Consider the following 254,000-nt stretch of genomic DNA (forward strand, 5'->3'; position numbering starts at 1 on the left):
GGTTCCAACTTTATGTCCCATACCTTAAGACAAGTATGGGAGGCCTTTGGGATAAAACATGTACGTACGGCAGCTTACCATCCCCAAACCAATGGGATGGTGGAACGCTTTAACAGGACCTTAAAGGGGATGCTAAAAAAAGCCTTGGGGGAGGATAGGACCGGGTGGGACCAACTTTTACCCTTTGTGCTCTATGCATACCGGGAGAAGGTGCAAGACTCCTTAGGAGTTTCACCGTATGAGTTAATGTTTGGCAGAAGACCCAGGGGTATATTAGATATCGTACAGGAACACTGGGTACCTCCGGAAACCAGCGAGCAGTCCGTGGGCGAATATTTGCAGGATCTAAGGGGCAGATTGGGTAGGATGAAGGAGTATGCCCAGGACCGTCTAGAACAGAGCCAAGAACAACAAAAGGGATATTACGATAGAGGGACTCGGGACAGGGAGTTTGCTGCCGGGGATAGGGTCCTCATCTTAATCTCGGAAGATCCCCATAGGTTCGCCTCTAGATGGAAAGGACCCTGGGTGGTGAAGAGGAGACTCGGTCCCCTCACTTATGAGGTGGCGAATGAGAGGGGTCGGGTCCAGACGTTTCACGTTAATCTTATGAAACCTTGGGTAGCGAGGGTAGGGTTTCAAACGCGGGGGGATGAAAAGGAAGGAGAGGAGTTAGGGCCTCAAATAAGAGAGATTTTCAAACCCTGCGAGCCCGGAGTTAACCCCCGGTTACCCCAGGGGCAGCAAAAAGAGATAGGAAGGCTCTTAGAGCGCTTTAAGGATGTTTTGACAGCATGCCCGGGGAGTACCCACCTAGTAGAGCATGACATTGTAACTGAACGGGGTAAGATAGTAAGGCAAAGGCCCTATAGACTCTCACCAATGAAAAGGAGGGAAGTCATTAAACAAGTGCAGGAAATGTTGGACTTTGGGGTAATTGAGGAATCCCATAGTCCCTGGTCCAGCCCGGTGGTGTTAGTACCAAAACCTAAAGGGGAGTGGAGATTTTGTATTGATTTCCGTCAGCTTAATACTATCTCTCAAGCTGATGCCTATCCTATGCCTTATATTGAAGAGTTGGTAGACAGGTTGGGGTCAGCCCAGTATCTTACCACTTTAGATTTAACAAAAGGGTACTGGCAGATTCCCCTTTCCCCCGGAGCCCAAGCAAAGACAGCTTTTAGTACCCCTATAGGCTTGTACCAATTCAAAAGGCTGCCCTTTGGCCTAAATTCGGCGGCGGCGAGCTGCCAACGATTGCTGGACCAAGTCCTCAGACCACATCAGACATATGCCGCGGCCTATATGGATGATGTGGTAGTACACAGTGAGGACTGGAACAATCATTTGAAACAGGTAGGGGCAGTGCTGCAATCGTTTAGGGAGGCTGGACTTACCCTTAACCCGAAGAAATGTTACTTTGCCCAGTATAGGGTGAAGTATTTGGGGTATAATGTAGGCCGGGGGAGGTGCGACCCTTACTGAATAAAGTTAAAAGCATCCAAGACTTTCCCCGACCCAATCGGAAAAAACAATTGCGTAGGTTCCTGGGTATGGTGGGGTATTACAGGAGATTCATCCCGCACTTTTCTGTAATGGCTACTCCCTTAACGGACATGTTGAGGAGTAAGAGCCCGGACCAGCTGAGGTGGGGGGAGGCGGAGTTGCGAGCGTTAGAGCAGATGCAGCAGGCCCTGTGCCATGAACCGGTGTTGAAGGCCGTGGATTTCGAAAAATCCTTTATCCTACAAATGGATGCGTCGGGGAGGGGGCTAGGGGCAGTCCTGTCGCAGGAACATGAAGGGGCAGAACATCCCGTGCTGTATCTAAGCCGTAAACTCCTACCTCATGAGAACCATTACTCCACCATAGAGAAGGAGTGTTTAGCTATTAGGTGGGCAATACAAGAGTGTACGGTCTATCTCGAAGGGAGGCAATTTAAGCTAGTAACGGACCATGCCCCACTGAAGTGGCTAAATTTAATGAAAAATAACAATGGAAGGCTAATGCGGTGGTATTTAGCACTACAACCCTTCCAATACACAGTGGAGCATCGTCCGGGGAGATGTTTGGGAAATGTGGATGCCCTATCCTGGGTAGGCGAGGATAAGGAAGAAAAGGGGGAAGAATTGGGGAGTAAAAGCTTAAGGGAGGGGGTATGTAAGGAATATGCCGAAAGGAAGATATGTAAGGAATATGCCTAAAGGAAGAGGGACCCCAGCTACCCACCGGAGAAAAGAGAGCCGGAGGGTAGGAGGGAAGACCCTAGGGATGCTCAGGTTTTGCCCAAAAGGGACATAAAGATGGGAAACTACAACTCCCAGAAGGCCACAGGAGAGCTCCGGGGGAGGAGAAGTAGGGTGCAGAACCAAGGAGCTGCAGAAGAGGGCCGCCAGGGAAAAGGAAAAGCTGATTCTCCCACCTGGTGGAGGAGGTGGTGGAACCGGTGGCAGGAGAAGGAAAAGCAGCCTAGCAGAGTTAATGAAGAAAAGTGTAATCAGCTGGAAAAGGGGTGGGAGGAGGAGAAAATGGACTGGGCTACTGAAGAAGGGGGGGGGAGATGGAACCAGAGAGGATGGAGCAAGAGGAGGCTGAGCTGGTCTTAGACGAACCCATGGAGCTCGTGGCTATGGCTCAGCCAGCACTGGAGGTATAGGGGAGAGGCCTGGGTCAATGCGGGAGGAGGTCAGGAGAATAGAGACTGACCTAGAGGGTGGGACCCAAGGCTTTGAGCCCGCGCAAAGCCTAGCCCTATTGAACTGTGCTGCGAGAAGCCTGGCTGTACTTGGACTATGTTTGAAACAGCCTAGCTCCATTGAACTGTGCTGAGAGAAGCCTGGCTGTAATTGGACTGTGTTAGATACAGCCTGACTTTATTGAACTGTGCTGCGAGAAGCCTGGCTGTACTTGGACTGTGTTTGAAACAGCCTAGCTCCATTGAACTGTGTGAAAGAAGCCTGGCTGTAATTGGACTGTGTTAGAAACAGCCGGACTTTATTGAGCTGTGCTGAGAGAAGCCTGGCTGTAATTGGACTGTGTTAGAAACAGCCTGACTTTATTGAGCTGTGCTGAGAGAAGCCGGGCTGTACTTGGACTGTGTTTGAAACAGCCTAGCTCCATTGAACTGTGCTGAGAGAAGCCTGGCTGTAATTGGACTGTGTTAGAAACAGCCTGACTTTATTGAGCTGTGCTGAGAGAAGGCTGGCTGTACTTGGACTGTGTTTGAAACAGCCTAGCTCCATTGAACTGTGCTGAGAGAAGCCTGGCTGTACTTGGACTGGGTTTAAAACAGCCGAGGAGCTGTTGAAGAAAAGGGGGTTGGGTTGCCAATCCCAAAAACAGGCCCAAGAAAGAAGAAGAAACACATAAAGAGGAAAACAGAGAGCTCGGTGCTGGTGGTGAGGAGGCTTCACGGACTTAGCCAGTAGGAGCCTTGTTTACACTATATCCGTGGCATAATCAAACGGGGCTGGCCATCTATATCGCCGGCCCCGTAAAGCGGCGTCCCAACCGTATTATCGAAACAAGATAGCCGGCTATCTTTCGTTTCGATAATACGGTCGGAGTTGACTAAATCTCAGCATTTGGGCCAGCTTTAGAGATGGCCGGCATTGGTTTCCAGCGATAATGGAAACTAATGCCGGCGATCTGAAACCCGGCCAAATCCAAGCCATTTGATCGTGGGAGGAGCCAGCATTTGTAGTGCACATGCCAGGACACCAACCGGGCACCCTAGGGGGCACTGCAGTGGACTTCACAAATTGATCCCAGGTGCATAGCTCCCTTACCTTGGGTGCTGAGTCACCCCAAATCCCCCCCCCAAAACCACTCTCCACAACTCTACAACACTATCATAGCCCTAAGGGGTGAAGGGGGGCACCTACATGTGGATACAGTGGGTTTTGTGGGGGGGGGGGGGAGTTTGGAGGGCTCCCATTTACCACCACAAGTGTAACAGGTAGGGGAGGGGATGGGCCTGGGTCCACCTGCCTGAAGTGCACTGCCCCCACTAAAAACTGCTCCAGGGACCTGCATACTGCTGTCAGGGAAGCTGGGTATGACATTTGAGGCTGGTAAAAAAATGTTAATTTTTTTTTTTGGGGTGGGAGGGGTTGGTGACCACTGGGGGAGTAAGGGGAGGTGATTCCCGATTCCCTCCGGTGGTCATCTGGTCAATTGGGGCACTTTTTTGATGCTTGGTCCTAAAAATAAATGGACCAAATGAAGCCGGCCAAATGCTCATCAGAGCCGGCCTTCTTTTTTCCATTATCGGCCGAAGCCGGCCATCTCATAACCACGCCCCCGTCCCGCCTTCTGTACCCTGCCGAAACGCCTCCTTTAACTTTGGCCGGCTCTGCGAGGGAAAGCAGTTGGAGCCGGCCAAAATCGGCTTTCGATTATACCGATTTGGCTGGGTTCAGGAGATGGCTGGCCATCTCCCGATTTGTGTTGGAAGATGGCCGGCCATCTCCTTTGAAAATAAGCAGGCATATGTCTTTGTAAAATACTAGCAGAAATCCTGCAGAAATAGGGCCTAGACTCAAGGCATGGGCTCCACCCACATTCCATCCAAATTCTGTCCTTCTGCATGCCAACTGTATGTGGCAGCTTGCACTGGATGAACTTTTAGCCATGACCCAATTGTACAAGTACCTATTAGCACATGTGCAAATGGACTATAAAATTATTTTTGAAAGGCAAGGAGACACAAAAGACATGGACCACTAGTGACTCATAGAATGATTTCAAACATTTGAGAACCGATACATTGTTGGTCACCCTTGGTTATCTTTTTTCCTTCCCTTAATAATTTGCATTTGTTTGATTGCCAAGCATGCTTGAATTTGGTCCCTCTATAGCATGATGTAATGAATTTCAGAGTTATTAATTTTGCTGAAAACATATACAAACTGTCTCGAAACACCTAGCCACCCGCCTGGGGCTACCGCGTGGCCACTTAGAAGTTCTATCCCCAGCACAGGTCTGCCTGCACCTGCCGCTTGTGCTAGCACCCTCCTCCCACCAACTAGGCCCAACCGCCTCTGGGCGAGGCGAGTCAGTGATTTCTAGGTTACTGGGGATCACACTCCCAGTGGTCCCAAAGTTCCCAGAAAGCACTCACAGACCCAACACACAAAGCACCAGGATTCTTAGTCCAGACAAGCAGAGGCAATAAACTAAAAATGTTTATTGAAAAAACAGTGAACAGTAAACCATAAAAACAGATGGAACAAAACCAGCACATAACAGATAACTGAATATGGATCAATTATAAAACTAACATTTGCTCACTACCTGAATAGTGCCTGGGAAGTACAGGAAATGTAGCTGCTTACAGGTTATCAAATATAACTGTTCACAGGGTCTCAGTAAAAAGATCTTTCTCTCTCTACTTCCAAGCTGAAACTGGAGAAAAAGCCAGTACATTCCTAGATGAATTGAGCTCCTGGGCCAATCAGAGCCCAGAACAACAAGTTTTAAAAGTAGCTGGCCATATCACTGCAGGTTACCGCTTATCTATGTTGACTAAAGAAGGAAGAGTCAGTTCTCTGTAACAGCTTTAAACATGTACCACCTGTTGGCCAAACTAGAGAAATACACTTCAAGAAATAATTCAGTTTTACAGGTTTAAAAACCCACTATTTTGTCACACAGACATTAAGAATGTCTTGCAACAGAAAGAGATCAGAAACACAGATCTGACCTTCCTGAAGACCACTAATAGCTTATAACAATAGAACTGGCTGGGTAGATACTAAAAAGATAATCACCACATCTCCAAAGAACAGAGTCCGCATAGTGACAGCAATCAAAAAGACTGGATAACAAAAGACATCCCATCTGCCTGAAACTCACATTGACTCACTTAACCTTGTAATCACAGAGACTGGAAAGCCCATCTACCTGAAACTCACAGACAATGACCTACCTAATCTTGTCAAGTACCAGCAGATAGTCAACAAGGAACTCTTATGATATAGTTTAAACATGTGATCAACTATCATCTCCCATCTCAAAAACCATCCCTGAGTTTTCAATGGATCAATACATCCCATCTGACTTCAGTCTATGGCAAAACAAGAAATTATAAAACTGGAACACTCTCAATTTACCACCTTTTTTCTCTTCTCTCTGGACCTTCACTGAATATCTGGGCCTTGCTGGACACCACACCCCCACCCCCTCAGATAACACTTTCTCCAGGTTCAACTACTAACAAATCTGCAAAAAGACTTATTTTCTAGTAAGGATCACCATCAAAGCTCCTTCATCACTCCAGCCAGCAGCAGAAAGAATACATTTGAGCCTCATTCAAGAAGACTTCATTCCCCAACAAAGAATCCACCATCCAGCTAAGAGAAAAGACCTTCTTCACCACTTCAGCCAGCAACAGAAAGAATACATCTGAGCCTCAATCAAAGTGAGTTACTACTAATATAGAGTAGTTAATAATTCTGCCTTGCTAACAATATTTATCTTGTGGCACATTTCCCTTGTGTAAAAATCCCTAAACCGCCTTCTAAAATCATTGCATTGCCTGTATTTTAAATAAACTTTATTTATACTTGAGAATATGTTCTGAGCACGTCCTTAAATATTATACAGTACAGGTTAATGCAACTCCCCAAAATTATATATATCCTTTACCACATCATCATTTTGGTTACTCCATTGCAACGCACACACTATTCACTCATAGGCCGATGCTCATAACCAAATGCGGGCGCTAGAGACAATTAGTGCCAAATTAGTGCCCACATTTGTGAGTGCAGAATGCTCAGAGGATCTAGTATGGGAGACGAGCATGCCAAAGATTAGCGCAAATAGCATGCTAATGTAGTCAAACAGATGTCAATGAGGTCATTTCCTATTCCCTCCCAATACTCAGAGAACAGCGCACAAAGGCGTTAGGGTGTTTGAAGAGAGGATTTTTCATGATTCTTTCTTTAAAATCTGCCATTTTTAAAATAATTCCGAAGCAGAAGAAAACCCGTGCAAGCCTCTATGTGCTGGTAGTGAGAAACGAATGTGCAAGTCAGAGCAAACTCAAAAGTGAAAGCACACACTGGCATCCGTTTCCTGCGTTTAAATATAAGCATTCCAAGTTTTAAAATTTTTTGAAGTGCTTATACTTAAAGGTGCAGAAAAACAGATGTCAATGTGTTTTTCAAATTTGGGTTTGCCAGGCGCATGCACATAGGAGCTGAGCTTTCTGTGAAACTCTTCTGCTCATGCACCAAGCCCGTTCTCCCCTGCTTTCACTTTTACAGCACGTATATAATTGAATATTATTTCCTTTCAGCATTGCCAAGCTAGGTTTCTGTGCTGTTCCGGCGGTATGGTTTCTGCGCTGTTGACTTACTGCAGCAGTTCTGACCATCAGTCTGCCAGTGAAACAAATCAATTTGAGCTTTTTTCTCCAAGCCCCCAAATATCTGAAGATTTCTATCCTATATCCCTTTCTTGTTTCTTCTAAAATGTTTGCAACTTATGTTGCAAGCCCTGAATCCTGCTTCCATCTTCCCAACAATGTCCTTATAAACTCAAGGACATAACTTCTTCCCAGGTTCGGCATGGATGAATTTTCAGGATACGGTTTTAACTCTATCATAGGTGTTATACTTACTCCGCTTCCTCAAAGAGATTTTCAATGTTCTGGAGAGGCTGAGTAGCAGGATTCTGGGCAAGGATGCTCTTAATTTCATTCAGTTTTTCTTCCATGGAACCGACAGTCTGCTGGTAAGGGCCGACAACTCCACTCAACTTGATTGTGTTGGCTTTCTCCAGAAGCCGCTGTGTCTTGTTGTTTAGCTCTTTGATGATGACATCCCAGAGGGCAAAGCACTGATGGCAGGGTGTGCAGTCTGGGAATGTGCCGGAGTATCCGCGGGCACACTTATCACAACGTGGCCCCTCGATACCCTTGTTGCAAATACACCACCCTGTAGAGCGATTACACTGAGGTGTCTGAACACCTCGAGAGTCGCAATCACAGGCTGAAATAGAAAAAGAAAAAACAAGAACGGTTAAACAGCTATAAATCAAGCCAGCATGTCATATAGGCATGAAGAGGAAAAGTCCTGACTTACAAAGTGGGATCTGCCTAAAAAAATTTTCTCTCGCCAACTTATTACCACACCATGTAACACACACGCCAATTCACATTGTTTTTACATCCCTTCTCCAAGTCTTCCTAAACATGTCCACTAGTCTTAAGATTCTTTTTAACCAGGCTGGAACTAGGTAGAAATCTCAAATTTGATGATAAACATTCCCAGAATTTAGCAGCCTGATATGCAAATAGACCTCAGCAAAGGAAAACTGATTATGAGTATTATAACATTGTCCTATTAAAGAATAATGCACCACAGAAATCATATATAATGATATTATATCCTGGGTTATCTTCCACAAGAAGACATCCTCATTTGAAAATGATCCTCGTTTTGAAAATGATCCTCGTTTCAGCACTAAGCCAGTGAAGCTTAATAAAGTAATCTGTAATTTTGTCTGATTTCTTAAACCAACAGCAACATTCTGAACAGTTTGGATTTTTTTCAACAAATATTTTGGTAACCCCAAATAAAAAATGTTGTAATAATCCAATTTGCTAAGAATCAAAGACTGCACCACTAGATGGAATAATTTTACTGACAGATATTTACAAATAGTCCGTAACCTTCTCGTAGTAGAGCTTTTAATTAATGAATTTATGTTATGTAGGCTGCCCACCACTGCCTTATAGCTTCTCTGGTACAGGTGTTGGGTTAGGTGGGTAGGTTAAGGTAAAGGGTCAAGAATTTGATACAGTCAGGGCCGGTCTTAGCAATTGCGGGGCCCTATGCAGACCAGTTCAGTGGGGACCCGTGCCCGCTCCCCCCACCCCTGCCTGCACCCCCCTCCTGTGCCCACCACCATAAGCCATAATTTATCAGATTTTAATAGGAAGTTTAGAGCTCTCGGAACCCCACCTTATCCCGTACCTTGATGTGCATCCACCACATTTCAGTAGACAGCGGCAGACAGCAGCAGCGATTTTCAAATCCTGTCAGCTGCCGCGCCCAGAGCCTCCTCGTTGCTGCATCCCGTCATTGCGGAAGCAGGAAGTGACATCAAAAGGGGCGGGATGCAGCAGTGAGGAGGCTCTGGGCTCAGTAGCTGACAGGATATGGAAATCTCTGATGCTCTCTACTGAAATGTCGATGCACATTAAGGTATGGAGCAGGGAGGTGGTTCTGAGACAGGAAGACAGACGTGCCAGAGATGCGGGGCCCCTAGTAGCGTGGGGCCCTGTGCAACTGCCCCTGTCGCCCATGCCTAAGACCGGCCCTGGATATACTGCCTTTCTGTGGTAAAAGTGAAGCAGTTTACATATGCAGGTACTTTGTCCTTAGTGGGCTCACAATCTAAGGGGCCCTTTAAAAAAAGGCGCACTAAAAAATGGCCTGCGGTAGTGTAGACATGTGTTTTGGGCGTGCGCAGAATCATTTTTCAGCGCACCTGTAAAAAAAATGCCTTTTTTAAACATTTTTGCCGAAAATGGACGTGTGGCAAAATGAAAATTGTCGTGCGTCCATTTTGGGTCTGAGACCTTACAGCCAGACATTGACACAATCCTATGTTTTAATATATTTTGAGGTTTTGTGAGGCTTTACTGTACTGTATATTGTCAATGCTAATTTTAGTTTGGTTTCCAGTATGTTTAACATGTTTGTATTATGGGGATCTTTTACTAAAGCTTAGTGCGCGTCAATGAACATTATAGTGTGAACTGGGTGCCATATGGCCCATAGGTTTTCAAATAGGATACGCAGCATTTAATGCACACTAATGTCTGTTAGTTTGGTTTGTCAGGTGTTCAGCGCTGTGTGCGTCTGGTAGCGCTATACAAATGTTAATAATAATAATAATTAATGCGCTCTAAGCTTAAGTAAAATGGCCCCTATGTTATTTGCCTATGATGCTGTATATGGTTTTTGTGAACTACTTTGAAGTGTGTTGATTTTGGCTGTATAATAAAAGGTATGAAATAAATAAACTATATGTACAAATTCCACAAGTTCCCGAGTAATATGGAAAACACCACCGTGTGCAATTTGATACAAATTGCCACATCTTACAATTATATTCCAACTACCACACATTTGTGCCTTGGTATCAGAAGTGCTTAGGTAGAAGCCGAAGTGAATGTGTGCGTGTGTTTGGGTTGGGGGTGGGGTGGGGGGAAACGCCCCCCTCTTGTGGAAGGAGGGTCTCTTGACCTGTTCTTTCAAATGTACATTCCCAAGGGGAGTTAAGTTGCTAACCACAGAGGCCATTTATCATCCCACTCACAAGCACGAGTATTACCCTCTTTGACCTTAACAAGCCTCACCCCTGATCTCTGGAACAGCCCTTAATTATACATCCATCCAAGGCAAAAGGAACTGCAGAGTCAAACAAAAAGAATCCTTACTACACAATGCATTGTTGCTGCAGCTAAGGATGCCAATGAACAAAGAGAGACACACAACAAACTACTGTTAAGGCTGCAGGCTCCAGTTAGTTGCAAACAACGGCCCTGGCATGGAATAACAGTATTTTAATAAAAGGTAAAAAAGAAAAAGGCTTGAAGAGCAATTCTGTAATTAGGTGCCTGAGGTTAGGGACAAAAGGTAGCAGTTACCGTATTTTTCGGACTATAAGACGCACCGGACCATAAGACGCACCTAGGTTTTAGAGGAGGGAAATAGGAAAAAAAATTTTTTCCTTTTTCCCTCCTCTAAAACCTAGGTGCTCCGGTGCGTCTTGTCCGAGTTTTGGATCGCCGTCCCCTACTTACGCGATGCCATGTTCCCTGGTGGTCTAGTGACGTCGGGGCAGGAAAGAGCCCCCTCTTTCCTGGCCATCGCGCTGCTCTCCGTGCTCCTGACTGCTTCCTGACGGTCTCGGCGAGATTCAAAATGGCCGCCGAGAATCTCGGCGAGATTCAAAATGGCCGCCGAATCTCGGCGGCCATTTTGAATATCGCCGAGACCGTCAGGAAGCAGTCAGGAGCACGGAGAGCAGCGCGATGGCCAGGAAAGAGGGGGCTCTTTCCTGCCCCGACGTCACTAGACCACCAGGGAACATGGCATCGTGTAAGTAGGGGACGGCGATCCCAAACCCGCTACCTTCGGACTATAAGACGCACCCCCCATTTTCCTCCCAAATTTTGGGGGAAAAAAGTGCGTCTTATAGTCCGAAAAATACGGTATATGCATGAGCAACCTATGCATTATTTCAGGGGTCCTCAAGTCCAGTCCTTGAGTTCCACAACCAAACCGGAATTTCAGGATTTCCACAATGAATGTGTATGAGATCTATTTGCATGTAGTGGAAGCAGTGAATGGAAATAGATCTCACACCTGCTCATTGTAGAAATCCTGAAAATCAGGCTGGGTTGTGGACCCCTGCCTTATTCTATATGGGTGCATGTAAGTACTATAGCATGCAAATGCAAGGGGGCACACACGAACAGAGCATGGGGAGATAGAGCCTGACCAAAACTGAATCTGCAAATGAAACTGGCTGCTCGGTTTTGGTAGAAACATTTCCTTCCTTCATTGGCTCCCTATCCGTTTCTGCATACAGCTCAAACTCCTCTTACTGACTTACAAGTGCATTCACTCTGCGGCTCCTCAGTACCTCCCTACACTCCTCCCCGGGAACTTCATTTATCGGGTAAATCTCTCTTATCTATACCCTTCTCCTCCACTGCTTTTATCTTGCTGCACTGTACACCTGGAATAGACTTCCTGAGTCAGTACGTCAAGCTCCATCTCTGGCTGTCTTCAAATCTAGGCTAAAAGCCCACCTATCTGACCTGAACATGTATACCCTGGAGGAAAGGAGAAACAGGGATTCAGATTGGACTTAAGGAAAGAAAAATGGCTATGGGGGTGGGGTGAGGCCATATATTAACAATACCGACGTTCAAATATTTGAAAGGTATTAATCCGCAAACGAACCTTTTCCAGAGATACGAAGGCGGTAGAACGAGAGGACATGAAATGAGATTGAAGGGGGGCAGACTCAAGAAAAATGTCAGGAAGTATTTCTTCACGGAGAGAGTGGTGGATGCTTGGAATGCACTCCCGCGGGAGGTGGTGGAGATGAAAACGGTAACGGAATTCAAACATGCGTGGGATAAACATAAAGGAATCCTGTTCAGAAGGAATGGATCCTCAGGAGCTTAACCGAGATTGGATAGCAGAGCCGGTAGTGGGAGGCGGGGCTGGAGGTTAGGAGGCGGGGATAGTGCTGGGCAGACTTATACGGTCTGTGCCAGAGCCGGTGGTGGGAGGCGGGGCTGGTGGTTGGGAGGCGGGGATAGTGCTGGGCAGACTTATATGATCTGTGCCAGAGCCAATGGTTGGGAGGCGGGGCTGGTGGTTGGGAGGCGGGGATAGTGCTGGGCAGACTTATATGGTCTGTGCCCTGAAGAGCATAGGTACAAATCAAAGTAGGGTATACACAAAAAGTAGCACACATGAGTTGTCTTGTTGGGCAGACTGGATGGACCGTGCAGGTCTTTTTTCTGCTGTCATCTACTATGTTACTATTTGAAGCTACTTTTAACTCCTAACCCCTATTCACTTGTGTCATTCCCACCTTCAGTAATTTTCTTATTTGTCCTGTTTCTGTGCTAAATAGATTGTAAGCTCTATCGAGCAGGGACTGTCTCTTACATGTTCAAGTGTATAGCGCTGCGTACATCTAGTAGCACTACAGAAATGATAAGTAGTAGTAGAAAATGCACGGGTTGTTTTCGCTGCTGAATCTGAAACCGAAATTCAGTTGGCCTCTATGGGAGGGTCATGGGCATGTCTCTCAATTATGCATGCAACTTATACTCTACGTTACAAGAGCCCTTGTTGCATTTAGGTGCACTCAGTTTTACCAGCTCTACAGCCAGTGTAACTGCAGGCACCTAAATTTTAGGTGTGCTCATGCTGGGTTACGCTAGTGTGGCACCCGGATGCCATTATCGAACCTGCAGTCATGGTGCGCCACCACAATGCCCACAATGAGGTGTCCACTGATAGAATTGTCCAAGACATTTTAAACATCATTTTGGACTTCACGTTATCTTCCTGCACCTTAGCTTAGGCTGCTAAAGACAAAGGGAATAAAGATTAATAAAACCTTCATATGAGATCTGAGCTCATGCATGTTTATAGTTCCTTCATCTGTAGTTCAGTTTTGCATCACATCAGGTCCATCTGCTGCATAAGAATAGTCTTTCCAGCCAAAAACAATTGATTTAATACTAACTTTTCACTCAGTGTATAAAGCTCTGGAACTCATTGCTGGAGCAAGCAATAAAAGCAGTTATGTAGCTGGTATTAAAAAAGATTTGGACAAATTCCTGTATTAAAAGTCCATAAAACGTTACCAACGTAGACCTGGGAAAAACCATTGCTTATCTCCAGGGTTAAGTGAAATGGAATCTTGTCACTTGTGACCTGGGCCAGCCCCTGTTGGAAACAGGATACTGGGATAAATGGACCCTTGGTCTGATGAGGCCCTCACCAGTCCGCTGTCCTTGGGGTTGTGCCTCCACTGACCTCCCATCTCTTGGTCACGCACACTCCACAGTGCACCTCATTAGGAATCAATCTTACTGGCTCAAGAACCCCACCATTCCAGAGGCAAATCAATAACCTAGACTTTCCAGGTCCCCCCTGCCAAATTGATACTGGGAGCAGGAATGGAAAACAGGCCAGACCGCCTGGCTTACCCCCTTGTAACCTCTACCTTGTGCTCACCTCTTGGCAGGTCAAGTATGCCCATGACCTTCCCTGGCCAATTGCCCAGCTGCAAAGGGCAGCCACCCTCGCACCCTCAGGCAAGCCACAGGAGGAGTAGGTGGGAGGGAGGTTCACCCCCATCATTCCCCTCCAGGGGAGGGACAATGGCACCAGGTTACCCCTGTCTTTCTGTGCATTCTGGCCCAAGGGCTCCTATTTTCAGGTTACCCACAAGGAATATGTATGAGATCAATTTGCATGCAATGGAGTCGATGCAAGCAGATCAATCTCATGCACATTCATTGTGGATAACCTGAAAGCCTGACTAACTCTGGGATCACCAGGGCAAGTTTGGAAAGCCCTGAATTAAAAAGTCTGTATGCATGTGTGAACACACACACACACACACACACGTATGAGTTAATCACATACAGTACTACTGCAGAAAATATATCATGGACGGAAAGGATAGTACACGTGAACTATAACTACCACTTTGTTGTTTAATTTGTCCCAACTAAGTGCATTGGTGGATTCCATGATCTATGTGTGTTGCCAACTTTCCATCGCCCATAAAATAAGAAATTGTGAGGAACTAATTTCAAAAAATAAGGACTCAGTACAAAACAACCAGTTCAACACAAACTTTCCAGCTGTAATGCAATTCAGGCCACAGACCTAGACATGGCCCATTCCATTGGCAGAATCATCACCACCTTAATACAACCACCCAAAAAATGCTATGACAGAATCACCACGGAAAAGATCAGACATCTTCACTGGCAGCTGAAGATGTACAGAGAACAATTCCTTACAGTGTTCTGCAATGTTACCTGTGCTTAAGAGCTGACATCCAAAAATACTGCTTTTTCCAGTGCTTGATCGAACTGAACTGGATCCCCAGATTAACAGAATTGCTATTTTTATTGTAGTAGTCAGAATTTGAAGGACCTCTTCCCCCCCACCCCATTTTCACACTCAGAGGCACAAGCGTCTGCCCAGTTCCTCACATCTATGATCACCAGTTTGTAGAATTACTTCACCTCATCAGAATTCCACCCAACAGAGGCATTCATTGACCAAAAAATGTAACCTTTTTGTGGGTGTGAAGAAGTGCATGACAAAGCCAAATATTATGAAAACCATTTGCTGCAACCTGCCTTTCCCAAAGCTGCTCTGGTAAGTTTCTTCATGGATTTAGAAAGAGTAATTAAAGTCCCTGGTTTAAATACTATCTGCTTATAACTTTAAAAGGGAGAACCACAGAAAAAACTCTCTCTCTTTATGTTATATAACACAGAAACATGATGGCAGATAAGGGCCAAAATGGACCACCCAGTCTGCCCATCCTCAATAACCCCTAACTCCTCCTTTTCCTAAGAGATCCCACATGTTCTTAAATTCAGACACAGTCCTTGTCTCCACGACCTCCACCGGAAGGCCATTCCACACATCCACCACTACTCTTTCCATGAAACAGTATTTTCTTAGATTCCTCCTAAGCCTATTTCCACTTAACTTCATCCCATGCCCTCTCATTCCAGAGTTTTCTTACATTTGAAAAAGACTCACCTCCTGTATATTAATGCCACTGAGGTATTTAAACATCTCTATCATATCCCCTCTCTCCCGCCTCTCTTCCAGCGTGTATATGTTGAGGTTTATATGTTTTATGACAGAGAGTGCTTACCAATTTTGTAGTTGCCCTCTGGACCAACTCCATCCTGTTTATATGCTGTAGGTGCGGTCTCCAGAATTGCACACAATGGGGCTTCACCACAGACTTATACAAGGGCACTATCACCTGAACTCTGGCACAGCTGAGATACGTTGGTGTACTCAGGAACAACTGTAGGAGTTACATGGGAAAGTCTCCTTCGACCAAGTAGATGTTTCTTGGCCATCAGTAGGACCAAGAAAGGGATCTGGGTGTCGTCGTCGTCGATAATACACTTAAACCTTCTGCGCAGTGTGCTGCTGCGGCTAGGAAAGCTAATAGAATGTTGGGTATTATTAGGAAAGGTATGGAAAACAGGTGTGAGGATATTATAATGCCGTTGTATTGCTCCATGGTGTGACCGCACCTTGAGTATTGTGTTCAATTCTGGTCACCGCATCTCAAGAAAGATATAGTAGAATTGGAAAAGGTGCAGCAAAGGGCGACTAAAATGATAGCGGGGATGGGACAACTTCCCTATGAAGGAAGACTAAGGAGGCTAGGGCTTTTCAGTTTGGAGAAGAGACGGCTGAGGGGAGACATGATAGAGGCATATAAAATAATGAGTGGAGTGGAACAGGTGGATGTGAAGCGTCTGTTCACACTTTCCAAAAATACTAAGACTAGGGGGCATGTGATGAAACTACAGTGTAGTAAATTTAAAACAAATTGGAGAAAATGTTTCTTCACCCAACGAGTAATTAAACTCTGGAATTCATTGCCGGAGAACGTGGTGAAGGCGGTTAGCTTGGCAGAGTTTAAAAAGGGGTTAGACGGTTTCTTAAAGGACAAGTCCATAAACCACTACTAAATGGACTTGGGAAAAATCCACAATTCCAGGAATAATATGTATAGAATGTTTGTATGTTTGGGAAGCTCATCAGGTGCCCTTGGCCTGGGTTGGCTGCTGTTGTGGACAGGATGCTGGGCTCGATGGACCCTTGGTCTTTTCCCAGTGTGGCATTACTTATGTACTTATGTAGTAAATGGGAGAAGTCCAGGTCACTCTGCTGGACAATGCATATGTAGCCCAGCCTCTCCTTTCTTCTTAGTTTCTCAGAAGGAATGCAGATGTTCTCCGATCTCCCAGTCACCCAAACAGGGCAGATGCTTAAAAGGGCAATTCTATAAGAGGTGCCTAAATTTAGGTACCATGTACGTGCACTAATTTATAGAATACGTGAACCTATGTGTGTAGTGATGTCTCTAATGGGCATTTACACAAAAAGGTTCTAGATGCTATTCTAGAGACAGTCAGGCCGATATACAAAGCAATTCACGCAGGCAGGAGCCTCTCCTGCCCGCTTAAATTGCTTCCCACCGCCTAAATGGCCTTCATTCTTGTCAGTTTTCTTGGAATTTCCTCATATGGACACACTATAATGAGGGCACATTGCCTAATAAGACCTCTACTGTGGTTAAATCCTGTGTCTATGCTCTCTCTCAGTTCTGTATTGTTTGCCCATTTCTTGATAAATCGTCCCAAATGACATCATTGCTTGCTTTAGTGATTTTGCGCCTTGACGATTGTAATGTTGTCCATTCTTGTCTCAACCAAGAATTGCACATACTATTGAAAATACTGCTATTAGGCTTCTACCCCATGCAAAACACTTTGATCATGTTACACCCCTTCAAGGTACTCTCTTTAGCTCATAAAGCTTTCATACTGGTGTACTCTTATCTGCCTTCTCTGATAATTCCCTATATTCCGTCAAGTTCTGTTCTGTTTACATAGGTCATCTGTTTTCCATGCTTGTCTTGACTCTGCTCGTGCATCTGCTTTCTACTGTACTGCTCTTCTATTAAAGAATTTTTTACCTAATTTTAGGCAGGAAATCTCATTCTCCAGATTTAAAAACTGCTTTGAAAACGTATATGTATAACAAAGCGTTCAATATAGGGACTTTACAATATTGATGCAAATCAGACACCCTATTGTTGCCTATTTATATATGTTTCAACATTTTTATTGATGGCAATTCAAAATAAACACATCCCACAATACGGGCATACAGCAATTCAAATATCAAAGCATATACATAGTAGATGACAGCAGAAAAAGACCTGCACGGTCCATCCAGTCTGCCCAACAAGATAACTCATATTTGCTGCTTTTTGTGTATACCCTACTTTGATTTGTACCTGTGCTCTTCAGGGCACAGACCATATAAGTCTGCCCAGCACTAGCCCCGCCTCCCAACCACTGGCTCTGGCACAGACCGTATAAGTCTGCCCAGCACTATCCTCACCTCCCAACCACCAGCCCTGCCTCCCAACCACCGGCTCTGGCACAGACCGTATAAGTCTGCCCAGCACTATCCCCGCCTCCCAACCACCAGCCCTGCCTCCCAACCACCGGCTCTGGCACAGACCGTATAAATCTGCCCAGCACTATCCCTGCCTCCCAACCACCAGCTCTGGCACAGACCGTATAAGTCTGCCCAGCACTATCCCCGCCTCCCAACCACCAGCCCTGCCTCCCAACCACCGGCTCTGGCACAGACCGTATAAGTCTGCCCACAATAAAGACAGAATGATAAAGGCAATCATGAAGCTTTTAACAGTTTTAGCCTCCTACCCCTTCCCTCTCTATAGTTCCAACAATTTTACTGACAACAGCACCCTTATCACCGGTGTGGAATTACCAGTCTAACATACTTGCAACAACCACGCATTCCAAACCATTCTAACAGAGTATCATCAGTTGTCCTGTTAATATCTTCGCACTCTCCCCATCCATTAACCACCAACTAACTAATGACAAAACTGGTGTCCTTATCCCTAATTAAGAAATACCTAGCAACAGATCATATCAACAACTCAATCAACCTACCACCTCACAAAGTCCCCCTCCCCTCCCTCCCCAATAATCCTCAGTGACTTGTACTCTGATAGCCCCTGGGACTCTCCCTCTCCCCACAATGTGAGCTCATTAGAAACTAGCTATGTTAACTAGGGTGTGCTAGGTATGTAACAAGTTGAGAACCAGGCTGCGACCTCGAGTGCTTAGATTTTGTAGGTAGGGATTCCAAATTTGTATGAAATGTTGCTTACGTTTATGGTTGTCTATTTATATATATATGTGTGCACGTATATATTATCCTATTTATTTTAATTAATCTACTTGTGCATTTCTCTTTCTCTCGCTCTCTGTGAGTTTAACTTGGTTTGGTCTTTTGTTTTCTGTGCTATCCTATCTATACGATGGAGTTCTTTTCTATCTTTTATTGATTTGAATTATTGTACACTGCCTTTCTATTTTTAATTTGCTTTTCAAAGGTGGTGTATTAGAAGCTAATAAACCAGGATAGATTTTGCAATAATGAACATCTCTGATCTCTTCCTGCATTCCACATCCAAATATTCAGCTCTTGCACAGTGACATTTGCAGAGCACCTGCAAAGCACTGTGGGTGTTCAGGACTCACTAAAACTAACATGGTTGCCCCACCATCACTTTATTGTTAAGTTTACTTAGACTTTTGAAGTATGCCTTTCAACATTTATCAGGGCATACCAAAGAAGCTTACAATTAAAAATTGGTTGCTCTTTTACAATTATATTTGTGTCAAATGAACTTTCAGGCTTAAAACAAAAAGGTAAGAATTGTTAATGTTTATGCTATTGCTTCCTCTGAAAGGTGCGATCAGGATGAGGTCTTCGACAGTCAGTAAATTGTTCCAAGTACTGGCATGATGCCTTGACATGTTTTAGTCACAAAGACAATAGGACTATTCAGCAATCAGAAAGGATGAAACAATGCACATTTAAAAAATAACATTCTATTGGCTCTGATTATTGTACAACCATATTGTTGAAATTTTGGCAGAAGATAGCACAAATAATAATGAATTCACTAATATAAAGAGGCCTGGAATGATTTAAGAAATGATGTACTCATGTTCCCTCAAAATAAAATTACTCCTTTTTTAAACCAAGCCACAACTGAAAATTTACCTAGCCAATATGATGAGGGAAAATGCAGAAGTGATAATAATTGTTAGCCTGCTCCTCTAAGAGGCCCTATTACTAAGCTCATTAGGAACTAACATAGCTAATAGGTTACAGCAAAATCCGTCCAATTTGTCCTTTCATTGACCCACCTGTGATAAATATATTTACCCACTCCTTTGTCATTAGAAAACTTGAATACTGTAACACACTCTAACAAAGGTCTCAAAACATCTGATATTAAGCACTTACGAATAGTTCAGAATACCGCTATCAAACTTATTACTGGAAAATAGAAATTTGATCATGTTACCCCACTACTGAAAGTGGCTCATTAGCTCCCCCTGCCCCATCATATTATCTGTAAGATTTTACTCTTGGTCTATAAAATCCATTTGTCTGGTGAACCACTTTATCTCTCATATATGTTAACACTATATTCAAATACAAGAACATTGCAATCATCATTCCAAAATCTACTGATAGTGAATTATTTCTCAAAAAGATGGTACTAACACATCAGGAAGACTATTTTCTCAGTTCAGGGTCCAGAACACTGGAATAAGCTACCTCAGTCTTTTCAATATCAGACATCTCTCTTCAAAACTTAATTACCTCAAAATATTTCTTTTTTCTGATGCATATTCCTAATTTTACCAGTGGAACCCATGCATGTTGGACCCAACAGACCAGTTAAAGTCCTCCTTCCCTATCCCCCTTCCATCTACCCTATTGAAAACTACATAAGTACATAAGCATCGCCATGCTGGGACAGACCAAGGGTCCATCGAGCCCAGCACCCTGTCACCGACAGCGGCCAAAAGAACAAGCAATTTGTCCCGCCCATCCTAGAAATACTGTATTCCCTCGTCTATTCAATAACATTCTAAGGCTTTTTCCTCCAGGAAGCCGTCCAACCCTTTTTTGAAGTCCGCTAAGTTTAACCACCTTTTCCGGCAGCGAATTCCAGAGTTTAACTACGCACTGAGTGAAGAAAAATTTCCTCCGATTCGTTTTAAATTTACCACACTGCAGCTTCATCGCATGCCCCCTTGTCCTAGTATTTTTGGAAAGCTTAAACAGACGCTCCACATCGACCCGTTCCATTCCACTCATTATCTTATAGACCTCTATCATATCTCCCCTCAGCCGCCTTTTCTCCAAGCTGAAGAGCCCCAGCCTCTTCAGCCTATCCTGATAGGGAAGCCATCCCATCCCCTGTATCATCTTTGTCGCCCTTCTCTGCACCTTTTCCAATTCCACTATGTAGTTCTACCACATCCCTACTTTCCCATACTTTACTACTTTTCTTTCTTATTTATAGTTTTTAGACTGTAAGCCGCCTAGGGCGGGATAGTAAATCCTGAAATAAAGTTGAAACAATGGTGCCTCAAGGGATGCGCTCAAGTGTCTTGCGGTAAGTACCAAATGTGCGCTTGCTAACTGCAAACTAAAAACTTTTCAAAATTTTTTGTTTGAGAGGAAATGTCTGGGGTGGAGAGTGGTTGTTCCTGCACTAGTCAGCACGTCTACATTAGTGCATGCTAATTGGTTAGCGCAGGACTACTAGGTGAGCCCTTACCGCCTACAAAATATTTGTTGGTAAGTGTTCACACAGTAATTTTTTTAAATGGCTTCTTGCTAACGGCAACATTAGTGCATAGCCTTGATGGGAACAGGGGGAGACTGACCACTGGGACAACAGGGCAGTGCCCAAGGGCCCACAGCGGTAGGGGACCCACTCTTCTGTAGCCTCCATTTACATTAGTCACTTTTGATAGGTGGTTAGGGGCCTATGACCCTTATTGCCTGGGGGCCAACACAACTGTCAGTCTGCCCCTGGATGGGTGGTATAACAAAACAATAATAAACTTGGAAAGAAAGTTGCAGGTGGAGTCAGAAAGGTGCTTGAATATGATCTCAGCTAGAGTAGGAGTGGATATCATACCAATATTAAATGGGCTCTGTGGGTGAAGAAATAGCAAGAGGAGAAGGAACAGCTCTAGCTTCCAGAAAATTCTGTAAATGCAAACAGCTGTACAAAAAGAGAAATATTACTCTGAAATTTCACTATACATATGCAAGGAAACTGAAGAAAACATGTCGCCCCCTAAAGCCAACACTTGCAAACATTTAGCCAAAAAGGCCTTATGTAAATCAGGAAATACCATTGTATTCATTCCATAAAAACTATTCTGCTTCAAGTGAAAATACCATCTCAATATCCGATTTCTATCTGGTTCAAGGACAAAAGTTATGATCAGTGTAATCAAGGATAAGGGGGGGATGTTTAAGTTTGCAGAGATTTAGGAGAGATTCCGGAAATATTTGGGGGATTTGTACACCAAGGACGGGCATATCTTGATGACACATATAGAGACATACTAAGCTTCCAGACAGTTGCCCCGTCTTACCCCAGACCATCAGAAATAACAAGACTGTGAAGTCATTCCTAGGGAAATATTGAAGGAGATCAGGGCTCTGTCGACTGGTAAAGCCCCTGATTTAGATGGCTACCCACTGGAGTTTTACAAGACCTTTTCTGGTGAGGCAGGGCCCATGCTGACAGATGTTATGGATAATGCTAGGCGAGGAGAGGCTTTGCCAGCTACTATGTTGGATGCATGGATTACCGTCATTCCCAAAGAGGGTAAAGACAAAACAGATTTCCAATCTTATAGGCCCGTATTGGTGCTTAACTACGATATTAAAATAATTTCTAAAGTGTTGGCTATTAGACTGGGGCTACTGCTGCCTGACTTAGTACATGCTGATCAGGTTGGGTTTGTCCCTAGAAGACAGGCGGCAGATAACTGAATCCATGTGGCTAATGTGAAAAATATTGGTACCTTCCTGATGAGGATAGACACAGAGAAAGTGTCCGACAAGGTTCAACGGGGATATATGATAGGGTGCTGAGTCACGTAGAGTCTGGGGAGGGGTTTCTCAAATGGGTGGGGAGTCTTTACTCTGCGCCTAGAGCCTGTGTTCATATTAATGGAGGGAATTTGGATATTTATTTATTTTATTTACTTTCAGCACTTGATATACCGCAACTGATCCCTGAGGTGACTATGCAGTTTCCAATTTCTACTACAGGTACTTTGCATTGTCCCTAATGGGCTCACAATCTTAGTTATATATTGTACCTGGTGAAATGGAGGGCTAAGTGACTTGCCCAGGGTCACATGCAGCTGCAGAGGAAATTGAACCTGGATCCTCAGGATCTCAACCCACTTCTGACCATCAGGCAGCAGCGGGAATCAAACCCGATTCCCCAGGTCCAAAACCTGCAGCACTAACCATTAGGCCACTCCTCCACCCAAGGCACTAGACAGGGGCGCCCTTTGTCGCCCCTGCTATTTGCCTTGACGACGGAACCCTTTATGGCTATGATTCGGATGAATCCTGATGTGGGTGGTATTTGTATAGGGAATCATGAATATAAAATAAGTTTATTCACTGATGATGTCCTGCTTCCTTTAACAAATCCTGTAGCATGCCTCCCTAATCTGATAGACAAGATGGAGGCTTTTTCTCTGGCCTCTGGCTTTAAGGTTAACATGAGCAAGTCTGAGGCCTTTAATATCTGGTTGCTGGCTTCTATGGTTGTGCTCCTCTTTTCCTTTTAGGTGGGTGAAAGATGCTTTAATTTACTAGGGGATTTAGCTGACAGCTTCCTGAAGCACATTAGTTGAAGATAATGATACTAGGCTGCTTAGGGCGGTTAAGGATGATTTGAGTAAGAGGAGGGATTTAACCCTTTCATGGTTTGAATGAATCACTACAGTCAAAATGAATATAATGCCCTGATTTCTTTATCTGTTTCAGGTCCTGCTCATAGCAATTCCTAGGAGATTTTTGGATACGTTACCTGACCTTCTCTTGAAGTTTATCAGAAGCTTCGATTTACTAGAAAGAAACTGTTCAGAGCACAGGAAGACGGAGGGCTGGGGGTTCCACATATGAGTTCTACTATAAGGCAGCCCAAGCCTGAACAGCTGTAGAATGGTTTCAGAACCACTCTTTTAAACTGTGGATAGGGTTGGAGGTGCAATTCCCCAGGGTTCCCTTACATGGTTGACAAGGAGTTGAGTACTGGAAGACTCTATTAATCTCACTAACTTGCATACACTGAGAATATGAGATTCTATTGTTGCTCACAAGGACCTTCTTATCTCAAGATAGACTCTTCTACAGCACAATGCTTTGTTTCGCCCTGAGCTAACCTCTGGGGTGTACAAGATCTGGGAGGCTAGAGGGCTGGTAAGGTTAGGACAATTTGTGGATTAGGATGATGTTTGTACCCTTTGACACATAGATGAGGGAGTTTCAACTTTCTGAGGATCACCGCTTTGCTTATTGTCAAGTTATGCACTTTTTGCAGAGTAAAACTGTTAAGCCACATTTGTTTGGGGAATATACTGAACTGGAAAATATACATGTAGATTTAGTAGACATTTGTTGGCAGCTCTGTATAGATATGTAAGAGACCTGTTGAAAACAGTCTTACATCACACAAGGTGAGAACGTGACTTGGGCATGGTTTATGAGCCTTCAGACTTCAACGCTATGAAGGCGGAGCTTGCAACTGTGACAATTACTGTAAACGTTCAAGAGAACAATTGTAAGCTTATGTACTGCTGGTATTTGACCCTGGACAGGATTCAGCATTGGTTCCCACAGGCTTCACCGGCCTGCTGGAGACTCGATGGCAGTAGGAGTACACCAGGCCACATTTGGTAGGCTTTCCCTAATGTTAAAGCCTTTTGGAAGTGTGTATAAAATTAGATCTGTCGTTGTACTGGACATTGGGTGCCCTGGGATCTGGTTATGTTCTTATGTAATAGAGTTATCCCAGCTCTGAAGCAGGGGCGTATCTGAACTGCGGCGGTAGGGGGGGCCAGGGCCAGAGTGAGGGGTACATTATAGCCCCCCCCCCCGCCGCCATTGCCGATCCCCCTCCCCCCAGCCGCTGCCATTGCCAACCCTCCCCCTCCGTTGCTCGCCTACCTTCGCTGGCGGGGGACCCCAACCCCCGTCAGCCGAGGTCCGCGTCCTCCTGCCGCTGCCGGCTGCCTTTAAAGAATTCCGTCAGCTGGCGGGGGACCCCCAACCCCCGCCAGCCAAGCCGAGGTCCTTTCATTTTTCCACTGAAGCTGGCGCCAACGAAAGTTTCTTTTGAGTCTGACGTCGCTGCACGTTGTACGTGCAGGACGTCAGACTCAGAAACAGCTTCATTCTGTTTCTGAGTCTGACGTCCTGCACGTACAACGTGCAGCGACGTCAGACTCAAAAGAAACTTTCGTCGGCGCCAGCTTCAGTGGAAAAATGAAAGGACCTCGGCTTGGCTGGCGGGGGTTGGGGGTCCCCCGCCAGCTGACGGAATTCTTTAAAGGCAGCCGGCAGCGGCAGGAGGACGCAGACCTCGGCTGGCGGGGGTTGGGGTCCCCCGCCAGCGAAGGTAGGCGAGCAACGGAGGGGGAGGGTTGGCAGCGGTAGGGGGGTCCAGGGCGAAATCTGCGGGGGCCCAGGCCCCTGAGGCCCCACGCAGATACGCCCCTGCTCTGAAGTGTGCTCAATTGCATCTGGTTCATCACCTACTTAATGCAGATAAATTGACACTGGCGACATGTTGGAAAAGAGTTGAGCCACCTTCTATGTATATCTTGAGGGCTAAACTGAGTTATATTTACAGGATGGAGCAGTTAACTGTCAAGGGGCATAACTGTATGCCCAGCTGGAGGAAAATGTAGGGTCCCTTGAAGAATTTTCAACTTACTTGAAGTGTTAACCGTGTCCTCATCTTGGAGTTTTGGTTGGGGTTGAGGTGGGGGATTGTTCTGGGGTATGGGATTAAAGAGGTTTCTATAATCTCAAAAAACATTTTATGAGGTATCTGTTATGCTTGGAAAGTCTTTTTCCTTTTGTATTTTCACCTATGCTGTATGGTGATATTTATGGATTGGTTCTGCAGGCTTGTTTGCTGTTTGTTTAATAAAACTTCATTTAAATTAAAAAAAAAAAATGTTATGATCAGCATCGCCTTTGTTAATACAGCAGTCAGAGCTCTCCAAAAAGCCCATTAAAGCCAGACTCGGTGACTTCATCTCCCTCCCACCCACTTCATTCAAAATAGAACCAACAATAACATAGAAGACTTGTCTAGTCAAAAGAAGCAAGGATTGCTTCTGAATTTACCCACCCCCACCCTGTCAATGAAATGCTTGGATGTTTCACTTATAAATATACTGTCATCTACCACATTTGCTTATTTCCGATCTGACGAAGAAGGGCAACCTTCGAAAGCTAATCAAGAAATGTATTAAGTTATGTCCAATAAAAAAGGTATCATCTTATTTTCTTTTCCATGTTTTATTTTGTTTGATTTCTATTGATAACCTTTTTGAATTTATAAAATTTCTCCCAAGTATCATTTAATCATATTCATTGCTGACACCAAGGGCAATTTAGGAAAATTGATACATCTAAGGTTCAAACAACGACTAAACATTTCAAGTATTTCAAGTTTCTGGGGGATCACATTCTTACCTTTAAGTAACTCTGCTTGGCATGCCTGAAGTTCACACAATATCTTATCCAATGCTTCCATTCTCCCTTGCTGCTGGTTCAAAAGCTCTCTGTGAGATTGTGAACGAGAACCCTTCAGTATTTATCAAGTCTATCTAAAACTGAGCATTCCAACTCTCCAATTGCTTCCAAAATTTCACCCAGTGTTACATCCTGCTTGAGCAAGTCAACCGGGGCCCAAGCCACTTCCATACTCCTTTTCCAGCTGGACCTGCTGCAAACTCATGGGGAAAGGGAGCTTCAGAGCTGGAAAGCCCCACTTGCACAGAGATCCACTGCATTGGCTTCTGCATCTGGGACTCTCTGAAGCTTCGCTGACCTTGTCCAACACTGGGATATGAAGGAATCTTGCAAGGTTCTGGGTTTAGCGTGGTGTCCAACACTGCAAGGCCTGGAAATCCTCCATGCTTAAGACCCGAGCCCAAAGGTGCACATCTATCCCTACCATTGTAGTAACAGGTTAGGGTGCAGCACATTGCAACTCTCTCCAGTAGATGTCACTGTTGTACAATTGTAAGAGGGAGCATAGCAAAAGACCTGTAGGAGGCCTCTTTTACAAAGCCGTGCTATCAATGCTCAGTGCGGCAAATGAGAGGAAGCCCATTTAAATCTTATGGGCTTTCTCTCACTTGCTGCGTGGGAATCGCTAGCGCAGCTATGTAAAAGAAGCCTGTAGTAATTTAAAAAGGAGGAGAAAGAAAAATGGCCAGAACAATACTTTAAAAATTTAGCTAGGATCCCTGCTTTGTCTGGAGCCCATTATTTCATCCGTCCAGGGATCTGACTCCAGATATGTTCCACAGTCCTAGACATTTCATTCTCGCCTGTGAGTTGATGCAAATATTCCTTTGCAAATCACAAAATGTAAACACTTTACCAGTGGGCTGTTCTGTAATCCATCATAACTGTTTAAAGTTTTCTCTGTCACCAGAACACAGAATTATAGTCTGGTAAAGCGGGCCAAAGAAAAAAAAAATCAATCCTCTTACAAGTCCTAAGAATTAATGCTTCCTGGTTTATGGAAGTTATTATAACACCTTTAGCCTGGGATTAAAGGCTTTCTATTGGCATCTTTCCTTTGATCGCCACACAAGCAAATACAGACAGGATGGCAGTGCTTTAAAATTCTCTTCCTAATAAAGAGATTACAGCAGGGAGATAACAAAGGAAAATAATCAAAAGAGAAAGGATACCTTAACCCGGCGGAAGCACCAGAGACAACATTCTGTAGCCAGTTAAAAAAAAAAAAAGCAACTAAGAACTTTATTTAGAAGCAAAGAAAATGATGATCTATCCAATGTTCCCATCTGCCATATAATCCCTACTTCTCCCTCGGAGAGCCTCAGTGATTGATCCATGCTTTCTTGAATTCAGATACCATCCTCATTTCTACCACCTCTACTGGGGAGCTATTCCACACATCCACCACCCCTTCCATAAAGAAATATTTCCTTAGCTCGCTCCTGAGTTTTCACCTTCATCCTATGCCCCCTTGTTCTAGAGCGCTTCCATTCAATTGAAAGATACCCACCTACCTGCCTTTCTTCCAGGGTATACGTCTAGATCTTTAGTGAGGTCTCACCAGAGACTTATACACAGGACCACCAAGAGACTGAGCCGGGCCCAGGCAAGGCCACCGCCACCGCCCCCCCCCCCCCCAAATCGCAACCGCTGTCACCTCCCTTTCCTGCTCCCAGGCCGCCGGCACCGCAGTCCCCAGTCTCCACCTGCCTACCCTCAGCTCCCTCGACAGCCCCCTTGTGTCTGCCACCGGGTCCCCTGCATTTAAAAAAAGAAAGATCTCTATATTGGCAGTGCCACGCCAGCGCCTCACATCTGTGTAAAAGCGGCAGATCACCTCGGGCCTTCCCTCACTGTGCCCTGCCCTCGCAGGGGAGGGAGAGAGACCCCGGGGAATTTTGCCCCCCTGCCCTCCCCCCCCAGTGGCCTTGCTTATACAGGGGCACTATCAGCTCCTTTTTCCTGCTGGTCATTCCTCTCCCTATGCACCAAGCACCCTTCTGGCTTTTGCCATTGCCTTATCTAGCAGTTTGGCTATCTTAAGATTATTAAATGAGATCACTCATAGTTCTGCTCCTTTCTGGTCTTTGGGGCTGTTAATTTTTGTTGTGTAATAAAACTGAAGGTTCCGAGCCACTAGCGTGAACTTTGAGCCTTATCCTCACTTTCACCTAGTCAAAGCTAGTCATTCCTGCTGTGAATCAAGTGGAAGACCATTTAAATTGGTGAAACAGAAATATGCACAGCTTCGTTATGGCAATGTGGAACCTGCTCTAAACTTACAATGTACTAGAAAGAAAATGTTCAAATTTTTAACTATTTCAAGGCCAGTTCAAAAAGCTGTGGCCAACGTATGTCTCCCCCTTCTTTATACTGTGCCAGATGCTGCAGTCCTAACCAGTGACTCTCACACGAACATCTGTCCAGGTCCATGGGACAAACCCAGCCACTCTGGTTTTCAAAATATCTCTAATAAATATGTTGGAAACACTTTTACATATCATGGAGGTCACTGCATGCAAATGTCACTCATGCATATTCATTGGTCATATGCTGAACACAAGACTAGCTGCTACAGAACATCAGATGCATGCTCCTTCCCTCTGAACGTGGCTGCTTCACAAACTTGAGGAAAAGCAGGGCAACCCTCAGAGCTAATGCCTTCATATTTCCTGGAACAGCAGGCAGCTCTACATCATCAGTGAACAATGCAATGCCTTCACGTCAGGAAGATACAAGTTCAGAAAACACCTTCAGTGCCCTAGTCTGCTGAGGATCTAGAAACATCCTACAGGAAACACTTTCAGTGCTTATTCCACCACACAAAGCGAAAAAGAGAGTAAAAAGGAATTTCTTTAAAAATCTGAGAGAAATCTACACTACTAAAGAGTTATGACGTACACACAGCACACTATACATCACACTGAAGAGACAGTCCTTGCTTTGCAGATCTTATCTCAACAGACACTGGAGACTGAAGACAGCGGCCAGTGAGGTGCAAGCCAGTGTCCTCTCTAAGCTGAGCAGCCGCCTTATTTTCGAAAGAGAAAGACGCCCATATTTCGACCCAAATCGGTATAATTGAAAGCCGATTTTGGGCGTCTTCAACTGCAATCTGTCGCGGAAACGGCCAAAGTTGACGGGGGCGTGTCGGAGACCTGGTGAAGGCGGGACTGGGGCGTGTTTATCGGCTGAGGCGAGATGGGCGTCCTCAGCCGATAATCGAAAAAAGAAAGGCGTTTTTAGCGCGAATTTGGGTCACTTTTTTTGGACCCTTTTTTTTCACGAACAAGTCCCAAAAAAGTGCCCTAAATAACCAGATGACCACCGGAGGGAATCGGGGATGACCACCCCTGACTCCCCCAGTGGTCATTAACCCCCTCCCACTAAAAAAAAAAAAAAAAACAACTTTAACAACTTTTTTTTCCAGCCTGTATGCCAGCCTCAAATGCCATCACAGCAGTATGCAGGTCCCTGGAGCAGTTGTTAGTGGGTGCAGTGGACTTCAGCCAGGTGGACCCAGGCCCATCCCCCACTACCTGTTACACTTGTGGTGGTAAATGGGAGCCCTCCAAACCTGCCCCAAAACTCACTATACCCACATCTAGGTGCCCTCCTTCAGCCATAAGTGCTATGGTAATGGTGTAGAGTTGTGGGGAGTGGGTTTTGGGGGGGGGGGGGATTTGGGGGGCTCAGCACCCAAGGGAAGGGAGCAATGGACTTCAGAGGTATTTTACTTTTTTTTTAATTGTTACAAGTGACCCTAGGGTGCCCGGTTGGTGTCCTTGCATGTGAGGGGGACCAGTGCACTACGAATCCTGGCCCCTCCCACGACCCAATGCCTTGGATTTGTTCGTTTTTGAGCTGGGCGCCTTCGGTTTCCATTATCGCTGAAAAACTATACCGCCCAGCTCAAATCCGCACAAATCCGATGCATTTGGCTGGCACAAACCGTATTATTGGAAAAAAGATGGACGCCCATTTTTTTTCAAAAAAATGGTTTGTCCCGCCCCTTCACGTACCCATTCTCAGAGATAGACGCCCATGGAGATGGGCGTTCGCGTTCGATTATGCCCCTCTAGGTGACCTCCAATTGCTTTGCTACCAATAGGGGGTGGTGCTTTAATATTGTGTTTTCAATCTCTAGGGACAGGCAGGCTCCCTGGAGTCCTGTAGAACTTGCCTGTCCTTCACTATTGAAAATGTGCTAGCGAAACAGCACCTCCCACTGGCAGGACTGTAAATGGAAGACACCCGCTCAGATTAGAGGGAACAGTGGTGCAAGAATGACACCCGAAACGCACTCAGGATGTTAACTCAGCATTTTCTCCCTTGCTTTGATGGATGGCTGGTCATAGCAGTATTTCTGGCAGAAAACGGAATAGGCGTGTTTGCAATACTTTTCTACTTTTCCCTAGTGGTTTACAACAACACACCAGGGACTTACCTCGACACTCCACGTTAGGGTCGCCCCAGTAAAACTCTTGGCAATCACTGCAGGTTCTCCCTCCGAAGCCAGGCATGCACCGACATTGCCCGGTGAACTGCCAAAACATGAAGAAAACAACCCTAAACATTCGGACATCTTAGCACTCAATATGCGTTCTGTATTGAGGATCAAATATTTGACCTGTGTGTAACTCTAAAGTCGCTTTTCAAATTTATAAAGAACACAGAATAAATAATCTAGCATAAAGATACAATAAGCAATTCAATGGTCAATGGAGGGTCAAGAATTATAAATGCTGAAGAATATAAAAGTACAGATTGGTGACAGTTCATCCAGCAGGACAACATCATTACAATATTACTTTTTTTTTTTTTTTTTTTAAATAAACTTTTATTGGTGACAACAACAATTGTACTGTTCCAGTCTCATTCTAACAAGTTTAACACTGCACAGACATCAGTTACACAACCATCATATAACTTTGTCTCACTGTGTCACACCTTTTATTGTTTCTCCCCCCTTCCCTTGGACTAGTCCCTCTCCCTCCCCTCTCCCCCAACCCTTCCCCACCCCCCACCCACCCTCCCTTCCTCCCAGGTAGTACTCTGTTAGTATATTTATATCTATCCATTAAGTATTCTACTCCGTGCCAGTGGTGTTAGAGTATCCAGGAATGGCTGCCAACACTGGAAGAACTTGTCTCCCCTCGGGGATGATAAATCCGGTACATCTTTTCGCTCCATAGCGCATAAGGAGAGCATGTAAGCCCACCACAACTGGATCGAGGGTCCTTCGTCCCTGAGCCACAATTTAAGTATAGATTTCTTCCCCATCATCACTGCTCTTCGTAAAAAAGCTTTGAGGCCTATTTTCTTTCTGCCCCTGGTTGCATATTTCTCAAACAATAGGCCAGGCTGTCGGTTCCACATTACCCCCCACATCTTTGACACCTGTGCACATAATAAAGACCAAAAAGCTAATACAGCTGGGCAGTGCCAAAACATATGTCCTAGGTGTGCTTTCTGCCCCGTGCATCCCGGACAATCATCGCTCTGCCGCAGGGTTGCTTTATAGGCTCTATGTGGAGAAACATATAATCTCATCAAAAATTTATACTGAGTTTCTCTAATATCTGTGCTCCCAAATTCTTTATAACATGTCTGGAGGCAAGACTGTATGTTTATTTCCCTTACGCGAAGCCCCAGTTCTAATGCCCATTCCTGTGCCAATTTAGCATATAGCATTGGTGCCTGTGCCTCTTTAATCTGTGCATGATAATACTTCAGAGGTACCGCCCTCTGTGCTTCTAGGTCATATATTTCTGTCAACTGGTTGCGCACTTTGGAAGTAAGTGACTGCTGCGGGAGTGAGCTTGTATAATGTTTTAGCTGCGTGTACGCAAGGAAGTCCTGACATGTTAATCCCTGGCGGCTACACAACTCCTCCTCTGTCCGCAACTTGCCATCCCCCTTCATGATCTGAAACAGAAAAAATATGCCCTCTGACCTCCAGGCGACAAAAGTAGCTGAGGTGCTGCCCACTGGAAACTCTGTATTTCCTCCCAGGGGCAGGAATGGGGTCACCTTTGGATTTAACTGAAATAATTTACAAATCCATTTCCATGCCTTTTTCATAGGTCTAAAAAGTGTCAATACTTTTTTTTGGTGTGCCCCCCTTCCCAGCCCTACATGCAACCAATAACTAAAATGCATATTGCCCAACATTGCACATTCCATTTCTGGAAAGGAAAAGTGCGACGTTCCCTTAAACCAATCCGCTATGTGTCGCATGCATCCTGCTACCGACATCCATTTCACGCTCAGTACACCCAATCCTCCCTTGTCTTTTGGCAGATATGTTTGTTTAAATGACACTCGGGCTCTACGTCCATCCCATAAGAATCGCCTGAGCATTCTATGGAGGTCTACCTCCTCTTTATGAGTTAGAAACAACAAAAGCACCTGTACCACGTATGTCCACTTAGGCACGAGGATCATATTGTAAAGCGCTACCCGCCCTAATAGTGAGAGGGGTAATTTTTGCCACATCAATAAAGCTGTCCTCGTGGTCTCCCACAAAGGTCGCAAATTGATGGCGTGTACTTTATTCAATTGGGTTGGAATGTATACTCCCAAATATTTAATTGCTTTTGTGCCCCATTGCAGCGGAAAGGATCCCTCCCACTGTGTCTTTATTGTCTCATTAGTTGGCAGAGCTACAGATTTTTGTTTATTTAATTTGAATCCGGAATAATATCCAAATTCCTCTACTGTTTCCAACAGTCCTGTTAAGGAGCCCTGTGGCCTTGTAAGCGTAAGCAGGATATCGTCCGCAAACGCTAGCACCTTAATTTCAGTCTGTGGCATTGTTACTCCTGCGATCTCCTTATTCTTACTGATCGAGCGTAGCAGAGGTTCTAAATATAGTAGAAAGAGAAGGGGTGAAAGAGGACAGCCCTGCCGCGTTCCCCTTTGTATTGAAAAGGGTGTAGATATCATGTTGTTTACTATAACACGTGCTGTGGGTGCTGAATACAATGTCAAAATCGCTCTGAGATACCAGCCCTCCAGTCCCACATATTTCAATACCTCAAAAAGATACTCCCAGCTTACTTTATCAAACGCCTTCTCCGCGTCAAGACTCACTAGCAGAAGCGGATCTTTTTGTTCTTGACTCTGTGCTAGCGCTAACAAAGCTCGCCTAACATTAAGTCCAGGGTGCCTCCCTTTCACGAAACCAACTTGATGATCCCCTATCAAAGACGGTAAGTGTTTTGCTAACCTATCTGCTAGAAGTCTGGCCAATATTTTAAGATCAAGATTCAATAAGGATATTGGTCTATATGCTTCTAAAGCTTCTGGGGGTTTACCCGGCTTGGGTATCAAGGTTATCAGGGCCTCGTTCACTCTAGAAGGCCAAGCTCCACTCTCCACTACCTCCTCAAAGTATAGTGTAAGAGGCCCACACACCCTATGACCCATGAGTTTATAATATTCTGTGGAGAACCCATCCATCCCCGGGCTTGTGCCTCCTACAAGAGATTTAATCACCTTCTGCACTTCCTGGGCTCTTATGGGATCATTTAGCTGATCCCTGATTTCTTGGGCCAGGCGTGGCATTCCCGAATCCTCTAAATAGTCCCCTGGCTCTGGACCTACTGCTTCTGGGTCTGCCCCATATAACTGCTTGAAATAGTCTGTAAAGAGTTGTAAGATTTCAGTAGGTTTGTGTTGCTGTGTACCATCTGGTGCTGTTAATGTGTGAATAAGTTTTTTAGTCGTCCATGTTTTTACCATTCTTGCTAATAATTTCCCATTTTTGTTGCCGAATTTGAAATAATGATATCGCCTACTAAATAGGAATTTCTTCATTCGTTCATGAATCAATGTGTTAAGCCCTGCCAAATTTGCCATCATATGCTCATAGTTAGCCTCAGTTGGGCATTGCTGGTGTTTCCTTTTGGCCTGTATATACTGGCGTTCTAATTGAATAATGCCTTGTGATATTCTCTTGTTTCTGGCAGCCACATAACTAATGATCTCTCCTCTCATCACTGCTTTGGATGTTTCCCAGAACTCAGGTGTGTCTTGGTGCTGTGTATTGGTCTCAATATAACTATCCCACTTCTGTTCTAAATAAAATCTGAAATCTGGGTCTCCCATTAAGTATGCTGGGAATCTCCATCGCCTATGTTGCTCAATGGGTGGCCCCAACTCCACATCTATCCAAATTAGGGTGTGATCTGAAATAGCCATCGGTCCCACCTCTGCAGAGTGTACTACCGAAAACAAGGGGGCGGATATCAATATGTAGTCAATACGAGACCACGTCCGGTGAACCCTCGAGAGATGAGTGTAGTCTCTTTGCGTAGGGTTCAGCAGCCGCCAGGGATCCACCAGATTTAACGTGTCACACAAATAATCTAGGCCTTTTCCCTTACCCATGGCCCCCCAAGCCGTGGACGATGATCGGTCCAAATCTGGGTTTAACACTTGATTGAAATCTCCCATTAGTATCCATGGTGCCGTGTCATATTTTAGTCCTAATTTTACTAGAGTTGGGAAAAAACTTGAGTCACGGGTATTAGGTCCATAAATACCACATAGATAATAATTTTGGCTCATGTAATTTATGTGTATCAGAACATATCTGCCCTCTTTGTCTCTTTCCACTACCCGTGACTCGCAAGGAAGGCCCCTCTTTATAAGAATTGCTACTCCCCCCTTGTGACCCGTGGCCGATGAATAATAACATTCCCCCACCCATTGTTGTTTCAATTTCTGGTGTTCCTCGTCCGACAACTTAGTCTCCTGCAGACATGCAATAGAGGCCTGGTGGTGTTTTGGACATGTTAATATCTTGGTCCGCTTCACTGGGGAATTTATCCCAGATACATTCCAAGATATCACACGCAGAGGAGGAGTCTTAGCCATTAGCCTTTTGTAGGTGTCTCCTATTCAGTATGTCCAACCCAGCTCTGGGCCCCAGGTTCCCCAGCCACAACCCGGCGCCTCCTACATTGTGTATAAATTGTTTTTCTATTCCATATGTTTTACCTGCAATATGCCTGAACTTCCTACCTGGTAGAATTGGTCTTCCCTCCCCTCCCCCCTTCCCTTCTATTCCCCTCTCCCCCCCTCCCCCCCCTCCCTGTCCCCACATTCCTTCCCCTGCCTCCTTCCTCATGCCACCCTCGCCTGGCATATGGGTCTGTTTGATGCACCCGGAATCCCCCCACCAAACTTTGTAACATATCTATACTTCATTACGTGCTCTCTATTTAACTGTGCACATTAACTCACAATGTCAAGCCCCTTGAACAGTCTCTTACAGTTAGAAGACCAGTTCTTCTATGTCTCTTTGTCATATTGGTGTTCACCCATGGACTTCTCTCGCCGTCAACTACCGGCCTGTCATTACTCTTGGTATGATGTTCAATAGAACCAAAAGGTGGCCTCTTAATCTTGTAAATCCCCTGTGGTTTTTGAATTTTGACTCTCGTCCACCTGCCACCTCACTGCGATCATGCTGGGGGACGTTCCATCCACTCCAAAGCTGACTCCGGTGTCTGAAACAGTTTCCATCCGTTAGCAGTCTGCACTTTCAGTGTGGCCGGGTACTGCAATATAAATCTTAGTTGCTTTTCCACCAACTTCGAGCACACCGGTGTAAACGCCCTCCGCCGCTGCGTGAGAGATGAGGAATAGTCCTGAAATACTTTTATTAATCCTCCTTCATATTTCGCTTCCTCTTTGTTGGCTTTATATAGGCGCAATATTGCTGCTTTCTGCGAGTAATCATGAAATTTTACTATAACCACCCGAGGGCGATTTTCACGTGGTTGCTTCTGGCCTATTCTGTGCGCTCTGTCTAAGCGAATGTCCATGCCTTCCCGGGCCTCCGGGTAGCGCGCCTGCAACCATGTTTCCAAAGTTGTCTTTAATTGCCCCTCCGTCAGGGACTCTGGGAATCCTACGAATCTTAAATTCTCTCGTCGAGACCGATTCTCCAGCTCGTCTAACTTTTGCTGGTACTCTATGGTCAACTGTTCCAACTTGTCTATGCTCGTCCCCTGTTCTTGCTGCGTATCCTCTACTTCGGACACCCGAGCTTCGAGCTCGCCAGTACGGCGTGTAAGTTCTGAAGTCATATTTTTAAGCTCCGCTATTTGCGCCGACAAGGAATTAAATCGGGAGTCCAGTGCGTGAACAACCGCCTCCGTTAACTCTGTTACCAGAGTATCAGTTGGGGCGTGCGCTGGAGATACGGACGGGGACACCGGCGCCATCTTGTTTTCCGCCCCGCGGAGCCTCTCGTCCTTACGTTTAGTTGTTTTAGTGCTCACCGACATTGTCTGCTGGATCAAAAATTTGTCCATATATTCCAGGTCTGATCAGGAGCTCTTTTTTTATTCAATTGCGGAGTTTGAGAGCGTTAATTGTTATGTTTGGTGAGGAGTTCCGGAGCCGCGATGTAACCTGCGTCCACCGCCGCTCACTGCATCACGTGACCCCTACAATATTACTTTTAAATGTAATTCTTGAGGGGACATATACATTTAACATGTTGAAAAACCTTCTTATTGGGTTTCCCACCATGGGCACAGTTTTCCTGTTTAGCTTGTGGGGGCAAGGGTTAAGTTCCTTCCCTTCCTCCCATTCCTTCCACCCTGGGCTCAGTCTTACCAGTCTCCACTCTTGAACCTGTTCACCTGCAACAGAACAGTTGAATAGAATATTTTCAAATCTTTGTATTCCTTGATTTTATGTTATTTTCTTCCTTTGTTGCTTGCTTAATCATCCTTCAATTTCTTTCCTGTGTTCTTTATTTTCTATTTTCATTTCTCTAGCTTTTCCTTATTCATTTTTACACATTTCTTTTACCCCTTTGACTTCTAGGTCTCCTTCCTCTGTTGTATTCAATTCTTTCAACCTTTCCACTAGATTCCTCCACCCTGCTGCCATCTCCCTTCTTTTATTTCATTCCTAGGCCCCATTTCTTTGTCTTCCTTTTTCCTGTGTGCTTCTCTTTATCCTACCTATACTCTTTTGGCTCCTCTCCTCCTCCCCTGCATTCCTCCTCCAGCACTTACCCTTCCCCACTTCTGCATTGCTCTCCTATTAAACATCCTTCTCCTCTTTCCTTCTTCATTTCACCTTATCTGTTTTAATATTTTACTTTCTCTGTTATCTCTCTTCTCCTCCCTCCTTTCTCTATCCTTTCCCTTGCCACCCCATCCATCTCTCTGTCCTCCAGCTCTGCTCCATCTGTGCATCATCTCTTCTTTTTTCCCCTCACACCCTTATCTCTCTTTTCCCCATCTTTCTACCACCATTTCTCCTTCCCTTCTCATCTTATGCCACCATCTTCTCTTCCTCCTGACTTCTTCCTTCTCACACCCTTCTCTCATCACTCTCCTTTCCCCCTCTCATGTACTTCTCCCCCATTTTCTCCCATCCTCTTCCTTCTCATATCAGTCCGCCTCCTATCTTTCCCTCTCCCTCTTCCTTCTTTCCCTCCCTCCCTTCCTTCTTTTCTTCCTCATCCCTCTACGATTTTCTTTCCCCATAGGGCTGCAGAGAGTTGGAGCAAGCACAGTGGAGTCATCAAGCTCCATCTCCTCCTATTTGCACACTTCCACTTTGAAACAAGAAATGCCCAAATAGATGGAGAGCCATGTGAACTGGCATCAACAAGTCCTTGTGATCTATACTATTTTGGTTAGCAGTGAGTCTGGAACGTCTGCCTGCCTTTCACTCTACCTGAGACTGTGGGTGGACTCAGCTAGTGCCTACCTGCCTCCTCCATGTTCTGGAGGTGACCCAACTAAAGTCCAGGATAGGAAAGCCAAATCTAAATGAACTAGCCTACCAGTATGGCAAACCAAATGCTTTATTGAAGTTTAGGAAACCCAAAGGTAAAAACCCAGGTACACAACCTGACATGGCTACATTTCAGCAAATACGTGCATTAGGGATAACACAATGTCAGGTTGTGATCAGACCAAATCATAAACAAACTCTTTGTCTTCAAGAAAATGCAATCACTGTCGGCGATATTGAAGGCTTTGTCTTTTTGAATACATCGCCAACGGCAATGATTGCATTTTATTGAAGGCAAACACTTCCAGTGCTTTGTTTGCCTTTCTAGTTCTCATCTTCCATGTTCTGGTCTGATCTAATTTGGTACAAGTGTGTTTGGAGGAGTATTACCCCCCCTACATACCCATCTCTCAAATTCCAACTAAAAATGGCTTAAAGCAACTTATGCTCCAGAGAGAAATAACAGGGTCATTCACTAACAGCATGCACTAATGCTGTTAACGTGTTATTTGCTGACAGGCCCTGCAGGGTTAACACTAGCACACTGGTAGTGAATGATACCTGTAAATAATCAATGCAACAAAACCTGAGCAGCTAATATGGATCTTTGAAAACAGTAGTGGAGTAGATAACAAAAACACAGAAAAAGAGAAAAACAAAGGCAGATAAAGCCCATATGGCCCACCCATGCTATCCCTTACATATCCTATGTACTTGTCTCAAGCTTTCTTGAATTCAAATATAGTTTTTATCTCCACCACCTCTACTGGGAGACTGTTCCATGAATTCACCCCCCTTCCGTGAAGAGGTATTTCCTTCGCTTACTCCTGCATCTGTCCCCTCTCACCGTCATCCTATGCACCCTCATTCCAGAGCTTCCTTTCACTTGAAAGAGACTTGCCTCCTGTGCATTCATGACACAAAGATATTTAAATGTCTCTTTCATATCTCTCTTCTCCCGTCTTTCTTCCACAGTATACTTGTTGAATTAAGTATGTTCCCACACGCCTTATGACAAAGACCACTGACCATTTTAGTAGTTGCCTCTGGATCAACTCTATTCTGTTTATATCTTTTGAATGTGTGGTCTCCAGAACTGTACACAATATTCTCACCAAAATTTTATACAGGGGCATCATCACCTCCTTTTTCCTACTAGCCATATCTCAAGCATCATTCAAACTTTCGCCATCGATTTTATGTGTAAATCTTTTTATTGTTTGCATATTGAAAACACACACAAAGGTGTACTGAATACAAATATAATGAACATGTGTAATAAACAATTCTTAGATCAAAACTGCATGGAAACTTTCTTCACTTTCCCATCTCACCCTCCCTCCTCCTTTTTATATTTAACGAATTTTGTTAGTCATTCAAATATCAAAGCCTTGACAAGCAACACATTGCTAGTACAAATGATCTGACTCTACCTTTCTACAAAATAAATCCCCCCTACCCTCTTCCCACCCACCAACCCCCCATCCCAACAACGTGCCACACCTAAAAGGCCTAAGAGTTCAGGATTCTGCTGCATGCTACTGCCGTTAACGAATCCCAGAATGGGGCCCAAATCTGACAAAAATGGTCCCCCTTAGAGGAGGATAGGTCACCAATACCCCTGCGCTCTAACAAAGGAAAATCATCTTGGATCGCCATTGTTGCAAAGTGGGAATCTCTGCAGTTATCCAATACTACAGGATGGCCTTCTTACCAGTGAGAACCGCCCCTTTTAGAAATGGCTTCAACCCTTTAGACAAAAATGGGGAACCCTAAAAACATCAAATTGACAGGGACTTGGTTGCCAAGTAACCCCCAATGATGCGAGACATGCAGACACACACACCTCCAAAACTCTAAAAAAGGGGGCCCATCGATTTTTCTAACTGTTTAGCCACCTTAAAGATCATCACATATGATCACACCCAAGTCTTGCTCCTTTTTCGTGCACAAAAGTACTTCACCCCCTAAACTGTACTACTCCATTGGGTTTTTGCTGCCCAAATGCATGACCCTGCAAAAGGGGGCATGTCTTTTAGTTTTAATGAACGCAATAACATACAAAAGAACATTCTCTTAAAAATAAAAGTGAAACTTAGGGATTAGGCAGACACTGAACAAACTAAATGTTTCCTATGACTTGTATACGCCCTTTTTATACATGAGCTCAAGGCAGTGAATATACACTACTACTTAATTTATACTGTAAATGGTTATGATGTATATTAAAAACCACAAATAAACAAAAGTAAAATATATATTTTAAAAATCAAGAAAAAAAACATAAAAGAATATCTGCAAACATTTACACCTGTCAGTTTATACGGATATGTTTTCCTGAGAAAAATGTGCGCACACTTCTGAAAATTTTCAAAATGCAAAGACCAAAAAAAGGCCCTCCCAAAAAGAGCAAACAAAACAAAAACCAAGGACAACCAATAAACCTAAAAACTTATTAACTTACAAACTTTCTAGAATAGCAATTTTACCTCATTACAAGTGGGCCCAAGAGAGCGAGCAGCATCACAAGCACATGGTTCGCATCCTGTCCCACTGGCCAATTTCCACGTGTGTGGTGCACAGTGATCGCAGCTCTGACCGATAACATTTGGCAGACATGGACACTGGCCCGTAGTTTGATTGCAGTGGCAGTCATCCTCTTCAATACAATGTTCATGTGCTGTGCCCAGGTAATTGCAGACGCATTCTGAAACGGAAGAACAGGTACTGCTTTCTACCAGTTTACTCATGCAGAAACCTAGATATGTTTTTCATGAATGAGAAACAACTCATGCAGAGACTAAAGTTCTCACACAAATATGGTAAGGATGGGGCAAGTGACTCTAGGCCTCAGGAGTCATAAATGGGCCTATTTTTTCAGGCTATCCATGATGAAATGGTAATCTCTGACCTCAAATGCAACTTTCTTCAAATCAATCACCTTCCTTTCAAATTCTTCTTACTTTCTTACTCATCTATCTATATGTTACAATTTTGCCTTACCCCTCACTACCAATTATAATGTTCTAGTACAGTGATGGTGAACCTATGGCATGCGTGCCAGAGAAGGCATGCAGAGCCCTCTCTGTTGGCACGCGCGCCGTTGCCTCAGCCAGTTCCAGCCCCCCTCCGAATAAAAGTCATACCTGGTCGGGGTTAAGGCGGTGTTGGCAGCGGCAGTGAAAAGCGCTGGCTCGGCGCTCCTTCAGCCTTCCCTTCTGTCTCTCAAGCTCTGGTCCCGCCCTTGCGGAAACAGGAAATGAGGGTGGGACCAGAGCTTGAGAGACAGAAGGGAAGGCTGAAAGTGCGCCGAGCCAGCACGCTTTTCACTGCCGACGCCGCCTTAACCCCGACCAGGTATGACTTTTAAATTTCGGAGGGGGGCCCTGGTGCTTGGAGGGAGGGCGGGCAGGCAGGCGGCCTTGTGCTCGGAGGGAGGGCGGCCGGCCAGCCTGCCTGGTGCTCGGAGGGCCTGCGGCCTGCCTGGTGCTGGGAGGGAGGGATGCCTGGTGCTGGGAGGGAGGGAGGCCTGATGCTGGGAGGAAGGGAGGCCTGGTGCTGGGAGGGAGGGAGGCCTGGTGCTGGGAGGGAGGGAGGGCGGGCGGGCGAGCGGGAGGGCAGCAGCCCCAACGAGAAAAACCTAACGGGAGGCGTAGACCTCCCGTTAGGTTTTCCACGGTGACTTCCTCGGAAAACGGTAGTGCATCACATCGGATTAGTATTTTAATACTAATTTGCTCATTTGCATACCATTTTCATTGGCTGCTACTGTGACAGGAAAATGCCCTTTAGTGCATGTCCCTGGTTTACTACTTGCGTTCTAAACTGGCTAGAACCCGTTTAAAACCCACGTTGCTGTTATTCAGGTTAAATTGCCCTGCTGGCACTTTACGATAAATAATTAGATTTTGGGTTGCTGTTTGGGCACTCGGTCTCTGAAATGTTCTAGTATATATTGTGTTGTCATTGCAAGTAGTATACCATGTCATACTTTGTATTGTTCGAATATTTTTACTGCTCTAATTGCCTACTGCTCATGTTTGATCTATTCTTACTGTACACCGCCTTGAGTGAATTCCTTCAAAAAGGCGGTAAATCAATCCTAATAAATAAATAAATAATTTCATAATGCATTTTTTCACATATCAAGCATACTTTACATGTGCAAAGGCTTTTGTAAAATTGTAGTGGGATACCCATAGACCAGATTCTATATAAGGTGTGGCAAGTAGTATGCGTTAAATTGTGCATGGGGCCAATTTACACATATTACTCAATTGAGTAAAGAGCCAATCAGTAGTGATAATTTGTCATTAACCAATTATCATCACTAATTGGCAATAATTGGAATTTATGCGTGCTTCTTTGTAGGCACATTTTAAAAACAAGCACATGCAAATTCCAACTTGCGTAGCTGAAAAGGGGGCCTGGCTGTGGGAGGAGTGTGGGCGTGTCAGGGCGTTACTCAAATTTACATGTGTTGTTAAAGAATTATGGGGAACATGCCTAAATTTAAGTGTGGGTACGTTCCTTGATACTATGCTCTATTCTATACACCACACCTAACTTTAGGCACATTATATAGAATAGTGCTAGGCGCCGTTAATTGGACATGTCTAGATTTTAGACGCCATTTACAGAATATAGTCCCATGGGTGTAATTGTCTACAGCTTGCCTAAAGTTAGGTGCTGGGATGATGTGTACTAAGGGTGAATTCTATATCGGCGATTACGTGTGTAATTGCTGTTATATAAAATACTAGCATAAGTCCTAAATTACATGCCTAATTTTAGGCATGAGCACTTACGCTAGCTGAAAGTCTGATGTAAATATGTGAGTTAGATGCACAACTGACAGTATTCTAAGTTCTAGGCATGCTTCTGACCCACCTATGCCCATCCCAGGCCCATGCCATGCCCCGCAGTGCATTTTTTCTAGTGAAAAAGGTGCCGGTTCTCAAATGCCAGGCCCCCACAATAGCCAGGCCCCCTGCTACCAGTCACAGAATCTATGACAAGGCAGAATTGGTGTGTAGGGCCTGAGCTCTTTCATTAAATCTTGGGGACCATGGGTCAATTTTAGCAGACAATGGAAAAGGTGCCGGTACTCAGTACCCCCAAATACCCCCTCAAAAAAAGCCCTGATGCCCCTTGAGGTTATACACTATGGATTTTGTGTGTACAATTTGTAGAAACCCAATTAATGGTGGTTACATGTGTAACTGCTAATTAGTGCCGATCAGCACAAATTAACACCAATTATATACTTGGTTGTTAATGCCAATTAGTAGTTAATTATTACATTATGGATATAACTGACACCATTCTGTAACTTGTGTACGCAACTTCTTGTAAGCGTAAAATTGTACACACAAGTTTATAAAATTAGGGGAATTATGTTTAAACTAGATGCGCTGCAACCTAGCACCTACTTCTAGGTGACATATGTGTAGACCTTCCCAGGGCACAGTCTAGGTGCAGTACTGGGATGGGCACCTAGAAATTATTATTTTTTTGGTTCAATATGAACATCATTAAGGGTGTGTACTATAGGACTAGATTATACATATGGCGCCTGAAAAATCCGCTTGGAAATAAAACATGCCTAGGCGTATTCTATAAAGTACGCCTAAATCTATAGAATAAGCCTAAATTTCCATTCCATCTGTGCGATGAAATTTAGTTGCAGGCAGTTACACTAAGTAAAACTTGGTGTAAATCTCAACGCCTAAATTAGGCATGGACTGGGGAGTATTCTATAACAATGCATGTAGATTTGAGAAACGCTCACGACCCGCTCACTCCATACCCATAGCCACACCCCCTTTTCAACTAGGCAACTTAGAATTTACGCGCATCATGTTACAGAATACACTTAGACAGTTGTGCATGTAAATTCTGATTAATGACAATTAGTGTCATTATCAGCACTGATTGGCTTGTTAACTAATTTAAGTTGCGCATGCAAATCTGGAATATGACTGGATTTGCACGTGCAACTTAAGTTGCACTATACAGAATCCCAGAGATAGTATTCTGCACAAAGATTTTAATATTCTGCATAAAGATTTTAATATGTTTTCTTTGCATCTATATATGCTGCATTGCAATAGTCTATTTATGACATTATCATCGATTGTGTTATTACTCAGAAGGATTGTCTGGAAAAGTAGTCTCTAATCCTTCTCAGTTTCTAGAACGTTCTGAAACACTTTGGCATGACTGCAGATACGTGATTTTAAAGTGATAGATATTTGTCAAGGCTGACTCTTAGTATTTTCATAATGACTGACAAGAGCAGGTAGGCATCACTTCTGCCAGTGGGACCCCCTAGACCACCAGGGATAGATATCCAATGTAGGCCTGGAGCTGCCTATGGGGGTTAGAGGATGGTGGGGCCTCTTCTTCTGCAACTGCTAGACTCCTCCTGCACATTACTCTTTGCACTATTAAGGTAAGTATTTTATACTGTTTATAATTTCTTGACTAATGAGATATTACTCCTGCAGCTCCTATATTATTTTGTATTAAAAAAATCTGCTCAAATTACAAGCAACATATTTTCTATGTCTGCTAAGCAATGCTACGAATATGAAATTGCCATCATTAAAATCTAGGTCAGCCAAGGTACAAATGCTCAGCAGAGTTCATCACTGGAGAACTGCCGGCCGGCTGGATGCAGAAGCAATAACCAAGCCAGGCTGAACAAGAATCCTTAACACTGTGAATGCTTCAAAAAGCCATTTCCGCCAAGGCCTCTGGAATTCAGACTTGCAGTTCTTCAGCAGCAGATGGATGGCTGAGTAAACAAAAGACTTAGCTTAGTAGCTTCAAACCAGCAGGAAAGGCACCAGTCTGATCTCTCGATAAGGGGAGAACTACAAACAAAACCCTCCCCACCACCACCCCCAAGGAATGCGATAAAAAGCTTTAAAAACAAACACCTCCCCCCCCCCCATCCTTTAGCAATGCAGGAGGCCTGCTCTCACTTTGCTAAAACTGAAGAAGAAAGATGACAAAGACAGTATTTAGGAGTGCAATCCTGAAATTTTACAAATAGTGAAAACAGAAGTCTCCATCATGTTCCTTTCCATGTCCCCAAGACATTTTTTATGAAATCACTCATATTTTTCAATACTTCTATTCAAAGCATCTCTAAAAATCAGACAAGAAAGCTTCTCTTTTTAGAGGTTAACAATTTTTATTGATGACTGCTTGAAAGGGATTACAAAACATGGAGTAAATACATCAACCACTTAAAACCAAATAAAAAACCATTCCAAACCGGCTTACTCCCAGTAGATCAAGTGAGCCATCATAGTTCTCCACTTCCACTAAATCAAACCAGCTATCAAATTCCCACCCCACCCCCTTTCAACAACCCCCCCATCTCAAAATCCCAAATGCTAGACCAGCAAGGATGGAAAGAAAACCTCCATGGCCAAGGCCTGTACTCTCCATACCTCTAACCCCCCATAGAAAGGAAAAGGAAAACAATACCTCACAAGGTACCCCCCCTCTCCCCGCAAAACCCAAATAACTCATTTACCCCTCCCCCCCAAAGACTCATGCTTCTGAGTATTACACAATCCCCCCATACCGTCCCCTAGGCTATACCAAATTTAACAGTAAGCTTCATCCCCTAGAACTCAGTGTATGTAAATAAACAGTCCATACTGAAACAATTTTTTCTTATTCAGAGAGCCACATACTGCCCTTGCCTCCCAGACGGATAATAAGTGGATTTGATTCCGTCAATGCCACAATGAGGGAGCCTCTACTGAGGTCCAATACTGTAAAATACATTTACGGACAATGAGGCACAGTTTCTGAAACAGAAGAATTTGCCCCTTAGCCCCATTCCTATAAGCCCCCTGTACATCCAAAAGTAATTGCTCTACCCAGACCAGAGACCATGTACTGCACAACAGCTGAACAGAACCACTGGATCCTGGGACGTGTCCAAAGAGAATGCCCCAAGGTGTCAGCAGCTCCACCACATTTGACACAGAGAGGCGACTGTGTTCCGCGTGAATAAAACAACTGCACTTGTGAAATATATGCACGGTGTAGCACCTGAAAGTAGCATTCCTGGAGCCATGCCCCTGTCACCAAGTGGGGGAGAGCCCGAATGTTTACCCTAGGATCCCAGGCTTCCAAGTCTTGCCCCAAATCCATCGCCCAACGAGTCCAGAGATTGGACAGATCCCTCCCTACCCTCCATGAACAAAGTGCACTGTGCAGTCTGGAAATAGAGATCCCCTCCCTAGAAACTGACTGAAAGAAATCCTTCAAAGCGGCACCTGTTCCTCGGCCTGATGACCTGATCGGCAGTGAGAGGACATAGTGGCATAGTTGGCAATACCATTACCCCACTGGATCCCAGCTCATTGCTGAAGGTCCGTAAAAGGCAGGATGGTGGTCTCTGATGTTAGAATGTGCTCCAAACATGAAATACCATGGGATTCCCAGGTTTGAAATATTGGATTATTCGTCCCCGGGTCAAAATCGGGATTTCCACAAATAGCTAACAAAGTAGTGATGACAGGATCACCCCCCAACAAAACAACCAAGGCTTTCCATAACTCTCTGAGAGGTCCCAAGAGAACAGAATGCTTCAACCAAGGCGAAAGGAAGCCGAGCAGATACACAATGAAGCAAGGAAAGGCAATCGTACGGGGCAAAAAAGGCTTGCTCCAGAGTCAAAGGTGTAAAACATGACCTACCCAGTAACCAATCACCCACGTGGTGCAGTAGGCATGCCTGTTTCTAAAGTCTACAGTCAGGTAAACCCAAACCACACCGGCTCCAATTCCCCAAGAGTAGATGCCAATGTATCTTGGGCTTCTTCCCAGCCCGCAAAATTGACTAAAAATACCGTAAAGCTTATGGAGATCACAGTGCAAGAGCTGAAGAGGCAAAGTTTGTTAAGAGATAAAGCCACTTGGGAAAAATGACCATACGAAGCAGACTGATGAGCCCCTTCAGAGATAAAGGAAGGTCCCTCCAGCCCTCCAGTATCCTACGGGTGTCCTCAATCAGAGGGGAAATATTAATAGCATATAGGGTCATTGGTTGCATAGCCAACTGTATCCCCAGATATCGAAAAGATTGAGTCGCCCATTTCAGCGGAAATCCTGATCCCCAGAAAGTCCTAAGGGACGCTGTAGAAGACAATGCCTCCGATTTAGTGATTCAACTGAAACCCAGCGAAATCTCCATACTCCTGAAACAAGGCCAGAAGCGCAGATAGTGACTATTCAGGGTGAGTGATGTGCACCAAAATATCAGCAGCAAAAGCCACTACCTTAAAGCACAGATCACCCACCCGAATCCCATGAACATCCGAAGTGTGGTATATGTCACTCAACAAAGGATCCAAAGCGAGCATAAAGAGCAGCAGCAAAAGTGGGCAGCCCTGTCAGGTAAAAGTTTCTCTTTTTAAATCACTACTACAAATAATTCTACTGTACTGGGACTTGTGCTTTTTCACGCATTTATAAGAGACCTAGAAAGGGAATGGCAAGTGAGGTGATTATATTCGCAAATGAAAAAGAATTAAATTGTTAAACTGTGAGTGAATTGTGAGAAGTTATAAGGGAATTGTAATTTACTGATGAATATTCAACTGGTGCTGGTCAGCTGTTTTACCAGATATTCAATGCTGGGCCATGTATGGGCACTTGCACTGAATACTCATGGCCATGAATACTGGCCAGAACCTGAATATGGAAATACAAGTGCCCTCACCACCTCTGAGTCTCCCCTGGTGGTCTAGGTGGTCCCACGGGCAGGTCACAGCAGATCACAGCTCCAGTCTCAAAATGGCCACTGAGACCTCTAGCAGAAGCCTTGCGGTACTAGCGAGTATCCAAAACCACAGCTAGAAGTTGTGGTGGCCATTTTGAGGCCAGAGCTGCGACAGGCAGGAGCGAGTGGGCATCACTGACTTCTAGAAATATCCAAGGTAGGCATCGGAAGCCTGAAAAAAGCAAAATCTCTCCCCCTGGACCAAACAAATTGGGAGGACAGTGCTGATTGTCAGGAGTTGCTCACTCACAAGACTCTTCTAGCTGCTGCAATTGCTAGACTCCTCCTGTACATTACTCTCTGCATTATTTATTTATTTATTATTTACCGCCTTTTTGAAGGAATTCACTCAAGGCGGTGTACAGTAAGAATAGATCAAACATGAGCAATAGACAATTACAGCATGGTATACTATTTACAATGTCAACACAATACGTAATAGAACATTATAAGTTTAAGGTAAGTACTTTATACTGTTTATAATTTAATTGTTTATTTGTTCATCTAGTTTGGATTGTATCACTGTGCTGAATGTTATCAATAAAGTGTTGAAAAATAAAATAAAAAAAGAAAAATGTCTAAAAACAGGCATAACTGGGCCTTTAAGACTGGGACAATTGAAATTCTTTATTGATGACCCGACATGGGCCATGTTTCGGCGTAAAACAACGCCTGCCTCAGGGGTCAAAGAAAAACTCTGTGGCATGCACGTGATGTGAGTTCAATGCCCTGAAGAAAGTCACAGCACAGTGGCTGAAATGCTGGTTCCACTTTCTCAGACGTAGACTTTGGGAATCACGAGTCCAGCTGCAGAAGCTCAAGGGAACATACCAAGTGCCGGTCATTAATACATATGAGTCTTTACTTTGCCGAACTAGGCTTAGGAGGCTTCCTTGCATCCAGAAAATTCTTAACTTGGTCTGGCCTTTGTCTCCTCACTGTGCAGAAAGAAACTCCTCCTACGGACTGAGGGTTCGACCGAGCCTCAATCTGTTGCTCTACACCACCTCCAAATTCCAAAGCAGCACTGGGCCCGTCTCTCCCCTCCTGATAATCACTCACAGTGCTTATACTCCTCCCTGTACCCACATAGCTGCCCCCTTCACCCATAAGGGCTATCGTAAGGTGTACAATGGGGAACAGTGTGTTTTGGGTGGATTTTGGAGGGCTCAGGAGACAAGATAAGGAAGCAAAGGTGATATGTGCATCTGGAAGCTTTTTCACGAAGTGTGGGATCAGAGTGAGAGATGTGTAGCAGTATCCCAAGATTCCTGACTTGTGATTTTAGGGGGAGCTCATACTTCCAAAAAGGTATTTTAAAGTTGGGTTTGGGTTTTTGTCCACTTGTGTTTGATACCCAAAGAATCTCTGTTTTATTTGGGTTCAGGCAAAGTTTGTTGTTGTTTGCCCATTTCTGAGTTGCGGTTAGGCAGGCAGGCAGTCTACTAAAAATGCTAGCTCCTCCTACATCCCAATGGCATGAATATCTACATTTTGCAGTTATTCGGGGGTTTTTTTTTTTCAAAAATGGACCAAACAACAAAATGTCCAAAGCACAAAACCTTGTTCAAAACAGTATTTTTGAAAAATGACCTTCTTTTCTATTCGGATTTTCGACACTTTGTGCAAAACGTCCAGAGTCGGACTTGGATGTCATATCGAAAATGCCCCCCACATAATTTAGGGAGTTTTAATTGCAGAGGTTTCTTTCTTCTTCTTCTTTTTTTTTTTTTTACAGCTTTGGCATTATTGATCACCATTTTGGAGAGTTTTGATTAGAAATTTTCTGACCAATGATGATTTTTGCTGTAGAGGCTGAGTACCTCCTTTTAGTATAGGTCACCAAGGTCTTTTCTCCGTTTCCTTATAGGAGGACTTCAATTTATTCATGTTTTACAGACTGTGGGGCTTTTTTTTCTTTATAATACTGCTTAAATTTAGGTACCAAGCTAGACAATGAGGGGTTATCCACCTAATTCTATATATGGCGCCTTCAGTTACGTGCACAAATCAGCACTTATTGTCGCGTCTCTCGCGCATGCCGCGCTCTCGAGGACATTGGCATACCTTCAGGCTTCTTCCCCGGAAGCGCGGGGTTTGTGAGTCCTTTAGGCAAAATCACCTTCCAGGTAGAGAGGAGATAAGACTGGACCGGAACTCCGGACGGGAGTTCTACACCGGAATACTCGGAACTGGAACGCACCGGACGGGTGCGCACTGGAGTGGGGCCCACTGGACTGGACACACTGGAGTGGCCCCACTGGACTGAAACATACAGGAGTGAAACCCGCTGGACTGGAACACACTGGAACAACCTGGACCTAGGCTTCACCTACACTTGACTGCCTTCCCCCTCGGGTTGAGCCCTCAGGTTCTGGCAGCCGGTAGGACTCACAGGAACAGCAGGAACGAAGGTCCAGGGGTGCCCCCTGGCACCTAGGCGAAGGCAAGGCAGACAAGCAGGGTCTGTCCGGGTTCTGGCAGTCGGCAGGATTCAACACAATGACTAGTACACTGTACCCAGGCTAATAGGAACGCTATACCCAGGCAAACCAGTCATACACAAGAACATACACAGAGCACTCTCAGGAGACTTGGAAGGCTATACACCAGCTAACAACTAAGCTGTGCTCAAGCTAACAAGTCATGCACTGGAAACAAACGCAGAACACTAGCAAAGCTATACACAGGCTACAAGCCAGACGGTGCCTAAGCTGGCTAGTTTATCACTAGGCACCAACACAGAGAACTAGCAGAGCTATGCACAGGCTACAAGCCAGACGATGCCTAAGCTGGCTAGTCTACACTAGGAACAATCACAGTCTTGGGATAGTGGCTAGCAAAGGCGGCCAGTCTAACACTAGGAACAAACACAGTCTTGGGATAGTGACTAGCAAGGGCGGCCAGTCTAACACTAGAAACAAACACAGTCTTGGGATAGTGACTAGCAAGGGCGGCCAGTCTAACACTAGGGACAAACACAGTCTTGGAATAGTGACTAGCAAGGGCGGCCAGTCTAACACTAGGAACAAACACAGTCTTGGGATAGTGACTAGCAAGGGCGGCCAGTCTAACACTAGGAACAAACACAGTCTTGGGATAGTGACTAGCAAGGGCGGCCAGTCTAACACTAGGAACAAGCACAGTCTTGGGATAGTGACTAGCAAGGGCGGCCAGTCTAACACTAGGAACAAGCACAGAGAACTAGCAGAGCTATGCACAGGCTACAAGCCAGACGGTGCCTAAGCTAACTAGTCATGCACTGGAAACCAACACAGAGAACTAGCAGAGCTATGCACAGGCTACAAGCCACACAGTGCCTAAGCTAGCTAGTCTACACAAACACAGAGCACTAGCAAAGCTATACACAGGCTACAAGCCACACGGTGCCTAAGCTAGCTAGTCTACACAAACACAGAGCACTAGCAAAGCTATACACAGGCTACAAGCCACACGGTGCCTAAGCTAGCTAGTATACACAAACATAGAAACTCACTCAGAACAAACACTGAAACTGTGTACAGAGCACTCTATACAGCAGGACCTTTAGATGAGATGCAAAGGCCAGGACTGTAGTCTCCAAGTCACTAATAAAGCCCATCAACACCAGGGCCACAGCTGCAGCAATCACCTTGTGACCAAACAGAGGCTTGACACTCAGAGCAGGCATCCCATAGGAAGGAACAGCGGGAGCCATCTTGGATACTGGCAAAGAGGAGGAGGCGGCAGCCATCTTGGAAGAGGCAAAGCCCACACAGGTGAGGTTCAGTAAGGCAATCAGCACACAGAGCCAGAGAGAACCTAAGCCAGACACAGACACAGAGACAAGCAGAAGCCAGCACAGACACTGACTCCCAGAAACAGGGTAAGTCTGAGGGTTGTCACGGCCACGGACGGGACACATATAGCCGATTTGCGAGCGTAACTTAATTTAATAACCAGCCAATCAGCACTGATAATTGGATGGTAAAAAGCAATTATCAGCACTAATTGGCAATAATTAGAATTTATGCGCACTACTCGCTAAGCATATTCTATAAAGTAATCTGTGCAATTCTACTGTGTGGATCCCAAAGGGGGTGTGACTATGGGAGCAGCATGGGCGGGTCATGGGTATTAGAATAACCTGCTCCGTGCCTAAAGTTAGGCGTGGGCATTTACACCAGGTTTTCACAGGTATAATTGACTGCGCCTAAATTCTAGCCACGTGAATGGATTTAGGTGTATTCTGTAAGCCAAGCCTAACTTTGGCACTGATTTTTTAGGTGACATATATAGAATTAGGCACTATGGGGGAGATTCTATATATGGCGCCTAAAATATCCGCGTGGAAAACAATTTCGCCTAAGCATATTCTATAAGCGGCACCTAGATTTAAGTACGATATATAGAATATGTTTAGTTGATATCCCGGCACCTAAACCTACATGCGACCATTTACACCAAGGAAAACATGGCATAAATACCAGTGCATAGATTTAGGCGCAGAGGGCCACATTCTATAACTATGATCGTAAATTTCAAAAACGCCCATTTCTGCGCCCATAATCCCCCCCTTTCTTGTCTATATGCATTAGAAGGTAGGTGAACTGCGTTACAGAATACGCTTAGCGAGTTGTGCGTGTAAATTCTAATTATTGACAATTAGTGCTCATTATTGCTTGTTAAGAGCTGTTAGTAACACTAATTAGCTTAAGCCAATTAAGTTATGTGCATTGTTATAGAATCTGCCTGGATTTTGTGCGCACCTCTAGGCGCACTATATAAAATCCAGGGGTTTGTACATAATTGCTTGTTCCTACTCTTGCTCCACCCCCCTCCACCCCTTCACTATTCTTTAACAAGGTGTAAGTGGGCACTTATTTTGAGCCTATTCTGTAAAGCAAAGTAAGAGTAAAACGATGAAGGAAAAAATGTTTTCCCTAGCTCTTAAATCTCTGGCTAGGGCCCAAGTTTCCTAAACACTTTTCCACCCCTGTTAATAATTACAAGAGAGGCTAATTAGGAGCAAGAGAAAAAAGAGCGGACTCCGCAATTAAAGCAAAGACAGACAAGGTTTTGCAGCAGCACATGCTGTTCCCTATGTCTCCTTTTTCCAGAATTGTTAAATTCTTTCACTTTGCTCAATATTTTTAGATTTCATGGAAGGCGTCACTGAGAGGTGATCAGGAATATTCAACCCTGTTTGTTCTTGTAGGATCTTACTACGCATTTTAGGCCACAAAGTCTTTCCCCACTTACATGAACAAGGGCAGAACACCCTCATTCTAATGTGGATCCATGTTTCTGTTAAGCAACGCAATGTAAATAAAACTTGTTTATGTTGGTAACTATTACCATTAACTTTAAACATACACAATTTGCTGTATATTTGCTTAAAGCTTTCATGCCCTCAAACTAGCAGCAAGCAACTGTTTATCTGTCTATCTTGATTAGACTGTAAGCTCTGTTGAGCAGGGGCCGTCTCTTATATGTTTGTGTACAGCACTATGTACATCTAAGGATAAGTAGTAGTAGCAGCAATAATACTAGCAATTGTTTTGTGCATACCGTGTTTCCCCGAAAATAAGACACTGTCTTATATTAATTTTTGCCCTCAAAAATGCGCTAGGTCTTATTTTCAGGGGCTGTCTTATTTTTTGGGGAAACATCGGGGTTGGATCGGGGTTGGCCCACCCGCCCTCTGTCGCTCCCGGAACTAACCTTAAACGCCTCCTTTCACCTTCGCAGCAAGCAGCAGCAGGGCAGGCCACTCCTTCCTTCCGTGTCCCGCCCTCGCCTGACGTAATGTCCGCGAGGGCGGGGCATGGAAGGAAGGAGAGGTCTGCCCTGCTGCTGCTTGCTGCGAAGGTGAAAGGAGGCATTTAAGGTTAGTTCCGGGAGCGACAGAGGGTGGGTGGAGGGGGGGCCCGGCGACCTCGGGTGGGGGGCGGCCTTGTCCGGCTCTCAGCGGCCCTGTTTTCAAACAAAAATTTGCTAGGTCTTACTTTTGGGGGAGGCCTTATATCTACCAATTCAGGAAAACCTCTACTAGGTCTTATTTTCGCGGGATGTCTTACTTTCGGGGAAACAGGGTAATTCCCCCATCAGAAGGTCTGGCTCTTCCCAGCCCCAGGCTCTGCCACTCTCCATCCTCAGCTTGATCTTTCCCAGGTTCCAAACTGACCAACTCTCTCCCCCCTCAACTAACTTAGGGGTCCTTTTACAAAGGCACGCTAGCGTTTTTAGCGTGTGCTAAAAATAAGCACAAGCTAAACATTAGAGATGCCCATATATTTCTATGGGTGTCTCTAGCATTTAGTGGGTGTGCTAATCATTATAACACACTAATGTTTGTTTTCCTCGTCAAACAAATGTCGTTAGTACGTTTCTTAAACACATACCTTCGGATTTTATACAGGTTGCTCACACTTGCACACCAAAGTTAGGGCACAATCCTGAGATGCGTGCATAACTTCATTTGTTAACGCACAATAATAATGGCAATCGTTGGGCGCTAACAATTATTGACATCAATTGGCACCAATTAGAATTTGCGTGCATCTGGCTGTGCGCTATTCTATAAAGCCAAATCCCATAGCCTATTCTATGGCGCCAAATCCCATAGCCTGCCACCCAAAAAGGGGATGCGGCCACGGGAGGGGCACAGGCGGGTCAGGGGTGTTCCGAAAATTTGCGTGCAGTTATAGAATACCGGGGATGAACGCCCAAATTGAGAACCAGGAATTACACCTGGTTTCAGCAGGTGGAAGTCTGGTGCCCAAATTTGGATGTGGGAATTGGTGCTACTTGCTATTCTATAAAAGGGAGCTCAGCTTACAGAATAGCAATTCTGGGTGCTGATTTTTTTACGGTACCAATTTTTGAGCATCGTTCACTGAATCTGGCCCATAGTACACATTCTTTCCCCAGGGGCATACATGCACGAACTCGTACTCATACATGAACTATCACTTACCCCTGTTACACCCATGACTCTCCCATTTCTTAGGCTGGCGTAAATGCTAATTGAATCTCATTAGTGCCAATTGGTAGTTAAAAAGCCAATTATTGGTGCTAATTAGTTCATTATTCAATTAAATTGCACATGCAAATTGGGAAAAAAGGAAAACACCACCAAGAAAGTGGAGTTACACTAGAATCCTAAGCAAGAAAAGCACACAGCAGAGAGTAGGAAAGGAAGGCACCTCCAAGACCGGGGAAGACGTGTATTGTAAATCAAACCTTTATTCCAAGTCACACAGTAAAAAACTCGACTCGACACAGCTGTGTTTCGGCGCTAAAAAGCGCCTTCCTCAGGAGTCTTATAATGTACAGTTTCTCTCGGCAGAGACATCAGATAAAACCTATATCCGGTATTCTGTTACACTGATACATTACAGACAATAGGATATACAAAATCAGCTGTACAACCCCCGTCATCCTCCGCAACAAAATTAATTATTGGGATTTTTAACTGCCTTTATGTAGAGATTCATATTAATTGTTAGTACATGCTTAATAATGTGTTAATGGTAAGGCACAAAGCCCTTCCATTTCCCTCCCCCAAATGACATTTTCCATGTTAGCTGTTTAATACAGCAACTGGCATGCACTAACACAGTAGTTCCCAAACCTGGTCCTGGAGGCACCCCAGCCAGTCAGGTTTCCAGGATACCCACAATGAATATTCATGAGAGAGATCTGCATTTCCTAAAATCTGACTGACTACGGTGCCTCCAGGATCAGTTTTGGGAACCACTGCGCTAACAGTTAATGTGGCGCCTTGCTGTTAGAATATTATAACCTGTGTTAAACCAGTACTGCAGATTAAACGAAGCGTGCTCAAATGGAAAACCATGAGAGGAATTAAAAAGTGAACAAGATGCAGTCTCTTACTTCTACAGTCCTGCTGCACAGCATTTCCGTAATAGCCGATCTGGCACTGCTGACAGCGCTCCCCCTTGGTATGATACAGGCACTTCAGGCATATCCCAGAATGCTTGTCACAGGCTTCTGGATCAGTTATGTCAATGTTGTTGTTGCACTGGCACTGCTGACAAATTCCACCAATCTCCCCAGGGTTTCCAAAGAACCCTGAAGCACATTCGTCGCACCGGATACCTACAGACAGGGGGGGAAAAAAGGCCCACATATGCACCTCATTAAGTCTGACGTCAGACAACTGGCCACAAAATAAGGATCAATCTCACCAGATGTAAAAATTAAGCAACACTCCGGAGTTATAAAGCAGTGTTGCTTACCTGTAACAGGGGTTCTCTGCTGATGGCCAGAAAATGCAGATACACTCTTGGATGACATCACCAAGAGTGTGTCTACATTGTCCCGTCTGTCAGCAGTGAAAAGAGAGCTTCACCTTCAGTGAATCAGGATGACATACATCTAAACTTTTAGTGGGTAATATCCAGCTCGCAGAGGTAAGTGGCTTTAAGCCACACACAGCCTTGGACTAAAAGGCACTGAATTATCTGGGTATGTGCACTGACCTAAATGTTAATCAGGCACCGGCCTGTTACCTTGGTGCATAAAAGTTAGGGGTGAGAAAACAACAAGGCAAACGTTCCACCAAATCCAACGTGGAGGATAAAAGCAAAAGGCAGATGTAATAAGAAGATAAACTGTCTTTATTTAAAATCCAAAGGCTCCCAGAGATTTACACATCTATGCCTGACATGGCCATGTTTCACCTTGAAACGGCTGTGTCAGGAGCTAAATTAGGGAAAAGAGCATTAATTTAGACCCCTGATCAGTCGTTTCAAGGCAAAACATGGCAATGTCGGGCACGGATATGTAAATCTCCGGGAGTCTTTGGATTTTCAATAAAGATTGTTTATGTTCTTAATATACCTGCCTTTTGGTTGTATCCTCTGCATAAAATTTAGGACATCCCTTTTCCTGGCCTAACTTTATGCACTTATGTTACTGAACAGAATATAGCCTCTAACTAGCTAAGTTATGACTCTACCCAAACTCCACCCCGGACTGCCTAAACCTGGCCAGTTAGCAGAGATATTCAGGGGCAATACCTTGTTAAATTCCGCTCCTGCCCGGTTAAACCTCTCTGAATATCAGGCACTAAATTTTTAAAACAATAGAAGAACTCACACCTCCAACAAACCCGGTGGGACTGGAAGGTGTGTACAGCGCTGCATTTGTCTATTAATGCTATAGAAATGATTAGTAATAAATCTGGCAGTGACTACAAAATCACCGACTGCTGCCATGCTGAATATTTACTCCTAAGATGCTAACACGGGAGGTGACTTTGGCAGTATCTGTGTGTACATTACCTGTATATCCAAAGTGACAGGAACAGATCACCTGCAAGGTGACAGGATCCTGGTAACAGCCACTGGCAAACTGTCGTCCACTTCCTGGGCCATCAGGACAAGGGCAAGGTCGGCAGTGATCTCCTGATCCCAGTGTAGGATCTCCATAGTATCCAGCAAGACATCTGTGCTCAAATACAAAAATTACACTCTAATCCACCATATATATATAGATATTAAAAAAATGGGGGGGGGGATTATATTTCAACAGGGGAAAATTGTTATTTTTAATGAACAAACATTCCAAATGCCTCCCCCCACAATGGCCCTCTCTCCCTTTCACCATGCTGCTTTTCTCCTCTTCTTTCCTGCTCAGCTTTGGAGAAGAAAAACACTAGAGGCTTCATGTTTCTTGTGAAACAGAGTGAACAGGACTATCATTGTTTTGTTTGGCCTAGCTGCATTAATTAAAACAAATACAGACAACTAAACCTCTGGTTAACATGTCACTCCTGGGGGAATCCTATACAAAAAACTGCAATCGTTAATAAAGACTAGTAAAAATGTTTAAAAAACAAAAAAAAAAACCACAACTCGTGTGCAAAAATAAAAAAATCTCACAATATTTTCAAGTTTTGCATAATTCATATGCAATTTTTGTGCATAATTCCCCCATCAAAGGCCTAGCTCCTCCTAGCCCCAGGTTTTGCATCCCCCGCCCCCCCCCCCCAACACTTTCTCTCTCCTCAGCTTGATCTTTCCCAGGTTCCAATCTGACCAACTCTCTCTCTTCAAAACAAACTTAAAGCCCCTCTGTAAGTTTTATCCTCTCCTCTTCTTGTTCAACCCCTGACTTTCTCCGCCCCTCTCCAGGGTGGACGCCTCCCAGCCCTCTCCCTCTGATCTCTAGTTACTTTTCTCCCCTGCCACCCAGGTTTCTCTCTCTCAGTGGCGTTCCTAGGGGGGCTGACACCCGGGGCGGATCGCCGATGCACCCCAACCCCTGGGTGCAGCACCCCCCCCCCGGATGCAGTGCGACCCCCCCTGGGCGAAAGGACCCCCCCTTTGAAAGAACCCCTGCCGCGCATGCCTGTCCGTCGTTCGTTCCATGCTCCCTCTGCCCCGGACCTGTTCCGGGGCAGAGGAAGCATGGAACGAACGACGGACAGGCGCAGGCGTGTGCGCGGCACCCCCCCCCTCAGCGGCATGCACCCGGGGCGGACCGCCCCCACCTAGGAACGCCACTGCTTTCTCTCACTCTTTTACCTCACAGTTCTCTCTCCCTATTTCCCAGCAGTCAGACCGCAGTTGTCTGTCTCCCCCAGTTCATTCTTCCTACCAATTCTCTCTATACCCATGCTGTCCCTCTCAAGTTCTTTTACAGTTTCTCCAGGTACACATCTGCAGCTGTCTTACTCTCCAGCACAAACCCCCCAGCTCTGATTCTCCACCCCCCAGGCAAACTTACAACTCTCTCTCTTTCCCCTCCCTTCCCCCATGTGCAAACACTTGCAGTTCTTTCTGCCCTGTCCCCACCCCCACCCCTGCTAATCATTCACCAGGAGGAGGGATGCAACACAAGGGGCTGTGTCCTTCTCCTCTGCTACCTGGAGTCCGACTGCTGATTTGAGCCACATGGTTGAAATTAATAGTCAGATCTGGGCTGGCAGAGGAGGAAGATGTAGCTCGCTATGCAGTCACCTGTCTCCTCAATCGGGAAAATATGATGGGGAACCCTACAAGTTGCCACTGCTGCTGCCTCTACACCCACATGCAGAATTTCCCCAGGAGTAACATGCAACAACTGTGTTAACCATTCCTGGACGGACAACAAGAAAAATCATACGTGAGGGATGAAAATGTAGTGATCAAGTGCCGTTTCTTATTAAGATGGACTTTGCATTCTTTCCATTTAAATTTATAGTTTGGAATGACTACCAATATGCTAAATAACACCACATGCAAGTTCACACCATCATGACCCCAAGGCTACATTACAAGTCTCAGTTACAATGGGCAGCAGGAATCCATATCCAAAGCGTCCATCTCATATGAGAACATACTGGGTCAGACCGATAGTGTATCCAGCTCAGCATCCTGCTTCCAACAATGGCCAATCCAGATCCCAAGTACCAAGCAAGACTCCAAAGAGTAGCAAAATTCTATGATACTGAACTCAGGGCTAAGTAGTGGTTTCCCCCCCAAGTCTACCTTAATAGCAGTTTATGGACTTTTCCTCCAGGAACTCGTCCATACCGCTTTTAAAACCAGACACGCTAACTGCCATTTCCACATCCTCCAGCAATGAGTTCCAGAGCTTAACTATTTGTTTAGTGAAAAATTATTTTTGCCTATTCATTTTAAAAGTATTGCTATGTAACCTTCATGGAGTGTCTCCTTATCAACACAGGAGGTAGAAGTGGTTTCACAGAAACACCAACGACGTGATGAAATTTATTAGCAGCCCGATATCTTGTCACAAATACTAGCACACAAAACATAAGGGACTTGATGGACTTACGAGGAAAAGGCTTAGTGTATGTGTCCCACAGTCTTTGATACAGAGCGCAAATGATCTTTGCTAATATTATAGATCTCTACGCCAGGAGTGTATCTGCGTGGGGCCACGGGGGCCTGGGCCCCCGTAGATTTGGCCCTGGACCCCCCTGCCGACAACCCTCTCCACCACCCTCCCGCCGCCAACCCGCCGTCGCCTATCTTTGCTGGCGGGGGACCCCAACCCCCGCCAGCTAAGGTCCTCTCTTCTGCTGCAGCAAAGCTTCCTGTTCTGATGTCCTGCACGTACAACGTGCAGGATGTCAGACTCAGAATTTGAAACTGAAGATTTGCTGCAACGGATGACAGGACCTCGGTTGGCGGGGGTTGGGGTCCCCCGCCAGCAAAGGTAGGCGACGGCGGCGGGGGAGGGTTGGCGGCGGGAGGGGGGGTGGAGAAGGTCATCGGCAGGGGGGGGGTCTGCCAACGGCAGTGGGGGGGGGGGGCTAAAATGTGCCCCCTCACTCTGGCTCTGGCCCCCCTCCCGCCGAAGTCCAGTTACGCCTCTGCTCTACACACTGAATAATGTTTGAACCAAAATGCAAATATTCAAATCACAATTAGTTAAATGAGCACTTACCTCTCACAGTTATGCCCGTCTGTGTGATCTCTACAGTTCAGGCATGCGCCAGTAATGGGATCACAATTGTCACCATGGCCATTACACTGACACTCTCGGCAGCTAGGAAATCCCCAATAAGCAGGCAAGCATCTATCGCACTGTCGACCATAGGCCCCATGAACACAGGGGCACTGACCAGTCTCAGGATGGCAGAAAGAATGTGCCGAGCCTTGCGGATTGCACTCACAAGCTAAGGACAGATTAGAGAGAAACAATGATTCTTCCTTCATGCAATGTCATCAAACATGACACAGGTCTGGCTATACACCATCTACTATAATAAAACGCACCTCCAACGTTCTGAAGCTGATTTCGTGGCTTCAGTGAAGGGTTTGTAACATTGTTACAGGGTTCATAACATTCGTAAGTCTGTCACATCTCTCTCTGCCCCGTCCTCGTGTCAAAACGTGATGACGTCGAGGGTGGAACAGTGAGAGTGAAGGCAACGGTGCACACTTACGACGTCGAGGGACGTATCACATGGAACTGTATGGAAAGAAGGGAGGAGCGTCAGGAGAAGGGGTCATTTTCAGTTAGCGAAGGCAACGGTGCACAGTTGCCAGGCAACGGTATGCGACGTCGACGGACCTAATAGAGGGAAATGGGAAGAAGGGAGGATCCTCAGTCAACGGTACGCGACGTCCAGGGACCAATCAGAGGGACGTGTATGGGAAGAAGGGAGGCGTGTCAGGAGAAGGACTCATTTTCTCTGTCAAGTCAATGGTGCACAGTTGCCATGCAACGGTACGCGACATCGAGGGACCTATCAGAGGGAAGTGTATGGGAATAAGGGAGGAGTGTCAGGACGGAGAAGGGGTCATTTTATGTGCACCACGCAGGACAGGAACATCGCTGGAACTACAAGATTGACTGGTTTATTTCTCTGTATTTCCAGTGTACTCATATTTTCCTGTATTTGCAGTGTGGTAAGATCCTAACACTTCCATTTACAACATTAATGGCAGAAAGTCATCACCTTACTAGCGCCCGTTTCATTGGTCTCAGAAACGGGCCTTTTTTTACTATTTTTTTATATAATGGATTTACAAGCCAAGTGAAAATGAGCGCAGACAGACGAGTGCTGGCTTGGATTTAATCCAAATCTCATTGAAACAGAGGTAGGCATGGCTTGGATTATCTGGCTTCCGTCAATCTTCTTTGTCAGAATCAGGGCTGTGGCAATGGAGTCAGTGTCAGAAGCAACTTTGGCTGGAATCAGTCAGTAAAAATGTACTGACTGACTCTAGCTTCAAAATAAATATTTACAATATATGGTAAATTTATCATTTTATACTTATATATTTTTTTGTTCAGGTTCCTTGTTCAAATTTCAAATAAATATATTTTCTGGTATATTAATCGTAATTTTATGTATAAAAACATATCTAGCCTATGTTTCTGTTATTAATAACATTTCTCTTCTCTAATCCATCCTTTTCTCCATTTCTAGTGGAGTGTGGTACCACCTGGAAAATATCACCCATCTAAGCTAAAGCCTGTCAATACCCTCCAAGCAAACTCTGAACATCAGCAATAACTAAGCTTTCCTTTACATAATATCATCCATAATGCATATCTACAGTATGTTTACTAATAATACATTCATGTTTAAGCTGCTATGAAAAAAAATATACATACGTCTACATCCATGCGGGCCAAACCCGTAAGTGCCAGGAGCACACCGGTCACAATTTCTTCCCACAACGTTAGGACGGCACTGGCACTGTCCTCCATTAGGATTGCACACAGAGCTCAGTGAGCCCTGAGGATCACATTTGCAAGCTGTTTTGAAACACAACAGGCAGCGTGTCAAACCACATCACAGGTCATTTGTCCCACTCCATTAAAACTCATCTGCCGTTTTCATTCCTTTGAGATGCCCATACCAGAGCTCTCTGCTCAGGAGTTCTACTTACATAAGGCTCCCTCGTGAGTCAGCGCAGAGATACTGAAGATAATATTTTTGCAGACTTCTGTCATAGGGGTCTTGACCACACTCATGCTATTCTCGAGGCACCGGTATCTCTGAAACATTTCCCAGGCGTTTCCTGAGCCGCCAGTTGTAAAGATGTCCAGAGACTGGCAGTGGGGCAAAAGAACAATCTGGAAAACAGAATTTCGGAACAGGTCATCGTATCAGCGCTCATTAAATGAGGAGAAAACAGCTTACACAGGTGCCACGAACCTGTTCAATCTGCAGTCTGGCTCATATTTATAAACAACCGAAATCCTAAACATTATCCACATCTATATGTTAAATACATGCTTTCAAAAATTGTCTCATTGTCTCATGATGTAAGGAAGTCCTATGTATTAAACAGGGGCATATACAAATCCAAGCTCTACCCGCCTTACAAAAATACAACCAGAAAAATGTTTTAGACAGATTTCACAATAGCAATATGACCATAGGAGTAATTATACCTATTATTAGCAATCAGGCAGCGATAGAAGTCCCCTTTGACCCACACCTACCGATTAGTCAACAATGGACTTCCTCCTGGTCTTATCGTTGTTTTCCTATCACATTAGCAAGGTATTAGGAAACAACATATCCTGTACACATTTATTATTTGATATACCGCAAATTAGTATGAAGTGATTTTTTTTTTTTTAGGTTGGTGTGCTGGAAAAGGAGAACTCTACAGAAAACAGGGGAGAGGTGAAGGGAGGGAAGAAATACATTCACGAAGCACCAGAGACATGGATCTGAAGTCCTCCAGATATGACACTACAGACTCAAGCCACCCACAAAGCTCAACTGGAGACCAACTGACCAACTGGACCAAGAGAAAAATTACTCAGAACCAGAGACTGACAAGCATGTCCATCCACCTGCTGGAGATAGAAAATACTGAGGAGCTGGACTGGATGCCAAGAGATGTCTCAGCTCAGTTTTTATCTCCACCTGCTGGTTTATGGACCCAACTATCCCACAGGTTCTGGACTAGTGGGAAGCTATGTAATGGAAACTGGATATTCAATGTCAAAGTCTGGACATGGCCCAGCTCTGAATATCCAGGAATAACGCCAGCAACAGCCAGCAAAACGTTCACCGCTGCTTGCTGAACACTGACCCATACATTCCATAAAGGCTTATACTTACGGAATCAATCAGGGTGTATGGGTTTTCCACATCTACACTAGAGGAATAGCGTGGCAGTTCCAGTCGAACAGTGTAATTCATTCCCTTTTCAAAGCACACTGGGCGTGGCAGGACTACATACCTAAAGAGTGTGAACAGGACAAACCAATCACAGAACAGCCAACAGCAACAAGGACTACACCTTTTCCATGCCAATTGTACAGGGATTAATGCAATCAATAGAAAACATGACAGCCACAAGGAAATCTCGTAACATTTAGGAAGAGGATATGCTGACCTTGAGCCTGGGGACAGGGATACCACTTGATTGTCATCATCAGGAACGGTGTTGCCACACCTGCTGCTGGTAGGGATTTTGCCAGGACGTAACACTGTTATTAGAGCCTCCTCCCATTGCTCAGGTAACTGAAAGCAAAAATCCATACTCAGAGTCTGCGGCCTCACTTGTGAATCTGCAAAGTGATTTCCCACCAAACATGCCAACTGAGACCTATTGCACTGATTCCATGAAAACTAAATCAGAAATACTCCCACAAAAGTTAACAACTGGCAGCCACACTAGAAAACATGGTGCTCATTTACCTGTGGCTCATAGCGGATGAGAAGGTCGTACTCCATTGAGAAAGGAATATTGTCAATGTAGAATTCCAAGTAGGCGCCTTCTGGAACTCTCACAAAGCCTAACCCAGTCCAGGATGGGATACGATCTGGAGGATACTCTCTCTCCACTAGGCTTACTCCCTGAGGAGAAAGTAAAAAAAATAGTTCAAAAAGGAAGAGTGAGAACACCTAAATGTTTTGTAAAGCTTTTCTACTTACAGGACCAAAATGAGCTTCTTCTGCTTCATACGTGTAATGATCTAATGCAACAAAGTAAAATCCAGATTCCACTTCGTTGCACCTACGTCCAATCATGTGCGGCCTGCACTGACACTGGCCAGTCTCTGGTGAACAGCTGAAATATTGAGAGGAGTTTATTTATTTATTTTGTTGCATTTGTATCCCACATTTTCCCACCTATTTGCGGGCTCAGTATGGCTTACAATACATTGTAAATGATGGAAATACGATTTGTTACAACTCAGTTATGGATTACATTATGAGAAGTTATGCGGAGACAGAGTCAAGGTATCATTAAGGGAATAGGATCGAGGAAAAGAAAAATGGAACAGTGGAAAGAGACAGCGGGAAACTGATAGGGTAATAGAACATTAGCAAAAGAACATTTGGTATAACATTTTCTGTGAGTAACGGTATAAATGTGATAAAATGATGGGAGAATGAGAATTCAGAAGAGAATGTATTGGTGTATTTAGTTAACTAAATCAAATGCATTCTTAACACCCACAACATGATTCCACACAATGATGAACCCTACTTTGTTGCAAAGAGCAGAGAAATGTATCCTTGCCTTACTGTGGCAGATATGACTCTGCAGACTCAAGCCACTTGCAAAGCTCAACTGGGGACCAGTTAACCAACTGGACCAGGAGATAGAAAATACTGAAGAGCTGGACTGGATGCCAAGAGAGACATGTGTCAGTTCAGTTTTCAGTTCTCTCTCTCCACTTGCCAGTTGGACACAACTATCACACAGGTTCTGGAATACGTAATAGAAATTCCAGTTCAAAAATGTTACTGAAAGTTTAAGGCTTAACAAAATATACAATATAATGAAACAATTCCAGAAAAGGAAGACATTAGATCTATGATCACTTAACCAGTGCACAGAGATCTATCAGCAGATTTCTAGCTTAACAGACAGTACATCACAGAGGATCATCAGATGAATGCCATATACTACTACTACTACTATTTAACATTTCTAGAGCGCTACAAAGTGTACGCAGCGCTGTACAAACACAGAAGAAAGACAGTCCCTGCTCAAAGAGCTTACAATCTAATAGACAAAAAGTAAAGCATTTAAATTTAAAATATTTAAGCAGTCAAGCACAAGAGAACAGTCACAGAAGGACAGAAGATGTTGAAGGGTGGTCAGTGTGATTAGGTGTAACTCTGGTTGGAGTAGTGGGAGAAGGTGATAGAAGAATAGAAATGGGTGAGGTAAAGTAATGAGTGGGTTGATAGGGAGGTTATATAAGACATGTCACTCTAGGGGTGGGTGGGTAGAGGGGTAGGGTGGGTGGAAGCAGGAGAAGGTATTCTCTGCAGCCTATCTGTGAGATGGAAAATGCTCTCTGAAGCTGCTGCTATAAGTTGTTAGTTTTCTCTCCCTGAAAGAGATCCAAGCCACACCCACGAAGTTCAAACTGTCAGTGGGGAGGGTGAGGGGAGGAAATGGCAGTGCTTGATGAAAAAGAGAGCTCAGTTTGATAGGAGATATACTATAGGATGTCATTCTGAGGCCAGGCTAAGTCTAAAGCAGGAGAAGGTATTCTCTGCAGCCTATCTGTGAGATGGAAAATGCTCTCTGAAGCTGCTGCTATAAGTTGTTAGTTTTCTCTCCCTGAAAGAGATCCAAGCCACACCCACGAAGTTCAAACTGTCAGTGGGGAGGGTGAGGGGAGGAAATGGCAGTGCTTGATGAAAAAGAGAGCTCAGTTTGATAGGAGATATACTATAGGATGTCATTCTGAGGCCAGGCTAAGTCTAAAGCAGGAGAAGGTATTCTCTGCAGCCTATCTGTGAGATGGAAAATGCTCTCTGAAGCTGCTGCTATAAGTTGTTAGTTTTCTCTCCCTGAAAGAGATCCAAGCCACACCCACGAAGTTCAAACTGTCAGTGGGGAGGGTGAGGGGAGGAAATGGCAGTGCTTGATGAAAAAGAGAGCTCAGTTTGATAGGAGATATACTATAGGATGTCATTCTGAGGCCAGGCTAAGTCTAAAGCAGGAGAAGGTATTCTCTGCAGCCTATCTGTGAGATGGAAAATGCTCTCTGAAGCTGCTGCTATAAGTTGTTAGTTTTCTCTCCCTGAAAGAGATCCAAGCCACACCCACGAAGTTCAAACTGTCAGTGGGGAGGGTGAGGGGAGGAAATGGCAGTGCTTGATGAAAAAGAGAGCTCAGTTTGATAGGAGATATACTATAGGATGTCATTCTGAGGCCAGGCTAAGTCTAAAGCAGGAGAAGGTATTCTCTGCAGCCTATCTGTGAGATGGAAAATGCTCTCTTCAAACGGCTCCCATATCTTGTAGGTATACATGGGGCCGATCAAGAGTTTTCAGTCACCTGCTTCTCACACCTATAAACTTGGCATACAGTACTCCACCAGAAATGACAGGTCAGTAATGAGGCATTATTCCAGTTGGCATGAATTAATTTAAAATAATAGTAATTAAGAAATCAAATAATCTAGCTTGTGTCATAGTCAGCACATTACTCTGCCTGAGAATGATCTGAAAATAATTATATCTAGACTTAGCTCTAGCTGAATGTGAAAAATACCCTCTGGAAGCCATTCCACACCTATGATGCCATATATTGAATTTTCAAATGTACACATACACACACCCTGGCTGGTTGCCTACATGAACAAGTGCAAAGTATGCACACACGTTCCAATAATTTTGAAAGACATGATTACCTGGGTAGCTGCTGTTTGAAAATTAGCTATAAAATAAATATTAAAAGTATGCATGTACTTTGTAACTAACCAGCCCATTGAAAATTGTCCCCATGAACGCACTGTATAGGATGGCAGATAAACACAAATTGACTCACTCAGTCTGCCTACATATCTTGGTCTATACCGCCAAATACAGAACTACTACTACTACTACTAAACATTTCTAAAGCGCTACTAGGGTTACGCAGCGCTGTACAATTTACATAGAGGGACAGTCCCTGCTCAAAAGAGCTTACAATCTAGTAGACAAGTGAACGGTCAAATTGGGGCAGTCTGGATTTACTGAACGGTAAGAGTTAGGTGCCGAACGCAGCAATGAAGAGGTGGGTTTTAAGCAGAGACTTGAAGATGGGCAGGGAGGGGGCTTGGCGTATGGGCTCAGGAAGGTTGTTCCAAGCATAGGGTGAGGCGAGGCAGAATGAGCGGAGCCTGGAGTTGGCGGTGGTGGAGAAGGGTACAGAGAGGAGGGATTTGTCCTGTGAACGGAGGTTTCGGGCGGGAACGTAAGGGGAAATGAGGGTAGAAAGGTAGTGAGGGGCGGCAGACTGAGTGCATTTGTAGGTAAGAAGGAGGAGCTTGAATTGAATGCGGTATCTGATTGGAAGCCAGTGAAGTGACCTGAGGAGAGGGGTGATATGAGTATATTGGTTCTGGCAGAATATAAGACGTGCGGCAGAGTTCTGAACAGATTGAAGGGGGGATAGATGACTAAGTGGGAGGCCGGTGAGGAGTAAGTTGCAGTAGTCAAGGCGAGAGGTAATGAGAGCATGGACGAGAGTTCGGGTGGTGTGTTCAGAGAGGAAAGGGCTAATTTTGCTGATGTTAAAGAGGAAGAAGCGACAGGTCTTGGCTATCTGCTGGATATGCGCAGAGAAGGAGAGGGAGGAGTCAAAGATGACTCCGAGGTTGCGGGCAGATGAGACGGGGAGGATGAGGGTGTTATCAACTGAGATAGAAAGTGGAGGAAGAGAAGAAGTGGGTTTTGGTGGAAAGACGATGAGCTCGGTCTTGGACGTGTTCAGTTTCAGGAGGCGGTTGGACATCCAGGCAGCAATGTCAGATAAGCAGGCTGATACCTTTGCCTGGGTCTCCGCGGTGATGTCTGGTGTGGAGAGATACAGCTGGGTGTCATCAGCATAGAGATGATACTGGAAACCATGAGATGAGATCAGGGAGCCCAGGGAGGAGGTGTAGATTGAGAAGAGAAGGGGTCCAAGGACAGATCCCTGGGGAACACCAACAGATAGGGGGATGGGGGTGGAGGAAGATCCATGAGACTGAACTCTGAAGGTGCGGTGGGAGAGATAGGAGGAGAACCAGGAGAGGACAGAGCCCTGGAACCCAAATGAGGACAGTGTGGCAAGAAGTAAGTCATGATTGACAGTGTCAAAAGCGGCGGATAGATCGAGGAGGATGAGGATGGAGTAGTGGCCTCTGGATTTGGCAAGGAACAGGTCATTACAGACTTTAGAGAGTGCTGTTTCTGTCGAGTGTAGAGGGCGAAAACCGGATTGAAGTGGATCGGGGATGGCATGAGAGGAGAGAAAATCAAGGCAGCGGCTGTGAACGGCACACTCAAGTATTTTGGAGAGGAAGAGTAGGAGGGAGATGAGGCAGTAGTTGGGAGGGACAGGTAGGGTCAAGTGATGTTTTTTTGAGGAGAGCTTAATCACCTATAGGCTCTTGTACAATATCCAAATCATAAGACTGACATACTGGGTCAGATATGTTTCCACATATCGGATATAAAATGGGGGGGGGGGGGGGGGTTCTTAAAGGTTAGCTTTGGGCCTATAGGCTATAGGGAAGTTAGGTTAAATTGGGCTTTGCTTCCTAGCTGTCCAGATCAGGCCTGTACTATGCTTTTAGAAGAATTAAGCTGTCAGCATTACTGATCCAGGCTGGTGTACCAAAGAGCATTGCAACTTGGAGATGGACTGTTCACTCTAGCTGAGTTCATGGGACAGAAGAATCGTGATGCAAGGTTAGTAAGGTCACGATGATCTTGGATAATTATACCTAGCCATGAAGGTGGTCAGAGGGTAGATCTGTAGAGACTCCCCTTTGATGAGCCTATCAGAGAATGGGTTGTGTATGCTTAAGCTGACTAGGCATTTGCATCATAGAACCAATTTCCATGACATAATCCTCATTAAGCTGGGCCAATCATGGATTACTTCTACGTTAGCCTCTAAACAGCCAATGACAAGACATATTATTAATAACTATGGAAACAAATCCTATATAATGTGGGATTTCTTGGATATGAGAGTGACTAAGTGAGAGAGAGTGAATGTGCGAGTTGGAGTATGTGAAAATGGTAGCCTCCAGCCCAGCAGAGGGACTGGAAAGATGTGCCATGGAAAAAGATTTCTCGCCAAGGATTTCTGTTTTGGAAAAGGTGAGACATTCCTATTTGGATTGAGCTAACATCAGAAATGCTCCTACAATGAAATTTGTTTTCAAATCAGACTCTTTTTGGATCAATACTGGCCTGACAAAAACTAGCAAAGTCTAAGTCCACTAACCAAACTGGGGGTATGCTAGAGTAAATATGTGGTATTGACTCTGTGTGGAAACATTAAACATTTTATTGAAACACAGAGATTGTAAGTTTCCACATATTTCTTTAATCAGAACTTAATTACATTTGTTAATTAATTTGTGTACCTATTAATTTGAGCTAAATAAAAGCAATACGTTAACTCCCAAACATAGTTGTATTCACTGAGCACCTCTTGCTTATATAAAGCATAGCATTAGGAGGGTAGTCGGGTAATGTCTAATAAGGTATAAACAGATCTTGTAATAATCTAATACCACTATTTCTTTTTTGAGATACGGTGACCAGAATCACACACAATACTCAAGATGTGGTTGCAATATCATTCTGTTTGTTGTTTTGGCTAATGCCGCACATTAGGCAGAAGATTTCAACGTAATGTCCATGATGACACCTAAATCTCTTTCCTTAGTGGTGACTTAATATGGAACCTAGAATCAAGTACTTATAATTTGGGTTATTCTTCCCAATGTGCATTGCTTTGCGCTTGTCCATGTTAGATTTCATCTGCCATTTGGAAGTTTAGTCTTCTAATCTCTTAAGATCCTCCTATAATTTCTCACAGTTCACGTGATTTAATAACTTTGAAGTCAATCTGGTTATCTTACCTGCCTAGGTAGATCACTACCCAACAGCTACATTTGTCCACCCACTCCAGGCCTTATCAAGTTTTGCAATGGGCTTAAAGAGCTACCAAAAACTAATGAGGCTGTTGTCTGAGCAGCTAATCGCCTACGTGGAGGAGCAGCTTAATGGTTTAAGCAGCAAAACTGAGAGCCCAGGGAAGCTACATTCAAATCTCAAAGTAGCTCCTTCTGATCTTGAGCAAGTCACTTAACCTTCCATTGCACCAGGTACAAACAAGACCATGAGCCCTCCAGGACAGGAAATACCTACTGCACCTGAATATAATTCGCCTTGAGTTACAACTGAAATAATTCCAAAATCCCTTCCCTATATCTCATTGGCTTGGCTAGATGGTGCCCAGCCATCACCAATCTGCCAGTACTGACTTGGCTGGTTTCTGGAGAGTTGTTGCCCTGCTGGTTTCCACCCTGAAATCTGGAATTTTAATAATAGCTTTCAGATTCCAAGACATACTGAAAAAGGACTAATAAAAAACAATAAGGGACTCAGTTACAATTTCCTTCAAAATGTTTTGTGAATTCGTAAACATTTCAGCATGTGAACTGGTGCTGCATACACCAACAGAGATTTCCCTAAGTCTGAAAAAACAAATCGAAAGAAGCTCACTTACTACCCATCCATGAGGTGAATGATTACCCAACAGCAGAAAAAGTCAGCTTACTTATTGTTCAGTGATCCCCCAGGGATACAGTCGCAAGGTCGGCATCCGTCCTGGTCATTGCTCAGGCCCCAGTGTTCAGGCTGCAGAACAATATCCCATTAACATCTCAAACATCAGTTATTTCACAGGACTTAAGCAATTGGCTAGAAACAGTCCGGGCTCTTTCATTACCCATTAACAGTTCATGAATGTACAAACAAGTGGTTATGGAAGATGGCCTCTCAAAGCTGAAATATACTATAGACTATGGGGTAGATATTCAAGGGGGTTTAATCTGGCAGAAGAGGCTCCTGCCCAGTTAAACCTCGCTGATATTCAGTGGCATTTAACCAGATAATGCCACTGAAAATCATCGCTAACCAGCCACTGTCTAACTGGTTAGTGGTGGTCCAGGGGTGGAGCTGCAACTTAGTTGGCTAGCAGCAATATTCTGTCTGCTCACTGGCTAAGTGCATAGTTAGGATAAGGCTGTCCTTACTTTATGTGCCGAGTTAACCGGGCACTGATCTGAATATTAGCCAGTGTCTGGTTTACTTCTGGGTCAGCACACAAACCCAGCCAGTGGCAGCCCTTCCTTTAGGCCAACTGAGGCAGAGGCCTCAGGCGGCACTCTTCATGGAGTGGCATCTAGCTCCTTTCCACCCCCCACATCGGCCATGGTCTGGTTTCTCCCCCTTTCCTTTCTCCACCCCTTCCCCAAGTCTACCTTCTTTTCTTTTTGTTTTTTAAAGGTTGGCGGCGGTAGAGGTTCCCATACGCTGCCCTGCCACCGGCACTGGCTTCTTCTCTGTACTATGGCCTGTCTCTGAGGAAACAGGAAGTTACATCAGAGAGGTGGGCCGCAGTTCAGAGAAGAAGCTGGCGGATGAGCAGCATATGGGAACTGCTGGCATTGCCAACTTTTGGAATACTGAAAAAGAAGATACTCTCAGGGAAGGGGGGAGATGCCAGATCACAGCTGGGATAGAGGAGGGAGTTGGGAGAAACAGTGTGTGAAGGGAGATATGTTGGAAGGGGGGGGCACCATCTCATCTTTGCCTCAGGTGGAAGATTGCCTTGAGCTGCCCCTGTACCCAGATATTCAATGCCAGCAGTTGTGTATGCCCCCAGCATTGAATATCAAGGGCTGTGAGAGGCTTACAAGCCCACTTACTGCCACTGGCTGAACATTAACCCCTACATTTATATATATATATATATGGTTTTTTTAAGGAAGTATATTACTGTTATTTTATTTGTGTACTGTTTTCAGTTTCTTTGTTCTCACCACAAATGCTAGGTCAGGTCTGTGACATGCTGTGGTCGTGGACTTAGAGATTCAGGAGATGTCTTGTGGTATAAATTCAAGATTCCTCTCTGCCTTAGTCTTGCCACATATATAAACTTTTAGTTAACCACTTTATCTCCCCATACCTCAGGGACCAATTTTATAAAGCCATTTACGCATATATGACCTGTTATTTATTTATTTATTTATTACATTTGTATCCCACATTTTCCCGCATAGCAGTAGGCTCAAAGTGGCTTACAGGTTCCGGAGAGGAGAGTACCAACTCCGGGAATATATACAGAGTGAAAAATAGAGTAACAGTAGGTGCTGATAAGGTTCCGGAAAAGAGAATACAACTCTGGGACAAATATATAGTAGCATATAGAGAGAAGTAATCCCAATGAGGCTGATAAGTCTCCGGGATGGGACTACAGCTTCTAGTGAGAAATACAGAGTAGGATAAGGGTAGAAGTACACTTAAATATAGCTGGAGTGGTAAAATTCGTACATGTTATGAAATTCTGACTGCTGTAAAAGTACATAGAATGACATGATGGCACTTACCTTGCTGGGAAGTGTGTACAGAACTCACAAGTACACATGTAGATAGGCTAATTTATACACATACTTCAATAACCTGGCTATGGAAATTTACAACTGCTCAAGAGCAGTTATAAATGTCCACACATGCAATGTAGGTACGATTTCTACCACTTACACTGCTGTTTTATAAAGACATATATACACCTATGTGTCTGTATAAAATAGTACCTAAGTAGGCACCTACATGCCCTCTTAAACCAGGCATCCTGTCATAGAATCGCTCCCTAGAGGGTAATTTTATAACAGTGCACCTATATATTGGTGCCTGATTGGTGCAAATTCTATAAAGGAAAGTAGGTACCTGGTGTAATCAGGTAAATAGGCGCGTATGCACGAGTACTTACCCCAGCTACAGAGCTGGCATAAGTATGTGTGCCTATGTTCCAGACATATGCATATAAATCCCATCTGTGTGCCCACCTGCAAACTACGCACTGTCAAAGATACGGGTGTAGGTATGGAGTAGTGTAGGCGCATATCTGGTATGTATGTGCACACATATGTGCATATATGCTAGTATTCTAATCATTTACATGCGTAACTGCCATCTTTATAGAATTACCCCCATCCCCCTCATTTTATGACAGGTCACCTAAAGTTAGGTGCCGATCTGCGCGCTTAAGCTATAGAATACTAGAACTTAGCCATGTGATTGTTACAGTTATCTGTGAAAATGTTAGCTGGCCACTAACCAGTATTCTGCTAGCACATAAACTTGTTTGCACGTAAATGTGACAGTGTTCACAGGGGGTGCATGGGTGTGACCAACAGTTACGTGTGTAATTTACAGAATACCGTCTTACATGCTAAAGTGTCACATTTAGGCGCATGCATTTACGTCTGCTATTGACATCGAGTAAAAATAGAAAAGGGGGGGGGGGGTCCAGTGCTTCCACAAACAAACCAGAAGGATCAAAAAAACACACAAGGGTGGAAGAACGCCAACAAGTCCAAAAATGACCACTTCTGAAACCACGGTAGTAAGAGCACCAAATGAAAGTTTATTGGGACCCTACACAGTCTGTGTTTCGGCTAGACAGCCTTCATCAGTGGTCAAGAGCTTGATGTATACAGATTGGCTTCTCGATCTCCCAAGTTGAAGAAAAGTTTAACAACACAGTGCTGTCCACAGTCCGCAATGGAAAAGTTAAAGTTAACTTGTTGGACTTGTTAGCGTTCTTCGAACCTTGTGCGTTTTTTTGATCCTATTGATATAGAGTAAGCAGGCGTGCCTAAATGTTAAATGCTACTATAACAGAATCTGGAGGCCCAAATGTCGTTATAGAATTCACGCTCGGTGCACTGCACCCTGGCACCTAACTTTTGGAGCTCTTAATCTGACCAAATGACTTATGAGCTGAGCTCTAGTAGCTACGATGCTAAAGTGGACTATGTTCTTTGCAATGCATTAATTTAGGCTCCACAGCCCATCATTACTTACTATGGTGCAGTTTCATTTCATGGAACAAAGTCTGCTCCATTCATAGTAACATAGTAGATGACGGCAGAAAAAGACCTGCACGGTCCAACCAGTCTGCCCAACAAGATAACTCATATTTGCTGCTTTTTGTGTATACCCTACTTTGATTTGTACCTGTGCTCTTCAGGGCACAGACCGTATAAGTCTGCCCAGCACTATCCCCGCCTCCCAACCACCAGCCCCTCCTCCCAACCACCGGCTCTGGCACAGACCGTATAAGTCTGCCCAGCACTATCCTCACCTCCCAACCACCAGCCCTGCCTCCCAACCACCGGCAATCCAAGAATCAACCACAAGATTTCAGTGACATCATCCTCAGTGACAATGTACTATCAGAAAAGAATAGGTAGACAATGTCCTGGTTCATTACAGCAAGGTTACTTACCAGACACTCGTCACACTTCTTTCCAGTAACAAGGCGTTTGCAATAGCAGTGTCCCGATTCTGAATCACACGGATTCCCACCAGATAGAGTTCCCAGAGGATTGCATCCACAAGCTAGACAAGTGAAATTGGTGTATGAAAAAACAAGTGAAATTGGTGTATGAAAAAACAATCAGAGAAACAAAAGCTCTTAGGATATTTAGAGCCTGGACATAAATTCAACTACAGTTCATTGCATATAACTCCGACGACACTTACGCTGACATCCCAGTGGGTCATCTGCACTCAGCTCATAGAAGCCTTCTTTGCACTGATCACAACGTTCGCCTTCCACGTTAAATTTACAGCGGCATTGTCCGGCAATGAGACCCACGGAAAAATCAGTGTAGCCATCACAGACGCCACCATTTTGAGAACCAGATGGGTCACAATTGCATGCTTTAAGGGGGGGAAAAAGGCAGAATAATCATGTTTTAAACCATATGTATAAAATCCATCTTGACAGAGACACATACATCCATGTTAGCAGAGACAAGAAGTATCTAGATCAGAAATGGAATTTGGCACAACTCAGAATTTCTCAGACTTGGGACCCTCGACCAGGTTTAGGCAAAATATGGAAATGAATGGACCTTAGATCAAAAGTACATAAACACAGACTATGAATGTTCCTGAAAAACAGACTTGGTTGAGGCTCACCAAGAAGGCATGAATTAATTTTAATTTAATTGAAGCTTTATGTTGTGCCTTTTTGTGTACAAACCACTTCAAAATGGAATATAATTCCAGCACCTAATAAACTATGCTACCATCAGAGTACAATAAACATGAGAAAGTTTGAAAAACATTAACCAAACATATGATGCAGTGTTCCTAATTTCAAAACGTTCTGTTAGCAAAATACCACAGTGCATCAGTGGTTTACCAATCATCTGTCTTTCACAAAATTTGGGTTAATCTTCTAGATTAATGTACATATGTCATTTATGATAGCAAGTATCTCATGAACATTAATCGCTGAAATCAGAGTTAGGGACAGCAAGAGTTTATGGAAAGAGACAGCCGAGGGGCGTCATCAGCTATGTCTTGGTTTTGTCCTACGACAGTAAAAGCCTTGTTATCCAGCAAGTAGAAGAGGTAGTGCTGGCTAATCAAATATACCAGTTCTCTGGGAGCTCCCTGCTTTCATCTCTCTTCTCCCAGGCAGCAGGGAGGAGGAAGTAGACAATGCTGGTACAAACAGAATGGTGTCTGTACCCTAATTTAACCCTTTCCTTCTCATTCCCTTGCACTGAAGGTGTTGCCTGGAAAAAAATGCCAGTTACTTGAACTTTACATGTAGATAAATGTTGGTCAATGGAGCTTCTACTGAATTCACAAAATATCTACTATTACATGACTGATCAAAGTCTTGCACTTGATCATGCATGGCTTTTCACCCTTTTTGAAGTTTCTTTGAAAAATATGGAGTCTTTCCACATATTATAATATATATATATATATATATATATATATATATATATATATATATATATATATATCAAACATATAAATGGCAAGTGACCGACTCACTTGCAAATGCGCAGTAGAGACTTCCCTCTCTGTCCCGCCCCTGCGTCAAGACATGATGACGGAACAGAGAGGGAAACTGCGCTGAGGGAACCGCCGAGGTCGCTACCACTCCCCCCCCCGAGGTTGCCGCTACCGCTCCCCCCCCCCGGGGTCACCGCCGCACCTCCCCCCCCCGAGGTCGCCCCCGGACCCCCTCCACCCGGGGCGGGCCCTCTCTTCTCCATTGAACTTACAGCGCCAAAACCGAAGCAGGCAGATCAGCTCCCGTCGGCCTTCCTTCCCTGCCTGTGTCCTGCCCTCGCCGATGTTACATCACACGAGGGCGGGACACAGGCAGGGAAGGAAGGCCAATGGGAGGCGATCTGCCTGCTGCGGTTTCTGCGCTGTAAGTTCAATGGAGAAGAGAGTGTGCCCGGGTGGAGGGGGAGCGGCGGCGACCCTGGGGGGGGGGGGGGTTAGCGGTAGCGGCGACCTCGGTGGGGGAGGGGCGGCAGTGACCATGGGGGGGGGGGAAGGCAGGAGAAATGCTGGACATGGGGGGTCTCAGAAGGAGGGGGGCCTTGGAGCTGGGAGGGATGGACGGAGGGGAGCCTTGGAGCTGGCTGGGAGGGTGGGCCTTGGAGCTGGGAGGAAAGCAGGGAGGATGCTGGACATGGAGGTCAGAAGGAGGGGGGCCTTGGAGCTGGCTGGGAGGGAGGGAGGGAGGGAGGGAGGGGGGCCCTTGGAACTGGGAGGGAGGGCAGGGGGCCTTGGAGCTGGGAGGGGAGGGGGGCCTTGGAGCTGGGAGGGGCGGCGGGAGGGACGGGGGCCTTGGAGCTGGGAGGGAGGGACAGAGGGCCTTGGAGCTGGGAGGGAGGGAGTTACACATCAAAATAAAACATACCAATACTCGCTCGTTTTAACGGGCTTAACGGCTAGTATATATATATGTATACTACAACCCATAGTTTCACTAAGTAAACAGAATCAAAGCTGATACGTGAATGAATGCATATAATATTCTGTTTCTTATTAATATAGACAAAATGCATAAATGTGAGCACAATCCCTGCAATTCTATAAAGGTTCAAGGTTCAATTTATTTTTTATGTATCACAAATCAATATAAAAAATAAATCTAAGCGGTTAAATAAAACTATTAAAAAACTATTAAAAACTATTATAAAAAGGGACAAAGTAATACAGGAAAAACAAAGGTAAACAAGATTTAAAAACAAAAGGAATAAAAAATGTAATTAAAGAGCAATGATTAACATAAGAACATAAGAATAGCCATACTAGGTCAGACCAGTGATCCATCTAGCCCAGTATCCTGTTTCCAACAGTGGCCAAGCCAGGTCACAAGTACCTGACAGAAATCCAAATAATAGCAACATTCCATGCTACCGATCCCAGGCAAGCAGTAGCTTCCCCATGTTTACCATCAATAGCAGACTATGGACTTTTCCTCCAGGAACTTGTCCAAGCCTTTTTAAAACCCAGATACACTAACATACAAAGGGCAGGTTGGTGTGGAAAAACACATGAAGGTATGCTGTGACCAACCCATGTGAAATCACAGCAAGAATCAAAGACAAAAACAAGTTATAAGCTTGGATGTTACAGAATAAGGTCAGCTGCACATGTAACTTAATATAATAAGATAATAATTGATGCTAACTAGCAATAGTTGACACTAGGTAGTATTAATTGCTACTAATTAGTAGTTACAGGCTCAACTGACCTTAGTCAGTATTTTATCACATGTGTACAAAATCCTTAGCGCATTGGAAGGAATGCGGATCGGGGAGGGGCATAGGTGGGTCTAGGGCATGACCAGGACTTGCACGCACATGTTACAGTATACAAGCGGTTACACACCTACAGTGGGGGAAATAAGTATTTGATCCCTTGCTGATTTTGTAAGTTTGCCCACTGACAAAGACATGAGCAGCCCATAATTGAAGGGTAGGTTATTGGTAACAGTGAGAGATAGCACATCACAAATTAAATCCGGAAAATCACATTGTGGAAAGTATATGAATTTATTTGCATTCTGCAGAGGGAAATAAGTATTTGATCCCTCTGGCAAACAAGACCTAATACTTGGTGGCAAAACCCTTGTTGGCAAGCACAGCGGTCAGACGTCTTCTGTAGTTGATGATGAGGTTTGCACACATGTCAGGAGGAATTTTGGTCCACTCCTCTTTGCAGATCATCTCTAAATCATTAAGAGTTCTGGGCTGTCGCTTGGCAACTCGCAGCTTCAGCTCCCTCCATAAGTTTTCAATGGGATTAAGGTCTGGTGACTGGCTAGGCCACTCCATGACCCTAATGTGCTTCTTCCTGAGCCACTCCTTTGTTGCCTTGGCTGTATGTTTTGGGTCATTGTCGTGCTGGAAGACCCAGCCACGACCCATTTTTAAGGCCCTGGCGGAGGGAAGGAGGTTGTCACTCAGAATTGTACGGTACATGGCCCCATCCATTCTCCCATTGATGCGGTGAAGTAGTCCTGTGCCCTTAGCAGAGAAACACCCCCAAAACATAACATTTCCACCTCCATGCTTGACAGTGGGGACGGTGTTCTTTGGGTCATAGGCAGCATTTCTCTTCCTCCAAACACGGCGAGTTGAGTTCATGCCAAAGAGCTCAATTTTTGTCTCATCTGACCACAGCACCTTCTCCCAATCACTCTCGGCATCATCCAGGTGTTCACTGGCAAACTTCAGACGGGCCGTCACATGTGCCTTCCGGAGCAGGGGGACCTTGCGGGCACTGCAGGATTGCAATCCGTTATGTCGTAATGTGTTACCAATGGTTTTCGTGGTGACAGTGGTCCCAGCTGCCTTGAGATCATTGACAAGTTCCCCCCTTGTAGTTGTAGGCTGATTTCTAACCTTCCTCATGATCAAGGATACCCCACGAGGTGAGATTTTGCGTGGAGCCCCAGATCTTTGTCGATTGACAGTCATTTTGTACTTCTTCCATTTTCTTACTATGGCACCAACAGTTGTCTCCTTCTCGCCCAGCGTCTTACTGATGGTTTTGTAGCCCATTCCAGCCTTGTGCAGGTGTATGATCTTGTCCCTGACATCCTTAGACAGCTCCTTGCTCTTGGCCATTTTGTAGAGGTTAGAGTCTGACTGATTCACTGAGTCTGTGGACAGGTGTCTTTCATACAGGTGATCATTGCCGACAGCTGTCTGTCATGCAGGTAACGAGTTGATTTGGAGCATCTACCTGGTCTGTAGGGGCCAGATCTCTTACTGGTTGGTGGGGGATCAAATACTTATTTCCCTCTGCAGAATGCAAATAAATTCATATACTTTCCACAATGTGATTTTCCGGATTTAATTTGTGATGTGCTATCTCTCACTGTTACCAATAACCTACCCTTCAATTATGGGCTGCTCATGTCTTTGTCAGTGGGCAAACTTACAAAATCAGCAAGGGATCAAATACTTATTTCCCCCACTGTAACTGCCTAAATGGGCCTTTTACAAAGGTGCACTAGCGTTTTTAGTGCATGCTAAAAATAAGTGTGCGCTAAACGCTAGAAATGCCGATATAATCCTATGGGCGTCTCTAGCGTGTGCTAAAAATGCTACTGCTCTTTTGTAAAAGACCCCTTAAGTTAGGTGTGAGCCCTTACTCCAGTCTTTGAGCTTGCGTATATCCTCGTGCCTAAAGTCAGGTGCATAAATGCGGCCCTACGCTAGTATTCTAGAATGGTAGTTCCAAGCTGTTCTAGAATCAGTGTTTAGCATCCACATGTTTGGCACACAACTTTAGGCAACCTTTCTTGCATTTGCCTAATGTGTCATTCTTCCACTGAACTTTATAGGGATGAAAGAGCAGAGAACATACAGTTCAACATTCGATACGGTGACAGCGCACTTACGTTCACAGATGTTGGGGTCACGGATATCTTTCTCTGGGTTCTGGTAGTAAAAGGGTTTACACTGCTCACAGTTGCGTCCCATTGTATTATGCTGGCACTCATCACACACGCCACCGCTACTGTTTCCAGTTCCCATGTAAACAGCCAGATCAAAGTGGCATTTGGTAGCATGTTCATTACAGTTGCATTCTATAAGTGAACATCGGTGTGTTAATTCATCATAAATTGAGCCACTTGTGAACAAAAACCCTGCCTTACAGTAATGCCATATGCCATCTTTAATGCTTTGCTCTTTACTTCGTACTTACTTTTGCATGCGTTACTGCTGCGACCTTCAGCGGGTCTCCAAGGCAAGTCATGATAGAAGTCCATACACCGTTCACAATTCAGGCCTTCGGTGTTATGTCTGCACATACAATGGCCGTGCACCTTGAGGACAGGTGAAGTAACAGGGGCCAACCATTAACATGTGTTCATAGGACCAGGAAAAAGGCTGAACGCTAACAGGACAAGACTCAAGAACTAAAAACGACAACTATAAACATTTTCATTCATTTTCCAACGAAGATCATAGGATGCCATTTGTAAGCATTACATCAATCTTTCTCAATTTCAGATCAAATAGGCTGTAATGCTCCCTGTGAATAATGAATGGTCATGGTTTTTTAAAACGCTAAGCATACAAAAAGAGAAGTTCAAATCTCCCGTGAAGACAAAACAAAACACAAAAAAAGGCGGAAGACAACCCAAAACAGACCAAAAACAAGGGAGTTAGAGCGCCAGAAAAGTTTAATAGGACCCTACACGGTCCGTGTTTCGGCCAGCAGGCCTTCCTCAGGGGTCCTGAATCTGACGTTTACAGGTATTCCTCCAAGATATTCATGAAACAAAACTGCAATCTGGAGGGCGGCACAGCCTTTTCGTTCTCCAGCTAGTCCTGGAGAACGAAAAGGCTGTGCCGCCCTCCAAATTGTAGTTTTGTTTCATGAATATTTTTAAAACGCTCCCCCATGGTAGCCACATCAAGTGTTATGAAGTCCTTGCCAATCAAGGCACTACTCCCAGTTCTTATTAGAGCACCAGGAAGGCATTCACTGCTCCATATAAAGAAAAAGGGGCATAGTTATCAATGTGGGTTACCATCAACACATGTTATTTTACCACTAATATGTGCTATTTTAACACAGATCCCATTTTATTCATACGAGACCTAATAACCTGGATTGATAGTAAAATAACCTATCTTAATGGTTGCCCATGTTGATAACTCCTTCCCCTCCACCCTAAATATGGTATCAACAGGTAGAGAAAGGATTTGCGGAAGGAGATTTTGTTAAATAGTTACAACAATAATAAAAAGCACATAACTTAATTTCAAAAATTACAAACAAAGAAATATTAGCAGAACTTTAAACTAGGAATAAGCAGCTGTATGGCATCCCACACAGCTCAATTCAGCAGTCAGGCCCAGGGTAGCAGAAGAGGAGGCCATGGCTCGATGCACCACCACTCTCACTCTACTCTTGCAGGCATTAGTACAAGGGAATCATTGAAGCCACTTGGATCCTGTGCAAAATTCTACACAGCAGGGCTACACTGAGCAAATTCTGCATTATAAAATTCCCCTATCTTGTTTTATCAATTTTATTACTATTTTTATTTTTGATGGTATTAGGTTATGATATTACATTTGTTATGATTACTGTTAGTTTTTATTGAATCTATTAATACATTTTAGGTCTACTTGTTTGGTATTGCAATCTGCCTTGAATTAATTTGCTGGTTAAAGAGTATAAAAGTCAAATTTAATTAAACGTAGTTAAAATTTTAAAACCACCCACACTGGGAAAAAGTTTGCAAATATATTTTACCTGTGGACTTTGTACAGGTTCAAAAGTATGTGCATACTTCTTCTTTTTATTGTTCCATGTATTTTCTTCCTGTGTCCTAAACACGCCCCCTGGGAATGCCTTCTCTTACACCACATATACTTTTAACCACAGTGAGGAATGTGTGTAGGCAGCTCTGAAATTGCCCTCCCAGGCCTCTAACTATGGGTCTGTGTGCATGAACGTGTCAAACCATAAATGATTAATTTGATGCTCTACATCTTCATGTAATGGTGATAGCAACATTTTAATAAAGTAAGCAAAGCTACTGACTCTAGTCCTCACCAATAGTGGACCCATACTCGGGGACAGTTTGCATATTTGTAAAGACACTGTAAAAGTCTGTTTAGTTCTTTTTTTTTTTTGGTAAATATTTTTGAGAGAGTTTTGTTATTCACTGTTTTGGGTTTGGTTTGGCTTTCTAGGGTAATTTTGCAGAAACTTCCAGATCACACTATTTCTTTTGATGCGGAAATGAGCCATGCACTATAAGTTCTACTTGCTTTCAGTATTTTCCTTTTTTTTTGGTACTTTATGAAGTAAACTAGTAACGAAGGTCCGTTTCAAATCGCAATGAAACGGGCGCTAGCAAGGCTCCCCTCCGTCCCTTTGTGTCTCCGTGTGTCGCTGGCCCCCCTGCAGCCTCCGTGCAAGAGCTACAGTGCAGTACAACGTTGGAGCTGAGAATGTGCTCCGCCCTCAACGTCATAACGTTTGATGCGAGGGCGGGGCCCACAGACTGTGATTTTGTGTGGCTTCAGAGCTTCGAACTTACGAACCAGTGCAAATAGAATGTTGAGGGTGAGTTTTATATATATAGAAGATATTTTGGCTGATTCCACCTTTATACAAGTTTACACCGAGAAATCTGCCATGAACCAGCTTGTTCCATTCTGAGATGGCGAGACAGGGGTTTTCTTGCAACAGTCTCACTAACCTCAGAGAAGGGAGCCTGGAGGTTCAGGTTAAGTACTGGCCTTGAAAGAAGCAGGCTGAGGATGGAAAGGCTTAAAATGGTGTACTAGTGGAGGTGGTGTGGTGGAGGCCTTTATTATAAAAGAATTTACGAATGCCTGGAATACATAAGAAGGGCAGAGGGAGTGAAAAGGTTGAGAGGTAGTATAAAAGACATAAAGGGAGGGGGGAATGGTGTTGAATGGCACATGGTAATTTCTGGGTGTGTCTATCCAAAGTGGACAAATCTAAGCTAGGCTCATATTTCTATTGTTTACTACGTTACATTACTAAGATCTTATGACTTTTGAGTGCTGTGAAGTTTGTTTGTTTGTTTGTTTGCTTTTTAATTTAAAGGATGTTTTATTGAAAAAAAGTATAGAAAAACAATCATAAAGTTACAAAACATTCCGTTGTAACTAAGATACACAAACGACATCAGCGTAGAAGTAACAAACCTCAGTCAAGCATCAATGCTAACAATAACTCACAGTTTCTTGTATTTTAACCTCGTGCAACAGACTCCCTAGATTTCCCCCATACCATCCCCCGAGTGCTGTGACGTTTTTGCTCACCATCCCTTCAGCAGTGTCATCGCTGTAACCGTTCACAGGCGCACACTCGCTGGCATGCCCATAGCAGAAACAGTTGCCACGAACCACCATATCATAAATGGCATAGTAGTACTTCTCCTTGATTTCCAGTCTAGAATCCAGCAGGTCATCTCCCAAAGTATGCAGTTTTAGGAACTTAATCCTTAAGTTTGTGATTTTCAGTAGATCTTAAAAGAGGGAGGAGAGAAAAATACAGTGTGCGAAATGACTTATTCTGCTCCCTTTATTGAAGCTGAAGAAACCAAGATACTGCGTGGGATATCTGGATATTAGAGTTAAACACCTACTTCCCTAGAGTATTTACATCCTCCAAGTTAGTGCAAAACACTTTAAAAGATAAGCCTGCTCTGTATTACTCATTTTTGCATGCTATATAGTGCCAGAATCAATCCAAACACCTGCATTTAGAAATATTTTAAACGCCACGTTATACACTCACTGGTCAATATTCGGCCAATAGCGGTTAACGTTTTTTTAAATGCTGACTGCCATGGGCTGAATTAGGCCACCAATGTTCAGAGCCGACACCTATGCAAATGCCAGCACTGAATATCAGGGCTCTGGCTGTGCCAGAATGCAGGTAGCCAGGTGAGATATTCACCCCACTGCCTGGTTAGCCAACCGGGTAGTGAGATGAATACTGGGTAAGCTCATAAGCCCCTCCCCCACCCGTGGACCATTGCCATACCTCCCAAACTGATCTATCCCTTCCTGACCACCCCCCATCAAGAGAGTGCCCCCCCCCATTTTGATCCCTCTCCCCACTAAGCAAGGCCTAATCCAGACTCTCTCCACCCATCAGCAGGTCCCCTGGGCCTACGTTTTAACTCCCTAGTGGTCCAGGAGTCAACGGGCAGGAGTAATGCTCACTTACTCCTGTCCATCATGGGTCCTCCTGCAAAATGGCTGCTGCAATCTCTAGCAGCAGTCTCACGGTACTTGTTGGTACCACGAGACAGCCACTAGAGGTCATAGCACCCATTCTGCTGGGGGACCCGCGATGAGTAGGCGCGAGTGGGCATCACTCGTGCCCCATCAATCACCACCAGGGAATTGAAAAGTGGTGGTGGGGGGGGGGTCTATTGGGGGGGTCTTGGAGGGAGAGGGAGAGGGATCAGCTTCAGGCTGCAACCCCGCAGTTATGTGAGTGCTGGCACCTGCACAGCTAACCAGGCAAGCAGGACTGCTATTTATGTGGTCCTACATGTCTGGCTAGCTATGCAAGCCCCAGCACTGAACTGACTCCTACCGGCAGCCACATAATTCCTGGCTCTGTGTGCCTGATACGTCAGGGTGGGAAAACGCTCCCTTGGCAGGGAGAGACACACTATCCCCAAGGAAGCCATCCGAGCACCCCGCCTGACAAGCCCCCGCCGCAGACCTCCTTTTTCCGCAGCGGGATCACCTCTTTACCTTCTGCTGCTACAGCAGGAACCCTGCTTTCAGTGTGCTGTCCGACCATGACCATGGGAACTTAAAGGGGCCACACCTTGCACCATCAACGCGGGTCTCTGAAGAGCAGGCCATCCCCCTAACGGAAGAACAAGGCACTGCACACTCTATCACCCGGTGCCAACAAGCCCAAAGTTTGCCAAAGAGGGACCACAGTGCGCCTCAGCCTGTTTCTGAACCGTCTAAACTCTTTTTTTTTTTTGTGAGGAGGCTCCAGGCTCACCAGGCTAATCCAGGCAAGCAGCAGGGACCAGACACACCCGGCATACCCCAAAAGGTGGCACCGCTCTGCCTACCACCCCCTAGCTCCGTCCAGACCACCAGGCACGGAAACACCCCCAACTTCACAAACAATCCAAGAACTGGTGAGAAGCAGTCCACCGTCTGCTGGAGATAGAGATATACTGACAGACTAAGGGGCTGGCCATCCTATGTCACTGTATTTAGTACAGAAATCTCTCTCTACCTGCTGGTAGATGGACACAACCCACCAGTTTCTGGATTCATCTGCTGCAGAGGCTAAGGAAACATCTGATAAGCCCTAAATCTTTTACACCCCATAACCACACATTATAAAATTAGGGGACCTTTTACTAAAGAACAGTTAGCGCACAAGAAAAGGCTTACTGTAAAACACATTAAAGTGGTTTGTAGTAATTTCCCTGTTGTCCTGCACTAAGTGTGCGTTAACCATTTTTGTATCAGGGTATGCCATGGGCAAGACAGTGGGCATTCCTGTGCTATCCGGCTTGCATGTTCTGATTAGTGGGTACTAACCGCATAACTACTACTACTACTAAATCGTTTCTTCAGTGCTACTAGACATAAGCAGCGCCCTAGAGGGCTCACAATCTAAGCTTTTGTACCTGGGGCAATGGAGGGTTAAGTGACTTGCCCAGGAATCAGATCACAAGGAACTGCAGTGGGAATTGAACCCAGGTCACCAGGATCAAAGCCCACTGCATTAACCATTAGACCTCTCAACACGTTAATGCGGGAACACCTAGTGCCTCCTAAATAGGAGACAGTAAGTGCCCCCACATTAACCCCAACAGTTAATGTGTGTTCTAATGGCTACATTAACAAACAACCCACATATAGTTTTTAAAAAAGCTAAAACATGCTGTGTTGAATCTGTACTTCAGTGTGTTTGAAAATTTCATGTTAAAATGCACTAAGCCCAGATTCTAGCATATTTCAGTAAAAAAGGGCTCCTTTGTCATATTTGAAGACATGTAGTTCGAGAGCAGGTAAGTTCAAGGATGTGAAATATGAATACATATGGACAATTCCAAGGATGAACAGGGGAGCAGAACATCCAGCTACATCAGACTTCACAAAGACCACTCAATATTAAAGGGTTCACTTACTCTGAATCCTAGGGCTGTACGGATCTTCAATTCTAAAAGCAGGATCCAACACCCGAAAAATAACCTGAAGCAGACAATTCACCAAGGAATGACTGTATTAGTTGACATTCAAGAACAGGAATGCAAAGTGTTGTCTTAAGAAAGCATGCGGCAAAGCTGGCTGAGAGTTTTTCTAAAAAAGGAAACCAGAAAGGTCTCTAACCTCTCCTTCGGTGGAAGGTTCAATGTCAGAATATCGAGAATCACAGATTATGTCATCTACTTTTTTCATTGGTCCAGTGGAAATGCCTGGGAATGAGGTCTCACAGTCATAGGCGAAGTAACGATACGCTTGCCAGGTCTTTCCAAAATTGGACGATCTTTCGATCAACATTGCTGATGGACGGAAGGTCTAAAGAAGAATAGAATAGATTCTAATTTTCTGTCAAGTGAATGTATCCCAGTTCTATCAGCTTCATGCTTTTGGAAACAAAATAGGGTTCCTTCTATAATGGTGACTCATATCAAGGAAATACAATGATTTCTGTAGAACTGAGAAAGTCAGGTGTTATAGCTAAATGATGCCAAAATATCTTCTAAAGTTAAAAGCAAATACCACAAAAAAACAAGACACTCACCAAGAGATGTCACACATCACAACAAATACAAGAAAATGTTGTCACAACTGAGAACACTTTTCATAATTTATTACTTATATGTTGAAGTGGTGTTTGTTTTAGATGTTGTTCTTGCCTGTTGTTAAGGGTTTACTGTACTGTTGTGGATGCCTTAAGCAGATGTTTCAAGAAAGAGGGCTTACAAAAGAAGCAATGATTTGCCAACTGCTATGTGGAGGGATTTGGGTTTGATTCTCAGCTTAGGTCTTATCGTTTATTAAAATCTTTTATTCCACCTGGCTATAAGTGATCACGGTGGTTTACAAAATATAAATTAAAATTGAAAAGAACGCGATAGTTCTTAGGATAAACCTAATCCATACATAAATCTAATAGCCTAACTCACACAGGCATAAAAAAATAAAAAATAAATAAATGAAAAATGTCTCACAGACAGCATGCTTAGTTTCCCCTTCCCTGAAACACGAGGTAAGCCAAACACTTGAATAAAAAAATATGTTTTTCCCCTTTTTAAAAAGTTGGGCAAAGATTCTATTTCACAAATAGCTGGAATCTGATTCCAAAGAGTAGAAGCTAACCAGAAAAATGCACTTTCCAGAGTAGACACTCATCATGCTTATGTTAGAGCTGGGATATCTAATCTATGTTGAGATAGTGACCTTAAAGTTCTTGGAGTGTAAGGAATAGTCAACAGGTCAGCTGGGACTGAGGATACTGGGAGGGGGGGGGGAGAGAGGAGGGAGAAGGAGCTGTGATCAGGGCTGAATTTAGGATCAAGGGTTGTAGGACTCTGGAAGATGCTCTAGTGTGTGGCCCCCAGCCCAGGACTGTCACTGCAGGGAACAGACTAAAGTTATGGGCTGAATTTAGGACCAGTGGATGCAGGATTCCAGAAAACAAACACTGCTGTATGGTCCCCAGTCCAGGACCGTCACTGCAAGAACTAGACCAGTGTTCCCAAACCTGGTCCTGGAGGCACGCCAGGCAGTCAGGTTTTTAGAATACCCACAATAAATATTCAAGAGAGAGATCAGCATGCACTGCCTCCACTGAATGCAAATCTATCTCATAAATATTCATTGTGGATATCCTGAAAACCTGACTGGCTGGGGTGCCTCCAGGACCAGGTTTGGGAACCATTGGAATAGACTAACGTTATGGGCTGAATTTAGGACCAAGGGCTGTAGGATTCCAGAAGTCGCTCTGGTACGTGGCCCCCAGCTTAGGACTGTCACTGTAGGGACCAGACTAAAGTTATGGGCTGAATTTAGAAACAATAGTTGCAGGATTCTGGAAGAAGTTCTGGTGTGTGGTCCCCATCTCAGGACTGTCACTGCAGGGAACAGACTAAAGTTATGGGCTGAATTTAGGACCAGTGGATGCAGGATTCCAGAAAACAAACACTGCTGTGTGGTCCCCAGTCCAGGACCGTCACTGCAAGAACTAGACCAGTGTTCCCAAACCTGGTCCTGGAGGCACACCAGGCAGTCAGGTTTTTAGAATACCCACAATAAATATTCAAGAGAGAGATCAGCATGCACTGCCTCCACTGAATGCAAATCTATCTCATAAATATTCATTGTGGATATCCTGAAAACCTGACTGGCTGGGGTGCCTCCAGGACCAGGTTTGGGAACCATTGGACTAGACTAACGTTATGGGCTGAATTTAGGACCAAGGGCTGTAGGATTCCAGAAGTCGCTCTGGTACGTGGCCCCCAGCTTAGGACTGTCACTGTAGGGACCAGACTAAAGTTATGGGCTGAATTTAGAAACAATAGTTGCAGGATTCTGGAAGAAGTTCTGGTGTGTGGTCCCCAGCTCAGGACTGTCACTGCAGGGAACAGACTAAAGTTATGGGCTGAATTTAGAAACAATAGTTGCAGGATTCTGGAAGACGTTCTGGTGTGTGGTCCCCAGCTCAGGACCGTCACTGCAAGGACGAGACTAAAGTTGGGAGAAGATGAGAAATAAAGGGGAGAAATATCCTGGGATAGTAGTGAACAAAGACTCATGGGATCCGATCCCTGTCCTGTGCCAGAAGGAGGGAAATGCCAGGTTATTAAAAAGCAATAATTACTAAATATTACATGCTTAAGGTCCGTAAAACTGTCTCTGAGCAATTCATAACTGCCATTTCCAGACAGCTGTTTATACAGGAAACAAAGACACACTGTGTACAGATGTTCTTTCTTCCTGAGGATCACAGATTGCCAAGTGTGTATTGAATAATGCAAAATACACTACAAAAGCCGACTTGTTCAAATATCATATTTTTTTTACATCCTACTTTTCTTAAGATGAACACCGAAAAGACTTTGAATGCCTTTCATTGTTTCAAAGCCTAGCTGTGAAATTCAGTGTAAAAGTGAGTGTGTGTGAAGTTCTTAATTTCTAGACATTTTATGATCCTTTTGGGATGATACATTTCATGTATTTATTTATTTTTATTTTTGTTACTTTTGTACCCCGCGCTTTCCCACTCATGGCAGGCTCAATGCGGCTTACATGGCGCAATGAAGGGTTAAGTGACTTGCCCAGAGTCACAAGGAGCTGCCTGTGCCTGAAGTGGGAACTGAACTCAGTTCCTCAGTTCCCCAGGACCAAAGTCCTCCACCCTAACCCAGTGGCGTAGCCAGAAGTCAATTTTTGGGTGGGCCAACAGGTTGGATGGGTGGGCACTAGACAGTGGTTTGCTGGTAAATGTTTAACAACAGGCTCTCTCCCTGGTCCACCTCTGCGCCCCCCCCCCCCCCCGGTCCACCTCCCCTCAAAATTGCAGAGCTGGCTATAGCCGGGGAGAGAGCCTGGGGGTGGAGGCAATGCATTACTCTCTCCAGGAAATAAAATTAAATGATCCCAGGTGCCAATCTAATTCATGTTTAATGTGGGATAAAATGCCATAAATAAGTAAATAAATATAAACTTTTAATGTTGAGCACCTGATTCTCAAAGTGGACATATTCCAAACACTATAATGAAAATAAAATGATTTTTTTTCTACCTTTGTTGTCTGGTGACTTTGTTTTTCTGATCATGCTGGCCCAGTATCCGATTCTGCTGCTAAAAGTCCTCTTAACTCCATTTCCAGGGCTTCCTTTCCATTTATTTCTTTCCTTTCCTCCTTTCTTCTTCATTTCTGCTCCTCCGCAGACTTGACTGTCCAGTGGATCCAGCTTCTGCCTGTTTTCTCCATCCATGTGCAGTTTTTCTCCTCTCTTCTTTTCCCTTCATATCATCTCCTTCCTCTCTCTTCCCTCCCCTCCATCCATGTCCAGAATTTCTTCTTTCTCCACTCCATCCATGTGCATCTCCTTCCTTCACGTCCATCCCATCTCCTCCACCCACCCATGTCCAGCAACCCTCCTCTCTCCCCTGCCCTCCCCTCCATGTCCAGCAATTTCTCCTCTCTCCCTGGGCCCTGTCCTCCCATCCATGGCCATCGATGCTCCTCTCTCCCCTTTGACCATCTCCCTCTCATTCCCTTTCCAGCACTCCTAGTCCCCCCTCTGTCTCTCCCTTACCCAGTCTCCTAAATTCCTCCCCCCATCTTTCACCCACTTCATTAGTCCCCCATTCTCCATACTCTGTACTCACCACCCCTCCCAATCCCATCCTTCCCTCTGCTCACCAACAATAAAGAAGTTAGAACGACAACGTGGACGCAGGCAGCAGCTCACAGGTTTGCTTCCTGTGATTTGAGTGAAGGCGACGGCTGCGCGGGGGAGTAGAAAAAGATTTTCTAAATGGCTTCCAGTTCCTTCCCTCCTTCTCTAGTCGCAGCGGCGAACTGGCGCGGGCGCCCAGTAAAAGCATAAAGCAGCCAGGCTCTTCGACTCCGTCCGTCCTTCGCTTCCCTGCCTTCTCAGCGCGTCCCGCCCACCCGAAAGGAAATGACATCAGAGGAAGGCGGGACGCGCTGAGAAGGCAGGGAAGCGAAGGACGGACGGAGTCGAAGAGCCTGGCTGCTTTATGCTTTTACTGGTGCCGCCCGTGCCAGTTCGCCGCTGCGAGTCTGGAGCGATCAGATGAGCCAGAGCGGGTACTGTTTCTGCTGCAATGTGTGTGCGCTTGGGTGGGCGGGCCTGAGCTGAAATTGGGTGGGCCTGGGCCCACCCAGGCCCACCCGTAGCTACGCCCCTGCCCTAACCACTAGGCCACTCCTCCACTTCATATCAATGCACAAACCAGAGAGCCTTCAGTTACAATGGATCAACTGCTCTGATGTCTATTCACTTACACTAAATTAATGCCTGTGCACCTTCACAGAAATCCTTGTCCAAATCCTAAAGCAGTATAACAAGGCAATATCGGCTTTGGATAATTCAATGGCAGTTGAAAATCCGACAAGAACAAGCATTTCTTTTGCTGCTTTTCCAGCCCGTTTGCTTCTTTTATCTCCTTTGGGCTTTTGGCTTTTGAAAGCCAGCCTCCCTTATGCTACAATGCCGTGAGCCTTCGTCTGCAAACCTGCTAGATCCAACTCAGGAAGCAAAGACAGATCCAATGCTAGCAGCAAATCTGAAAGACAGGAATCCAGCTCTACGTACCCTATTCATTACTGTCACGGTATGCACAAAACTAAGTCATCTGGAGACATTTTTTTGTTGAGAGAATCCACCAGCCCAGACCCAAGTTTAACAAACTTATTTGCTCTTGAGATCTTAACACAGACACTGCTCATTGTTTAAAACTGCCATGCAACAGCAAAGATATGCAAATTACACAATCAAGTACAGCTCATCAGGGCATACGCAGAAATCCAATTTACTAGTCCGTCAAAATTCTGATTTATCACCCCAAACTTTCTCAGTGACTGCCAGGCATTTCCCATTCATTTTTCTCATTGGTACAACAGAAAAAGCAATAAGCTTGGCTCTGCCACTATTGAACCATAAACACATTAGGTGCAACACGTAACACTCAACAAGGCTGCGACTTCTCCACAATCGTGTCAACCACAAGACACATGTAATAAAAGATGCACCAAAACTCACATGTGGAAAGCAAGCAAAATATGGTTTTCTAAAGTTGCTTTCATACTGCAACCGAACCCTGAGGGCATATCCAATACAAGGTTCTGAAAGCTCCTGGTACTATCACCCCAGCTCGAAGTCAGGGATGGTGAACTAAAAATCTAGGGGGTAATTCTCAAAAGGACGCCTAAAGTTAGATGCTGGGATGAAACAAGCTAAGCATGAATTCTATAGTGAGCATGCAATTGCGGTTAGTTTAGCAGAGTTTAAAAAGGGGTTGGACGGTTTCCTAAAGGACAAGTCCATAAACCGCTACTAAATGGACTTGGGAAAAATCCACAATTCCGAGAATAACATGTATAGAATGTTTGTACATTTGGGAAGCTTGCCAGGTGCCCTTGGCCTGGATTGGCCGCTGTCGTGGACAGGATGCTGGGCTCGATGGACCCTTGGTCTTTTCCCAGTATGGCATTACTTATGTACTTATTATAAAATACAAGCACAAGTCCGTATTTACACAACTAACTTTAGGCACTTAATCTAGCTCAATGGCTGGTGTTAAGTGCCTTTTGCAGGGCCTATGGACTCCTTACCTTGAAGGTCATGATGAGATGAGTGAAATGGAACTCGGCTTCCAGGTCCAGCTGCAAAGTTACATTTTCCAAGCCTAGAGATGAGATACCAAAAAAATGGATCAGCATTAAAAAGAACACAAAAGAAGATAGGAAGAATACACATTTATTTTTCTTTGTCCTTTATGCAGAATATTACTCAAAGGTTGCGTAGAATAACAATAAATCATGAATTTCTGCCCTGGTAAATGCAACTACCCCACCCTCATGAAGCCTTCTCTCCAGTTGTCATCTGATCTTCATGCAGTCCTCTCTCCTCACCATCCCATTACTCTTCCCTTCCCTCCCCTCCCCACTCCCTCCCTCGTGCTCTTCTTCTGCCCTCCCCTACTTCCTCTTGTCCTCTTTCCCTCTTCTCCTCCTTCCAATTATATCACCCTTTGGATGAGAGTGCTAAACAAATTCATAAATAGTACCATAAAATGGGGACAAAACAGGCTCTACATAACAAAGGCACTATCCTATACTGTAAACCTGACTTTCTATTACACAGACTTTGGTTGGTGTCAGTTCTCATGCAGAGGCTCGTCCGTGGAACAGGCCTCAAGCACACTGCTGACACACCAAGCCTAACAGAGGCAAAAATAACTGTGAATAGCAACCTTGTTTACTGAGCTGGGGACACCATGGTCAAGAGAGAAACAGCTACGGTTAAAGACTGGTCTTTGGGCATGAAAGACATAATATCGGAAAACCCCAGATTTTAGCATGACTTTTCAAATCCTGAGGAAAAGGTACAAGAAGGGCTTAAAAAAAAAATCAGTGGTTCTGGCTGTTACCAGGTACAGTTCGCGCGAGAGCCATCGGTCTGCCAGGCGAGCTGGACACATAATGATGGCTCGTTGAACTAGCCTGCATGCTCACCTGCCTAGGGAGAGCTACTACTTGCTGACCAGCCTGCGGCCCCCAGCTGATGTCTGACCGTCCCGGGAGGGAGACCACGTGCCCTGAGAGATCCTACAGTCCACCTGCCTCCTCCTACAACATCTTGAGTGAGACAGCTGTCTGTCATCAAGTCAGGTTACATTTGTATCTTTGTCTTAATGCCTTGGGAAGTCAGAAGAACTGATCAGTTCTAGGACTAGGGTCTTGTGCGTTATTTTTGCTATACCTAAATTCAAGGTTCTACCATCATTTTGGGTAATCCTGCATAAGTGCAGTGTCTCCGATTTATTTTTCCTATGATATCTGAGACTAGTGTCCTTTTCTTTCAGTGTTATTTTGGACTGTAATGAGTTTGGATCTGAAAGGAGGAAATTTATGACCTAACTAATTCCAGAGTGCTAAATTACCATGACTTGTCGTTTTTATACTTTCCCTCTTTGCCTGCTCTCTACCTGAGACACAGCAATTGTGACTAGTCCCCACAGTTACTACCAAAGAATTGTTCTTTCATTTGAGGCTGATTGAATGCTCCTACAGCCCCTTGTTCTCTCTAGATCAGGATTCACCAAGTGCCTCTTGGCTGGTTTCCCAGACTGAGCTTTACACCCACTCCAAACCATACAGAGTGTTACTTCCAGAACCCTCCTTCCCTTGTCTTGCTCTGCTCACTTCTCTCTGCTCTGTAAATCGTATTAGAACTCGGTTACACAGGAAATTTTGTTCAAGCCTCTACTCTTTGGGGGTTATTTTAGAAACATTTCCATGTAAATAGTGCCTTTTACATATGCAACTCACACATATGTGCAAATAGTAATCTAGAAAGTCCTTATTTACATGTGGAGATCCACAACACGCAGGCTTCAGTGGGCTGTAGTGTGAGTGGTGCTAAAATCTACATGTGCACTCCCCATTTCACAAAGGAAATACATATCTATGGGGGGGGGGGGGGGACCCATCCTTGTTGGGTTTTACATCAGCTCTGACTCACACACAGATTTTGAAAAAGTGCCTGTTTTGGCCGGAACTTTAGGGATTAAAGGGAGTCATTCTTTTTAGTTACCCCATTGTTTATTCAAGACTCCAAATGAAACCAAAGTAAAATTGTGAGCTCACTACTTAATTGGTGGCACGTCCATTTTACAAACCTGCATGTGTAACAGTTACGTATGGTAGCGGTGCCACTTGCATGTGGAAGTTGCTGGGCTCATGCCACTCATGTTATCCACATGTATATTTGCAAACTGGCTGCTCCCAAGGCGTGTGCCAGGAAATACATGTGTGCTCCTGCGGCTATTTTAGAAAATGCTCTGCTTTGACAGAGCCTTTTCTGAAGTATCAAAGGAACAGAACACCTCCTGACCTGGATGTCTTGATGTTTACGTTTTACATAAAATAGGCCTTCATATGTTCAAATCTATTCAGAGAACCACAGGGCTGAAAGACTTCCAGGTCATCTAGGTTATCCTTCTGCCTTCAGACCTGGTCTATGGCACCCACTTCATTCCTGATACCATCACCGAGCCTGCTCTTACATTCCTTCAGGTACTTTCCTGCCCTATGGACTTGACATTATTGTGCACAGAGAAACCCCCTGCCCACTGTTAAACGTTTCCAAAAAACTGTAATGACTGGAGGCTCTTCCGTCCAAGACTGTATCTTGCCAGTACTCCATTCATGAAGGAAGAGGAGTTGCTTTGAAGGATGCAGCTGACATGGAAAGAGGAAGGGAGAGACATCCGGACAGGGGAAAGAGAAGAGCAGAGACACAAAGGAGAGGGAAGGTATGCACAGGATGAGAAAGAGAAAAATCAGGGACCCTTGTAAGAAACTAAATAACTACTAAAATGTAAAAAGGAAAAAGTGCAAAAATGTCCTTATCCTTTGACAAAATTCCAGGAAGTGTAATGCGAAAAAAACGGAGCCACCTACTATAACTGTTTCTCATACTCATTCAGCAGCCTCCCATTATTACACCATTGAAAGCGGTGGAACCAGCTCACCAAAATGCCCTGCCTTCATCTAAAGCCCGTCTATCTAAGGAATCATCCCCTTTATCCACTAGAATGCTTTCCGAGGTGTCTTCTTAGCCACTTCAGGGACTATGTACCACTGACTAATGGCATTTTTTGTGACCAAAATAGATAAAATGGTCACTCAGGCTACTCAAACTTTTGTATGTTAAATATTTAATATTCAAGGTATACAGATTTCTTTTTTTAACAAATTACACTTTATGTGCATACATTGGCTGTCTAAATATCGCCCTCCCTCGAAATGGCTGAATACTGTGCACACTTTTATCCACAAGTGATTGGCAGTGTGCACTAAAATTAAATCCTGTGCTGCCAGATTTTAAACAGCATCCTCTCCTCAGACCACCACTTACCTCAGTCGTATCTGTCCTCCCAGTGCCATATTATATAATGGTGCTGTTCAGTCCAAGGTTGCCGCCATTTTTAATTATGAACTTTTGACTTTGTGCTACTTTTGTCTTAGTACTGTCTTAAGACTCTTCTGTAGGCATTCAGACCCTGACTTCACTGCCAAACTGCTGTGGACTCAACCCCAGGGGCATATGCAGACTTCAGCGGTAGGGGGGGCCAGAGGTGAGGGGGCACATTTTAGCCCCCCCCCCCCCCCCCCCCCCCCGCTGCCATTGCTGACACCCCCCATTGCAGACATCTCCCCCCCCCCCGCCCTGCCATTGCCGACACCTCCAACAACTTTGACCCCCCCCCCCCGCCCACAGTCGCCTACCATTGCTGGCGGGGGACCCCAACCCCCGCCAGCCGAAGTCTTCTTCCTTCGTTTGGTTTCTTGAGTCTGACGTCCTGCACGTGCACCGTGCGATCTGCAGGGCTTCGTTCTGTTTCTGTGATACGTGCAGGACGTCAGACTCAAGAAACCAAACGAAGGAAGAAGACTTCGGCTGGCGGGGGTTGGGGTCCCCCGCCAGCAAAGGTAGCAGACAGTGACGGCGGGTTAGCGGCGGGCAGGGGGGGGGTGAGAGGGTCGTTGGTAGGGGGGGTCCAGGGCCAGATCTGCGGGGGCCCTGGCCCCCGTGGCCCCATAGCAGCTACGCCCCTGCTCAACCCCCTGTGACATACCCAGGTGACATCACATGCTGCCTTTATCTGAAGGCCCTTCATGGTGTCTGCACCATGGCAGCGCATGCTGAAGAAGCTCCTGGGAAATCTTTTCATTATACAACCAGCTCTTTAGCTTCTACCTACTTCATGGCTTTTTTCACCTCTTTAACCTTACTCAGGGGTAGGTGGTGTGTCTAACTTTTCTTCTGGGTATACTGCCATATCCAAAGTCCATTCCTGTCCAATGGGGACACCACTTCATGAATTCATAACATCATTCAGAGTACCTAAGACCTAGATGTCTGGTTCTCTGTTTCTCCTGCCCCTGCCTTCTTTAACCCTTTTGCAGCCAATCCCATTAACCTATTCCATCTGCCTATCTCTGTTAAAAATTGTAGAACTATCTGGAAAAAAAACCACAACCATGTTCAATCTTTCTATACGATTCTCCTCCCTCAATACTTAGTCTCATTGAAACCTGGCTGTGGAATGGAGAGAATGCTATCCTTTGACTTGTCTCCCTCCTTACTCTACCTTCTCTACATTCTTCAAGATGGGGGAGAAGGTCAGCCTTGCTTGCTTCAGACCTTTTCCTGGGTACTGAACTTCCATCTATCTAGTTTTTACTATCTTATCCACGAGTCCTTATTTGTGTTTGATCATCTCACACACTTCATATTCTTTTTTTATTACCCACCTTCTTCTGAGACCATTCTTCAGGACTCCCTATTTCTAACACTCTCTAAAGTTGTGTGCTATGCTAACCTCTTGCTCCTTCGCAACTCCAAGTTTCATGCTGATAACTCATCAAGTAGGCAAACACAGTGAAGGTGACACAGAAGATGCTGTAGGAAAAAACGTCCACCGGACTCAAAGAGTTCACATCAGAAGTTTTATTCAAAAATATGCAATGGTCTCGACACAAATCATGTTTCGGTCATGAGGGCCTGCCTGCCTCAGGAGTCCCTGTATAATGCTAAAGTAGAACCTCTCGGCATTCTATAGCATTTGAAAGAAATGACCGAGTATCTGGTAAAACAAACACAGGAGCGCACACTTCTAGATGGCTCTGCGATGTGATATACCAATCTGTTGAACTTTTGGCCTCATTTTTCAAAGAGAAGGACGACCATCTTTTGACACAAATCGGAAGATGGACGTCCTTCTCACAGGGTCGTCCAAATCAGTATAATCGAAAGACGATTTTGGATGTCCCCAACTGCTTTCCGTTGCAGGGACAGCCAAAGTTCAAGGCGGTGTGTCGGAGGCGTAGCAAAGGTGGGACTTGGGCGTGCCTAACACATGGACGTCCTCGACCCATAATGGAAAAAAAGGGCGTCCCTGACGAACACTTAGACGACTTTACCTGGTCGTGTTTTTCTTAGACCAAGGCACAAAAAGATGCCCGAAATGACCAGATGACCACCGGAGAGAATTGGAGATGACCTCCCGTTACTCCCCCAGTGATCATTAAACCCTCCCACCCTCAAAAAACATCTTTCAAAATATTGATTGCCAGCCTCTATGCCAGCCTCAGATATCATACTCAGGTCCATCACAGAAGTGCAGGTACCTGGAGCAGTTTTAGTGGGTGCAGTACACTTCAGGCAGGCGGACCCAGGCCCATCCCCTTCCCTACCTGTTACGTTTGTAGAGGAAACAGTGAGCCCTCCAAAACCCACTGTACCCACATCTAGGTGCCCCCCTTCACCCATAAGGGCTATGGTAGTGGTGTTCAGTTGTGGATAGTGGGTTTTAGGGGGGGTTTGGGGGAAGAAGCAGACAAGGTAAGGGAGCTATGTTCCTAGAAGCATTTTATGAAGTCCACAGCAGTGCCCCCTAGGGTGCCTGGCTGGTGTCCTGGCATGTCAGGGAGACCAATGCACTACAAATGCTGGCTCCTCTCATAACCAAAGGGCTTGCATTTGGTCGTTTCTGAGATGGGCGTCCTTGGTTTCCATTATCACCGAAAATCAGAAACGACCAAGTCTAGGGACGACCATCTCTAAGGATGACCAAAATTTCAAGAGTTGGGCGTCCCCCATCGTATTATCAAAAGGAAAATGGACGTCCATCTTGTTTCGATAATACGGGTTTCCCCGCCCTTCCATCGGGACGTTTTGCGAGGACGTCCTCAACAAAACTTGGGTGTCCCTTTCGATTATGCCCCTCTTTGTCAGCTAATGACATAACAAAGACCACTTGATAACCACAGGCATTTGTATACTGCAGATCAATAGAATACATATTCAAATTATACACAGTGGAAATGAGGGTTATATCCTGGAAGACAAAAAGTCATTTATAATAGGTCCCTCAATTTTGTTATCCATGTTTCCATAAGAAATGCAAACCTAACCTGAATGTCTCCAATCAGATCATTTATCAAAAAAGTTTTATTCCGTACCAATTTGACATTTAAGTAGTAACATGGAACAGGCAGATACTGATCAATACATTTTATTTTGTGTTTTCCATAGCACATCAGCCAAAGAGGACAGACCTAATAGAATCCCTTCCAATAATTACCTCAGTTTGTATGGGAACCATTTAAAGTGTAATCAACTTAACATTGAGCTTTAATAAAAATCACTGATTTACTCTTAATTTGACGAATACTCCCCCTGTAATACTGGAATTGGGAAACCATTGGATCCCAAGGTGAGATAATCATTGTAAATACCCCTTATTATGCATGTTAAAAATGAAATTAGCCATTCCATTTTTACAAAACTAACTAGAATAAAAATTAAAAAAATAAAGACTCTTGACTAATGGGGTCCTTTTACTAAGCTCCTTAGTGCACCCTTATGTGAGTTTTCCCCACACGCTAAAGTCATTTTTACCACAGCCATAAAATGGCCAATTTTCTATTTTTTTGTATTAATGGCCATGTGCTAATGCTGTTGCTAGGGCATGGCTATTTACAAAAAAATCACCGCATGAGAACTTACCGCCACCCATTTTGCAAACAATAAGGAACCAAGCGGTATTCCTGTGTTAACCAGTTAGGGTGCACTAATATAGACGCACTAACTTTAGTGCAGGAATACCCACTTTCCACCTTTACATGCCCCCTTAAAAAAAAAAAAAAAATTTAGTGCATGGTTAACGCACACACATTCGGCAATTACCGCAGGACTCCTGTGTGCATCCTGCAGTATGCCATTTTAAGCTGCAATGGGAACATGTTAGCGCCTAACACAGCTCCGATTCTCCTAAACACACTCATGGAAACACTTGAAAGACATGCTCAAAGGGGAGCTCAGAGGGGCATGCCCCTTTGCAGCGTTCCACCAGCGGGGTGCCGCAGGACTGAAGATATCACCTCTGGATTTAGGGCTCACTTGACCCAAGGGGAAAAAATGCTGACTGCTGTCCCCGTTGATGAATATCAGCACAGGTAATGCTACACAGTATTAGTATTATTCTGTGCATTTCTCATTAGTCCAGCACTTTAATCTGTTCCAGCAAATTATTCCCTTGGCTACTCATTCCTGCTGACTTTTCTTTCAGCCATCCCCCTTCAAGAAAGCCAGAAAAAAGAGTGGGTCCTGTACGCTTGTATTGAAAAGAAGAAACAGGCATGAAATCCTCACTAATGCTGACTGCCGGAGGATGAGCTAACCCTTTACTCCTCCTTAAACCTGGTATTAAAGCTTCAGTGATTAAAAAAAAACAAACAAACCACCTTGTGCTGAGCCTTGGGTCATTTGCACACTTCTTTACATCTGGTTTTAATAGCTAATGTTTTCATTACCATGAGATTTAATTCTTTGTTGTATTCTACAGTCATCAATAAAAATGAGCTGTGTGCTGATGTTAGTGCAAGTCTTTGCGCACAGGCCAAGATGCACTAAAAAATCATTAAAGCCCTTCCCTTCCCGATTCCCTTAGCGAATCCGTAAGGAACGGGCATGCATCAAGGAAAAGGAATGCAAATGAGCTGCTCGTTGTAGCTCACTTGCATTCTCTATTCCATCGGTAAACAGTCGGCTGGTCGAGAATGCGCAGAGCAGCCAAGCGTTATGCTGGCTGCTCTGCGCATGCCAAATACGCCTCTGTGCTGCCTGAAAGGAAGACGCCGCGCCGCTCACCCCCTCCACGGCCTGCTGCAGGAAGGCTCCAATGCGGCTCAATCGTAGCAGAAGAGTGCAGTTGAGGACGTCCATCCAAAAAGACGTCCTTTTTTTATGTCCCCCCCCCCCCCCCAATAATAAAAATGTCCTTTTTGGATATGCTTCACTCAGCTGAGAAACCTTGAAGTCTCTGAGCCAATCACAATGCGTTTACGTCAGACAGGGGCAGGCCCAGCAGCAAAGGAGACGCGAAGACAGTGAAGATGCAACAACTTGGCGTTCTTCTTGCCCGTGCAGCTGGTCCCTGGTCCTGGAGGCACCCCAGCCAGTCAGGCTTTCAAGAAATCCACAATTAATATTCATGAGAGAGATTTGCATGCAGTGGACGCAGCACATGCAAATCTCTCCCATGAATATTCATTGTGGATATCCTGAAAGCCTGACTAGCTGGGGTGCCTCCAGGACCAGGTTTGGGAACTCCTTGCTAAGTAGTTGGTATGGACTGGCAGGCTACATAGACCATATGTTTTTCATCTGCTGTCAAATTTCATTTTTTTTAAACCAGATGAGAGGATTCTGTCTAATATTAGTTCTCATGCTCAGTGAACAAAGAGCTCCTCATGCAGCCATAATTAAAGAAGAAACCCATAAAAAGCAGGCAAAGATTACGTTTATTAGCTCTGAAAATTACAGGTACACCAGCTACGTACCATTCTCTGACTGCCACCACATATTCAGACGGTTAGGAGCAAATGTCGTCACCACATTTTCAATCTGATGGCTGTCTGTGTTGAAAACTTCATCATAGGGCTCCATAGAATTGCAAGTAAAACACTTTTTCTCCTCCTGAAATGACAGAACATAAGATGGCTAGGTGGGTACGTGGAGGAGTGGCCTAGTGGTTAGGGTGGTGGACTTTGGTCCTGGGGAACTGAGTTCGATTCCCACTTCAGGCACAGGCAGCTCCTTATGACTCTGGGCAACTCACTTAACCCTCCATTGCCCCATGTAAGCCGCATTGAGCCTGCCATGAGTGGGAAAGCGCGGGGTACAAATGTAACAAAAATAATAAATACTATTGGAGATTCTACATGGAATGCTGCTATTCCACTAGCAACATTCCATGTAGAAGGCTGTGCAGGCTTCTGTTTCTGTGAGACTCACAGAAGCAGAAGCCTGCGCGGCCACATTGGTGATCTGCAAGGGCCGACTTCTACATGGAATGTTTAGTGGTTTAGTGGAATAGCAACATTCCATGTAGAATCTCAAATAGTAGCCACAGTGGAGGAGTGGTCTAGTGGTTAGGGTGGTGGACTTTGGTCCTGGGGAACTGAGGAACTGAGTTCGATTCCCACTTCAGGCACAGGCAGCTCCTTGTGACTTTGGGCAAGTCACTTAACCCTCCATTGCCCCAGGTACAAATAAGTACCTGTATACAATATGTAAGCCGCACTGAGCCTACCATGAGTGGGAAAGCGCGAGGTACAAATATAACAAATATATATATATATATAGATATAAATACGAGGCTCACATATCTACAGTGCAGAAAGAAAGATAAACAGACCCTGACCAAATACATGAAATGTGCCTGTCTCGGGTTGGAGGGATTTTTGTATTAAAAAATGTGAAACATTCCTGAAGGTACAAGAATGGAAGCAAGCAACCATCAACTAGCTTTATCTGTCCTTGGTAACTGGCTCTCAATATTGACTGAATTATGTGACAGTAACTCCAAGGCCTAGACTTTAACCCCTATTTGTTTGGTAATACATTCTAACTATTTATGCATGAAGCCATCTACATGAGTACGTGTCTTTATGTCATTAAAATTATCAGACACTATCCTCCACCCTTAATCCTGCTCAGAGCATTGAGATGGGCTTGGTACCATTTCAGGTGGCATTTTTGTCTTTCAGCTGGTTGTTCATGATATTTACCCCTCTTGGGCAATGCTGACTTTCTTCCTGGCCAACTGGATGCCTGTTTTACGGATTATCGAGGCCTTAGCAGGCTCCAAGATGTAGTAGATGAAGATGGTGAGGATGGCCCAGTCCTCCTCTCCAATAACGAACTCCAGTGTGAATATGATATTCCCCACAGTCCTGGTACCCCTAATATGTAGCTGCATCATTTTGCTTCCACCTTACTTAGAACTTTTCACAGAACTTTTGAAGAATCAGATTTTGATGATGCTTGGTCTCTTCCAGCGGCGACCAAGGGACTTTTGCACCATCACTATACCACCCTTTTAAAACCTTGAGGCCTCCATCCGCTATATAAGGTGATAGCTCTCTAGAACACATCAATAATTCCTGCACTCAGCTCCGCAGTTGGTGGAAAGTGTTCGGTTACAAGAACGTCGCTATAAGTTTCTTTTGCAAATGTATATCCACCTATGCCAAGCTTGGAAAATGGGATTTCCCATAGATGGATCCTGTATGAAATGTGGCACACCAGAAGCCTCTTATAAACACTGCTCATTTGGGACTGCACTCCTATTTATCGCTTTTGGCAGATGGTTTGGACCCATTTGGCATGGATGTATCAGTGTTCTTTGCAGGACACACCTCAGATATGCTTACTAGATGTGACCATGATCCGTGAAGGGACCCGAGTCTCTGGACATTTTCTATGCAAGGCTTCCTTGGTCGCTAAGTGCTGTATTATGATTCAGTGGATTCATTCTGGAGCTCCCACTTTGGCTCAGTGGCAAAGTCAAACGTGTGAATTACTGCGGATGGAGAGACTCACTATAGACACACGTAGTCGTCTATTTAAGCGACAATTTCCTAAACTAAGGACTCCTTTTCTGAACACCCTTAGTACACAGGTTCGTTCAGTTGTGCTGAATAATTCGGAACTTTAACCATCATATGAGTTTCAAGGAGTCTATTTTGATACTGTTGATCTGTAGCTCCTGTCTTTGTTTTGGGGTGGGGGGGGGGTTGTTCTTGTATGGTATAGCTTTCGCTAAGACATTTTCCGGTATGTACCTAACTCAAAGAAATTTCAATAAAGATATTTTCAAATAGAATTGTCAGACATGAAGTTACTGATCCCACTGCCAGCACTCCCTATACAGCTGCAAGAATTTCGAAAGAGCTTTGGTTAATCTGACTCTGGATATGACATAATGCAAGAACAGATTCCCAGGACCCATGCTGACCTGGTCTGAACCACAGCATACCTGATGTTCTTTGCCCAATAGGACAGCTTTCCTAAGGCTGAGCTCCAAAAGGACTTTAATGGGCAGCTGGGAGTTTTCCATGGACTTGAGAGAGGAAAACTGGGTTCCTGCCAGAGAGAGGCTCTGTTCCTCAAGGTCAGTGTCAGCTTCAGGAGTCTGTCAGCAATACTAATTAGAAGAATAGAGTTCCAGCATGCAGCAAACAGTGACAGGAGATGCAAGGGAAACATCCCCCTCCACCCTCCTGCTGGCTGCTCTCAGAGATAAGAACACCGAGGAGTCTGCTTAGGGCATTTATTTATTTAGGGGTCCTTTTACAAAGATGCGCTACCATTTTTAGTGCACGATAAAAATAAGCACGTGCGAAACGTTAGAGATGCCCATATATTTCCATGGGTGTCTCTAGCGTTTAGCACACGCTAATCATTAGCACGCACTAAAAACGCTAGTGCGTCTTTATAAAATAACCTCTTATTTAGATTTTTGCTCACACCTTTTTCAGTAGTAGCTCAAGGTGAGTTACGTTCAGGTAGACAGGGTATGAGACTGAAAATGATGTACCTGAGGCAGACAGGCTTATCTGCAGGACAGAATGCAACAAGGAGTGTGTGACTAAGGACAGAAAAAAATGTGGGGGGGGGGGGGGGGGGAACACTGGTCTACAAGCAAAAATTGTTGTTTGGCTGGAGCCAAGGAAGCTACAGAAGCAGAGTTCATACCACACCCAATGGCCAGAAGCAGGACCCAAACTGACTGACAAAAATCAGCAGTCAGAAAGCTAACGGGGCAAGTCTATAAATTGGCACCTCAGCTTAGGTGCCCCAATGCAGTACACTTGGCACCAAGATTCCATCATAGAATTTAGCATATGTATTTTATTTATTTATTTAGATTTTTGCTCACACCTTTTTCAGTAGTAGCTCAAGGTGAATTACATTCAGTTACTCTGGATATTTCTCTGTCCCAGGAGGGCTCACAATCTAAGTTTGTACCTGAGGCAATGGAGGGTTAAGTGACTTGCCCAAGATCACAAGAAGCAGCAGTGGGATTTGAACCGGCCACCTCTGGATTGCAAGACCGGTGCTCTAACCGCTAGGCTACTCCTCCACTAGCAGTGTTCTATGTAGAAGCCTGCCCAGGACGTCAAACTCACAGAAACAGAAGCCTGCGCAGTCGCATTGCTGATCTGCAAGGGCAGGCTTCTACATGGAATGTTCCTAGTGGAATAGCAACATTCATTCCATGTAGAATCTCAACTAGTAGCAACATTCCAGAATCTCCAATAGTAGCAACAGCAACATTCTATGTAGAATCTCAAATAGTAGCAACAGAATCTCAAATAGTACCAACATTCCATGTAGAACCTCAAATATTTATTTAGATTTTGCTCACACCTTTTTCAGTAGTAGCTCAAGGTGAGTTACATTCAGGTACTCTGGATATTTCTCTGTCCCAGGAGGGCTCACAATCTAAGTTTGTGCCTGAGGCAATGGAGGGTTAAGTGACTTGCCCAAGATCACAAGGAGCAGCAATGGGATTTGAACCGGCCACCTCTGGATTGCAAGACAGGTGCTCTAACCACTAGGCCACTCCTCCACTTCACATAGGCACTATCTTATAGAATAATGCCTAGTACACATAACTGCTTATCAATTAATGGCACGTTTGACACACATACTTCTAGGCGCCAGTTTACAGAACTGCCCCATCAATGAGTAACTGAGACAGAAAGACTGGGCCGAGTTGGGTGGGATATACAATAAGGGAAAGATCCGCGGTTAGTAGTAAATCTCGGCCCACAGTGCTTCATCGGGGGGGGGGGGGGCACTCCCTGGAACTTTCAGGCTTCTGGTCTTAATTTGACTGTAAAATCTCTGCAACTTGTCTTGCTTAAGGTTTACTGAATTCATTTTAAGGGCTTTTGTAATCACTACTGCATAACAGACCACACAATCTCCCTACAGAACTGCTGGTTTCAATCCATTCATATAAAAACTGGCTGTTTCTACCCAGACTAAAGGTTTCTTCTCATTTTGGACATGTAACAAAACTTAAGTAGGAATCACATCTCCCTCCACTGACCTCCGATCTCTGATCTCTTTTCCTAGCAGACGCTTCACTGAGTTTTACAGCCACATGGAGTGGAGGCGTAGCTGTTTAGAGTGGACGAGCAGAGAACCATGGAATCCTAGCTAAATTCCCACTGCAGTTCCTTGTGATCCTCTACAAGTCAGTTAACCCTCCATTGTCTCAGGCCTTATCTGCAGCAGGTCAGTTAACCCTTTCTTGCAATGGCCTTATTTGGCAGATATGCTGCCATTTTCAGGAGTAAGTGGGCTCTGAACTTAGAAGTGGGAAGGGGGCCCACTTGGGCCATTGATGTAGGTTTTTTATGGGAGGAGGGCAAAGAAAGTCAGGAGTTCAGCCTATGTTTTATCTACTTTCCTGTTGAAGTGCTGCAGTCAATCCCTTCTCGCACACTGACAGGAAGGGAGATTATTTACTCAGGAAGCAGCATCTTACCCACTGTGGTGTGCACTGTTTATTCTGTCAGTGCACACTTTTTAATACTGTGGCAATCTGCATTATATTTACTTACAGCACTGGGAAGCAACATGTTTGCAATACACTTGCATTAGGAACTTTATTATTATTTATTATTTGTTACATTTGTATCCCACATTTTCAAACCTATTTGCAGGCTCAATGTGAAGCTCTAATGCAAGGTAACTGCATCAGCTCCATAAACTTTAAGCCCTCTGAGGACAGGTAGCAACACTGAGGCCCAGATGCACAAAACCTAACGAGCCCACAACTTGTGTTTTAAACTGGTTCCAGCCAGTTTAAAACGCAAGTAGTTCACCCCGGGGCATGCACTAAGGGCATTTTCCCTGCCACGGTAGCAGGCAACGAAAACGGAATGCAAATGATTGAAAAGCTATTATAATGAGCTGCACTACCGTTGCAGCCCATTATAATGAGATGCACTACCGTTTTTCCGATTCCCTTACCGTAGGAACCCTAACGAGATGTCTGACCTCTTGTTAGGGCTCCTGTGAGGGAATCGGAAAGGAAAAGGGCCCCCAAAAAAGGTAAAAAAGAAAAAAGCAGGGAGCGCATGTGAGGGGCGTCCTTTAAGGACGTACTCTCCCTGCGCTTCTGAGAGACGTCTTTTTTTTTTTTGCAGTTTTTTGTTCTGCCGGCACTCGTGTTTTTTTCCCCCTTCTTGAGAGTCTTCGCCACGCCACTTATCCCTCCACAGTGAAATTTTTCTATTTTCCTGGTTGCCGGAGAATCGGGACGTCCCTTTAGATTAGGCTCCTCTTCCTGGTCTCTTCAGCCAATCAGAGCGCGTTTCGCTGACAACAGCCAGCTAAGCCCGCTTTGATTGGCTGAAGAGACCAGGAAGAGGAGCCTAATCTAAAGGGAGGTCCCGATTCTCCGACTCAGGTACCGAAGGACTAGAGAATGCAAGTGAGCTACAACGAGTAGCTCATTTGCATTCCCTATCGTTGATGCATTCCCGTTCCCTACCGATTCGCTATTGAATCGGTAGGGAACGGGAATTACCAATGTCTTTCATGCATCTGGGCCTGAATACCTGAATGTTCCTTGCCTTAGGCTACTACTGAAATACACATGTGCTAAACCCCAAACCCCTTCCCTTCCTCTAAAAGCATTTTTCATATCTCCAGCTTAATATATATGCAGTCTCTGTTGCAGTAGAATGAAGCTTCTATTCAGCTAAGACCTCTACATGGAAACGCCCAAAATAAGCTCACTGTTTTTTTTCTTTAACACGGAACAGCCCTAAATTTGGGAAATATTTTTAATTGCAGCCCAGCTTCACATCAGGAAATAGTCTAGACAGCCGTATGTGAAACCAGCAGAGAATAAAGAGAGCTCAGAGTGTAACATTTTTCCTTGCAAACACCCCATGTCCACAGGATGGGCTGAAAACCAACCTCAACACTTCCTTTTCAACAATTTACAGGACCCTAATTACTAAGCCTTTTTCCGTAGATACAAAACAGAAGAAACCCGTTACTAATAAGGTCTTAGATGTTCTGGACTTTGGTCAGGTTACCCAACACTGATTTAGAAACGTGTGCACAGTTTTGTGGAATTCACTGTGACACCAATTTCACTGGTTCCACACCAGCACGATTCACTACAAAGCTTTCTCATTAAAGCAAGCTAATGAATACCTAGTCTTGGCAAGGCTGACAGGCTGGTGAATTACTGCCCTGGGCTGTGGTTCAAAAGGGCTATGGAACACATATTTGATAACCTAAAGGGCTTCCTCCCTTGGGAGCTCATCTGTGGGCTAAAGCCAAACAGCTAGAGAGGAAACCCAGCAGGAATGCAACTGCAAACTGTTTAAATGATTCCCCCTCCCCCCACCTCTTCCACACTCTGGAAACATACCTGCATCTTCTCTCTCTAATGGTAATTAGGATTGCCTAGGACATAAAAGACTATCTAAACCAGACCTGCTTTCACCCCAGTGCATGCACAGACTTGTAGGTCTGAATGTGTCCCAACTGACCACAAACTGAACTAGAAAACCCCGAAAATGTCAGACTCTGTATGCAGTGCAAGACTGGAAAAACAGAAATGCTTTTCCCCCTTTACATAAGTACATAAGTAGTGCCATACTGGGAAAGACCAAAGGTCCATCTAGCCCAGCATCCTGTCACCGACAGTGGCCAATCCAGGTCAAGGGCACCTGGCACGCTCCCCAAACGTAAAAACATTCCAGACAAGTTATACCTAAAAATGCGGAATTTTTCCAAGTCCATTTAATAGCGGTCTATGGACTTGTCCTTTAGGAATCTATCTAACCCCTTTTTAAACTCCGTCAAGCTAACCGCCCGTACCACGTTCTCCGGCAACGAATTCCAGAGTCTAATTACACGTTGGGTGAAGAAACATTTTCTCCGATTCGTTTTAAATTTACCACACTGTAGCTTCAACTCATGCCCTCTAGTCCTAGTATTTTTGGATAGCGTGAACAGTCGCTTCACATCCACCCGATCCATTCCACTCATTATTTTATACACTTCTATCATATCTCCCCTCAGCCGTCTCTTCTCCAAGCTGAAAAGCCCTAGCCTTCTCAGCCTCTCTTCGTAGGAAAGTCGTCCCATCCCCACTATCATTTTCGTCGCCCTTCGCTGTACCTTTTCCAATTCTACTATATCTTTTTTGAGATACGGAGACCAGTACTGAACACAATACTCCAGTGCAAGATAAGGAAGAAATAAAAGCAGTATTCAGACAAGTTTATTGACAACATGGGCCAGATATTCAAAAGGGTTTAACTGGGCAGGAGAGGCGCCCAGGGCTGCCGAGAGGGGGGGCAGGGGGGACAAAATTCCCCGGGCGGGCCCGGATCCGCAGTCCCCTCCACCCACCCCCCTCCGTCCACCACCGGGCTGGGCCCCCTGAATTCAAATCATAGCGCCTCACCTCGACCTCACTCTGTGTGAAAGAAGCACAGCAGCGGCAGTCTGCAGATCGGCTCCCTTCGGGGCTTCCCTCCCTGTGTCCCGCCCTCGTCTAACATAACTTGCGCGAGGGCAGGACACAGGAAGGGAAGGCCGAAAGGGAGGTGATCTGCAGACTGCCGCTGCTGTGCTTCTTTCACACGGAGCGAGGTCGAGGTTAGGCGCTATGATTTGAATTCAGGGGGGCCCAGCCCGGTGGTGGATGGAGGGGTCGGCGACGACAACGACCTCGGGGGGCGGCGGCGGCGGCCTTGCCCCGGGCCCAGCCCAGTCTCTCGGCGGCCCTGGAGGCGCCTGTCCGGTTAAACACTGCTGAGATGGTCATCATCCAATATTCAAGGAGAATATTGGCAGTCTGTGAAGAGAAAAACTGTTTCAGCAAAAAATTAAAACATTTAATGGTTCAGAATGTTTGGGCAACTACCGTAATTTACCCCAGACAAAGGTCACGGACCGAAACCCCAGCGACTGTTTGATGTGAGCATCAGATCGTTTACTCAGCTTATATAAGTTGCTAGCACGGTGGTGCAAAGAGCAGTTTCAAGCTAAGTAGTCACTGTTTTTCATTCTTTTAAAATTTATAAGGAATTTGGTCACTGCATCTCAAAAAAGATATAGTGGAATCAGAAAATGTACAGAGAAGAGCCGAAGAAAATGATAAAGGCGATGGAACGACTTCTTTATGAGGCAAGGCTAAAGCGGCTAGGGCTCTTCAGCTTGGAGAAAAGACGGCTGAGGGGAGATATGATAGAGGTCTATAAAATAATGAGTGGAGTGGAATGGAAAGGGTAGACATGAATCATTTGCTTACTCTTTCGAACAATACTAGGACCAGGGGGCATGCGATGAAGCTACAAAGTAGTAAATTTAATACGAATCAGAGAAACTTCACTCAGCATGTAATTAAACTCTGGAATTCATTGCCAGAGAATGTAGTAAAGGCGGTTAGCTTGGCGGGGTTTAAAAAGGGCTGGGTGGCATCCTAAAGGAAAAGTCTATAGACCATTATTAAATTGACTTGGGGAAAATCCACTGCTTATTTCTGGGATAAGCAGCATAAAATGCATTGTACTGTTTTGGGATCTTGCCAGGTGCTTGTGACCTGGATTGACCACAGTTGGAAACAGGATGCTGGGCTTGATGGACCTTCAGTCTGTCCAGCATGGCAATACTTATCCTATATAATAAAATGCACCTCCAACATTCTGAAGCTGACTGCATGGCTGAGGCATTCCTGCTCTCTGTATCCATCTCCTGAATTGACATCACGTACTTCTGGGTTCGTCACAAGCAGAAGTGACCAACCACATGAGGTTTCTCGGCTTCAGAATGTTGGGGGTGCATTCTATTAAACAGAATTGGTCAGTTCCTTGAAGCACAGCCAGAGCTCAGCATCCTGCACAGTAATGCTCAGACACCAGAGAGAGAGCGGGGGAGGGGGGCGGCTGACACCAGAGAGAAGGAGGGAGGAGGGCCTGACACGCGAGAGAGGGGGGGAGGTATCTCTGTCACACACACTCTCTCTCTCACACACTCTCTCTCTCACAGTCAATGTCTTTCTCTCTCTCTCACTCTCACACACTGTCTCTCACACACTCTATGTCTCACACTGTATCACATTCACTCTCTATGTGTCACACAGTCACTCACACACTCTCTTGGTCTCATATACTCAGTCTCACAGAGAGTCTGTCTCACACACACTCTCTTTCTCGCACACACTGTATCTGTGTGAAACACACTCTCTCTCACACTGTGTCTCACATACGCACTTGCACACACTCTCTCTCTCACAGACACACTCGCAACCAGACTCACTCTCTCTCTCACACACACACTCGCACATTCACTCTCTCTCTCACACACACTCACTCTCACATACACTCTCTCAAACATACACACTCTGAGGAAAACCTTGCTAGCGCCCGTTTCATTTGTGTCATAAACGGGCCTTTTTTTACTAGTGTACTTATATTTTTGTGATGTTTAATAAAAATTGGTTACAATTAGGTTGGACACTATGGCAAGTGATTACTGAATTGAATTAAACTTTGATGTATAATAGCTGTGCACTATAAGAAATCTTACAGCTTGTATTATATTTATCTGATGCCGCTGTCTTTTTTTTACATATTTCTTATATACTTTATTGTTGTGGATGATTAAATTTACACTTGTTTCTTATATTTATTGCTTTGTCAGGGTCTGCCCTCCTTTTCAAACTTTTCCTTCCCTTTTTGCCTGTTTATTATTCATCATCCAATATTCAGCAACGTTTATAAAAGCCTGTGTTGCCGCTGAATATTGCCTATGACGGCTGCAGTCTGGGGGTGGAGCTTGGGTGGAGCCAGCACTTAATTGGTTTGCCATGACTTTCAGTCTGCTAACAGGTTAAGTAAGCACATAAAGTCAGGACAGCAAAAAGGCTATCCACTCTATCCACTGAGATAACCGGGCAGTGGCCTGAGTATCAGCCAGTGCCCAGTTAACTTCAGGGTGACTGCAGTTACCTGGATATTCAATGTCGGAGCCTGGACCTGGCCCAGCATTGAATATCTGGGCTTAATTCAGCCCATGGCTGTCAGCAGCTTAAAAATCCCTGACAATCAAGGTCTGAATATTGCCCCCCCATTTTTTATGAGTTGCCAAAGTGGTACAATAAGGAGTTATAAGGGGGGGGGATCTTACACAAGTGACAATAAGATTAAATTATAGTGTACAGAAAAGAAAAAGAGGACAAGTCTCAGGGTCTGTGGCCGGTCAGGTCACATTTCTTGCCTTATGGCAGGAAGCAACATATTTGGCAGGCTTAGCTGTTGTTTTTCCTGTTTCACCCGGGATTATACAGAGTTTTTCCTGCTCATTCTTATGGGACATAAGCTCTCCAAATGAAATTAGTTTTGCACATACCATGACAAAAATGAACCTCACTCAGAAGTCCAGTGAGAAGTCTTTGGATTTTCTCTCTCAGCTTTGAAAAAAGTGCACTTCTGATACCTTAGCTTTTATACCAACTACTAGAGCTTAGGGCAACAGTGCCATAAATAATAATTTAAGAAATACAGAAGGTGATTTTGGAAAGGCATTCTGGACCAAACTCTATGGCGCCAAAAAAAATTGGCACCGAACAAAACTGTGCCTAGGCGTATTCTATAAACTTCACCTAAAGTTAGGCACAGTTTATAGAATATGCCTAGTGGCCATCCCCGCAACTAAAATGTAGGTGCGTCCATTTACGTCAGTTAAAAGCTTGTGTAAATACCTGCACATAACTTTTAGGAATGCCCACGACCTGCCCATGGCCCTCCCATAGCCACACCCCCTTTAGAGATCTGGGCAGTAGAATTTACGCTCAGCACTTTATAAAATACGCTTAGCAAGTTATGCTCATAAATTCTAATTAGTGCTGATAATTGCTTGTTAGTGGCCAATTATGCCGATTGGCTTGATAATTAAGTTATGCATGCAATTTGGCTGTGCAGCCAAAATTGCACTCGTAATCCAGTGGTCTGTGTGTAAGACTTAGCTATGCAAAATTTGTCGTACATGTTGGGAGCGATTCCTATATAAAAGAGCTGTTGCCGGGGCTAGAGTTGGGAGGTGTTTTGGTGTGGACACATATACTTCGTAAAGTACACACGTATAATCGGCAGACATATATGTTTACACCTTATCTGGAGCAGACACAAACATACACATGACTGCTATCTTTGGCTGCATGTATCATAGCAAAGCAGCCTACTTGTTTATTTATTTGGATTTTGCTCAAACCTTTTACAGTAGTAGCTCAAGGTGAGTTGCATTCAGGTACACTGGGTATTTCTCTGTCCCTGAAGGGCTCACACTCTAATTTTGTACTTAAGCCAATAGAGGGTTAAGTGACCTGCCCAAGATCACAAGTAGCAGCAGTGAGATTTGAACTGGCCACCTCCGGGTGTCAAGACTGGTGCTCCTCCACTCCTCTTTCAGCCCCATCCGGCAGCCAGTTCTAACCTTGCCCCCATTGCATTCTACATATTACCAAAAAATACAATTTTGCCCGACAAGTTGTACTGCTAAATGTTTAGCCATAGATCTGGCTGTTGCCCTACTGACTACTCCAAACAGAAATGTTTCTAACCTAAAATCATTATCTATATAAAAGCAGTCTCTTAAAAGTGCGTTTAGAATATTCCCTAAATGTTAGAGGGTTAGGGAGTAACTTCCTTAGGTAAAATCTTCCAAAGATAAAACCTACTGCAGAAAACATTTCTCTCTGCATTGAAAATAATCCATCTTCTAGCAGGAGGAGAATTTAAGGAGGAGGCAGTCCTGGCCAGAACAATGTCTTCTGCCAGGGGTAAACAATCAATCACCAAGGTATTTTGGTCTTTTTCCACACTCAGCTTTATAATCGAAGGCAAGAATCTCACAACTGACTCTTCAACTAGTAGGAAGTCAAAGAAGATTCTAAGATTGGTGCGATACTATTCCTTAACTTCAACCCAAGCAACACATGCACTGCAGTTTTTGTACTAGGAATAATTGGTTGTTCTCTCCCTCTCTCTCTCTCTCTCATCCACACAGCAGTGCTAACAAATGGCTTTAGCGCATCCTTTAGGGTCTTCCCCCTCCCCAACACAAAGGCCCATTTTTAGTGCTGAGTTTAATTATCAAAATCTTGGGAAGCTGCAAGCTAGGGGCCTAAAAGAAAATTGAGGAGGGAGGGGGGTGGAAGGTTCACCTAGGGCAGGATTTCTCAACCCAGTCCTCGGGGCACACCAAGTCCCATTGGGTTTTCAGGATATCCAGAATGAATATGCAGGAGATAGCTCAACCAGGCACTTATGCTTTATTCACATTTACTATACCGTCTTAGCTAACATACAGAACAAAGTAGTTTACAATCTGAAAAAGTCAAATAGAAAAAAAAACAAAGAAAAAGGAACTACAATAAACAATAGGACAGAAGGGGAAAGAAAAACAGCAGAGACCAACTTTAAACAAAATCTGGTGGAGATACAAAAGGCGGAAAAAGGAAGAGGGAAGAGTGGTAAAGAGGGAGAGGGATGGGAATGGGGGAGGGGGACCCCAGGAGTCACTCTGACTGCTAGACATTAGCCTGTTTGAACAGCCAGATCTAGGCAGGGATAATTCACTATGAATGTCTAAAGGGAGATTTTTCCAGGTTACAGGGGCAATGAACTAGAATGCACTGTGAAGAGAGCTTTTGTGTTTAGCAGCTTAAGGACCAGGAAGAACCATAAGGTGGCCATTGATGGAGCGAAGCAATCTTGTAGGGGCCAAGGATTTTATATTGAATGCACTGAGGAGTGGGCAGCCAGTGGTGGTTCTTCATTATGTGTGTGATAGAGTCAAATTTTTTGGCATGACAACGAGACGTACTGCAAATCTATCTCATGCATATTCATTATGGAAATCCTGAAAACTCGATGAGACTTGGTATGCCCCGAGGACTGGATTAAGAAGGTCTGACCTAGGATGTTCACTACCCTTGCATCAGCTCTGGGTCTAGGTCATTTGGGGTAAAACCTGGACTGGGCCAACATTTCCTTTATGACATGAAGCCTGGTGGTAAACTTAAAGCTCCTCTATTCTCCAAGAAATAGGTTCTCAACGGGGGGGGGGGGGGGGGGGGGGGGGGGGGAGGGGGGAGGGAAAACAACTGCGCTCTCATTGAGCACCATAAAATAATTGCCCATCCCATTCCTAGAAGTATGCAGGGGATAAGAAATAATCCTCACTGTAAGGGGAGAGATATTTAATGCAGGATTATAACCTAACTTCACCCACACCTCCCCTGCCCCGTACCTGCAGGTGGCTGACGATGCAGAATGGCTCAGGCTTATGGGAGCCACACGTGGAGGAGGCAGTGAGCTGCTGGGCCCGCCCGTTCAGCAAGTCTCCGGTGGCGGGGTAGCAGCTGCCCTCACCACAGCCATAGCTGTACTCAGGCTCCTGAGCTGGAATGCCCTCCGCCGACCATAGCACTGCAGGAACAGAGAGGAGACACTGAGATTGGACATAGGCCTGATGCACTTGGCGATGCTGCAGCTTCTGCCCCAAACTCGCCCACAAATATTAAAAAAATAAAATAAACAGACAGCATAACAGATGGAGCCATGGCCCTACTAATATTTTGCTGTACACAGCATCAATAACCTGGGACACAGCATGGTTTGTATGGCCCTCCCAGACAAGAAGATGCTAAGGATAGGGAATTTTTAATGCGTCGGTATGCGTGCACTCCATGATGCACACTCCAAGAGTATACATTATGGACCAAATTCTATAAATAGCACCGAGTGCTATTCTATAAACGGCATTGAAAGTTATGTGCCATTTACAGAATACGCTTACCCCCAGATTCTATATATTGCGCTGAGATTTCCGTACAGAAATAGAAGCGCATTCCATAACATGCACATAGCCCAATTGGATAAAAAGCCAATCAGCATTGATAATTTGCTAATTAACAAGCAATTGACACTAACATTAATTAGAATTTATGTACAGAACTGTCTAGGAGTATACGGGTGCTCAGCGTATTCTATAAGCCTCGTGTAGAGGAGTGTGGTAGCCGGGTTAGTCCACTCTTAAGGTTATCAATAGAAATCAAACAAAATAAAACATGGAAAAGAAAATAAGATGATACCTTTTTTATTGGACATAAGTTATTAAGTTATGTCCAATAAAAAAGGTATCATCTTATTTTCTTTTCCATGTTTTATTTTGTTTGATTTCTATTGATAACTATAAGCCTCGTGGAAATTTAGGCTTATTTTATAAAGTACTCCTAAATTGAGGCATACTTTATAGAATGCCCTTAGGCAAATTTAATTCCACCACCAAGTTTTTACAAGATATACAGAATCTAGTCCTGAGCGCCTAACTTTAGACATGAGGATTTACCTGGTGTAAATCTTCAGGTTCAAATTAGGCGCAGATCCCCCTTATTCTATAACAGTGCACATAAATTCTAGGAACGCCCCTAATCCACCCATGACCCTCTCATGGCCGCACTCTCTTTTCAAAGCCACAAGTAGATTGATCCTCATGACTAAAAATGCGTGTAAATTTCAATTCAGTCTAATTAAGTGACAATAATTGCTTATTAGCACTAATTGGTGCTAATTGGCTCGTTATTCAATTAAATTGTGCGTGCAAATTGGGTGCATACCTAAATTTGCCTGTGCAATTTTAAGTGTCATTTATAGAATTTCAGGGTATGTATAAGTAACACACTCTCTCTCTCTAAAAAAAAAAAAAAAAAAAAGTACACACTGTGGAAATAGCACGCATTAATCCAGTAAACTCGTGTGACCAACTTTACACTTGCAATCATAGGTGTCAACATTTCAAAATTAACTGGGGCTGTCAACCACAATACAAATTACCCCTCTTTCCACACAGTGAAGGAGACTGTTCAATATTGGGGGATGCTCAGCACCCACAGAGCAGGTTCCTATGGTCGGAGTGGACTGCTATGATCACTGCAGAATTGACGAAAAACTCCGGTCAAGCGCAGATCTCGTCGGATTTTCCCCCCGGAACAAAAAAAGTTTTTCCCATCCCGACCCTACAGCATTTTCTCAGGTACCGCTCCCCTGAATTCACCGGCAAGAACGAGTCATGAGCAAACTTCCAGCTCCCTCACAAATAATACCAGGCATGTTATATACTCTATAATGGAATTGAATACAACCCAAACTGCTTTTAAGTTATCCTCTCTCTCTCCCCATTTCCATTTAATCTCGGGTAAAATGCGTGCTTTCTTTCCACCTTTAGAAAATTACCTAAAAACGTGAAGATCTGCACCCGGAGCGGTCCCATCTCCGCAGAAAGAGGCGTGGGGAGCCAAAAATGCAAAGGCTCTAATTCTCTGCAAAGAGCATTGAATTCACAGAGTGAAAGCAGAGATGACCAATCTTTCACTCTCGAGACCCCGTACTCTCCTGCCTCCAGCAGCTAATGAACAGAGCCAAGAAAAGTTAACTTTGTTGGGCAGCTCCAGGACGCATGCGCAGAGGCGAAGTGGCCGAGGTCTTTGAGGTGGGGGCGGCAGGCTGGCTAAGACATTAACTCTTCCCTTTCCCGCCCTGGTTGCTCGAGGGAGAAACAATAGAACAATTTTCATGTATTTCCGTTGCAGAGCTGCTTTCTAAATTCTAGCAAAGCCTGGGATCCACTACAGAACCGAGAGGGTTTTTTTTTTTAAAGGTTTCACATAATACTTTTCAGATATCTGGATTAGCACTTTTGGGTTTTGATAAACCGCCAGGTTAGTCTGAACTAGCCTCACCCTTAATTCGGACTTTAGGCCTTTCCCAGAGCTCCGTTCAGGTCATGAAGATGGAGGGAATACCTTGGTTACTTTGTTATTTGACAAACACTTGTTGAATACCTTGGGATGGGGGAGGGGATCGTATCCAGTGGCGTAGCCAGATTGCCAATTTTGGATGGGCCTGAACCTAAAGTGGGTGGGCACAAAATTTTCTCTCTATCCCCCTTCCCCAGCAAAATGTAGTCACACTAATCAGATGCATTTGTCACATAGGGGTAAAGTGCTGCTTTTCAGTGCATCAGGTTTCAGAAAATTTATTTAAAAGCCTAACAGTAGGGTTGCCAGGTGGAACATTTTTTTCCCACCCAAAGGAGCCCAAATCCAGCCCAAACTCCGCCCAAACTCAAACCCCGCCCCTGACACCCCCACCCCACCCCCCGCGTCATCACCCCCGCTGTCATCAGACCCGCCTCCCCTGTCATCGGCCCCACCCAGAATGTCACTAACCCCGCCCAAAACATCACTAACCCCGCCCCTGCGGCCGAAAAAAAACGCCTAAAAAACGCCCAAAAGACACAAAAGCCCAAAAAACCGCAACCCGCCGCGGGCAGAAATTTCCCGCGGCGGGTCGCGGAAAACCGCCCACCTGGCAACACTGCCTTTTCAATGAGCTTTCAGAGGCCAAAACCTCCTGCCTCAGGTCAGCATAATGCTGTTATGGTATCCTCTCCTGACCTAAGGAAGGAAGTATTGGTCTCTGAAACTTTATTAACACAGGTACCATATTACTTTATCCTAAATTAAAATAAAATTATTTTCTTTACCTTTGTTGTACGGCCATTTACTTTTTCTCATTGTGTTGCTCCCAGTCTCTAGATTCTGCTTTCCTTCGTCTTTCTCTTGCCAGGGTTCCTGTCCATTCACCACCTATGGCTTTTCATCTTTTCCTCACCCTTGTTCTCCACATGCCCCTTCCTCTTATTCTCCAGTCTTTCCCTACTCTGTCCTATCCCTCTTTCCATCCAGGAGCTCCCCTCTTTCTTTTGCATCCAGCGTCTCCTTTTTCTCCCTACCCTTCCATCCAGTGTCTTCCCTCTTTCTCTCCTCATCCTTCCACCCATCTACCCTCTCTCCTGATCCTTCCATCTAGTGTCTCTATCTCTCTACCCTTTTCTGTTCAGTCTCCCCTCTCTCTCTCTCTCTCTCTCTCTCTCTCCACATCCTTCCAGTCTCTCCCCTTTCTCTCTGCATCCTTCCATCCATCTCCCCTCTTTCTCTCCCTATCCTCCCATGTCCAGCGGCTCTCTCCCTTCCCTCCAGTCCCTTCTTCCTCTCCCTCCCATGTCCCAGCGGCTCTCTCTCTTCCCTCCAGTCCCTTCTTCCTCTCCCTCCCATGTCCCAGCGGCTCTCTCTCTTCCCTCCAGTCCCTTCTTCCTCTCCCTCCCATGTCCCAGCGGCTCTCTCCCTTCCCTCCAGTCCCTTCTTCCTCTCCCTCCCATGTCCCAGCGGCTCTCTCCCTTCCCTCCAGTCCCTTCCTCCTCTCCCTCCCATGTCCAGCAGCTCTCTCCCTTCCCTCCAGTCCCTTCTTCCTCTCCCTCCCATGTCCAGCAGCTCTCTCCCTTCCCTCCAGTCCCTTCTTCCTCTCCCTCCCATGTCCCAGCAGCTCTCTTCCTTCCCTCCAGTCCCTTCTTCCTCTCCCTCCCATATCCAGTAGCTCTCTCCCTTCCCTCCAGTCCCTTCTTCCTCTCCCTCCCATATCCAGTAGCTCTCTCCCTTCCCTCCAGTCCCTTCTTCCTCGCCCTCCCATATCCAGTAGCTCTCTCCCTTCCCTCCAGTCCCTTCTTCCTCTCCCTCCCATGGCCCAGCGGCTCTCTCCCTTCCCTCCAGTCCCTTCTTCCTCTCCCTCCCATATCCAGTAGCTCTCTCCCTTCCCTCCAGTCCCTTCTTCCTCTCCCTCCCATATCCAGTAGCTCTCTCCCTTCCCTCCAGTCCCTTCTTCCTTTCCCTCCCATATCCAGTAGCTCTCTCCCTTCCCTCCAGTCCCTTCTTCCTCTCCCTCCCATATCCAGTAGCTCTCTCCCTTCCTTCCAGTCCCTTCTTCCTCTCCCTCCCATGTCCCAGCAACTCTCTCCCTTCCCTCCAGCCCCTTCCTCCTCTCCCTCCCATGTCCCAGCAGCTCAGCCATTTTTCCTCCAGGTCCGCCCATCCGCATCCTTCGCGCTGTCTCTATCCCTTTTGTCCCACGGAGGCAGTGCTTCCTTCCTGCCCTGTCTTCTCCCCAAGCTCCACTGGATCGGTCCCCTGCAAGTGGAATCCTCCTTAGCTGGTCGCGCTGCGCTGCCATGCACACGCAGCTTCGCTCCTCCCCCTGCCATGTTCATCCGGCCCTAAACAGGAAGTGCAGCCAGATAGATGCGGCAGGGGGAGGAGCGTAGCTGCGTGTGCATGGCAGCGCAGCGCGACCGGTGAAGGAGGATTCCACTTGCAGGGGACCTATCCAGCGGAGCTTCGGGAGAAGACAGGGCAGGAAGGAAGCGCTGCCTTCGTGGGACAAAAGGGATAGAGACAGCAATGCGGATGGGCGGGCCTGGAGGGAAAATGGGTGGGCCTGGGCCCATCCAGGCCCACCCGTGGCTACGCCCCTGAACCAAAGTGAAACAAAAACGTTTTTTAAATTCGCATAAATTGCATAGGGCTCGTAGCTGGTGAGGCATTGAGTTCCACAATCTGGGATCAGCAATACAGAAAACTGAATTCCTGTATTTGTCCAGAAAGATGGTAAAGTCTGGAACATATGCTGTGTATAGATGAATTACAAAAATTGTACACCGCCTTGGGTGAATCACAATAGCACATTCAAAGTCAAATGCATGTCGATACTTTGTTGTGTCTTCGTTGAATGCTGTACTATTGGATTCTCCAGCCCATTTATGTGTTGTTAGCATCAGTGGCTGAGATACTTTGTATTGAATCCTGAGGCAGGCGCGGTTAGCTCCAAAACGCAGGACTGTGTCGACTCTTTGGACTTTTTGTGATTAAACCTGCTGTTTTGGATTCACATCTGGTCTACCCCTACTTCTTTTTTTTTGTACACCGCATCTAATTTTAAGCCAGGCAAAAGGATGCAAACTGTGGGAGCCCATTTGCTCATTTAGGTGTTCTAAGGCTTCTGATTTCTACTGAATAAACTAGAATAACTCAAAACCTAACCACAAGTTTTTATTTTAAATAAATTGCTCTTAAAATCCTTCTGTTGACCTGTTTGGGCTTCTATCGGGCTCATTTTCGAAAGAGGACATCCATCTTTCAACATAAATCGGAAGATGGACGTCCTTCTCCCAGAGACGCCCAAATCAGTATAATCGAAACCCGATTTTGGACGTCTCCAACTGCAGTCCATCGCAAGGACGTCCAAATTTCAAGGGGTGTGTTGGAGGCATAGCGAAGGCGGGACTTGTGCGTGCCTAACACTTGGACATCTTTGACCCATAATCGATAAAAACAAGGACGTCCCTGATGAACACTTGGACGTTTTCACCTGGACATATTTTTCTTACGAATAAGGCACAAAAAGGTGCCCGAAATGACCAGATGATCACTGGAGAGAATTGGGGATGACGTCCCGTTACTCCCCCAGTGGTCACTAACCCCCTCCCACCCTCAAAAATATCTTTAGAAATGTTGTGCCAGCCTCAGATGTCATACTCAGGTCCATGACAGCGCATGCAGGTCCTAGGAGAAGTTTTAGTGGGTACTGCAGTGCACTTCAGACAGGCGGACCCAGAACCATACCCCCCTACCTGTTACATTTGTGGAGGAAACAGCGAGCTCTCCAAAACCCACCACAAACCCACTGTACCCATATATAGGTGCCCCCTTCACCCGTAAGGGCTATGGTAGTGATGTACAGTTGTGGGTAGTGGGTTTTGGGGGGGGCTCAGCACACAAGGTAAGGGAGCTATGTTCCTGGGAGCTTTATGAAGTCCACTGCAGTGCTCCCTAGGGTGCCCGGTTGGTGTCCTGACATGTCAGGAGGACCAGTGCACTACAAATGCTGGCTCCTCCCATGCCCAAATGGCTTACATTTGGACGTTTTTGACATGGACGTCTTTGGTTTCGAAAATCGCCGGAAGTCAGAAATATCCATGTCTAGGGACGTCCAAATTGAAGGTCTCTGACGGTATTTTCGAAATGAAAGATGGACATCCATCTTGTTTTGAAAATACGGGTTTCCCCGCCCCTGGATTTCACCATTTTTCAAGGACATCCAAATCGCAACTTGGATATTTCTTTCGAAAATGCCCCTCCACATGTCCATAGGAAGTGTTATTTTCTTTCTGAATGTGTAATAATGCCTATTGTTTTTATAGTACTACTGCCCATACATAGCAGTGTATAATGATCAAAACAGTGTTCAAGTAAACTGTCCTTACCCCAAGGAGTTTATAATCTAAGTAGGCAGTGGCGTTCCTAGGGGGGGCTGACACCCGGGGCGGATTCCCAATGCGCCCCGTCCCCCAGGTGCAGCACAACCCCCCCCCCCCCCGGTGAAAGGACACCCCCCACCCCGGCGAAAGAAACCCCCGGGGACAGACCACCCCCACTGCCCCCCCTTGGTACACCACTGTAAGTAGGTACCTGAGGCAATGGACGGTAAACAGCCCCATTTTATACAGGTCATAGAAGTAGGTCTTGAGAAGTAGAGGCAGTATGTCTCAAGTTTCACCAGTATTTTAGAACAGAATCTGCCGATGTAGAGCCTGTTCTAAAATACAGAGAAATGGATATTTATGCACTGGATACATACAAGCAGCATAAACATCAATTTTTGAAAACTAAATCTGTAAAAGATTGATGGATTAAAAGACAGGACATGACTGGTTATTATCTGTCACAGTGACTGGTTTCTTTTGTCAGTTTGTCATTTGTGGGGACAAAAAAACACTGGGGATTAAGGGAATCCCTCCAGTGGAGTGCTGCCAAAACTTAAACCTACCCTGTTTCCCCGAAAGTAAGACATCCCCCAAAAATAAGACCTAGTAGAGGTTTTCCTGAATTGGTAGATATAAGGCCTCCCCCAAAAGTAAAACCTAGCAAATTTTTGTTTGAAAGCAGGGCCGCCGAAAGCCGGACAAGGCCGCCCCGGGGCCGCCCCCCCACCCGAGGTCGCCGGGCCCTCCCTCCACCCACCCTCCATCACTCCCGGAACTAACCTTAAACGCCTCCTTTCACCTTCGCAGCAAGCAGCAGCAGGGCAGACCTCTCCTTCCTTCCATGCCCCGCCCTCGTGGACGTTACGTCAGGCGAGGGCGGGACACGGAAGGAAGGAGTGGCCTGCCCTGCTGCTGCTTGCTGCGAAGGTGAAAGGAGGCGTTTAAGGTTAGTTCTGGGAGCGACGGAGGGCGGGCAGGCCAACCCCGATCCAACCCTGATGTTTCCCCAAAAAATAAGACAGCCCCTGAAAATAAGACCTAGCGCATTTTTGGGGGCAAAAATTAATATAAGACAGTGTCTTATTTTCGGGGAAACACTGTACTTGATAGCAACTCCTGATATCGATCTTTTAGGAAAATGTAGTCCCCTTCCGAAACAGTGAATAAACATCGTTGATCTTGCCGCATCCTTGACTATACCCCCTTGCCGTTTGCACACACTTGAGTTAGATATGTGCATATCCTAGCTTTGTAAAATGTGGATTTTAGGTGTTTATGCATTTACCAAAGGAGAGTGGGGCTTGTAAAATGAGAGCCAAAGTGACTTGCCAAGGTTACAGCAAGTTTTGGTAGTAGCAGTAGAATTTAAACTCTGGCATCCCTGGTGGTTCTCTGCCCATTTATCCCTTTTTTTCGTTGTTAACAGATATTTATAATGTTCTTTTCCCGGTGTTGGGTGGGATTGCATCCAGCAGCTTGAGATCCTATGGCCGCTCCAACACTCAGGAGTCAGGACTGCAGCTATTTCTGTGTCTAAGGTCAGCTCTGCATTTGGGCAGACATCTAAGGTGGGACAGTGGCAGCTGCTAATACATAAACCCAGGTAAGCACATGATGATTATATATTTGGGGAGCCCTTTTCCTTTAACATTCATTTTCATTCCCACTTCAGGTTCACAGTCTGACTGTGTGTGGAGGCAAAAGTCAGTAGTAGAGTTCTAAGGGGAAGCCTTTCCCTTCTCTCACAGGATGTGAGTTGCCAGTCATTGCTAAATGTTGCCACCTAGTGGATATGCAGCAAAGATGCATGGCACTTATGTGTTGTAGCCTTTACTCTCGGGGAAATTTTGTGCAATGTAGAATTTGTAATATGGTAACACAGCAAATTATGGCAGATAAAAACTGAGTGATCCACCTAGTTTCCCCAATAAGATGGTTAGAGTTGCACCTGCCACCCCATCCAGGTTACACCCCTCTGTGCCTTTATTTAGGGTTGTATACAGTGCATTTTTTCTAGCATAAAAAGGTGCCAGTACTCAAATGTCAGGCCACCCTTCAGGAATGGGATGATCACTGAGGGACCCACTCCACAATAGCCAGGCCCCCTGTAACCACGGGAGGTGGTGGAGATGAAAACGGTAACGGAATTCAAACATGCGTGGGATAGGCATAAAGGAATCCTGTGCAGAAGGAATGGATCCACAGAAGCTTAGCTGAAATTGGGTGGTGGGGGGAAGAGGGGTTGGTGGTTGAGAGGCTAGGATAGGGGAGGGCAGACTTATACGAGGTCTGTGCCAGAGCCGGTGATGGGAGGCGGGACTGGTGGTTGGGAGGCGGGAAATATTGCTGGACAGACTTATACGGTCTGTGCCCTGAAAAAGACAGGTACAAATCAAGGTAAGGTATACACATATGAGTTTATCGTGGGCAGACTGGATGGACCGTGCAGGTCTTTTTCTGCCGTCATCTACTATGTTACTATGACAGGGCAGAATTGGTGTTTAAAGCCTGAGCTCTTTCATTAAAACTTGGGAACCATGGGTCAGTTTTAGCAGATAATGGAAAAGGTGCTGGTACTGAGTACCTCCGAGTACCCCCTCAAAAAAAGCACTGGTTGTACGTGCACTCCATGCAGGTTATGCCTTGTTTCAAGTGTGAAGGTCATTTAAGTTTTGCTTTGATTTCTCTCCACTCTGGTTGAAGAATTTAACGTTCTTCATGCAAAATGTTTGAAGAGCAGTCTTGCATGAAAGCAGCAGTGGAAACAGCAGGCATTGTGAGCCAGTGGGACTGTAGGGCTTGGAGCCTCAAATGCACAGAGGGAGGAGGAGCAGCCACTACTCCCTGCACCCCAACACTCTGAGTGGGGTCTGCATAGTGCCCTAACTCCCATGCTGTTCTTGTGAGATTTTCAGAACAGTGCAAGAAGAAGATAACCATTTCAGGGGTGGTGATTACAGTGCAGTCCAGAGACGAGCAGGGGAGAGGGGGACAGGGGAACTAGTGGATGGAAGTGGTGGAAGCTAATGGCAAGGAGGAGGACTATGGGGATGAGTTGAGGATATGGCAGGAGAAAGGCACAGGCAAACTAGGTATGTGTCTATGACCTAATTTTTTCGGGGTGGGGGGCACTGTTAGATTGACCTTAATCCTGCCCTTCCTGGAGCCTGTGCAAGAAACAGATGGTGTCATCTATCATGTCTGTGCATTGGCCTATATATGCTATCAGTGATCCTTGTCATCAGGTGTCCCGTCTTGTGTCTGATAGGGTACTGCTGAAAACTGGGTGTAACTTGGAGCCAGAATAAGGTTGCCAACTAGAGTCAGATTCACCTGACAGGGTTATGTTTCAATGTTTTTATTGATGGTCAATCAAAAGGTATACAACAGCCAATTGAAGTTGGTCAAAATACAATTGACCAAAAAGGTGTTCACCAGATAATCAAAATAACATAGTCCATCATCAGAATAGTTTAACAGTATTCACCCTCCCATCCGTGCATACATGCCCATATGTCCTAGCTAAAATGCAACATAACCAACCAAGGCCATCCCAAAATATAATAGAGGCTAAAGGAACACCAAAGAGATCTATATACTGAAACAAACTAGGACAGACAACAAAGAGCCCACCCACTAGGGGTTTGTAGGTTAAAAACAGGATACAAACAAATTAAGTTTGTTTTTCCCCTCCTTCCCTATACCCCTCCCACACCCTAACAGGTATAATTCAGTATGAAAGAGTCTAATACCCAAATAATAAAGAGAGAGTGCATAGAATCTCACCCCAGCCCCCCCCCCCCCCCCGGAAAACTAAAGAGAATTTATCAAAAGGCTGAGCCCTCAGAGAGACAAAAAGTGTATATATGGACCTCATATGGAAAATAAACATGTTCTACTTGGGGCGAAGGTGCTCCCCTCTGTTCCAATAGCATAAGGTCGTGAAACCGATTACGCCAATGCCAGTAGTCTGGGGGTTGCTGACTCTTCCAGCTCTCAAAATAACTCGCTTACCTAACATACAAGCTTTATGAATCAGTTGTTGAGCATCTGTATTCTGCAGTACAAATATTTCACACAACCGAATGCCTTCTCTGCCTGAAAATTTACAAGCAGAGAAGGCATCCAAGTTCTACACACCACCTCCAGAGAAGCTAAAATGGAACAAATATTCTTGGCTGCTACCCTTCCTTTCACAAACCCCACCGGGGCTGTATCAGTCAAGCTTGGAAATACACATGACAGTCCATTGGCTAAACCTTTTGAATATAATTTAACATCAGCATCTAAAAGTGAGATATACTGATAAGAACTTGAGTCCTCTGGATCCTTACCTGGTTTTAGCAACACAATCATTTGTGCTATCTTAAAAGAATCTGGAAGGGTTCCCTCCTGGACCATCGAGTTGAATAAATGAAGCAGAGAGGATTTCACCCATTCATGAAACTGGTTATAAAACTCAACTTGATACCCATCTGGACCCGGAGGCTTGTGTAATGCATTTTGTTGTAATGCCAACAAAAGATCCCCCTTCCTTAATAGGGGTGTTCAAAAACTCACGCTGATGAGAAGAAAGCTCAGGAAGGTTCAGATTATCCAAGTATAACTTGCTATCCAATTCTTCTGCTCCCAGTGTCGCGTAAAGACTTATAGAACCTTTGAAAGCGATCCGTGATAGCAGAGTCTAATCAGAGCATCCTTCCCCCCCTGGTCTCTTGAATACGAGATGGCCCCCTTTTACTGTTGACTAATCAGGCATTGCCCAGTCTTGTTACTATATCAAAATAACTGATATTTATAATACAAATGAGACCTGATTGCCCTCTGATGTAAAAGTTCATTCAATTCTCTCTGGGAAGTTATCAAAGCTGTTTTCTGGGTGTCATTTGGGGTTGCCCTGTATAGAATTTTGTATTGTTGGATCAATTTCTTTATCCCAAATTTTTCTAGCTCGGGCCCTATATGAGATAATTTCTTCTCTCATTACAGCTTTCTCTGTTTCCCAATAGAGAGCAGGTTGGCGAATATGCTCTCCATTGTGAAATGCAAAGGAGTCCCAAAGCTTCAACAAGAAAAATCTTAAAATTTCTGATCTTCTTAGAGATCCAAGGGATATCTCCAATTGTAACATTGAGGAGTTCCTTGACTTATATCAAGCTGAAACCAAATTAAAGCGTGGTCGGAGACTCCATAGGGGGCCAGCTCCGCTGTTGGGATTTGGGAGAAAAGTGTGCTAGAAGTTAAATAATAATCTATACGATATTGTGATGAATGAGCATGGGAGATAAGTGCATAATCTCTAAGTTAGGGTGCAGAACCCTCCATCTGCCATTTTGTTGTCTCCTGCGTGGCTTTGCGCTCCTTCCTTTCTCAGAGGTTTGGACAACATTTGTAAAGCAATCTTGAGGGAAATCACGTCTCACCAGATCCAAGAGACTCCAGCTAGCAGCACAGTAAGTGAAAAGAGCATTTGTAAGTTGTTGTGCAGCACCCAGCTGGGTAATAATAACTACATAAGTATTGCCACACTGGGACAGACCAAAGGTCCATCAAGCCCAGCATCCTGTTTCCAACAGTGGCCAATCCAGGTCACAAATACCTGGCAAGATCACGAAAAAGTTCAATACATTTTATGCTGCTTATCCCAGAAATAAGCAGTGGATTTTCCCCAAGTCAATGTAATAATGGTCTATGGACTTTTCCTTTAGGAAGCCATTCAAACCTTTTTTAAACCCCGCTAAGCTAACCGCATTTACTACATTCTCTGGCAACGAATTCCAGAGTTTAATTACACGTTGAGTGAAGAAAGTTTCTCTGATTCATATTAAATTTACTACTTTGTAGCTTCATCGCATGCCCCCTAGTCTTAGTATTTTTTTAAAGAGTAAACAAATGATTCACATCTACCCTTTCCACTTCACTCATTATTTTATAGACCTCTATCCCCTCAGCCGTCTTTTCTCCAAGCTGGAGCCCTAGACGCTTCAGCCTTTCCTCATAGGGAAGTCGTCCCATCCTCTTTATCATTTCCGTCACCCTTCCCTATACCTTTTCTAATCCCACTATATCTTTTTTGAGATGCGGCAACCAGAATTGAGCACAATATGTAAACTGAGGCACCCCAGTAAGCCTTTGGTAACCCTACTGAAGTATTTGAATGATTATTTTGTCTGTTAATGAGTTTTTAATATTCACAGCTTATTAATGCATGGAATAATGAGGACAGCATTGTATTTTAAAAGCCTCTTAAGACTTAGGCATCTTAGTACTCCCTTAGCTCTCTTACAAACACACAGCAACAAACCAGTACTTCATGTCAAATAATACCAGATGAAAACAAACAAACAATTCCCGATGTATTTTTCTCTTCTGAAAATATCAATGACATAACCATATGCTAATGCAATTCATGACAGCTGTTTCTGTGGGGTGTTTTCATTTAATAAAATACAATAAAATAAAAGCTACTTCATTTTATACGCTGGAAGCTGTGCGGTGTGCATTAGTTTGCTTTGTGAGGCACTGCTTGCTCTCCAGTGTGGTCTGGTTGGTAGGATTTCAGTCACACAATAGACATAATAGGTTCCATTCAGGCTTTTGTATGTCTGAGAGATTTTCTTTTACCAGTAGAAAGGAGCAGGAGATTTAATAAGTGATTTCCTACAGTTTCAGTTGTTAATGAACATTCATAATAGCTTTCTTTCAAAGGTTGGCTTTCAGCAAGGGTGTTGGGGGGCCCTACACAAACTTTCAGCCTTGTTCTTTATCGTTTATTAATTTTGCTACACTGCTTCATTCGTAAATTAGTTGAAGTGGTTTACAAATATAAAAACATACATAAAAAGAAAACAGAAAGGAACTCCATTAAAAAAAACAGCCAACCATACAGAGTAAAAAAAAATCATACATCATCCATTGTAACCCATTTGGGCCTTAAGGCTAGCCGTCTTGTCACAAGTATAGCAAGCAGAATTACTAGCTGTTGAACGCTAGATTAAAAAGATAATAAAGTTAAGAGGTGTAATATGATCTAAGACATCCCGCAATGTGGAATTCCAAGTGTGAACTTGGTCCTCAGGTGATAAATTCAGAGGGGAAAAAATCCTGTAAAGATGGAAGCAAAGAAGAATTAGCATGATGAAGGCGTCTAGTCCAGTACCCTATTACACCAGATGTTGAAGGAGGTAATGTAGTTAGCTTAGAGAAAAACAGAGGTGATGATCTGACCAAAATAATGGAATGGTGTATAAAGAGGAAAAGCTTGGTGAAGAATATTGGTGAGCAATAACCAAATCTACTACTACTACTACTATTTAGCATTTCTATAGCGCTACAAGGCATACGCAGCGCTGCACAAACATAGAAGAGTGTGACCAGCAGAGTGAGGAGGAACTGATATGTTTTGAGATAGACCTAAACAGACTATAAAGAAGAAAGGTGAGCAGAGCGTGAATGGGATGTAGAATCAATATGAGTATTAAAATCTTCAAGGATGAGAAGGTTAGAGAACTTCGCCACAATGTCTGCCACTCTCCCTTCAATTAATTTGTAGACCCCTAGCCTGCAGCCCCCCCCCCTCCAAGATTTTGTCAATTAATAATCATGATCATCACACAAACATCCTATAAAAATGCAGGTTAAAGTATGTTACTGTTGGAGGAATTCTGCACCAATTCTGCATTTCGCAGTAGTGCAGAATTCTCCCCTCTGCAGACAGTGCAAAATTATCCCTTTCCCATGCAGAATTCTATACAGTCTGCTGTTGGGGAGCATGGCACAGAATATACTCTGTTTCCAGCTGCTTCCCTCCCTCCCCGCACACACCCCAGTGGCAAGAGAGGAGAGCTGCATATCTGCAAATTGGGCTGCTTCTGTCTTCTCTGCTGCCTTGGTCCCCAGAAGTTCTTTTAAGCCACCTGGCTGAACAGAGACCTATGCAGCTCAAAGGAACAGTTGGGCACAGGATGGCAGAGGAGGAGGAAGCAGCCCAGTGTATGGCTGTGCATCATCTCTCTGGTGCGCTGTAGTGGTGCGTGTGCAAGTAGGGAGGAGGTACCTGGAAAAAAAGGTGAAGTGGGGTGGAGAACTGAAAAAAGGTGGATGGAGTGTGGATGACTGGCTGAAAAAAGATGGATGCAGTGTGAGGGACTGGAAAAAGATGAATGGAGTGTGTGTGTGTGTGTGTGTGTGGGGGGGGGGGTTGGAGAAGTGATGTGGTATATATGCTATGGGAAGGGGTGGAGGGCTTAAGCAAAGTACATGGAGGTGGTGTTTGCCATGGGGGGGGGGGGGGGGCTGAAGTAAGGTGGATAGTGGGTGTGTGTGATAGGGATGGGTAGGGGGCTGAAGCAAGGTGGATAGTGGGTGTGTGTCTTGGGTTGGAAGGTTATAAAAAGGTGGTTGGGACAAAGAAAAGTAAGATGGGGGTTGCCTGGTACAGGGAGAAGAGACCTTGGGGGTGGACAGTAAAGAGATCTTTCTGGGAGATGGGGGAGAGCATAGGGAGGGCAGTGAGGGCTGAGGGATGGGGAGAGAGAACTCTAGAAGGCAGACTGCTGCTAGAAGGGGAGAAAAATTGGGGTTATTCGCCCTGGAGAAAGGATAGAAAAAGCTGGGGACTAAACTTTCCAATGGAAGGGATACATGGAGAAGGTGGGAACTTCTGTGGTGGTGGTGGGAGGGGTGTATTTCATGCCTGGGGGAAAATGCCAACCTTTATAATGGGGGAATTCTGCACAAGAAAATTACAAATAAATTGTCCAGAATTTTCAAATATTGTGCGCAGAAATCCCCCAGGAGTAGAATGTGCTTGTGGTTCTTTGTGTTTATGTGGAAGTCAGACCTATTATTTGGGTACAACTGTTTGTTTGGGTTTTTTTTTTATTGTTTTGCTGCTCCCACAGAACTGCTGCCCAAGGCGACTGCCTAGTATTACCTAATACAGTGGTTCCCAAACCTGGTCCTGGATGCACCCCAGCCAATCAGGTTTTCAGGATACCCACCAAGAATATTTATGAGAGAGATTTGCATGCACTGCCTCCACTACATGCAGATCTCTCTTATGAATATTCATGGTGGATATGCTGAAAACCTGACTTGTTGGTTTGCCTCCAGGACCAGGTTTGGGAACCACTGGCCTAATGGTTGGGCCAAACCTTCTTTCAGACACGATCAAATGACCAACTCCAAGCCATTTGGTCGTGGGAAGAGCCAACATTCGTAGTGCACTGGGCCCCCTCACATGCCAGGACACCAACTGGGCACCCTAGGGGGCACTGCAGTGGACTTCATGAATTGCTCCCAGGTGCTCCCTTACCTTGTGTGCTGAGCACCCCAACCCCTCCCCCAAAACCCACTCCCCACAACTGTACAACACTACCATTGCCCTAAGGGGTGAAGGGGGGCACCTAGATGTGGGTACAGTGGGTTTCTGGTGGGTTTTGAAGGGTTCCCATTTACCACCACAAGTGTAACAGGTAAACAGGTAGGGGGGGGGGTGGGCCTGGGTCTGCCTGCCTGAAGTGCACTGCAGTACCCACTAAAACTGCTCCAGGGACCTGCATACTGCTGTCAGGGAGCTGGGTATGACATTTGAGGCTGGCAAAAAATATTTTTAACGTTTTTTGTTAGGGTGGGAGGGGGTTAGTGACTACTGGGGGAGTAAGGGGAGGCCACCCCCCCCCATTCCCTCCGGTGGTCATCTGGTCAGTTTGGGCACCTTTTTGAGGCTTGGTTGCAAGAAAAAATGGACCAAGTAAAGTTGTCCAAGTGTTCGTCAGGGACGCCCTTCTTTTTTCCATTATCAGCCGAGGATGCCCATGTGTTAAGCATGCCCCAGTCTCTCCTTTGCTATGCTTCTGACACGCCCCTGGGAACTTTGGTCATCCCCGCAATGGAAAGCAGTTGGGGACACCCAAAATCGGCTTTTGATTATTACAATTTGGGCGACCCTGGGAGAAGGACGCCCATCTTCTGATTTGTGTCGAAAGATGGGCGTCCTTCTCTTTTGAAAATAAGCGTGCTAGTGGTCTAAGGCAGACTTTTTGCATACCAGGTTCTTGAGAGAGCAGTGGCCCTTGGTCAGAGGATTGCCACTGCAGTGTTTAGGCTAGAAGGAAAGGAGGGAAGTTAACTTTTTAGTGTTTGTAAGTGAAGGTTCATGACACTGCTGTCCCAGTAGATTCCAGATCTGATTGTGCTGGAAGCCCAGAGGAAGTGAGAGAAAACTGCTGACCAAACTAAGTAAAAGAAGGGGAAGGGGAAAAAGAAAAAAATGGTTTTGGACGTTTTTGGGTTTTGGTCATGCTATGAATTTGAGGATGTTTTCTGCCTGGAAAGGGGCTGTATTAGAGTGCTTCAGCATTTCCTGTCCAATGTTCTGTTTATATAACTGAAAGCATGCTACAGTATGCAGTACACATGGCAAGAAATTGAACGTTTTCTACTCCAAATTTCTGTTCTAAGTGAAAATTCACAAATATTTTAGTTTTGAAATTTTGTATCCCTTGATGTTTTTCTGCATTGCATCTTGCAGTAGCACAGCCTGATTCTAGTCATCTTAAAACAGCAAATACAGATATATTTACTTAAATACTTTTATTTATTTGATTTGTCTCATACCTTTTTCATTTGTAGCTCTGAAATGCTTTTGGTTAGAAATGTACATAAGTTGGATTTCTGAAAAGGTGGTACAATGTCCAACTTATTTTCGAAGGAGATCGCCGGCCATCTTCCGACACAAATCGGGAGATGGCCGGCGATCTCCTAAAGCCGGCCAAATCGGTATAATCGAAAGCTCATTTTGGCTGGCGCCAACTGCATTCTGTTGCGGAGCTGGCCAAACTTCAAAGGGGCATTTCGGGAAGGGTAGCGAAGGCAGGACGGGGGCGTGCTTTGAGATGGCCGGCTTCGCCCGATAATGGAAAAAGGAAGGGCATCCCTGGTGAGAATTTGGTCCACTTTATTTGGTCCCTTTTTTCAGGTCCAAGTCCCAAAAAAGTGCCCGAACTGACCAGATGACCAACAGAGGGCATCGGGGATCACCTCCCCTTACTCCCCCAGTGGTCACTAACCCCCTCCCACCCTCAAAAAAACAACTTTAAAAACTTTTTTTGCCAGCCTCAAATGTCATACTCAGGTCCATCGCAGCAGTATACAGGTCCCTGGAGCAGTTTTATACGGTATCTTCAATAAAATATTTTGGATTATATACTGATCTGCTTGCTCATTTTCCCGTTTAAATTAGAGCCAACCATGTTTTAACCTTGTGAGGCAGGTAAAAAAAAAAACTGGTAAGAAAAGTTAAGATGAGCTTGAAGTTTGGGAATCTAATTCTTGGTACTTCAGATTCTACTTACTTACATCAAGTCAGAACTAACTATGATTCAGCTATGAGCATCTGCCCTTTGAAGTATACCATTATGTTCATTGTTAAGAACCTCCTGTAGTGGTAATTTCTTTGATTGCTTTGATCATTTGATACATTTGTTGACTAGCTTTCAACTGCTGTGCTCCCTTCATCAGATCAAAGCAAGACGATCTATGCCTGAAGTTGCCTGAACAGAGAGGTAAATTACAGGTTGTATTATGGTGGTGGTGATTTTCAAAGCTGTAAAGAGGTGCTCCAGAGGGAAAGGGTGATATGTATGCAGAACTGTGAGAAAACAGCATGATTCTCTCAAAAGCAGCAAGACATCTTATCTTGCCTCCAGATATTTCTAATTCAAGCATACTTCTGAGTATGTTTGTCCCACTTCCTATTATCCTGTTTCCTTTCCGTGATTCCTCAGCCCAAGTCCTATGCCCATCTTTTTTCTCACTTAGAAGATAAATGATGGCTTAATCCATCTACCCAACTTTATACAAACTAAACTCGAATGTAGACACTATGTTCACACCGGTATGCAGTGTACATTTTGTTATAATGGGGGAAATGGTCTCAATGGCCACTGGGTCCTGCTGCTGACAGCGTAAATAGTATCAAGATCCCATCTGTGACTCTACTCATCACAGCAGTAGAACTGGAATCTTACTGTCTGATGATAGGGTCCTTTTCATACTATCATTCATTACATTCTTTCAGGTTGCCTTTGGAAGATTATGAGGGTGGAAGAAGAAGGAGGGGCTTGAGTCTCTGGGTGTGGCCTGACCAGACTCAAGTCCTTCCTCTGCCTGTTCTAACCTCCTCTACTGTATCTCTAGTGTTCGACAGGATTTTGTTTTTGGCTTCCTCTATTTTGTATCTGCTTCCATCATCATGGTCATCTTCATCTGCCTCTATTGCTTACAGGCAGATGAAAACATCTCTCGTCTCTTTTAATTTTTCTCCCTTCTCATCTAGGGGCCCTTTTACTAAGCCATGTTGGCGCTTACTTGCGCACAACGTGCACCAATTTGAAATTACCGCCCGGCTACCATGTGGCCCAGGCAGTAATTTCATTTTTTACGTGTGTCTGCTACATGCACTGGAAAATAAAATTTATTTTCCGATGCGCGGCAGAAACTGGGCGGTAATAGTCATTATACGCGTGTAGACAATTACCGCCCGGTTAACACATGAGACCTTACCACTAAGTCAATGTGTGGCGGTGAGGTCTCAGACCCAAAATGGATGCGCGCCAATTTTGATTTTGCCGCAAATCCATTTTCGGTAAAAATAAGGCCTTTTTTACAGGCACGCTGAAAAATGGATCTGCATGCACCCAAAACATGCGCCTACAGTAGCACAGCCCATTTTTCAGTGCACTTTAGTAAAAGGACCCCTAGATACCAATATACCGTTGAATGCCATCCTTATCCTCTCTCGCACTAATCCTGTTCTTTAACATAAATCCTTTTGAAGCCAGTTGTGCATTTTAATGATGAATTTAGACTCCTGGGGGGGGGGGGGGGCAATATTCTAAGAGATTTAAGCGTGAGGAGCCTCTCCTGCCCGCTTAAATTGCTTCCTTCCACCTAAGTGGGGATATTCAGCGGCACTTATCCAGAGATTGCCGCTGAATATCCCACAGACTGCCCAATCAAAAGGTGGGCAGGTCAGGGGCAGCAGATGGGTATCAGACCTGGCTAGTTGTTGGCTATTAGTGCAGTGGGCTGAGAACCAGGGGAACTGGGTTCAATTCTCTCTGTGGTTCCTTGTGATCCTGGGCAAGTCGCTTATGCCCCAAATACATAAACTTAGGGGTCCTTTAGCAAACTGGGAGGAGAGGCCTAGTGGTTAGGGTGGTGGACTTTGGTCCTGGGGAACTGAGTTCGATTCCTGGCACAGGCAGCTCCTTGTGACTCTGGGCAAGTCACTTAACCCTCCATTGCCCCATGTAAGCCGCATTGAGCCTGCCATGAGTGGGAAAGCGCGGGGTACAAATGTAACAAAAAAAAACTGTAGTAAAAGTTGGCCTCAGTACACCCTTATGAGGGTTTTTCCCAATTGCTGAGGTCATTTATACCTCAGCAGTAAAATGTCTGAAAATTCTATTCTCTGTATTTATGTCCACATGCTAATTTTATCATTAGCGCATGGCCATTAGCACATGAGCCTTTACTGCTACCTATTTTGTAGGGCTCACGTGCTAACCCCACGCTAATCAGTTAGCACACAGCAATATAGTTGTGCTAATTGATTAGTGCAGAACAGGCCTATTCTCCGCTCCAACCCTCCCCCATCAGTGCCAAAAAAATAAAAAAATGTTAGCATGTGGGAAGCATGCATGGAGTGCAAAATTACCACAGGGCGGCTGAGCAGCTTAGTAAAAGAGCCCCTTAGATTGTGAGCTCACTAGGGACAGAAAGTATCTGCATATAATATATGTAAACCATTTTGGTTGTACCACAGAAATGCAGTGTATCAAATCTATGACCCTTGACCCTTAAATCTGTGATCTTATTGTTTCCTGGATTTACTTTTCTGAAGAATAATTTTCTATTCAGTTCTACATCATTTTTCATTAGTAATAATTAATACTGAATTTTAATTTTATTCTTTATATATTTTTGATGAAAAAATTTAGCATTGTAACTTCTTGTATCCTCCTTTACCTGACTGTAACATATTTTGAACTTGAGTTTGAAAAGGTGAATACTCAGATTTAAAATTCAAAGCAAAGTCAATATGATCATGGCTCCCATGGGGGAAAGGGAAAGGGGCAACAGGAAATTTTAACTCCTTATATATACTTCTTTTTGTCTCTTTTCTTCCTGGATAGTTCTTTTGTCCTTATGTAACTGTTCTTTCTGATTTTATATTATAATTGTAAACTGTTTGGGTTTCTTTAATGATTTGTACTATGTAGCCTAGTGGTTAGAACCCAGTCTTGACATCCAGGGGTGGCTGGTTCAATTCCCACTGCTGCTCCTTGTGATCTTGGGCAAGTCACGTAACCCTCCATTGCCTCAGTTACAAAATTAAATTGTGAGCCCTCCAGGGACAGAGAAATGCCCAGTGTACCTGAATGTAACTCACCTTGAGCTACTACTGTAAAAGGTATGAGCAAAATCCAAATAGATAAATGAAACATGAAATAGAAGGATGGAGGGAATCCCAGTCATTGCGCAACAGTGACATCTACAGGCTCAGATCATATGCATTTTGGGCTCTGAAGAGGCATTGGCCCCTAGCAGTGTCTGTGTTTACAGAACCAGATTCTGCTGGTATCTAACCAGGGGAGAAGACCCTGAAGTCACCTCAGTTTTAGACCTCCTGCCACTTAGTGACTGGAACTTGGGCAGTGTCCAGGTGCATCTAAAATAAGTAAAAAAAAGATAGGTCATATGAAATGTTTTCAGTGGCTGCAACAGGTAATTTAAAATATGAGATTAATTTTGCAATGCCGTGTATTTATCTGTAATATCTTTATTAAAAGAAGTAGATATAAATCAACAAACACTTTTCAAATACTTTAACATTCCTTTTTTTGTAACGGATAATATTTTAAAGAACTAAAAAGACATTGAGCCGACCTCTTCATCCATATACAGCTATATACAGTACTTTTGGAAAAATGACACCGGGCACAAATCCAGCAGCAACAAAAACAGTCAGGGAAGCTTGCATGCATTCTTTAAGATTTGCAGGTAGCGAATTTGTTTTCTTGCTCTACAATTTCATTTCTAATTTCTGTCACTTTCTCCTCCAGTTCTTTTAATCGACCAGATTTCTCTTCTTTAATTTTGTTTAGATCATTGATCTTCTTTTCCAGATCTGAAAGCAGAAGATGGAATTTGGGTTGTTTATATAAAGCATTTTAGCATGAACTTAAATTGCAGCCTCAATGGTTTTCAGCACTGATCTTCTGAGGGGGGTCCCTCCCAAATCCTTCGGACCTTAAGAGGACTGGAGAGGACCCCTCTCACCCACTGAAGAGCATGAGAACTGAATATTCAGGCCCTCATGATCAAAAGCAAACTCTGGCGCTAGAGGCTGTTAACGCCATACTAGCGCCAGAGTTTGCAGCCGACCCATGATCAGAGCCCTTGAGCGCCTGAAACAGCGCACTCGAGGGCTCTCAGCGCAAGTAGCATGCAAATGCATGCTAAACAGGGCTTCTAGCGCAATTAGCTTGCAAATGCATGCTAATTGGCGCTTAACGCATTCATCCCCAATGATCAGCGACCAGTGCGCCAAAGAATGGGTTGCTGGCCGCAGCAAAATCAATGGCAGCTCCGAGCTGGCGTTAGATTTTGCGAATCATTGGGGAGGAATGGTGAGCCCTGTCCAGCATGCAGTTGCATGCTGGCAGGCCCCCCTTTCCTCCCCAAGGCAAACGCGAATGGGGGGCTGGAGTTCCAGTGGACCTCCGGTCCCCCCGGCGATCCCTCCCCCCATGTTCACGGAGGGCTGGAGATCCGGTGGGTCTCCAGCCCCCGAAACCCCCAGAAATCGTTGATTGGCTGCCTCCGGCCAAAGGATCTTTTCCAACTGTGATCCATCGACGGGGGGGGGGGGGGGGGGGGGGCTGGAGGTCCGGTGGACCTCCAGCCCACCCCAAATCCTCCCCCCAGCATTGTCCTTAGATTCCCTGGTGGTCCGTGGTGTGCTGTGGTGTCGTGCCGGCCCCCCTCCCGGCCCCCCTACCTTTTGTTGGAGGAGGGACGCAGCCTGCCTGCCTCCCTCCTCTTCCAGTCAGTCGACGCCCAAAATGGCGGCGCCCAACACCACCCACTGCATCCTGGGATGCACTGGGTGGGGCTACAGACCATGTAAGGGAGCGATTCCCTTACATGGTCTGTAGCCCCGCCCAGCGCATCCCAGGATGCAATTGGCGGGGCTGGGCGCCGCCATTTTGGGCGTCGACTGACTGGAAGAGGAGGGAGGCAGGCAGGCTGCGTCCCTCCTCCAACAAAAGGTAGGGGGGCCGGCACGACACCACAGCACACCACGGACCACCAGGGAATCTAAGGACAACACTGGGGGGAGGATTTGGGGTGGGCTGGAGGTCCACCGGACCTCCAACCCCCCCCCCCCCCGTCGATGGATCACAGTTGGAAAAGATCCTTTGGCCGGAGGCAGCCAATCAACGATTTCTGGAGGTTTTGGGGGGCTGGAGACCCACCGATCCTCCAGCACCCCCCCACCCGTCGGTGGGTGGGAGGGTGGGAGAGGGTTTGGCTGGCGGCGGCCACGACGTTTTCTGGGGGTTTGGGGGGGCCTCGTTGTTCGGGCCTCGGGGCAGGCTGTTTGACAGGTTTGGGCTTTTGACAGCCCAGACCTGTCAAACAAGTGCGGGAGGATTGTGCTGAGCGCATGCTCAGCACAATTCTCCCGCACTTTAAACATGATAATCAAAGATAATAGCGCTGCTTAGATTTGCATGCATTATCTTTGATCATCGATACAGAAAAGCCCTGCGCTGTCCCGGCGCTATTTTTAGGGCGCTGTTTGGAACAGCGCAGGGCTTTTGATCATCTGCCCATCAGCCTTGCCCCTAATCCAGGCACATTATTAAGGAGCATAGTTAGGCCATTTTTTTTAGCTGTATGCATATACAAAAAGTATGCTTACAGTTTGCTCTGTAAGCACATGCCCAGATTTTAAAGCAAAAATATACACACACACCGTTGCTTTGAAAATTACCCAAACAAAATACATCTATACCTGCTGTTTAGCATGTAGCATTTTCAGGGTTATTTTACACACACATGTGCTTGAATTTTCAAAAGTATGAGTGTCAATGATGAGAGAGGGAGCACAGCCTAAGTGGTGGGGTTGGAGGGAAAAGAGTTGATTCAGGGATTGAGTTGGGAAGGGGGCAAGAAGGCACTTGAAATTGACAGAGAGGGGCCCCAGGTAAAGATTGCATTGGATTGGACTGGATTTATTACTTATAACCCGTCCTTATCCAGGGTGGTAAACAGGGAAGAATGGGAGCTGCACAATTCAATGGGACAGTGGAATGTGAACTGGGGGTTTGGTGAGGGAACATAGACTATGAGGGTGGGAGGGGAAATAGGGAGTTTTGGGGAGAGGACAGAGAGGACTCAGTGACTGAATGTGAGAGGTAAGCTTAGGGATTATGGGGGAATGATTAACAGGGCCTAGGAGATGTCATGGGGAGAAAAGAATATCTGGAGAAAAGAGAGCATGGATTCATATTCAGTGGGGAAAGGGTAGGGCCTGGGGCATTTATGGGTAGAGCTAGAGGAAAACAATGGCCCCAGCTAGGGAGGGAAGGATGGGAACTGAGAAGCCTGGAGATGGGAGAGGAGAAGCTCAAGTATTGAGGGTGAAAGTAAGGAAGAAATAGGATAGGGAAGGAAGAGATGATTGGTGAGGAGAAAGCAGGACTTGGTGGGTTTAATAAGGGTGAGAGAGTGACAAGTTGGGATTGAATGGGAGAATGAGAAGTTGGAGTGGGGAGCATGCTCCTTGAGTTTGCGTGGAAGGAAAGAAAGGCTTCAAGATTAGTTAGAGTGGTGAGCATGGACGTGGGGATTGGATGGACAGGGAAAGACCAACAAGAGCCATTTGATAAATGTGGGGGCCAATTACATGGGGGAAATAAAATCAATTTACCCCTAATGGAGTTAGAATGCTGAAACATGGTCATATGGAGTTTCTAGGTTATTATGTTAATTGGTGCTGTGTAGTTTTTAGGTTTACTTGTAAGAATAAATAATTACTTTTCATTTTATTATATTCATTGTGGTGTTCATTGGGTGGTAGACCTTTCACTGTTGTGTCTGGGCTTTTTCACAATGTGCCTGCCTAGTAGTGGAGGAAGTTTGTGATATGACACCAGAATTAAAAAAAAAATTGTATGGCGTTGTATGGGGAAATGTACTATTCAGTACTGTACCCATTATTGGGGGAGGGAGGAGGGTTTGTGTGCATGCAGAGTACGTTTTTATATTTAATTCCATGATGAACGTGTGTGCAGTGTGTCACATATGCAAGTGTCATCTGTCAAGTGTGTCCTAATGAAAAAAAGATGGAGACCATTGTCCTAAATGGATACATTTGTTCAAATAGTGTCTGATAAGTTTCGGCCTTCCCCACCTTTGGCTACTAATCTTAGGTGAATAACATTTTGGCCTGGCATCAAAAGTTATCTACGTGTTGTATCTGAATTTTTAACCCAAAGCACTTTTGCAGTTAGCATTGGGTGCTAAGCATTTAATTGCTTTTGAATACTGACTCCATATTTTCAAAGCACTTAGACTTACAAAGTTATGTGAAGGGGCATTTCGATAAGACAGCTAAGTTGGGCTTTGGACATTTTGTGCTAAATGTCCAAAATCTGAATGGGAAATATGGCAATTTTTGAAACTGCCAAGTCAATTTTTTTTTTTTCAAAAATACTGTTTGTAGCAAGGTTTTGTGCTCTGAGTATTTATTTCTTTCAGGACATTTTTGAAAAAAACAAAAAAAAAGTGCAAGTGAAAAACAGAAAATCAAGCCATTGGGATGTAGGAGGGGTCAGCATTTTTAGCAGACTGGTCCCCCAGACATCCCAGGAGAGCACTGGGTCACCCTAGGGAGCACTGATGTGGATTCATCTAAATGCTCCCAGGTACACATCTCACCGTTGCTCCCTTATCTTGTCTTCTGAGTCCTCTAAAACCCACTACCCCCAACTGTACATCACTACAGTAGCCCTTATGGGTGAAGGGGGCACCTCTATGTGGGTGTAGTGAGTTTTGGACGATTCACAGTTTCCGCCACAAGTGTAACAGGTAGGGGGAGGTATGGGCCTGGGTCCATCTGTCTACAACTACCTCTATACTACTCTGGGGACCAGCATGCTGCTCTGATGGACCTGGCTATAACATTTGATGCTATCATAGAGGCTGGTGAGTACTATTTTTATTCACATTTTTTGGTGGTGGTAAGGGGTTAGTGACCACTGGGGGAGTAAGGGGGGTCCATCTGGTCATTTAGGGCACATTTTTATGCCTTATCTCTCTATATAAAACGCACCTCCAACGTTCTAATGAAGCCTCTGTTAGCCAACATTCTAAAGTGAAGGGGGTGAGATCGCATTGTGTCTGCCCCGCCCACGCGTCAAACGTGATGACGTTGAGGGCGGAGCAATGACACTCAACCAATCGCAACGCTCGGCAGCGAAGCGTCAGGGAAGGAGGCGGCGCTCTCGACGTCTAGCCTTCCCTTCGCTGTGTTCCGCCTTCTTCTGACGTCAAGGATGACGTCAAAAGAAGGTGGAACACAGCGAAGGGAAACCTAGACGTCGGGAGCGCCGCCTCCTTCCCTGACGCTTCGCTGCCGGAACCGGCACGGAGGTAAATTTAAAAACAAGAAAAAAAAAACCAAAACAACCATGTTGGGGGGAGAGAAGAGGGTGGCCACTAAAGAACAACAATGGGAGCGGGAGGGCAGGGGAGAAACGACAGCATGGATGCGAAGGGGGGGGGGGGGGGGAAGAAGAGGGCGGCCCAGGCTGGGACATGGGAGAGAGAGGAGCATGGATGCAAGGGGGGTCATGAAAGGGAGACAGGGGACTTGCTGCAAAAGGATGAATGGAGGCGGCAGGGGACAGAGGAGCATGGATGGGCATGGATTGGGATGGCAGGGCTCAGGAAGAGAGGGCAATTGCTGGAAAGGGTTGAATGGAGGGGGCAGGGGACAGAGGAGCATGGATGGGCATGGATTGGGAGGGCAGGACTCAGGGAGAGAGGGAAATTGCTGGATAGGGATGAATAGAGGGGACAGATGGGCATGGATGGAAATGGATTGCAGGGCAGGCCTCAGGGAGAGAGGGCAATTGCTGGATAGGGAAAAATGGAGGGGCCAGGTGACAGATGAGCATGGATGGGCATGGATTCGAAGGGCAGGACTCAGAGAGACGGGAATTGCTGGATAAGAATGAATGGAGGGGACAGATGGCCATGGATGGATATGGATTGCAGGGCAGGCCTCAGGCAGAGAGGGGAAATGCTGGATAGGGAAAAATGGAGGGGCCAGGTGACAGATGAGCATGGATGGGCATGGATTGGAAGGGCAGGACTCAGGGAGAGGGGAATTGCTGGATAGGGATGAATGGAGGGCACAGATGGCCATGGATGCATATGGATTGCAGGGCAGGCCTCAGGCAGAGAGGGGAATTGCTGGATAGGGATGAATGGAGGGGCCAGGTGACAGAGGAGCATGGATTGGAAGGGCAGGACTCAGGGAGAGGGGAATTGCTGGATAGGGATGAATGGAGGAGACAGATGGCCATGGATGGATATGGATTGCAGGACAGGCCTCAGGCAGAGAGGGGAAATGCTGGATACGGAAAAATGGAGGGGCCAGGTGACAGATGAGCATGGATGGGCATGTATTGGAAGGGCAGGACTCAGGGAGAGGGGAATTGCTGGATAGGGATGAATGGAGGGCACAGATGGCCATGGATGCATATGGATTGCAGGGCAGGCCTCAGGCAGAGAGGGGAAATGCTGGATAGGGAAAAATGGAGGGGCCAGGTGACAGATGAGCATGGATGGGCATGGATTGGAAGGGCAGGACTCAGGGAGAGGGGAATTGCTGGATAGGGATGAATGGAGGGCACAGCTGGCCATGGATGCATATGGATTGCAGGGCAGGCCTCAGGCAGAGAGGGGAATTGCTGGATAGGGATGAATGGAGGGGCCAGGTGACAGAGGACCATGGATTGGAAGGGCAGGACTCAGGGAGAGGGGAATTGCTGGATAGGGATGAATGGAGGAGACAGATGGCCATGGATGGATATGGATTGCAGGACAGGCCTCAGGCAGAGAGGGAAAATGCTGGATAGGGAAAAATGGAGGGGCCAGGTGACAGAGGAGCATGGATGGGCATGGATTGGAAGGGCAGGACTCAGGGAGAGGGGAATTGCTGGATAGGGATGAATGGAGGGGACAGATGGGCATGGATGGATATGGATTGCAGAGCAGGCCTCAGGCAGAGAGGGGAAATGCTGGATAGGGAAAAATGGAGGGGCCAGGTGACAGATGAGCATGGATGGGCATGGATTGGAAGGGCAGGACTCAGGGAGAGGGAAATTGCTGGATAGGGATGAATGGAGGGGACAGATGGGCATGGATGGATATGGATTGCAGGGCAGGCCTCAGGCAGAGAGGGAAAATGCTGGATAGGGATGAATGGAGGGGGCAGGGGACAGAGGAGCATGGATGGGCACACACACACACACTCTCTATCACACTGTGTCTCACATACACACTTGCACACACTCTCATTCTCACACACACACTCTCTCACAAACACACTCTCTCTCTCACACACTCACACTTTCACTCTGACTCTCAAACAGTCACTCTCACATACACTCTCCCAAACATACACACTCCGAGGAAAACCTTGCTAGCGCCCGTTTCATTTGTGTCAGAAACGGGCCTTTTTTACTAGTTTGTTATAAAATCTGGTCTAGACCAAAACTATGAATCTCCTCAGGCTTTGCCCGCACACTCTGCAACTTATTCCTGGGGGAGGGGCTACACCTAATGCAAGATGAGAAGCAGGTGAAACATTGAGTCTTCCCAAGCCTTTAATAGCTGTAGTGACTGACTGACTAGCCAGTCACTCAAACTGCATCAGGATTAGCTTGCCACACACCTTCTAAGATCAGTTGCAAACACCTTATTTGGTTGTACATACAATTTACCTCCCATCTGGCTACCCACTTTATTTATCCCAAAATGGCTTTACCTTACCCGTTTTGTCTGTCTATATGATTCAATTGTGCATGGCCTCTCTTCTGCTTATTAAGACGTTTCATTTGTGTGGTTCTGACAATTTGAATATCAAGTTTGTTACAGGAATGTTCTACTGTGCTGCTTGTATTGGTTTATCACTTGCATTCTGCTGACATTGTGAGTCTCATTTTTATTATATGAGTACTCTATTTTGCTGTATTGTATGTATTGTGGGGGCAGTTTTCTCCAAATGATTTTGTTTTGCACATACCATGACAAGAATGAACCTCACTCAAAAGCTAGAGCATGTGAAGAATGATCTCAGCCTCTCAAATACACTGCTAATGCTCACCGTAGTACTTGCATTGTGCCAAAGAGAGCTCCTTTCTGGAGTTCATAAGATGTAACATGTAAAGGCAGTTGATCCAGGTGCGCTTGGAAGTTCTTTTTGATCAAACCTGTGGCACCCAAAATGATGGGAAATCTTTCTGCCACATTTTCTTAGTCTTGGACTACATTTCTTGGTACTTGCGGATTTTCCCTCTCTCCATGTGATTCACTAAGTAATCGCTTGGGGCCGACACCTCTATAATCAATGCCGTTCTGGTGTTTTTCACTTTTACAAATTAATTTAGTTTGACTTTTTTCCAAATTTACCTCACTATTCCAATTGTGTATTAGGCTGACATTTTGTCATTTTATTAAATTGAAGTAGCCTATGTCCAGCTGCTCCTACCGTACACTACTTTTGGTGAACCTCTTCATAAAAACAGTTAATAAATCCTAATAAATAAATAAATAAATAAAAATCACCTGCTATCCGTTGAATTTTCTCATCTGTTTCTTTAACCAGGTTTTCAGCCTCTTCCTTTAAGTTCTTCACTTTGTTTAGTGTTTCTGCCAGATGTTCTGTATTATTGTGCTCTTTCTTGAGGATGACGTATTTATCTTTCAGGGCCGTAAGTTGCTGCAAAGAAAATAGATGCATATTAAAATTTGTATCATGATAGAGGTAATTCTATCATGTGGGTGCTAACATTTATGCACTGAATATGCAGGTAAATGATTAGAATAATGGCAGGGGCCATACCCAGGGTTGTGCATGTAGTGCAGCTGTATTGAGAGGTTCTGGTGGGTTGTCCTAAAGGATATATTTAACAGATCACTGGAGACAGGAGAGTTTCCATGGAATTGGAGAAGAGTTCATGAAGGGTTTATCTTCATAAAAGCGATAATGTTGCTGCATTGAGAGGTTCTGGTGGGTCATCCTAAAGGATATATTTAACAGATCACTGGAGACAGAAGAGTTTCCATGGAATTGGAGAAGAGTTAATGAAGGGTTTCTCTTCATAAAAGTGATAATGTTGCATTGATGACACGCCTCACCCAAGAAGCACGAGATGAGTTAGTGAAAAACAATTTCACAGTTTTACAAGACTATATATAGTAATTAGGTTCTAGAAACTGGGACCCAAAGAGCAGAAAATTCCTAATTTTGTGGATCAAAGTTTAACTTTATCTGGAACTTTCAGTAATCCCAGTTGTGATGAACACAGATTTTTCAATGGTACATAAGGTGTCAAAAGATCTTTTAAATATTTAGGACCTTCTAACTAAATAGCAGTGAAAACAAGACATACAACTTTACATTTTAAATGTTGTTCAACAGGTAACCAATGTAATTCCATCAAAACTGGTTCTACTTGATCAGAAATGTTTTTCTGCATGAGAGCCACGCAACTATGTTTTGTTATCTGTTGGTCTTTCCACCTAACACTTAGGAGGCTCACAATAAACAGCATTGCACTAATCCATTTGTGATGTTAGAAAGACGTGTACCAATAAAGTTAAAATATTTCTTCTCAAAAGACAGCTAACTCCTTTTATCAACTGCATACTTGCAAACCCTGATCTAATTATAGAAGAAATTTACTCTCCAAACTCCAGCTTATTGGCCAGCCAGACTCCTAAGTTTTTCACTACTACTTTTTCAACCAAAACTTTTCCATTCAAGACAGGTGCTTGGGTAAACCTGTTTAGTTGTCTGGAAAACCACATAAAGTATCTTCTATGTTTAACTTAAGTTCTATCTCCTTGAACCAGCAGGATAATTCTGATAAACAATCATTCAAGAGAGTCAAGGCATTACTTTGCTCCTTTTCAATTTCTAGTCACAGCTGTATACCCTCCGCATATATATAGCAAGATGCACCTGCTTTTGAAAATATTTCCACCACAGGACCCAAATACAGATTAAAAAGCAAAGGAGATAAAACTGACCCTGAAGTAACACACAAGATAATGCAACAAGATCCAAACATTGTCCCTTCCACACCACCAATTTTGAAAGAATGATGCTATCCATTTTAAAACTAGTCCTTGGATACCTACTTTACTCAATCTAGTAAGCAGCAATGTATGATTTATCATACCAAATGCAGCTGTGAAGTCCTGTAAAAGTAAAATCGCATCCTTTCCTTTGTCCCAACTACACCTAATGTCATTCAGCAAAAAATCAAGAATGATCTTGGTACTGTGATATTTTCGAAATCCTGATTGCCTATCATTTAGGGCACATGTGTGTTCCACGGAATTCCAAGATCTGATTATATATGGTTTCCTCAATAAGTTTCCCCATAAATGGAGTTTGTGAGATTGGTCAATAAGATGACTAGATATTTTTGACACTGTTACCTCCTTTGAGGATAGGGTTAATAAAAGTCTGTTTCAGTGGAGTTGGTAATATACATTGCACTGAAGATAAATTAATCAAATAAGTCTGAGAAGATGTGGGAATCTATAGGTCAGTAAGCATTACCTTGGTGATAGGAAAAGTCATGGAGATACTGCTGAAGGACGGGATAGTGAACTTTCTAGAATCAAATCAGTTGCAAGATCTGAGGCAGGATGGTTTTACTAAAGGAAGATTGTGCCAAACAAATCTGATTGAGTTATTTGACTGGATGACCAGAGAGCTAGATTGAGGACAACTGTTGGATATGGCCTACTTAGATTTCAGCAAAACCTTCAAAACTGTTCCTCATAGGAGGCTTATAAATAAAGTGAGCACTCTAGGGGCTAGTCCCACAGTGGTGAACTGGGTCAGAAATTGGTTGATAGACATCAGCAGGTGATGATAAATGGAATTCACTTGGAAGAAAGGTGAGTAGTGGTGTGCCTCAGGGATCAGTTCTAGGACTGATTCTTTTCAATGTCTGAACAATATGGCTGAAGGGACAGGAAGAAATGTTTGCCTGTTTGTGGATGACAGAAAGATTTGCCACAGATTGGACCCTGGAGGGAGTAGATAACATGAAAAATTATTTATAAAAATTAGAAGCATTGGGCTAAAGCTTGGCAGTGATGCTTTAAAGCAAAGAAACGCAGAGTGATGCATTTTTTTCATGCAAAAATCCAAAGGAGCTATATATGATAGGAGGAGAGAGGCTGACGTGTATGGAAGAGGAGTGGTACCTCGGGATGATAGAGTCTAAGGATCTCAAGATGGTGAAACAATGTGACAAGGCAGTGGACAAAGCCAGAAGAATGATAGGCTGCAGAAAGAGAGGCTTAACTAGCAGAAGGAAGAAGGTGATAATGCTAATGCCCACTTCAAATACTACCATATTTTTCTAAGGATACAAAAAGAATGAATTGGTTCAGAGGAAGGTGACCAAAATGATATAGGGTCTGCACGAGAAGACTTATGAGAAGAGACCTGAAGACCTGACTACGTATACCCTAGAGGAGACAAGAGGCAGGGGTGATACGATATAGATGTTTAAATACTTGGAAGGTATTAATGAGCAAGCAAATCTTTTTCAAAGTTGAAGCTATAGAACTATAGGACACAAAATGAAACCGTAAAGAGATAAGCTTAAAAGCAATATCAGGAAATACTTTTTCATTAAAAGGGTGGTGGAGTGGGAAGGAAAGGGGGAGGGAAGGGGGGAAAATGTATTGACGTTTATGGGAACTCCAGTTGTTGGCCTTTTGTACTATGATATATGTACAGTGGTGGAAATAAGTATTTGATCCCTTGCTGATTTTGTAAGTTTGCCCACTGACAAAGACATGAGCAGCCCATAATTGAAGGGTAGGTTATTGGTAACAGTGAGAGATAGCACATCACAAATTAAATCCGGAAAATCACATTGTGGAAAGTATATGAATTTATTTGCATTCTGCAGAGGGAAATAAGTATTTAATCCCTCTGGCAAACAAGACCTAATACTTGGTGGCAAAACCCTTGTTGGCAAGCACAGCGGTCAGACGTCTTCTGTAGTTGATGATGAGGTTTGCACACATGTCAGGAGGAATTTTGGTCCACTCCTCTTTGCAGATCATCTCTAAATCATTAAGAGTTCTGGGCTGTCGCTTGGCAACTCGCAGCTTCAGCTCCCTCCATAAGTTTTCAATGGGATTAAGGTCTGGTGACTGGCTAGGCCACTCCATGACCCTAATGTGCTTCTTCCTGAGCCACTCCTTTGTTGCCTTGGCTGTATGTTTTGGGTCATTGTCGTGCTGGAAGACCAAGCCACGACCCATTTTTAAGGCCCTGGCGGAGGGAAGGAGGTTGTCACTCAGAATTGTACGGTACATGGCCCCATCCATTCTCCCATTGATGCGGTGAAGTAGTCCTGTGCCCTTAGCAGAGAAACACCCCCAAAACATAACATTTCCACCTCCATGCTTGACAGTGGGGACGGTGTTCTTTGGGTCATAGGCAGCATTTCTCTTCCTCCAAACACGGCGAGTTGAGTTCATGCCAAAGAGCTCAATTTTTGTCTCATCTGACCACAGCACCTTCTCCCAATCACTCTCGGCATCATCCAGGTGTTCACTGGCAAACTTCAGACGGGCCGTCACATGTGCCTTCCGGAGCAGGGGGACCTTGCGGGCACTGCAGGATTGCAATCCGTTATGTCGTAATGTGTTACCAATGGTTTTCGTGGTGACAGTGGTCCCAGCTGCCTTGAGATCATTGACAAGTTCCCCCCTTGTAGTTGTAGGCTGATTTCTAACCTTCCTCATGATCAAGGATACCCCACGAGGTGAGATTTTGCGTGGAGCCCCAGATCTTTGTCAATTGACAGTCATTTTGTACTTCTTCCATTTTCTTACTATGGCACCAACAGTTGTCTCCTTCTCGCCCAGCGTCTTACTGATGGTTTTGTAGCCCATTCCAGCCTTGTGCAGGTGTATGATCTTGTCCCTGACATCCTTAGACAGCTCCTTGCTCTTGGCCATTTTGTAGAGGTTAGAGTCTGACTGATTCACTGAGTCTGTGGACAGGTGTCTTTCATACAGGTGACCATTGCCGACAGCTGTCTGTCATGCAGGTAACGAGTTGATTTGGAGCATCTACCTGGTCTGTAGGGGCCAGATCTCTTACTGGTTGGTGGGGGATCAAATACTTATTTCCCTCTGCAGAATGCAAATAAATTCATATACTTTCCACAATGTGATTTTCCGGATTTAATTTGTGATGTGCTATCTCTCACTGTTACCAATAACCTACCCTTCAATTATGGGCTGCTCATGTCTTTGTCAGTGGGCAAACTTACAAAATCAGCAAGGGATCAAATACTTATTTCCACCACTGTATGTATATACGGGTGATGGTTCATATGGATCTTATCATCAATAAAAAAGAGTTAAACATAAAAGGGCGGTGGATGTCAGGAATGCCCTTCTGGTGGAGGTGGCTGGGAAAAAAAACAAACAGTGATAGAATTCAAAATGGCATTGAAGATATACAGAAGATCAGATCAAAGAAAACAAATACTCAGTGTATCTGAATGTAACTTACCTTGAGCTACTACTGAAAAGGTGTGAGCAAAATAAAAAAAAATGACATAGAGAAGTGTAACCTGCACAGAGAGGCAGGCATAATCATAAACAAAGGCAAAGTGGAGGGTAGTTTACATGGTCTGCACATAGTGGCAGGTACGACTCTAGCCACCTTGCTGGGCAGAATAGATAGGCCATGCTGGTCTTTATCTACCATCTGTTACTATATTACTATAACCTTATGTGTATGAGTTATGTGTATAAAATGTTCAGCAAGCCAACTTATGTGTTTTGGCTTGCTGAAAGTTATGTGGTGGCCATGCCAATGAGAATTCACCCTTTGATTTCCATATTTTAAAATTTTGATAGTTTTAGAACAGACTGTTAAAACTGGTTCCGATGTGTTTTACTTCCTTGGGAAGTGTCTTCTAAATGGTATCTGACAGGGCAGTACCAAGGGAGGGTATGTGTGGCAGTCGATTCTGATTTCACAAGAAAACACTATAGCAAAACAAAAAATGTTCACAAGCTATCAGGCTCATTTTTGAAAGAGATGGACGTCCACCTTTTGACATAAATTGGAACATGGACGTCCCCAACTGCAGTCCTGGAGGTGTGGTGAAGGCTGGACTTGGGCGTGCCTAAAACTTGGGATGTTTTGAGCCATAATCGAGAAAAGCAAGGACGTCCTAAAGTAAAACTTGAACATTTTCAGCTGGACGTGTTTCTTTTTACGAATAAGGCACAAAAAGGTGCCCGAATTGACTACATGACCACCGAAGGGAATCGGGGATGACCTCCCGTTACTCCCCCAGTGGTTACTAACCCCCTCCCACCCTCAAAAAACATCTTTAAAGATATTTTGTGCTAGCCTCTATGCCAGCCTCAGATGTCATACTCAGGTCCATGACAGTGCATGCAGGTCCCTGGAGCGGTTTTAGTGGGTACTGCAGTGCACTTCAGACAGGCGAACCCAGGCCCATGCCCTCCCTACCTGTTACTTTTGTGGAGGAAACAGCGAGCCCTCCAAAACCCACCAGAAACCCACTGTACCCACATATAGGTACCCCCCCCCCTTCACCAATAAGGGCTATGGTAGTGGTGTACAGTTGTGGGTAGTGGGTTTTGGGGGGGTTCAGCACACAAGGTAAGGGAGCTATGTACCTGGGTGCCCAGTTGGTGTCCTGGCATGTCAGGGGGACCAGTGCACTAGAAATGCTGGCTCCTCCCACGTCCAAATGGCTTGCATTTGGACGTTTTTGACTTGAACGTCTTTGGTTTCGAAAATCACCGAAAGTCAAAGACGTCCATGTCTAAGGACGTCCAAATTCAAGGACGTCCATGGTATTTTTGAAACGAAAGATGGACGTCCATCTTTTTTCGAAAATACGGTTTTCACTGCCCCCGGATTTGGACATTTTACAAAGACGTCCAAATCCAAACATGGACGTTTCTTTTGAAAATGCCCCTCCATGTCTATGGTGAAAATAAGAGCCAAAGATCAGAGTGTTGTAAAAATGCCTTCAACCTGTTCTATGTTTTCTTCATGGAACAACGCAAACTTTGAAACAGATGCTATACCGTGTTTGCCTCTGTAGCTCGATCTTTTGCAGTTTTGGCATCTGCATTTGCCTTTTCAGCCTGGTTTCTGTTCATAAGCGTTTTGGTCTGCAGATCTAAAATTTCATCCTTCAGATCTGAATGACTCTTTTCAAAGCTCTCCAGTTTTGCTTCCGTTACATTTGCATTTGCCTGGGCCTAAGAGAAAATGTAAATATACAGTGCAGTTTTATTCCCTGTAGTGCCTTTTATGCAGCTATATCCAAAGGCACAATACAATCACATTTGAAAAGGCAAGTAATTATAAATATTTATTTATTTATGACATTTATATCCCACATTATCCCAAACAATATTGAGTTCAATGTGGCTTACAATATATAAGTAGTACAACCAGTATAAAGTTATTAAAGTATAATACATAAAATATTTGAGTAACCAGAAGTTATGAGAAGCAACCACATATAGTTGATAAGAGAAATTGTAATTTCATGTAATCTTGTTGACTTCTAATTGAAGTCAGCTAGGAATTCCACCATTGAAGACCCGATTCTATATAAGGCACCTAAAAAATCAGCGTGGTAAATATTTCCTAGATTTAGGCGCGGTATATAAAATATTATTAGTTGATATACCAGTGCCTAAACCTACGCACCTTCATTTACACCAATGAAAACGTAGCATAAACCCTGTACGTAGATTTACACACACTGGGCCATATTCTATAACTATGCATGTAAATTTTGGAATGCCCATGAAACACCCATAGCCATGCCCCTTTTGAACTGCGCGCTTTAGAATTTATGCGCAGTTCATTACAGAATAAGCTTGGTGAGTTGTGCGTGTAAATTTTAATTATTACCAATTAGGGCTTATTATTGCTTGTTAAGCCAGTTAAGTTACACACGTTGTTATAGAATACATCTGGATTTTGGTACGGATTTCTAGGCATGCTATATAGAATCCAGGGGTTAGTGCCTAATAGGTAAAATCTACTGAGTAAACTGGCTTATAAATTGGGAAGTGGGGTCTTAGGTAGTCTCTAGCTTTATAAGTAGCATTGCGCAAAGGGAGTTTGATGAGAGGTTGCATGTAATCTGGGGCTGTACCTTGTAATATTTGAAAAATAAAAGCACATAATTTTGAAAATGATCCTTGCTTTTATGGGAAGCCAGTGTAATTGAAGTAATAATGGTGAGGATCTATCAAAATGTGATACTCAAAAGATTAATCTAGCTGCACTAATCTAGCTGTACTGTTTTGTGCAGTTTGGAGTCTTTTTAGCAGGTACTCCTTGCAAATAGCATTGCAGTAGTCAAATTCAGTTAGGACTAGGGATTGGACAAGTAATCTGAAGGTATCTGATGAGAAGAAGGGTCTGATTCCAAATCTAAAGTGCACTTTATCTGATCAGACCAAGAAAAACACTCATAAGAAGAGCGACTACAAAAGCATTGTTCTCTTAGTATTTCTACTGAAACTAAAATTAGTCTATTGTAAGGTCCACGCAGCCTGAGTGTAATTTAGACTCATTGGGAGTGTCTATTGGGGTACAAAACTTTTCTTTTACCATCCCCTGTCACTTTCTATGGGCCTGCCCTTTCTTTGGTCATGCTGTGGAAAGAGTTTCAATCCAAACTTACTGTTCCCTGATTTTGTACAAGATGGGAGTACAAAAAGAGGTCAGATATTTTGAAAACGTATATGTTGAGATCTCATTTTGCCTGAATTTTGTCTTTTGACTAAAAAACAAAACAAAACCAAGAGCATAGAGTGGATGTAAAAAAAAAATACCTGTTGAATTCCAGATCTAATGTCTTGTATGTCATTATTTACTCTGTTGAGTACATCTTGAGTCTTCCTTTGAGCAGACTGAGCTTGATTCAAGTCATCCTTTATCAAATTAATGTCCTGCAGGACATTCTCTGCTTTTCTAGAATAAACACAATTATTTTATTTAACCAATACAATTGTATGAAAGCAACAACAACAAAAATATATAACTAAGATTCATTCAGGCAAAACAGTTCTAGAATTAATTAAAAGCTTAGCAATTCAATAAATTGGTGTGTAGGTGCCACAGTGGGATGCACTTAGTGCCAATTCTACAATGGTTTAAGAAGGTGCCTAAGCTGTTTTAGAATACTAGCACAAAGCCGCATTGGTATGCCAAATGTTAGGTGTGCCCACTTATGACAGTTCAATGTGTGGTGTAAGCAGACATGCCTAAGTGCATCATGCAACACACGCAATTGAGAGTATTTTATAAGTTGTGCACGTAGCTTGGCAAATCACCATGACACACCCATGCGTCACCAACATGTACACCCTCCTACAGTTGTGTGCCAAGCAATTTAGAGAATACAACTTAGCAATTATGCGCCTAACAGCCAATTACTGGCACCAATCACATATGTAAGTGTTACTTATTCTGTAACCTAGGCACGCTATTGGCACCTAAATTCAGGTGACTGCTAATACAATTGCTTTTTTTCATTATGTAGCTTCACACTATTCCAAAACCTGTGGGATAGTTGTGTCCATCAGCCAGCAGGTGGAGATAGAGAACTGAAAACTGAGCTGAGACATCTCACCCTCATTCCAGGTCCTTCCCTTCCTCCTTAAGTTTACAAATCCCTGAGGTCCAATGGGTATAGGGCAGAAGTGATTCCATCATGTCTGCCCTTTCTGGTTCCAGATTCAAAATCGCACCAGTAACCCCTAGCGTTTCATTTAAGATAGCCTTTTTGCAGTCTTAGATTAATCTGCTTAGCTATATGGTTAGGGCTTCTAAAATAATCTCCCCTATTTGTGATTTCCATATGGAAATATCAACATTTACACGTGCATATTGCAGATTGTGCACACACAATTTACAGAATACTAACTAATGGCATTTATGCATGTAATAACTAATTAGTGCCAATTAATACCAATTATAGCGAATTAGCAACTAATTATTGTTACACCTACAACCGGCACTATTCTATAGCTTGCATGCATAATTTTGCAATCTAACACCTATGGCACTATGGGCACATTAGTGTTTTTAACATGCATAAATGCTTTACGCACATTAAACGCTACTATGTCCATTGAAATGTATAGGCGCGTTAGCATTTAACGAGCCTTAAATTTACAGCACGTTAAAAACACTAACACACCTTAGTAAACATACCCCTAAGTGTAAATCGGACATATAAATTTACAGAATAAGGGGTAAATGTATATAAAAAAACATTTTTAATATCGACCCGTCAGCTTTTTGAATATCAGCCTCCCTGTTTTTTGCTCATGTCTTTCAGAGTCCACAAACAAATTATAGGCAGTACTTTTTTTTTTTTGGACTGAATACTTTGAGAACTAATTGCAGACGTTTTGAGTTACTGTTTTACAACTTGTTGTTTGGCCCTTAATTATTCTACATGTTGTGCTTGTCTTGTTAGTTCTCTTGAACATTTTGCTCAAGACCAAATTTTTAAAAATACAGTTTCAGAGACATTTGTAGATGTTGATTTTTGTGGGACTCTAGAAACAATGTACCTGAGAATAATATTCTCCCTTTATAAGACTTTTCTTTTGCATGGTAAGGTGAATGAGCTACTGGCACTACTTGACCTCATATTTAAAACTTAAAATGAAGTGCTTACTCTGCTTCTTTGGCTTTTGCAGCAAGTTCTTGTGCATCTTGCAATTGATTTTTTAGCTTGTTCTCATTTCTTCCATAATCGTCACAATATGCCTTAATTTTGTTGAGCATACTTATTAGATCTTTTGGAGATGTGGGTAGAGTAATGGCTAGAACATGATTTGCAACTTTTTCTATGTCTTCAGGAGGCACAAACCCATCTGTAATAAAATATTTATATTAGTAATTGATCAATTTTCTTCTATATAGCATTCAGAATATGAAGGTAGAAAAAGCTTTATGGTTGATCCAGTCTGCCCATCCAAACCAACTGCTAACTTTTACAATCTCTTCCTCTCCCTTAGAGATCCTTAGTGCTTACCCCATGCTTTCTTGAACTTAGATACTGTACTGTCTCCAGCATTTCTACTGGGAAGCTGTACCAAGTTGCAAATGGGATAAAGGTTGGAATTATGTTCATAGAGGGGTCTTTGGTTGTCTGATGGTCCCCTGCCAAGAGACCAGGAGGAGGAAAAGGGGAATCCTGAGTGAGGAGTGTGACCCTTGGCTGTAAAGGAGGGTTCTGGCTTCTGAAAGCGACAATGGGGATACTGTCAGGCTTATTTTGAAAGAGAAGGGCGCCCATCTTTTGACACAAATTGGGAGATAGGCGTCCTTCTCTCAGGGTCGCCCAATCGGCATAATCGAAAGCCGATTTTGGGCTTCCCCAACTGCTTCCCGTCATGAGGACAACCAAAGTTCCCGGGGGCGTGTCGGAGGTGCAGTGAAGGCGGGACTGGGGAGTGCCTAACAGATGGGCGTCCTCGAGCGATAATTGAAAAAAGAAAGGCGTCCCTGACGAGCACTTGGGCGACTTTACTTGGTCCATTTTTTTGTTACGACCAAGCCTCAAAAAGGTGCCCGAACTGACCAGATGACCACTGGAGGGAATTGGGGATGACCTCCCCTGACTCCCCCAGTGGTGACTAACCCCCTCCCACCCTGAAAAAAACAATTTTAAAAACATTTTTTGCCAGCCTGAGATGTCATATTCAGGTCCATCGCAGTAGTATGCAGGTCCCTAGGAGGGGAGGAATGCGTGTGTCAGCGGACAAATTTTAAGGGAGTGGAGTGGAGGAGTGGCCTAGTGGTTAGAGCACTAGTCCTTTAATCCACAGGTGGCCAGTTCAAATCCCACTGGTGCTACATGTGTAAAGGGGGTGTCGGAGGCATAGCAGGCATGGACATCCTTCTCACAGAAACATCCAGCCCTGTTTGATTATGCCCCTCTGTGTGTTCTACGGGTGGGCAGAGGAGAGACCTAGCCCCTGGAGCAAGGGATTGGAGTTAGGGAGAGCTCAGTGCCAGGATCAGGGTAGATCCAGAGGGGGAGATCACCGCTGGAAGAGGATCAGAACAGAGCCTGTAGAGATTGAATTTGTGCTGAGAAGAAGAGAAACAGCCACTGAGAATAGCACTGCTTAACAGGATAGGAATGGACAAGTGAACTGTATATTCATGCATATTTGGTGCCCCCAAGGTATCCCTGTAAATATACCTGAGAGGAAAAGTGGTATAGGAGTTCCCCTGAGGAACACCAGCAGGATTGGATCTAAGTTGGAGTTTCTATAATGTTTGGACTGCTTAATAAGGTTTAAAGGACTGCCTGTTGCAGAGTTGGAAGAAATAAACAGTTTGAGTTTGCAATAAGCTATGTCTACAGTGTATCTTTGAGCACGAGGGTACAAGTGCCTCCCAACCCCCCAAATCGCTATTCCAGACCATAGACCCACTCCCAAGCTCAACTGTAGGCAAACTGGAATGGATGAGTGAGGTGAGAATGGCCCTGAATGTGAAACTGAACTGATCTGCTTTGTGGCCCAGGGCTGGAGCTAGCGCAGGGGTGAGACCCGGGTTACAATAGTCTTTACCATTTTGCCCAACACTGACATCATGCTCACTGGTCTATAATTTCCCAGATCACATCTGGAACCCTTTTTAAAAACTGGTGTTATTTTGGTCACCCTCCAATGTTCCCTACCATACTTGATTTTAAAGTACTCCAGGGAGGGGGTGTCTCTGGAAGGAAGGACAACTCCTGTTCAGGAGGGAGGGAGGGAGGGAGGGAGGGAGACAAACAGGACAAAGCACAATATTCGCTTACATCAAAACATGTTGTCATTATCAGCTAAAACCGAAAACATGTCCGAAAATTAAAATAACCTTTCACTGAAACCAGGCAGAAAAATGATTTTGGGCTTGTTTCAACACCATAATTGATACAAAAACTGAAATTTGGTCAGTCTCTATCCCAGATAGTACCCGCTCCCCCCCCCACACACAGTTAAGACTCCATCTTCCCCAGATAAGCCTCTCAAGTATCACCCTACCCCCAAAGGAATCCCCCAAACAGGAGGAAAGTGAGAAAGGATTTGATATACTGCCTTCTATAGTAAAATTAAAGTGGCTTGCATAATATATACAGGTACTTTTTTTTTGTACTTGGGGCAATGGAGGGTTAAGTGACCTGCATAGGGTCACAAGAAGCTGCAGTGGGAATCAAGCCCGGTGCCCATGGTCTCAGACCAATGCACTATCCATTAGGCAACACCTCCACCTCCACCATACCCTGACCATCAGTTTAACTCTCGAGGCCTCCTGGGACTTACCTCAGGATCTCCCTGGTTGACCAGTAGAGCAGAGTAGGAGTGTTCACCCTCTGCTCCCTCCTTTATAGCTGGCAAGTTTCAAAATGGCATCTACCACCCCTAGTGGTAGTCGTGGTACTACTGCTAGGGGTCAAATGCTGTATAAAATGCAATTGCCCTTATATGGCGGGTTGATCTCCTAGCGGTAGTACCACAAGACTGCTAAAAGGGGTCATAGGTACAATTTAAAAACCCAGTGGTTACTGGGACGGGTGTGTTGGAGGGCCACTCCTGCTCTGTTCCACTAAAATACCAGGGAGATACCCAAGTGCATCCTGGGGTGGGGAGGTCAGGGTATGGTGTTTGGTGGTGCTTTTGTTTGAGGGAGGTTCTTCTTGGGGGCTGGGTGATCCTTGGAGGTCCTTGATTCGGGGGAGGTGCTGATTGGGAGGGGGTGACCGGTCGGGAGAGTTATGAGAGGGGAAGAGGGGGTCAGGAAGCGCTGCTACAAATGCTTCATTTTAACATTTTTTGTGCAAGTGCACCCTTATAATCTGCCAAGACATCTAACAGGAGCTTGTGTGGTGTCTGCTCTATGTAGTAAATGCAGGGCGGATGTTGGCCACACCCCCTACATACTGCACAGGCTTTGCACTTATAGCATCTTAAGTTTTAGACTTAAGGTACTGTAAATGCAAACTCTTACTGCACTTTAGTAAATATGTCCCTTGCAGGCTTATTTTCAAAGCACTTAGCCTCCCAAAGTTCCATAGAAACCTATGGAACTTAGCCTCCCAAAGTGCTTCGAAAATATGCCTATTGGTGACTTAGAAAAGAGCAGTAATGGACATAGATTTGACCAAGATGGCAGAACTCAGAAAACTCAGGAACAGAGCCATTTTATCTATCATTATTACAGTAGTACATAAGAGCAATTTCAACACCTTGAAATAGAGACTTGCATATAATTAAGCTTTTCAGATGCTTCACATCTTGGTTATCAACACATCAGAATAACTCTTAAGCACAAGGTTCTCAACCCAGTCCTCGGGACATACCTCGCAAGTCAAGTTTTCAGGATACCCACAATGAATGTGCATGATACAAATTTGCATGCACTGCCTCCTTGGTATGGATATTTATTGTGGGTATCCTGAAAACCTGAGTGGCTAGCAGGCTTATTTTCGAAAGAGGAGGGCACCCATCTTCCAACACAAATCGGGAGATGGGCGTCCTTTTCTCATGGTCGCCCAAATCAGCATAATCAAAAGCCGATTTTGGGCATCCTCAACTGCTTCCCGTCATGGGGATGACCAAAGTTCACGGGGGCATGTTGGCACCATAGCAAAGGCGGGACTGGGGCGTGATTAAAAGATGGGCGTCCTCGGACGATAATGGAAAAAAGAAGGGCATCCCTGACGAGCACTTGGCTGACTTTACTTGGTCCATTTTTTCTTGTGACCAAGTCATGAAAAGGTGCCCGAACTGACCAGATGACCACCGGAGGGAATTGGGGATGACCTCCCCTTACTCCCCCAGTGGTCACCAACCCCCTCCCACCCTAAAAAAAACCTTACAAATATTTTTTTGCCAGCCTCTATGCCAGCCTCAAATGTCACACCCAACTCCATGACAGCAGTATGCAGATCCCTGGAGCAGTTTTAGTGGGTACAGTGCACTTCAGCCAGGTGTACCCAGGCCCATCCTCCCCCACCTGTTACACTTGTGGTGGTAAATGTGAACCCTCCAAAACCCACCTGAAACCCACTGTATCCACATGTAGGTGCCCCCCTTCACCCCTTAGGGTTGTGGTAGTGGTGTACAGTTGTGGGGAGTGGGTTTTGGGGGGGCTCAGCACCCAAGGTAAGGGAGCTATGCACCTGGGAACAATTTGTGAAGTCCACTGCAGTGCCCCCTAGAGTGCCCGGTTGGTGTCCTGGCATGTCAGGGGGACCAGTGCACTATGAATTCTGGCACCTCCCATGACCAAAGGGCTTGGATTTGGTCATTTTTGAGATGGGTGTCCTCGGTTTCCATTATGGCCGAAAACCGGAGATGACCATATCTAAGGATGACCATCTCAACCTTTAGGTCGACCATCTCTAAGGTCAACCTATATGTTGAGATTTGGCCATCCCCGACCGTATTATCGAAACAAAAGATGGACGCCCATCTTGTTTCGATGCCCCTTCGCGGGGCCATCCTGCAAGGATGCCCTCATGAAAACTTGGACGCCCCGTTCGATTATGCCCCTAGGTGTGTCCCGAGGACTGGGTTGAGAACCCCTGTTCTAACCTAAAGACAGGATAAGGGAATTTTATTAAGAAATTATTTTATTTTCTGGGATGTATGTAAGACTACAGTTTACTGCCTATAAATATGCGACTTCACCAATAATTTGCCACTGTCAGCTAAGGAAAGGACAATCAAGTTCAGGTTATTATTCTTTTCTCTATTTCATAAAGAGTGGTGGCCAACTATTTTCGATGAACTCTTACCTAACAGAAGTTGTTTCACTTTATTGATGAGATCTTTGGTATTCTCCTTCTCTCTTTCTGTTTGATTCAAGACTTTTACTAGTGTCTCATTTAACTGCAAAGCTTTAGCCTTTGTGTCTTCTGCCATTTTTCTAATCCTTTCAATCTAAAAACAGACATATAATTTAACATAGATTTAAATATTTCAAGGAATGCAATAATGCTTACTCACATTGAGGCAGTATCACAATAACCATTAGCATAGTAAGAAGGAAGATCTGGGTATTGTCTTATCAGGAGCACCACCCAGGAGCGATGTGGCTGGCAGGGATCCCCAAGCCCTGCCAGCTGGAGACTCCCAGCATCTCTCCTCTCCCCTCACCCCCAAAGATGGTGGGTCTCTTAACTGCAGTCCCGTTCCCCCCAGTACCTTTTAAATCCTTGTATTTTTCACCGGTTATCTGGTTATCATGCATACTTTTACACATGGGGTAATTTTCTAAGAAGCATTTTACATGAGTATACTGTCAATAGGTTCAATTATGTCTTTATAAGATTACCTTCATAATACCTATTTAATAGAGACAAATATGAGCCTATGTGCTTTGATTTAGCTTTGGGTACAGAAAGTGGTATATAAATAAATAAATAAAAAATTGCCTCCCTAAAAAGCTCTCGCATAATGCTACATCTATTCTGAGGCAGGTGAACCCCTATATACTACTGTTCGGAGTTATAAAAGGAAGCACTTGATGCATCAAGTGTTATATTCAACATCAGTTCCCTTGTATTTTAAGCAGGTGATTGTTGTGTATTGCCCGTTAAGGGCTTTGCGTTCATAAGTACAGAAGTATTCCCATACTGGGAAAGACCAAAGGTCCATCGAGCCCAGCATCCTGTTTCCAACAGTGGCCAATCCACAGTTGGAATCTTTAATGTTACTTGCAAATGAAAAATTTAGTACTGTGAAATATGATTTGGCTCGAGCAGCAGCATTCTCAATTGCTGGTCCACAGATGTAGAATGATTTGCTTGGATTTGAATGTGTAGAAGTATGGAACAGTTCTGCAAGGATTTGAAAACACATTTGTTTGTAAAAACATGGGGTTGACTCCTTTGCTATGGACTTGTTAAGAATATTTTCTGGTTTTTTGTGTGTGTGTGTGTGTGATTTTATTATGTATGTACCTTTGTGATCTGCTTAGCTATAGGCAGAATAGAAATTTTTAAAGAAATAATAAATAAATAAATTCAAATATCCTCGCCTTACATTTCTTACTAACCATATTATATGTATTTGTTCTAATTTAAAGCAGAGCAGATTCCAGGTATAATAACTGGCAGTTAGGTCAGTGATCTCGACTGCCTCTTTCTCTACCTGGAACACATATGAGAATTACGTTTCTAAATCACTTCAGGCATACCTGGTACTCTGACTCTTGTACACGAGCCGTCAGATTTCTTAATGAGGAATCTACTTCATTAGCTTTATCCACTGTGGTCGAAGACAATGGCAGAGCTCCATTACAGTTTTGACCACCACATCTTCTGTTTCCATAGCTATCACGACATAAGGCTCCACCACACTGAGCCTGGGCACAGGGCAAATCCCCTCCAGCCCCACAAACCTACTCAGAGAAGAAATAGGGGAATGAGGCCAGCCAATATATATTTTGTAACGTTCTTTCCAGCAATCCAAAACTACTACTACTACCTATCATAGGGAATCTTTTACTAAGCCATGGTAGTGATTTTAGCTCATGATAGAAATCAGCAGGCAGTAAATACTGAGGAATATAATGGGCATCTTGGCGTTTACCACCAGCTGATTTCTACCGTGAGCTAAAAACGCTACTGCGGCATAGTAAAAGATCCCCATAGTAACCTAGTAGATAATGGCAGTTAGTTATCTAGTTATTCTTGTTGACAGTGCATGGTATGGATATACATTCATTTGAAACTAAATAGGTAATGTCAACAACAGTTCTTTTGTTGTTTATTGTTATTTTAGACATGAAAAGATGAAAACAAGTCCCCCAATTTTTTTTATCATGTCGTCAATACTGCAAATTATTCTTCAATAGAATGCACTACTGAAAGATGATGCTTGCTATCAAAGAATAGTACAAGCTACTGACAACACAACAACCCAAAGCAAAAAGCTTTTTACAGCAAACACATGAGTAAACAAGATATAATCCAAATATATATACGAGTTTCCCATCAATTTACATAAGACTCATATATAATAGTTGGATTAAAAATGGAAATGACATGACAAACAAAGTAAAATTAAAAATGTTCCTGTGCACACTCCTACTACAGAGATATACGTATTAGAATCAACAGCCAAAGAAGCTTCTTTGCGTGGAGGATATCTCTTCTTAACCAAGTCAGTGTTGGCCCACTTTTTCATTGATTCTCTACCATACTGGGTAGATGAGATTCTCCTTTTCATAGTGATGTTAAATGTGCACAGATGCGCAACTTAGTAAATAGGGCCCTTTGTTTGTACCTGAGGCAAATGATGGTTGAGTGACTTGCTCAAGGTCACAAGGATCATCAGTGGAATTTCAGCCCAGGCTTCCCTGGTTCTCAACCTGCTACTCTAACCACTGGGTTACTTCTCCGTCATGCCTTCTCAATTGATTTAACTGAGTTAAAGTTTCTTGGTGTGTTACTACGTTAAGGCTGAGCTGGAAAGACAGATCTTTTCCCCTGATCACAGGTCAACCATAATAATGTGGTTAAAATTAATATAGGCTATTTTTTCAGGTCCCTGAGTAGTTTTCTCGACATTAACAGAGACATGTTTAAATTCTTATTGAACGGCAAGTGCTCAAGGGTCACACTTAAGCTGCTAATACAGTTTAAGGAAGGTTGTGCCTTCTGTCACTTGGGATTGTATTTTTAATTTAATTTTTAAGGTTTTCCAAATCCAACTAAGGCAAACTAGAACCACGCAAATCACCTGAAAATGATGATGTGCTTGCATACAAGCAAAGATATTAAATCATGCGTGGAGAGCAAAAATGAAGTAGTAACATCACATGTGGGTTTGATTGAACTTTATCCTCAGGGTTAAATGAATATTTTCAGGCCTGGTCCAAAGTTACCAAACTCTTTGGGTTTGATCCTGCATTATATCCTCTTTCACAATTATTTACCTCTACAATGGAATCCCTATTTTAATAGGTTTATTCAGAAGGTGTACGTCCTGAGAGAGTTCTGCTTTCTTCTCTTCGAATGAGCTGTGTGTGTAGTTCTGGAGGAGAGCCACTATCCTGGCTTTTCCTTTTATGTGAATTATTTTATCCAGGTGCATTAAGCAGACTCTTGCTTACTGCACTTGAATTGATTCTTCATCAGGCTAGAGCCTCAGAGTGTGTGGGGGAGGGGCAGTGTGTTTTTAAGCATTTACAGACCCTTTCAGGAAAATTCATTCCTAACAAAGTTTTGCTTCAAGCTAAGTGTGAACAGCAGTTTGTTCCACTCTTATCTGTAGGATGGCTGCCAAAAATTTGGATTCTAGTACATAAACCTTCCACTTGTGCCTTTCTTCTTGACAGAGTATAAAATCTCTCTATATAAAAGGCAACACCAACGTTCTATGAAGCCTCCAGCCGGAAGTGTGAAGGGGGAGAGATATCCGGTTTCCCCATGAGTGTCTGCCCCGCCCTCTCTGTAACACAAACAGTCAGTGAAGGAAAACAGCAAAGCAAGAAATCAAATCGCTTGCTCTGTAACAGTGAAGGACTCAGAGGGGGAGGGGGTTTCATTTGCATCAGAAACAGGGCTTTTTTACTGAAGGACTCAGAGGGGGGGGAGGGGAGAGAGGGCAGAGGGCAGGGACACACACACTCCCACATGCACACAGAAGAAAGCCTTGCTAGCCCCCGTTTCATTTGCATCAGAAACGGGGCTTTTTTACTAGTTACTTTATAAATCTCATCTCACATCATCTCTTTTTAGCAAATTTGACCTGATACTCCAGATATATGTTAGAGGGGCTACTCCCTTAAATATACCTTCATGCATATGATGAGATTGCCCCCTAAGAAATTCTGCAGAGATGTATAACCAGTTGTGCATTCCTTTAGATTATGTGGTTTTCCAGTTCAGGTGTAGGTCCAATACTTTATCTAGATGTCAGAAGACGAAAAACCCGATCTACTGTCTTCAATGAGATTAACAACTGTGCTTCTGAATGATGCATTAATTCCTGGCATATTGATGTAATGAACCACCTTACAAATGAAATCAGAGGTGAGTTGCTCATATTTAAGGAAATCCATTTCCTCTTTCTGGAGTGCATACAAAGTGGGTTTTTTTTTTTAAATATACAGTGTAGTTGGTAAATGAATATGGAAGGCCTTTGAGGATGGTGGGAGCGTCATTGTCAATATCTAGTTCTCCATGTTTGCACTAATATGGTTATGAGTTTTCAATTAGGTATCTTTCTCCTGGTTAATTTCATGTGTTATATGTTCTTATTTTAGTGTGCTGGTTACATGAATCTCTACTGCTGCATTTGTTATTTTGGTGTTAATGTTATTGTAGTGGCTTTTAGTATACTTCAACGTTATTACTATTATTATAGAATGAAACGCAATATGTTAATTATTTGACAAAACCGTTCACTGATGCCAGAAAAGCAGAGATTGTAATGATGTCACCTTCCTTGATAACGGACACTCACTTTTTCATTCAGTTTACTGATATCTGGAATCTTTATCTTGTTCAGCTGGTCACCATTTTGGTTCTCTTGTGAGGTTAACTTATCTAGCATGACATGTATGTTTTTCCTGATGTCCGATGAATCTCTGATGATGGGGATTGTACTGTTTGCTCTCTGTGCAGCTGCTGAAGAGTTTTGGTAGTGCTTGCTGATTTTGTTGTAAGTATCTGTATAAAAATATATCATATGGAATAATAACATTGAGCAGATTTACAGATTTGATTATATGCTGATCAGCTATTCAAAGAATATAACCAGTTGGGGTAGTTACTAATGTACATTAAGGGAATAATGCACGATTTCAGCCAAATATGTGTTAAAAGGCAAAATCATTATTTGCACTTAACACACTTTTGTTGTGCAACACAAATTAAATAATAATGAGATTCAAAGCTTGCAAATGTATGAAAACTTCTCATTATTATGCAAATTGTATAATTCAGTTTGGTGTTTAACTTTATTAACTGTTATTTGTGGAAAGAAAATGCCAACTATCATTCATCCCTGGGAGCATTAGGTTGGGGTTAATCAAAGGGTTTAAACACACGATTCAGTGCTCCCATAGAGCCTCCTAAAATAGTTAATGCCACCAGAAACCCGACATCCCATCCCTCCTCTGAGTTTCCTTGTAATCATTGCAACATTGTAATCTTCCAACACAAATCAGAACCCGCCTTAAATCCCTCTCTGGCACAAAGCATAACCCTCCCAAACCCCCTCTGGCTCAAAACACACCTCCTTTGAACTGTCCTTCCCCAGCATTTACTGGGGATTTCCCTAGTGTCTAGTGGTGGACAGAAGCAATTCCCAGTTGCTTCTGTTCATCAAACTCTGGGTTCACAATGGGAGCAGTTGACTTCTAGCAGTAGTCTTGCAGAACCACCGCTATATAGGTCAAGCTACCAGAAGGGCATGCAGTAGGTGCCAAGAGGAGCTTCAGTGGTGGTGGTGGGGGGAGATTATGTAGTAAATTGGGTAGATCAGAAGGGTTGTGTTTGTGTTGGGGGAGGGGGTTCAGGAGAGTGGGTTAATTTTTTATATGTGTATTTATTTATTAAAGTTTGATTGACCACCCTCCCTGCTAAGGCAGTTCCCAAATTTAGGTAAAATAAAACACAGTACATAACACAAACAAAAACAATACTACATCATCTCCTCATATTCTCATTATTACTCCTTATCTTGTATGGTGTCACCTATATGTGAGTACATTGGGTTTTTGGTGAGTTTTGGAGGGCATACACTTTTCCACCACAAGTGTAACAGGTAGGATGGGATATAGGCCTGGGTCTCCTTCTCTACAGTCCATTCTACCGACCACTAGGTTACTCCAGGGATCTGCTTGCTGCTCTAATAGGACTGGCAATAACAACTGAAGCTATTATAGAGGCTGGTATATACTATTTCTTTCACATCTTTGGGCGGGGTGGGAATGGTCATGCCTTAATCCATCCAGTGGTCATTTAGGGAACCGTTTTCTGACTTAGACATGATAAAAAGTCTAGACCCAAACGTTTAAATTAGCCCTGGATGTTTTTGTTTGTTCCATTATGGCAGAAAAACATACCAGTCTTAGGAATGCCCACATCCCACCCCTGACATGTCCCCCCCCCCTTGTGATTTGAACACACTGCAGACGAACAGCATAGAAAAACGGGTTTCGAACTGTTCAATATCTACCTTAAGTCACTAGCTGAGCTGATTTGGTCAAAACATAGATATGACAGCTTAAGCCAGATCAATGGCAGGTATTAGCTGGTTCACCTAAGTGCGCTTTGCAACGTGCACATCTGATACTGTTCGATAAAATGTGTGTATTGCTAGGCAGAATGCCCATACAACACCCATGGTCCACTCACTGGTACAGCCCATTTGCTGTTACGTGTCATGTGACCAGCACAGTTTTATAGCATATCACCATCACCTAGTGCATGCATGCTGTAAGGAGGTTGGAGGGTCTAAGCAGCAGGAGGAGGTATGGGGCCAGACTACATTCCCCACAAGGCCCAGAGAGAAGGGATCGGGGTGGTAGGTCCCAAAACCCGGTATGGCCCCCACATGGAAGGGGGGGGGGGAAAGGACTGGAAAGAGCAGCTGCTATGGCGGGCAAGGGCCAGAAGGGGGAGCAGGGATGACAAAGCTCAATACCCTTGGGTTAGAAATCAGTACTCCTTCCACCTGGAAGGGGGAGGAGGTCTCCAACCAACAGCCTAGCAGAGAGGCAGAGTTAATGGAGTGTTTGGAGGAAGGAGAGGCGGGAGAGACCAACACACCAGGTTTGGAGGAGCCAGTTGACATGGACTGTAATTGTACTTTGGGGCAGAGTTGCAGGGACTGAAGGCAGTGGGTGGTCACAGGAGTCAATTAGCTGTGTTGTGGGCGGTGTACTGCCATTCTGCAACCACCCAAGCAGAAAGACTTTTAAAACTGAAACCCAGACTGTTGAACTGGAGGAGAACTTGGATTTAAAGGGAAGTTTTTTTCTTGTTGCTTTATTTTGGAAACTGAATGGGACTTTAACCCCTTGAACTGAGATTTTGTGGAGGAGGGGAAATCAACTGTTTGGGAACTAAAAGCTGTGTGTTGTCTGGAAGGACTTTGTTTGTGGACTGCTAAAGGGAGCCTACCACCCCTGAAGGTTTGCTACCGGGATTACAGTTATTAAAATGCATAAATGCCAATTTGTGACATCATTCATTGGGTAATTGTGTCTATTCTATAAATTGGTGCACTCAAGTCACACCTAAATTTAGGCACCTTTTATATAATTTTTTTGTTGTTACATTTGTACCCCGTGCTTTCCCACTCATGGCAGGCTCAATGCCGCAATCGAACTCAGTTCCTCAGGACCAAAGTCCACCACCCTAACCACTAGGCCACTCCTCCTGTTGCCCTTAAAGAACATTACTTTCAGTTGTACTTTCCCTAAAAGCACACAATGTAAGACACATATACTTAGAAGTTGTTGTAATAATTAATTGTGGCCAGGCTACATAACACGGGTGACACTGGAAGAGGTGAGATCTGATCTTCTTACCTGTCATGGTGGCCTGATTGTATTGTTGACGGGTTTGATTTATTTTCTCCAAATCGCCAAAGAGCTTGTTGATTTCTGTGTGGAGCTTGTTAATGGTTCCATTGAGGTTAGGAAATTCGTCTATGACAAATGAATTTAGTTCTTGATCTAGCCGTTTTGTGTTTTGGCTGGAAAATGAAGATAGAAATAACTATGTTAATCCAGTACTACAACTCAAATAATAGGGGGAAGCCAGTGAACAAAACTGAACAGAAACATTTTTTCTTGGAGGTAGCTATATTGGTAATTTGTTTAGTCCACCCTCACTCTACCCCCCAAACCTGGCCTCTTATTCGGATAGTACTGGGCCACTTAGCGGCTCATTTTCAAAACGCTTAGACTTACAAAGTTTATTTACATAGGAAATAAGCCTCCACATGAATTAAACAGCCTGATTTTATCTGTATAAGTTTAAAAAATATACATATAGGCCACCAGTGAACGTATAACTTGTTATGAATATTGTCCTGATGGTATATATGCACACACCTGCTGTTTTGGCTTGGCTCTGGTAAATAGTTTTTTTTTGTTTACTTTATTTATTGATTTTAAAGCAACATAATATTTATAAAAACATATAACAGCATATAATATGGAACAATGAAGAAAAAAAACAAAACAAAAAGACCAAAAACATACAGGTCAGTGAGCTGATAAAAATAAAACAGGACAGTATGCGCAACATACTTTAGAGAGCTAATTCCCTTCGCAAGTCACATAGTTGTCTAGCAGCGACCATGCTCTATGGAAAGAGGAGATGCGACCAAATCTTATGGCAGCCAGTTCCTCACATCGCCTATAAGAACACAGCAGATTCCACCATTCATGATATGCAACAAGCTGATTATTCTTCCAATGCAATGGTAGATAGTTTTAAATACGGTCGCTGCTATGAGCAAACATCTTCAAATTTTGTGGGCCAGCAGCACCAGTCTTGTCATGGACGACAGCAGCACAATTAGATAATGAGCATTGAAAATACTTGGGGGTCCTTTTACAAAGGCATGCTTGCGTTTTTAGTGTACACTAAAAATAAGCATGTGCTAAACACTAGAAAACATCATATATCGTGAAGGAGATAGGTGGAGACTCAGCTGGCTTATACTCTGATAATAAGTTCATTAAATAAAGAGGTGAAGCCTCAAGAAGCCCCCGGCTCAATGATTAAAGAGCTCTCGGGAGGCTGGATTGCTTCATCATCGGCAAACACCCCAATGGTCTGCTGCAAATGTTCTTACTAATTACTTTTAAAACTTTTTCCTTTACTCTTAGAGGTCAAATATATAAATTACTTAGCTTTGTATCCAGGCTCTCAAGACGCTAAATGCGGTGGCCAGCGTTTCGTCACCTGCCTCAGGGTCAAATGGTCTGCGTCAATCTGCACATGTCAAGATTCCTGGACAAAACTCTTAGCCACCAGGAGGAGGGCTTAATCCTGCCAAATCGTCTGTTACTTTTAGGATAAACGATTTGGCTGGCCACCGTTGGTCATGGTCGCATTTAGCGTCTTGAGAGCCTGGATACAAAGCTAAGTAATTTATATATTTGACCTCTAAGAGTAAAGGAAAAAGTTTAAAAAGTAATTAGTAAGAACATTTGCAGCAGACCATTGGGGTGTTTGCCGATGATGAAGCAATCCAGCCTCCCGAGAGCTCTTTAATCATTGAGCCGTGGGCTTCTTGAGGCTTCACCTCTTTATTTAATGAACTTATTATCAGAGTATAAGCCAGCTGAGTCTCCACCTATCTCCTTCACGATATATGGTTTTTCAGATAGAAAGTATTAGAAGGAGATTGCCTTCAGTATTAGTCTAAACACTAGAAAACACCCATATATTCCTATGGACATCGCTAGTGTTTAGCGTGCGCTAAAAATGTTACTGTACCTTTGTAAAAGACCCCCTTAGTCATAGTGCTGGCATTGTGCAAGTGGGAGGACTGCTCCAGGCCTCCCCTTTCATGAAAGTAACAGGTAACAGGCCCACCACTAAACACATAAGTTCTCAGTCTGTGAATTTTCAGTGGCACTGTGTAGATAGTGACACTGAATATTTCCTTTGATTGCCTTGCCACTATCTGGATAGTGCTGGAGTAGTCCATTGTTGGAGACTTGAGTGAAGGTTATCTGGTTAGTGGTGGTATTCGGTGCCGCTGCTTAGGACTGTAAAAAAGCTGCCATACGTGCTATCCTGATAAGCTTTCTGGATAGCGGCAGATGAACAGCCTAGTGGTTAATGCAGTGGACTTTGACCCTGGGGAACTGGATTCCATTCCCATTGCAGCTCCTTGTGATTCTGGGCAGGTCACTTAACCCTCCATTTTCCTAGGTACAAATAAGTACCTGTATATACTATGTAAACTGCTTTGAATGTAGTTGCAAAGACCACAGAAAGACGGTATATCAAGTCCCCTTTCCCCAATCCTGATAGTGTTGCTAGCTCGGCACTCCTGATAAGTAGCAGTAGCTGTGGAATATTTGCTTTTTAGCCCATGGTGATCATCATTTAAAAAAAATGCTGACTGCCATTGTCTTAATATTGGAGGGTTAATACTTTATCCATAGACCTAAAATGGCAAAACATCTTCTAATATATCTGGCATTTAGTTACAAATAATTTTAACATGTATAACTCAACTGCATGCAGGTAAACAGATTTTCTAATATCTGAAGGCTTTTATAGCTTGCACAAATGTGTCCTTTAAAGAAGAGGTGTTAGTGGAGCATGTACAAGATTTCTGTGTGTTGTGATAAATATAGGACATGCCTCAATAGGATCTAGCCACCAGAGGGAGCTCTTATGGTGGAAGACTGCTGTAATGATCTGAAGGGAGTCACTAGAGGGCGCTCAGGAGTAGAAGAAGCCTGCTTAGATGGGTAGCGACCACTAGAAGGCATTCTAATGGTGGAGGCCCTTGTATTATTTTGTAGAGGCCACTAAGGGGAGCCCTGCCTCAATGAGAGCCCTGACACACATAGCTGTGGGGGGGGGGGGGGGGGGGGGGGGGGAGGGCAGAGGTTACCCTTGCGCTAAGTTGAAAAGGGAGGGCCTGTGGTAGAATATAGAATAGTTCCCTTCAGAAGGCAAGCCCATTGGAGAAGGTTCTGTACCTTTTCCAGAATATAGGAGGAGCCCAGGAAGGGTGGGGTTCATAGGAAACAGCCCTTTAAAAATGCCTTTTCCCAAGGAGAAGACAAGGAGCCCTCCAAGAAGAATGAAGGATGCCAAGCAATTGACTGGACACTAAAGGAAAGGATCCATAAAGATGGGTTGGAAAATCAGGGGCCTGGATCCCTAAAGATAGACAAGGTACTTACAGTGGTGGAAATAAGTATTTGATCCCTTGCTGATTTTGTAAGTTTGCCCACTGACAAAGACATGAGCAGCCCATAATTGAAGGGTAGGTTATTGGTAACAGTGAGAGATAGCACATCACAAATTAAATCTGGAAAATCACATTGTGGAAAGTATATGAATTTATTTGCATTCTGCAGAGGGAAATAAGTATTTAATCCCTCTGGCAAACAAGACCTAATACTTGGTGGCAAAACCCTTGTTGGCAAGCACAGCGGTCAGACGTCTTCTGTAGTTGATGATGAGGTTTGCACACATGTCAGGAGGAATTTTGGTCCACTCCTCTTTGCAGATCATCTCTAAATCATTAAGAGTTCTGGGCTGTCGCTTGGCAACTCGCAGCTTCAGCTCCCTCCATAAGTTTTCAATGGGATTAAGGTCTGGTGACTGGCTAGGCCACTCCATGACCCTAATGTGCTTCTTCCTGAGCCACTCCTTTGTTGCCTTGGCTGTATGTTTTGGGTCATTGTCGTGCTGGAAGACCCAGCCACGACCCATTTTTAAGGCCCTGGCAGAGGGAAGGAGGTTGTCACTCAGAATTGTACGGTACATGGCCCCATCCATTCTCCCATTGATGCGGTGAAGTAGTCCTGTGCCCTTAGCAGAGAAACACCCCCAAAACATAACATTTCCACCTCCATGCTTGACAGTGGGGACGGTGTTCTTTGGGTCAAAGGCAGCATTTCTCTTCCTCCAAACACGGCGAGTTGAGTTCATGCCAAAGAGCTCAATTTTTGTCTCATCTGACCACAGCACCTTCTCCCAATCACTCTCGGCATCATCCAGGTGTTCACTGGCAAACTTCAGACGGGCCGTCACATGTGCCTTCCGGAGCAGGGGGACCTTGCGGGCACTGCAGGATTGCAATCCGTTATGTCGTAATGTGTTACCAATGGTTTTCGTGGTGACAGTGGTCCCAGCTGCCTTGAGATCATTGACAAGTTCCCCCCTTGTAGTTGTAGGCTGATTTCTAACCTTCCTCATGATCAAGGATACCCCACGAGGTGAGATTTTGCGTGGAGCCCCAGATCTTTGTCGATTGACAGTCATTTTGTACTTCTTCCATTTTCTTACTATGGCACCAACAGTTGTCTCCTTCTCGCCCAGCGTCTTACTGATGGTTTTGTAGCCCATTCCAGCCTTGTGCAGGTGTATGATCTTGTCCCTGACATCCTTAGACAGCTCCTTGCTCTTGGCCATTTTGTAGAGGTTAGAGTCTGACTGATTCACTGAGTCTGTGGACAGGTGTCTTTCATACAGGTGACCATTGCCGACAGCTGTCTGTCATGCAGGTAACGAGTTGATTTGGAGCATCTACCTGGTCTGTAGGGGCCAGATCTCTTACTGGTTGGTGGGGGATCAAATACTTATTTCCCTCTGCAGAATGCAAATAAATTCATATACTTTCCACAATGTGATTTTCCGGATTTAATTTGTGATGTGCTATCTCTCACTGTTACCAATAACCTACCCTTCAATTATGGGCTGCTCATGTCTTTGTCAGTGGGCAAACTTACAAAATCAGCAAGGGATCAAATACTTATTTCCACCACTGTACCTGAAGTCCAGAATGATGGGAGGGATAAGGAACTTTGATTTGGCCACAGTGTGGAGGAACACTGTAAGCCTTGAAATAAGACTCTAATATCAACAGCTGGGATGGGTGGAGGACAGGATTGTAAAGTTGAGGTAAAATAAAGTCCTGTCCAAGGGGTGGTGGCTGTTTTTATCTGAGACCCTCATCTCCCAGTGGAAGGCTCAGTTGAAAAGAGTGTAATGAATTGTTTGTTGAAAGAAGAGTAATCCCTACAGAGTGGTTAGCAGAAGCTAATTGGAGTGGATTTGCATGTAGAATGGTTAATTTGCATATCCTGGGAAGCCAGCTGAGTATTGTTTAACTGACAACACATTCCCCAGTGGAGGGCTGAGTTCAAAAGTGCTTGTTAAAGTGTTTGGTACAAGAAGAATACCCCTTCAGAGTAATTAAAGTATGGCCTGTGCAAAAAGATTTGCCTTCTGAGTGGTTAATTTACATATTCGGTGAAGCCTGTTTGTTAAGGGGTATTCCCAAGATGGATTGCCAGGTGGTGCAAGGTGGGTAACCAAGCTGTGACCTGTTACCAGCGAAGGCATCAGAGAAGGGTTGTTGGACGAAATAACAAATGTCTTGATATTCACCCTGAGTTAAAGAGGAGCTTGAAGATTGACTTTGAAAGAGAAATAAAGCACTTGAAAGAACTTTTCCATGGACTTTTTTTTGTTTGTTTGTGGAAGAGTATAGACTTCCTAGCGTCTCCTGTTTAAAAGCAAAGAATGCTATATGACTACCTTTTGTTAAAAGAGAGGAGGAGTTTGGAGTTTCTACCGTATTTTCCTGGTCTAGGGAATGCATTGGTAGGAGAAGCTCCAAGATGTCATTTCCTGTTGAAAGGGGTGACTATCACAGAGTACCATATACTTTCAAAAGGTACATGCAGAGCTTCTTTAATAATACACTCATTTTTATATCTCCTAAGTTAGGGGTGGGTAACTATGGTTCTGGAAGGCCACAACCCAGTTGGGCTTTCAAGATTTTAAATTTAATTTAGTTTGGCAAGGTCCAGACACCCTTCTCCGCTAAGGCCCACCCCCTCTCAGGTTCAGAGCCCCTTCCCAACCCCCAGTCGGGATAGGCCCAAAGGCTGCTGCTACAGATTGCAGCAGCCATCACCCGAAAGCACTTCTGAGGTTTGCAGTATACTGAGGAACAAAGCAGAGTAATAAAACCTAAATTCTGATTGTCTGCAGCCCCGGGTTTTTAAAAATCCATGTACAACTTTGCAGCTAGGCACCCTATTGAACATTTAGCCCATAATGTGGATTTTGAAGGGTAAGTGGTACTAAAAGAACAAAACTGTGCATAATGCTTGTTAATGCAGAAGATGTTCAAGACCTGGATGTTCCTGGCAATGGCGCTGAATAGTTAAATTAATTCTTTTACTATAATACATTTTGCACATTCTGATTGCCACTAAGCAGATACTGCTGCTGGTTAGCACTGAATTCTGAATAATTAGTGCTGGACGGTATCCAGGTCCTGGTACTGAATATCTAAATTATATTTAACTGCAGTGGCTAGCATTTAAAATAACTGCTGACCGCTGCAGTTAAATTTTGGAGGATAGGTTTCTACATTACTATAAGTAGTGCATATTTACCATTGTTAGCCATAAAAGGGGATATTTAAAATAATACCCTGTAAAAATCATTATATAAATTGACATTCAGTGAGGTTCTCTCTTATGGTTCATAACGCAATGTCTTGTCAAATCAGTCAAACTTAATAAGGCATTAAAGATCCTATTCCACAGCCTAAACCATTGCCCAGGAACAGTTGTAAAAGTGCAGTCTCTATATGATTCTGTGTGGTCTCAGAAATTCATGTACACTGTTAGCTTTGGAAGATTTTTATCTTGGGCTAATAAAAAGCATTTCAACTTGTAAAGAATTCAGGTCTCTGAAAGAGCTGATTTTATTGAAAATGCAAGCAATAGGAAGCAAAGGGGCATCATTTATTCCCATGTTATAAATTTCAAAGTGGGCTTTCAGTGAATGATAATTTTCTACAAAGAAGATATCCAGACACCATATATAGTTCCATGATGTTAACAGATTTGCAACAGCACAGTCTGCGTAAGAATTATATGCTCAATGGAATTTTTAAGGAAAGTATATTACCTACCGAATGCTGTCATAGTAATCTTTAACCTTCAAGAACTCATCAGCTGAGAGAGTTGTAGTGTTTAGAATCTTTTCTATTGCTCGGAGCTTATCTTTCAGGTTGTCAAAGTGTGCATCGCAGCCAGAAAGTGTCTTACTAAAATCTAGGTTTGCAGCAAACTGGATCAACCCTTGAATAGCTTGAGAAAGGGAAGGGATCTCACCGTCCCAGTGATCAAAGCAAGGGTGGCAGGGAGGACACGTAGGGAACACCTGACTGAAGCCTCGTGCGCACTGATCACAAAGCCGTCCAGTGACACCAACTCGACAGTTGCAAAACCCTGTTATCCTGTCACATGAGGGCCTGTTTGTGCCTTCTAGGTTGCACTTACATACTAAAGAGAAAACGTCAACAAAGCTCAAATTATTTTCTGCTTAAATGAGAAAGAAAGAAGTTATTAACACTACATATTAACAAACAAAGCAATCCCCCCTCCCCCAAAACACTACAGAGGTTTACACTATACTGAGGCATGGACAAAGCAGAGTATTAAAACCTAAATTCTGATTATCTGCAGCCCAGGATTTTCGCTAGTCATTAATATGATGTGCAAAATACAAACTATAGAAATGAACAGAACTTGTGTTTTTACTTGATTAAAATGCTTTCAGTTCAACATTTCCCAAGCTTATAGAGGTCATCTAGGTAGGGAAATGGACGTCTAAGTAAGCCTGTTTAAAACTACTCAAAGGTTCTTTTCTTTCTTCTACCCTTTTCATCTTCCTATTGAGTCCCCTAGCTAATTTTATTCACTCACTAGGTATTATTGAGATTACGTTGCAGATGATCTTCAGTTAGTGGCTTATCCTGATCCAATTTAATTAGATTTGACCACCTTGAATCATTGCCTATCCACAGTTGACAAATGGTTATAGAATTCATGATTCAGGTTGAATCCAAATATATATCAGGCTATGTGGATTACAGGTATTCAAACCCAACCTTGTTTGGGCAGCTCCTTACCCTGGCTTATTCTTTCAAATTTTAGGTCATGATCTTGATGTTAACATGACCTTTAATGATTAAATTTCATCCACATCAAAAACTTGATTTTATACCATTAATCGTATCAGAACTATCTGGCTTTTTTTGGATAATGATGCCCTCTCTGCTGTTGTCCATGCCCTAGTCAATCAATCAACTTGGTTATTATAATGTGCTGTATAATGGTTTGAGTTACATTAACATGAAAATATTGCGTCTGGTGCAGAACACAGCTGCAAAGCTTATTTCACATGCCAAATAGATCGATCATATAACTCATTAATTGATTACCAGTTTTGTATAGGTTCAAATTTAAGATTCGTTTTGTGACTTTCAAGACTGTTTGCTCACCACTGAAGTGGTGATATATACCACCCTCTTCAACAGGAAGTCTGCCTCAGAAAGGGGAAGAACAAGGCAGCAATTAAACACAAGCGTGCTTACAAGGGCATGCGCAGTGCTCATTCATCTTTAAGCCGCATCTGACAACAGAGGAAGTTAGGGGGGAGGGGCACAGAGTACCCTCCTCCCACCTGCTGGAGCTGCACCACTGCCTTCCAAATTCTGCTGCTCTAGGCAAATGACTAGTACACTTAGGGCATTTTCAAAAGAAACATCTAAATCAGAATTTGGACGTTTTACAAAGACATCCAAATTCCAAACAGGAAAGATCATTTAAAAAAAAAAGATGGACGTCTATCTTTTGTGTTTGAAAACACTATGGACTTCTTGGACTTCTTTGTGTTTTGGACGGCATTTGTTTTGGTCTATGTTCAAACAAAAGATGTCCAAATTCAAGACCTCCAAAACAGAGGAGGAGTGGCTTAATGGTTAATGCATCAGCCTTTGATCCTGGCAACACTGGTTCAATTCCCACTGCTGCTCCTTGTGACTTTGGGCAAATTAAATGCACAAGGTGCATTTTTGAATATGACATCTAAGTCTGAATTTGGATGTTTTTTGTAAAATGTCCAAAATCAGTACAGGAAAGACTTTATTTTTGTAGGAAATGGCCTATCTTTTCCTTTTGAAAATGCTGTTTGGAAAAATGTTTTGTGCTTTGGGGGAGTAAGGGGAGGTGATCCCCAAGTCCTTCCAGTGGTTATCTGGTCATTTGGGGCACCTTTTGTGAGGAGTAGCCTAGTGGTTAGTGCAGCAGACTTTGATCCTGGGCAAGTGGGTTCAATTCCCACTGCAGCTATTTGTTGTAAAAGCAAGTCTAGCTCAAAAGTCTTTGTTTTGTTCCATTATTGCTGAAAGACATCCATGTGTTAGGAACACCAAAGTCCTGCCTTGAACCTGCCCCTGACACGCCCCCTTGAGATTTGGACATCCTTCTGACAGATTTCAGAGAAAGACGTCCAAAAAGAGGTTTTGATAATACTTGATTTGGATGTTTCTGCGAGATAAACATCCAAATGCTGCCTTATGTCGCTTTTCGGACATCTATCTCTTTTGAAAATAAGTGTTAGTGGCAGGGCTGACCCTGTGTGGAATTTGGAAAGGGATGCCTTTTGCCTGACTTGATTGAATGATCCACCAGTCCTGTAAGTGTACCACAGCCTGTAAGTGACTTGTGTCCACTGAATGCCTAAGGTCCATTGAGTTTGTCCCACCTTAAAATGTGCTGGAGTGTTACAAGCACTGTTGAGGCCATGTAGTCCAACGTTCTCTAAATCAGCGTTTTTCAACTGATATGCCGCAGCTGCTCCCCAGAGGTGATGCGGAGTCCACAGGTACCCTGCTTGAATCCCCTCCAGGTCATAGGTGTCTCTTTGGAGAAAAACTTCCCTTGCCATCCCAAACAGAATCGGCACACTTCCCCCTCAGATCTAAATTCACCTCACTATCTTGCTCCTCCCACCCCTCGAGTCTCTCTCCTCTCCACCACAACTCCACAAACCCTGAGGTCACCTGCAGCCACCAGAACAGGTCCCCCTCTAGCCAGCCCCAGGGTCCTTCCCTCTGGTGCGATTCCCTTATGCTGTGTGGGAGGGACTCAGCAGAAGGAAAGCCTTTGGACAGCCAGAGGAAGGCCTGTTCCAATAGCTGCTGGCAACTGCAGAGTCTGTAGAATCATGGCGGAGAGAAGAGAGAGGTAGGAAGAAGATAGGAAAGGATAATGGACCCGCGGGAGAGAATGAGGGTGGTATAGTGCTTTGCTCCTACACTGGGGAGGAGGAGATACAATACCACAAAGGAAAATGAGAAAAAATGTTGTACATGAAGAGAAGGGAAGAGGGGAGGACAGGTTGCACATGAAAGGGGGAGGGAACACAATATAGATTTGAGAAAGAGGCAGAGGAACTGAAGAAAGCTGAACATGAAGATCAGTGCCAAACAGATATATAGGCCAGGAGGCGAGAAAAGAAATAGCAGATGGAAAGGGGGCCCTGAAAACAGAGTTAAGAGCACAGACAGAGGAAAACAGAACCACAGATTGGGAACAAGATGATTGGAATAATAAAATCATCAGACTACAAAGGTAGGTGTAACCCTACATCGGTGTGCCTTATATAGACCTGGTATAACTGCAGCACAGATCTGCTATTAATATGTGTAAACAGTGTTTAAGGCTCCTAAGCTTTGCTCCAAATTATTCAAATAGATAGGAATATGGAAACAAATTCCTTATAATGCTTTTGTAGGATTTACTGTAATTTAATGATTTACTCATGCAGCACCAGAAACACCCCAGTTTTTTATTGGTTTGTTTGGATATAGCTGACCCCTTTTCATTAGTAGCTCAAGGTGAGTTACATTCATGTACCCTATCCCCAGAGAGCTTATAATCTGAGTTTGTACCTGAGGCAATATAAGGTAAAGCACATAACTTGTTCAAGGTCACAAGGAATGTTAACAGGATTTGAACCTCGGTTTTCTGTTTCTCAGCCTACTTATCGAACCAATTGGCCAAAATTAAAAATGAGCCACACCAAAGAGAAAGCCTTTTAGGCAGAATTAAAAGGTGCATCACAAAACTTATTGCTATTCACGGCATTAACCCCTCTCCTGCCAAAGGGATCTGTGGAGCTACTATATGTTATGTACATAAAGGGGTGACTATACTGAAGTGTATTAACATTGGCACAAGCATAGGAGCCAACCTTCCCTAGACACAGTCAAGGAGTTTGTTCAATACTGAGGTGCTAAAGCACCCACAGAGCCGGTTCCATTGGGCAGGGCCGGTCTTAAGGCGAGGCGGCCGCATAGGGCCCCGCGCTCAGGGGGGCCCCGCACGACGCGCCTAAGGTCGCCCCGCCCCGACCGCCCGAGTTCCAGTCCTCCCTCCCTCCCTCGGATGGCGCGCGACGGCGGAGTGGTGGGGGCGGTCCGCCCCGGCTGTCAGCGGGTGGGGGGTGCCCTGCACCTGCTGCTCCCACCCTGTCCTACCTTTAAAAAAAGACAGTGGAAGCGCCAGAGGGATAGGCAGCGCCTCGTGTCTGCCCTCCCTGCTACTAAAAATGTCTTCGACGTCGTCATTGGGCCTTCTCACATTGAGTCCCGCCCTTCTCTGTGGTAACTTCCAATTACCGCGAGGGTGGGCGGGACTCAATGTGAGAAGGTCCAATGACGACGTCGAAGACATTTTTAGTAGCAGGGAGGGCAGACACGAGGTGCTGCCTGTCCCTCTGGCGCTTCCAAATTCTTTTTTTAAAGCCAGTGAGGGTGGTGGGGACCGGAGAACAAAGCTAGTAGGTAGGTTGGGGGGGGGGGGGGGGGACTCAGATGGGAGAAGGGGGGGTGGGGGGGGGGTTCTCAGGTGGGGGGAAGGGTGGGGAGGGGGTTCTCAAATGGGAAGGAGACTACTACTTAACATTTCTAAAGCTGAGGTGGGGAGGGGGTTCACGGATGGGAGAAGGGGGGTGGGGGGGGGGTTCTTGGAGGGTTAAAGGGGACGGGTGGGGAGGGGACTGGGGTTCTTGGATGGGAGAAGGGGACCGAGGTGGGGAGGGGGTTCACGGATGGGAGAAGGGGGTGGGGAGGGGGTTCTTGGATGGTTAAAGGGGACGGGTGAGGAGGGGACTGGGGTTCTTGGATGGGAGAAGGGGCCTGAGGAGGGAGTTCTCGGATGTGAGAAGGGGACGGGTGGGGAGGGGACTGGGGTTCTTGGATGGGAGAAGGGGACCGAGGTGGGGAGGGGGTTCACGGATGGGAGAAGGGGGTGGGGAGGGGGTTCTTGGATGGTTAAAGGGGATGGGTGGGGAGGGGACTGGGGTTCTTGGATGGGAGAAGGGGACTGGGGAGGGGCTTCTCAGATGGAAGAAGGGGGCAGGCACTGGGGTCTGAGAAGTGGCCATATGGGAAAATGGGGGCCATGCCTGGGGCTGGTGGGAAAATGGGGCATGCGTGGGTCAGGTGGGAGAATGGTTCTGAAAAGGGGGCCCTAATACAAGGCATGTGGATGAAGGGGGCTGGAACTGGGGGCTGAAAAGGAGGGTAGGTGGGATAAGGGGGCTAGTACTGGGACTGGAGGCTGAAAACGGGATAGGGAGAAGTGGCTGGGGGGCTGAAGCTCGGGACTGGTGGGAGAAAAGGGCTGGGGCTGAAATGGGGGACTGGTGGGATAGTGGGGCTGGAACTGGGGACTGAAAAAGGGGCGGAGAGAGGGGCAGATCCTGGATGGGGTAGCGAGAGGGCGGGCAAACCCCGGATGGATGGGAGAGGGAGGTTAAATTGTGGATTGAAGGGGCAGAGAGAAAGGGCAGACAGTGGATGGCAGGGATAGAAAGGGCAGACAGTGAATGGATGGGGGAGAGAGAGAGGGCAGACAGGGGCAGATGGTGGATGGATCATGGAAGGGGCAGAGATAGAGGGCAGATGTGGATGGAAGGGGCAGGGAGAGAGGGCAGACATTGGATGGAGGGAACAGCAGAGAGGGCAGACACTGGATGACAGATGCTGGATGGAAGGAAGACAGTGAAAAGAAGATGAGGAAAGCAGAAACCAGAGACAACAAACTGTAAATAAAATATATATTTTTATTTTTTTGCTTTAGGATATAGTATTGTAGCTGTGTTAATAAATGTTTATAAATAGAACATGTAAATAAGGTAATCTTTTTATTGGACTAATTTTAATACATTTCGACTTAACTTTCAGAGAAGAAAACCCCCTTCCTCAGGTCAGGATAGGATACTGTAACAGTACTATATTGTATTGACCTGAGGAAGGAGATTTTGGCCTCTGGAAGCCAAATGTATTAGTCCAATAAATGGGATTATTTTATTTTCTGTATTTGTTTTATTTCTATTTGTTAATTTGTAAAGTGGTGATTGGTATTTGTTAGTTTTTTCAAATTTACATCTGCTGTCTTTATATTTTGCACAGTACTAGGGGTCATTTTCTGTTTCTGTGGTGTTGAATTGTATGCAGAGTCTGGCATCTTGGGGGTTCAGTTTAATTTTTGTCTAAATAGAAAGTTTAAATATTACTACTTATTCTATAGTGGATTAGGGTGTATCTGTGTTTGTGAAAAAGACATGGCTTTCAGTTGGCATTGACTGTGCAGGATCGACGATCTGTACTATTCTGTCAGGTTTCATTTTACAATAGGTGAATTGATGTTCTAGTGCTCACTGTAGTGTTTTAAGATGTTTTCCTTTTCTTTGTGTGATTCGTAGAAATGACTGCTTATGGTATGGTAGAATTGCTCAATAGGTCCTAGAGTGTTTTGTATTCTCGGCATACCTAGTACTGGATTTTGGAGGGGGTGTTAAAAAATGACCGGGAGGGAGGGGGGCCTTGGAGCTGGGAGCCCTAGGGGGGGAAGCCCTGGAGCTGGGGGCCTTGGAGCTCAGAGGGAGCAGCCCGGGAACTCAGAGGGAGGGGTAGCCGGCCCTGGAGCTAGGGTGGGGGCAGAGTTAGGTGGGGGCAGGGCTAGGGTGGGGCCCCATCAAATTGGTCTGCATAGGGCCCCGCACTTGCTAAGACCGGCCCTGCCAATGGGCGCAAGGTGTTAATTGCATTATACACCTTTGTTATTGATTGCAAGAGGTTAACATGCATAAACTAGCCTGTGATAGTGCAACAGAGATGTATAGAAAATAGCTCATTAATTATTAGCCAAAAAAATACATGTTAAAACATGCAACAATGCATCATAAATGCATTGACAGAAAAGATCTTGACTCTACCTCAAGCATGTTTTCCATTACCATGCTCATGCAGTTTACTGTCTGTAGCAACACGTCTCATTTGTATCCCATTATAATGAGATGTTAATAGGCATGATAAATATTGTGTTAACTTTCTTTTGTATATTGGTCTCAAAAGCTGTTTACCTAAAGTACTGAGTGAATTATTTTTAGTTTTATTTATATGTGCTTTATATATATCCATTGTACCATGGTGCTGCTATGCAGTTTACCATCAATTAAACTAAGAAAGTGACAGAGTTGAAAGAGAGAAAACAAAATGAAAAGAGAGAGGAACAGAAGACAGGAAGAAAAAGAATACAGGATTCTGCAGGAGAAGTGGTCTGTTGGGTGGAGGTAATTAAAGCGTCTGCACAGCAGATCCCCACTGTCCATTTAAAAGAAAATATGTGAAGGGCAATTGGTGCTTCAGTCTAGGTGCCTCAATGCCATGCACTTAGCACCAATTCTATAATGGCACCTTGGCACTAAGATTCCATTATAGAAAACTAGGTGTAAGGTCAGCATTCACACTAAGTGATGCGCGTAGTTTATAGTATTCTATAAACTACACGCCTAACTGGGAGACATGCCCATGCTCCACCCATGTGTACATCCCCCTTGCAGTTAGGTGCTTTGGCACTTAGGTGCCACCTTATAAAATAGCACCTAGTGGATATGGAAGGGCATTTTCGATATGATGTCTGTGTCGGACTTCGGATGTTTTGTGCTAAACATCCCAATTCTGAATAGGAAATATAGCTATTTTTGAAACAGCAAAATGTCCTTTTTTTCCCCCAAAACACCATATGGAACATGGTTTTGTGCTTTGTGCGCTTTGCATGATTTTCTGAAAAAAAAAAAACAACGTACAAGTGAAAAACAGGATGTAGGAAGAACCAGAATTCTTAGTAGACTAGTCACACAGACATCCAAGGAGATCAATTGGGCACCCTAGGGGGCACTGCTGTGGACTTCATATAAATGCTCCCAGGTACACAACTCGCCGCTGCTCCCTTATCTCATCTGCTGAACCCTCCAAAACCCATCACCCCCAAATGTACATCACTACAATAACCCTTATGGCTGAAGTAGGGTTTTGGTGAGCATGGGAGGGTTCATTCTTTCCACCACAAGTGTAACGGAGAGATATGGGCCTGTGTCCTCTCAAGAGTGCATTGCACTGATCACTACACCACTCCAGGAACCTGCATGCTGCTCTACTAGACCTAGTGATAACATCTGAAACTGTCATTGAGGCTGGTAAGTAACACTTTTATTCATATTTTTGGGTGTGGGAGGGGTGAATGACCTTTGGAGGAGTAAGTGGGGGTCATCCTTGATTCTCTCCAGTGGTCATTTAGGGTGCCTTATTTGTTATAATAACAGGTATAGACCAAAACATTGAAGTTTCAGCCCTAGACGTTTTTGTTTTGTCCCACTGTGGATGCAAAATGTCCAAGTGTTAAGCACACCCTAAGCCCACCTCTGAAAATCCCCCAACTCGCCTCTTTGTGATTTGGATGCATTGCAGACAAAATGCATAGATAAACATCTGCAAAACAGGTTTTGAAAATACCAATTTGAACGTTTTGAGAAGATTTATGTCCAAATGCTGCTTTATGACACTTTTTAAAATGTTTTTCTCTTTTGAAAATGAGCCCCATAGGTAACTAATTGTCTTTTTGATGGTGCCTTTGATGCAAGTAATTAGCATCTGACTCCAGGTGCCACTTTAGTGGCCTAGTGGTTATAGCAACAGTCTTGACATCCATTGCTGCTCCCTGCAATCTTGGGTAAGTCACTCAACCCTCCATTGCCTCAGGTACAAACTTAGATGGTGAGCCCTCCGGGGATAGGGAAATACCCAGTATCTGAACATAATTCATCTTGAGCTACTACTGAAAAGGTGCAACCAAAATCTAAATAAATAAACTTCATAGAATTGCTCCCTTTTTCTATAATCTACTGATTACCTACTATATTAACTACCTGTAAGACCCAAATATTGTTCTAATTAATGCAGTACAATTTCCCAGTATATATTCTACTTACAGATACAACCCAGCTGTGGATTTCCATAGTAATTTTCCTCACATTCATTGCATTGTTTCCCAGCAAAGCCTGCTTTGCACGGACACTGACCTGTGAACTGTAAAAAAAAAAAAAAAAAAAAGTTAGTGTCCAGAGCAAGCTATTTTATAACCTTTGTTTTCCATAAACCCCTTCCCCACCTAGTTTTGGTGTTTTTATTAATGTGATCCATATGCTAAACCCCTCCCACATGAAAATCCCTCAGATGATGGGCAGAATTTAGGCCGGATTTCAGATTCTGGCACCAGTAAGAAGGAACTGAGAGAGCAGGGGAAGTAGCCAGAATACCATTGTGACCTTCCCCTTTGTAGGGCCACCTGGCTGTAAAGCAAGCAGGCACCTTTGGCTCCAGTGTTTGATGCCTACAAAATTTGACACCTTAGACACTTAGGGGTCCTTTTACTAAGCTGCTTTAAGTACTAATGCACGCTTAAGGCAGCAAAAATAGCCTAACGTGGGATACACTAAAGTGTTCCATGTTAGTTTTAATGTGTGTGTGTGCTAACCACGCAGTAATTAGTTTTTGTAATTTTTTGAGGGGACATGTTAAGGCCGTAGAATGGGTGTTCCTGCGCTAACCAGTTAGCACATCTACATTACTGCATGGAGCAGTAGAGTGGAGTGGAGGAGTAGCCTAGTGTTTGTGCAGCAGGCTTTGATCCTGGGGAACTGAGTTCAATTCCCACTGCAGCTCCTTGTGACTCTGGGCAAGTCACTTAACCCTCCATTGCCCCTGGTACAAAATAAGTACCTGAATATGTGTAAACCGCTTTGAATGTAGTTGCAAAAACCTCAGAAAGTACATAAGTACATAAGTAGTGCCATACTGGGAAAGACCAAAGGTCCATCTAGCCCAGCATCCTGTCACCGACAGTGGCCAATCCAGGTCAAGGGCACCTGGCACGCTCCCCAAACGTAAAAACATTCCAGACAAGTTGTACCTAAAAATGAGGAATTTTTCCAGTCCATTTAATAGCGGTCTATGGACTTGTCCTTTAGGAATCTATCTAACCCCTTTTTAAACTCCGTCAAGCTAACCGCCCGTACCACGTTCTCCGGCAATGAATTCCAGAGTCTAATTACACGTTGGGTGAAGAAAAATTTTCTCCGATTCGTTTTAAATTTACCACACTGTAGCTTCAACTCATGCCCTCTAGTCCTAGTATTTTTGGATAGCGTGAACAGTCGCTTCACATCCACCCGATCCATTCCACTCATTATTTTATACACTTCTATCATATCTCCCCTCAGCCGTCTCTTCTCCAAGCTGAAAAGCCCTAGCCTTCTCAGCCTCTCTTCATAGGAAAGTCGTCCCATCCCCACTATCATTTTCGTCGCCCTTCGCTGTACCTTTTCCAATTCTACTATATCTTTTTTGAGATACGGAGACCAGTACTGAACACAATACTCCAGGTGCGGTCGCACCATGGAGCGATACAACGGCATTATAACATCCGCACACCTGGACTCCATACCCTTCTTAATAACACCCAACATTCTATTCGCTTTCCTAGCCGCAGCAGCACACTGAGCAGAAGGTTTCAGCGTATCATCGACGACGACACCCAGATCCCTTTCTTGATCCGTAACTCCTAACGCGGAACCTTGCAAGACGTAGCTATAATTCGGGTTCCTCTTACCCACAAGCATCACTTTGCACTTGTCAACATTGAACTTCATCTGCCACTTGCACGCCCATTCTCCCAGTCTCGCAAGGTCCTCCTGTAATCGTTCACATTCCTCCTGCGACTTGACGCCCCTGAATAATTTTGTGTCATCGGCGAATTTAATTACCTCACTAGTTATTCCCATCTCTAGGTCATTTATAAATACATTAAAAAGCAACGGACCCAGCACAGACCCCTGCGGGACCCCACTAACTACCCTCCTCCACTGAGAATACTGGCCACGCAATCCTACTCTCTGCTTCCTATCTTTCAACCAGTTCTTAATCCATAATAATACCCTACCTCCGATTCCATGACTCTGCAATTTCTTCAGGAGTCTTTCGTGCGGCACTTTGTCAAACGCCTTCTGAAAATCCAGATATACAATATCAACCGGCTCCCCATTGTCCACATGTTTGCTTACCCCCTCAAAAAAATGCATTAGATTGGTGAGGCAAGACTTCCCTTCACTAAATCCGTGCTGACTTTGTCTCATCAGTCCATGTTTTTGTATATGCTCTGCAATTTTATTCTTAATAATAGCCTCCACCATCTTGCCCGGCACCGACGTCAGACTCACCGGTCTATAATTTCCCGGATCTCCTCTGGAACCCTTCTTAAAATCGGAGTAACATTGGCTACCCTCCAGTCTTCCGGTATTACACTCGATTTTAGGGACAGATTGCATATTTCTAACAGTAGCTCCGCAAGTTCATTTTTTAGTTCTATTAATACTCTGGGATGAATACCATCAGGTCCCGGTGATTTACTACTCTTCAGCTTGCTGAACTGACCCATTACATCCTCCAAGGTTACAGAGAATTTGTTTAGTTTCTCCGATTCCCCCGGTTCAAATATTCTTTCCGGCACCGGTGTCCCCCCCAAATCCTCCTCGGTGAAGACCGAAGCAAAGAATTCGTTTAATTTCTCCGCTACGGCTTTGTCCTCCTTGATCGCCCCTTTAACACCATTTTCGTCCAGCGGCCCAACCGACTCTTTGGCCGGTTTCCTGCTTTTAATGTATCTAAAAAAGTTTTTACTATGTATTTTTGCTTCCAACGCTAATTTCTTCTCAAAGTCCTTTTTTGCCCTCCTTATCTCCGCTTTGCATTTGGCTTGGCATTCCTTATGATCTATCCTGTTACTTTCAGTTGGTTCTCTTCTCCACTTTCTGAAGGATTGTTTTTTGGCTCTAATGATTTCCTTTATCTTACTGTTTAGCCACGCCGGCTGACGTTTAGTCTTTTTTCCCTTTTTTCTAATACGTGGAATATATTTGTCCTGAACCTCCAGGATGGCGTTTTTAAACAGCATCCACGCCTGATGCAAGTTTTTTACTCTGCGAGCTGCTCCTTTCAGTCTTTTTTTCACCATTTTTCTCATTTTGTCGTAATCACCTTTTCTATAGTTAAACGCTAGCGTACTTGATTTCCTAGTTTCACTTCCTTCAATGCCAATATCAAAACCGATCATATTATGATCACTGTTATCAAGCGGCCCTCGTATCGTTACCCCCTGCACTAGATCATGAGCACCACTAAGGACTAAGTCTAGTATTTTTCCTTCTCTTGTCGGCTCCTGAACTAGCTGTTCCATGAAGCTGTCCTTGATTTCATCAAGAAATCTTATGTCCCTTGCGTGTACAGATGTTACATTACCCCAGTCTATATGCGGGTAATTGAAATCCCCCATTATTATTGTGTTGCCCAGTTTGTTTGCGTCCCTGATTTCCTTTAACATTTCCGCATCCGTCTGTTCGTCCTGGCCAGGCGGACGGTAGTACACTCCTATCAGTATATCAAGTCCCATTTCCCTTTCCCTATTTGAGATTCTAGATGGAATGTTGCTATTCCACTAGCAACATTCCATGTTGAAGCCTGCCCTTGCAGATCAGCAACGCGACTGCGTAGGCTTCTGTTTCTGTGAGTCTGACGTCCTGCACGTATACAGAAACAGAAGCCTGCACGGCCGCATTGCTGATCTGCAAGGGGCAGGCTTCTATATGGAATGTAGCTAGTGGAGGAGTAGCCTAGTGGTTAGTGCAGTGGACTTTGATCCTGGGGAACTGAGCTCAATTCCCACTGCAGCTCCTTGTGACTCTGGGCAAGTCACTTAACCCTCCATTGCCCCTGGTACAAAATAAGTACCTGAATATATGTAAACCACTTTGAATGTAGTTGCAAAAACCTCAGAAAGGCAGTATATCAAGTTCCATTTCCCTTTTCTTTCCCTAACTGGTTAGCACATGGTTAACACTGGAGCTCTTACCGCCTCCTAAAATAGCTGGCGGTAAGTGTTCCACAGTAATCTTTTAAAATTGCCACACACTAATGTTAACAGCACATGGCCATTAATTAAACTAATAGGAACATTTTATTTATGGCCGTGGTAAAAATGGCCTTAATGTACAGAAAAACATACATAAAGGCGCACTAAGGCCAATTCTTACTGCAGCTTAGTAAAAAAGGACCCCTTAGAAATTTTGGCTTATGTCTAAATCCGGGCGTAGCAGAGTTTATAATTATGATTCTATACAGTGAGGTTTTAGTCTTTGTTCTTAAGCTATAGTGAAAATAAACAACACTGGTGACATTTGAGAAACAAAGGAAGATAAAATGCCTCCTTCCACTCCCTCCCCCCCCCCCCTCCTTTCAAAGTGAAAGCCAATGGGCTCCCAGTTAAAGAAACTACACAAAGTCTAATTTTATGATTGTCCTTGTGTGTATTTCATTCAGATTACTGTTAGTCCTTAAATTTCTTGTTGCAGTGGGCTTAGGTTACAGTGCTACATGCAAACTACATTTTTCTGTATGTAGTACTCATCTCCTAATATTCCATGGTCCAGAAAGTTGAAAGGCATTCTAGCACTAGCTTATCAAAAATGTCATGGCCTAAGGAAGGTGCTTTAGTTAGTCTTGCAAGGTTACATCTTTAAACAGCTGTTAGGCTACATCTATATTATACCCAACTATTTCACTGGTTTTATTTTTGACTAATTCTTTATAATAGCATTATATTAATTTATTATGTTTCTTTACTATCCATTTAAACTGATGTGCATAGGGAACTTTTTTTTTTTTTTTTTTACTAATAATGCCACCAATGACATCCATTATATTTAAGGTAGAAATGGTTTGTTCCTAATTGAAGACTTATTTATAATGACAATTTGAGTACATTACTATTGGCCTAATTGAAAGTGACTGTAAAACCAGGCAGGTCCTGAGCTATCTCACCTTGAGGAGGGTCACGTTCATGGCTGAGAGCATCCATTTTGTGCTACAGAAGAACCAGCCCACTCTATTATTAAAAAATAGAGGACTCATTTATTATTGACTGTTTTTGTTAATGTACAATGGATGCTTCTACCAGTAGTTGGAAATATATTTTACTATAAGTTAGGTGACAAGATGCTTTGAAAATATGCCTCATAATCATCTTGTCACCTAACTTATAGTAAAATATATTTCCAACTACTGGTAGAAGCATCCATTGTACATTAACAAAAACAGTCAATAATAAATGAGTCCTCTATTTTTTAATAATAGAGTGGGCTGGTTCTTCTGTAGCACAAAATGGATGCTCTCAGCCATGAACGTGACCCTCCTCAAGGTGAGATAGCTCAGGACCTGCCTGGTTTTACAGTCACTTTCAATTAGGCCAATAGTAATGTACTCAAATTGTCATTATAAATAAGTCTTCAATTAGGAACAAACCATTTCTACCTTAAATATAATGGATGTCATTAGTGGCATTATTAGTAAAAAAAAAAAAAAAGTTCCCTATGCACATCAGTTTAAATGGACAGTAAAGAAACATAATAAATTAATATAATGCTATTATATAGAATTAGTCAAAAATAAAAACAGTGAAATAGTTGGGTATAATATAGATATAGCCTAACAGCTGTTTAAAGATGTAACCTTGCAAGACTAACTAAAGCACTGAAACTGAACACTGAAAAACACATTGCCTCATCCTCTCCTCTCAACATAACAAGTATAAACCCACAACCATAAATACCCCAGGACACACTCTCCCCACCTCAGACAGCTTGAAAATACTTGGCGTCACACTTGACCTCAACCTTACTCTCGAGAGTCAAATAAACTCGGTAACAAAGAAAATGTTCTATTCAATGTGGAAGCTCAAATGATTAAAACCTTTCTTCCCAAGAGCAACCTTTCGATACCTAATACAATCAATGGTTCTAAGCCATGCAGATTACTGCAACGGAATCTACACGGGTTGCAAAGAACAACTCATAAAAAAACTCCAGACTGCCCAAAATACAGCAGCCAGGCTGATATTCAGCAAAACGTGCTTCGAAAGCACCAAACCTCTTTGTGAAAAGTTGCATTGGCTCCCAATCAAAGAACGGATCATCTTCAAAATCTGCACCTTAGTCCACAAAATCATTTACGGTGTTGTCCCAGGATACATGACAGACCTTATTGATCTACCAATAAGAAACAAAGTCAGACTGTTAAGATCCTACTTAAACCTACACTACCCAAATTGCAAAGGACTGAAATACGAAACAACTTGCGCATCCGGCTTTTCCTACTTAAGTGCACAACTATGGAATTGCCTCCCAAAAGCCCTGAAAACAATCCACGACCACCTGAACTTCAGGAAATCACTAAAAACCAACCTCTTCAAAAAGGCCTACTTCAACGACCCCACGTAAACCTCTTTACCCAGCAACACAGCAATTCATTGTTTTTGAGCTTTTTTTTTTTTTTTTTGTTAGAGATAAAGTGCTTTAATGCTTTCTCCTGGACTATTGACTGAGACTTTGGTTATTTCCATGGAGCTATGGTTGCTGTTGTTCACAAGACTTTATGATAGGTGGTTTTTAGACTACTCAGAATGAATATGTATGAGATAAATTTAGTATACATTATTTTTATTATATATATAAATCTATTTCAGGCATATTCATTGTGGATATCCTGAAAACCTGACTTGCTGGGTGTATCAGGAGAACTCAGTTGGAAACCCCTGGTTTAGAGTAATTAACTATGAATATATGGAATAGATGTTCTGTAGCTATTCTCTGTTACAGTAGATTAATTCTAAATGGTCTAATTCACTGCTAATGGTTATAATCATCTTGCCTGATTACACTGATTACTCTGGGAATTTTTCAAGTCACAGTCACAGGGCTGACATCCTCTTCCAGTTGCCATATTCCAGTAACCAGATACACACTGATCACAATTGATACCTATAACATTAGGCAAACAAGGACATTGTCCTGTTGTTTGATCACATGTGCATTCTTTTTCACCATCTTCAGTTGGACAAGATCTCAGGTGTGTACCTAAAGGACTGCAAACACATTCTGAAATGAAGAAATAGAAGTAAGGTCATTTATCACATAATGACTCAGGTATTAACAGTTCTAGTAGTCACATATTCATGGGCATATCCAAAGAAATGACTTGAGTGTAATATTAGCTTTGTATCTTAGTCCAGGGAAAGGTACCACAATACCTATCTGAAAAAAAAGGCCATATTTGGTCTCACATGTTCATTTACATCACTATCTTTGGATAGTTCTCATTTTTAAACCAATACAAAATAATGACTTGGAATTCCATGTTTACAAAGGTTTTTACTACACCTTAATTTAGCACAGGAGTCACCAACTGGTGGTAGCTCACTACCACGTCATTGACTCCTTTGGTACAAGAATAACATGACTTGTGATCAACCTCACAAGCACTATTGAATCCTGGAATTATCGGGCCGCTTCTTAAAGGGGCTGGTGCTCAGCAATGAGGAGCTACCCCCATCCTCAGAATAACACCCTTCACTTTGAAGACCCTTAATTTACTTCCCCCAGTTCCAAAGCTGAACCCCAAGGTACTTCCCCTGGGCCTTGAAGACGCCCCACAAGTACTACACACACACACTGTAGACTCTCCCTAAGTACAGTCAAAGCCCTCCCTATCCCCCCTTAGGTCCCCCAGGACTACCTTATGAATTCCTGGGGGTGTAATAGATTTGGGGCAGCAGCGATTCCAACTTGTTCTTGTCCCTTCTGTTGCTAGGTTCAAAATGGCACTGGCAACCCCTAGTCTCAGTAATGAGCTGTTTTGCATGCACTTACATGCCTTGCATCTCATTACTATTTAAGCTGTGGTACTCTAAACTAACATGCATTTTGGTAACCTTTAACATACACATTATTGCCGTAATGCAACTTGATAACTATCCCTCTGAGGTTTTTTTTTAAACTGGAAATACACATTTAAAATTAATTGTAATTAGTCTGTAGAAGGGCAGCTTAATTCTGAAGTCCTTTTTCTCTTCTTTATCTATTTTTCTGTAGATGTTTTTGTTTGATTAGCTGTAGTTTTAGAATAGACCCATAATTATTCTCCAGTGTGAATATCTTGTACAATCGCTGTTTTACGTGGAGGCATATTTTCAAAGCACTGAGGGCCTCTTTTATCAAGCCGTGTTAGCAGCTCATGCATGGCAATGCTAACAGAGCCCATTCAATTGAATGGGCTTTGTTGGCATTATCGCACTGGGAGTCGCTAGAGTGGCTTGATAAAAGAGGCCCTTAGACTTACAATGTTCAATAGTAACCTATGGAACTTTGTAAGTCTAAGCGCTTTGAAAATGAGCCCCAAAGTGTCAATATTAATATACAAGTTTCCTTTTTTTCATCTGCATAATGTTAATTTCTCAAAGCCTCTCCTTATTCGGGATGACGCTTCACCAAATGTGTTGTTTGCTCTCTTTACTGCAAGTTTGACAGAATTAATGATCAACAAGTTATAAGTGATCTCTTATGACTGGATTACCTGAATGGTATGTATCCTGTAAGTAGATGTTTTGAGTTAGTCCAATGACAAAATATCACTTACAGTTTGACTTTTTTTAAATTATTAAATACATTCATATGGATTAATCCAGCAACCATAGTACAGTACTTGCTAGATACTACTAGAAGGATACCACTGTGATAACACCTGTTCCGGACTTCTCTCTTTAGAGTCCCCAAGTCTTGTTGCGGATTTAATTCCCACTTTTTCCTTACTTGTGCAGGTTCGGGTGAGTGCAGATCCAAAGTAACCAGGTTTGCAGAACTGGCAGCTCCTTCCTTGAGTGTTGTATAAACATTTGAAGCATTCTCCTGTAATGTTATCACAGGCTCCTGGATCTGTGATGTCTATATTGTTGTTGCAAGGACAAGGCAAACACTGTTCCCCAATTAGCTTCAGAGAGCCATAGAACCCAGGGGGGCATTCATCACATCGTTTGCCTAGAGGACACACATGCGTACACAAAAAAAGGAAACAAACCTCCATAACTGAAGATCATAAACTCTGATACTTTCACCTATTTAATGCCTGTTTAGTTGCAAAGTAGTGTACAGTTCTGTTACTAACAACTCACTATACTGCCTAAACATACAAATTGCTATTTTCAAAAACCCATTTTAAGACTTTTTCTATGCGGTTTGTCTGTAGTACATCCAAATCACAAGGGTGTGTGTTGGGGGGGCAGGATTTGGGTCATTCTGCTAAAAGTTAGACATTTTGGTCTAGACCTGTTTCATTCATGACTAATTAAGTCACAATGAATGAAACAATGACCCCCCTCACTCCCCCAGTGGTCACAAGCCCCCTGCCCATCCCAAAAATATGAAAGAAACAGTACATACCATCCTATGATAGCTTCAGATGTTGTGGTCAGTCCTATTAGAGCAGCAAGCAGATCCCTGGCATAATGTAGTAGACAGTGCAGTGCATTGTAGAGAAGGGGATCCAGGCCCATATCCCACTCTAATTGTTACACTTGTGGTAGAAAGTGTGAGCCCACCAAAAACCTATTGTACCCACATATGGGTGACACCTGCAACCATAAGGGCTATTGTAGTGTACAGTTGGGTACAGTAGGTTTTTGGTGGGTTTTGGAGGACACCCCATACAATATAAGAGGGTAACGGTGAGATGTGTACTTGGGAGCTTTTAGTTGAAGTCCACTGCAGTGCCCCCTAGAGCGCTCTACTGGGATGCCTGTGTGGCCAGTCTACTAAGAATGCTAGCTTCTCCTACATCCCAATTGCTTGATTTTGTGCATTTTGCATTTTTTTTAATGGACCAAAAAGATAAACACACAGAGCACAAAAACATCTAACATATGACCATTTTGAAAAGTAAAAGATAAGACGTTTTGCTGTATCAAAAATGGCTACATTTGCTATTTGAATTCTAGACGTTTTGCTGTTTTGAGCAAAATGTCCAAAGTCAGACTTAGATATAATAACAAAAATGCCCCTACATGAGGGTAATTTTAGAACGGGACACCAAGTTTAAGGCAACCAAAACACGCCTATTTTAAACCTACTTTTATTTTGGTCAAAATGCACCTTAATTCAAGGTGTGATCACTTATACCAGACCTAGAGGTGGTGTAAATGATTGCATCGGAAAGGGGAAACCGCAGAAGTGAATGACTGTGGTCCACTACGTACAAACGTCTAAACAGATAAGTAGTGCGACCAGCAGGGCACTTCCAATGACAACAGGAAGACGGAACTGTGGTAATGACAACTTTATTTTTATAATAATGCCTGACATGGCACTGTGCTTCGGCAAAGTACCTGCCTCGGGGGCCTTGATAAAGATATACGTAGACTTGAAAGTATCGAGCACATTTTGCAAGTACAAGCATAGTTTATACTGATTTATAATCAACATGTATACTTGTACTCGCTACTTACCCTCTGCCTAAACTAGGATGCCCACAGTGAAAGTATGTGCAATTAAATTAACATGCATACTTTTATGCTACATGGTATTTACAAGGTCATTTACAAGTGTTACGTGTGCACTTCTGCATGTAAATTATTAAAACAATGCCATTTAAGTTCATTCTTACCACCTATAATTAGGTGGTTCCTTAAGCCTGACCTACAAGATTGGCCTCGGTTTGTGGTATATCCATAATTGAAAGAGCAGTATTCCCATTTCACAGCAAAATTTATCCAAATTGGAATCTAGTTGAGTTCTGTTGAAACTCCCAAAGGGGTAATTCTGTAAAGCAGATGCTAACAGTGATGTGCTGATTATGTGAGCAAATGTTTAGAATACCAGCACATATGTGCACACATAATTGCTTAGATGCCCAAAATCCACCTATGCACTATTCTGAAAATACATATATATCTTCCCTTACTATTCTCCTTCTCGTCCAAACATTGAATAATCATAGGCTGGTTCTTCCTTCCCCTTCTCAGGCAAAATGGGAACCTACACAAGAATGTTTTTTTTTTGGGGGGGGGGGGCTCCTTCTTTATATAACTCATTACCCCGCTCCCTAAGATTCGAGGGTTCCTGTGTGAACTTCCGATCCGCTCTGAAAACATACTTGTTTCAGCTGGCATTTAATCCCATCTGAATCTTTCTGTTATTCATTATCTTTAGGATGGCTGTTGTTGGCTGCCTTTGAGTGGGGTCATGCGGCGATCACAGTCTAGCAACCTCTGTTAATCTTGCCATAGATTGCTTGACTGTGTTAACCTTGTTATTGACTGGTTGGATGTGTTTGTCTGGTTTTATATGTTTCTATTTTAATAGATTTATTTTCCTATTTTTAATTTAGTTTTTTAATTGTGATCCTCTCTGATTTCATGGAGGGCATTTTTGATATGACATCTAAATTCAGCTTTGGACATTTTGCTCAATACGTCCAGAATCTGAATAGCAAATATAGCCATTTTCAAAACAGCAAAATGTCTATCTTTTTTTTTTTTTTTCAAAAATGGCCACTTGCTAGGTGTTTTGTGCTCTGCATGTTTTATCTTTTTGGTCCATTTTTGAAAAAAGAAATAATAAAAGTTCAAGTGAAAAATGCACAAAATCAAGCCTTTGGGATGTAGGAAGAGCCAACATTTGTAGTAGACTGGCCACACAGACATCTCAGCAGAGCAGTAGGGCACCTTAGGGGACACTGCAGATGACTTAATCTGAAAGCTCCCAAATACACATCTCACCATTGCTTCCTCATATTGTATAGTGAGCCCTCCAAACCCCCCCCCAAAAAAAAAACTTACTGTACCCAACTGTACACCATTACAATAGCCCTTATAGCTGCAGGTATCACCTATATGTGGGTTTTCGGTGGGTTTTGGAGGGCTCACCCTTTCCACCACAAGTATAACAGTTAGAGTGGATTATGGGGTCTGGGTCCCCTTCTCCATAGTGCACTATAATGACTATTAGGCTACTCCAGAGACCTGATTGGCTATAACATTTAAGGTTGTCATAGAAACTAATATATACTGTTTCTTTTATATCTTTAGGGGATGGGAGGGGTGTTAGTGACCACTGGAGGAATAAGGGGAGGTGATTCTTTTATTCCTCCAGTGGTCATGTAGGGCACTTTTTTTGTGACTTAGTTGTTGTTAAAACAGGTCTAGCTCAAAGCATCTTAGTTTTAGTCCTGGATGTTTTCATTTTGTTCCATTATGGCTGAAAAATATCTAGGTCTTAGGAATGCCCAAATCCCACCCTTAACATGCCCCCTTGAGATTTGGACGAACTGCATAGAAAAATGTCTTGGAAATGGGTTTTGAAAATACTGATTTGGAAGTTTTGGTGAGAAAAACGTCCAAACACTGCTTTATGCCACTTTTTAGATGAAACCGAAACTGGGCCATAACGGAAACTGAAATTCAATTGGCCTCTACTGTTAATGAATGGTTTTAGCACGTTGTAACAGTTCTCGCAAGAATGTGTTAACCTGCTTTTGCAATAAAATCTCCATTAGCCACGATAAGTCACATGTTAATGGAGTTTTTGGTTGGGAGGTTGAGCGTGAGTGGAGAATGGGCATGGAGTTACCACGAACTAACTAACGCACGGTTAAAGCAGAGGCACTTACTGCCTCCTAAATAAGAGGTGCTAAGTGCCTATGTGGTAATAGCGCACAGGGCCTGCTCGTTACTGGCAACTTTAACACATGAACCAATAATGGACCTGTGATTCACCATGCAAATAAAGATATGGAAGGAAAAAATGGGGGAAAATGTCTTATATATCACCGGGTCAACACTCCACTTTTGACTTTGGGGTGCCTTATTTGGAAACCCTTTGGTGATCAACATAATCATCGACAAAAGAACCCCTCCTTCCAAATAACACGTGGCATTCAAAAATGGTACTTGAATACGTTGTTTAATACAAACTGTGCTAAGTGACTGGCAATAACTCATAAAATAGGCATGGTGGCACATATCTTTAGCTCTCTAAGTCCCGACAGACATCCGTTTCGCCATTGCTTTGTCAAGGGATCGGAGCTTAGAACGGTAACCTCACACCTGCTGTGTGCTGCTATTGCCCTCAGGCAGTTAACACTTAGCCTTTAAATATTAACTTTAACATATGGCCAGAATGAGAAAATGCTGGGACTGCCCCTTTCTTGCTGCGGTGTTAGTTTGGGCTTGCCATACTTTGAAATCCTATGTTAAAGTGCGTTAAGCCCAAAACTTAATGCGCTTTAGTAAAACAGCCTCTTAATTGCTGATTGCCTATTTATTATTGTCTTTTGTACACCTGCAAATTTCATACAATGAAGACTAGTGAGAAACAGGGAGGAAGGAGTTTATCTGTTGCCTTTTCAATTCATTGCTCACATTTACAGCATGCCCGCTATAACATCACTCATCTCTACCCCTTAACATATCCTACCATGCTTCACTAAGAATGCTGAAATGTCAAAGCCGCAACACATGAATTTCCCTGCATACCTGAGTAGCCTTCACGGCAGTTGCAGACAATTTCTGAGCCCTGCTGATCCAGAGAGCAAGAATGGGCAAAGTAGCGATTGCTAGCAGGCAAATCTGGGCACATACAGGGCTGGCAGGCCTCCCTTGCAGGAGGGTTTCCATAGTAACCGTCAGCACACCTGGGAACACAAAATCCACAAAGGTCCTTCAGGTCATCTTTTTTCCTCCAGGATCTAGAAAAGAACTGTCATTCATACATAGATACATATGCATCTCTCACTTTCTCTCACTCTCTGTAAATTACTGGGAGTTTTATGGGGTATAGCGATGCAAAAGGCATTTAAACCCCACTGGAAGGGCAATTTTACATAGGTAAATATGTTGTAAGGGAGTGTACAGTTTCTATACATGACACCAAGGGCTGAAACCCAAAGAAACCCCCATCCAAGAAAGAAAGAAAAAGAGGAAACTGCTGTTCCCAGGGGGCACTTCATGCTAGTAATTAACAAGGCTGGGGGCATGGAGTACTGAGAAAGAGAGAGGACATGGGGCTCCAATCAGAACTTCTAACACTGCAAGGTCAGGAGGCTTTGACAGGTCCTGAAGACTTTCCAGGGACAAGACTGCCCTTTTGCTCAAGAAACATTTTCTGTTGGGACTCATTTTTGAAGCATTGCTGTGTTTCTCATTATGGTGGAGCAGTGGGAATTAAATGCTAAAACTTTCCTTCTTGTCCAGAAGCACCATTTTGATGGACGGTGCCAGAAGGGCAGGAGTGACTGAGGATCGCTCCTACCCCGGGAACCCCATCAGATAACCTGGGAATTAAGGTACGGGCATGGGGGTGGGAGGCTTGATCAGGGGGGTCTATTTCGGAGAGACCTCTACCTGGAGGGGGGATGGATTGGGAAGAGATCTTGTTGGGGGCTGGGCTGTACTTTGTGGGGGTTTAATTCTTGCTGGGGGGGATCTGATTTGGGGGGGAACCCTGGAGTTCATGGCTGGGAGCATCAGGTCGCAGCTTGGCAGCCCAATGCTCTGAGCCGCTAGAATAATCCTGCTTGTGGGGTGGCTCACCAGCAGCTTTATTCATTTACCATGGTAATCAGCAACCTGCGGGACTGTTATACTGCAGATTGGTGACTCCCATGGTAAATCAAGGTGTGGTAAAAGCTCACCTTTTATTGCACCTCGATAGCTTCCCCTTTGAATGTTTTACTATAAACTTTTTTAAGAAAATAGAATTGGATTAACTGTTCCATTGTTTCTGGAGTTACTTGGTTACCCCACTAGACAATGAAATAAACAGCAGCAGCACTTGTGGATAAAGAGAATTTTTGTATGCATGGTTTTTTAAAATCCAAAATCTAAGCAGCTCCTAAATATTCTTCTTACCAGAAAGTATTGCAAATTCGTAAACCACATATTTGTAGAAAATGAAACAGAACCAGAGATACTATAATCTTCCATGTTGTATCCTTGGCAAAAATGCTTAGTTCTCTGGTGCACAATATATTAAAAATACCACACCTTTCACAGCTGGGTCCAGCTGTAAATCCCTTGCAGTTCCGGCAGACCCCAGTATCTGGATGACAAAGCTCTGCATAGCCATTGCACTGACAAGGGCGACAGTTGGGAAATCCAAAGTATCCCGAGAGGCACTGATCACAGCGGCGGCCATTGATTTCGCTGCGGCACGAACACTGCCCAGTAATCTGGTCACACAATGTGCTAAAAGAGCCTTGAGTGTTACAATCACATGCTAGACAAACAGAAGAGAAGGCAAATGGCAAGTTACTTTGGTTCTCTATCAGATATTTTTTCACACTGTATATTGGGAAGAAGCAATGAAAAGAAAAAGATGGATTGATGAAGAAGAGCATTAGGGGTCCTTTTACTAAAGTTCATTAAGCAGTTCTGGAGTAATTCTCTATAGGTTACAGAAGTCTAGTGTAAGTCCACAGTTACACGCCTAGCTTTAAGTGCGAGCACTTACTCTATCTCAGTGGCTGGTGTAAATGCTCATGCCTAAATGCTATCAGTATTCTATAACTTGTGTATGCAAGTGCTGGGCACGCCTCTGACCTGCCCATGCAGCTCCCAGGTCCACGCCCTCCTTGAAGTTGTGCACTATTGATTTTGTGCCCACATTTTATAGAATACCGACTTATGGCAGTTACAGTGGCGTACCAAGGGGGGGGGGGGGGGCGGTGGGGGCGGTCCGCCCCGGGTGCACGCCGGTGGGGGGGGGGGGGGGGGGGGTGTGTGTGCTGCGCGCCTGCCAGCTTCGCTCGTTCTGTGCTCCCTCTGCCCCAGAACAGGTTACTTCCTGTTCCGGGGCAGAGGGAGCATGGAACAAACAAAGCCAACAGGTGCATGGCACCCCCCCCCCCAGCAGGTAAAAACGCACCCGGGGGGGGTGTCCTTTTGCCGGGGGGGGGGGGGGGGTCGCGCTGCACCCAGGGGGTGTCCTTTCGCTGGGGGGTTCGCACTGCACCCAGGGGGGGGTGTCCTTTCGCCGGAGGGGGATCGCTGCATCTGCGACCCGCCCCGGGAGTCAGCCACCCTAGGAATGCCACTGGGCAGTTATGCATGTAACTGCTAATTAGTACCAATTAGAACCATTTAACTCCAATTATAACCAATAATTGGTTGTTGTTAACACCAATTTTCAGGTAATTATTATGCAAGTAACTAACACTATTCTGTAAGTTGCACATGCAACTTTACACGCTAAGCATAAATTTGGCAAGCAAGTTTATAGAATTAGGTGGTTAGGGGGTAATGTTATAAGGCATCAACCTAGATTTAAGAGCAAAGAATGTGTATAAATGTCAGTAATTTTTCCATTTACATACATACATAGGTGGCCACTTCTTTGCATAAATGAACTCAAAGTTTTGTTTATATGTTTTAATCATCTTTTTTTGGTGTTCTAATTTTTGTGTCTGCATTTACTCATTCCAAGTATACCTGAATGTTCGATTTTATGTTTGATATTTGGTATTTCATTTTTCTGCCCTGACGCAGCTGGATTTTGGTGAAACATGGCCATGTTCTGTAACTGCATTTGAATTCAGGGAGTGCTAGGGAGGTAAAAATCCTAGATGTAATAAATTACAGCTTCTTGGAGCAACTGGTCCAGGAACAAACAAAAGGGGGAGCTATTTTAGATCTAGAACTTAGTGGAATGGAGGACTCCGTGCAAGAGGTAATGGTGTTGGGTCCATTGGGAAAGAGTGGTCATAACATGATCAAATTTGAGCTGATACCTGCAGTGAAATCATAAAGGAAACCTACTATAGCAGCATTTAATTTTCAAAAGGGCAACTATGATAAAGTGAGGAAAATGGTTAAAAAGAAGCTAAAAGGTTCATCTGCAAAGGTTAGGACTTTAAATCAGGCATAGACGTGGTTTAAAAATACCATCTTGGGAAGCCCAATTAAGGGCTTAGTACCCTTTAGTAAAAGGGCCCCTCAGATCATTAATGATGCTAGTAGCTAAATAGGATGAAATCTCAGATCCTTATACACTAACATCTCTTCAAGGATGGAATAAAATTGGAATGAAAACAATAAACATAAATACATTTTAGCTAGCTTTATTGCTTTAAAAGTCAATGATGTAGGGCAGTATTCTTCAGTGCAAGCCTGGGGGCCAATGGTGGCCTCTGAAGACCTCTGGGGTGGCTCTCAACATTATTCTGGCTTTTTTCTGCCAAGCTCTGCCTCTCTACCCAAGCTCATGTCAGAAAGGGGGAAGTGGATGGGAGGAAGGGCCACATGCTTAAAGGATAATGCATTTCTTAATAGACAAAGATAATGTATTTGGAAAAGCCAACCTCCTTGAGGATACACCCAATAAAAAGTTTTAAGGTGGCAGAGTTGTGGCCCCTTATAGGAAGATATTTGGTGGTTCTCCTTCAACTCATTTGGATCCAAAGTGGGCCCGACTTAAAAATTAGCAAAGACCACGGATATAGGGAGTAAAGGTTTGACTATAATTCTCCATGCAGAATGTATGTGAACTCTTCCTACAGGTCCCTCACTGGAATTCTGCAGATGTACATTTGTGTTCTGTATTATGGAATCTTTGGTGGCTTCTTAGGCTAAGTTGTTTCCAGTTATCATACAAATCAAGTACTAGTTTCTATTTGCTATATTACAATGCCAAATTTCTGTCACTTTGATTGAACTGTGGACCAGTAGTTGCTGAAAAAGAACTGAGCCTATCCGAAAAGAATTCTAGTAACATACTTAATACTTACGAGAGCAACCGTGGGGTCCAAAGCCGTAGGTTCCCACTGCACATGTATTGCAGCAGCGTCCAACGACATTTGGTTTACATTCACATTGACCTCCAAATTTACTGCAGCCCAAGCTCAAGGAACCTTCTTCGTTGCACCTGCATGCTGTTGGCAACAAGAGTTTAATTACAATTCACATACGTACAGAGAACAGCCATAGGAGAAACAGCATAATGAACAGCTGCAAATGTGATCACGTTTTGGATCTAGCAGAGTTCAAGTTTATACAGTTTTATGAAGTTTGTGATTACCTTCATGTTACATCAGCTGTGTTGAAAGCTTATTTTAACAAACAAGACTTTTTTTGTTTTGCGTAAAAAAAAATGCAAGTATTTCCTGACGTGGCAAAGTCCACATGATTATGAAGGACATTATTTCTTTAATTAAAATCAAGAACACTTGCAGTGGGAGCTACTTTCTTAATTAAAATTCTGCTGCTAGTGTTAGTTTAAGGTTTCTGATGTTAATTATGTGTTCTATGATCCAGTATAGCCTGAATGGAAAATAAAGCAATGCACGTTAATGTGATGTGTCAGCTTTAATTAGGTGTGGATTTGATGTAATTAACATTGGTTAAAGAATTTTGCCATATTTTTGTGGATTGTTATCCTAATTAAATTGCGTAATTATTTTGTATTTTATTTTCTTTCTATCCTCTTTTCCGTATTGAGATGGGATTGTTTGTTTCTTAACTCTGAGTACATTTTAGTTAAAATATGAAAAGAGAAAATTAAAAATAATTGCTACCATTGTTGGTTAAAACAAACTCAAAGTAATTCACTTTAGTGGATAACCATGGCTCATATTATTGGATAAACATAGCTGCATTCTTTAAAAGTACATAGGGCCCTGTTTACTAAGCCGTGCTGTAGGTGCGCAAACCTTTTAGCGCGTGCTAATGCTAGAGACACCCACAGGAATATAATGGGTGTCTCTATTGTTAGCGTGCACTAATTTTTCGTGCGCACTAAAACGTTAGCATGACTTCAGTGCAGCTTAGAAAACAGGGACCATAAGCTATTAAAAACTGTGCAATTCTAGCATGTATCATGTCTCGTAAGATATATTTTATAGAGGAGACTAAGAGGGGCATTTTCAATATGACATCTGTTGGACTTTGGAAGTTTTGTGCTAAACGATCTGAATAGCAAATGTAACCATTTTTGAAAAAGCAAAACATCTATCTTTTTTTTTTTTTTTCCGGAAACACAGGACAGGGTGTCCAAAGTCCACTTTAAAAAGAGCAAAAAAAAGCGAAGAGCACAAAAAGCCTTCAAGAATGGTGGCATCAACCCAATACTTTATTACAACAGACCTTGTTGGGTCTGTTAAAATAAAGTATTGGGTTGATGCCCCCATTCTTGAAAAGTCATTGTGCTCTTGCTTTTTTTTTTTTGCTATATTTATTTATTTATTTATTTACTTACTTATTTTAAATACCGTTTGTAACAAGGTTTTGTGCTCTGTGCGTGTTTCTTTGTCTGTAACTTGTCTGTAACTTGTCTGGAATGTTTTTACGTTTGGGGAGCGTGCCAGGTGCCCTTGACCTGGATTGGCCACTGTCGGTGACAGGATGCTGGGCTAGATGGACCTTTGGTCTTTCCCAGTATGGCACTACTTATGTACTTATGTACTTTTCAGTCCACTTTCAACCCCCCCCCCCCCAAAAAAAAATACCAAGTGAAAAACATAGAAAATCAAGTAATCGGGATGTAGGAGGGGCCAGCATTTTTAGCAGACATCCCAGGAGAACAATGGGGCACCCTAGGGAGCACTGCTGTGGACTTCATATAAATGCTCCCAGGTACACATCTCAATGTTGCGCCTTTATTTTGTCTGCTGAGTCCTCCAAAGCCCACACCCCCAACTGTACACCACTACAATAGTCCTTATGGGTGAAGGGGGTTTCTGGTGAGTTTTGGAGGGCTCACACTTTCCAACACAAATGAAACAGATAGGTGGACCCAGGCCCCATACCTCCCGCTATCTATGGTTAAGTGCACCTACCACTAGACTACTCCAGGAGACCTGCAGCTGTTTTAATGGACCTGGCTATAACATCTGAGGATGTCATAGAGGCTGGTGAGTACCATTTTTATTCACATTTTTGGGTAGGTGGGATCATCCCTGATTCCCTCTAGTGGTCATTTAGAGCACCTTTTTGTGTCTTACTCATTCTGAACAGCAAAAAAGGAGTAGGATGGTCTGGCTCTTTCAATAACCCACGGAGACATATGTGGTTACAAAGTCTTTATTAATGGTCATCAAATGACTCGACAGCAGCTGTGTTTTGGTGCTTGTGCGCCTGCCTCAGGAGTCTTATGATGTTCCAAAAGAATTGAGAGACAGAGAGATTATTTTATTACACAAGAAAACTTGTTTTTCTAAGTTTTCTTGTGTAATAAAATTATGGGATTTCAACAATCCAAATCAGTCGGAAAAGGTACTTCCAAAGCCTGCAGCAGCAAAGTCAGCAAGGAGTACAAAAAAAAAATCCGACTGTGTCGAGTCATTTGATGACCATTAATAAAGACTTTGTAACCACATTTGTCTCCCTGGGTTATTGAAAGAGCCAGACCATCCTAATCCTTTTTTTGCTGTACTACTTTTACGTAGGTTTTGAGGGTCCCTCCACCTTTTGGTGGTCATACCTCTTCTTATTCATTCTGAAAACAGGTCTAAACCAAAATGTTGAAGTTTTCACCCTAGATGTTTTTTGTTTTCTTCCATTGTGGCTGTAAACCGTACAAGTGTTAGTCACGCCCTAAGCCTGCCTTTGAAACGCTCCTGACACCCCCTCCCCTTGTGATTTGGATGCACTGCAGATGAAATGCAGATAACCATCTACAAAACAGGTTTTGAAAATACCAATTTGGACGTTTAGAGAAGAAATCTGTCCAAGCAGTGACGTAGCTACGTGGGGCCTGGGCCCCCTCAGATTTGGCCCTGGACCCCTCCCCCGGCGTCATCAACCCTCCCCCATCGCCATCGAGTACCTGTGCTGACAGGGGTCCCCAATCCCCGCAAGCTGAAGTTCTGTGTCTTCAGCCCGTCTCTGGGCCAACGCATTGCTGCAGCCTGCAGTAGCTGATCTGATTCTGCAAGCGGGAAGCTGATTCTCTTTGCGTGGTATGAATCGTCCTGACGTCCTGCACGTAGGAACGTGCAGGACGTCAGGACGATTCATACCACGCAAAGAGAATCGGCTTCCCGCTTGCAGAATCAGATCAGCTGCTGCAGCAGTCTGCAGCAATGTGCCGACCCAGAGACAGGCTGAAGAGTCTTCAAGGAAGACACAGAACTTCGGCTGGCGGGGATTGGGGACCCCCGCCAGCACAGGTACTCGACGGCGCTGGCGCCGGGGGAGGGTTGGCGACGCCGGGGGAGGGGTCAAAGATGGTGGCGCAGGGGGGGGGGTTGGCCGGGGGGGGGGGGGGGATGTGCCCCTCTCACCTTGGGCTCTGGCCCCCCTCCCGCCGAAGTCTGGCTATGCCCCTGTGTCCAAGTGGTGCATTATGACAATTTTTGGACGTTTTTCTCTTTTGAAAATTAGCCCCTAACTCTACAAAGTAGGAAAGCATTTTTCCCACGTGCTTGCTTTAATTTCAGGGCAGACTTTTGTAGTAGGATGGGACTTTGCTCTCATCAAAGCTTTAGCAAAAGAAAAGCTTTTGCATACTTGGAGCAGCCTGTAGTCACATGAATGTTTTCTGTAAAGTTACAAGCTCTGCAAACTATACTTAGACAGCAGAATATGTTCTTTTTCCTTCATTCTGTATCCATGGAAAAAATCAGGTCCTAATAACAATCCACCTCTTTTTTAATTTGAATCATATAGTTCTGCTGTTGAGTCATGTAAGGTGATCTGCAGCTGCTTGTTGTTCCCTAACAACTGCTAACTGTAAAAAAGATGAATTCACTGAGGATTCCTGATAGGGCTATGGAAAGGGAAGAAATTTTAAGTTTGTTTTCATAAAATTTGTCTTTCCCCCCCAATTTTAATTGAAATGTTTTGGTTCATTTCCTGCCTTTGTGGTAATAGATTTCTTTTTTTAACCTGCACTAGAAATTTTTAATGTGCAGACATTGCCTGTATGCCTATTAATTTGTAGGTTAATGCATATTTAATTGGATTTTGCATGCACTTTTTTTTTTAAGTGCTTTAATGAATGGAATGTGTGCTAATGAATTCAGATCACTAGTGCATAGTTCCCCTCCCAGGAGGTTGCTGCCTATGCATAGGAGCTCCGAGGTACTTTGTATTCTAAGGGCCCCATATTCAAAGCAATTTGTGGGCAGGAGAGACTCCTGCCCACTTAAATCGTGCTCAGCAGGTTGTCCACCTATATTCAGCGACATTTAACTAGCGAGAGAGTCTGGGGGTGAAGTCAGGGAGCAGCTGGCAATTATGTGGGTACAAGCAATATTTATTGTTGGAGCCCACTGCAGAAAAAGCAGTCCTAACTACACCAGATTAGTTATGTTGGTGCTGGCATTGAGTATTGGCTGGTAACAACATCGCTTCTGAGAACTGGCCTGTGTAAATGCTTGTGTTCCCCACCTCCTGAAGCCCGCCCTCCCCCCCCCCCCCCCCCCCCCCATGATCTGACCCCCTCCTGAACTCCCCCATACAATCTAAGCCCCTTGTGACCCCCCCCAACATGATCTGATCCCCTTCTGCCCTTCTCCCCTACAGGACCCTCTCTCCCTCTTCTAGACCACCAGATCATACAGGTAAGTCTGGGGGGCGGCCTAAAGGGGATGTCAGGAGGGGGTCCAGGAGGGGGTAGGGTCCTGAATATTGACTGCTAACTAAAAATGTAAAGAGAAGCAGTTGCTGCAGTTGTATGCTTACTATACTCCCTAAAGTTATATGTTGATCAGAAGGATCCTGTTTATCTAGTTGTTAAAATTTAAGAGGAATTTTCCTACCACTTGCATAGCTGCTTTTTACCAGTAGATTTTGCACCAGTTTGCACCTGTAAAGTACAAATTTATTTTCACTTTGAAAATTGCTTAAAGAAAAACTATTCACGGATACTTGCACCTCCTTTTTAATATGCGTATTATTGAAAATACAAAAGCATGTGTGTGGCAAAATGGTGAATTTTCCAGCATATGAATTATAAGAGTATTTCATGAAGTGTATTTTTCTAGTTTGGCTAGCAGGTGGTGCATGTTTTATGTTTAAAGCTGTTACAGAGAAATTACTGTTCCTTCTTTAGTTTAACACAGAGAGGAAGTAACCTGCAGTAATGTGGCCAGCTACTTTTAAAAAATGTTGTTCTGGGCTCTGATTGGCCCAGGAGTTCAAATCCAGTCTGGAAATACTGGATTTTTCTCCAGTCTCAGTTTAGAAGTAGAGAGAGAAAGACCTTTTTACTGAGACCCTGTGAGCAGTTATATTCTGTAACCTGTGAGCAGCTATATTTCTTGTACTTCCCAGGCACTATCCAGGTAGTGATAAAATGTTTAGATAGTTTTATAATTGATCCTTATTCAGTTACCTGTTATTTTCCATCTGTTTTTATAGTTCACTGTTCAATATTTTTTATGACAATAAACCTTTTTTAGTTTATTGACTCTTACTTGTCTGGACTGACTAAGAATCCTTGTGGCTTGTGTGTTAGGTCTATGAGTGCTTTCTAGGGACCACTGGGAGTGTGGCCCCAGTAACCTAGTAATCATCGGGATAACTTGAGTGTGGGAGACTCGCCCAGAGGTGGTGGGACCCAGTCAGTGGGAGGAGAAAAACTCAGGCACATATGCATATCTTAGGAGACTGATTATTGCCCAAATATCAACAGTATCTGATGGAATATAGAGTGTAGCATCTGATACAGTGGGGCCAAACATGTTTATGGAGTATATGTTGGATTACTTACGAACAGCTCCATTATGCATACGAGCCGACATGCTTATTATAAGCTTCTCACATATATCTGGATAAATTTGTAGGCCAACTGTAGAAGCAACTTCAATGCACTGGTGCTTATGGAATTCTTCTATTTCCTGTTCACTGCACATATTCGAGAGAGACTCAATCTTGGGAATAAGGCCGAGCTTTGGAAAAAATATTTTAAAAAGATTGAAATATTAAATAAACAAATAATGCAAACATCACGTATGCAAACATCACGTATATCTCTTACTACTTTAAAAGGCGACATTATTAGCAAGAACTGTGGTCCATATTTTACAGCTCAAACCTTTCTACGGTATCATACCACTGATAGGACTATCAGTGACATGCAAAGAAATAATGAATAGTGAACATGCAGTGTAAACGCCTATTTGTTGCTGGCATGTTATCTCCTACATACACATTGCATGATGGGAAAAAAGAATGTCATTTTATTCATACATGCAAATTTCCTTAACGTGGGCTATATCAGCCACAAATGTTTGAACTAAGTCCTAGTAAAGAAAATGAGAGCGTGCATAAGATCAAGGGATTTTTTTCAAAATTACACAACTAAAGGGATAGACAGATTTCATTACCTTGGAATACCCTTGAATCTCAGTTTCCATATATTCTTGTGCCCTAGTTTTGATGATAGATAACCAGTAGGGTTGTTCCACTCTCTCATTCTTTGAACTTTCCTACTTTTCCTTTTACCAAGCTCATTCAACTGATGTTAACTGAATATGCTCTACTGCAAAGTACTCATCAGAAGACTGTTCCCATACTCAACATTTTCCAGGCTTTGATATAGGTTGTTACCAAACATTTCTTCAATTTTTAGAGCATTTCAATTATAAGAGCCTCCTCCAACGTTTTTTGAGTCTACGGTATGTTTGCATTCTTTCTATTTCTCTTTTTGCAGTTCATGTTGGTTTCCTACCCTTTCTGAACTGGTGCTTTCCAAGACTCAGTTTTTAGTCATTTACTCTTCTCACTTTCTATCCATTTTTTGGACTTCTTTGTCTTATCATTCTGCATTCTTTTCATATCTACACTGATGCTCAAATTTTCCTTTTTCTACATTTCACATGCAGTTCCCAGAAAATTCCTGTCTTGAGTCTATAACCATCTGGACATTTAACCATAAACTAAAGCTAAACATAAAGTATGGTGTGCTATTTCTTTATTGCAGTTCTCTTTATATCTCCCCTTCCCTAATTTCTGTTGATGACTTCTTAGTTTCCGTGTCTTACATAGATAAAAAGCACTAGCTGCATCTTTGAGGCCTTCCACTTTTTATTTCAATAGTTTTTATTGATGAAATTCCAACAATAACATCAGATAATTAGCATGTTCAACTCTTTTTCTTATTAAACATTGGTCCAAAATGATGCTAGTGAACTTAACAATTCTTCCATCTTCATTTCACCCCTTTTTACTCCCCCCCCTCCCCCCATCCCCCCTCTCCCCCTCCCCATCTGAGAGCTTCAATTGCTATTTGAGGAAACAAACTTACTATATTACCTTGCAATTAAGCTAATGAGTTGCTGTATTACTATATCTAACTGAAGTCCAGAGTATTTAAAGTGCTACTACACCTTGCTAAATACAGCTTATCCTTCCAGTATCTCTTCGCCCCTCCCCCCCTTTCTCTCCGGTCTTCTGCTAAAACCTAGCTGGTGCAGTCTACCTCAAACATTAGTCCATGGAGGATGTAGCTTTATTTTGCTTCCAGCCTTTAAGTTTGTACAAAATTTGACGCCTAGACGTCGGATGCAGTGTATTCCAATATCTCCCCCATATCTTTCTAAACATTCCTGGGTCCTTCTCCTGATTTATGAAGGAAACTGAGTCACAAAGCTCCAAATGCAACTGTTCTGTCATCTTGGATTTCCACATTTCTCTGGTCGGGGCTTGTTTCTCTCTCCATTTTAGAAGAATCACTTTTTTCCCCATCAATGTCACTCTCTGCAGAAATCCGGTGAGACCCGAAGGCGCAGGTTGCTCTATGTTAAAGATGTCAAACAATACCTGAGCATTGGCCGTTATGTTCTGTCTCCAGTATCGTCCAGATTCCACTAATATTTGTGCCCAAAACTGGTAGATCTCCGGACACAGCCAAAACATATGTCCCAACGTCACTTGTAATGTTCCACATTTGGGGCATTCTCCTGTGCCGAAACCCGCTCTCAGTGCCCTGACTGGCGCTATGTAGGTCCACATTAGGAACTTGTACTGCTGCTCCCACTGTCGGATGAAAATAGACCTGTGTAGAATAGCCTGTAAAAAGTTCTGGATCGTATCCGCCGTTATTACAGTTTCAAGGTCTCTCGACCAATTTTCTGCCACCTTAACATAGTCAATGTCTTCTGTGGTGTCCAACAGGTTTCTATGATGAAAACGCAAGGGGACAATGTTTTGAGCACCCAGTGTCAGGGCTGTTGTAATTATGTCCTGTACGCTTAAATTGAATGCTCCGAGCAAACGGGCATAGTGTTGCACTTGTGCATGTGCGTAAAAGTCTTTGGCCGGGATATCATATTCTTTTGTTAATTCTTCCAGAGTTTTAACTTGTCCCTCTGTGTCTATGAGCTGATAAAGATATTTAATCCCTTTTTGCCGCCAGCGCACGAAGGTCTTTTCTGTTGTCCCCGCAGGGAAATCTGGGTTCTGCCCCAAAGAGATAAAAGGCGTCGCTGCTGCCGAGAAGTTATGGCGCCTGCACAGCCACCTCCACATTGCTCTTGCTGAGCGTACAAACCAGTTCATAGGGGACTTAGCCCCCGAATTCTTCTCAGAAGTATGTAGCAAGCAGCTCAGGTGTATTTTGGGTTCCAATGAGGCTTCTAATAATGTGTTTGTAAAATGTTGGCTGCCTGCTAGCCAGTCCCTGACATGCCTCATTGTGCACGAAATTGTGAGATATCTTATGTTAAGCAGCCCCATTCCTCCATGTTCTTTGGGTTTATATAATACCTCTAACGGGAGCCTAGGTCTCCTATTACTCCACAAGAACTTTCTTAGGATCCCTTTTAACTCCTGCTCCTCTCTCCCCTGTAAATGTAAAGGTAACACTTGAAATTTATATAGCCATTTGGGGACTATCATCATGTTAAACACGGCTATACGACCCATCAGCGAGAGAGGGCAGGAACCCCAAACTCCCAGTAATCTTCTCGTCTCTGTTAGTAAAGGTCTTACATTTATCTTATAAAGTGTTGATAGCTGTACCGGCACCTCCACTCCCAGATACTTCAACCGATCTGCGGCCCATTGAAAGGGAAAGGGACCCACCCACTCTCGCCGAGCCTCCTCCGCGAGCGCCAAGGCCAAGGACTTAGCCAGGTTTAATTTAAACCCTGATAGACTACCATAGTATTCTATTTCCTGCAAAAGGATTCGCACCGATGTTTGAGGATCCTCTACCATCATCAACAGGTCATCTGCATATGCCAGAAGTTTAAGCCCTGTCTCTCCGACTGTCATGCCTTTAATGTCCGGGTTATTTCTTATGTGGCACAGGAGTGGCTCTAATACTAGTATAAAAAACAAGGGAGACAACGGGCAGCCCTGTCTTGTCCCTCGTCCTATCAGAATTTCATTCGTGCGAACTCCATTTACCTGTAGTCTGGCTTTCGGATCTGCATAAAGCGCTCTCACTGCTCCTGCGAACCATCCCCTCACTCCAATCCATCCCAGGGTCTCATGCATAAAAGTCCACGCAACTCTGTCAAAGGCACGCTCTGCGTCTAGGCTGATCACCAAACCTTTAGAAGCCCTCTCTGATGCCACCGTCAGCGCGGCGATCAGCTTCCTTACATTCATGACAGAGTGCCTGCCCCTTACGAAGCCTACTTGATCCTCTCTAATTATCGAGGGCATCATCTGTGCTAGGCGCTCTGCCATGATTCGTGAGAGAATCTTTATATCTACGTTTATTAGCGATATGGGTCTGTACGCAGCAGGGTCTTCCATGTTCCGCCCGGGTTTTGGAATTAAACTGATTAACGCTTCATTCGCATATATTGGGAACTGCTCTGTCTCTGTCACCTCTTCATATAGGTTCATCAGGGGCCCCACTAGCTGGGTCCGGAGCATTTTGTAAAATTCGCCCGAGAATCCATCTGGGCCCGGGGCAGAGTGGAGCCTCAATGCTTGTATAGCTTTTAGCACCTCCTTCGCCCCCAGTGGGGAGTCTAAGGAGCCCTTCTGTTCTTCTGTTAACTGCGGCAGAGCTGATTTTTCCAAATATGCCCTAATTACATCTCGATGATCTGACCCCTCTCCCTCTCCTGAGTATAGCTTGGTGAAATGCTTATGAAAGATCTCTGCTATCTGGTCTGGGTCTGACGTCAGGGTGCCTACCGGGGTCCTTATTTGTGTAATTATATGTGGCTTACGCGAGCCCTTTATCAAACGCGCCAGCATTTTGCCCGGTCTATCTCCAAAACGTTGAAGATTATATTTGCGCATGATCGTTGCCTTATTATACCTATCCTGCAGCAAGGAATTAAGCTCGACACGAGTGGAAATCAAAGAGTTCAGTAAAACTCTATTAGGGGTTTCAGTATATTTTCTTTTGGCTATCCGGACCCTACGTTCTAATTCCACTATTTTCTGTGCTATTTTCCTATTTCTCCTGGAGACGTAAGCTATCACTTCTCCACGGAGCACCGCCTTACCGGTATACCAAAAAAGACCTGGTGTATTAACATGTTCTTTGTTATGTTGCGCGAATTCCTCCCATTTCTCTTTTAAGAATTCTGTGAACTCTGGGGAGGTGTACAAGTATGAGGGGAAACGCCAACCCCCCTGACCCCGATAATATGGTTGTGGTTCAATGTCTACCCAGATCATGGCGTGGTCCGAGAGCTCTTCTGGGCCTACCTCCGCTCCCCCAATTCGAGAGAACATTTCAGATGCCACCAAAATATAATCAATTCTAGATTGCGTTCCATGTGCTCTCGAGGTATGCGTGTAATCACGCTCTTCCTCGTGCATTAATCTCCAGGGGTCTACCAGGCCCAGACCATCACAAAAGGTCTCAAGCACTCCCATACCCGGGTCTTTTTTCTGTGTGTGTCCCGTTTTGTCCAGTCCTGGGTCCAATACCTGGTTCATGTCCCCTGCTACTATTACTGGCTCTGATCCTTGTCCCTGGCACTTCGCGAACAGCTCCGCGAAAAATGCTTTCCCTCCCGTTTGCGGAGCATACACCGCTAACAGTATATACGCCTGTCCTTGTAGATTCAGCTTGATCCCCACATACCGCCCCTCCTTATCTGAGAAGAGGAGTTTGGCCTTTGCCATTACTGATTTGTGTATTAATATTGCTACCCCCCCTCGTCTGCCTACTGCCGGGGAACCAAACACTTCTCCCACCCAATTTCGTTGTAATTTCTCGAGTTCTGTTGCTGACAATCTCGTTTCTTGAATGCAGGCTATTCCCACTTTATGTCTTTTAAGCGCACTTAAGATCTTTGCCCTCTTAACTGGAGATGTTATTCCACATACATTCCATGATATTACCCGAGTAAGTCCTCCAGGTTGCTTAGTCATTACTTCTTATTATCATTAAATGAATCGTCTTGCTTTCCATCTTTAACCCCAAGGAGCCCTGCCTCCCCCTAGGGTTCCATTTTTTCCTCTCTATATTCAACCTCTTTACCTCATTTTCCCCCGGTTTACTTGGTATCCCGCCCACCATACTATTTGGTAGTCTCCATATCCAACCATTTCCCAAATGCCTCCTGTTCTGTTTGTTCTTTGTCTTTACCCTTCCCTCCCCCCACCCCCCTATGTGTCCCCTTCCCTTACCCCTTCTCAATTCCCTATATCCCATTTTGTGTTATGGGATTTTGGGGTTTCCCGCGTCCTCCCAGTCGCCCCCCCTTCTATGTATTGGTAAAATCTAGCACTGATTCCTTCCCTGCCAGTGTCATGTGTTTGGCCTCATTGGATAACCCTGTTAATTATACCTTTTATAAGCTGTCATCAGCATTCTGCTACTTCTCTTCCTTCTGCTCTGGGCTCTTTGTCACTGCCACCAATGCCTGCACCTGCTTTTGTGCTTCTTTAATGTCTGCAAATTGTCTCCATCGACCTGCAACCTTTAGCTTCAATATTGCAGGGTAAATTAGCATGAACGGCACTTGTGCCTCGTGCAACTGTTGACATAGTGGCGTGAACCGCCGGCGCTTTTCTTGAAGGGCCATTGAGTAATCCTGGAAAATTCGCAGTTGGTGTCCATCGTATCTCAGTTCGTTCCTTTTAAGTCGGGAGCCCCGTAATATTTCCTCCTTATGTACATAATTATGTACTTTAATGATCACTGTTCGTGGGGTCTGTTTCCCTTCTTGTTTTTTGCCAGTGCGGTGCGCTCTTTCTAAGCACAGTTTTCCCGAATGATCTGAGAGTGCGAATTCCTCTGTTAGCCATTTTTCCAGGGCAGTTGAAAGCATGTTGTCTGGCACTGTTTCGGGAAGACCCACTATACGCAGATTCCCACGGCGCAACCTGTTTTCTAGGTCTACTTTGGCCTGCAATGTTATCAGTGCGGCAGCCATTTTGTCCGCTTTCTGCGCTGCCGGGCCCGCCATATCTTCTGCCTCCGACACCCGGCATTCAAGCTCCCCCAGTCTCTTTTCTGCATCCGCCGCTTGTGTCTCCAAATTAGAAACTTGTGAGTATAATTTGTCCAATTTCTGGTCCAGTGCAATGCTCACTGCTTCTGTTAATTGTCGTAATTGCTCCTCTGTGAACGAGCCGTTGCTGCTTGCTTTCTGGCCGTCTTCCACGACGCTTGCCGCCTTCGACTTCTCTTTATCTTTTTTCATGGACCTGCTCGTCATGGCTGGTTGCGAAGTGTTCAGATATCGTTCCATAGGTCTTCCCTCTGGCGTTAAACTTCTCGTTTTTCTCCTTGCTCTGTTTATTTTAGTGCTTGATGTTAAATGTTCGAGTCGGGGCCTAGGAGGACACGGGAACACGTCTTCCTCTCCCTAGAGCATCACGTGACCCCCCGCCTTCCACTTTTTAAAGCAGCAGTCTACTCTATCGTCTAACCTTGGACAAGAATGGGTGGAAGACTGCATATTTTATTAGCATGGATAGTAATCTTACAGCAGGTCATCCTAGATAAGAAGGCTAAATAGGCTCCTACTTTGAGATTATTTTATAAAGACACATAAAGGGAAGTCCTATAATCTAGGCACCTGTATTTAGGTGCCCCTTGTGTGCGTAAATGTATACAGTACTAGCAGTTATGTGGATAAGTGTTCACTTACCTATGAAAGGGACAGCAGGGCGCCTAAGCACTATACTGTAATGGAGTGCCTAACTTGCATAGCGCATAAATGCAGAGGAACGTACACAAGGTTGGAGTATGAGTGAGGTTCCCTAAGTTATGCTCATCCCTGCACATTTATGCTCCTGAAGTAATACCAGTTCTATCACTGGTGTAACTGCAGGCATGTAAATGTTATATGTGCCAATACTTGGTTATGCTACCATTCTATAATGGAACCTGGGTGCCCTGGTGCTGTTATATACTAGTCTCCCACTGTGCATCCTCAGATGTCTAAATGAGGACACCCAGTTGTAGAATTACCCATAAGCTTCATAGTATACTAGCATAAACCTGCTGAAATCACATCTGCAATTCAAAAACACACACTTATACCAACTTGGCTACATATGCAAATGTATGGAGCAGAAGTATGTGTGTAGGCATCAAACATATAAACGTCGAGTGACCGACTCACTTGCAAATGCGCAGTAGAGACTTCCCTCTCTGTCCCGCCCCCGCGTCAATATGTGATGACGAGGGCGGGACAGAGAGGAAAACTGCACCGCCGAGGTTGATACCGGTCCCCCCGCCCGCCCGCCTGAGATTGCCGCTACCGTTCCTCCCCCCCACCCGGCCCGGGCCCTCTCTCCGCTACTAAACTTACACATCCATTCGCCGGAACGCAGCATGCACATCAGCTGAGCTGCCGTCGGCCTTCCTTCCCTGCCTGTGTCCCGCCCTCGCTGACATTACGTCACAGGAAGGCGGGACACAGGCAGAGAAGGAAGGGCCGACGGCAGCTCAGCTGATGTGCGTGCTGCGTTCCGGCGAATGAATGTGTAAGTTTAGTAGCGGAGAGAAGGCCCAGGCCGGGTGGAGGGATGGCGGCAACTCCGGGGGGGGGGGGGGGGGGGCCGGTAGCGGTGGCGACCTCGCAGGGAGGGGGGAGGAAAACCCCAATACCAGCCCGTTTTTACGGGCTCAACGGCTAGTTTATTCATAACCTATATGTGTACGTCATGAATTTACCCACGCTACACTGCAACTCCTTCCTCAAACATGCCCATAGCTGTGAAAAGGTCCAAGAAAGCAGAAAGGCAGACGATCTGCAAACGCCAAACCGGAAAATAAACAGAGCAGATCGTTATGAAACAAAATATAATTTATTAATGGGTACTAAAATAGTATATACAAGTCAGCCTGACTTGTATATACTATTTTAGTACCCATTAATAAATTATATTTTGTTTCATAACGATCTGCTCTGTTTATTTTCCGGCACAGCTGTGAAAAGGCCTTTATAAAATTACCCCCTTTATGTTCTGGGCTAACATTTGAAATGCACATTTATGGATTCATCAACCCATTGAGACTAATATAGAAAAGCAGTCATACTATATAACCTTTTAGTAGTAAAAAAAACAATATGAGGGTAATTTTACAACAAGGCACCTGTGTGTCTTTATAAAATACTAGCACAAGTGACAGAAGTTTTGCCTTGTATGTAGGCATGGACATTTACAAGTAGGTATAATTGTTCGCATGTAAAAGTTTACAAGTACGTATATAAAGTAGTGTAATTTTATAATCAACACGTGTACTTGCAAACTCCTCCTGTACTCCACCCAGACTATGCTCCTGGCAACACGTACAGTAAAAATATGTGTGTGCATGCCATTGCGTGTATTTTTACACCTGGATCTATAAGAGCTATTTTATATGTGTACTAGTAAAACATGCCCGTTTCTGACACAAATGAAACGGGCGCTATGAAAAGTTATCCTCCGAGTTCCAGCTTGGCCCCCTCCCTCCCTCTCCTCCCCTCCGATTTCCATGCCCCCCTCTCCTCTGAGTTCCAGACCCCTGTGCCTCCCTCCCTCTCCTTCCTCCCCTCCGAGTTCCAGGCCCCCCTTCCTCCTGAGTTCCAGGCCCCCCTCCCTCCCTCTCCTTCCCTCCCCTCCGAGTTCCATGTCCCCCTCTGTTCTCCGAGTTCCAGATCCCCGTGCCTCCCTCCCTCTCTCTCTCTCCCCTCCGAGTGGCAGCCCGACCTGCGTTGCCCGCCCTCTTCTCCCAGTCCTCCACCTGCCCCTCACCTTCCTGCGTGCTGGCCTGAATTTAAAAGTTCTTACCTCGGGGTCCAGCGGCAGCAGTGAAAGTTGAGCAGGCACGGCACTTCAGCCTGCCTTCCCTTCTGTCTCAGCTCTGCCTCGGGTCCCGCCCTTCTGGAAACAGGAAATGAGGGCGGGACCCCGAGGCAGAGCTGAGACAGAAGGGAAGGCAGGCTGAAGCGCCGTGCCTGCTCAACTTTCACGCCGCCGGACCCCAAGGTAAGATCTTTTAAATTCAGGCCGGCACGCAGGAAGGCGAGGGGCAGGCGGAGAAGAGGGCGGGCAACGCAGGTCGGGCTGCCACTCGGAGGGGAGAGAGAGAGAGGGAGGGAGGCGTGAGTGTCTGGAACTCGGAGGAGAGTGGAGAGCCTGGAACTCGGAGGACAGGGGGGGAGGGAGGGGGGCGATCCTCCCGCGATTGAATCCTCACCTCCAACGTTCTCTGGCTGGCTGGTGCTGGTTTCCCTTCCCTCTCATTGGTCCTCCCTCTCACATCATCACATTCCGATGCGAGGGCGGACCAATGGGAATTGTGTTACGAACCCAGGAATCCAGACTTAGAACGTTGGAGGTGCAAATTATTATATAGGATATTGCCACATAGGTGCAAAAATTACTTTATATAAAATTTCCCCCTTGTGAGGACAATTCTATAATATTTAGGCACCAGGGGGCACCTATGTGTACCTATTTATAGAATACTACCACAACATGTCAGATGCATGCCTAGAATTTAGGTGTGAGCACTTATACCAACCACAGAGCTCATTTTTAAATGCTGACAATATGCCTGTACCTTATAGTATTCTGTAAATTATATGCATAAGAGTGAGTCCTGCCCATGCCTCCCCAGACAATGCCCATGTGTATGCCCACCTCTCAAGTACGCTCTATTGTAACATACGCATGTATTTACAGAATAGTGCTTAGACGGACTTTTGGTATGTATGTAAATATGTTCCATTATTCTAAACATTTACACACACAATTGGTGTATAAGTGTTATCACCTACTTTATAGAATTACCCCATATGACAAAAGGAAGCTTTCTTTTACTTACAGAATCAATCAAGATGTGAGATTTTGATACTGGGCTAGTAGTTGAAAGTGAAGAAAAGTAAACATCTACTATATACTGTATTTCTGGTTCAAAGCAGACAGGAATTTGGAGTATTGCAATTCTGTTAAAAAATAGACATTATAATTAAAACAGTGCTAATTTGTCGTAGAACTCATATCAGTCGAAGACAATGGGGCCAGTTCAATAAAGATCACATGCACGTATGCTAACCCAGTTAATTGTGTATGATAAATAGCATGGCATTTACTGAAGCCTTAGTGTTAATGCTAATCTAATGTAATCCCAACTTTTGTAGCCACTTGTATCTACATGGAATCAAAGCGGGTTATGATTTTCAATACAGAACCATCAAATAATCGCATAAGTTTTCAGAGCATTCTAAATTGCTCATAATTAGAAATACTTCTAACTTGAACTGGAACCATGTTCCATATTTTGCTTGATTGATAAAAGAGCATTCATGATAACATTTAAAACAAACACCATGAACAGAAGGAAAACCCAAATGTAAAGACACTGTTGGTGGAGATGTACTTTGTACTTATGAAGGCCTAGACCAAGCAGTTGCAGTACTGCTAAATATCTAATATCTAAGAATTAGTCTACAGACCATAAGAATTGAAGACTTTTTATTTTCTGTGGATTATTAAGCTAGAAGGCCAGGTGGAGCAAGTACCCCACCTCCTCACTACCCTCCCTCTGAGAAGGCAAGTGAAAGACAATGAGCCCTTGCCATTCGCTGTTTACATGAGTGTGTTTATTAGCCTTTGAGAGACTTTTAGGATGCAGAAGGAAGTTCCAGATGACAAGGGGGCGGGGCTGACAGAGGAAAGAGATAGAAATCCTGCAGTCAGGACGGGATAGGAAAATGCTATTGCAGCGGGGGTCATGGGAACTGAGTCCTGAATCCTTTGAAGTGAGATACAGATTGCTTTTATTTGAGGATGTGCTGAAGTTGTAACTTTTAAGGAAATGCAATATATACTTTTATGTGTGCAATTGTAAGAAACAAATGACATCCTGCCTGACGTATTCTTGTATGATGTGTTCCTGAGAACCAGTTCTTTGTATTTCAGCCTATATAACTGCCTGGTCTGGAAGACAAAGGTTAGTCGATGAAAATCTTCCTCAGTCTATCTCAATAGACTAAGGAATATGCAACCATCTCCATGGCTCCTCCCTTTTTTATGTTTCCTCAATACCCTGTTTCTTATGTGTTGCTCTTAATTTTATTATTTCTTATTTTTCATGTTCTTGGGTAAGAATAAAATGTTGATAATGTGAGAAGCTTCTCTTGTATAGTTGTTTTTGGTACTTATCAAGCCGGAGGGTCTAAGAAACCAGTTGAGGGAATTTGTGTGGGAAGGGTGTCGGGTTGCTGGTTCTGAGTCCCAGCACCTACTAGCCCAAACAACACAAAACAAGAAGCAGATCGAAAACCAGGAATGGACAGCAGCTGAATATAAGAAAGTGGACAGTCACCATTAATAATTTTAAATAGCAAACATGCCACCTTAAACTCAACTTGTGCACCAGCAGGTAGCTAATGCAAATATTTCAACAAAGGAGTCACATGATCGTACTTCTTATTCCTAAATATGAGTTTCGCCGCTGTATCTCTCTATATAAAACGCACCTCCAACATTCTAATGAAGCCTGAGAAATTTCCAACATTCTAAATTTCCAACATTCCAAATTGAAGTTGTGTAGATCACATAAGTGTCTGCCCCGCCCTCGTGTCACCACGTGATGATGTCGAGGGCGGGGCAATGACACTCATCCAATCGCATCGCTCACCCGCCCCGCCCTCGCATCAATCCGTCGGGTAAGCAAACAAAAAAAAAAGAGGAACTTCACTCAGCTTGAGGAAGGCTTGAGGGAGGCGGTGCCGAGTTTTTTTGGTTTGCGGGCCGGGACGTGTAGCTCCGCTCTCACATCAACACGCGATTACGTCGACGGCGGGGCGGTAAAAACAGCGTCGCACATACATAACTTGGAGGGAGATCCCCGAGCCCCCCTTGGTAAGTGATGACCGCGGGGCGGTACAGAGAGCGTCACACATACAGAACTTGCACCGAGATCCCGGAGCCACCCTTTGTAACTGACATCAACACACAAAACCTAACCTCACAGCAACAGGGTCAACTCAGGCTGGGAGGGTATGCTGGCATGGAGGAGGAGGAAATCAGGGAAGGAAGACAGAATGCTGGCATGGAGGAGGAGGACATTAGGGAAGGAAGACAGAACCGCTTAACAGAGGGAAAAGCAGGTGGGGAGGGGCTCCTCACACCAGAGAGGTGGGGGTGGGGGCCCTGCGAGAGGGGAGGGGCTCACACTCACTCAGTAGAGGTGGGGAAGGGACAGAGGGGGGAGGGGGAAGGCAGGAGAGGGGGAAAGAGAGACAAAACGGAGGGGGGCCAACAAAAGGCAAAAGTAGGATTGGGGGGGGGGGGGGGGGGGGACCAGACTCTCACTCTGTCAAACACACTGTAGCTCTCGGAAAACTCTGTCTGTCTCTCTCTCACTGTGTCCAACATACGCACTCGCACACACTCACTCACAGATACAAGCACTCATTCTCTCTCACAATCGCACAGTCACTCTCTCTCTCACACACACACTCACTCTAACATACACACTACGAGGAAAACCTTGCTAGCGCCCGTTTCATTTGTGTCTGAAAAGGGCCTTTTTTACTAGTTTTGTAATAATTGTAACTTGTTGAACAATTTTGTCTCCATACAATGAACTGCAATACTCCATCTGAGACAAAACTATAGCTTGAACAAACAAACGAAAATGACCTGGAAAGAACAGAGGCCTGATTTCCCTCAACTAGTGTAATTTTAAAAAAGACCTTCTTACTTAAAATTATTTAACTGATATTCAAGTGTCAATTGAGAGTTTAAAATAAATGATTTGTTCAACCTTCAAAATACTAAGTCTGGGATTGTCAAATAAAGCATCTTAGTTTTTGTAGTATTAAGCTTCAGTAAACTAGACGCCCAAAAATGTGCCATGTCAATGCAATTCAGAATTAAATTTGGTCTTAGCTTCATCTGACTGAAATGGGACTAAAATAAAAATATCAGCACAGGAAGTGATATAACATTGAGAAGATTTCATTAAAAAGCCTAAGGAACATTGTGAAAATTTATCATTCTTTCTAACACAGGTTAAAACGTCTCCTGAAATCCCAAATTCCATTAATCTGTTGAGGAACAGAACACGGTCAACTCCTGATATGTCGAACTGCAAAAGGACTGATTAAATCTTTTGACTTTAATGATTCAGTGCTATGCATTGATTGATAACCATGCTGTGAACTATAGAAACATTGAAATGAATCAAGGAAAGTCATAACCTGTGGAACCATTGGAGCCGACTCTGTGGGTGCTTGAGCACCCCCAATATTGAGAAAATTCCTTGTATGTGTCCAGGGAGGGGTTATTTCCATTGGGCTTAGCACCCCCAATAATTTTGAAAAGTTGGCTCCTATGTGTGGAACTACAAACGATTCTAAAAGCTTGGCAATCCAAGGTATACTGGCAACCGGGTGAAAGTTGGTTGCAAAAGATAAGTCTGCTCCTTCAGACTTAGGAATCAGAGTTATTATAATGTTTCTCAAATCTAAAGGAAAATTTCCTTCAGTGAAAAAAGTATTTACTAGGGTAATCAGCCAACTGACTAGTTTTGAAGGAATGTGATTTAGCAAAAAAGAAGGACATTTATCCAATAAACTTTAATTTTCAATTTCATTCTAGCACCCTTTTCTTGAACTATATCAAATGATTTCCATAGTTGACCAACAACAATATCATTGCAATGAGAATACATTTGATCAGGAATAGCCTCTACAAAATCAGGCACAGAATGAATTAGTGACAGTCTGATCTGTTTTACCTTATCTACAAAATAGTCTGCTAAATTTTCAGCCATAGGTTGCTGCTTTTCTAAAATAGTAGGAACAGCTAATGATTCTGTAAGATTACTAAATATTCTAAAAAGCTTTTTCAAGTTTAGCTTTTGTACACCAATAAGTCATCAAGATACTGTTTACTTGCCCCAGAGACTGCTGTTTTATAGACTTTAATTTTAGAATGCCAAGTAACTTTATTGTGTGAATCTTGTGATTTTTTTTACCAGGCTCTTTCTAATTGCCTACAGGATCTTTTTAATTCCCTGAGGTGCTTGCTAATACTTTAGTGCATGGAAAGCAAACTATAAAAATGTAGGTGCATACTAATGAGCATAATGAATGTAAATGGAGTTCATAAAAATTGCCATCCTATTCACATCTGCTAGTTAGGAGCTGCATGCTACAGTGTCACCCATTCTGGACTACATGTTAGGCAATGGCTTCCAAATAAATTCAACATTTAACAGCTTAAAAACAAGGGGGGGGGGGGGGGGGGTAGGAAAAGCCTCAGAATAGTAGTAGCCACTTGGATCAAAGACATGATTTTAGTGATCTGCAGATTTACAAAGATAAGTGTCCTGGACTGTTTAACATTTATTGTTGATATAGAGGACTTAGGTTATGAAAATGGTGATGTTTGTATGCAGATAAGGAGTAGTCTAATGGTTAGTGCAGTGGCCTGAGAATCCTTGTGACTCTGGGCAAGTCACTTAACCCTCCATTGTCCCAGGTACAAAATAAGTACCTGAATATAATATGCAAACCACTTTGTAACCACAGAAAGGTGGTATATCAAAGCCCATCCTCTTCCCCCCCACTTTCCCTTTCCATTGTTGCTTTGTATTTATCAATTGATCAGAAAGGAAGATAGATGCAAAGCAACAATGGAAAGGAAAATGGGTGGAAGGGAATTGGATTTGATATACTGCCTTTCTGTGGTTACAATCAAAAGCGGTTTGCATATTACATTCAGGTACTTATTTTGTACCTGGGTCAATGGAGGATTAAATGACTTACCCAGAGTCACAAAGAGCTGCAGTTGGAATTGAACCCAGACCACTGCATTAACCATTAGGCTACTCCTTATCATTTTCATAACCAAAGTCCTCTATATCAAACTTATATATATATACAGTGCACATATACAGTGCACTCCATTTAACTGCACGTCGGATAAACACATGCTCTGTTTAACTGCATGCCGTACATCGGTCCCGTTTTTGGCACCATCAATTTCTATGGGGACAAACTTCGGTTTAGTGCACCACTGATAAGTGCAAGATTCGCTTATATGCATGGTTCAAGACCCCTCCTCTGCAGGAAAGACTCCACATAAACGCGCGCACGGAATATGGAAGATGATTGGAGCGTGACAACCAACGAGATTTCAAATTTACCGCCCCTTTAAACTACCACAGGCAGAATAAGCGACAGAAAGTTGTTAGAGTGTACACTGGGCCGTCGTCGCCGTTGTCGCGGCAGAACTGTAAGACTTTAACACTGGCTGAACGAATAGAAGTTCTTAAAAAATTAGAAAACAAACAAAGTCAAGCATCTATTGCTAAAGAATATGGTATCAATCCCAGTCAAATTTCACGTGTCTTGAAGACGAAAGACCAGCTTCTAGAAGACTGGCAAAACAATACAAATCCACAACGGAAACAAAAACGTGCGGGAAAAGCTGAGGAGGTAGAAGATGCTCTTCTTTGGTGGTTTTCTCAAGTCAGGAGCAGACAGTTTCCTGTCAGTGGTCCACTGCTTATGGAGAAAGCTAACCAGCTAGCTGAAAGTGTTGGATTAACTGAATTCAAAGCCACTGTTGGATGGTTGGAAAGATGGAAGGAGAGGAACAGCATAAAATTCAAGAAACAGCATGGTGAGAAACAAGACGCTGATGACTTTGGTGCTGAAAATTGGGTTGTTTCAGTTCTTGAACGAGTTTGCACCTCGTGACATTTTCAATGCTGACGAAAACGGTCTCTACTGGCGAGCAATTCCTGATGGAACACATGCATTCAAAGATGCCGAAACTACAGGAGGTAAAACGTCAAAGGACCGACTGACGATCCTCCTTTGCTGCAATATGGATGGGAGTGAGAAGTTAGAACCCCTCGTCATTGGAAAGAGCAAACAACCCCATTGCTTCAAGAAAGTTAAACGATTTCCTGTGTCTTATGAGGCTAATGCAAATTCATGGATGACTGGGGAAATTTGGAAGCAGTGGCTAAAGAAGTTAGACACTAGAATCCGGGCACAAAAGTGTCAGATTTTGTTGCTTTGCGATAATTGTGCTGCACACAGGGATGATGTCAGGTTGTCTAACGTCAAGGTGGTCTTCCTGCCACCAAATACTACCTCTCTGATCCAACCTATGGATCAGGGCAAAATAGTTAATTTCAAACAACATTATCGGGCTCTTGTGCCACGTCGTCTGATGAGCGTTATGGATGACCATACTGACAAGGATAAACATGCTGTTGAACTAGCTCGTAATCTATCACTGTTGGATTCCCTACATATGCAGAAAGAAGCCTGGAATCATGTTACACAGGCAACCATTGTGAACTGCTACAAGCGGGTAAGCTTTGTTAAGGATGTGGAGAGGGACGAAACAGATGCAGCTGTTGCAAACGCATCAGATGAACAGGTTATTGACATCCCAGGAGTTTCATAGCTACGCAGCTGTTGATTATGATCTACAAACAGCTGATGACAGCACTGATGTTGAGATATGCGCCTACACGCAGACAACAACGGCTGATGATGAAACAGAGGATGAAATGAGCAGCGAGGCACATGCTGACGAAATTCAACAACCTCCTCCTGTCACTTTTGCAAGAGCACTGGAGAGTCTGAACACCGTGCGGGCCTATCTGGAGGCCACTGGATGTCAGTGCTATGACAGTTTTTACCGTCTGGCAGACGTAGTCTATGGAACTCATAGACCCAATAGTGTACAGAGGACTATAACTGATTACTTCAAGTAAGCCTAATGTCAGTTAACGGAGACTGTATACTGTGTGTATAATAATAAACAGTACTGTACACATGTTTATCAGATGTCAAGCTTCTTTGGGTCACAACGGTTAAGTGCATGCTCCGGTTAAGTGCATGCATTTCTTTGGTCCCAGACCCTTGCACTTAAGCGGATTGCACTGTATATATATATATATATATATATATATATATATATATATATTGTATATCAACAATAAACTCTTCAGGACACTTGTCTTTGTATATCTGCATATTACCAAAATTAGGTCTCTAATGCAGTCTCAGATCCGATGCAGCCTGCGTTTCATGGCATTTAACTGACTGCTTCAGAGAAAATATTAGATTGCTGCAATTTTAACTTCATTCAGTCTTCTTTCCTTTGTTTTTAAAACAATGTTTCTCTTAAATTGTCAAATCCCACTGATGCCATCCCAGTCACTGGCCGTTCTCCCTGAGACTGACCCGCTATATGTGTTGCTCCAGCAGAATTGGCACTCTTCTGTGTAGTCAACTCGGGAGGTGGAAACTGCAGGTCAGTGCTCAGACTTGTTTCTTAAACTGGATATACTGCCTCATTGCCTGCTCCGGTATTAACACCTCAGGAACGTCCCTGGGTTTGGGGCCTGACCTATCAGGATTCCCCCTTAGGGCCTCTTTTGGTCCATTAAGTATGTGGTGCCTGGTGCCTCCACCAGGAGCCAAAAAGTATAAGTGGGAAAGATTTCCCTTCCTTCTCCATGAGAAAATCCATATAAATACCACTGTGAACTTAACTTTCCAGCCTTCATCTTTGCCAAACCCTGTAACTACAGTCTTTACAGTACTAAGATTATTTCCTCCACCCCAGCACCCACCTCATCTCACCTCCGGGACAGAAAAAGAATTCCCTTCCATCCAAACTCCTATTAAATTCCACCTCTCTGTAAGCTAAAACCTTAAAAATTACAGCCTTTTATTATATCCTGATCCAGCTTTTTTTTCCTTCAACCAGCGTTTGCAATAATAATAATAATAATCTAAAATATAACTCATCCATCCCATTCCACTATAATTAAAATGACTAGAAACACTAGGGCCACCCAAATTTTCCTCCTTTGAAATCAGGGTGAGGTGTCTGTCTTGCCACCCAAAAAATGCTTTTATTATCTCTGCACAATATGTGCCTTTCTTTTTTTTTTAAATTTTTTATTTATAAATTTATATTCTTTACAAGCATTACAACTTGAACAGGAAAAATCAGGCAAGCATAATTTTAGGAAATCAAGTCAAGGTAATAATTTTTCATCTTGTATTAGACCACAAATAATAGGGGGAGGATCCCGTTATTAACTCAGGAGATGAGATTTAAATAGAAATATTTATAAACATAAAGAAAAGGCCTGACACTTTTATCCACCAATATTCTTAATATTCCTCTAACCATAGATCGTGACCGTGTGAGTCCCACAAGTCTCACAGTTTTTTTTGATCAATAAACGGTCTTAAATGCTCTGGTAGAAAGAAAACATATTTTGTTCCCAAATATTTAATATTACATTTATAGGGGTAATTTAAATTAAATGATTCTCCTAAGGAAATTGTCTCAGTTCTTAACGCTAGGAAAGCTTTTCTTCTATCCCGCGTTTGCTTAGTAACATCAGGGAAAACCCATATTTTTCCTCCATAAAATAATGTTTGTAGGTTTTTTAAAGCCAGTCTTCTCACAATTTCTTGGTCTTGTTCAAAAATAAATGAAACAAGTAAAGTTTGTCTCTCGGTTACTGATGTTAAAGATGTTTCCAAAATATCTGAAATATTCAGTTCTCCTTGAGTTTGTGGTAAACTCTGTAAATCCTCTTTGAGGGGCATAATCGAATGAAAACGTCTATCTCCATGGGCGTTTATCTCCGAGAACGGGTCCGTGAAGGGGCGGACCGAACCGTATTTTCGAAAAAAATAGACGTCCATGTTTTATTCAACAATGTGTGAGCTGGGCGTTTTTGTTTTTCAGCGATAATGGAAAATGAAAGCGCCTAGCTCAAAAACGAATAAATCCAAGGCATTGGTTCGTGGGAGGGGCCAGGATTCGCAGTGCACTGGTCCCCCTCACATGCCAGGACACCAACCGGGCACCCTAGGGGGCACTTTTACAAAAAAAAAAAAAGGTAAAAGAGCTCCCAGGTGCATAGCACCCTTCCCTTGGGTGTTGAGCCCCCCAAATCCCCCTCAAAACCCACCGCCCACAAGTCTACACCATTATTATAGCCCTAAGGGGTGAAGGGGGGCACCTACATGTGGGTACAGTGGGTTTGGGGGGCGGTGTGGAGGGCTCCCATTTACCAGCACAAGTGTAACAGGTGGGGGGGGGGGATGGGCCTGGGTCTACCTGCCTGACGTCCACTGCACCCCCTAATAACTGCTCCAGTGACCTGCATACTGCTGCCAGGGAGGTGGGTATGACATTTGAGGGTGAACATAAAAAGTTGTGAAACGGCATATTTTTGTGGTGGGAAGGGGGTTTGTGACCACTGGGGGAGTCAGGGGAGGTCATGCCCGACTCCCTCCAGTGGTCATCTGGTCATTTAGGGCACTTTTTGGGGCCCTATTCGTGGAAAAACAGGGTCCAGGAAAAGTGCCCTAAATTTTTGCTAAAAACGCATATTTGTTTTCCATTATCGGCGAAAGGCGCCCATCTCTGATCGGCCGATAACCACTCCCCAGTTCCGCCTTCACCACGCCTTTGACACGCCCCCATCAACTTTGTCCGCATCCGCGACGGAGTGCAGTTGAAAACGTCCAAATTCGGCTTTCGATTATACCGCTTTATTCGTTTTTGTGAGATAAACGTCTATCTCCCGATTTGGGTCGCAATATAGGCGTTTTTCTTTTTCAATTATAAGCTGGATTATCTCTCTTATTCGGCAAATAATATATCTTATTTAAGGGCGGTATAGTTTCTGGGGAAAACTTTAAATTCACAATTAGGTATCGTTTGAATATCTCCAGAGGAGTATATACAGATGTTCAAGGAAAATTCAATAGTCTGAGATTTAACCTTCGGTTATAGTTCTCAAATTGTTCCATTTTACGGTGTAACAAAGCATTGTCCTTTATCAGCTGTACTGAAGTTTCTTTCGTTTTATTCACTTTTATATTCATAGAGTCTATTTTTTCATTAACTTCAGTTTTCATCGTTGCAAATGCTGTGAACAAGTTTTGAACAGTACTCATAAGCGTTTCTAATTGGCCTGCGGAGTTCGTCACGGTCCGATCCAGGTGCTGGAGTTTATCCTAAATAGACTCCAGCGTTACCGCCGCATTTGCGGCCTTAGCTGTTACTGGTCCTGTCGAGAGAACCAAAGTTCTCCAAACCTCAGCCGGATCATCGACCTCTGTCCTCTTCATGAGCGGAAGTTCCGCCCCGATGGTCGAGTTCAGCTGGATGCGGCGGTGGGAACAACATCGGAGGGGACAATGTTGTGTCCAGTCCCAGGGTCTCGGCTTCTCCTTGAGCCAGAAACACAGCGGGAGTCTCTCCGACTTGAAGTACGGTGGAATGCCTCATTGTGAATCTTTCTATGCTTTGCTGCGTGGGCGATGAAGTTCTGGTCGATGGGGTACTGACCTTCACGGAGCCTTTCCTTTTCGTATGAGGCATAGTTGTTTGAGGAAAAAAAGAAGAATATTCACTGGATACGTAGCAAGCTTAGAGAGAACATTCACAAGGAGCTCAGAGTGCCGCCATCTTGGTCCGCCCCATGTGCCTTTCTTTAAGCACAGTCTGATCTTTTTCCTGCAGCTGTTATAAACATTTTACATATACAAATGTTCACAGTTAACAACCCCTTTTCTCACAGTAAGTTCAATTATTTGCATATGGCTGCACCCTCCCCCCTAGCAACACACTGAGGCATTAGAGGTCTATAAGATAATGAGTGGAATGGAATGGGTCGATGTGGAGCATCTGTTTACGCTTTCCAAAAATACTAGGACAAGGGGACATGCTATGAAACTGCAGTATGGTAAATTTAAAACGAATCGGAAGCAGTGGCGTACCAAGGAGAGGGGCGGTGGGGGCGGTCCGCCCCGGGTGCCAGTGGGTGGGGGTGCTCCACTCCCGCCGCCTCCTTTAAAAATCGGCGAAGCAGCGTCACAGGCAGCGCCTCGTCTGCCCTGCTTGTGAAAAAAATCAAATCTCTCCTTCTCCTCGTCTTGACGTCGACTCGGGTCTTCCAATCAATCACTATGTCCCGCCCTCCTCTAAGGTAACTTCCGTGAGGGCAGGCGGGACATAGTGATTGATTGGAAGGCCCGAGTCGACGTCAAGACGAGGAGAAGGAGATTTGATTTTTTTACAAGCAGCAGGGCAGATGAGGCGCTGCCTGCGATGCTGCTTCGCCGATTCAGACAGTAGTGAGAACAGGACTGAGGTGGGGAAGGAGAGGGACGAAAGGGACTCGGGTGGGGGTGTTCAGAGGGGAAAAGGGGAGGGGAGAAGGGGACTGGGGTGGGGATCTCAGACAGGGGAGGGGAGAAGGGGAATGGAGTGGGGATTTCAGATGGGAGAAGGGAAGGGGAGGGGAGAAGGGGACTGGGGTGGGGGTGTTCAGAGGGGAAAAGGGGAGGGGAGAAGGGGACTGGGGTGGGGATCTCAGACAGGGGAGGGGGGAGAAGGGGACTGGAGTGGGGATCTCAGGCAGGAGAAGGGAAGGGGAGGGGAGAAGGGGACTGGGTTGGGGATCTCAGATGGGAGACGGGGAGGGGAGAAAGGGACTGGGGTGGGGGTGTTCAGAGGGGAGAAGAGGACTGGGGTGGGGGTCTCAGACAGGGGAGGGGGAGGGGAGAAGGGGACTGGGGTGGGGGTCTCAGACAGGAGAAGGGGAGGGGAGAAGAGGACTGGGGTGGGGGTCTCAGACAGGGGAGGGGGAGGGGAGAAGGGGGCTGGAACTGGGGGCTGAAAAAAGGGGCAGAGAGAGAGGGGACAGATCCTAGATGGAAGGGAGAGCGAGAGGGAGGACAGACCCTGGATGGATGGGAGAGGGAGGGCAAATGGTGGATTGAAGGGGCAGAGAGAAAGGGCAGACAGTGGAGTGGATGGAAGGGAAAGGGCAGACAGTGAATGGAAGGGGCAGAGATAGAGGGCAGATGTGGATGGAAGGAGAAGGGAGAGAGGGCAGACATTGGATGGAGGGAACAACAGAGAGGGCTGACACTGGATGGCAGAGAACGAAGACAGATGCTGGATGGAAGGAAGACGGTGAAAAGAAGATGAGGAAAGCAGAAACCAGAGACAACAAACTGTAAATAAAATATATATTTTTGTTTTTTGCTTTAGGATAAAGTAGTATTGTAGCTGTGTTAATAAATGTTTATAATAGAACATGTAAACAATGTAATCTTTTTATTGGACTAATTTTAATACATTTTGACTAACTTTCGGAGAACAAAACCCCCTGCCTCAGGTCAGAATCGGATACTGTAACAGCACTATACTGTACTGACCCGAGGACGGAGGTTTTGGCCTCTGAAAGCTAAATGTATTAGTCCAATAAAATGGTATTATTTTACTTTCTATATTTGTTTTATTTCTGTTTGTTAATTTGTAAAGTGGTGATTGGTATTTGTTAGTTTTTTCAAATTTACATCTGCTGTCTTTATATTTTGTACAGTACTAGGAGACATTTTCTGTTTCTGTGGTGTTGCATTGTATGCAGAGTCTGGCATTGGGGGTTCAGTTTAATTTTTGTCTAAATAGAAAGTTTATGATTACTTATTCTATAGTGGATTAGGGTGTATCTGTGTTTGTGAAAAAGACATGGCTTTCAGGTGGAATTGACTGTGCAGGATCTACAATCTGTACTATTCTGTCTGGTTTCGTTTTACAATAGGTGAATTGATGTTCTAGTGCTCACTGTAATGTTTAAGATGCTTTCCTTTTCTTTGTGTGACTCGTAGAAATTTGACTGCTTATGGTATGGTAGAATTGCTCTATAGGTCCTGAGTGTTTTGTATTCTCGGCATGCCTAGTACTGGATTTTTTTTTGGGGGGGGGGGGGGGAGGGTGTTAAAAAATGACTGGCCCCGGGTGTCAACTACCCTAGGTACGCCACTGATCGGAAGAAAGTTTTCTTCACTCAACACGTAGTTAAATTCTGGAATTCGCTGCCAGAAAAGGAGGTTAAGGCGGTTAACTTAGCGGACTTCAAAAAAGGGTTGGACAGCTTCCTGGAGGAAAAAGCCGTAGAATGTTATTGAATGGACGAGGGAATAATACAGTATTTCTAGGATGGGCGGGACAAATTGCTTGTTCTTTTGGCCGCTGTCGGTGACAGGGTGCTGGGCTCGATGGACCCTTGGTCTGTCCCAGCATGGCGATGCTTATGTACTTATGTAATGTATCTTTTACTGACTGGTCCTAGCTAGCTTCAGCTGCCATCTTTTTTTTTCAACACACAAACCATGTCATAACCCCTTTCTACAGAGGGGTTTCACTTGCACTTACAAGCTTGGGGCCCTATTTACTAAGGTGCACTAGTGTTTTTAGTGCGCGCTAAACACTAGAGACACCCATATATTCCTGTTATTCCTATGTGTATCTCTAGCGTTAGCTCATGCTAAAAATGCTAGCGTGCCTATAGCACAGCTTAGTAAACAGGGCCCTTGGTCATGAGCTACAGAGTGGTTGAGGAGGACTCTGCTGGGTAAGACCTCATTTTCCCTTTACATTTAACTATATTTTCCAAGCAAAATAAGAGAAAAATCACTGTAAACGGAGGAGCACTCATCGTGGCATATCCAGTAGAGGCAGACCAAAACTCCTTTTCAGTTTCGGTTGAAATCAAAACTGACACCAAAACTACCTGAAAGCTTTGGGCCAAAACTGAAACTCATCACCTGGTTTCAGCCAAAAAACAAAAACTCAAGTTTGGTTGTGTGGACATTAACAAATGAAGGCAACTGAGGACTGTCAGAGCTTGCAGTCTTCATCCCTCTGCTAAACCTACTGTATCAAAGGCAGAATATAATAATTTAAATAATAAAAGACCATATTTACCTCCAAGCCAAATAGCCTCCACACACATGAACCACAGCTAATGAAAACTGAAACTAAAAACCATGGTCTTTTTACAATGACTGACTTTCTGCCACACTCGGAGTGACAGCTGATGTCCTCAGAGAGGCCAGTTCCTAAGGAACTTAGCATTCAAAATTTATGGTCTTAAATTCTTGCTAAAAGTGTGTATCAAAAGCATTTATTAAAAAGCCTTTTTAAAGCTATGAGCTTCTTAGCATTTAAAGCATGCAAGCTTTAGTAAAAGGGACCCCAAATAACAAAATCTAATCTAATTTACCATATAAAAGGGACTCTAAATAACATAAAATCAAATCAAATTGACCGTTTAAACTATTGTGCAAGATCATAACTGCATTACTTGCAATCTTAGTACAAAATAAAAAAAGAATACAAAGAGTAGCCCCCTCCCTCCCAGACTACTTTACAATCCCTGGTGGTCTAGTGGTATAGTCCAGGGCAGAAGTGATGGCAGCCATTTTGAGAGCAGAGCCAGAATGGGCAGGCCTAACTGGGGACCACGCCTGCCCCTACTATATCCCTAGACCACCTGGCATTCTAAAATAGGCCAAGGGAAGCCTATTGGTAGAAGGGGAAGGCACTCAGGGAAGTCCATGAGGAGAGGCAACTCCTGTTTGGGGGAGAGGAAAGGAGACCAATAAGACAAAGCAAAAAGTTTCAGCTTCCACTGAAAATACATGGCCATTTTTGGCTGAAAATGAACACATTTCAACCGAAACCAAATTTGGGCAGAGAAAGGATTTGGGATCGGCATCAGCACTGTAGCTGAAATCAAAACCAAAATTTGGTTGGCCTCTTATATGACTCCCTCTCTTGACAGTTCCTGGACCAGTTGCTCCAGTAAGCAGTCATTTATTACATCTAGGAATTTTATCTCCCTATGACTTCCTGATGAAACATTTATCCATTGGTCCATTCAATATTGGAGTAATTGAAATCACCCATTATACTGTTGCCCAATTTGCCAGTTTTCCAAATTTCTGTAAACATTTCTTCATCTGTCTGTTAATTCTGTCCTAGGACGGTAATGCAACCCTACAAGAATACTCCTTTCCTTCACACGTGAAATTTCTATCCATAATGATTCCACACTGCTATCTATTTCATGCAGAATGTTTATTTTGTTTGACTCAATTCCGTCTTTAACATATAGTGCAACCCCTCCCCCTCCAATTTGATCCCCTCTATTGTTGAGATATAATTTGTTAACACACTGTCCTATTGATTGTCCTCCTTCCATTAAGTCTCTGAGATGTTTATTATACTTACTCCGTCATTTAGTGCTATATATTCTAACTCTCCCATCGAATATTTTAGGCTTCTAGCATTTGAATACAGGCACTTCAAATTGTGTTTTTTCTTTGCATTGATAAGCTGCTTAGAAGTTGACAGGAATAATGTGCATCCTTTACCCTGCTCTCTCCTTAAACACACCTGGCTTTCTTTCACCATTGTTGAAATCTCTCTATTGGGATTCCCTAAATGGGTACTTAAAAGATGATGTCACTAGTTCAGTGGTTCTCAGTCTCCAGCTGCTGGTAGGCAAACCTAAGCATCAGGACTAGTCTGGTGATACAGTAAGAAAATCAGTCTTAAGCTATGGAATGAACATAAAACAGTTTGAAACCAGCTTTAAATGAAAGGCAAATGCCAACTTACACCTGGATATGTCCATATACCTGGTAGCAGCTCAATATGAATATACACGTCGCAGTCACTTTCCCCCATCTCGCTAGCTCAAAAGGTTTACCTCAAAAGATATGCGTCTACCCCTGGATTCTACGTATCATGTACAAAATTGTGCACACAATTTGATTAATGAATTAGCGTCAATAGATGGTACTAATTGGCATTAGAATCTACGCACACATCTTGCTAGGTGCTATTCTATATGTGTGCATAAATTCTTGTATGTGGATCTGAAAAGGAGGCCTGGCCATGGGAGGAATATAGCTGGGTCATGAGAATTCCAAGAATTGTGCACCCTGTTACAGAATACACCTAGTTTGTACCTAATTTAGACACAGGGATTTACACTAGATTTCAGTTGGTATAAATCTTGTGCCTAAAAGTTAGGTGCGGATCCCAGTGCTAGGTGCGATTCTATAAACAGTGTCCCAGCTCAGAGTGTCATTTATAGAATAGCGCTTAGCACTCAATTTTTTTTTTGCACTTTATATAGAATTTGGTCCATAATGCATAAATATTTCAAAGAGTTAAATTTCATACCTGGCTGCAGCTGGCAGAATAAGTGATTGGGCTTCCATCATGGGAATCTTATTTCTACAGTGCTCACTTCTTGAGTGATCCGATGGCTTAATCTCTACCGTGGCCTTCCAGTCCTCTGAATACTACATATTTGGGGACAATATTGGCAGTTGGCAATTACATACAAAAGTTCCACTCTTGCACTTATAAAACCAAAAGATACAAAATTATTCATTAATAGCAATTTACTGTAAAATACTTATTTCTTGATAATGCCTTAGGCATGTGTTCAAACAATTTATTCAACAGGTAACTAGCATACAAGATACTGATTTATTTAAAAGTTTTATTTACATGGCTCAGTTTCCCAAGGTGATAGCCTACAAATAAAGCTAGGATAAAAGGGTACAATGTAATCATGCCAATATTGAAAAGTTGGAGAAGCAAAGTTATCTAATCAAAACCCCCAAATATTGGAGCAGTTAATTCAAAACCAAATTGTACAAAAGCATTCCACTTAAATTCCTGTCAGAGAGAGAGAGCAGGATGTGGTAGCACATGAGCACAGGCCTGTCTTTAAAGGCCCCATGCTGCAAAAACTTGCCACTTGGGTTGGGAACAGATAAGGCAGTTGCAGCAGGGCAGAAGGCGGAAATGCTGAACAGGGGACAGAGGGGCAGGGATGGGGAAAGGAGATTCTGCTCGCATTACCTCCCCCCACAAATGCTGCCAAAGCAGGGTAAGGGAGGGTGTGAGTCTGGAGCAGAGCAGAGAACAGCCACTCTGTTCCTTGATCCAGACTCTCTTCTCCTGTCGCTCTATAAGCACTGTTATATTATATATCAGAAAATCACTCAGACAGTAATTACTCTGGACTCGTTTGGCTAAGGATGACCAGTTCCTAAATTGGCCCTTAGGTTCGTGTTTGGCTGACCAGCAAAGAAAGGAATAATGCCAAAATGAAAATATATTATTTAATATAGATATAAAAATAATGCAAAGCAAAATACAAAATAGGATACTGTACAAATATACTAAAGATTACCAATAGTTATATGGAAAAAAAAAAAATATATATATATATATAACACTACACAACTATAATATTTCCTGAGAAAAGACTACCAACTTAGCAGCAAAGTTAGGCTACTGACCACAGGTCCTGAGACAACCAATCCTTCACAGGCAAAAACCTCACTAACTAAACCTGAGCCATAAGAGGAAAAATCCTGCTATCTTACCCTCGTGGTCCATAGCTTCTGAGTCTGGACGGGCTGATGAATTGTATCCTCCTCCTTCTGCCTACAGCAGTGTTCACCTGCAAGCCTCCTCAGTCAGGTATTAGTCCAATGTCCTTGCATGGGTTACAGCCAGTTATACAGTCTTTGGAGAAGCCGCAGAGCTGCTTCTGAACAGAGCCACCGAGAGATGGGGCAGGACTGCTGCCGCCCCCCCCCCCCCAGGATCGCCCCCGCCGCCCCCCCCCCCCCCCCCCCATTGCAACTGCAAATACCTTGGCTGGTGGGGCTCCCGAGGCCCCGCCAGCAGAAGAGGTCTTCCTCCAGTGCTGCTCTTCAATCTGCCTCATGGCCTGCCCCTGCGGTTGCTTTTTCTCACTTCGAGCATGCTCAGTTTGAAAACCGAGCATGAGCGGCCTGAGGGGAAAAGCAGCCATTTGGCAGACTCCTTCTAGTCAAACCAGAGGCCCTGGCTTGAAGTCCTACTATGTCTGCTCCTCCCCAGCCTCCAAGGGGGGGCCCGGTGCCAGAGTTTTCTCTCTCCTGCTCCTGTTGGGACACAATCACATGGATCCCATCAGGAGCAGGAAAGAGAGAGACTCCGGTGCCAGGCCCCCCTTGGAGGCCAGGCCCAGGGAATTTTGCCCTCCCGCTCCCCCTTTCTGCGGCCCTGCTTCTGAACTTGACCTTGTGCAGTGCTCACTACAGAGTTACAGTTCACAGGTGTTTAGGCAAACCAGTCTCTAACTCCTGAGAGAGATGCATACATCATGAAACTTCTTGTCTTCTGTGTTTCTCTGTCTCTCTCATGCCCAGCATTCACGCTGCCCTCTGGGTCCAGATGACCAACATGGACCAATCACACACCATCTGTCCATCTGTCCAGGTCACTTACGTTCATAACAATTAGGGGCCTTGTGGGCATACAGCAAGAACATCTTATCAGTCAGTACCAAATTTCCCTCCAAGGTTCACAAATGTTCCCAGAGACTTTGTCTCTGAAAGGCATGCTCCTACAATCTTCCCTGGAGATAACTGGAAGGCTAGTGCACGTACACATGTCCTTGAAGAAGTCACTAGCACAGCTGTGCCAAGTAGTTTTCCTTTGAAAAGTTGGTTCATGTTGTGTTGAGGAAATCTAAAGACACACAATCTAAAGACAAGTGAACAATCTAGAGGACGAGTGAACAGTTAATCTGATGGGGTGGATAGATTGGGGTATTTTATATATCTCGAGCGGTTAGGCGCCGAAGGCAGCACTGAAGAGGTGAGTTTTAAGCAGAGATTTGAAGATGGGTAGGGAGGGGGCATGGCGTATGGGTAAAGGAAGATTGTTCCAGGCATGGGGTGAGGCAAGGCAGAATGAGCGGAGCCTGGAGTTGGCAGTGGTGGAGAAGGGTACAGAGAGAAGGGCTTTGTCCTGTGAGCGGAGGTTACGGGCAGGAACATAGGGGGAGATGAGGGTAGAGAGGTAGTGAGGAGCCGCAGACTGAGTGCATTTGTAGGTAAGGAGGAGGAGCTTGAATTGTATGCGATAACTGATCGGAAGCCAATGAAGTGATTTGAGGAGAGGGGTGATATGAGTATATCGGTTTTGGCGGAATATAAGACGTGCAGCAGCGTTCTGAACTGATTGAAGGGGGGATAGATGGCTGAGTGGGAGGCCGGTGAGGAGTAAGTTGCAGTAATCAAGGCGAGAGGTAATGAGAGCGTGGACGAGAGTTCTGGTGGTGTGCTCAGAGAGGAAAGGGCGAATTTTGCTGATGTTGAAGAGGAAGAAGCGACAGGTCTTGGCAGTCTGTTGGATATGCGCAGAGAAGGAGAGGGAGGAGTTGAAGATGACTCCGAGGTTGCGGGCAGATGGGACGGGGAGGATGAGGGTGTTATCAACAGAGATAGAGAGTGGAGGAAGAGGAGAAGTGGGTTTAGGAGGAAAGACGAGGAGCTCGGTCTTGGACATGTTCAGCTTCAGGTGGCGGTTGGACATCCATGCCGCAATGTCGGATAAACAGGCCGATACCTTGGCCTGGGTCTCCGCGGTGATGTCAGGTGTATAGCTGGGTGTCATCAGCATAAAAATGATACTGAAAACCATGAGACGAGATCAGCGAGCCCAGGGAAGAGGTGTAGATTGAGAAGAGAAGGGGTCCAAGGACAGATCCCTGGGGAACTCCAACAGATAGTGGGATGGGAGTGGAGGAAGATCCATGGGAGTGCACCCTGAAGGTGCAGTGGGAGAGATAAGAGGAGAACCAGGAGAGGACAGGGCCTTGGAACCCAAAAGAGGACAGCGTGGCAAGAAGTAAATCATGGTTGACAGTGTCAAACGCGGCGGAAAGATCGAGGAGGATGAGGATGGAGTAGTGACCTCTGGATTTGGCCAGGAGCAGGTCGTTGCAAACTTTAGAGAGTGCTGTTTCTGTCGAGTGCAGAGGGCAAAAGCCGGATTGAAGTGGATCGAGGATGGCATGAGAGGAGAGAAAATCAAGGCAGCGGCTGTGAACAGCGCGCTCAAGTATTTTGGAAAGGAAGGGTAAAGGAGAGATGGGGCGGTAGTTGGAGGGGCAGGTAGGGTCAAGTGAAGGTTTTTTGAGGAGAGGTGTGACAACGGCGTGCTTGAAGGTGTCAGGGACAGTTGCAGTGGAGAAAGAGAGGTTGAGGATGCGACAGATGGCGGGGTGACAGTATGGGAGATGAGTAGGTTGGTGGGGATGGGATCAGAGCAACAGGTGGTGCATTTCGAGGAGGAAAGAAGGCGGGAAGTTTCATCCTCGGTGATCTCAGGAAAAGAGGAGAAAGAGACCTGGGTAGGTTGGTTGAGGGAGAGGGTTAAAGGGTGAAGAGGAGGTGGTGGCTTGGTCGTGAACTCAAGGTTGATCTTTTGCACTTTGTCGCGGAAATAGTGGGAAAAGGACCACGGGCTCCAGAGACGAGAAGGACAATCTTATACTGAAGACTTATTGATCACAGACTTGACACAACGCTGTGTTTTGGTCAAAAAGGCCTGCCTCAGGACTCTTTTACATAAAAGGATCTCAAAATCTTTGGACGTTTGTATCTGACTTTTTGCTAATTAGATTTGAAGACTCACACTATCTATTACAAAGGTCTTTTTCAAGACCACCCTATTGATTCATTTTGAAATGCTTCATATCCGAAGATTTTGAGATCCTTTTATGTAAAAGACGTCCGAGGCACTTTTTGGCTGAAACACAGTGTTGTGTCGAGTCTTTGATCAATAAATCTTCTTAAGTATAAGATCATCTCTGGAGCCCATGGTCCTTTTCCCACTATCTTCCTATTTTTTTATCCTGAAAACCTGACAGGTTGGGAGTTACTGAATTTGAAAATCACTTTCCAAAATCATTGCATTATTCATATAGAAAATAGTAACTCAGATGTACAATAACATACCTCAGGCTCATAACGGAGAGCAATAAGAAAGTCCATTGGATAGGGAATATTATTGATCGTGAATCTTAGGTCAGTTCCATTGAGAACACGTGCAAATCCAGGCCCTGTCCACGTAACGGGCTTATCGGGATATGGCTCTCGGAAAACCAACTTCACATATGGAATGGAATCCTGCACACAGATATTTACAGCACATCATTAAATAGTAAATATCATAGACTAGGAACAAATTTTTAAAAACATACAATAAAATATTGAATGAGGTAATAAAATAATTCTCCCGATATTCGTCCAGCAGTGGTCAGCATTTTCACATGCACTGACAGTTCTAGCTAAATTTGACCTAGATATCCAATCTTGGGTCTATTCCGTGCACTGGGATTGAATATTCAGACCATAGGTGGTTGCCAGAACATATATGATTATATTCAGACCGGTACCAAAGTAAACCTTTTTGCATTTCTTTATATTTTATGTTTTCTAAAAAACTTAATTTTCAAGAGCTTAATAAAAAAAAAATGAAGGCACAGAACTTAAATATCCCTTACCTGTATATGTTTCCTTCCTTCATTGTTGCCTGGGGTCATCTTATTTAAGATTATTTTCCCATTTTCATATCTGAAATCGATCCCCTGCTGACGAAAATAGGTATCACACTTGGGCAAAGTTGTGGGTTGAACCTAAAATAAAATGCATAAAATTTAGGGAGAATAACAAAAGACTCCTTTAAGAAAATTTAGGCAAAAATTCTTAAATCACCCAACCTTCTAGACTAAACCACAGTGCAAAAAGAGCAAAAATCGTGTATATAATCACAAACCAAAAATAAAGAAAGGCGGAAAATGACCTGCCCCTACTTAGTGTATGAAGTTTGCAAAAATGTGCACGACACTGATAAACATTCATAATAAGGATGTGAATTCATTAGCACCCATTTGGGGGGGTCTTTTACTAAGGTGCACTAGCGTTTTTAGCTCGTGCTAAAAATCAGCTAGTGCTAAAGGGGGATTCTATATATGGTGCCTAAAAAATCCACACAGAAAACATTTTCACCTAAGCGCAGTCAACTCTGGAATGCCCTACCCAGACCCATTCGAACAATCAGTGACCATCTACCCTTCCGGAAGTTGCTAAAAACTTACCTCTTCAAGCAAGCCTACCCAAATAACAACTTAATCTATGAGCCCATCCCATACCACCCCTTCCTCCCTTACCTCTACCTCCCCTACCCATTTCACTTATCTCAACCTATTCTAAGCAACCACATCTTACCTCTACCATTCTACAGCTGTGTTCTTTTTTATGATACTTTGTAACCCGTACTATGTAAGCCGCACTGAACCTGCTATCGAGCGGGAAAGAGCGGGGTATAAAGGTAACAAATAAATAAATAAACGGCTCCTAGATTTAGGTGTGGTATATAGAATACGTTTAGTTGATATCCCATCGCCTAAAACTACATGCATCCAATTATACCACCAAAAACATTGCGTAAATCTCGGCGCATAGATTTAGGTGCAGATGACCATGTTCTATAACTATGCAAGTAAATTTCACAACGTCCATGAAACTTCCTTATGGAGGCTTCAAATACAAAACACTCCATACTCCTATGTAAGTTTATAAGTATTTATCTTTCTTACACTTTGGCTTGTAATGACGGACAAGATCTCGTTCCCTCCTGTGGGGGCTTATACAGTACCCGTACTACTTCTGGAATCATTTCCCAAGACTGAGCTCTAAAGGAGCTTTTCACGTTTTCTTGGCTATATCATTCTTCAGTTATTTGAAGATTAGTAGAATTTTTTTCTTTTTTTAAAATTCAGAGGGGATGTTGATATGTAAACCAGTTTATGCTATGAATAGAAAAAAAATACTGAAATATAAACTGAAAAAAAAGGGAAATGAGTGAGAGTTTAGGCTACTTTCAGCAGGGACACAGATAGACACAGCTGGGCCGGGGCAGGACTGGACCGCCATGAGCCTCCCTCCCACCTGGGCCGCTGCCATGCACCCCCACTCCCTCGCACCTTTCTGTCTGCTCCCTCACTCTGTCCTGTTCCTGTCCATGCCAGGAGTCGGGACCCAGATGATTGAATTAACGCAAATTCATGTTAAATGCAATCATCCAAGTCCTGGCCAGCATTAAGAGAGGACAGACCATCATGCCCACTCTCCACCCCCCCCCCCCTCCAGAGAAAAGTAAAGAAAAATTTTTTAGTGCATGGTTTGTACTCGCACATTGGGCTTTTACCATAGGATGCCTCAGAGCTAGTCCCTAAACCAGTGGCGTAGCCACAGGTGGGCTTGGGTGGGCCGGGGCCCACCCACTTAGGGCTCAGGCCCATTCAACAGTAGCACATGGTAATGAAAATGCTGCTCTCCACAATACTGGCACCTTCGCATGTTCAGTTTTCAGTGCATGCCTGCTGCAGACTACCAAGGTGGAGACTGGAGAGAAGCATTTTCCCACCATCTGAGATATTTTTTTGGTGTGGGGGTGGGGGAGAGAACATTTGGTGCCCACCCACTTCTTGCTTAGGCCCACCCAAAATCTGCTGTCTGGCTACGCCCCTGCCCTAACCATTCCATTTATTTCAGAAACTTTTATCATATTGCATCTCAGTCATCTTTTCTCCAAGATGATGAGCCCTTACCTGTTTAGCCTTTTCTTCATAAATGAAGTGCTGTATTTTCTTTATCATTTTTATTACCATTCTCTGAACTTTTTCCCAATTTAAAATGAAACTATTGTGAAAAAAAATAGGTAAGATTGTATTTACGTTTTCTATTTGCTGTGATTCTAGTTTTGTATTGATGGATTTCTGGCTACCGTTATTGGTGATGAGCTTATACTGAATTTGTGCTCATCCTGTAATCATCAATAAATAAATTAACAAAAGTAAAATTAAAACTGGTTTCTCATGAAATATTGAAAATTCAAATTGCCTTTCTTTGGAGCTGGTTTGTTGAATAAAAAAAATAAAATCAAGGCAAAATATTTTCTATACATACATAAGATCCAGGAACAGGCAGCGTACTTTCAGCTTCATAGATGTAATAATCCAGGGGCACAAAAAAGTAGCCAAAAGCAGGTTCATTACATTGGCGGCCTATTATATTAGGAAGACATTTGCACTGACCATCAGTGGGAGAGCAACTGTAATAAAAGAACAAATTAAAAGCTTTATAGTGCATGTAATTTTGTTGTCTTGCCTTGAGCTTCCTCCATATCTCTTGGACACCTGAAATCTGTCTTATTTAAGGACGTGCATTCATTAGCATGCATTTGGTTCGTTAGCATTGCTTAAATTTAAGTGTATGCAAAATTGATATAGCACATTAACATGGATTAACAGGTGTACAATTTTCTGCGTACATTAGAAGTTCTGTGTGCTAAAAATATTTATTGAAACAAATGTGTGAAATGAACCAAAAATCTGAAAAAAATAAGAAAGAAAGAACAACAACAAAAGCATAATTTTATTTTCATGCACACATCCCTATCTTTTTTTTTTAATCTCTGATTGACTCCTTTAACTTCCAATCAGGCCAAAATTGTGGTTATTACAAGTTCTGCCCTCTAAGAACCAATTTGTTCTGTCCTCAGTCAAGGACCCAGTTTGTCAGTGTCCTCTTCAACTTGCCTACCTCCTGCCATATTCCACCTTTGCAAGTCACCCCTCTATCAAAAGTTCTTCAAAACTGTGATGACTGTTTCTGGAGAATGGAGATGAGTTTCAGGCCTCTGCTAACCCTCTAGGTATTGACCTATATTACTCTTTTCCTTTCTACTGCTTAAAGTTATATTTTATATTATGTTAATTATACACATCTGTTTTACTATTTGTATACAGAACAATTCTGTAAAAGGTGAGCCTGTATTTACACGCATTTTTTACACATAAATGCAGAACTATGCACCACTTATATGTGCACTTATACTGTAAACTCATACATAAGTGGCATAGAGCAATTGGGAAATGAAGTACATGGGGGAGGAGCATGAATGTGGGTGTGTCAATCAACATGTGTATTGTGATAAAGTCACCTCCAGGATAGTTGGGTTAAGTCAGTTTCAGTCTGAAATACAAGTCCCAGAAGGCATTGCAGGCAAGGAGCCAGAGGGTGAGATGAAGAACCCGGACTGGACTCCTAGCTGCAATCAGGGAAGACATGGGTGTAGGCTGGCAGGTTGTGTAGAGTGGCTGCCACTAGGCAGAAAGAGAGTTAGGAAACCCCGTGTGCAGGAGCTCATCATTGGTCTCATTAGTCTAATGCTTAACTCAGCTGGTTTGGGTGTGAGGAAGCTAATGGAAGGAGAATGATTGGTGGTGGTAGCTGAAGCCAGGGATTGATTAGGCAGGTGGGAAGGAGTCCCAGAGGAGGAGTTCAGTTCAGGAGAGAGAAGCAGAAGGAGAGAAGTATTTGCAGGCAGAAAATCCTTGGGCAGGGAGGTCCCTAAAGTACTGAAGCAGGCTGAGATTCCTTGGGTGAGAGGAAGTCCCAAAAGTATTGAATTCACTGTGAAGCTGATGCAGGGGAAAACCCTTGGGTAGAAGGGGTCCCTAAAATATTGAACTCTCCTGAAGGTAAAGAGGATAGAAGGTAGAAACTGCTGCTTGGTGACTGAACTGTGATGATGAACTGAAAGAACTGTTTGTCTTGGGAATTGAATTACTGTTTATTGTGCACTGGATAAAGAGCCCAGACTGGAGCCTATAAGCCTGTATTGAATCCTGGTATGTGCTATGCTGCTGTTGGAACTGTGTACTAGAAACCTGCATGGAATAAAAGTCCTTAAGATTGAAGTTACTGGTGGACATCTATTTCTTCACTGTACCGGGAGCCTGTGGCTGGAGGAGATTGTTCTATCCTTGGCTGCACAAGAGAGATACCTGGTTACAGTATGTTACAGAATACTGTAAGATGTGTATATTGAATGGTGCATGTAGGCGTGTCCACTTAACACCTGCTGCATAAGCAGGTATGTCTTCTTTTTGGCACGCCAATGCTGGATTTGCACTAATATTCTATAGCAATATCAGGGCATCCTGATGTTGTTACAGAATTGGTGCTCCCTACACAGTATCAAGGCACCACAAAGGAAGAGCCAGTTCACAGAATTGTCCTGATATCGTTTATGTTGTTATAATTTATTTACTGAATATGGTATCACTATTTCAATAGAGAGGGTATTACTATATATCACAATACATTACCCAACTCTCAGCATATTTTAACAATTTCTTTAACATTCAAGGGTATCCATTGTATTATATAGGATCCTTCAGATTCCTCTGTCACCAGCACACAGGCTAATGACGTGAGCCAGGCACTTTTATGGTGGGCAGATATTCTTTATTTGATCCATATAATTTAATTCTTTTAAATACACTTTTTTCATATTTTTATCTTTTTATATATTAAATACAAGCACTTAGCTTCAATCTGTAACGTCGCTACAGACTTTTTAGTAAAACTCATCCAAATATGGATGAGAAAGCAGGAAATTGTTTCCGGGTTTGCTTGAGGAGATATACCTTGATACAGCACTAGTTGCGAAACGTGAATTCATGTCGGTTTGAGATCTCCGAGATGAGTGATCAGTTTTACTAAAGTTTTTGAAATGAGAAGAAGGAGTCCGTAGCGACGTTACAGATTGAAGCTAAATGCTTGTATTTAATATATAAAAAGATGAAAAGATAAAAATATGAAAAAAGTTTATTTAAAAGAATTAAATTATATGGATCAAATGAAGAATATCGGCTCACGTTATTAGCCTGTGTGGTGGTGACAGAGGAATCTGAAGGATCCTATATAATACAATGGATACCCTTGAATGTTAAAGAAGTTGTTAAAATATGCTGAGAGCTGGGTAATGTATTATGTTATAATTTATTTAGGCATTTATATTCACTTAAAACCTAAGCAGCACATACAGTGGTGGAAATAAGTATTTGATCCCTTGCTGATTTTGTAAGTTTGCCCACTGACAAAGACATGAGCAGCCCATAATTGAAGGGTAGGTTATTGGTAACAGTGAGAGATAGCACATCACAAATTAAATCCGGAAAATCACATTGTGGAAAGTATATGAATTTATTTGCATTCTGCAGAGGGAAATAAGTATTTGATCCCCCACCAACCAGTAAGAGATCTGGCCCCTACAGACCAGGTAGATGCTCCAAATCAACTCGTTACCTGCATGACAGACAGCTGTCGGCAATGGTCACCTGTATGAAAGACACCTGTCCACAGACTCAGTGAATCAGTCAGACTCTAACCTCTACAAAATGGCCAAGAGCAAGGAGCTGTCTAAGGATGTCAGGGACAGGGTATGATACATACCTGTAGCAGGTGTTCTCCGAGGACAGCAGGCTGATTGTTCTCACGACTGGGTGACGTCCGCGGCAGCCCCCACCAACCGGAAAGAAGCTTCGCGGGACGGTCGGCACGCAGGGCACGCCCACCGCGCATGCGCGGCCGTCTTCCCGCCCGTGCGCCACCGCTCCCGCCAGTTGAATGACTAGCAAAAGATGAAACACACAACTCCAAAGGGGAGGAGGGAGGGTAGGTGAGAACAATCAGCCTGCTGTCCTCGGAGAACACCTGCTACAGGTATGTATCATACCCTTTCTCCGAGGACAAGCAGGCTGCTTGTTCTCACGACTGGGGTATCCCTAGCTCTCAGGCTCACTCAAAACAAGAACCCAGGTCAATGGAACCTCGCAACGGCGAGGAAACAACAGAAATTGACCTACGAAGAACAACTAACTGAGAGTGCAGCCTGACCAGAATAAATTCGGGTCCTGGAGGGTGGAGTTGGATTTACACCCCAAACAGATTCTGCAGCACCGACTGCCCGAACCGACTGTCGCGTCGGGTATCCTGCTGGAGGCAGTAATGTGATGTGAATGTGTGGACAGATGACCACGTCGCAGCTTTGCAAATTTCTTCAATAGTGGCTGACTTCAGGTGGGCCACTGACGCTGCCATGGCTCTAACACTATGAGCCGTGACATGACCCTCAAGAGCCAGCCCAGCCTGGGCGTAAGTGAAGGAAATGCAATCTGCTAGCCAATTGGAGATGGTGCGTTTCCCGACAGCGACCCCTAGCCTGTTAGGGTCGAAAGAAACAAACAATTGGGCGGACTGTCTGTGGGGCTGTGTCCGCTCCAAGTAGAAGGCCAATGCTCTCTTGCAGTCCAATGTGTGCAACTGACGTTCAGCAGGGCGGGTATGCGGCCTGGGGAAGAATGTTGGCAAGACAATTGACTGGTTAAGATGGAACTCTGACACCACCTTCGGCAGGAACTTTGGGTGGGTGCGGAGCACTACTCTGTTGTGATGAAATTTGGTATATGGAGCATGAGCTACTAGGGCTTGAAGCTCACTGACCCTACGAGCTGAAGTAACTGCCACCAAGAAAATGACCTTCCAGGTCAAGTACTTCAGATGGCAGGTATTCAGTGGCTCAAAAGGAGGTTTCATCAGCTGGGTGAGGACGACGTTGAGATCCCATGACACAGTAGGAGGCTTGATAGGGGGCTTTGACAAAAGCAAGCCTCTCATGAATCGAACGACTAAAGGCTCTCCAGAGATGGCTTTACCTTCCACACGATAATGGTAAGCACTAATCGCACTAAGGTGATTCCTTACTGAGTTGGTCTTGAGGCCAGACTCTGATAAGTGCAGAAGGTATTCAAGCAGGTTCTGTGCAGGGCAAGAACGAGGTTCTAGGGCCTTGCTCTCACACCACACGACAAACCTCCTCCACTTGAAAAAGTAACTCTTTTTAGTGGAATCCTTCCTAGAGGCAAGTAAGACCCGGGAGACACCCTCAGACAGACCCAACGCAGTGAAGTCTACGCCCTCAACATCCAGGCCGTGAGAGCCAGAGACTGAAGGTTGGGGTGCAGTAACGCTCCGTTGTTCTGCGAAATGAGAGTCGGAAAACACTCCAATCTCCACGGTTCTTCTGAGGACAACTCCAGAAGAAGAGGGAACCAGATTTGACGGGGCCAAAAAGGCGCTATCAGAATCATGGTGCCGTGGTCTTGCTTGAGCTTCAGTAAGGTCTTCCCCACCAAAGGTATGGGAGGATAAGCATACATGAGGCCGGTCCCCCAATGGAGGAGAAAGGCATCCGACGCTAGCCTGCCGTGTGCCTGAAGTCTGGAACAGAACAGAGGCAGCTTGTGGTTGGTCTGAGAGGCGAAAAGGTCCACCGAGGGGGTGCCCCACGCTCGGAAGATCTTGCGTACCACTCTGGCATGGAGCGACCACTCGTGGGGTTGCATGACTCTGCTCAGTCTGTCGGCCAGACTGTTGTTTACACCTGCCAGGTACGTGGCTTGGAGGAGCATGCCGAACCGACACGCCCAACGCCACATCCCGACGGCCTCCTGGCACAGGGGGCGAGATCCGGTGCCCCCCTGCTTGTTGACGTAATACATTGCAACCTGATTGTCTGTCCGAATTTGGATAATTTGGCAGGACAGCCGATCTCTGAAAGCCTTCAGTGCGTTCCAGATCGCTCGGAGCTCCAGGAGGTTGATCTGCAGATCCTTTTCCTGGAGGGACCACAGACCCTGGGTGTGAAGCCCATCGACATGGGCTCCCCACCCCAGGCGAGATGCATCCGTCGTCAGCACTTTCACGGGCTGCGGAATTTGGAATGGACGTCCCAGGGTCAAATTGGTCCGGATGGTCCACCAGAGCAGTGAAGTGCGGCAACTGGTGGAGAGGCGGATGACATCTTCTAGATTCCCGGTGGCTTGGAACCACTGGGAAGCTAGGGTCCATTGAGCAGATCTCATGTGAAGACGAGCCATGGGAGTCACATGAACTGTGGAGGCCATATGACCCAGAAGTCTCAACATCTGCCGAGCTGTGACCTGCTGAGACGCTCTGGTCTGCGAAGCCAGGGCCAAGAGGTTGGTGGCCCTCGCTTCGGGAAGGTAGGCCTGAGCCGTCTGGGAATTCAGCAGCGCTCCTATGAATTCCAGAGACTGAGTTGGCTGGAGATGGGACTTTGGGTAATTTATCACAAACCCCAGCAGCTCCAGAAGTTGAATAGTGCACTGCATGGACCGGAGGGCTCCTGCCTCCGAGGTGTTCTTGACCAGCCAATCGTCGAGATATGGGAACACGTGCACTCCCAGCTTGCGTAGGTAGGTCGCTACCACCACGAGGCACTTGGTAAACACTCGTGGGGCAGAGGCGAGCCCAAAGGGCAGCACACAATACTGAAAGTGCCGTGCGCCCAGGCGGAATCTGAGATACTGTCTGTGAGCTGGCAGTATCGGTATGTGAGTATATGCGTCCTTTAAATCCAGGGAACATAGCCAATCGTTTTTCTGAATCATTGGCAGAAGGGTGCCCAAGGAAAGCATCCTGAACTTTTCTTTGACCAGGAATTTGTTCAGGCCTCTCAGGTCTAGGATGGGACGCATCCCCCCTGTTTTCTTTTCCACAAGGAAGTACCTGGAATAGAATCCCTGCCCTTCCTGCCCGGGTGGTACGGGCTCGACCGCATTGGCGCTGAGAAGGGCGGAGAGTTCCTCTGCAAGTACCTGCTTGTGATGGGAGCTGAAAGACTGAGCTCCCGGGGGACAATTTGGAGGCAGGGAGGCCAAATTCAGGGCGTATCCGCACCGCACTATTTGGAGAACCCACTTATGAGAGGCCACCTTTGGTGAAAGAATTTTAACCTCCCTCCGACCGGCAGATCCAGGGCCGCCGAGAGACTGGGCCGGGCCCGGGACAAGGCCGCCCCTGGGCCCCCCCCCCCACCCCCACTGCCGGGCCCTTGCACTATATGTAGATCCTTCAAGAGGTTGTGTGTCATGATTTAGGCTCTACACCTTTTCTGATGTTTTGGTGCCACCTCAGTAAAGCCAAAACACAATCTCTCCACTGCAAAACACTATACACAAACTTGTGCAAAAACCCACTCATAACCTTACCAAACCATAACAGCACTAATTCCAAGGACAGGACGAACTACAACCTTATGCGTGGAAAGGCAGCACTATAATTACACCGGGCTCTAAAACACCAGTACACAACCTAATAAAAAAAAAACCAAAAAGGGCTGCAAATACTACACACTAGCAGAATACTGTACCTTGATCACACATGAAAAACACATGGCAACAGATATGACATAAGGAACTAGAAATAAAAAAATATGAAGGCAAAATACTGAACTAGAAAGTTACCTCAAGAAGTCAGACTCAGCATGCAGCAATACTAGAAAAATTGAAACCTGCATGAAAAATATCACAGATACACATTTCCAAAAGCTGACATATTCCAATTAATAAATTCTGAATAAAATACTTTTTTCTACCTTTGTTGTCTGATCATAGTTTTTCTATTCGCTTTGGTCCCAACTTCTGTTTTATGCAGTGTCTTCTTTCCATTTGATATTTTTTCTCTCACCATCCTCCTGTGTCCTTATGCGTCCTGTCTACCATCTGTAGCCCTGTCCCTATCCTTCCTCAAGTTTCGGCATCTGTCCTGAAAGTGTTCCGATCCAGCCCTTAAATTGAGCATTTCTCCTCACTCTCCTCCCCTCCATCCATGTGCATGTATTTCCTGTCTTCCCTCCCCTCAATCCATATCCAGCATTTCTCCTCTCTTCCTTTTCCCTCCGTGTGCATCTCCTTCCTTTGTCTTTCCTTCCCTTCATCCTTGTCCATCATTTCTTCTCTCTTCCCTGCCCTCCACTCCATCCATCCATGTTCAGCTTTTCTTCTCTCTTCCCTTCCCTCCATCCATGTGCATCTCCTTCCTGACTTCCCTCCCCTCCATCTATCCATGTCCAGCAACTCCTCATTCTCTCCTGGCCTCTCCTCCATCCAACCATATCCAGTAAATTTCCTCTCTCCCCTGCCCCCTCCAATCATCCATCCATGTTCAGCAGTTCTTCTCTCCCCTCTGCCCTGCCCAGCAATCTCTTCTCTCTCCCCCCTGCCCTTTTGTCCAGCAATCTCTTCTCTCTCCCCAATGCCCTCTTGTCCAGCGATCTCTTCTCTCTCCCCAATGCCCTCTTGTCCAGCGATCTCTTCTCTCTCCCCCTGCCCTCTTGTCCAGCAATCTCTTCTCTCTCCCCCTGCCCTCTTGTCCAGCAATCTCTTCTCTCTCCCCCCTGCCCTCTTGTCCAGCAATCTCTTCTCTCTCCCCCTGCCCTCTTGTCCAGCAATCTCTTCTCTCTCCCCCTGCCCTGCCCTCTTGTCCAGCAATCTCTTCTCTCTCCCCCCTGCCCTTTTGTCCAGCAATCTCTTCTCTCTCCCCAATGCCCTCTTGTCCAGCGATCTCTTCTCTCTCCCCAATGCCCTCTTGTCCAGCGATCTCTTCTCTCTCCCCCTGCCCTCTTGTCCAGCAATCTCTTCTCTCTCCCCCTGCCCTCTTGTCCAGCAATCTCTTCTCTCTCCCCCCTGCCCTGCCCTCTTGTCCAGCAATCTCTTCTCTCTCCCCCCTGCCCTGCCCTCTTGTCCAGCAATCTCTTCTTTCTCCCCCCTCTGAGATCCAAGGCCTGCCCCCCCCCTCCGAGATCCAAGGCCTCCCCCCTCCCTCCAAGATCCAAGGCCCTTCTACTACTGCTTATCATTTCTATAGCGCTACTAAACTCCCTCCCTCCCTCCCAGATCCAAGGCCCCCCTCTCCTTCCGTCCATCCGACTGAATTCCAAGGCCCCCCTCCGTCCCTCCCTCCGAATTGCAAAAGCGATCTTGTTCTTACTTCGTTGGGGTTGGCGAGAGCAGCATGCAGAAGAGAACGCAGGGAAAAGCGTGCAGGCTCCCGCTTCAGCCTTCCCTCGTTGTCTGTGGTCCCGCCCTCAAAGGCGGGACCAGAGCTGAGAGACAGACAACGAGGGAAGGCTGAAGCGGGAGCCTGCACGCTTTTTACTGCGTCTGCGTGCTGCTCTCGCCGTAACCCCCGACGAAGTAAGAACTGAACAAGATCGCTTTTGCAATTCGGAGGGAGGGAGGGACGGAGGGGCGACCACCCACGGACTCGGCGCCGGGCCCCCCTGGAGGCCCGGGCCCTTTTGTCCCCCCTGTCCCCCCCTCTCGGCGGCCCTGGGCAGATCGTCCGGTACGGACACTTGTAGGGCGGCTATGTTCCCGTGGATCCAGTCAAAAGCCCGTCCCCGGCTTTTGGTGTGGAGGCGCAGGGGGCTGCTTAGGCGCACGCTGTTGACGAGAACGAGCGCGCTGGGGCTGTCCCTGTGCCTGACGAGGCCTTCGGGCCGGCTGGTTGTACCTACGCTTCGCAAAAGAATAGGGTGCAGCCTACCGGGCCCGGGAAAAACGTCCACCTGTGGAGGTGGATGCTGAAGGCGCCCGGTGGGAGAGCTTGTCGAGAGCGGTTTCCCGCTGATGCAGTTGGTCCACCATCTGCTCGACCTTCTCACCGAAAATGTTATCCCCCCCGGCAAGGGACGTCAGCCAGTCTCTGCTGGGTGCGGTTGTCCAGGTCAGAGGCACGCAGCCATGAGAGCCTGCGCATCACTATACCTTGGGCCGCAGCACGAGATGCCACGTCACAGGTGTCAAAAATACCCCTGGACAGGAACTTTCTGCACGCCTTCAGCTGCCTGACCACCTCCTGATAAGGCCTGGACTGCTCCGGCGGGAGCTTCTCGACCAGGTCCTCCAGCTGTTGCACATTGGTCCGCATGTGGATGCTCATATAGAGCAGGTATGACTGGATGCGGGTCACGAGCATGGAGGATTGGTGGGCCTTCCTCCCAAACGAGTCCAGAGTGCGAGACTCCCGCCCCGGGGGCGCCGAGGCGGTATCCCTCGAACTCCGTGCCCTCTTGAGAGCAGAATCCACGACCGCTGAGTCATGGGGCAATTGGGGCCGCATGAGCTCTGGGTCAGAGTGGATCCTGTACTGGGACTCTGCTTTCTTGGGAATGGTGGGGTTAGTTAATGGTCGCACCCAGTTCCGGAGCAGCGTCTCCTTCAGGACATTGTGCAGCGGCACCGTGGAGGACTCTCTAGGTGGTGATGGATAGTCGAGGACCTCGAGCATCTCGGCCCTCGGCTCTTCCACAGAGACCACGGGGAAGGGAATGCTGATAGACATATCCCGCACAAAGGAGGCAAAGGAGAGACTCTCAGGAGGTGAGAGCTTCCTCTCCGGTGAAGGCGTGGGGTCCGAGGGAAGGCCCGTAGACTCCTCTGAGGAGAAATATCTAGGGTCCTCCTCTTCCCCCCACGAGTCCTCATCCTCGGTATCGGACATTAGCTCATGTAGCTGAGTCCTGTACCGGGCCCGGCTCGACGTCGAGGCACCGAGGTCTCGGTGTCATCGAGCGGTGGACTCCCGCGCCGGCGGGGACGGAGCTCCCTCCATTGACGGGGACTCCACCTGCGTGGCGGTCGAGACCGGCACCGCAAGCGGCGGCGGTGTCGACAGCCCCGGCGCCGGGCTAGAGCTCGCCGGCGCCACAGTCATCGGCGCCGAGGGCGCAAGCACCCCCGGCGCCGGCACAGCCTGGCGCATCAGCCCTTCCAGGATCCCCGGAAGGATGGCTCTGAGGCACTCGTCCAGGCCCGCTGCCGGGAAAGGCGGTGGGGCCGGTAAGGGTGTCGGTGCCGGAAGCTGCTGGGGGCCAGGAGACGGCACCGAGGTGCCGGAACCCCGACGCGTCGGTACCTCCACAACCGACGGAGACCTCTCCTCACGACGATGACGCTTCGGCGTCGTCTCCTCTCCGACATCGGGATGCACCGAAGGCGACCGGTGACGACGCTTCTTGTCTTTCTTCCGATGCACGTCACCGGCGCCGGAGGGCATGGAGGAGGAGGAGGTCGATCCCCCTCGGTCTCGAGGTACCGGGTCAGACAGGGTTCGGTCCCGCGGCCCACGAGCTGAGGGCGTGACCGGGGCCGACTGCCCACGCGGCCTCTCACCCCCACTCTCACCGGAAGACCGGCGGGCCGACGGGACCTGTTCTCCTGGGGTCGCTGCCATCGGTGCCGATGTCTCGGGCATCGATACCGGTATCGAAGGGCCGGGCGTCGATACCGATGCCTTCGAGGTCGACGTCGAGGGGCCGGCGCAAGTTCCAAAAAGACGGTCCCGCAGAACTTGCCTCGCAACCTGAGTCCGTTTCCGGAGACCGAGACACAAAGAACACGACTTGAGATTGTGCTCCGGCCCGAGGCACTGGAGACACCAAGCGTGGGTGTCGGTCTGCGAGATCGGCCGGCCGCAGCGACCACACTTTTTAAATCCACTCGGGACCTTCGAGGACATCGACGGAAAAATCGCGTCGGCGAAGTCAAAGTCGTCAATGGTGGCTAAAATCACAGCACGAAAACAAACGACCGAGCGGCCACTAGGCCGCAACGTGGCGTCCCCGCTGGAAGCGAGGGAAAAAAGGGAGCGCGTGTCCCACACGCGCAGGGTTTCTTTTTTTTTTTTTTTTTTTTAAAAGGAAACCGGGCGGTAACTAAAACCGATAAACAAAGTTAGAAAAAAACACGATCAGCGTATACACGATCGAACGATCCGGCGGCTGGACAGAGAGAGCGCAAAACACGACTCTCTCCAGGCGCGGAAAAAAAGGAACTGGCGGGAGCGGTCGCGCACGGGCGGGAAGACGGCCGCGCATGCGCGGTGGGCGTGCCCTGCGTGCCGACCATCCCGCGAAGCTTCTTTCCGGTTGGTGGGGGCTGCCGCGGACGTCACCCAGTCGTGAGAACAAGCAGCCTGCTTGTCCTCGGAGAAAAGATCATACACCTGCACAAGGCTGGAATGGGCTACAAAACCATCAGTAAGACGCTGGGCGAGAAGGAGACAACTGTTGGTGCCATAGTAAGAAAATGGAAGAAGTACA

The 254,000-nt window shown here is 44.4% G+C and overlaps 2 protein-coding genes across 2 annotated transcripts; both read right to left on the reverse strand.

The window, feature by feature from the left end:
• Window positions 1-7,627: 7,627 nt before the first annotated feature.
• LAMB1 (laminin subunit beta 1) lies at window positions 7,628-117,081 on the reverse strand (the record flags this gene model as incomplete). The annotated part of the gene is given in 24 exon segments (XM_030188622.1): window positions 7,628-7,997; window positions 30,502-30,598; window positions 40,316-40,533; window positions 55,515-55,739; window positions 56,927-57,090; window positions 60,042-60,273; window positions 61,722-61,865; window positions 62,000-62,186; window positions 63,190-63,310; window positions 63,467-63,594; window positions 63,772-63,930; window positions 64,009-64,144; window positions 70,649-70,728; window positions 74,387-74,499; window positions 74,644-74,823; window positions 79,838-80,026; window positions 80,146-80,266; window positions 83,256-83,461; window positions 86,117-86,180; window positions 86,319-86,507; window positions 92,302-92,375; window positions 101,104-101,239; window positions 114,905-115,083; window positions 116,890-117,081. Coding segments are annotated over 24 exon segments (3,749 nt in total), but the record flags the coding sequence as incomplete, so codon positions are not given.
• A 19,581-nt stretch (window positions 117,082-136,662) lies between these two features.
• LOC115458808 (laminin subunit beta-4-like) lies at window positions 136,663-242,294 on the reverse strand (the record flags this gene model as incomplete). Its single annotated transcript, XM_030188621.1, has 22 exons — window positions 136,663-137,006; window positions 144,746-144,899; window positions 151,307-151,483; window positions 153,080-153,218; window positions 154,936-155,134; window positions 160,060-160,204; window positions 161,463-161,666; window positions 164,738-164,943; window positions 167,814-167,980; window positions 174,926-175,298; window positions 184,141-184,237; window positions 190,967-191,193; window positions 192,904-193,128; window positions 197,619-197,776; window positions 199,128-199,359; window positions 201,866-202,009; window positions 207,790-207,967; window positions 218,266-218,386; window positions 234,504-234,625; window positions 239,135-239,305; window positions 239,683-239,814; window positions 242,150-242,294. Coding segments are annotated over 22 exons (3,856 nt in total), but the record flags the coding sequence as incomplete, so codon positions are not given.
• Between the last annotated feature and the right edge of the window lie 11,706 nt (window positions 242,295-254,000).

Source organism: Microcaecilia unicolor, unplaced genomic scaffold, assembly GCF_901765095.1.
Source record: "Microcaecilia unicolor unplaced genomic scaffold, aMicUni1.1, whole genome shotgun sequence".
NCBI classification, from domain to species: domain Eukaryota; kingdom Metazoa; phylum Chordata; class Amphibia; order Gymnophiona; family Siphonopidae; genus Microcaecilia; species Microcaecilia unicolor.